Source organism: Antechinus flavipes, chromosome 2 (assembly GCF_016432865.1).
Source record: "Antechinus flavipes isolate AdamAnt ecotype Samford, QLD, Australia chromosome 2, AdamAnt_v2, whole genome shotgun sequence".
NCBI lineage: Eukaryota > Metazoa > Chordata > Mammalia > Dasyuromorphia > Dasyuridae > Antechinus > Antechinus flavipes.
This window is the reverse complement of record NC_067399.1, coordinates 151202873-151468179: the sequence shown is the minus strand read 5'-3', so window position 1 is coordinate 151468179 and position 265307 is coordinate 151202873. Positions and strand designations below refer to the sequence as shown.

The 265307-nt window shown below is 35.7% G+C and overlaps 3 protein-coding genes across 6 annotated transcripts; 2 read left to right on the top strand and 1 right to left on the bottom strand.

Annotated features, from left to right (window-relative positions):
- The first annotated feature begins 38535 nt into the window (after positions 1-38535).
- PYGB (glycogen phosphorylase B) lies at positions 38536-109212 on the top strand. Its single transcript, XM_051975820.1, has 20 exons — positions 38536-38895; positions 58689-58790; positions 64010-64088; positions 67862-67965; positions 73045-73176; positions 74413-74524; positions 76547-76629; positions 79435-79578; positions 81031-81123; positions 81897-82043; positions 83014-83177; positions 84367-84481; positions 84965-85066; positions 87583-87730; positions 90943-91001; positions 96479-96620; positions 99192-99399; positions 101132-101266; positions 104073-104139; positions 106986-109212. The coding sequence occupies exons 1-20, from the start codon at positions 38653-38655 to the stop codon at positions 107136-107138; spliced, it is 2532 nt and encodes an 843-aa protein (XP_051831780.1). The 5' UTR covers positions 38536-38652; the 3' UTR covers positions 107139-109212.
- Positions 109213-111085: 1873 nt separating this feature from the next.
- ABHD12 (abhydrolase domain containing 12, lysophospholipase) lies at positions 111086-241213 on the bottom strand. Of its 4 annotated transcripts, XM_051975823.1 has the most exons (14): positions 241112-241213; positions 235918-236020; positions 184273-184397; positions 165878-165983; positions 154639-154758; positions 136836-136866; positions 132605-132650; positions 125110-125239; positions 122518-122555; positions 120274-120353; positions 118265-118347; positions 117117-117195; positions 114729-114856; positions 111086-112835 (listed from the first exon to the last, which is right to left on the bottom strand). In XM_051975823.1, the coding sequence occupies exons 1-14, from the start codon at positions 241116-241118 to the stop codon at positions 112787-112789; spliced, it is 1125 nt and encodes a 374-aa protein (XP_051831783.1). In that variant the 5' UTR covers positions 241119-241213; the 3' UTR covers positions 111086-112786. The 4 variants fall into 4 exon arrangements, with proteins under 4 accessions (XP_051831783.1, XP_051831781.1, XP_051831782.1 ...); XM_051975821.1 differs by lacking the exon at positions 241112-241213 and having other exon boundaries at positions 235918-236500; XM_051975822.1 differs by lacking the exon at positions 241112-241213 and having other exon boundaries at positions 184273-184394; positions 235918-236500.
- A 488-nt stretch (positions 241214-241701) lies between these two features.
- On the top strand, positions 241702-262346 carry GINS1 (GINS complex subunit 1). Its single transcript, XM_051975825.1, has 7 exons — positions 241702-241876; positions 247676-247740; positions 250738-250836; positions 253352-253442; positions 257509-257625; positions 259445-259519; positions 262093-262346. Exons 1-7 carry the CDS (start codon positions 241802-241804, stop codon positions 262159-262161), a joined length of 591 nt encoding a protein of 196 aa, XP_051831785.1. The 5' UTR covers positions 241702-241801; the 3' UTR covers positions 262162-262346.
- The last annotated feature ends 2961 nt before the right edge of the window (positions 262347-265307 follow it).

The following is a 265307-nucleotide window of genomic DNA, read 5'->3' as shown; positions in this document are numbered from 1 at the left end:
GAAGAAATGTTATGCAGAATTCAAATAGAAGGGATTATCTATAGGTAAGAAAATTTTCCAGATGTTGTTATGCAGCTGGTTTCCCTCCATGAGATTTACCTTCTTTCACAAGAGATTGACCTAGGAATATATATGGAAAGAACCAAATGGATAAGAAATATCTATTATCCAAATTATGATATACAACTGATGAAGAGTCTGAATTAGTCCTTCAGTATTTCTATCTTGGACAGATATTACAAGGCCCAGAATTAAATAGGAAGATTTGAGGCTGGATTGGAAATAGTGGTACTTCTAAACCCTAACTTGTTCTGATCATCAAAGCCCATCTATGTGATAACAATATTCTTCTGATGATGCTATGTGGCTGTGAATCATTAAATGTTTTGACCTCAAAAGAATTAGAATCCTAAGGACCATAAAGAACAATAGAAAGATGTATTATGAGTATCAATGGATTTCAGACTAAGTACTTCACTAGACCAGAAAAGAAGGTGCTCTAGAAATGTAGAAAGAATAAGTAAAAACCAATGGATGGACTGGGCGTTACCCTGTTATCCAGGAAATATTAAAAGAAAAGAGAAACTTTTCATATTTTTGAGTAGCTTCTCTGAAAGATTTATGAAAAGCCATTGACAAGAATTGCATAGGATGAGAAAGTCTGAATGTACCTATGGATATGTCAAAATAAATACTTAAGATGGAAGAATAGTTACTTAAGGACAAATATAATGGAATTAGCATGGAACTTCAAGACTAGCTTTAGGAAGTCTAAAGTCCAGAAACTTGAGATTTCTTTAAAAAAAAAAAAAGTGGGACAATGAAAAGGGTTTAAAAGATGGAGTAAGAAGAATGGGAAGAGGCTCACCCATTATTAGGAGACAGAGAGTATGCTGATTAGAGATAACACCCCCAAAACAGCTTCTTATTCTCTGTTTTGCTTTTGGTTCTTTAAGAAAATAACATGTGAACTCAAAAAGAATAGAACAAATATAGTTAAAAGAAAATTGTGTCCTAAGATAGATTGAGTTTATGTGGTGGAGCATTAATAAGAAAATACCTAGTTTTTAATGAGTAGGTCTCGAACATTTAGGTCTGAATCTACATCTCCAGATACTTTATAATATTATAGTTGATAGAGTACTGGAGGAAGGCTCATCATGAGTTCAAATCTGGCATCTAACACTAGCTAAGTCAACCTGGGCAAGTCACTTAACCCTGTTTGCCTCAGTTTCTTCATCTGCAAAATGAGAAGGAGAAGGAAATAGCAAACCACTCCAGTGTCCTAGCTAAAACAACCCCAAAATGGGTCTCAGAGTCAGATATGACTAAACAAGCAGTGCCTATATTTTTTACTTGTAAATTTCTGTGAAGGAGTTGAAGGTACAAAGGTCTGAAGAAACTTTAATAGATACAGTCATTAAATGTCTAATTAATCTTATATTATTGTCAGTGAAAACAATACACACACACACACACACACACTATAAAACTATAAAGTACAGTTTTCGTGATGCTCAGGGAGCTCCATGCTTAGAAAACGGTTGCAGGGCAATAGAAAAGGGGAGGGGGAAGACAGGGAAAGGGGGAAAAGGAGAGAAGCTGGGTGTGTTGGGTGGAGTGGTAGTTGATTTATTTGTGTTGAGAGAATATTGTGTTTGCAGGTTGGGGTTGGGAAAAGGAAAGGCAGAAATCTAAGCCAGAGAAATGAACTCTTGTGTTTCCTCATATCTCCTGTTAGGACAAGACTTGGGTGAGATCCAATGCATTCTCACCAGATGACGAATTTTCATTGAAGCAAACTGCAAAACAATTGGAGAAATTACAGTATCTCTAATGATTCTTTCCTAAAATCTCACCCTTCCAGCTTCAGAATGCTGTAGTAAGAGATTTCAGTGATTTAAGATGATGTGGCTTGTAAGCATTTTCTTTTTGCAGACATCTTGATGTTTTTTCTCTCAAATGCTATTTGACGTTGAAAATCTTCATTATGCTTTTTATTTATTTAGGTCATAAAGAAATTAACACAGTCTTATCATACAAGCACAACTACCCTCCCTTGACTTCTTTCTGAGTAAGATTTCAGTTTCCTTCCCCCTCATAATGGAAATTTTTAGATGAGGAAAAGAAAGATAATTTAAAGTAAGAATTTGTAACTGCATTTTACCCAAGTTTAATTTCAAAGCATTTGAAAAATGCATTGACATTTCCCAGAAGGTCATCAAATAAGTCATAGAATGGCTCAAGTTTCTGTAAAATCTCTGAGTCATTCTTCTTTCACCGTCCTTTAGAGTAGGAAAGACAAACCTTAGCTTTATTTTATTTTAGAATTTTTCTAGTTTATAATTTTCCACTTTATTACTCTGATGGTATGGAGAAACCTACTAAATAGTAATTTTCTGCCACAAAATTCTCTGTACCAACACTAATGGTTTGCATTGTGATGACTTCCTTTTACTGGTTGTGGTCAAGCTGTGAAGTCAACTCTAAGCAACAGGATAAACTTTGGAGAGGAAAAGGAGAGGAGATGAAGAAAGGGCATAGAAAATGTTCCTCCTAGAGCTAGATGTTATCCCTCTCTTAATGCCGATTATGATTTTATTAGCTTTTCTGAATGTCCAATCACATTGTGACTCATTGAGCTTTCTGTCCACTAAAATCCCCAGACTTTTGGGGGATGGATTGTTTCTATCTATACTTGTATCATCTTGTAATTTTGAAATTGATTTCTTAAATTCCTTGCATAAGACTTTAAAATTTTACCACTAAAATTCATCCTATTATTTTGTGGTCCAACTTTCTAACCTCCAGTTCTTTTTGAATCCTAACTCCATCATCAAACGTATTATGCAGCACAAGATGGATCAGTTCTCTGCTGCTTGTGCTAATTTTGGCCTGACAACAACAAGAAAACAAATTCTCTGTCATCCAACTCTGTCATCCTTACATGGAACTATCAGGTACAGCAAATGGAGAAATTTTGAATGCTGTGGATAAGTTTGCTTACGTGGCAGTGTACTTTACAGGATTTACACATAGGTAATAAGGATGATGCTCATATTTCTAGAGCTAGCTCAGTGTTTGGGAGGTTCCAGAGGGAAAGTGTGAAGGAGAAGAGGTATTGGGCCGTCTATGAAATTGAAGATCTACAGAGTCATCTGTGCTGCTCTTACTGTTAAATGTCTGTGAAACCTGAATAATATACCACACCATGCCAGAAAATGGAATTGTTTTCACTTGAATTGTTCTGGGAATATTCTGAAATTCACCTGGCAAAAAAAAATACCAAATGCTGATATCTTTTCTCAAGCCATGAGTGTCATGTAGTATCTTTGCCTTTATCCAAGTCACTGATAAAAATGATAAATAGCATAGGGCTAAACGTAGCTCTCCATAACTGCATTGGAGACCTTCCAAAATTATATTATACTATTAATAATAATAATAGCTAACAGTAATGTAGCCTTTATGTGCCAGACACAGTGCTAAGTATTTTATAATTATCTCATTTGTAACTCATAACAACCTTGGGAAGTAGGTGCTCTTATTATCCCCATTTTATTGATGAGGAAAGCTTGTAAAACAAGCTAAGTGACTTGCCCAGGGCCACAAAATTAGTATCTGGTGCTGGATTTGAACTTGGGTCTTTCTGACTCCATGCCCAGCACTCACTCTACTTCTTTGAATCTGGCCATTCAACCTATTAGAATTCATTTAATTGTTGTCCAGCCTGTATCTCACTACTTTTACAATGTGGGAAGACATTAATAAATTTGTTTTTAGTGTAGACTGCTTTCAAAAAGATTGGTTGCCCAGATGCCATATAGAATGATCAGGGCTAAGTGATTACACCTCTTTCCAGAAAGCCAGGATTTTTCTATTGGCTTGTGGACTTACTAGAAAGAAATAGAAATATCTACTAATTTCACTGAAATAGCAGATAAGATCATCCTTTTCTATCTCTTACTCCCTCATCTCTAGGCTTTCATGACAATATTCTCCTGGTTCTCCTCTGACACTTCTCTCACCCATTTGCCATGTCTTTTTCCAGGTCATGCCCACTAACCACAAGTGCCTCCTAAAGCTTAGTTCTGAACTGTCCATCTTTTTTCCTCTATGCTGTTCCTCATAATTATCTCAGCAATCCCAGGAACTTACCTATCATTATACAAATGATTCTCAGATCTCTCTATCCAGCCCTAATCTCTCTTTTTACTTCCAGTCTTATACCAATAACTGACTATTGGACATCTTAAATTGTATGTCCTGTAGGCATCTCAAACTCAACATGCTCCAAGTAGAAATTATCTTCTCCCACACCAAACCCTATCTTCCCAGTCATCCGTGCCCACAACTTATTTTGCCATCTTTGACTCTGCACTCTCACTCGTCCTCCAAAGCCAAGTCCTACTTTGTTACCTTTATAACATCTCACATAATGGTCCCTTTCTCCTCTGACTCTAGATGCAAATCTTCATCATCACACGACTGGATTCTTGCCATAGCCTGCTGTTTGATCTACTTGCCTCAGTCTCTTTCCATTCCTGTCTACTCTCCATTTAGCTTACAAATTAGAATTTCAAAACCTTAGATCTGATCATGTTACATATACCCACACACATATACATATTAAATAAATTCTAATAGCTCCCTGTTACCTCAAGAATCAAATGTAAAATTTTAAAGCCTTTCCCAGCTAGCTCCTTCCCATCTTATTATTTACTCCTTTCCACATACTTTACAATCCAGTGACTTAAGTCTACATACTGTCTCTCACATATTTTGTCTCCTTTTCACTGTCTGTTCCCAATGCTTAGAATGCTCTCCCAAATCCACTTTTTAGCTTTCTTCAAAACTCAGCTCAAATCTTACATCACAAGATGTCTTTCTAGGTCCCTCTTCCCAGAGTGTCGTACCTTTGATATTATCTCCCATTTGCCCTTATATATTTTATAGGTACATAGTTATTTGTTTTTGGTCTCCCCCATTAAATTGGGAGCTCTGTTAGAGCAGAGATCATGTTTGTGTTTTCTGGCTCTCTCTCCTTTTGGGGCTCTAAGAAATTGGAATGTTTCCTCTACTGCCTTCATTTTCAACCCCTACCAGCTATATTTTCCCTCACTGATAATGCCCTGTATTATTTAATTAAATCATTCAACATAGACTAGTTTTTCCAAAGACTATTTCAAAGATAGATGAGAATAAGACATCCCACTTAATACTTTCAGGACAATATCCCCTAGGTCACCTTTGTCTCTGGGAGAATAAACACAACATTTAGTTCAGTTTCTGTACAGCATTGGTCCCACCAAGTTCATATTCAAATACAATGTGATGAACAGAAACACATGTGTTTCAGCTACCTCTGGGCTAGGGTCCCAAAGGCCATTTCCAAAAGTTGTTCCTTGATCCTCAGAAATAGCTACAAAACCCAACCAACACTCTTACTCCCAGATTCCTGTGGTTCACTCTCCTCACTTTTCAAAACTCCCAAACTCTTCCATTCTCTTCACAGAATGGTCTTTTACCAGATGCCATGAAAAAGTCATCAAGATCCACCTCCAAAAATCAAATGAGGCAAAGAAAGTAACAACTAAGACTGTCAGACCTTTTTTAATGATTCCACAGCTAAAGATCCTCTTCTTTCACATATGGTTAGCTAAAAGGAACTAGTTACAGATTGCCTATCCACGCACAATAGTCTCTCTGTAAGGGTGGCTTGGAAGCAAGCTTCCCAGATTCTCCAAGGGGAAGTTCTGTTTCTTTGCCAAATCTCCATGCCTTTTTTTGTATTCCCAATGTTATGACACACTAAGCCTGAATAAATGCCTGATAACTGGCTGATCTGAGAGGACGATTACCCCTAGGCTAAGAGCTGTTCTAAAGATAACTTTAAATGACTAAATTATAATACTCAAAGCAACAAAGGACCGATGAGGGAAGATGCTAAACTACCTGCAGAGAAAGAACTGATAAATAGAACTATTTAGTAAGCAATCTCTTGACATCTTACTAGAGAAAAAAGAAAGGTAGAGGGAATGAAGATAAAAAAGGAAAATCAGGCTGGCAGTTTACTGTGGTAGAGGCAAAAAGGTTGGCTGGGAGGATGAGCTCCAGTGCTCTCCAGTTGACAAAGTCCTCTGCAGTCCAACTGCCTTGTGACAGTGGATGCTTGCTGGCCATAATATTGTAATTTGCATTCTGCAAGTGCTATTTCTCCTTCGTCCCTACTTTTTTTTCCTCATTATTCCCCTTAAGATTCTAGATCTTTTGCTCTCTCAAATGAATTTTATCAGTTTCCCTAACTTTTTAGAACAATTAATAATTTGATTGTTATAGCACCAAATCTGCAAATTAAGGTAGTTTGTCCTTTTTTTATTATTAGATGGGCCAGCAATGAGCATTAAATTATCTAGTTATTTAATTTATTCTTTCTTTAAAGAGTGCTTTGTAATTATGAAGGTATTGTATATGCCTCCAAAAAAAAATACTAAGATATTTTATATTTTATTTTTTTGAACATGACTTTTTTTTTCTATTATTTTTTCTAGATCTTGTTACTGCTATATAGAAATGCTATTGATTGGGGGGGGGTGTTATTTTTTATCCCTCTACTGAACTTATCTCAATTAGTTTGGATTTTTTGGTTTGGGTTTTGGTTTTTACTGCTTCTCTGGGATTTTCTAAATAAAGCCTCATGTAATCGTCACAGAGGCATAATCTTATTGCTCAAAAGCTTTTTTGTTGTTGTTGGGGATCAAACACTTTTTTAATTTTTTATTCATTTTGAACTTAAATACAAAAGGACAAAAAATAAACATTTCCATGTACACAGCATAACATAAAAAGAGGATTCAGTCTAAAACCATGAATTAACATTTCACACTGGTTACTTAAAAAAAAAAAAAAACTATGTAGTAATAATATACATTGTTTTCAAAGCTATCCTGCTTTTCTCTACTGACTTGTAAGTTTTCTTTTGTTCTCAAAAGGAGGAGGGAGAGAGGGAAAACAAACCTATTTTCCAGCTTTCCAAAAGTCAAACCCTCTGCACAGGATCAAAGGGAAACGATGATAGTGCTTAGAATATCATCTCAAAACATTCTAATTAAAAGATCTCTCCAGAAAAAAAATGATCAACATTTCACTAGAGCTCCTGATAGCTGTGTAAAACATGACAAATTACTGGATATGGGAGGTAACAAGCAAGCAAGAAGGAATATTGGGGTGATTCCTAGATTTTAATCCTGAGGAAAATGATAGTGACATTAAAAGAAATAAGGAAATCAAGTAAAGGAACAAAACCTAATATAGTGTAATTTAATGAATCTATTGGAATTTTGCTATATAAGAGGGAGGAATTATTTGAACCCATCTTCCCATTTCCAGTTCAGCTGATATAGTCTTAGGAATAAAGTAGTTATGTATTAACTGAAAAATACTACAAAATTATAGATTAGTTGACATTTTTAAGTCCAATTTTCTCACTATGGTAGGACTCTAGTATAATGCTCAGGAAGTCTACAAAACAGAGCACATGCAACACTTGTGTTATCTATGTTCTATTTGCTTAACACTGAATGAAAAAAAAAAAGATGAATTTGAGTAGGAGGGAGGGAAAAAGATGATTCATTCCTTCATTGTTAATTTTAAGTGGGAAGGCAAGGCAAGTTTCCTAGTTTCTTCAACAGTTTTGAAGAAGGGACCCAAAAGAGCTTATTCAAATGAAACTTAAAAGCTTGGGACTTTTTAGGGAAGTTAGCAGTAACTCTAAAAAACAGACAATGTAGACTATTTACCAATATCCTTTTAACCAAGAGATATCTGTAATCAAAAGTACAGTTTACACAATGTGTAGTCTGTTCCTCTAGATGTTTCCTAATGCTGCAGAGTTTCTTTGTGTTTTAGACACTTGTACTTCTATCTCTTTAAATGGCTTCTCTTTTTCCTCTTGCATTCTCTCTTCTACACAAACTTCCTTCTTATGGAATTTCATCCATTTTTAGTCACCTCTACATAGATGCCTTCCAAATCTCTCTCTCCAACTCTTATCCTGTATCCTGAGATCCAGAACATTCCCAGCTACCATTAGATAACTGATCTGTGTGTCCAGCATTTGACTGAACTTAAACTTAACTAATCATCCTTCTCTTATTCCTGGTACCAATTGTTAGGACCATTGCTAGTAATTAAAGGGGTTTCACAGAAGAACCATTGAGGAAAACAGTAAACTATTTTATTTGTGGCATTGATCGCATGGCTTAATTGGAGACAACCAAGAGAGCATTAAAAGAAAGGCAGCAATAACCAGAGAACTATTAGAACAACTAGTAGTAGTAGAGCAGCAGCTAAGACCTCCTAAACCCAAGGAGTACTGCCAAATACCCCCAAAGTGATTTTCCTCAATCTCATGGCTAACCATGTCACCCCTAATTGAAAACTTCCAGTGGCTCTCTTTTGTCTCTAAGATCAAACATGTTTGGCATTTAAAGTTCTTCATAATTTGTCTTCATCCTATCTTTTAAGCTTTATTACATATCAGTTTCTCCATACTTGTCCCTAAGAAATGGACCTCGCCTAACAAGCAAGCTTGACCCCAAAGAAAAGAGGGGAGAAGAGAAGTGAAAATGCATCTCCCTCACTTTTTTTCTCAAGTAGTCAGTGTGTTAGTTTTACTGAACTACTTTTTTCCCCTATCTTTTTTATTTTCTATTAGAAGAAAAGGTTTTATGGGGAGGAAGGAGAGCTATATTTGGAAATAAAAGTGATATAAAAACAAATAATATTTTTTAAGGTTAATGAGCAAAATTTTTAAAATGTGAACTGGACTTCTTCCAGGTCTTAATTTCCTCCTTTGAACATGTGAATGCCTACAGGTCTTTCTTTTTCTGTTTTTATTGATTTAGTAGCTAAAAGGTTTTTGTTTAAGAACTGCAGTACATTATGAAGTTCTTGTTATAGCCTGTAAATCTTAGTTTTCTGACAAATTATTTATATACTTCTAAGTAGGCCCAAACATAAAAGCCTTCTTGCCTATATAAAGGTCAGAATAATATCAGATAAGTAAAAGGAAGATAAAACACAGGGTAAATGAGGTGAGCTATAAATATTGTCTTGTGTTTACATAATATCTTCTCAGAAGCTCAAACTATTTTATAGACAGGATTTCATTATTAATAAGAGTACTTCCAAATTATCCATGAGATCTAGTAGCTGATGCTAACCTGGTTTTGAAGATAAATATACTAGAATTCAGAGAAACATTAAGATTAGATGAAGAGTAAAAGTGATATGAGTCACTGATAAACAATAGAGTTAAAATGAGAAAAACAGTTAACTGCAAAAATATTTGTAACAAATTGCTTTGATAAAGGTTGAATTTCCACACTATATAAGGAATTCATTCACATTTGAAAGAATAAGAACTGTCCCTGACATGAAAATGGTTAAAAGATATGAGGGCAGTTTTCTTTTTTTAGTGAAGTTTTTTATTTTCAAAACATATGCAAAGATAATTTTTCAACATTGATCCTTGAAAAATCTTGTATTCCAATTTTCCCCTCTTTTTCCCCCACCCCTCCCCTAGATGAGGTAGTTTTCAAAGGAAGAAATTCAAGCTATCAACTATATTTTAGGATAGTTTTTATTTTTATTTTTTAGTTTTTCCTCAATGTCCCTCATTTGATTTTTAAATTCTTTTGGGGGGGGTTCTTCTATAAATTATCTTTGGGCAGGAAATCATTTCACGTTTCTCTTTGGGGTAGATCTTTTTTTTAATTCAGTGTCCTCCTCTATAGATGAACCTTGGTCTTCCTTGTTTCCATACTAAGTTCTATGGTGGGGTTCTTTGCCTGTTCATTATTTTTTAGTGTAAGCATCTCTACTGGTGGGATGAGGAGATGGTACCTCTGGTTTCCCCTCAGCTCTTCCCTCTGACCTGAAATTCCAAACCAAGAGCTCCATCCTCCAGCTGGGGTCCACAGCAAGCAGCTTCCCTATCCCACTGCTTCTGCACTGATGCAGCCCAGAGCTACATCCTGCAGCACAGCTGGGCCTGGCATTCCCAGAAGGCCGAGGTTCCCTCAGTCTTCCTGGACTCAGACTCTTGACTCCTCAAAGTGTCGAGGAAGTGAAAGGAGACTCCAGCTATACCCAGCTAGCCTGGGTCTCTGCTTTTGGTGTTTCTCTGGAGCTGGGCCGGAGGTGTTTGTACTTCACACAGGCTAATCCAGGCCAGCTCGCTCTTCAGGGTTGTGAGAAAAACGGGAAACTCAGGGCCTCTGAGAATAATAATTGGGCAATTCAAGATTTAGCAGCAAGGGTCTGTTAATCATTAAGGTTCTGGGAAGAAGAGCAAAGATTTGCTGTTCTAGCAGAAATACCTGAGATAACCCCCCTGACCCTTACTTAACTGCTTAGAGAAGAACCTGACTAATTATTTAATGGCCTGGAGATATACAAGAAGTCTCCAAACTAGCTTTCTCTATTTGTTGAGATAAACTGAGGTAAACTAAGTCTCTTTGGTTATTTTAGAAACCTTTTAACTCCTGTGGCTTAATTGATTTCTTATCTCTAAATAAATCTCCTTATTGTAAGGGATTATGTGGTTTCCCATAAAATCATTGACTAACGCTGATTGAACCTATAATCTAAATTTTAGTTTATGAAGGTTTGGGTTTCGGAAAATGAAATTCTTTGTTCAAACCTTACAATAGAGTGCTCATAAGCCTTTGTAAAGAAACTGACTACCATAAACTTAGGCAAACACACCTGCAATAAGTCAACTAAATGGACCTGACTAGAATTTAGCAAGCCTGTACTACTTCCACTTGAGCAAGCATTGAACAGGTAGTGAAGATAAGAGGAGGGGGAATCATGGATTCCTGTGGTTTATGACTACATAATCTGCCTTAACTTCTGTGAAATCGGCTCTCCTCTCTCTGAGACTCCAGTGAAAGGACTGCCCACTTCTCCCAAGATTCCAATAAAGCTTCTGTTCTTCACTTTGAGAAATCTCTGAGTAGTCATTTTGACTTAGGGGTTGCCATCCCCCACAGTTGTATTAGAAGGACCCCTGTTCTGCCCCAAGTCTTCTGGATTTTTCACCAGTCTATGTTCATTCTGAGGCACAGATTGTTCTATTTGTGAGGGAAATCTAGGGAGCTTGAAATTTACCAACCTACTCTACTGAATTCCCAGAATCCTCCCCAATAGTTATATTTTTTTTAAATGCTCAAAATCACTAATAATTGGAGAAATGCAAATTAAAGCAGCTCTGGAGGTTCAAGTCACAGCCATCATATTGACAAAAATGTAAAATGGCAGATTTGGAAGGGATATAGCCAAGTGGGAATGTAAAGCTGGAGAAATTAAGTTGTTTCAGCCATTTTGTAAAGTAGTTTGAAACTATGATCCCAAAGTCACTAGTGTGCATACCTTTTGATCCAGCAATACTACTACTAGAGACCTCTACTTCAAAGAGCTAAAATGAAGAGGAAAAGAACCCAGGTACACAAAAACATTTATAGTAGCTGTTGTTATGATGGAAAAGAATGGGAAACTAATGGAATACTCATCAATTGGGGAATGATTGAACAATTTGATATAGAAATGTAATGGAATACATGCTGTAAGAAATTGTGAAAGGCTTAATATCAGAGAAACCAAGAAAGATTTGTTTGAATTGAGGCAGAGGAAAGTGAGCAGAACCAAGAGAAAAATTTATACAATAACATTGTAAAGACAAACAACTTTGAAAAACTTAGGAACTCTAATCAATGCAATGACTAGCTATGATTCACACCAGGACAGATGGTGAAGCATGCTACTTACCTATTTTATGACAAAGAAGTAATGGACTCAAGATTAAAAAAATAGAAATGATTCATATATTTTTGGACATGACCATTGTGGGAATTTGTTTTGATTGACCATGCATATTTGTTATAGTTTTTTTTTTTTCTTCTTCTTTTCCTCTTGGTGAAAGGTAGAAAACAGAAAAAATAAATGTTTGTTAATTGAAAAAAAAAAAAAAAGATTTTAAAACCAAAACATTGGAAGAGACTTCTGACTAATAAAGCTCTGATCTGTTTTGCAGAGATTATTATAGAGGATTTATGAAAAAAAAATTCAGATCTCTAGGATTGCAGCAGTTTTAAGAAAAATGGATAGTATTATCTTTTTTGTTCCAACTGCATCCCATTATTTTCTTCTGGTCTGAAAACTTATGGCTCTATTTTTTCTCAAGTCATATACATACATGTTATATGAGTTAAGGTTCGAATTTCAACTTAGAAATCTAAATTAGGATTTAAAGATTAGCTAAACCAATCCTTTAATTTTGTAGATGAGGAAAACTAGAACTAACAAAGTGACTTTCCCCATATCACATAAGTAATAAATAGCAGAGGAAGAAGGAGAAGTCATGACTTCTAACTCCAGATCCAAATTTTGCCCCTTTCAATATACTAAATTATGACTTTTTTTTTCTTCAATACCAATCCATTCAATATTACTGAAAGCCATATATGATAGAGATGTTGGCCCCACTCCAAAAGAACATTAGCAAATATCTTATTGTATTTCCTTTTAAATCAAGGCTAGAACTGTTGTCTGTTTTCTTAATGGATTTTCCATTAAGGGCTCCTACCAATACTAGCAAATAAAAGTGGCTGTATAAACAAAAAGTATAACTAAAACAAATAGATTTGCTAACTTTCCTGTTGTCTAGTTGATTCTTACTTAACACCTTTGCAGCATGCCTTTAGAGACAGATCCAAAAGGAAATTTCATTCAGTATGAGGCAACTAAATTTTGCAAACTTGCTATTTTAGTATGAAATATATATATTTTTTAAAATGCATATGTGAAAATGTTACTTTAAATCCTCTTCTATCTGAACTGGCAATTACATTATGCTATGCCCCTAAAATTAACCCTATTAATTTTCTTCTTAGAAATAGAATATGTGGATTTCACATATATTTTTAACATATTTAACATGTCTTAGACTACCTGCCAAATAAGGGAGGGGGGTGAAGGGAAAGGAGGAGAAAATTGGGAACGAAAGATTTTGCAAGGGTCAATATTGAAAAATTATCCATGAATATGTTTTGTAAATAAAAGCTTTAATTAAAAAAAGATAAAGTATAATAATAAGCAAAAATTCAAAAATCACTTCATTTCCTTACTGTAAGTTCCTAAACTGTAATTCCCAGATTATTTTGAAAAGTATAATTGATTTCATTTGTTTACTAATCTGCATTCTTTTTAATGAAATTAATAAAATAATCAGAGAGAACATAAATATAAATTCTGGAAATTTGTAGCCAACTAGAGATTGCTATGAATTTTAGGTTGAAGAGTCAATGGAGGTCAAAACAATAGGTTTTGTGTATCTAGGGCAGTTCTCAAAAGAAAAACAGGAAGAAGCTGTTTATCAGACCGGGCAGCGTGAGAAAGAGAATTTGAGGGAGAAACTATGCTTTTTAAAAGCAAAAAAAATGGGGAAATATCATGTCTTTATGTCAATCTCCACTTTCTCTTTCTGCCATTGTCCCATTGAAGTTTAATGGAAAATTTCAGGGACTCTTTTTCACTTCCATATTTTTCCATTTACTTAGGTCTATAGGTCTATCATTCCAGTGAGGTACTTAGTACACCCAATTAATGTCTTGCACATAAGATAGTATGATCTGGACAAGCTTCATAAAACAATGAACTATTTGTTTTTCTCTCCTGACATTAAGGCAGTAACATCCCTTTGGATAGCACCAATGGAGGCATTGCCAGTATAAACAATATAAAGCTGTAAAATTCCTTCTTGCAAGTGAATACCATAACAAACAGTAATAGTTTGACCTTCTCCAAAATTTCAAAGTCAGTTGTTTCTGGAAGCACAATGTTTCTGGAGGCCCACACCTTATTTCAAATTGAATGTCTTTTGCACTGGACATTCCTTCCTAATAAACTGGACCTGAGGAGGAAAAAAATGATTGGAGCCTTACTCTCAGGTACCAGATTTAAAGGGAAATGAATTTTGAGGATGCTGCCTGCATCTGCAGTTCTTCAGCTTTACAGAAACAATAGAACATAGCATTTTGATATCAAGAGCAATTAGTTAAAGAATTAAGCTATCAAATGCACCCTTTAACTACTTCTACCAATCCTCTTCTTCCTTTTCCCTTCAAGGCTGCCACACTAGCAATAGTTTTTCACCCATGTCTCCATCTGCCTTCTCAAGTAGGATGTCCCCTTCATCACTTAACTCTCACCTGATCCAAGGAACTTTACCAATAACTTCAGCAGTTTTTCAATTAAAATCTTTGAAAAAGAATCATTGTTTTTGTTCTTGTTTTCATCTTTGTAAATTGCAATGATATTTTAAAAATCAACATTTTAGGGACTATGAGACAGTTACATAAAGATCATACTTTTCAGTAAGGTATTTTTTTTTAAATTTCACCTTATAAGATAGATAGGAGTCACTAGACAAAAGAAGTTTTGAGGAATGAGATGGTATAAAAGAATTCAATGTGTTGAGCATAGGAAGAATCAGAAGAAGCTAGAAGAAAGAAGACAATAAGAAAAGCTACTTATAGGAGACAGTAGGGAAGTTTATAGGAGCTGAGCACAGCTAACAGGTTTGTAGGGGACACAAAGGGGATTGGTTTGAAGAGATAAAACTCTAAGCTTCTGGAAGTGAATTGGAGGACAGCAGAAACTTCCTTCTGTGGAATAGTTAATTATGGGCATTTTCCTTTAGCCATTTTCGCCTTTGAGGGAAACCTTTTGGTTTAAGAGAGAGAAACAAAGGTGGAAAGCTTTTCATTAGCTTTTCTGTGAGCTATACTGAACAGAGAAATGTTGCTTTGTAGAAAGCTGATTGAAGAAAGGAGAATCCCCAGTTATTTGAAGATCTGGCTGGGAAAGGCTACATGGATTTCTATCACTTTGCATGTCACTGTGTTCAACCAAATCTACATGTTAATCTTATTTGGGACCCTCAATTCTCTCTGCCTTGACTATACTATATATATATATATATAATATGTATGTATATATGTATATATATGTATATATGTATATATGTATGTATGTATGCATGTATATATGTATATACATATATTTAGATATTTAGACACATAAGTATACAAACATATATGATACTGAGAACATAAAAAATATTTGTGGATGTAGGAACCTATTTTAACCTATGTGACAACAGATAAATTTATCAAAATCAACAATATTTAAAACTTCTAATCACTCCAAAGGCTATTTCCAATTTTTTCAAAATTATAGGGGAGGGAAACCTCAGGGGTTTTCCTTTACTGCCTTCCCTCTATATCTTGAGAAAGGAAATCTATTGTAATTAATAGCTACCTGATTAGTTTGGCCAGTTTCAGACTTAAGGGAACTATCTTGTTTTTTTTTCCCCTAAAAGGGTATGGTGCTGATACATTTTTGCTAAAATACTGTAATGTTTTCTTAGTACCATGCCAAAGGCCTTGTGTTCTAAGATTACGCAATTGTTTCAGTTACCTGAGAATAACAGAGAAGCAGAATTGTCCAGCAGAAGAGCTTCAAAGACAAAAAGGGGAGTAAACATGAGAAAAATGCTTTTGTTCAGCAAGCATCATAGGGTACAGACTGTTCTCTACAGAGATCAAGGACATCAAAACCTACTGTCCAGGAGTTCCAGAGGCAGAACCAAGATGGCAGAGTAAAGTCAGGAAGCTGCTTGAGCTCTCCCAGTTTCCCTTGAAAACCACATGAAACCAAGCCTCTGAATAGTCTGATAGAATGAAACTGCTCTCAACTCAAGATAGACTGAAAAACTTCAAGAAAGGTGAAAAGGGTGCTCAGCCCAGCTCAGACAGAAACCTGTGAGAGGGTCGTAAACACAGCAGATCAGCAATTGAACCTCTCCATCCTGGCTCAGTAGAGGAACAGACTAGTTGGACAGCTTCCTGTCCCAGCTCAGAAGGCAAATTCTGTTAAACCAGACTGTTTCCTGCAAAGAATGGATAAAGGTACCTCCTGCTATGAGCAAAACACCAAATACAAGGGGTCTGTGTACAAAGCCAAGGCTCAGAACTGCATAAGAAGCTTGGGCCAGAGGCCCTTTTCCCCAGGAGCAGAACTCAATCTTAAAAGTCAGAAAAGAAGAAATACAAAAAAGAAAAGGAAAGAAAATGAGCAAGAAATAAAAAAAGAATCTTGAGTATAAAAAGGTACTATTGTGACAGGGAAGATCAAAAGACCAACTCAGATGAGAACAAATGTCCACAAGGGAAATCTCAAAGAACGATATGAATCAAGTGGTACAACATCCAAATTCTTAAAGAATAAGTTAAGCCAGTTATAGGAAGAAATAGCAACATCATAATAGTGGGGGACTTCAATTTTCCCCTCTCAAAATTAGATAAATCTAACCACCAAATAAGAAAGAAACTAGGAATATTAATTGAATCTTAGACCTCTAGAGAAAATTGAATAGGAATAGAAAGGAATATACCTTTTTCTTAGTGGTCCATGGTACCTACATAAAAATTGACCATGTATCAGGACATGAAAACCTTACAATCAAATGCTTTCTTTTTAGACTATTTTGTAATAAAAATTACCTTCAATAAAGGGCCAGGGAAATATAGACTAAAATGAATTGGAAATTAAATAATCAAATTCTAAAGAATGAGTGGGTTGGGGCAGCTAGATGGTGCAGTGGATAGAGCACCAGCCCTGAAGTCAGGAGGACCTGAGTTCAAATCTGGTCTCAGACACTTAACACTTCCTGGTTGTGTGATCCTGGGCAAGTCACTTAATCTCAATTGCTTAGGGGGAAAAAAATGAGTGGATCAAACAAGAAATCATAGAAACAATAATTACATCCAAAAGAATGACAACAATGAGACAACATACCAAAATCAATGGGATATAGCATCTATTAAAAACCATTAGCAAGTATTATTTGTAATAGGGAAGAGCTAGAATCATTCCCAGTAAGATCAGGAGTGAAACAAAGATGCCCATTATCACCACTATTATTTAATATTGTACTAGATATGTTGCCTTTAACAATAAAAGAAGAAAAATAAGTTAAAGAGATTAGAATAGGCAATGAAGAAATAAAACTATCACTCTTTGCAGATGATGTGATGGTATACTTAGAGAATCTTAGAAAATCATCCAAAAACCTACTTGAAACAATTAACAGCTTTAGCAAAGTTGCAGGATGATGCACAATCATCATTTCTGTATGTTACTAACAAAGCCCAGTAGCAAGAGATAGAAAGAAAAATTTCATTTGGAATAATTATAGATAAAATATCTGGGTGTCTATCTGCCAAGATTAGCCCAAGAACTATATGGGCACAATTACAAAATCCTTCTCACACAAATAAAGTCAGATCTAAACGATTAGAAAAATATCAATTTCTCATGGGTGAGGCCAAGTTAATATAATAAAAATGACAATTCTACCCAAATTAGTCTACTTGCTCAATGTCATACCATTCAAACTTCCAAAAAATTATTTTAAAGAACTAGAAAAAATAATAACAAAATTCATCTGGGAGAACAAAAGATCAAGAATGCCAAAGGAATTAATGGGGAAAAAATTACAAAAGAAGGTGACCCAGCAGTAGCAGACCCAAAACTCTAAAACATGGTATTGACTAAGAAGTAAGAGTACTGGATCAATGGAATAGATTAGATACACATGACACAATAATCAATGACTATATTAATCTGATGTTTGATAAACCCCTTCTATGATAAAAACTCACTATTTCACAAAAATGTCTGGGAAAACTGGAAAATAATATGTTAAAAACTTAGCATAAATCTATATCTCATCAAATACATCATACCAAAATAAGGTCAAAATGGGTACATGATTTGGGCTTAAGAGTGATACTATAAGCAAATTAGGACAGGAAGTGATAACTTACTTATTAGATTTTTGGAGAAGGGCTGAATTTATGGGCAAAGAAAATCTAAAAAATATTATGAAATGCAAAATGTGCAACTTTGATTACATTAAATTAAAATGTTTACAGCCAGTGTTTCTGATAAAGGTCTCATTTATAAATATATAAAGAATTGTGTCAAATTTATGAGTTCAAATCATTCCCCAATTGATAAATGGTCCAAGTATATGAAGAGACAGTTTTCAGATGAAGAAATTAAAGCCATCTATAGTCATATTTTAAAAATGCTCTAAATGACTATTGATTGGAGAAATGCAAATTAAAACAACTCTGAGGTACTACTTCACACCTCCCAGATTGGCTAAGGTGATAGTAAAAGATGATAAATGTTGGAGGAGAGTGGAAAACTGAGACACTAATACATTGCTGGAAGAGTCATGAAACAATCTAACCATTCTGGAGAATAATTTGGAACTATGCCCAAAGGATTCTAAAACTGTGCATACCCTTTAACCAGCAGTGCTGTTCCTGGGTCTGTATCCCAAAGAAATCATAAAGGAGAGGAAAGGAGCTACAGGTACTAAAATGTTTGTAGTAGTTCTTTTAGTGGTGGCAAAGAATTGGAAAATTAAAAGATGCCTATCAATTGGGAAATGACTAAATAAGTTATAGCACATAAAATCATGGAATATTGTTCTATAAAAAATGATGGACAAGCTGACTTTAGAAAGGACTGAAAAGATTTACAAGAACTGATGCTGAGAAACAAGCAAAACCAGAAATACATTGTAAGCAGTAACAGTAAGATTTTGTGATGATAAACTATGAAAGACTTGATTCTTCTCAGCATCTCAGTGATCCAAGGCAATCCCAATAAACTTTGGATGGAAAATACCATTTGCATCTAGAAAGAGAACTGTGAAGACTGAATGTAAATCAGTACATACTATGTTCATTTTTTCCTTTTTCTTCTTTTTTTTTCCTCGTGGTTTTTCCCTTTTGTTTTGATTTTTTTCTCCCATCATGATTCATAAGAAAAGGTATAAAAAAAAGTATGCATGTATAAAAAAATTTTTTACATGTAAATGGGGAATTTTTCAAAACCAAAAATGCTGTCCAGAGTTGTGAATCATCTGTAGGTATATGGATTTCTTTATTCTTATAATTCCCTACTAGGTTTCTATAAATATGTACCAACTCCTTCCCATGAAACTATAACTTCAGCTATATATAGATAGAATATTTTGATTTTTTTCTGTTTTTGCCTTCTATCAAGTAAATGAAATGTTTCGATTATTTTGCTTTTGCCTTCTCAGTAAATATTGTGATTAGACATGTTTTTGCTTCATCCTTTAGTAAATATTTCATGTTTCAGAGTCAATGGGGTCATTGTGACTGATTTTGTGTAAACGGAAGCATGCTGGTAGGAGCCCAAGAGCTGCAGTGACAAATAGTAGTAATGTACTCTCTTTCACCAGGATTACTACCTAAGACCCTGAAAATTGAGCAACAGTTGTTTATCCATGTCTACCTCTCTCTGCAAAAACCCTAGATCTTACAATGTGAGGGCAGGTTGGGGTGGGTTGGGTCAAGCCTAAAAGAGAAAAGCGGGGTGTAGGTGGCAAATCAATTGGGAATTTCGTACTCAGAGACTATACTGCCAGTATGAGTGGATTATGTAGCTACATCTGAGGCAAGGAAAAGTAAATGAAAATGAATAAAAAATACTGATATGGTCTGTAAGAACAGAGTCAAGAATGCTAAAGTTCATGATGAACGTGAGCTAGTCATAAATGTAATGGACAACAAAAAAGGATTTGGGGTGGTTTAGCCATCTTGAGGAAAAGGGAAGTATCTATGAAGGGAAAGGACTGCTCTTCAGATGGATGAGATAGACAGTTTAAAGAAAACAGAACTATTCTGGCTCTTAATTTCTGCTTTCTCTTCTTTGAAATGGAAAAGAGAATAAAAATAACTAATAAGGAATTGAAGCCCATAAGAAAAACAGAAGATGATAAAAGAATGTTTAGCTTTCCTTGATGAGTCTAAATAATGAGATGAAATATATCCCCAAGTACTGAAAAAACTGGAAGATGTAATTGTTAAACCACTATTTTGTTGTCGGTCATTTTTCAGCTATGTGTGCCCAACTCTTTGTGACCTGGCAAGGACACTGAGACGATTTACCATGTCTTTCTGCAGCTCATTTTATGGATGAGGAAACTACCCTATTAGTGACTTAATAAGGTTGTTGAGAATGGGAGAAGAGCCACAAAAAATGGAGAAGAGCAAATCAAATGCTATGTCACTTTACAATGAAAGGGAAAAAATGGCAACTGTCAACTATAGACCAGTAAGTTTAATTGTAGTTCACACACACACACATTTTTTTTAACACATATATATTTAAAACTTAAATACAAAAGAGGGGGGAAACCATCATATACATAGCAGAACATGAGAGTATTCAAAATATAAAGCAATAAATTTCCATTTCAAGAAAGCCAGTGTAATAAATACTACACATTGTGTTCAAATCATACACACGTACATTCACATGCAACTTTGTAAGACTTTTTATGTATCTATATCTATATCTTACACTGCCTATTTTAAGTAGTCTAAAATAATATTAATATAGCTGACATATAGTGTAATTTCACTATTTTCCTCTTTTGATTAAATGTTTTAGCTTTAACTCATGATTACATGATCATGATTACAGTTTTTTTTTTTACACAACTAATTCTATTCCTGATTTTTGTTTTATGTTTGTGTATATATTATTTCCTATACTTGTTTGTCCTCTATTTCTCTGAAGGTAGATAACATCTTCCTTTATAAGTCTATGATATTCCTGTAGATTTTCCTCATAGGATCTCTTTTAGGTGTTGATTGATGGATTTTTTTCAATTAATACTTTCCCTTCCTGTTCTAACACTGCAGGACAATTTGCTTTAACTATTTCTTATATTATTTATCAAGATTCTTTTTTTCTAAATCATAGTTTTCAGGTGGTCTGATTATTCTTAGATTTTCTGTTCTGGATCTGTTCTCCAGATCAGTTGTTTTTTTAATGAAATATTTCACATTCTCTTCTATTTTTTCATTCTTTATATTTTGTTCTATATTTCTTGGTCTCATAACTTTTCTGGCTCCCCCTTGCCCAATTCTCTTTTTCAAGGAATTGTTTTCTTACTTAAGATTCTGTGTCTCCAGCAGGATGATTTCAGAGAGGCCTGAAGAGACTTACATAAACTGATGCTAAGTGAAATGAGCAAAATCAGGAGGTCATTATACATGGCAACAAGATTATATAAAGATTAATTCTGATGGATGTGACTCTTTTCAACAATGAGATGACTGAGGCCAGTTCCAATAGACTTGTGATAGAGAGAGCCATCTACACCTAGAGAGAGGACTGTGGGAGCCGAGTATGGACTACAATATAGTATTTTCACTCTTTTTGTTGTTTGCTTGCATTTTATTTGTTTTCTCTTTTTTTTTCCTTTTTGATCTGATTTTTCATGTGTAACAAGATAACTGTATAAATATATATACATAAAAAAGATTCTATATCTCCTTTTTCAGTTGGTTGATTTTCTTTTCATAATCTTCTTTTTTTTTGGATTATTCTTATTTTTTAAAATTTTCTTCAACCTCTCTCATTTGATTTCTAAAGTTTTTTTTAATTCTATAAATTCTTTTGGGGCAAGTGATTTGATATAGGGTAGGAGAAGCTTTTTTTTTTTTTTTTTTTTTTTTTTTTTCTTCAGTATCCATCTCTGAAGACAGAAACCTGCTCTTCTCTATTGCCATAGTAACTTTCTATGGTTTGGTTCTTTCTTCTTTGTCTGATTATTTGTTTTTTATATATAACAGCTTGTCACCTCTAGTCCTGGGGCGTGAGGGATGGTGTCTTTGGTCCTTCTTCACTTCTATCCCCTAGTGTAGAACTAAAACTAATTATCTCTACCCTGCTTTAAGTGCCCTCAGTTAGTAATATCCCTGCCCCATTGCTCTTGCATTCACTCACCACATGTTGGTTCCTTCTCACCCAGAGCCCTGTGTCTAGGTAGCCTAGTGGGCATGACATCCCTTATCAGCAGAGGTTTCCTTAATCTTTCCCCCATTTGGGAGGTAAAAATTCCTGCAGCTAAAGTTAAGGTCATCTGCCAGTCAGCTAGCTCCAGGGCTCACCACTTGCTGTTTCAGGGGAGCTAGCCTGGAAGTATTTACACTTCACATAGACCAAACCTCCATCCTAGGCTCTTTCTTCTGTTCTTCTCATGTTGTCTGAGAAGGACCTTAGTTCTGCCCTCTTATTTGTTTTTACTGCTCTGTATTTGCCCTGAGGCACTATTTTGTTGCTCAAGACTATTTTGTCTTGTTTATGGGAAAATTTTAGAGAGCTTAGAATTTTCTGACCTATTTTGACATCTTTCCAGAATCCTTTTTTAATTCCTTCAAAAATGTAAAATAAAATATTAGAGGGATGTTTATTAAATATTTAGCAGTGATCACAAAAAGTCAGCACAGTTTTGTCAACAATAAAATCATGCCAGAGTAATTCCATTTGCCTTTATAAGTATTTCTAGACTAGTAAGTCATGAGAATTTTGTAGGCATAGTTTATTTAGATTATAATAGTTTTTGTTAAAGTCTGTCATGACTTTATATAAATGACAATATATATAGGTTACAGAATGACTAGATCCACCCTCTACCTCCATTCCTCACCAGCGCCACTCCAAGCTATATATGAAGCTTCAATATGAAGTGAGGGGACTAGGAAAGTGCCTAAGAAAGAATGACTATCTGAGGCATCTTTATTTGCTGGCCCTGTACTCTTTACTATTTTTTTTGGAACATTTGGATGAAGGCATGGATGATGTACATGTCAAACTGTGGACTACATAGATCACAGTCAGCTTCTCCTATAAAGCAGAATTTGACAAGATTAGAAAAAGCATTAATTAAAGCAAAAAATGAAGGAGAAGATGTATCTGATTTTATAAACGCATATCCTGTGATTGAAAAGATCGACTCTTCAGGTCAAAAAGAGAGAAAATACACTCCTTTTAATTTGGGAAAAATTAAAGATTTGAAAAAGGGTTGCACTCTTTATGGGGCAACATCATCTTATGTGAAGATGTTACTAGATAATTTGTCTTATGAAATCTTAACCCCAAATGACTGGAAATCCATAGCTAAGACGTGTCTAGAACCAGGACAAAATTTATTGTGGCTTTCAGAGTTTCATGAATTATGTAGGATTCAAGCCCAACGCAATAGGCAAACAGGAGCTATTGTACAAATTACTTTTGACCAACTAGCTGGTGAAGGTCAATATGCAGAGAGTTCAGAACAGATTTCATAACAGTGTATGCGCAAATTTCTAAGGCTGCAATAAAAGCTTGGAATTCTCTCCCTGGACAGAAAGATGGAAATAATGCTTTCACAAAAATAGAGCAAGGTCCCAATGAACCTTTTGCAGATTTTGTGGGATGTTTACAAACAGCTGTAATAAGAACCATTGGAGATAATGCTGCCACAGAAATAATGACTAAACATTTGGCTAAGGAAAATGCCAATGAGGTTTGCAAGGGAATTATATGGGGGCTAGACAAAAATGCTTCTTTAGAGGAGATCATTAGACGGTGTGCCACAGTGGGCACAAATGCTTATTATGCCCAGACTATGATGAACATGGAAAGATAAGGTCCTTCTTGGCAGAGGAATGCTAGAGAAACTCGTCGATGTTTTCAATGTGGAAAAGTTGGACATCTAAGAGCCCAATGTAGAAATGGAGATAGAGTGAGAAGACAGGGTGAGAGAAAACCCAAAACCCCATGTCCAAAATGTAACCGAGGCTTTCACTGGGCCTCTGAATGTAGGATGACCCAGAGAAATGAGAGGCAGGACCCAGCTCCAAAGTATCAATCAAAGGACAGGTGGGGCATGATAGCAGCTGAGGTTACACCCGGAGAGACTTTAGAAATTCAGGACTCTGATGTCATCAACCAACAGAAAAGCAATCAAGTGGGAAGAATACAGGCCTTTTAAGACAACAAGGCAGTATCCAGTGCAAACAGCTCCAATGTAATTACCAGATGATGAGGAGAAATCCCAAATTTGGTAAATAGAAGGGAATTAGGTTAACTGCTTGCACTTTTCTTCTCAGATACAGGGCCAGTTCATCTCCCTTCAGGACTAATATGACAGCCTAGTGGTCAAGATTATGCCTTAGCCTTCGGTCATAGAATCAACATGTACTCCTTAACCTTAGACTATAGAAGACTAGATAAAATTGTTCTCTGTCTTTCAATTCACTACTATTTTCCAATCAGGAACCTAGCCTGCTGAGAATTCTCAGTGTCAAAATAAACATTTTTATTGCCAAATTAACTTGGACACTGGGACTATGAATTCTTTTGCAATATCTGCAACACTGACCTGGGGACTCCCAAAAGCTGTTAGAGTATCTCATCCTCAACAAACTATGAAATTTATAGCAAATTATTTTATCTCTGCCCAGTTTTCTAATTTTTCAACAGAAATAATAGATGTTGTTATGAAGTACTTAGCATAAAACATGCTATGAATGTTAACTGTTTTATTGGATATAATTGTTTTAAAACATGCTATATGGATGTTAACTGCTTTACTGGATGTAATTGCTTCATATTTGATAACTTTATGGTTTTTTTTAATGTGACTAATAGATAAATGATTTCTTAGCAATTTTAAAGGAAAGTCCACTAAAGGGCTTTTGCACTGATATTTGCACTGATAGGGTTAACAGAAGAGTTTTGCAACTTTTAGGAAAACAAAAGCAGTTTTCCATTACTTTAAAACTCTAGTTATCTAGAGTCAAACTTCTGAAGGCCAATAAAAACTGGCACCTTAGCCCTTTTCCTGACTCACAAAAGAGAAATGATTTGCATAGATTGGAAAATAACCAAATTGCAATTCAGTTTGTCTAGGCTCGTTAACTAAAGTTGTCAGTTTTAAAACCTGCTCTATCTCAATTTTAAGAATTGTCTTCTTTTCTCTCTAAAACTAAAGGGAAACTTATCTAAGGGAATAGGAACTACAGCTAAAACTTTTTGGCTATTACTTAGGAAAATTCTAAAATTGTTAACTAAGTTAACTAAGTTGCTTGGAGTTATTGTCATCATGTTAATTAAGCCTTATCAGTTTACCTCCATTATGAGGTGTGAACTCCTTTTACCCTTCACAGAGTGGGGTGAAGTATCAAATAGCACTGCCCATGAAATCACTAAAATATTTGGGGTGGACAATTTAGCAAATTTAGTCTCTTCCCTGGGATCTCTGTCAACTCCATTTAATTTCTATGCTTGCCAGTTTTCTTGAAACCATGAGGATAAGCATCATCAGCCCTGAGAAATAAGCCTGTTTAGGATTTATAGCTTGTAAACAAGGAATGCATTTACTAAGAATTTGTAAGCCTGTATAATCATTGATCCTTTACACCAGGAAAAGTTTAAACATATAAAACATGTTAAACAAAATCTCTTATGGGTTTAAGTTCTAGTTTTAAAAATAATGTATCTAGCCCTAAGTTGCAATTGGTAGAATTTGCTATGAGAGATAAAATCGCTTGGGACTGACTGGATAGTCTTTTGAGTTCTGAATTTAATTGCCTGATCATTAAGTCAATAACCCAGGGAAAAGGGAACACCTTCTAACCTACCCTAATTATAAAAGACTTAGGGAAATTACTCAAAGAGCTGAGGAGAATCCTGCCCTCTTTCAGGGGTTTCTTGTAGAGGTTCTTTAAAGATACACTAATCTGGACCCCACTTCTCCAGAGGGGACCACAAATGAGCTGTTAGAAACAGCTTTTGGAGTCTTTAATAGCAGGGACCAAAATAGCTGCAGAGGAGCCAGAGCAAGAAACAAGAAGGCTCAGTTTTTAGCTGCTGCCATAGCAGGGAACCATGGGGTTCCCATGTCACAGGGCCACTGGGCTGGACACTATCCTTGGAGGAAACTCCCAGGCCCTTGCCCCAAGTGCAGTCAGGAAGGGCACTGGAAGAGAGACTGCCCACAAGGGTTGAGCCCCCCCCCCCAAAGCCCTAGCCTCCTGCAGGGGTTTGGAGCTTGGTCAGGCTCCCCCTAACTCCATCACGAACCCAGGGTAACTTTGGATGTGGCAGGCGTACCTGGGCCTCTTTTTCTCCTCTTGCTTGGGCACTCTGGTCTCATCCACGCCTCCCCCAATAGAGTAATGGGGATTGAAGGGAAACTTAACTGTTTTGAGACCTCCCCTCTGCCCTGCCAGTTTGGTGACCTGTTATTTACCCACTCCTTTCCTGTTATTTCCTCCTGTCCTGCTCCCTTGTTGGCGCGTGATTAAATGGTGAAGTTGAGGACCCAACTGTCCCTTCTCAGACCTCCAGGTGAACTTTTTGTGCTTCTCTCAAAGCCCTCCCATACTCCCTCAGAAATCTGGGAGGAAGGAGATTCCTCTGTCTGGGACCAGGGAATCCCTGGGGGACCTACAGGATCCCAGCATGTTCCCTCATAGACACCGATACCCAATAAAGCCAGGGTCTGTCTAGGGACGGGTTACAGCCCCCGACTGAGAAATTTCTTAAGCACAAGCTTTTAGTTCCCTCTGAGTCTCCCTGCAATTATCCTCACTCAGATCCCAGGGGACACAATGGTTTTCCACTCTAGAGCTTAAAAGATGCTTTCCTTTGTATACCATTGCATAAAGACTCATAATTTCTTTTTGTCCTTGAAGAGGCAAAACCAGGGGAACATAACTCCCCCTATCCCCCAGTCAATGCACACGGCCAGTAGGGGTTAGATGGTATCTTGATCTGTAGCCCTACCCCAGAGGCTTCTCTGACCACATCCACAACAGCCGTTTCCCAGGCAGGGTCATGAAGTTCTGTGTTTAAAGGCCCACTCAGTCTTAGCAGTTTGTTAAGAACCTAAAAGGTATAAACTAATCTCTTCCTCAGGCCTTAGCCCTACCTAATGAAAGGTGGGGCCAACCTCAGACCTGCTTAATTCTCAAAGAAACTTAGTGCTTTGGGGGTGACCCTCTTGCCTTAGAGCAGTGGCTGCTATGGCCCTTCTAACTGAACTCATCCAGGGCAGCCATTGGAGGTTTTAACCCCCAATGGGCTCAGAGCATTTTAGAATCCAAAGGGCAGCAGTGGCTTGCTGGGGGGAGGCTTGCTAGGTATCAGGCTCTCCTACTAGACATCCTGGACCTGACTCTCCGGGTGTGTCACACCCTTTCCCTGCAACTCTGCTCCCTGACAACACTCAGGTGACATCATTCAAAATTGTGAGGAAGCTTTACATTCTGTCTAGGCCAGCCGACCTGACTTGAGGGACATTCCTCTTGACAACCCAGATGGTGAATAATTTACAGATGGGTCGAGCTTTCTTGAAAATGGGGAAAGAAAGATGGGTTATTCTGTGATGACCCTCAATGACACCCTGGAGGCTAAGTCACTGTCTCCTGGGACTTCTGCCTAGAAAGCTGAATTCATTGCCCTAACCAGAGCTCTGGAACTGGGGAAGGAAATGAGAGATATACAGACTCCAGGTATGCTTTTCATATTTTGCATGCCCATAGGATTATATGAAAAGAAAAGGGGCTTTTGACAGCAAAACGTTCTTCTATTAAATATGCAAGAGAAACAGGCTTGTAGATTTGACTGCCTGTGCTGCTGCCCATTTGCCCCTGACCATGGCACCTTTCTTTCCCAGCTGGGAAGAACAGGGACACACCTTTTCTCCTTCTGGGTGGTTTCAAACTCCCTCAGGTCAGCTTCTAATACCAGCTCTTTGCACAGCAACAATGGGCCAGCCTTCATGGCTGAGCACTTAAGAATAGCTTTCTTTGCTTGTTATTTATGAGAGCTTTTGGTCCTAGTATTTTCTCTCCAGTTCTCTCAGTGTCACTGTGAGCCCCTGCCAGTGGGGAGATAACTTAGTCTTTACTTAGGCTAGAGAACTCCGTGGGGCATTCAGGATTGTTGGGTGTGCCCTCAGCATCCCTAAGGCACCCGTGTATGGGACCTGATACATTTGTTACAAAGGCCCCATTCCCAAATGTCACCATCTCCACCCTGGCTGCCACCCCATTTGTATTAGCTAACCCCAACAGAACAACTTTAACCTGACTATCCTTTATCTTCTTGCCAAAAAGATAATAATTGTAGGATATTCATTCCAAAATTATTCTGACAAATTCGCTCATAAACCTTCCTTGAAGCTTCTTCATACTCATTTGAAAAAAAAAAAAAGCTCTATAATCCCTTGTGAAATTTATTTTCACTGGTCACTAGCTAGGAGAAACAATTAAACAGATCTGTCAAATATGCCCATTTTGTGCCCAAGTACTTCTGAAAGGGCTGCTAACCCCTCCCATCCTGAAGCTTACCTGCAGGAGGGGTACATACTTAGGAAAGGACTGGCAGATGGATTTTACACACATCCCCTCCCTCAGGGCTCAAACTGCTTTGTGGTTTTTATTTACTAATTGGATAAAACCTTTCCCTTCTAAGACTGAAAGGGCTCAGAGGTTTTTTACTAAAGGAGATCAAATCTATTTAAGATTAATTATTGTTTCTACTCTCTTATGTCATCCTCTCTACCTGGTGTTTAACCCCTCTTTAAACACTATGGTGCTTGCACCTTAGGTCATCTGAGTAATCCTTTCACTGTGTACAGTGCCATTGCTTCAGACACTGCCCCAACCCCTTCAAGGAGACAAAAGCAGGGATCTGGGGGGAAAACATTCTTTGTTTGGACAAAGGCATTTGTGATAGCCTCGGTGGGGTTCCTGGCTTTTGTCCCTACTAACTCCACTTTTAATTATTTTTTTTTGCTCATATTTGGCTCCTGCATTTTTAACCTATTTGTGGGATTTGTTTCCTCCAGGCTCTAAGCTGCAAACATCCAACTATTTGTTCACCCTGAATACCATGGGCTGACTGACTTGGACACTCAACATCCCTTAGATGTTGCTGCTGCCGCCATCTTCAAATCTCACATTTTCCCTCCCAGTCTGAAGCCCCATTGAGCACAGGGACAACTCTACACCCGTTGCCCACCTCAAGCAGCTCCTAAAGATGAGCGCTCCATCCCTTTGTCCCAAATGAATTTAGGGATGACTGCTTGAGGTGGGAAAATGATGTAATAGGATTCTTTGGTCCCCTGATTTTAGGGGGGCTTTCTGTTCTGACAGTGAGTAAGGAAATCCTAAATCTTTTGGTTTTGGAGTCTGCCTCAGGAGGAAACTTCTACACCCAGTCTGATTCTGAATAGATTATTTCTTAGTTCACTGCTGACTGATGATCAGTGATAATCAAATTTCATCTAGAGTTTACTTCCTTAATTTATCTTGAGTTTACTTCCTAGCCCTGAGCCATAGAATTGGCATAACTATGGTAGAAGCTGGATAAAATAATTCTTCTTGGTTCTGTTTCTTTACTGAATTCCCTTACAATTCAGTCCACTTCTAATGGTGTACATTACTTTCTTTTTTTTAAAAAAATTTAATTTAATTTAATTTTATAATAACTTTATATTGACAGAATCCATGCCAGGCTAATTTTTTTTACAACATTATCCCTTGCGCTCACTTCTGTTCCAATTTTTCCCCTCCTTCCCTCCACCCCCTCCCCTAGATGGCAAGCAGTCCTATATATGTTAGATATGTTGTAGTATATCCTAGATACAATATATGTTTGCAGAACTGAACAGTTCTCTTCTTGCACAGGGAGAATTGGATTCAGAAGGTAAAAATAACCCAGGAAGAAAAACAAAAATGCAAGCAGTTTATATTCATCTCCCAGTGTTCTTTCTTTGGGTGTAGCTGCTTCTGTCCATCATTTATCAATTGAAACTCAGTTAGGTCTCTTTGTCAAAGAAATCCACTTCCATCAGAATACATCCTCATACAATATCGTTGTCGAAGGGTATAATGATCTCCTGGTTCTGCTCATTTCACTCAGCATCACTTCATGTAAGTCTCTCATAGCCTCTCTGTATTCATCCTGCTGGTCATTTCTTACAGAACAATAATATTCCATAACATTCATATACCACAATTTACCCAGCCATTCTCCAATTGCTGGGCATCTATTCAATTTCCAGTTTTTAGCCACTACAAACAGGGCTGCCACAAACATTTTGGCACATACAGGTCCCTTTCCCTTCTTTAATATCTATCTTCTTTAATATAAGCCCAGAAGTAACACTGCTGGATCAAAGGGTATACACAGTTTGATAACTTTTTGGGCATAATTCCAGATTGCTCTCCAGAATGGTTGGATTCATTCACAACTCCACCAACAATGCATTAGTGTCCCAGTTTTCCCGCATCCCCTCCAACATTCATCATTATTTTTTCCTGTCATCTTAGCCAATCTGACAGGTGTGTAGTGGTATCTCAGAGTTGTCTTAATTTGCATTTCTCTGATCAATAATGATTTGGAACACTTTCATATGAGTGGTAATAGTTTCAATTTCATCCTCTGAAAATTGTCTGTTCATATCCTTTGACCATTTATCAATTGGAGAATGGCTTGATTTCTTATAAATTTGAGTCAGTTCTCTATATATTTTGGAAATGAGGCCTTTATCAGAACTTTAACTGTGAAGATGTTTTCCCAGTTTGTTGCTTCCCTTCTAATCTTGTTTGCATTAGTTTTGTTTGTACAAAGGCTTTTTAATTTGATATAATCAAAATTTTCTATTTTGTGATCAGTAATGGTCTCTAGTTCATCTTTGGTCACAAATTTCTTTCTCCTCCACAAGTCTGAGAGATAAACTATCCTATGTTCTTCCAATTTATTTATAATCTCGTTCTTTATGCCTAGGTCATGGACCCATTTTGATCTTATCTTGGTATATTGTGTTAAGTGTGGGTCCATGCCTAATTTCTGCCATACTAATTTCCAATTATCCCAGCAGTTTTTATCAAATAATGAATTCTTATCCCAAAAGTTAGGATCTTTGGGTTTGTCAAACACTAGATAGCTATAGTTGACTATTCTGTCTTGTGAACCTAACCTTTTCCACTGATCAACTAATCTATTTCTTAGCCAATACCAAATGGTTTTGGGGACTGCTGCTTTATAATATAATTTTAGATCAGGTACAGCTAGGCCACCTTCATTTGATTTTTTTTTTCATTAATTCCCTTGAGATTCTCGACTTTTTATTGTTCCATATGAATTTTGTTGTTATTTTTTCTAGATCATTAAAATATTTTCTTGGAAGTCTGATTGGTATAGCGCTAAATAAATAGATTAATTTAGGAAGTATTGTCATCTTTATTATATTCGCTCGGCCTATCCAAGAGACCTTAATATTTTTCCAATTATTTAAGTCTGACTTTATTTGTGTGGAAACTTTTTTGTAATTTTGCTCATATAATTCCTGACTTTCCTTTGGTAGATAGATTCCCAAATATTTTATACTATCAACAGTTATTTTGAATGGAATTTCTCTTTGTTTCTCTTGCTGTTGGATTTTGTTGGTGATATATAAAAATGCTGAGGATTTATGGGGATTTATTTTGTATCCTGCTACTTTGCTAAAATTATGAATTATTTCTAATAGCTTTTTAGTAAAATCTCTGGGGTTCTTTAGGTATACCATCATATCATCTGCAAAGAGTGATAGTTTGGTTTCCTCATTGCCTACCCTAATTCCTTTAATCTCTTTCTCAACTCTTATTGCAGAGGCTAGTGTTTCTAATACAATATTGAATAATAATGGTGATAGTGGGCAACCTTGCTTCACTCCAGATCTTACTGGGAAAGGTTCTAGTTTTTCCCCATTGCATATGATGCTTACTGATGATTTTAAATATATGCTCCTGACTATTTTAAGGAAAAGTCCATTTATTCCTATACTCTCAAGTGTTTTTATTAGGAATGGATGTTGGATTTTATCAAATGCTTTTTCTGCATCTATTGAGATGATCATATGGTTTTTGTTTGTTTGGTTATTGATATAATCAATTATGTTAATAGTTTTCCTAATATTGAACCAGCCCTGCATTCCTGGTATAAATCCTACTTGGTCATAGTGGATTATCCTGGGGATGATTTTCTGTAATCTTTTTGCTAATATTTTATTTAAGATTTTAGCATCAATATTCATTAGGGAGATTGGTCTATAATTTTCTTTCTCTGTTTTCAACCTACCTGGTTTAGGTATCAGTACCATGTCTGTGTCATAAAAGGAGTTTGGTAGGACTCCTTCAATCCCTATTTTTTCAAATAGTTTATTTAGCGTTGTAGTTAATTGTTCTTTAAATATTTGATAGAATTCACATGTAAATCCATCTGGTCCTGGGGATTTTTTCTTAGGGAGTTGGTTGATAGTTTGTTCTATTTCTTTTTCTGAGATGGGACTGTTTAGGATATTTACTTCTTCCTCTGTTAGTTTGGGCAAGTTATATTTTTGGAGGTATTTTTCTATTTCATTTAAGTTGTCGAATTTATTGGCATAAAGTTGGGCAAAGTAGCTCCTAATTATTGCTCTAATTTCCTCTTCATTAGTGGCGAGTTGTCCCTTTTCATTTTTAAGACTAACAATTTGATTTTCCTCTTTCCTTTTTTTAATCAGATTTACTAAGAGTTTTTAATTTGTTCCTTTCTAGCATTTTTAGTTGCAAGGCCAATTCATTGACCTTCTCTTTCTCTATTTTATACAAATAGGCCTCTAGAGATATGAAATGTCCCCTTATTACCGCTTTGACTGCATCCCATACATTTTGGTATGATGTCTCATTATTATTGTTTTCTTGGGTGAAGTTATTAATTATGTCTATGATTTGCTGTTTCATCCAATCATTCTTTAGTATGAGATTATTTAGTTTCCAATTATTTTTTGGTCTACTTTCCCCTGGCTTTTTGTTGAATGTAATTTTCATTGCATTGTGGTCTGAAAAGGATGCATTTACTATTTCTGCCTTACTGCATTTGAGTTTGAGGTTTTTATGTCCTAATATATGGTCAATTTTTGTATAGGTTCCATGAACTGCTGAAAAGAAAGTGTACTCCTTTCTGTCTCCATTATGTTTTCTCCAGAGATCTATCATATCTAATTTTTCTAGTATTCTATTTACCTCTTTGACTTCTTTCTTATTTATTTTGTGGTTTGATTTATCTAATTCTGAGAGTGCAAGGTTGAAATCTCCCACTATTATAGTTTTGCTGTCTATTTCTTCTTGCAGCTCTCTTAATTTCTCTTTTAAGAATTTAGATGCTACACCACTTGGTGCATATATGTTTAATATAGATACTTCTTCATTATTCATTCTACCCTTTAGCAAGATATAGTGCCCTTCCTTATCTCTTTTAATTAGATCAATTTTTGCTTTAGCTTAATCTGAGATCAGGATGGCTACCCCTGCTTTTTTGACTTCACCTGAAGCATAGTAGATTTTGCTCCAACCTTTTACCTTTAACCTGCATGTATCTCCCTGCTTCAGGTGTGTTTCCTGTAAACAACTTATTGTAGGATTCTGGCTTTTAATCCATTCTGCTAACCACCTCCTCTTTATGGGGGAGTTTACTCCGTTCACATTTATGGTTAGAATGACCAATTCTGTATTACTTGCCATCTTGTTAACCCCTGTTTATACTTTTCTCCCTTCTTTCCCCCTTCCCCCCACTTCCCAGCATTAAGCTTGTGAGCACCACTTGCTTCTCACAGCCCTCCCTTTTTAGTATCCCCCCCCCAGCCTTAGAGTTCCTCCCCCTATCTTACCCCTTTCCCTCCCAGTTCCCGTATTCCCTTCCGCTTAGCTTATTCCTTTCCTTTTCACTTTTCCCTTCTCACTTTTCAATGAGGTGGGAGAAGTTTCACCATAAATTGAATATGTCTAAAATTTTTCTCTTAAAGCCAATTTTGAAGGCAGTAAGATACCCACTATATTCATTCCCCTCCATTCTTTCTCTCAGATATAATAGGTTTCCTTTGTCTCTTCATGAGATGTAGTACCCCACTTTACCCTTTTTCTGGTACAATGTCCTTTCCATATCTAGTTTCTAGAACAAGGTATACATGTATTCTTAATACATCTTTATAGCAGAAATATAGTTCACAAGATTAATCTTTACCTTTTTAGATTTCTCTTGAGTTCTATATTTGTAGATCAAACTTTTTGTTAAGTTCTGGCTTTTTCATCAAAAATAGGTGAAATTCGCTTACTTCGTTGAATGTCCATCTTCTTCCCTGGAAAAAGATGCTCATTCTAGCTGGGTAAGTTATTTTTGGTTGCATACCAAGTTCCTTAGCCTTTCGGAATATCATATTCCAGGCCCTTCGATCCTTTAATGTGGATGCTGCTAGATCCTGGGTGATCTTTATTGTGGCTCCTCAATACTTGAATTGGATTTTTCTAGCCGCTTGCAATATTTTTTCCTTCGTCTAAGGGTTCTGGCATTTGGCCACTATATTTCTTGGTGTTTTGATTTTAGGATCCCTTTCAGTAGGTGATCGATGAATTCTTTCAATGTCTATTTTATCCTCTGTTTCTATGACTTCTGGGCAGTTCTCTTTGATAATTTCCTGGAAAATAGTGTCCAGGATCTTTTTTTCATCATACTTTTCTAGGAGTCCAGTAATTCTCAGATTGTCTCTCCTGGATCTGTTTTCCAGGTCTGTTGTTTTTCCCCAGAAGGTATTTCACATTCTTTTCCATTGTTTGATTTTTTTGGATTTGCTTGACTGATTCTTCTTCTCTCCTCGAGTCATTCAATTCCAATTGTTCAACCCTGATTTTCTTTTTTTTTTAAATAATTTTTTATTGATAGAACGCATGCCAGGGTAATTTTTTACAGCATTATCCCTTGCATTCATTTCTGTTCCGATTTTTTCCCCTCCCTCCTTCCACCCCTTCCCCCCAGATGGCAAGAGTCCTTTACATGTTGAATGGGTTGCAGTATATCCTAGATACAATATATGTGTGCAGAACCAAACAGTTTTCTTGTTGCACAGGTAGAATTGAATTCAGAAGGTATAAATAACCCGGGAGGAAAAACATAAATGCAAGCAGTTTATATTCATTTCCAGTGTTCTTTCTCTGGGTGTAGCTGCTTCTGTCCATCTTTGATCAATTAAGGCTCTCTTTAACAAAGAGATCCACTTCCATCAGAATACATCCTCAAACAGTATCATTGTTGAGGTATATAATGATCTCCTGGTTCTGCTCATTTCACTCAGCATCAGTACATGTAAGTCTCGCCAGTCCTCTCTGTATTCATCCTGCTGGTCATTCCTTACAGAACAATAATATTCCATAACATTCATATACCACAATTTACTCAACCATTCTCCAATTGATGGGCATCCTTTCATTTTCCAGTTTCTAGCCACTACAAACAGGGCTGCCACAAACATTTTGCCACATACAGGTCCCTTTCCCTTCTTTAGTATCTCTTTGGGGCATAAGCTCAGTAGAAACACTGCTGGATCAAAGGGTATGCACAGTTTGATAACTTTTTGAGCATAGTTCCAAATTGCTCTCCAGAATGGCTGGATGTGTTCACAATTCCACCAACAATGTATCAGTGTCCCTGTTTTCCCACATCCCCTCCAACATTCCCCATTATCTTTCCCTGTCATTCTAGCCAATCTGACAGGTGTGTAGTGGTATCTCAGAGTTGTCTTAATTTGCATTTCTCTGATTAATAATGATTTGGAGCATATTTTCACATGTCTATAAATAGTTTCAATTTCTTCATTTGAAAATTATTCATATCCTTTGACCATTTATCAAGTGGAAAATGGCTTGATTTTTTATAAATTTAAGTCAATTCTATATATTTTGGAAATGAGGCTTTTATCAGAATCTTTGAATGTAAACATGTTTTCCCAGTTTATTGCTTCCCTTCTAATCTTGTCTATGTGCAATTCTTCTAAACACATAACCATATTCATCATGCCAGATAACAAATTTCTGTTTGATTCATGGCTAAGTTGGGAGGAGAGAAGAGGGTAATGGACAGATTTATGATTTAGAAAATCATTTTGTTGACTGAACAGATGATAGACAAGTGGAGAGTGACAAGTCAGAGAGATATGTTAGAAGGCCTTTGCAATAGTCCAAGTGAGGTGGTGAGAACCGGGTGGTAGTTGTGTGACAGAAGAGAAGGGAATGAACAAGAGATATACAAAGTTAGAAATAGCAAGAATTGGCAATGAGATGGATGTGTGGGATGAGTGTTAGTAAAGAGTCATGAATGACACCAAGATTGTGAACTTCTATGATGGGCAAATATGGTGCTCTTCACAGTAATAGGGAAATTGAGAAGCAGGGAAGTTGGGGAACTTTGAAATGCCTGCAGAATATCCAGTTTGAGATATCCAAAAGGCAGGACTGTAGCTCAGGAGAAAGATGAGGGCTAAATATAAAGATCTAGGAATCATGTGCTTAGAGTTGATAATTGATCCCATGGGAACTAATTAAATTACCAAAGGAAATGGTGGCTATTGTTCTGTGTTCTCAGAGAAGACTGAATTAACTTCACTATGGATTTCACCATGTTGGAATCAAGGTATACTGTGTGTCTGACTGTGGCTGATCAGACCAATGGATCTTAGGAGGAAGAAGGCACAAATAGTCCCTATGAACATTTGGAGGGGAGATGTCTCTAAATTTGTATACTCCACATTTCTTTTGAACTATACAAAGGGAGATGGTTATAGAAGGAAAAGAGAAGATCCAAGACAAACCTCGGGGAGACACTGGGCTTAGTGGGTAGGACCAGCAAAGGAGACCGAGGAGCTGTCACACAGTAAAAGAAGAAGAGGTTATTCATGGAAACCTACATAGGATAGAAGGTGCCAAATTTTGTAGAGGTCAAAAGAATGGAGAAAAGGCCATTAGACTGGGCAATCTTTGGAAACTTCCAGTTAAAGGATAAGGTTAGAAGCTAACCTACACAAGGCTTAGAAGAGAGAGGGAGAGAGAGAGAGAGAGAGAGAGAGAGAGAGAGAGAGAGAGAGACAGAGAGAGAGAGACAGAGAGAGAGAGAGAGACAGAGAGAGAGAGAGAGAGAGAGAGAGAGAGAGAGAGAGAGAGAGAGAGAGAGAGAGGATGAGGGGAGAGGTGTCATTCTCAAGTTATCAAGGATTTGTGACTCCTGACTTTCACACATCCTTATTTTCTTCAGCTAGGAAGTAGGATAATATGTGCAAGAACTACCTTAAGGTAACTGAGTAAAGAAAGGTTTCATAAACCTTAAAGCTGATGTCACTGTGAGTGGTTATTATGTTATTATTCTATTATATATTATATGTGATATATATTATGTACTTCATGCTGCTGTTTGTGTTTCATTCCTGAAATTGACAATGCAACAAGGTGATTCCATTCCATACAAGTGCATTGTGTTCCTACAGTGGTTTACTTACTGTCTGAGAGAGGGGAAGATGGGGAGGGAGAGAGAAAAATATGGAACACAAGATTTTGCAAGGATGAATGTTGAAAATTAGCTTTGCATGTATTTTGAAAAATAAAAAGCTTATTTTTTTAAAAGTGAATTGGATTTAAGTGAGGCAGTGCTGTGCAAAGTCACTAGCCTTATTTTCTCCTTTAGAGTCATCTGGGTCCAGTGGCAAGATGTAGATAAGGACATTTGGAGATGACCCTGGATGAAGTGAAAGACCTTTGCCTTTTTGATGTAATATAATTTGGGGTTCCCCTGCCCTTCAGGAGCTTGTGTTCTAATGGGCCAGTGGTCCTGGGTCTTCTGGCTTTGGAGTCTGCCTCAGGAAACTCCCAACCTATCTGATTCTAACCACTCCTTAACCAGATAAGTGAGGTGACTTGCTCAGGCTCATACAGCTAACAATACCTCTGGTCACATTTGAACTCAGATCTTTTTAACAGCCACTTAGCTACCCATTAGAAGACATTAGAAGGCCAGGAGTTCAAAACCTGCTTTTGCATTTTCTGTGACCCCGGGCAAAGGTTTTCCACGGCTGTGGTGAGGCATATTGTAAACCTTAAATAGCGCTATAGAAATACTTAATGGCTGAAGTCCCCGAAAGCCTCAACTTCGTGAGTTCAAATCTGGTCTCAGACACTGACGAGCTGTGTGCCCTGGGCTGGTCACTTCACCCCGTTTGCTTCAATTTCCTCACCTATAAAATGAGCTGGAGAGGGAAAGGCAAAACCACTCCCGGATCTTTGCCAGGAAACCTCAAAAGGGATTCGGCCGTGCCTGAAAAACGACTTAACAAAATGCTGGCTGTTACTAGTCCCTGTGTGTGATAGTTTCCGGGGCACTCACGGTCTCTATCCAAGGCCGAGAGCCTTCTCCCTACTATAAAGTTTTAAAAACAAACAAGAACAAACAAACAAAAAAACTCCTAGGTAGATTGGGGGGCGGGGCAGGGTAAAGTGGGGGTGGGCAGGGAGGGAAAGCTGCTTTTTCCAACCCCTGGGCTCCCTCTCCAGAGTCCCCACCTACTCTGCCTGCCTCCCTCCTCCTTCCCTCCTCCCCCGTTCCTGCACCTCCGTGGCCCCGCCTCTTGCTCCGCCCCCTCTCAACCTCCCTGCCTTAATACGCAGACGCAGTGCCCTGTCCCGGAGGTTGCTTTCAGATCGCTGGCTGCCGCCGCCGCTGGAGCATCCTCTTCCTCGTCACTCCCTGCCGGTTGTCCCTTCTCCTCGCCAGGCGGGGCTCGCAGCCGCCAGAATGGCAGTGCCCCTGACCGACAGCGAAAAGCGGAAGCAGATCAGTGTGCGGGGCATCGCCGGGCTGGGCGACGTGGCCGAGGTGAGGAAGAGCTTCAACCGGCACCTCCACTTTACCCTGGTCAAGGACCGCAATGTGGCCACTCCCCGAGACTACTTCTTCGCGCTGGCTCACACTGTGCGCGACCACCTGGTGGGCCGCTGGATCCGCACGCAGCAGTACTACTATGAGAAGGACCCCAAGGTGAGCCCCCAGGCGGCGGGGCGACAGTCCCCTCCCCGCAGCCTGCACCGCCGCACGCTCCGCTTCTCCTCTCTCCGGTCCTGTACGCCTCAGCCTGCACCTTCTCCTTCCTCACCCTGTCCTGCCCTCCGCCTGCCGTCTGGTACTGTCCCCACCCGTGCTGCATCTCTCCTTCTCCCCGCAGCCTTCTTCAGGCCTCATAATCTCCCCACCCCCTTCTCCTGGCCTCCGCCGGTCCTGCTCGCCTCCCTGCTGCACCCTTCCCCCCGTCTGTGTCGCCTCCTCCCCAGCATAACCTTACAGTCCTGTCATGCACTTAAAATTCCCCCATTCTGCACCCCTCCCCCACTTTGCACCCCCTTCATCCTACTGCTTTCTTACCGAAGCCCTTTCTTGCCCCTCCTCTCTTTTTCCTCTGTGGCCCCGCACCCTCCCCCACTCCGCACCCTCCTCCCCCTCCTGGATCCTCCGCTCCTCTTGTCAATATCAGGGCTTTTCCATTCTTTGAATTCTGGGATGCCGAGCCTAGCTGCGTCTCCTCGGGGTTTTATGCCCACTCCCCACTTCCTCCCTCTCTGTTCCGACGAACCTCCTCATTGATGTTTCCTTCAGAGAACTCTGGAGCTCCTCAGAGGCACAATTAGAATGACTTAGGGAAGTAGATGTGAGACCTTAGAAACAAAGAAGCTCGTATTTGGAGTCCGAAGGCCCAGATTCACGTCAGTGCTCTGCTGCTTACGATCGTGTGAACTTGGGCTAGTCCTTTAACCACCTTCCTGTGGTACCTTTTGGTACATCTGTATAAAATGAAAGGATTGAATTTCCTCCCTTAAATTGTATGACCCATAATTCACTCTCCTTCTACAGAACATAATGCTCCAGGGAAGTTCCTTTGAAAACTTTTACCCTTGACATGAATTTCAGATTATGTAGGGTCTGTCTTTAGGGATGGGCTGTGCAGCTAAGATTCTTAAAGCTTGACCTAATGTTCTTCTTACTTATCTGACAATCTTAGCAAAATCTCCTTGTTGAATTTTCTGCAAAAGACTTATGAATGTGCTTCAGGATAGGTTTGTGTGTGTGTGTAAGTGTGTGTGGGTGAGCGTGTGTGGGTGAGCATGTGAGTGTATGAGTGTGAGTGTATGAGTGTGAGTGTGAGTGTATGAGTGTATGAGTGTGAGTGTATGAGTGTGTGTGAGTGAGTGTGTGTGACTGTGAGTGTGTGCATGTGAACGTGTGTGTTTATGTGTGTGCGTGTGAGTGTGTGTTTATGTGCGTGTGGGTGAGCATGTGAGTGTGAGTGTGTGTGTGTTTGCTATACTTTGCTTTAATATTTTGGGGTTGTACATAGTAGTCTGAAGGATATTGTAGGTATTATTGATCTGGTTTAGTGTATTTTAGGAAATGTGTGTAAAATCATGAAATCGAGGAGGAAGAAGAAGAGATGTGAAAAGAAAAATATGTTTTCTTAACCTGGCATAATTTATTGAGAAAATTTGATTTTTTAGCAAAGTGGTATAGCCATGGCACAGTGGATCTCTCAGGAACACAAGTTCAAATTCAGCCTCAGGCACTTGACATTTACTAGTTGTATAGAGATCCTGGGCAAGTCACTTAACCTCACTTCTCCCCCAAACTAACAAACAAACAAACTAGTCAGGAAAGAAGTTAACTTTAGGATTAAAGATAACTTGAAGGAAATTGATTTGTTGAGTGATAGGATAATGTACAACAGTCAGTCCTTGGACCAATCTACCCTTTTTGATCATACATTTATTTGATGATATTTTTCATGATCCCTCCCCTGCACAGTTCTTCCTTGGAAACATAATGTCATCTGCTCATATCCATCATGCTTGTCTTCAGTTCTCTTTGGATTCAAATATGACTTTTAATAATTTATTCGTTGTAGGCAGTCTTACCTATAACAATACTGGAAGGTTTGTTTCAGAGAAAATATTGGATCCCTTGCTTGAATAAGGTGATGTATATAAAACTCTGTAAACTTCAGAGATTTGCAAATAAAAGCTTTTTCATTGTTTTTATTGTAACAGAGCAAGGCCTCTTGATGACTAGATCTAATTGTGTATTGCAACACACTATGGTAGCCCTTACCCTCTTCAGAATTTGGCTTCCTATAGATGTATCTTTTTTGATACTTAGGAAAGGTTTCAGAGATGGAATCTTTTTCTAATTCAAAAATTCTATGAGTCAGTGTTTGGAAGCATTTTCTCAAGAGGCTAGAAGAAGAGCAAATTTTAAATAATTTATTGTAAAGAATTGAGCTTGTTGCAGAATTTTTCAGCAGCATATAATGACTTCTAAAAAACGATCTTATTGAATATTGATTAAAATTCTGGTCTCCAATGAGTACCTAGGAACATTTTGAAGGAGAGAGAAATACATTTCACTTTTATCGTAATAAAACCACATATCCCATTTCATAAGTAGCGTTACTTTTGCCTGCAGTAATCTTTTTAGAAGGGCATTAGAATGGAATAAAAGGTTATTGTACATTCAGTTTTTTTTTTTTTTTTTACTGTATTATTAAAGATTTAACTTGCCAGGTTCTTTTGATAATTTATTATTTATAATAATTTTTTAATAAATGGAACAAGAACATGACTAAATTATTCCATGATTATATCATGATTTATTTTCTGGCATGAAGAATAACTTGAAACCATTTATTTATTACCTTTTTACATTATAATGTATAATTAAACAATTTTTTTTTTAACGAAAATGAATAGGGGCAGCTAGATGGTCTTGGAATTAGGAGGATCTGAGTTCAAATCTGGCCTCAGAAACTTAATACTTATTGTCTGTGGGACACTGGGCAAGTCACTTAATCCCAATTGCCTTGCCAAAACAAATAAACAAACTAGAATGAAAGAAAATGAATATTGGTACAGATATCTTTTTCTTTTTCATCATAAAAGTAAGAATATTTTAAGAGATAGTAAAAACAAACAGAAATCTGGAAATGTTTCAATTGGGAATCCTTTGTGTTCCATTGGATTCTTGTGAATAATCTTCCATACTAGAAAAGAATACCTGATTTTATTTTAGAGACTTTCCCCAATGTTGAACTATCGCTCTAGGGCCAAGCAAGATAAGTCTAATTACCCTTCCATGTGGCATTCCTTTGGATGTTGGCAGACAGTTATTTCTACTGTGTTCTCTTTTCCAGGCTAAACTGATCATCCTTTGCCATGGGCTCCAGTTCTTGGTTGCTCTTCCCTGGAGTTGATCTCTTGCATCTTCTCTGCAATTGATCCCAGTCCTTCAGATATGCTTTAACCAAAGCAGAGTATAGCTGGGCTGTCACCTCCTTTCTTGGATACTTTACCTCTTAATGTAGCCTAAAATCAAATTAGTTTTTCTTGCTGCCTTGTCACCTTTTTGGTTCATATTGAACTGTCAGTCTACTAAAACCTTGACATTTTTAATGTAAACTATCAGTTAAGATTTCAGACTTTTCTCCCATTATAGATAGACTTAACTAACACAGGACTGGATACATAACCATTTCATAAAAACTTGTCAAAGCTTAAATTTTTTCTAGTACTCTCTTTGGAAAGACCTGTAGGTATAGAGAAGTTGGAAATATCCCAGAACTAAAGAATATAAATGTGTATAAAACAGACTGGATCCTTCTTCCTGCACTTTCAAAGCTGAATAAATGAGTGCTCTCAATGTTAAATTTGATTCAGTTCAATTGTAATTGATGATTGGCAAATTATGGCAGAGTTGGAAAAATTTGAAATGCTGTCTAGTCCAACTTGTACTTGACCAAGAATCTCTTGTATGAGTATCATATGGAATGTCTCATATGTTCATATTCTCTGTCTGAGATATTTACCAAGTAACTGTTGCTTGAAGTCATTTCTTTGAACTGAAATTTTACCCTGTAATATTCTCTTTAAAATGTAATGTTCTCTGTTGAGTTTTCTTGGGGTCTCTGGGAGCAGCCTTTGTTTCAGTTCAGTACTCACCAGATGAGTAGCCGGGGGTTAAAGTCCAAATCCTTTATTGTCTTCTTCAAAAATCTTGTTTCCATTCCTGGGGCCCGGTTAGCTTTCTTTGAGATCTATCTCTCCCTTTGGTTCCCTGGGCTTGAGCTCCTGCCTCCTCTGCCCTCTGGATCTCTCCGAATGTCTCTGAATCCAAAGGTTTGTGTTTCAGCCTGCAGCCACCACAAAGGTGGGAGATGGAATGAATCTGTCTCAGCCTCCGAGAGCTTCTAGTGCACTTAATCTTTTCTGGCCCTGAGAGCTTCTCGCTTATATGCTTTACATTGAGTATATACCAATCATTATATCACTAGGAAACCATTATTTGTTGTAGGATTAAATCAGTGCTAAACTAGATTTAACCATTGTTTCCTCAATTCCACTTAGTACCTTGTTTTCAAGTTCTGGCTCATAAGAAATCCTTGTAGGATTAAATCAATCATACTGAACCATGCTAAATTAGATAACTATTGTCTATCAATTCCACTGACTTAGTACCTGGTAAAAATCCTTTGTTTCAAGTTCAGAGTTCTGGCCCATAACACTACCCTTTAAGTCAGACCCTTCCATCTTTTCTTTAGCTCTTTTAAGTGTTAAGAGGATTTTTTTTTCTTATAGCCATATCCTCTATGTTTTCAGTTGATTGTTAAAAAAATAAAAACAACAAAAAATAATAAAGGGTCCAGCACTGATCTCCAAGATTCTTCTCTAGAAACTTTCTCAAATCCCTAGCCATTAATGACTTTGCCTTAAGTTTGGTTATTCAGTCAGTAAATCTGTTCACCTATGCTGTCCTTCAGCTCTTAACCTTTTTGTTTTTTCCACAAGAACAGCATGAAATATGTAAATATTTTACAAGTAAAATATAGATAATTATATTGGAATTTTTGATCTATCAGTTTAATAACCTTATTCTAAAAGAAAATAAAGTTAACTTTATGCATTTAGTTTGACCTGATTTCTTTTTGAAAAGCTGTTCCTTGTAACAAAAATAAAGAGAAAGGGAAAAGATAACAAAATTGACCAACATATCATCTGTATCTAATAGTATAAGTGCTATCCCAAAAGCCATTATCCTTCAGTGAAAGGAATATTTAACTCCTCTTCAAGGCAAGTTAGGATTCGACCTCTTGATAATGAAGCCATGATTAGTCTTTGTGATATCACAGTGCTTACTTTTCTAGATGTTTTCATCCTAAATATTTAATAATAATGCCTAGCACAGTTCCTTGAATATGTTCATTGTTTAATAAATGTTTGCTGATTTTAATTGAATAATGTGAGCTAGAATTTTGCCAGGAATTGAAGTAAAGCTTTCTAGCCTATTATCTACAGATTACTCTCTTGTTATTTATCCAAAACTGGAACATGGGCTTTTTCTGTTTTGTTGTATTTAATTTGTAGGTAATCATCACATGATGAGATATTTTGCTGTGTAATATTAAAGTCAAATAAATAGTTACCTATAAGAAAGCATCTTTTTAAGATTCATTGTAGAAATATATTTTTACTGTTTTCTTTCACTTAGAAAAATGTATTTTTTTCTATTTTCTTTCATGTTTAGTTGAATTTTAAAATTCTACTCACTATTGAAGAGATTAGCTTTTAGGTCATAAATAAGATTTAAACCCTACTCCTATAATTCCAAAGACAGTGCTTTTTCACTGTACCAGGCTGTTTTTCTCCAAATGATCCTATTTGAGGTTATCATTGTGTAGGTTATATCAAACTCCAGAACACTGCTGAACTTTCTGGTTAATATCAGAACCACATGGAAGTATTTGGTATCACTACCCACAGAGGAAAAACCAAGTTGCCTGTTGTCCAGACAGTGATGTATAGTTGGATGGATAATATAGTAGGACACTTGTGTCTTACATCGACATTTGCAAATGTACAATGAATTGGGTCCAGAATTGAACTAGAATAGAGGAGAGCAAGCTGAATTACTTTGAGGAGATTGAAAAGCTTGTATTAATCTCTAGTTTTCTTCTTTAAACAATAGCCCATCTTTACAATATTTCTAGTCACCTGATGGTACTCTGTATGGCTGAGGGTAATGGAGTATTGCAGCCTCAGTAGAATTGAAATTGAGTATGAAATTACTGGAGGACAGTGGAGAGTGCTATGGTAAATGTAGAGATTCAGAGACAGTCTGCTACAACAGATTACAAATAAGGAATTACATCAGTGGAGTAGGATAAAGAATATCAAAGAAATGTGTGAATGTAAGAAAAGCTGGCTGGTAATTAGGTGAGAGCAAGAGATAATTATTAAATGTATTTCTTTGGTAGCCTCGAATTTCAGTCTAAAATAAGGAAAGATCACAGCACAGAGTGGACTCTTGGTGGTGAACTGATACTCTGTGATTTCTGTTGTCATCTGTGAGATCACAGATCCATTTGAGTACTCCACATTGTGCAGTCTATAATAGAAATTTATGTGATTAGTGTATCTGCTTGATTTCTGAATAAAACTATAATTTCTGATATGCATAATAGTTTTTATGCCTTGCTGCCTTTATTTCTGCTTCAGTTTATTACATGATAATTTTTATGGCACTTTCCTTTTCTAAGTCTGCCATTTTATTTTAATCACTATAAGGCAGTGACTCCAATAGTGTTTACTCATGAATCCTGGCAAGTAAGGTATTAAATACATCAAAGGCTTCTTGGAGATGTGATTTGTCATAAGCTTTGTAGCATAGGAATCTGAGTACTTGTAGTGATCATGACTTTCAGTGAAGTGTTATACTCAATGAATGATGAAATTTGTGGCCATTGATGATATTATCATGTCCCACTATGCTAATTCTGTCTCTTATTGTTGTAGTTGTGCTCATTAGGTTTATGTTGCTTTCAATGGGGAGTGCTGTTAGAGTAAATTGGGTTTTTTCCCCATTCCATTTGAGGTTACGTAGGAGTCATCAGTGACAAGTGCTTCAGACTTGTAACAAGAGCTGAAAAGCAAAGGCCACCCTCCCAAATACAGTGTGGAAAGGGCTACTAAGGATGTTTGGTTATTTTTTGCTACACTTGCAAATTGTCCAAATTAGGGGTAACAACTCTACTAATTCACCTTTAAATGTAAAGGACAATAATCTGTCCATGCTTCTGTTTTTGTCAGAAGAAACCCCTGAAATTAAAGTGATTTGTCCTTTAAATCAGATGACTTTTCTAGTCTTGAATCTTTGCATTTTTCAACCTTACATATAAAAACAGCAATAGCTTTCCTTCATTAGACCCATTCCATCAAGTTTCCAATAGTGAGTTTTTTTGACTTTAGGCTTAGTTGTTGTGTATTGTTAGGCATTGAGAGTTGCTTTATTTAAAGCTGGGAGTACTTTTGAAGTCAATTATCTAGTTGTTTTGAATGAGGAAATTTGCCCAGAAAAGTTGTTACTTGTCCAGTGCCAGAAGTATTGGCAAATATGTGGCAGAGATAGTGAACTTCCTACCTAGTTTACCTAGTTGTTGGACAACTTGAAGGAGAGTGAAAGCAGGAACTTCGTTCCCCATGTTAGAAGAAATGGCTTGTTTGAATTAAAACCAGTTTTTATATCTCAATGTGGTCTATTAGTGTTATAATCTTTCTAGTGGAAACAGTTTTAGATTGGAATTTAATATGCATATATTCCAGTTCTATATGGTTTCTTTTCTTGAGTATGTTACAGCATTAGGAAGAATCATGAGAGGAAAATGGAAGTACTTTCCTCCCTCATTTTTTCTTGAGGAGTCAATCGCCAAGTATTTATTAAACATCTGGCAGAATGGGGCATGGTCAGGTCAAAGGCTTGGAGATGAGAGAGGGAGGACTACAGTGAAGACCACTTTGACTGGATAGCAGAGTGAAGGAGGAGAGTAATATTTGTTGAAGTTGGAAAGATAGGATGTGAAGTTTCTGAATGCTAAACTAATAGGAAGTCAATGGAATTTGTTGAATAGAATGACATGGTCAGATCTGAACTTAAGGAAAATTCCTTTGGCAACAATATTTAGTATAGACTGGAGTGATAAAAGACTTGAGACATTGAGACCAATTAGGATTCTGTTGGAATCATCCAAGAAAGGGGTAATAAATAAGTTCCTGAACTTAGGTGATAGTTATGTTATGGGCCAGAACTCTGATTAGGAGCTTGAGATATTGAAAGGATAGTAGTAACTTAAAAAAAAAAAATTTTATATATATATATAATATACACACACACACATATACATACATAACACATACAATATTTTTTTTTGCCAATTACATAGTAAGACAATTTTTAACATTCATTTTTACAGGATTTTGAATTCCAATTTTTAAAATAATAATAGCTTTTTATTTTTCAGAAACATGTAAAAGATAGTTTTCATTCACTCTTGCAAAATCTTGTGTTCCAAATTTTTCTCCCTCCCTCTCCACCTTGCCCCTCCTCTAGACAGCAAATAATCTAATATAGATTAAACATGTACAGTTTTTCTAAACTTATTACCATGTCATGCTGCACAAGAAAAATTAGATCAAAAGGAAAAAAATGAGAAAAAAAAAGCAAGTGACAACAGCAACAAAACGTGAAAATACTATGTTATGATTCATATTTAGTATCCACAGTTCTCTCTCTGGATGTAGTATGATGTCTTTTTCCATTACAAGTTTAATGGAGTTGGTTTGGATCATCTCATTGATAAAAAGAACGAGCCACCCAAGTTAGGGCAGCTAGGTGTTGAAGTAGATAGAGCACTAGCCCTGAAATCAGGAGGATCTGAGTTCATATTTCATCTCAGACACTTAAAATTCCTGGCTGTGTGACCTTGGGCAGTCACTTAACCTCAGTTGCCTCAGCAAAAAACAAACAAAAAAAGAGCCAACCAAGTCCATCGCCCTTGATCATCACATAATCTTGTTGCTGTATACAATGTTCTCTTGGTTCTATTGAGTTCCAAATTTTTCTCTTTGCCTCCCTCCCCTTCCTACTTCCTAAAATGGTAGGCAGTTTGATATAGGTTATATATGTGCTATCATATAAAACTTATTTCCATATTAGTCCCAGTCATGAAAGAAGAAAGAAATCAAAAGATGTAAAAAAAACACATACACAGCAAAAGAGTCAAGTAAGTGGAAAAAAAGTATGCTTTGATCTTGATTCAGAATTCATCAGTTCTTTATCTGGATGTGAATAGCATTTCCCATCATGAATCATTTACACTTGTCTTGGATCATTGTGTTGCTGTGAAGAGCAGTCATTCATAGTGGATCATCACAATGTTACAGATACTATATGCAAAGTTTTCTTGCTTCTGCTGCTTTCACTTTGCATCAATTCATACAAGTCTTTCCAGTTTTCTTTTACATCTGCATATTCATTTCTTATTTCACAATAGTATTCTATTACATTCATATAACAGTTTGGTCAGCCATTTTCCAATTGATGGGCATCCTCTCAATTTCCAATATTTTGCCACCATAAAAAGAGCTGCTGTAAATATTTTTATACATGTAGGGTCTTCCCCCTTTGTTAAATGATCTTGGGAATACAGACCTAGGAGTGGCATTGTTGGGTCAGACGGTATGCACAGTTTGGTTGCCTTTTGGGAATAGTTCCAAATGACTTCTGAATGTTTGGATCAGTCCACAACTTCACCAACATTGCATTAGTGTCCAAACTTTCCCACATCCTCTGCAACTTGTCATTTTCCTTTTTTGTCATATTAGTCAATCTGATAGATGTGAGGTGGTACCCCGAGTTTTAATTTGCATTTCTCTAATCAAAAGTGATTAGACCATTTCTTTATATGCCTAATGATAGCTTTGATTTCTTAATCTACAAACTGTCTGTTCATATCTTTAACCATTTATCAATTGGGAAATGGTTTGTATTCTTAAAAATTTGAAACGGTTCTCTATATATTTGAGAAAATGAGCCTTTAGATGAATACAGAGAGGACTGGCGAGACTTACATGAACTGATGCTGAGTGAAATGAGCAGAACCAGGAGATCATTATATACCTCAACAACGATACTGGTTGAGGATGTATTCTGATGGAAGTGGATCTCTTTGATAAAGAGAGCCTTAATTGATCAAAGATGGACAGAAGCAGCTACACCCAGAGAAAGAACACTGGGAAATGAATATAAACTGCTTGCATTTTTGTTTTTCTTCCCGGGTTATTGATACCTTCTGAATTCAATTCTCCCTGTGCAACAAGAAAACTGTTCAGTTCTGCACACATATATTGTATCTAGGATATACTACAACCCATTCAACATGTATAGGACTGCTTGCCATCTGGGGCAAGGGGTGGAGGGAGGGAGGGGAAAAATCGGAACAGAAATGAATGCAAGGGATAATACTGTAAAAAATTACCCTGGCATGCGTTCTATCAATAAAAAGTTATTAAAAAAAATAAAATAAAATATTAAAAAAAAAAAAAGAAAATGAGCCTTTATCAGAGATGACCTTTCCTAGCTTTCTGCTTTTCTTCTAATCATGGTTACATTGGGTTTGTTTAAAAAAAAAAGCTTTATAATTTAATAATTCAAAATTATCTATTTTATATTTCATAATGCTCTCTATTTCTAGTCTGTTCATGAACCTGTAATCTGTTTAACTTCTTTAAAAATTAGATGTATAGCACTTGTTAATAAGTTTAGTATTGATATTACTTTAATATCTGTGGTACCTTTTAGTAAGATGTAGTTTCTTAGCTCTTTTAATTAGCTGTTTTTGCTTTTGCTTTATCTAGGGTCAGGATTGCTACCCCTGCTTTTTTTTTTTTTTAACTTCAGTATAAACATAATAGATTCTACTCTAACCCCTTACCTTTACATGTGTGTGTCTGCTTTAGGTGTGTTTCTTGTAAAGAATACATTGTAGGATTCTGGGTTTTGAACCATTTTGCTTTTTATTTCCATTTTATGGGAGAGTTCATCTCATTCATTAACAGTCCTGATTACTGTGTACTTCCCTCCATCCTATTTTTCTTCCTGTTGGTCCTTTCTCCTTTTACCCTTCTCCTCCTCACTAGTGTTTTGCTGGTGTGTTATTGCCTCCTTGAGCCAGTACCAATGAGAATAAAGTTCAACGATGCCCATTGCTCTCACCCTTCCAACTTTCCTTCCACTATACATTTTTTGAACCTCTTTATGTGAAAAAATTGATCACATTTTATCTCTTCCTTTTTCATCCAGGGTACTTCTTTCTTTTTCACTCCTTAATTAATCTTTTATGTCACTCACCTTATGCCCATACCCTCTCTATATATTCCTTCTAGCTATGTACTATTGGTGGTTTTAGAAATTTTAGAAATTATAAACATCATCTTCTTATATAGGGATGTAAACAGATTCCCTTATGTTTTCTTTATCTTATATATCTTTATATTTTTTATCATTTATATATTTTTATATCTTTTATATTTTATTTATCTTTTTTAGGTTTTCCTTCGGTCTTGGTATTAGATATCTTTTCTTTATGAAAGTTTAAAATCCTTCTATTTCATTGAATGACCATCTCTCTCCCCCCTCCCCTGAAGCATTATGCTTACTTCTGCTGGGAAGTGATTCTTGGTTTTAGTCCTTGCAATTTGCCTTCAAGAATGTCATGTCCATGACTTCTCCTTTAATGTTGCAGCTGCTAATTCTGTATAGTCCTGACTATAGCTCCCCCAAATTTGAAATGTTTCTTTCTGACCATATGCAGTATTTTTTCTTTGACCTGCTTTTTTTTAAATTATTAATTTCTTGAAATGTTATCTAGATCCTCCTTCTGATTGTGGCTTTCAGGTAGTCCAATGATTCTGACATGTTCTCTCCTGGATCTGTTTTTCAGATCAGTTGATTTTCTTCTATTTGGTTTTTGATTAATTCTTAATGGCTCATAGAGTCATTAACGTTCTCTGGCCCAATTTTAGCTTTTAAAGAGTTGTTTTTTCCTCAGTTAGCTTTTGTACTTTTCAATTTAGCCATTTGTACTTTTTAAGGAGTAGTTTTCTTCAGTGGGTTTTTGTGTCTCCCCATTTGGCCATTACTACTTTTTAAGCAGTTTTCTTTTTCCAAGCTGATGACTCTTTCATAAATCGCTTATGTTACTTATTTCTTTTCCCAATTTTCTCTTGTGTGTCTTAGCTGAAAAAATGAGCTCTTTTTGAGCTTTTCCATGTGTTTTTTTTCTAGCCTTGAAACCTTTTTTTCTTTTGTGTTTTGTCCATAGCTCTTTTTAACATTGTTGTCTTCTTCTGAATTTGTGTCTTAATTTTCCTTATCACCATGATAACTTTATATGGGCAAATTCTTTTTTTTTTTGGTTTGTTTTTGGTTTTTTTTTGCTCATTTTTTCCTTTTAAATTTGATCTGTGCTTCCAGGGTAGAAGAGGTACAGTCTCGGGCTTCTTGTGCCAAGGACAGGAGACCCTGGCTATTTATCTTAGCACTGCACCAAGCTGGACTTGAGGCCCACCGAGGACCCTGGTGTCTTGTGCTGCACTGAAGGCTGGTTGGGATGTGGCTCCTGTTACTAGAAGCCATAAGAGCCTGGCATCTTGCCAGTTGCTAACCCAGGGTCCTAGTACTAGTGTCTAGTGTATTCTGAGACTGGTGGGGGTTTCTGTGTTTTCCCTGGGCCTCAGTGACGCCTGTGGTTGTCTGGCTACTAACTGCCTTTTTTCTAGGTGCTGCACTGAAGCACAGTGGTGATTTGGAGCTGGAGTCCTTTGTGCCCCTGGCTAGCCTATGACATGTTGGGAGGGTCCCTGGTATTGACATTTGTTCCATTGTTGGGGCTCAGGAACTATTAGTTTGCCGAGATAGGGCTTGCTGATTGCTTTCATTTCCTGGACTGCATTCCCTTCTCCCTCGGTGAGACTGACCTTTCTTGCCAATCTTCTAAGCTTCTTGAGCTAAAGGATCTTTCACCTTAATTTTTTTTTTTTGAGAGACGAGAGATAACGACACAGAGACAGAGAGAGACAAAGACAGAAACAGACAGACAGAGACAGGGAGAAACAAAGAGGAGACAGAGACAGAGATGCAGTCTGTGGAAGAGGGAGTGGTGTAAGAAGACTGGAAAGGTTGAAAGGACCAAGTTACAGAGGTTTTTAAAAACAAAATTGAATTTTATATTTGATCCTAGGAACTCAGAAGCCATTGGAATTTACTGACTGAAGGGTGGGGAGTGACATGTTCAGACTTATGCTTTAGGAAGATTAATCTGACAGCTGAATGGCAGATTTACTGAAGTGGAGACAGACTTTGAGGCAGGGAGACCAAGCTATCACTCTGTTGGCATTAGTCCAGATGTGAGGTGATGAGAACCTGCCAATGGTGGCAGTATCAAAGGGGAGAACCAACATATATGAGAGATATTGCAGGCATAGAAATGACAAGGGAAACTTACTGTAAAGATAATGAGTCCAATTTTAGAGATGTTAAATTTAAAATGTCTCTGGTATATCTATTTCAAGAGACAATTGGTGATACGGGACTGAAGCCTGAGGGAGAGACTGAAGGGGTGTGTGTGTGTGTGTGTGTGTGTGTGTGTGTGTGTGTACATATTAGAATCATTTATATAGAGATCATACTTTAGCTATGGCAGCAGATGAAATCACAAAAAATAGGATTGGAGGCAAAGAAAAGATAGCTCAGCCCAGGATTTTGGGAAACATTTGCCTGTTAGAATGCGATAAGAATGATGAGTCAAGGGAAAAAAAGATACTATATTAATAAATATATAGAGCATTCCTCATATGTAAAAAGAAAAACAATTCATTACTTAGACAACCATGGCCTCTCTGGTATTAATCCATTCCTCTACGAGTACAGGTCAAAACTTTATCCTGTACCGATTTCTGTACCCGTACCTTTCCATGGATCCTCCATGGAAGATCCATCAAATATGATGGGTATTTTCCTCTAGTTCTTACAGTACTTCTTAGTGTAGCACTTTGCTTATCCAAATCAATTCATTCACTCATTTGCTCAGTTTCCTCAAGCTTTTAAGTGCCTGCTGTGTGTCAGACACTGTGCTGTGAACTGGGATTACAAAGAGTTTTTGTCCTCAACTTGCATCCATTCTTTCAAGGCAAACCTCATGTACTCAACTAGTGTCCTTCTGTTATCCCTCGCTCTTGTTACACAACTAGCTTACTGCCTTTTATGTGCAATTTCTTTCATGGAGGAATTAATCTATGTTACCATCAAAATGTAAATCATAGAAATAACATCAGAAAATAGGCCTGGGTCCTGGCTGTAACTGTAACTGGGACCTTAAATAAGCCATTTGTCTTGTCTTCTGTGCTCATTTGTAAAAGGAAGAGCTTGGACTCCAGATCTCTAAGCTTCAGTGTTTTGTATATCACTCAGTAAATATTTAAGTGCTTGCCTTAAGCACTGGGGATACAAAAAGAGGCAAAAGACAGCCACTAACAGTCATAGATCTCAAGAAATTTGCAATCTAATGAAAGAGACAACATGCAAACAAATATAAACAGAGCAGGAAATAGTTAACAGAGAAAAGGCCCTAAAATGAAGAGAAGTTTGGGAAAGACTTCTTGTCGGAAGGTAGGATTTTAGTTGAGTCTCAGAGGAATCCAAGGAGGTCCTTGTTGTCAAAGTGGAGGAGGAAGAACATTTCAGGTAGGGGGGAGAGCCAGCCAAAATGTCCCAAACCAAGAAATCATGTATCTTGTGTGTGGAATACCCAAGAGGATAGTATCATTTGTTTGAAGTAATACTGTTACTTTATATGTTAGGGAGGAAGTTGTGGGAAGACTGGAAAGAGAGGAAGGTACTAGTTTATGAAGACTTCGCTAATTAGAGCATTCTGTATTGAATCCTAGAGACCATCAGGAGCCACTAGAATTTGTTGAGTAAGAGAGTAATATGGTTGGACTTGCACTGTGGGAAAATCTCTTTGGTAACTAAATGGAGCCTGCATTCCAGTGAGAAAAGATTTGTGTCAGGCAAACCTACCAGCAGGCCATTGCAGCAGTCCAGGCACTAGGTGATTGCAGTCGGCACCAGGGTAGTGGCAAGTGCCAGAAGAAAGAAGGGAATGTGTCCAAAAGATGCTGCAAAGGTGAACTTGACAGGCCTTGGCAATATTTGGATAGGGGATGGGAGAGGGTGAGAGCTAGTAAAGAGTCCAGAATGAATCCTGGGTTATGAGCCTTAGGACCTGGGAGAATAGTGATGTTCTGTATCATAATAGAGCAGATAGGAGACAGTTTAAAAGGAAAAACAACAGTTCCTTTAACATATTTATTGGTTATCTATTTCAAGATCTTTGACAAGCATTTGGAGATTTGAGATTAGAGATCAGCACAGAAGTTGGAGCAGGATATGTATATCTAAGAATCATCTGCACAGAGATGGTAATTATATCCATGGGAGCTGATGAGATCATTTCATGAATTAATTTCTGCCAAAGTGCATTGATAATATGTCCCAGGCTTGCTTTATTTTAATTTGAAAATTGGTCTTTTGAAAGTTAGTAAAGAGCCTATCACAGCTGCACATAAAACTGTAGTTGCTTATCCAAAACAGCCCATTACAATATTGCTCTTGTGAAAAGGCCAAGGAGACAAGATGGAAAAGCATTCCATTAAAGGACATTTCCAGTTCAGTCCATTGAGTAGCTAAAAAAAGTTTGGCATGCTATTACAAGACAAGAGGCCGGTGTTCACCCCGGAGCTCTGTTTTACCTAACCTGAATGAGATCTAGAGCCACTCTGGAAATAAGCAGCAACCAGAATAGCAGACAGCACAAATAGGAGAGGACTTCTCTGGGCAGCCAGATCTTTTACATTTGTGACTGGTTGACTGTTCGGTAATACCTTGCTAAAGTATACTCTACTAATAATGCATCCTTATTTTATCTTAAGATTTTGAATGCCATGGATCATTAGAGAACTTCCTACTTCTTGCTCACACTCATTTTTTATGCAATTAAAACTTCATTAGAAGTTTATGCTTTCTTGGAAAACTTTCTTGGAAAGTTGCTTAGCTGAGTCTTTGCAGTTTCTTGGAAGTCCTTATACTCTATACTTTCATTTTCCATAGCTTTTCTTCTCATCTCAAACTTCTGATTCTTTCCTTTCCCTACCTTTCCTAGAAACTAGCTACTTCACTGAGGCAATATGGGGTATTAAACATAAACACACATGCTATATATATACATCCAAACACACATGTAATGTGAAACATGAATTTCATTATACTTCCTATATTCCTCAAAAACCCTATCACTCATTATTTTCTCTTTCTGAATTAGAAAGGGGAAAAAACCTCCTTAATTGTATTCTTCAGGATATTGCTCCAGCAAATACATATATACTATCATAAACAGACAGTTCTTACTTTACATAAATTTACATTATTCTCTCTCTATGGTCTTCCTCTATATCTCCCTCCTCTCCCCCCCCAAAAAAAAAAAGACAGAAGAATGGACATATGCAGATGGGGGAAGGTGATTGGCTTGAGACATCTGGTACAGAGAGAAGAAACTTTTTCCCTGTTGCATCCACCCACCTGCTTGTCCTGCCTTCTGCTGCTGTGTCCTTCTCTATCTGTGTCCATGTCTGGCCCTCGTGTATTTGTCCTTCCTCTTAGGTGTTCTTCCTCTTAGTTCTGGTGAGGCCTTGACATGGCTGGCTCCAAGCCCTGAATATGCTCTCTTCCTGCTACTCTGGTTTCTTTGTCCCTATGTCCTTGAACTGTGTGCTGTCCCAAACCTCATTGAATGGCCCTTTTCTTCCTCCTTTCTTTTCCTTCCCCACTGGCAGAATATCATTTTCTGCTGAACTGTCCTTCTGTAAAGTGAGAACTGTCATGTTCAGTCCTTCTTTATCTTTAGCCCCTATTTATTTGCTAATTTCCCTTGACGTCTTGCTATATATCTTTGTTTTGCATTTTCCCACCAAATTTATTGGGAAAAGTATTCTGTGCCTATTGCCTCTAATTGTTACCGACTATTTTCTTCAACCCCTTGAAATTTGGTTTCTCCCTTCACTGCTTTACAGAACTTTCTTTCTTAAAGGTCACTTGATGACCTTCTGAATGCTAAGTACAATGGTCATTTCTCAATTTTCCTCTTTCTTGACTTATCTGCTTGGAGAGGATAGCCTCTTTAATTTCAAGGGTATCACAAGATCATTGTGGGAACACAGTGGTCCTCCCAGTGAATTAAACTTTCCTTATTGACATTCCTGACTCCAATCTACCTTTCTAACCTTATCTCATACTGTTCTTTTTCATGTGCCCTGTAGATGAAAATAAAAATATTTGTAGTCAATTTTCCATAAAAGATTTTGGGAAAGAGGCTTTCATATCACTTCTAAAACATCTCTAATGCTGTGTTCTTTCTCCACTCCCATGGCTATCTTTCTATTCAGACCCTATCACCTCTCATTTGCCAAGCCTCAGCCTTAGCATTTACCACCTTCTTCGGGCAGTTTAGGGGGTCCACTACTAATTTATGTTGTACATCTTCAACTGGGACCTCACTGTTGCAAGGCAAGCTAGCTATCACTCCTTTATTAACTCAGTGTCCTCTCTATAACAGCTCTTCCAAACCTGTTCATCCTGCCTCCTCGAATGCTGTCCTTCCCCGCCTTCAGCTGACAACTGTACCTCAGATCTTTTTTCCCCTTTAACTTGTTATTAGTTTTTAAAAACTATTTGAAATTTTTTTGAGTTTTAAATTCTCTTCGTCCCTCCCACATTTCCCCCACCCACTGAGAAGGTGAGCAACATGTTATATGCATGAAGTCACCTTGCCTGATATCTTATTGAGTTACATTTGTTGTGAGCTCCCTCATCTTCCCTCTTCCTCATCCTCTCAATTAGGTGCTTTTGGCCCCCATCTCCTCCTTCATCCCAAATCATATGATGCAGTGGCCTTTCTCCTACTCACCCTTTGACCTGCTCAATCCATCACATTCCATCCCTTCTCCAACAGATTTCTTTCTGTTGTTCTTACTCTGATTTATCTTTAATCTCTCCCTTTTTATGATGCATTTTCTGCTGCTTACAAACATGCCCAAGTGTTCCTATCTGAAAAACCTTTGATCGGATAGGATGTGCTGGGTAGCACAGTAAAGTTCCAACCCTGGAGGCAGGAGGACCTGAGTTCAAATTCAGCCTCAAACACTTTAGTTGTGTGATCCTTGGGCATGTTGCATAAGCCCCTTGTGTCAGTTCCTCAACTGTAATATGAGCTGGAGAAGGAAATGGCAAAATGCTCCAATATCTCTGCCAAGAAAATCTCAAATGGGGTCATAGACACTACTGAACAAAAATTAAACCTTCCAACTATATCTCTTCTGCCCAACATAGTTAAAGTCCTTGAAAAGCTCATTTACATTAGTGCCTCCATTTTTTTCTCTTCTCACTCTCTTCTTAAGCTTTTGTCCTTAATCCTTTCCAGTCTTTATCTTCAGAGTTGCCATTGATTTTAGTTGTCAGATCCAGGGACCTTTTGTCAGTTCTTATTCTCCTGGATCTTTCTGCAACCTTTGACACTGTTAATCACCCTCTTCTGCTTGGTATTCTCTTCCGTCCCAGTTTTTGGGATACAACTCTTCTTGCTGACCCCCTACACATCTGACTAATACTTCTTAGTTTTCTTTGCTGGATTCTCATCCAGCTCATGTCCTCTAACTGAAAGTGTCCCTCAGTGTCCTGTCTCTTTTCCTTCCAAATTTGATTATGCTTTACCCTGTGACTTTAATTCCATTCTTCATGCTGGCAGTTCTTAAATCTGCATATCCTGCCCTACTCTGTCAGCTGCCTTCGAACTGCCTTTCAGACATCTCAACCTGGACATTCAACAGATCTCTTAAACATATTTGGAACCCAAACCTCTCCCCACCCCCACACACACCTACTCTATTACTGTTGCCAAGGGCAACATCTTGGAAACATCTCTCAGATATGTCTCCATTTCTCCTGTGATGTTGCTGTGCCTCCACTACCGGCCCTCACTGCCTCATCCCTATTGCAAATGCCCCAAATATGTGCTTGCCTCAGGTTTTTTCCTAAAGCAGTTTGAAAATGTCAGATCTTCCTTTACCTCCCTTCCTCCCAATCCCACCCCCCGGCCTACTCAAATTCCCTGTCAATCTTAGATTTGGCATTCAAAGTCCTTTATAACCCAGCCCTTCCCCCTCCCCCCACCTTACAGTGTGGATAGACACCCCTGACTCTCTGACCCATCATCTTCAGTCTAATGTCACCAGCTTCCTGGCCATCCTATGAACAGGACCCTTTATCTTGTGCCTAGAATCTTCTCCCTCCTTGGCTCTGCTAATGATTTCCCTGACTAAAATCCCATCTTTACAGAATTTTTCCAAATTCCTCTTAATTCTGGTGCTTTATTTCTCTTAATTATTTCCTACTTATCCTGTATATAGCTTGCTCCATGTGGATATATTTGTGTGTGTTTGGATCCCCCAAAAGACTTATCTTTTGCCTTTTTTTTTTGTATCCCCAGTGCTTAGTTCAATACCTGGTACATAGTAGTTTGCTTAATAAATATTAATTGATTAATTTGGATCACTGAAATAGTCTCCAGATTTAAACTCCTGGCTTCTATTCCATTTCCTTTCCAAACTGTTCTTCACACTTATCACAAGTACTATTTTTTCAGTGTAGTTTTCTCTTTTGGATCTTATTCCTTTTTTCCTCTTAAATCTTTCCCTTGCATTTTCACATGGAACTCATACTGTTGCTTTTAGTAATACTTATTGCTTTTAGGTATAAGAATTAAAATAAATACAACTTTCTTTTTGTTTCTCCAGCGCATTTATTATCTTTCCCTGGAATTCTACATGGGTCGGACTCTACAGAATACAATGGTGAATCTGGGTCTCCAGAATGCTTGTGATGAAGCTATTTATCAGGTATGTTATTTTTAGAGCACTCATCCTCACTAACATACATCTAGGTATTTCTAGAAATGTGAAAATACCTAAATCAAATATTGTTTGGATCATAAAAAAGAAGAAAAATGAGGCACAGATAATAGGATTGTTTTTCTTATGTATGGTAAAAGGGGGGATTTGGGTGGCCAAGATAATGAGTTGTATTGGCCTAGGAAAAAGACAGAGTTTTGAACTAAGAAAAGTTCCTGTCATCCTTCTCTTTCCAAAATATGTATATCTTACTACATATCTATTATAAATATTTGCTTTATTTTAGTACACATATTTCCTACTATATAATAAAGAATAAATAAATAAGAAAAAATATAAATAAGAAAAAATTTATCAGAAAAGTCTGGTGTTTAATATGCACTATTCCACACTCCATCCTCTATCAAAGAAGGGTATGAATACAGTGTCTCTTAAAACCACCTTGCCTTTTTTCTCCTGCTCCATACATCAAGGATGGCAGTGATGACAATATAAATTATCCTGACTTCTGACCATTCCTAGGTTCACACCCCACTCAGATTTTTGCTATATCTTCTAAATATTTTCTTCCTCTTACCAACCTATATGAAACCTTTTCTTGAAGGATTTAGAGGTGAGTTAGGAATTAGGAATAACTTTCTTAGGGGACATTTAAATTAAAAATCATATATTGTTAAGCCCCACTTGAGTTTTTTTTTTTTTAAGCTCTCAGTTGATTCCCATTTGGTAAAATCTCCAGAGGAGATAGAAAGAGACAGAGAAGAGTAAGAGACAGAGAAGAGGGAGAGGGAGTCTTCCTATTCTTTTTTATAATAATAAATTCAGTATCGTTCTTAATAAAGCTCTTTCTTCACTGCAATTCATTGAAATTGTTAGTATATCATCCCATTTAACAGATGAGAAAACCAAGAACAAGTGATTTTTCCATGATTATAAAACTTCAGGTTTTCTCTGACCTCAAGTCCTTTGCTTTACCTGCCATAATTCTTTCCAACTGTGAAAAGTCTTTAATTCCACCTCCCACTTCTGCCTAGCTGTGCCAAATCACCTTTCTTCATCTTCCCCTCCTCCTGGCTTAGCATTTATTAGAGTGTTAAAGACAACTCCCAGTCAGTGTCGGCAGACTACCTTAGGATATCTAGGGAAGGGGTTAGAAGCAAGAGATCAGTGCCTTAGGAGGATTTTTTCTGTTCTCCAATTTAGAACTGCAGGGAATGATTACCTTTTCTTGTGTTAGTAGAAGTCTTGAAGTCAGACTGTCTCAGATGGAGAGTAAGAAGGGGTAATCCCTGCCTCTGCCTTTATAGGGGGGGCTGAACAGTGGGAGCCAGAGAGTGAAGCTAGATTCTTTTACCCTCAGTTGGGAGTACTTAACACTGTATTGAGCTTGCCTTTTCCCCTAAACTCTTCTCCATCTTCCTCCCCCATTTCACCCCCATACAACTTTTCCTATTTCTATAGGGAACAGCATTCTCTAGTCCTTAAAGCTCAGAAACTAGGAAATATAATGCATTCTTTGATCTCTTTCCCCCTTTTCCCATATCCAAGGTGTTGTCAAGTCCTACTAATTTCGATTTTGCTATCTCTCAAATATGTTCTCTTCTCCCTTCTTGCACTCTTGCTTTCCTGGTGAAGGCCCTCATTCCTTCATTCCTGGACTATGGCCAAATAGCTTGCTGGTGAGACTGCCTGCCTGAAGGGTCTTCCTAGTGCACTCCATCCTCCAGCCACCAAACGGATTTTCCCAAAATGCACATCTGATTTATGTCAGTTTACTCATTAAATTCCAGGGGCTTCCTTTTTTCTAGGAATACGGAATGATCTATTGGTCATTCAGGGTGCTTCATAACCTAGTTTCCTCCCGCCTTTCAGGTCCTTACACTTTACACATCACTCTGACATTCCTCAACATAGTGACCCCAGCCTCCTGTCTCTTCCACAAACAAGACACTGCATCTCTTGTCTCTGCACATTTTCTCTGGTTGTCTTCCATGCCTGGAATGCTCTCCTTCTTTTACTGATCCCCCTGGCTTCCTTTAAGTCCCAACTAAAATCTCACCTTCTGTGAGAAGCCTTCCCAGTATCTCTTGTTCCAGCGCCTTCCCTCTATTAAGTATTTCCTATTTATCCTATATATAGTTTACTTTGTGTATATTTGTTTGCATGTTATCTCTTACTTGAGAGCAGCACACTTTTTGTGTTCCCAGCACTGAAGCATCTTATCTAACACATAGTAGATATGTTGATAAATTTTTATTGATAATTTGATAAATTTTTGATAAATGTTTATTGAATTAAATTGAATTGATGTAGAAAGAGTACTATGGCCCAGTTTAACAAGGTTAGCAATCTTCAGCATGTTGCTTCACTTCTCTATATTTTGTTCCTTTATTTGTAAAAATGTGTGTAATCATCCTTGCGTTGCCTACTTTACCATGTTGTAAGGATCAAATGAGATAATGCTTGTAATAGTGTGTTTTATAAGAAACCATAAGGCCATATATAAATTTTTTTATTGTCAGTGAACAATAACAGAACAGAATTGTGTTCTACAATTCAATCTTGCTTTAATTCTTTAATTCTTGCTTACACTCTTTTTTTGTTGTTCTGTTTTTAAAATTTAACTCCGATTCTTTCATATTTTAGGCTAATATTAATTGACTGTATCCAGACAATTTATATGAAAAATGTCAAGCCAGATAAATCTTACCTTTATTTTCATTTCTGAAAATACTACAAGTTAATCACAAATGTGTTTTTCTGTTTAAAATCTCATTAACCTCCTGAATAATACTAGATTTTTAACCATATCTTGCCTTAAAACATTGTCATTGTTTCCCATAACATAGCAGCCTCTAAGCAGAAAAAAATTTTTTTTAAATTTACAATGTTCTAATTTTCTTATCTCTCAAAAAATTATCATCTTCCAGATCATGATGATCTGTAATTTCAGGTCCCCCCCTTTTTTGTTTTTTTTAACTTTTTTTAAAATAAATTTTTTGTCTGACTTGTTTTATGACAATCATCTCCAAATATATTCTCCCTCTTCCCTCACCAATTGAACTCTTCCTTGTTAGAAAGATAAACAGGTAGTTAGGGAATTGATAACATATTTAACTTTTTTTTCTCAATCTGCCTTTCTTGTTATCGGTACTCTTTAAAAAAAAGTTTTTCCCCTCATCAGAATTCTTTTTTTTTTTTTTTTAATTTAAGTGATCTTTTCCCAACTTTACAAACATATAAATGTATTCAACCCCTCATGAAGTGTTTGGGGCCAGTTAGGGAGAATATTATTCTCTTCCTGAGCCACTTAACTAATTTTTGCTTCCTTTTTCTTAGTCTGACTTTGGTAGAAGCCCTGATAACTTAACTTGATCACAGAAGGAGATGATATGAAGCATTTCAAGAAATTAAAGTTACTTAAAGTTATATTCAATTTAACAGCATTTACAAAGAGTACTTTATTGCCAGTAACTATGCTTGGGACTGGAAGTACAAGAAAAACTGCCCCTGCCCCTTGAGGAATTTTTGTTGAATTGAGGGATTTAAAAAAAAATGCATATGGATAATTGAGGAGAAAGAGAATATTAAAAGCCAGAATTATCATGGAACGTTTTTAGTTGATATCTGGGCTGAGTTTCTAAGGATTCTAAAAAGTAGAGTGAGGAAGAAATTATTCCAACCATAGCTTGTCCAAATGCCTGAGATGGAATGCCAAATTTGGGGAGCAGTTTGGCAAGAATGGAAAATTTGAGAATAATAATTCTGGAAAGATATCTTGGTTTCTGGAGAGATTGCAGAATAGAGGGACTGGAACTGTGAATACCAATTAGACGATTATAGAAAGAACAGAAGCATTAATACCAAACTGAGGGCTATCACTATAGCCTTATTTAGTAAAAGATGATGAGGGCCTGAACTAGAGTAAGGTTCTGTGAACAAATGCTAGTGATATGCTGACTTTGAGACTTAACAGTTGATTGATTATAAAAGCCTTGTAAAAGGAGAAAATGGCTCATCATAAAGTTTTGTAGATTTAATAGTAATTTACATTTACAAAGTATTTAAACATGTTAAATGCTTTACTTGCACTATCATCCTTCTAATAATTCTTTAAGGCAGGTACTATTATTCTCATAGATGAGAAAACAAGACTCTTGGAGATTATATCTTGTCCTTGGTTACAAAACTACTAAATCTCTAAAGGTAGGATTTGAATCAGGCCTTTCTCTCTGCCTTTTTGTGTTCTACCCATCATGCTGTTCTGCATTTATTGAGAATAGGATTGAGAGGGAGGTCCTGGGAAACTTTGAAGGCAACTTTTGTTTTTGAGGTTTATTGTTAGCATTTTGTGGATTTTAAGAATTAGGATGTACATTCATTTGTTACTTTTGCTTTTGCAAGATAATTTTTATTAGCAGTTTTCATTAGCTTGATTATCTTTTCCCTTCTTCCCCTCTCCAGGATGTTTTGTTTTTTTTAAAAAAATAAGTTGTTACTGCCTTTTGTTTTTTACAAAACTGACCTACTTTTTATTCTTCATACAAAACAGTCCATCTCCTGTCTTTTCAGTCCCCTTGCCTGGAATGTGGGAAGCTGAACTTGAATAATTGTAATAATCAATCTTAGTCCCAGAGAATAGACAGCATGAAAACAAAAGACTTGTTGGACTGAAAAAAGAAATGCTAAGTCTCTAAATCATGACCAATCATAACCTCGAGCAAATGGTAACTTTGTATTTTGGAACTTTGGTGCTTTATCTTTGGTATGGGCAAGATGTAATTAATACCTGCATCTATGTGAGATCATCTGAAATAGTAAAGATAAAAGTGGTTGGAGCTTACTGATTTTTTTTTATAAACAAAAGTATCATATCAATGCAATATGGATTGGCAGTCTGCATTTGAATACAAGAAACTAAAGAATCTGATCAGCTTCATTTTAAAATGTTTTGTTGTATTATAAATGGCTTAACCTGCCAATGATTTTCTTTATTAATGCATATCTGATTTCAATTCTCATGGTATTTGGAAATGTCTGTGGAAATGCTACAATGTTTTTTAAAATTAAGATGGAGTATTTACAACAAAAAGTCAAAATCAAAGAATAGGATATGTTGGCTTTTCCAGTCCAAATTAATTGGGATTAATTATTTTCTTTTCCTTTTTTTGGTTATATATTACATTTAACTTTATCTTTATTTTTAGTTGGGATTAGACTTGGAAGAACTTGAGGAAATAGAAGAAGACGCAGGTCTTGGTAATGGAGGATTGGGGAGACTGGCAGGTAATTACAAGTTTTTATGATTCATCTCATTTTATAACCATTCACATGTTGTTGTTTTTTTATTACAAATATTCTGCATTGAGCATTTTATTTGACATTTTTTTTAAATTTTGGCATATTTTTGACACAATATATACGTATACTAATGAAAAATTTACCAAAATGATTCAAAGATAACCACTTATATGTACAGGAAAAAAATTAACCATTCACATGTTAACTTGGCCTGGAAATCACAGAGGCTTGGGGAGAAGAGTTGGTCAGGGTTTTCTGATTTTATCACTTACACAGAAATGCTTTCTAAAAAACATGATATGTAGCAAATTGGTAGCCATGCCAATGAAATGAAAAATAGCTCACACTTAAATTTTAGAAGCCAAGTTTATGGAAGGATATTTGGAAACACAAATAGAATATAAATGGTAAGTTGAAGCACACTGTAGCTTGTTTTCTCCTCATTTCCATATTTGAGCAGTGTTTTCTGCCTGTGAGTGTATAAAGTGGTTAAGCACAATGTTTGGATCCAATTCCAAGGATGACAATAACTTCCTACCTTTCATTTTACATAGAGAAAAAGTCCTGTTTCTGACAGGCAGATGCTGCTGCATTAACTTCTTTGCTTCTCAAGTATTCTTGGAGAGCAATTTGTGAAGAGACAAGATTTTTATGTTTGGATCTTTCACAATTACAGTTGTGAAAAAAAGGAAGTAGTATCTAAGGTCTTCACTGACTAATCATGCCAATTTATTATTTGCTGTATAAAGGTGAGGGCCTGTTTTTATGGCCCTAGGCTGTTGTCTGAAAGACTTATTTTTATCTATACATTTACAGTCAGGAGTAGGGCAAGAAAAACAGTAAGAAACAAAGATTCCAGGGGCAGCAGATAGTACAGTGGTTAGAGTACCATCCCTGAAGTCAGGAGGACCTGAGTTCAAAACTGACCTCAGACACTTAATACTTCCTGGCTCCGTGGCCCTGGGCAAGTCACTTAACCCCAATTGCCTCAGGGAAAAAAAAATCATTAAATTGATTCATGGCTTAAATTCCTTAATATAACTTTTATCTTAAACTACTGTTCAGATGTTAAAGTATATATGTGGTATAAACAGATTCACTTTTACTTTTATTCAGTGACTTTGTCAGTATTTTACATATAAATTTTCTTATATCTGTGAAATAAATCAGCAAGCAAAAGTTAGTTCTATACAGATATTGTTTATCCATGGGTTCACTTCTAGAACCTGTTACCTTTATCTCTCAGTAATAGTTATAATATTTTTTCCTTTTTTCTGGTCTGACCTATTTCTGAGCTAAAAAGTCATTAATTCTTTTTTTTTTGTTTATTTGTTTTTTAGTTCCTTTTGTATTTGGCCAATTTTTAAATGAGTTGTTTTGTTCAGGGGATTTTTTTTTCCCATTTCACAAATTCTCTGTTTTTCAAGGAGTTTTCATTTCCATTTTGTCAAATCTGTTTTGTAAGGAGGTATGTGCTTTTTCCATTTCACTAAATCTATTTTGTAAGGAATTTTCTTCAGATAATTTCTGTGTTTCAAAAGTCAGTAATCCTTAGAATGTTGCTACATCTCCCTACCACGAAGAAATTGGGAAGAAAATGAAGTAACAGCTTTCACAGTTCCATTTAGCCACTTGGTTCATTATCATCAGATTTTAGTGTCCTTGGCTTCCATGCCATTTGGTTCTTTTCATACCAGTTTTTATCTCGTTTAACTATTGTCATAGGATGAAATAGTAACTTGTACCAGTTCTATATGTTGGGCCAATACTTCTGGGTTCAGATACTAAAAAGCATTTATTGGCACAATAAATTGGCAGAGTTAGGCAATGTATATTGAATGAAAAAATTGAGTAAATTGTCATGGGATACCATGGCTTTCCTTTTGAAGATGCTATTTTCTTTCAATTTGTTATCTTTCAATCAAACTGTTGAGATGAAATGCTTATAAGTTTTTCTCATTTTTTAATATTTAATGTGGCTTTTGTAGTTTAAGAAAATAGAGCTATATTACAGGTATAATGTGATATGATTTCCTTTTTGTACTTTAATATTTTTAAGTGTATCTAAATATGCAAAAATGCATACACATTTCCTTTTGTAGTGAAATGAGGAAGGACACATTGCCACCTTTTACAAGGGCTCCCTCAGCTATTCCCTTTAAAGTCTAAAAATTGCCTTTTAAATTAATCTGTACTTCAGTACATTAATGAATCTCTGATCTTACCAGTATGTTCTTTCAGTTTAGACAACTGCCTATCCTTACCTTTTCATTCTGTATGTCTTTTTCTTTAATTCTTGATCTTGTCCAACTCTGAGATTCTGTTATTTTCCTATATATTCCCCATAGAAAATCCACTCAACAGATTAAAATTCTTCTGATTCTTTTAAAATCTCTTGCTTTGAACATAGCTCTTGGATTTGCTGTTAGCTCCTGTGTTATATAAAAAACCCCACACAATTTTCTGGTAACACATAAGATTGATGATTTAATCACTTATCACTTGCAAAATTATCATTGTTGGTGGCTTCATAGTTTGCATATACCTACTGTGTATAATCTTGTATTTTATTTTGATTCACTTGCAATTGAACTTCTTTTGAGATTGTGGTATTCTATTATTTGAAGCCACGCAGCATCACTAGGAGTCCATTCAAGTTAAAGTGGTGGGCTTTTGTGACATTGATCACTATTCGATCATTATATGTAATCCCACTTATATTTCTCTTTCTAATCAGTTCTGGATCTATGTTTATTGCCTTTAGGTAGTGCCTAAAATGCTATCTATTGTGTACTTGAACACATTGTCTAAGTTGTCCATGTATTAATCAGCAATTTTGGGGCATGATTGTTCAACTGGTTGCGAATTCACCCAATTCTATTATAAATAGTTCAGCTCACATTTTGTCCATCTTAGTCATGTCATGAAAGACCATCACATGCCTTTGTGAAATCAAGGTTTCTTAAGGTAGAAAATTCAGAGATCGTATCATTTAGAATTTAAAGAGTGAAAATTCTATAAATTTTCTAATTTACACCATAAAGTCTAAATGATGCTGATATTCATCCATTCAGCAAAAAAAAAAACCTTCTGTCCCTAAGTTGACTTGGATTTTGCTTTTCGCTGACAGAAAAAAGCTAAGAGCTTTTTAGACTCTGAAGCTAAGCTAAGCCTAATGACATCCTATGACATTTGTTCCAAATATATATATATATATATATGTATATGTATATATATATATATAATATACATAAATATTTTTAAGTCCCCAAATTGTTCATCTTCCTCTCGTGTGGCAGCAGAACAAAGGCTATATCACTGAAATGAAATTTAAAGATAATCTAATTTAATAATTTTATTTTCATATGAAGAAACTGAGGCCTTGCAAAGGTTAAATGCAGCCAAAGTGGGATTTGAAGAAAGTTACTGAGATTATAATTCCTGTGGTCTAAATTTTAAATACTAAAAGAAGATTTCAAGTTTGGGAGGAATCAAAGTGGAAAATGGTAGGAAGAGTTAGACCTAAAGAAAATAAAGTTAACCTATTCTATAGGTGCTAACACCAATATCTATTTATTTACCCTTTGTAATCCTGTTCAATTCCCTGGAATTACAGATATCCCTGACTTGAAAAATACCCTCCTAAAGTAAATAGTTTACTTTTGAATGGCTTAATGTTAACATAGAGTCAGATGTAATAATTTAGTTTCTGTAGGTATTTCTAAATTGATAATGATTTTTTTGTTTTACATTTTTAGCTTGTTTCCTGGATTCAATGGCTACATTGGGACTTGCAGCCTATGGTTATGGAATCCGTTACGAATTTGGCATTTTTAATCAGAAAATTATCGATGGTTGGCAGGTATGTTGATAGATGGGAAATATTTACTTTATCTTTATCTGATTCCTTTTCTATTGAAGATCTTCGAGAAAGAAATCAATATTTTCCAATCTGGCTTCTAACTTATTTCATCTTCTGGAATGTTTACAGACCAATTAACCAATAAAATTAAACACAGGAAACTAGGGTAAAGTAGAATTGGTATCAGATACCTAAATTACATTTTTTCTATTGTTACATGCCATTGTTATCATTAGAAACTGATCATGGTCACTCTCTTAAACTTTTTTCATTGTTTATTCTCAGTTGTAATTAGAATCTGTGTTGAAGACCAGGTAGTTTGGATCATACTATATTGATCATACTATATTGGATCATACTATATTGATGCCTAACTAGAAGTAATGGTGTGGAACTATGAGAATATATTTTGAGTAGAATATTTTTGAGAATAGTATTTAAGAGATTGAGAATTGAGAATTTTGCAATAGTATTTAACAGGAATGCATACCAGCTAGGTTAGTAAGGTGAGAAAGAGCAACTTTGCTGGAAAAATAAACTTGGATGCCTTTTATACCCATGTATAAAATTACAAGACAGCAAGATGATATATCCTTTTCATATTAATAGGATTCTAATTATCACCATTGACTTTGTGTAGTTTTCCACTATCTTCCTGGGATTTTGTTGTTACCAATTCTGTACATGTTGAAACTCACTGGTACTATGAGTTCCTGACCATTTTCTCTTCACAATCATTTCCAAGATTATAAAGAGAAACATGTCCGTTGTCTAGCTTCCATGTGCATGAGTGTCATTGGGTATTCTTTTTCTCTTACTTGTTTTATACAAAGTATAAACCTTTGTGTTATATCTGAGTTTTTCTAATCTTGAATCCACTTAATAACTTAACTGTATAGGAGAAACAGACTTCTCCTTTTTGGTTCTTATTCTGTAAATGATTTTTTTCCCTCCACTCATAACTCCTCTATAACTTTACTATATCTTTAGATAGTGAGCTTCTTAGGAACATGGACTTTCTTTGTATCCCCAGTGCTTAGCACAGTGTTTAGCATATGGTAGGTTATTAATTAATCCTACTTGACTAACTCCAATTTCATAGAGTGAATTTAAGGGTAGGTACTAAAATATGCATCACCCTAGGACCATGTCTTATCAACTTCTTCTGAACTCAGGTCCCTGACAGCAGCAGAATTAACTGTTAAATTCCATCACTAAACTTGTACTCAAAAGCTTTTTAGTTTCTTAGCCCTGGTAAGTATAACCTTGACAACTTAGAGAGACCTTTATATCCAGAGGAGGTATTGAGTAGAAATTTAATTTCAATAAACATATAAATGATTATATAATTTTAACACTCTGTGTGTGTGTGTGTGTGTGTGCGCGCGTGCGCGCGCGCAAAAGAAGATTCACACCGAATAAAGAGTTGTAGCAAAACATTGTTTCAAATAAATTCAGAAAAGGAAGAATAGCAATCGTGTCAGAAAACAGCAAAAATAACTGTTAAGAGAGTTAGCAGGAAAATGACATATTTAAGGGAACTTCAGATAGCAAAATGATGTATATACATTAAAATGTAGATAGTAGTAAATGATGTAGTAGTAAAATGTAGATAGTAAAATGACTGATATTTAATATGTATATACCAAATAATATACCATCTCAGTACTTAAAGGACAAGTTAGTTAAATTATAGAGAGAAGTAAACAGCAAAAATCATTTCAGGCTATTAGTTTGCTTCTTTCAAAATTAAGACAAATCTAACCAAAAAGAAAAAAGTTAAGGGCCTAAGTAAAAATTTAGAAAAGTCAAATATGATAAATTTGTGGAGATAGTTGAATGAAAATAGAACTGAATAGACATAACATATATATATATATATATACATATGTATATATATATGAAAAGGATATATCACCTTGCTGTCTTGTAATTTTATACATGGATATGAAAGGCATCTAAGTCTGTTTTCCTAGCAAAGTTGCTACAATTTACTTATCTCTTTATCACCTTACTGACCTATATATGACACTTTTACAAAAAATACTGATTGTATGCCAAGATACAAGTTCATAAAAATACAGAAAAATAAGAAGTATTAAAGCTTTATTTATAATAATGAGAGAAATGATGGTCATTAAAGGGCCTTTGAAGAAAAGAATCAAACATAAATAACTCCTGTAGAATTAGTGGGCCAAAGAACAAATCATAGTAAGTGTATACAACTTGAGATGAAACCTCTATGAAGCTAATAAGAATGTAAATTTTTTTTTATACTAACTTTTTATTGACAGAACCCATGCCCAGGTAATTTTTTACAACAATGTCCCTTGCACTCACTTCTGTTCCGATTTTTCCCCTCCCTCCCTCCACCTCCTCCCTCAGATGGCAAGTAGTCCTATATATGTTAAATATGTCACAGTATATCCTAGATACAATATATGTTTGCAGAACCGAACAGTTCTCTTGTTGCACAGGGAGAATTGGATTCAGAAGGTATAAATAACCCGGGAAGAAAACAAAAATGCAGACAGTTTACATTCATTCCCAGTGTTCTTTCTTTGGGTGTAGCTGCTTCTATCCATCGTTGATCAATTGAAACTGAGTTAGGTCTCTTTGTCAAAGAAATCCACTTCCATCAGAATACATCCTCATACAGTATCATTGTTGAGGTATATAATGATCTCCTGGTTCTCCTCATTTCTCTCAGCATCAGTTCATGTAAGTCTCTCCAGGCCTCTCTGTATTCATCCTGCTGGTCATTTCTTACAGAACAATAATATTCCATAACATTCATATACTACAATTTACCAACCAATCTCTAATTGATGGGCATCCATTCATTATCCAATTTCTGGCCACTACAATAGGGCTGCCACAAACATTTTGGCACATACAGGTCCCTTTCCCTTCTTTAGTATTTCTTTGGGATATAAGCCCAGAAGTAACACTGCTGGATCAAAGGGTATGTACAGTTTGATAACTTTTTGGGCATAATTCCAGATTGCTCTCCAGAATGTTCACAACTCCAACAATGCATCAGTGTCCCAGTTTTCCCGCATCCCCTCCAACAAGGAATGTAAATTTTAAAAATAAAAACTTGAAATAAAATTAGATTTAAAAAATAATAATGGATGTCATTAGATAATCTAATGTTTTAAAAATAGCCAATATTAAACAGGAAAAATTGCAACAAATGAAGAAGAAATTTGAGCTTGATACTTTTTTATTTTTGCTAATCCACATTAGAAATAGAAATTGAACAGCTTTAAAGATTTAACTCCCAAATTAAAATTAAACAAAAAAACCCCCCATAGAACTGGATACTTTGACTAATAAATTCTTGCAAACATTGAAGGAATAGCTAATTACAATATTACATTTTTTTGCCAAAAAAGGGAAAGAACATACTCTATCAACTCTTACATATATGACGTATAAATAACTATATATATGACATATAAATACACACACACACACACATACACACACACACACACATACACACACACACGTGTAAAATATTTATACGCTAAATTATGGAATAAGAACCATTTCTCAATTTTATCTTTTTTTTGTTTTTTAATTTAAATTTTTAATTTTTTTTTTCCATTTCTCAATTTTAAAAATATGTCAAAAGCAATGAACATGCATTTCTCCAAAGAATGTCAGACTGTCAACATCCATGTTAAAAAATGCTCTAAATCACTAATAAGAGCAATGCAAAATAAAACCACAAAATTTGAGACAAATCAGATGGTCAAAGGTAACTGAATAGAATTATAATTGTGGGAGAAACTGTGAGTCTGTCAGTTGATCTAACCATTTTAGAAAACAATTTAGAACTAGATCCCAAAAGTCATTAAACTGAGCATGGCTTTCTTTGTACCCAATGATACCACTGCTTTTATACCCCAAAGAGATCAGAGAAAGGAAAGGACTCATATACAAAAATATTAGCAACACTTTTTCTTTTCTGTTATGGAATATTATTTTGCTAAGAAAAGATGAAAGGCAGAGAGTTTTCTGGGAAGATAGAGTAGGTCAGAAAATACAAAGTTCCCAGATCTCCCCCACAAATGGAGATAGAATAGCTCCTCAGAGTGAGTGTAGAGAGGTAAAAAAGTAAGCAGGGGTTGGGGCAGAACAGAGGCCCTCCTCAGACAACAGAATACCAGGACGGAGGTGTGGCTCCTGTGAAGTGTTAACACCTTCAGGTTACAAGTGGCTAGCCCTCAGACTAGCTGGTCTGGGAAGTAGCCCCAGTCCCCACTCTGGGAATTTTCACCTCCCAGACATGGGGAAGATTGAGAGCAGTATTGCTTATAAGGGATGCCAGGTCTAATTGTGTGTTGTAAATGTAGGCTTTATGAAAGCAGAAGCAGCGAGGCAGGGAGGTGGCTGTGGACCCTTACATGGGAGGGAGTGAGGGGAGTGCGGGGTTGTAAAACTGAAGGAGGACCTGAGGCCAAAGGCACCATCTCCCACAAATGAAAATTTGAGGTGATAACACTGACAATCTCTTCTCAATAAACAAAGAAGCATGTGAAGGAAAAAGTGAGAAAGTTACCTATGGGAAGAGAGAAGTCCAGGTTTTGTCTTCAAAGGAGAATACAGAATTAGAAAAACATCTGCCCCCCAAATCAAAGAATCAAATGATTCAAGAATCAAATGAAGAGGTTAAAGAAAAATAAAAAAGAATAATTCAAGAAAAACAAGACAATTATGAAAAGAAAGTCAATCAACTGGAAACGGAGAACCAGAATCTTAAGGAAGAAAACAACTCCTTGAAAATTAGAATTGGGCAAGGGGAAGCCAGAAAGTTATGAGACCAACTATATAAAGAATGCAAAAACAGAATGTGAAGTATCTCATTTAAAAAGAAATCTTTACATTCTTTGAGAATCCATAGAAGATCAATTTAAAAAACAGTTGTTATACATTTTAGGCAAATTTCACCAACATATCTTAATTTTGGGAATATATATCAATGCCCCAGGGATGATACAAAACACAATAAAGATTATTCTAGTTTTAGAGGAGGAAAATAATTGCTGAGTATTTTTTGTTTTGTTTTAGGTTGAAGAAGCTGATGATTGGCTACGTTATGGCAACCCTTGGGAAAAGGCTCGTCCCGAATACATGCTTCCCGTGCATTTCTATGGCCGAGTGGAGCATACTGCAGATGGCGTGAAGTGGTTGGATACTCAGGTATTATAACCCTTGGAGAAAAGTAGGGTCAGACAAGACAGAATTAAATAAATCAGATATAAAGATGTAGTTATATAGCTTTATTGTACCATGGTCCTGTGTGCTCGATGAGGTCTGTTGCAGCCATGGAGGGTTTAGTTCAAAGCATCAAAGGATAGATAAGGCATTCTTTTTTTCCTGTAACTCAGACATTTTCACTTAGAAGCAAATGGTTAGGAGAGAGAAAGCCAGTCCTTCAACATGCAAAGGAAGCCCCTCTTTATAGTTCATTAGGGGCTGCTAGCAATGAAGTAGCAGTTACATGTATTATCATGTTTATCATTGAAGTTTGACATTTTCTTTTTTTTTTTTTTGGCATTTTTTGACAGAGATAGAGGGTTCATCTTAAATTGGAGTAGAAAGTGGGAAAAAATAAATTGTTGTAGATGTCAGATTTCCAGTGGAACAGCACCTAAGAAACTGCCCAGTTGGACAAGGGAGTCACTTGTAATGAACCTTAAATTCCTCTCCTGTTCCATAGCTTCCACTTTGTGACAGCAAAAAAGGGAAAATTAGATCCGGTCCACTGGGACCTCAGCACAAAATAACATGGGGGTGCTGTGATTGTTGAATTCTAATACATATCTACTTCATCTTAATTGGGGGGGGGGCATTGCTGTATGTAGTAAGTTCAGTGTTATAAAGCTGGAAGTGTCTTGGATTTGTGTTTTAAAAAAAAAACAGGCTCTGGATTTGACTCTCTTATTTGTTAATGGTACGAAACTGAGCAGAGCTGCCATACCTCCCCAAGTCTCTCTTCTACCCTACAAATCTACATAAATGTTAGTTTTATCATAAATGATTACATGTCAACATACTTGACTTCTCAGTGATGCAATTTCTTCAACTATTAAGTAATATGTATTCATTTACTTCATTGGAAATTTTCAGAAATTTTGGCTAATCTTGCTGGCAGTCTTTTTAAAAATTAGTTTTATTTATATGTAAATATTTATTAAACGTATTTATGGAAAATTTTTAAAATTTAAAATTTTTAAAAATTAGTTTTATTTAAGTTATTTGTTTTCATATCACAGTTCTTTTTTATGGTTATCGTTTTCCATCTTCATTAAATAAAAGAAGCAATTCTCTAGAACATCAAGATTATGAAAAGTCATTAATGAAGTGGATTTTTTAGTTGTCCTTGATTCTTAAACTTGATAAAACGAAAGACAAGGAATGGCTTCTGCTTTACAGGTGGTGCTTGCAATGCCTTACGATACCCCAGTGCCAGGATACAAAAATAACACTGTTAACACAATGAGGTTATGGTCTGCTAAGGCGCCCAATGATTTCAACCTTCAGGAATGTGAGTGTCATATTATTGTAATTATATTTCATCAATAATAAACTGTCTTTTCCTTTCTCCTCTTGATTTGAGACATAAGCAATAATTGGGCACCTTTTTGTAAAGCGTTTTTTATTTTGTTCTTAAAATTCCTTTATTGTTCTTTAAAATATACACAGATTGATAAGAAACAATTTTAACAATAAGGTACAAAATAGGGAGGTATTTATTTTGCATGGGTATTAGTCATTGGGTTATTATAGAAGTGAATGTCAACAAGAGGTAGAGAGTTATGTTCTGGTAAATTGGGATATTTAGCATTAGTATTCAAAAAATTGAGTTTTTTTGTTTTTCCCAACAAATAAGAAATTCACAAATAGGAAATTTAAATAAGTAAAAGAAATGAGTAATTTATGTTTGAAAAATCACTTTCACAAATATAGGCTAGAATAGTTGTTCATCTGAAAAAGATCTACAATTTTTGATGAACCATGAGCTTAAAATTAATGCAATCTAAGGCTACATTAAAACAAGATATAGCTTATCATATTGGGTTCAATTTTAGGCATTGTAGTTTTAACAAGTACATTAGGCTTCTGAAGAACATCCAGAGAAGGGCAGCTATGATGCTAAAGAGCTTTAAGCTCATGGCAAAAGAAGGAACGGTACTGCAGATGAAAGAACTTCATGAGAAAGTAGACATGATAGCCATCTTTCTGTGCTAAAGGGATTGTCACATAGAAGGATTAGTTACTTATATTTGGACTTAGAGGACAGAACTAAACAAATTACTTGCTAGCAGTTAGTTCTTGCCAAAAGTTGGCTGTTTTGGAGAATAATAAGTCTTCAATTAAAATCACTTAACTATATATTTTGTAGTGAGGATTCTTTTTTAGGATTCCTTTTATCTTTTCCAGCTCTGAAATTCTCTGCTTCTGTGATACTTTTTGCAGTTAATTTATTTAGACTATCATACTTTGAGATAGAAAATTTGATTTTAAACCTGGGTCCAACTTTAATGTATAGAGAGCTGGCCTTGGATTTAGGAATATACTGCTTTTGACACATACAGGCCTTGTGATCCTGAGACAAGTCACTTAATCTCTCTAGGAAACTGTAAGTTGCAGAGAAGGTATTACTTGTAATTCACCTGCATTAGGAAAGGAAGTTCACAATACGAATGATATCACAGGTGTAATGCCTGTCCTTAGTTATAATTGGGTCATTCTAGATGTTCACCACTTAATCCTTTACTATCACATTCTTCAGAATTGGGCCAGATTTTCATCATTTTATTCTCTTTATCCTTATCTATAAGTGGAGTTTATTTTGAAGTGCAGAAGGTTCTTTGTACAGCCTATATAACTAGAAAGGTTTCAAATTAACCTTATTTTTAAGGCTAAATAAACTAAATAAACTAATATAAGTAACTAAAACTTTTTAAGTTTTAGAGAGAGAATTTATTTATACTTAAGAAATAATTTTTTTTTCCAAATGAAGCATAAACAGTTTCCACAAGAAGCAGTTGAATGGCACAGTGGATGCAGCACTGGCCCCGAAGTCAGAAAGATCCGAGTTAAAATCTGGCCTCAAACACCTAACACTTACTGGCAGTGTGACCCTGGGCAAGTCACTTAACATCAGTTGCTTTGCAAAAATGATAGTAATAATAATCATAATAATTAAAAATTATTTTAAATTAAAAAATTATCTCCCCAGTTCATTTCATATTTTGGCATGCCAGATTCACAGAACTAGACAAATTTTGGTCTTCACAATTAGCTTGAGCTCATTATTAATTAATTGTCATCTCTTGTCTTCAAGAATTTTACACAAACGGTTTACTCTTTTAAAGATGGGCCTAAAATGAAGGTAAAAAATTAGTTTTGACTTATAATGGCATACTATTGAGAAATGTTTCTTTGACTTGGACTGTTATAAGAACATAGAGGTTAGTAGATAATAATGTCCTCATCTGATAAAGCTATATTAGTAATTTGAAAAAAACTCATATTCATGCTAATGAGATTTCTTTTCCTCTAGTTAATGTGGGAGACTATATTGAAGCTGTCCTGGATAGAAACCTGGCTGAAAACATCTCCCGGGTCTTGTATCCAAATGATAATGTGAGTAGTAATTTATTTTAGTTTTATTAGAATGAAAACATATTAGCGGCATTACAAATATATTGATTATTAGCTTTATATACCAACATTGCACTGCAGGGAATAGAATTGAAATCAGGAAGGACTAGTTCAAATACACTGACTCTATATCAGTGGGTAAATCTCTTTGGCTCTCTGACCCCTTAGGCAACATTCAGCCTAGGAATTGTAGACAGATTGTAATCTATGGCAGTGAAAGTGATGTGATAAAATCACAGGACTTTGATGTATCATGTTGGGAGCACTGCACATCTTTCAAGTGAATAAAAATTGAAATGCAAAGTTTTGAAATCTTCAGAGGTCAGTAGGCCTTGAGTTTGCTGACCTTTGTGCTTTTCATTTGTGTCAGTGTCACATTAATACCAATTTAGAGGAGTTTATAAATCGTTAACAGTATTGCTTTCCTATGCATTTTGAGTCTATTTGTGCTTTTTTCTCACATTCTAGCAGCCTTATTGTCATATATTTTCATCTCTTTTTGAAGTGACTCTTGTTGGATCTTTTTTTGAGGCTTTTAAAGAGCATGAAACTAAACCTCTTTGGCTCTTAACCTATACTCTGGGTCCTAGCATTGATCCATTTATGATTTTTGGTCAAGTTCCTAAAATATTTGGCCTTCACTTTTTTCATTTATTAAGTAAGTTGTCCCTGGCTTCACTGATGTGTGCAAGTTTCCTATTGCCATGTAAGTTCTGCTTTTGCTAGGAAGAGAACAGTGTTTTGAAGATGTATTAGTTTGATTGTTAATATAATTATTTATAGTAGATGGCTCCATTTTTTTTGGAGTATTCATTGTGGCAATTGAGGTTTTTTTTTTTTTTTTTTAAATACTCATTATTCTTAAGATTAACTATTTGATGGCTTTATTTTTCTTCAGGTAGTAGATCTGTAAGGAAAACTTGATTTCTTGTAAAGGTTTTATGGTTAGCCAGGGAATTTGATAAGTTTGCTCTTAACTCCAACCTTAATCTTCTATCCCAGATGGGAAAAAAAGGATAACAGTAACAGAAGAGTCTTGGAAGCTTTTGGAATGGGATATCTTAGAGGGTTTTCAGACCACCATAACGGTTAGAGAAGAGGTATAGAATTTTATGGAATTTTAGCTTCAGGGTAACATGTTATGGAGCAGTAATAATCTCTAAAACTTTTTTGATTGTATGCCTTTATCTGTAAAAAATTTTTGAATACATGCATACATAGGTACATATTTTGCTTACTTTGAAATTAGAATTATGTGCACATACCACTATATTAGTTATTATGTACATTATAAAACACAAATTGAAATTTCGAAAGGAGAGGTTAAAGATGAAATAGCAGTTGATCCCAAGGTCCATCGGGAATTGCTAGAATGTATTGAATAGGAAAATTAGATTGACGATGTAGGCTAGGAATGGGGGAGGGACCTAGAAATCAAGTAGGAAGCCTTTGCAGTATTTCAGGATAATGAGAGTTTGACCTAGGCTGGTGCTTGTGTGAGTAGAGAGAAGACAGATTCAAGAGGTGGCCATAGAAAGGACAAGATTTGGCAACAGAGTGGATGTTTGAGGTGAGTGAGAATGAGTTGTCCAGGATAATATTGAGTTTGTGAATGGTGTAAGGCAAGATACCAAAACAACAGCCAGCATTTATATAATAACTTTGCAAAATCCTTTACATGTGTTATCTCATTTGGTTCTCACAACAACTTTGTGAGATAGGTGCTGTTGTAAGGTATAAAATTGCCATTTTATTGGTGAGAAAACTGAGGCATAGAGGGTTAAATGTCTTGCCTGATCTATCACTACCAGTCCATGCCCATGCATCCTGTAAGAGACTCTGACGCCAGAGGATGAGAAAGGGGGAGGGGCCGAGGCTTTGCTGCCCTAGAGGGCTGACTTGCCTTCCAGAAGGCATTTGCTGCAGCCAAAAGGAGCTTTCCCAGAGGTCCTTGCATAGTTACGACTGTGACTTTCAGGTCAGGGTTAGGTTATAACTCTCAACTCTCTTGAGATATACACACCTGACTTAAAGAAGAGAGAGAGAGAGCGAGAGAGAGAAAGAGAGAGAGAGAGAGAGAGAGAGAGAGAGAGAGAGAGTGTGTGTGTGTGTGTGTGTGTGTGTGTGTGTGTGTGTGTGTGTGTGTGTGTGTGTGTGTGTTTGGGGATTTGTACAGCAGAAGAAGTGGGTAGAGCAAAGGGGAGTTTGGAAATAAGGGTAGAAGGGACAGCTAGATGGTGCAGTGGGTAGAGCCCCTGGAGTCAGGAGGACCTGAGTTCAAATCTTTCCTCAGACACTTACTCTTTCCTGGCTGTGTGACCCTGGGCAAGTCACTTAGCCCTAATAGTCTCAGCAAAAAAAGAAATGAAGGAAATAAGAGTAGATGTGAAATGCAGCAAGATAGGTATTTTGGAGAAAGTGAGGGTCCACTCATCCTCCTCCCCTGCCAGCCGCTGATCACAGAGACATTGGGGTCACACCATAGCCTTCTTGAGATTATTCTTCACTTTGGAATCCATTGGGAGAATGGATAGAGCAAGTATCTCATTCATATCATTGATCACCTTACAGAACTGTTCGGCACAAGTGGGATATGTCGCACACTTTGGCAACTTTGGAAAAGTATTACACAGCCTTGTTGTTACCATGATTGTCCCTATCAATGTGATGGCCAAGCTTTAGCTGGCCCACGGCTCCTCCAGGGTTTAGCCACAATGCTATAAATGGCCACTTTACTTCTGCCTCTTCAGCAGAGCCCAAATTACAGAGAGACTTCTTTCTATACAGTTTTTTGAAGGAAAGGAGCTTCGACTGAAACAAGAGTACTTTGTGGTGGCTGCCACTCTCCAAGATATCATTCGCCGCTTCAAATCTTCCAAATTTGGCTGCCGGGATCCAGTGAGAACCTGTTTTGAAACTTTCCCAGACAAGGTAAACTTGGACCTAAATTCTTTGTAACTGCCAATTTTTTTTAGCTTTGTTCTCTGCACAATGTAATGTGTCTGTAGTCCCACTTCAAATGAACAATTCACACCACAGCATTCATTTCATTGTCTATTATTGAATGCAAGGACAAATGCAGAAAACCTACTTCTTCGTCTAAGCTTTCTGTCCACTTGATTACTTTCCTGGAAATCTCCCTTGCTTATGTCAGTATCTTACCCTAGTAGCTGAGGTTAAGGAGGAAAATTTGTTTCCTTGGCCTTTTTTAACTTATGTTGGAAAATCCCAGTGTATTTGGAAAATGATGTGATTATTGTTTCCTTTTTTTTTAAAAAAGAAATTATGTCTTGTTTAGCATATATTGGATTACTTGCCCTTTACGGGAGAGAATGAGGGGGAAGTAAAGGGAAAAAAATTTGGAACACAAGGTTTTGGAAGTATGAATGTTGAAAATTATGCTTTTGTTTTGAAAATAAAAGACTTTAATAATAAAAAATTTTTTGGAGACAGAAATTAACAAAATTAAATAAAAGAAATTGTGTTTTAGAAAATTACTTAAATATTCAGAATCACAAATGAAATACTTTAAGAAAAAGAAATTACTATAGATGTTTATTCATCCTCTTATTGATAACTATTCACGAACATCAAAATGATGATGAATTAGCCTCACAGGACACTTATCATCCATTGTTCTTGTATATGGGAAAGCCAAATGGTTCAGTGGATAAAGTGCTGGGCCTGGATTTAAGAATACAAATACAGCCTTAGTCACTTGCTAGTTGTGTGACCTTGGGTTTAACCCAGTTTGCCTCAGTTTCCTCATCTGTGAAATGAGTGGAGAAGGAAATGGCAAACCCCCAAAGGGGTAACAGAGAGCCAGACATAACTAAAAAATGACTGTATGACAAAATATGCTATTTTCATATATATTGAAATAGATATAGGGAGTTGTGATACAGTGAGATGAGTTTTGGATTTGGAATTTGGAATCTAGATACAAATTCCAATTCTGCCACTTATCATTTGTATGACTTGAAATGATCTACTTGACTTTACTGAGCTTTTCCTTCCTGAATTTTCTCATTTATAAAATGAAGGAATTGGCCTAGATTACCTCAGAGATGCCTTCCAGCTCCAGCTTAGAATCTTGTGTCCCATCTCCAGATATTTCTCTTCAGACAGTGGTATTACTGCCAGGAGGAAAAAGCTGCTTTTTTCTCTTTAATCCTCAACTCACATTCCTGGCAAAGTAGCAGATTAGTGTCCTAGATGTCATGTTAAATTATTACCTCCGTCCTGGGCTTCCTGACAACCTAGGGTTCATTTGCTATAGTTGAATTTCTTGTCAATAACTCCCATTGTTTCTGTTGTGATCTTTGTGCTAAACTACAAAAGAAAGATAGGAATGTGGCACAAAATTGTTGATTTCAATTCCAGGTTGCCATTCAGCTCAATGATACCCATCCAGCACTCTCTATTCCAGAGCTCATGAGAATCCTAGTAGATGTCGAAAAGGTGGATTGGGATAAGGTAAGAACAAGACATGCTGGTGGGACCAGGGAAAGAAGGTGGGTGCTTTCTCTGTTCTGAAAGCGTAGCTCGACTACTTGGGCTTATCTAAATACTACCATTGCTGTGTGAATTTCTCAATTACTTCCCATCTTGATTCTGTGAGATAGGAGGCAGGACTGTAATTGATGTTAAGAGGGCTTGGGAGAAAGGCAGGCAAGGAGAAAAATTCCTAAGTATTTCTTTTGAATGATAGGAAGGGAAGGCTTGTTGAGTAGTATGAGGGTAGTAGAAAAGCGGCTCCTTGGGGAGTGGAGAAGGATTCTGACACATTGAATCTTTCATTTTGTTATTTAGTAGAGAATTAATTGGAAGAACCCTCAGAGTAAGTAACAGTGTATTTGGGTCTCATGACCCAGATATCGGGGGCCTTGAAGCTCCAGTCGTAGATTCTTTTCCCTTAGGAAAGAAATGATCAAACTGTGTGAAATCCTCCTTGGAATTTTCCTGCCTTTATAGAGTACCAGAACCACCCATCTCGGCCATAAACGCCCTGCGTTTTGTAGGTATTCTCTCTGAAATGCCTGTGGTTGGGCAGCCTTGCTATACCCCTTAGCCTGCAGGAGAGGGCAGTGTAGCCTCAGTCTGAGCCTGTAGACAGGGGCAGCTTTCCCATCCTCTCAGTTGGATCTCTCCAATCTTCCCTTGTGAGTTCTCATTTGTCTTAGCTTGCTGAAGAAAGAGGTGACATTTTTTCCTTGCCATTAATTTAAGTCTTCTAATCTGCATTTTAGGCCTGGGAGATCACCAAAAAAACATGTGCCTACACCAACCACACTGTCCTTCCCGAGGCTCTGGAGCGATGGCCGGTCTCAATGTTTGAGAAGCTACTGCCAAGACACCTGGAGATTATCTACGCCGTTAATCAGAAGCACTTGGATGTAAGGGATGACTTGAGGGGGAAGGGAGGGAGGAAAATAGAATATGACTTGGTCTTGGTAGAGAATTACTTTCCACTTATTCTCCTTTAAATGAATTCTAAGAGTTGATGTAAAAGGCTATAGGTTATTTTAGCCACCAGAATATATTTAGGAGTATTCTTCTAGTACTGTTAGGGGTACTTAATTAATCGTCAAGCTATAGACCTCCTGATGCAGCTCCCTACTACTAATAGAATTCTGAAATGGCTGCCATAATATTAAAGTAGGAACTCTGTTTAGAATGTTTTCATTTCTTTTTTTCCCCCTGCAGTCAGAAGGAATCTCATACCTAATGAAACACTGGACTTGGACTACCTACTGTAGACTGATTTAGTTTTTATCCCTTGTTATGGCAACAGGTTTCTGTCCTGCATATATCACTTCATGCATGAAGAATGTGTGGTTTTTGACAGCATAGGAAATTTGTAGTGTGGGATTTCTCTTTTTCTACACATTTGTAATCTGTCAGCAACTTAATAGATAAGTTTAAGGGAATTACTTCAGCATATAAGACTAAGTGGTTTGCCTTGAGTCATACAGCTAGCAAATATTAAAGGGAAGATTTGAAATCAGTATTTTTGACTCAAAATTCTATATTTTAACTACTATACCTTATGAAAAAAGCAAAATGTAGATACTTTAAAATTTTAGTCTTAAGTCTGTTTTTTAAATTTTTAAAATTTCTGTCTGGGAATGATGAAAATATTTAGTAACATTTAGAATCTATTGAGTTGGTGTGATATGGTCAACTCTCCTAAGGTATTTGGGAATATTTGCCTGTCATTTTTCTCTATCATGCTCTGTGATTTAGGAGGAAGAAGCTGAAAATCCTTTCTGTGGATTTATATGGAGCATGGGATATTTCATTATTCTTGTTAGCTTTAGGTTCAGAGAGGGAAGTCACTAATGTTTCTCTATATCTTGGTAACAGAATGTAGCCGCCATGTTTCCTGGTGATGTGGACCGACTGAGGAGGATGTCTGTGATTGAGGAAGGAGACTGTAAGAGGATTAACATGGCCCATCTTTGTGTGATTGGGTCCCACGCTGTCAACGGAGTAGCAAGAATTCACTCAGAAATTGTGAAACATTCTGTGTGAGTGCCTGGACAGTGCATGTATTAAATTTAAATTTGGGCACATGCCTTTAATTTAATCCACTTCTGTGTCACCAAGAATGCCATATGAATTGAACCATACATACAAAACAATCAATTTACATAATGAAATACATACTTAGTTCAGTAGAGTAGAGGAGGCAGGTTAGGAACATCCAAGATTTAAGTATTGGCATAAAGTTACATATCTTTAAGGGTCAAACCTCAAATGAAAGTTCTTGTATTTCTCCATTAAGACTGATGATGCTATGGTACAAGTGGCCGAAGTGTTAACCAGTAACATGTGTTTGCCTCTCTATCCCTAAACTCAAACCATCTCATCAGGTGGGCAGGAATTCTTCCAACCCTCTTATCCTCCTTTGCTTCTCTTGACATTGTGGCTAAGGGAAGCCTCTGTCAAGATGATGGCTAACATTAGACTTTGGCCCACAAATAATTGAGACCATCAGTTTGTTTTACCCTGTTCTGGAATACTAATAGGTAAGAGACTTGTTGTCTTTCTCATATAGACCATAGAACATTCCTACTGGAAGGGACCTTGGAGATAATCTGGACTAACTCTAATTTTATTAATGATAAAATTGAGACTAATAGAAATCAGTGACTTGTCTAAGAAACTCAGATAGTAAGTAGAGTCCAGATTGGAACCCCCAGGTCTTCTGGCTCCAAATATCTTACACTTCACACTATGCCACAATGATATAACCTATCTATATTTCTTTTCATGCCTGAAAACAATGTTCACCTCAACTCAATATCTATTAAATGACTTTTATGTGCAAGTAACTGTGCTAAGTATACCAAGAAAAAATGTCCTTGCCCCCAAGAAGTTCCACTAGTGAGGGAGATTATATATATAATATACATAGTCAGATCTTTCTTTCACCAAGAAAGTGGTGCCCTACTCAGATTTGTTTAATCTGAGTAAAGAATACATGCCATAGTACCTTGGCATTTTTACCTTTACGAGTCATACTTATGCTTACATAAATGAAGTTTTGCTGATGGAGGGTGATAATTTTAGAAGTTCTGTCTTAGGTGTTTTATGTATGTTTGAGTTTGGAGGCCTTTTTTTAAGCAAAAAAAAAGAGTCTTGCTTGGGAGTTCTTTCTTATCCGTTGCAAACAAAACCATTTTATGACCTTTCCTTATTTCTTTTATCTTTTAGTTTTAAAGATTTTTATGAACTAGAACCAGAGAAGTTCCAGAACAAGACTAATGGTATTACTCCCAGAAGATGGCTACTGTTGTGCAATCCAGGTCTAGCAGAGATCATTGTGGAGGTGAGTTTATAATGGTTACTCTTAAGACTCACAGATAATAGAAATGAGAGCAGTTTTAGAACATGGCAGGATTAGATCTTGGTTATTCTTCTAATTGAGAGGGTATAATAGTGGTTCTTTTTGCTTTAAGTCTATATTTGAAATTGAAAAAAATTTCTCATCTTTGAATTGGGCAGTTTATTTTTACTAATAGTAGGTATAGTGACTTGCTCTAAAGTTTGTAGCACTGAGTGCATGGTAAGATTACAATCTTTGGTTCAAATGTAGGAGAAAACATCAGCCTCCATTAGTTACTGAATTTAATGTGTGTGGAAGCACCTGCTTTATTAGCTAATTAAGTAACTTGGAGTAGGCACTTATAAAAGGATGTGAAAATTAGGGAAATGCATCAAATGGTTGTTTCATTAATAAGAATGCCATGTTGATTATGTTAGTTTATCAAAAAGCACAACTGCTTTAACAATTCTTTTTGCATTTCTCTAGAGAATTGGAGAAGATTTTCTCACTAATTTAAGTCAGCTGAAGAAGCTTTTACCTTTGGTCAATGATGAAGGATTCATCAGGGATGTGGCCAAAGTCAAACAGGTAATAATAGTGTGAATAAAGTTTTCCTGGAATTTTCTCACTTTAAATTACTCTAATTCCCATCTTTTCCCCCTAACTCCCAAATGGTTTTTAGCATATACAAATTATGAAATCATTTGAAACTTTGTGATTCACTTACTCCTTTGGACTATAGTAATAGCTTCAGTTGAAAAAAAAAAAAAACATTGAGCAACCACTTTATTCAGATTGGTGAATAAATATGTTTTTTGCTGAGAACTTTGTTCTCTTATTTCTAATTAATACATGAGGGGAAGAATTCACTCCTTTGCCAAACCTCCCTATTTCTATTGAGTCACAACAATCCTTTTAGTCACTCAGATTTGTAATCTTAATTAACAATAATATTAATCTTGATTATTTCCTTTCCCTTAACTCCCATTGATATCTAGAATCAGTTCATAAATCTGACCTGTTTTGCTTTTGTAATATTTTTTGAAATTGTCTGCTTCTTTTCCCTTTGTTTAAACCCTTAGGCCTCTATCACCTTCCAAATAAACTGTTGCAATTGCTTCTCTGCTTCCAGTCTCTTGTCAGTTCATTCACATAGTTGCCAAATTTGATATTTTAAAGCACAGGTATGACCACGTCATTCTCCCACTCTTCATTGGTTTCCTTTGGACTCTGGGAGAAATATACATTTCACTAAAATGATCTGCAGTTTGGCATCCACCTATCCTTCTCATTATTATTTCACATTATTCTTTTTCATATTTTTTAAGTTCCCATCCAAACTGGACTGTTAGCTATTTCCATCTTCCATTCCTGGCCTTTTCACAATTAATTTTCTCATATTTGGATATCACTCCCTCCTCATTTCTCTCAGAATCCCTTCTTTCTTTCAAAGCATGGCTTAGGTGTCCCCCTATGTTAAACTTTTCTTTATGCCCATAGGTATTTACACTGTCTTCCTCTTGAAATTGTTTTGTATTGCTTAACATATTCTTTTAATTTTTTACTTTTATGCTATATCCCCCTGGAATGTGAAGGAGAGCTGTGCTCCTTGAGGGCAGGGACATTTTGTTTTTGTCTTTTTATCTCTAGATTTGCAAACTACCCTATATAAATTATCTCATGTGATCCTCATAGCAGCCCCCTGAAATAGGTGCTGGTATCTCATTTTACAGATCAGGAAACTGAGGCAAGAAGAGATTAAGTGACTTGCCTGGGGTCACACAGTTCATAATTGTCTCAGGCTGAATTTGAACTCAGATCAGTAAACAACTGAGGCAGGATTCAAACTCAGATCTTCCTGACTCCAAATCTTTTGCTTTGTCCACTTTGCCATCTAGATGCCTCCAATGTTTGTCAAATTAAGAGGCACAAATTTTACTTTGAAGTGAAGTTATACTATAGCTATGGAAAATCACTGAATAATAGTAGTTTAGACTATGTGCTTTGTTGGTTAAAAAGTATATCAATTCTAATGGACATGGCTCTTGACAACAATGAGGTGATTCAGACCAGTTCTAATGGTCTTATGATGACCCAGAGAAATGAGAGTGAGAACTGAATATGGACCACAACATAGTATGTTCACTCTTTTTGTTGTGGTTTGCTTGCATTTTTTTTTTTTGTTGTTGTTGTTGTTTTCATTTTTTTCCTTTTTGATCTGATTTTTTGTGCAGCATGATATTTGTGGAATTATGTATAGAATGTTTAACATATATTGGATCACTTGTTAACTGGGGGAGAGAGTGGAAGAAAGGGAGGGGAAAATTAGAACACAGGGTTTTGTAGGGGTGGATGTCAAAAATTATCGATGTATATATTTTGAAAATAAAAAGCTATAATTAAAAAAATAAAATGAAAAGTATATCTCAGTGGTCTCTTGGTATAGGCAGGTTTAATCTTAAAAATTTACTGACAGTGTGACCTTTGGCAGTTTTAGTAAAAAAGCTGAATTTATGTAATTTGAAGCCTTTCAAACCAAAAACAATCCACATATAGTTACCTTGAAGAAAACACAACAGAATTCTTGCCTCATTGATTTATATCTGATGGTGTTTTTTCCATTAAAAAAAAATTATAGTGCAAAATTGATTTCTCTTTTCTAAATGTTTAACTTAATGTAATGCTAGTAATACTTTCTATTTTAAAATTGTCATTTTCTTTTCCTCTTTCTCTTAACTCTTCAATTTTTGTTATTCACATTTTTTTCCTACCATTCAGTGGTTCCTTTTTATTTTGGCATCCCTTTCTGCACTTGCTTTTTGGTCTAATCTTTTCATCTCACTACTGATCTTCAAGCCTTACATTATTCTGCCTCCCTTCCTCTTCTTTGACTACCTATGAATTTTTCCATCTGTGTTGCATTTCTAGCAAAATGAATGAAGATGTTGTATCAGGGCTGAATCAAAAATTATAGGGAATTATCCTATAGGGAATAGGAATAGCTGAATCCTCAAAGCTATCATTTGGGCAGCATTATAGTATTTACCAGGCAAAAAGGAAATCAGGAAAAAGTCAAAGGCTTCCCTCTGTTTTCTCCTCCTCAGGAAAACAAATTGAAGTTTTCTGCCTTCCTAGAGGAGAAATACAAGGTGAAAATAAATCCATCCTCGATGTTTGATGTTCATGTGAAGAGAATCCACGAGTACAAGAGGCAGTTGCTGAACTGCTTACACATCATCACTCTGTACAATCGTAAGTATCATTAACATTTCAGGTCTCAGTCAGGTGTTACCTATTTCATGATTGGGGTAGTGTAAAAGAATGGAGCCTCCATAATCTCCTCTTCCAAAGGCCCTTTTGCTCCCGACAGTTTCCTAGGTCTCTTCAGTTTTCACTTGGTTTTGTCATCTGTTATTCTGTCTGCTACTAGTGACCTATGAAGTTTTTCCTTCAGACCATGGATCATATCAAAGAGAGGATAGTTTGGGATAATAGACTTGTGTTTCATAGCTAGAAATGAGATATTAGATATCATTTATACCAACTACCTCATTTCATACCACAATTACAGTAACAGGTCTGGGATTCACATTACAAATTCTTTTCTTTTTTTCTTCGTGTGTGTGTGTGTGTGTGTCCTCAAACTCCATATTGAAATGATGCTGTTTTTTCCTAGCGGGGCCAGCTAATAGCTATTTACAGACTTAATTTTAAGTTAGCTTTCTAAGAAAGGCAGGACTCTAAATTCCCCTCCCCCCCATATTTTTGATTTTTTTGTAACAAAGAAGATTGTCTTTTAAGTTAAATTGCCATTTTCTAATAAATAAATATCAGATCTTGTTACCTTAATGTTGAACAGTTGTACTTAGTTTTTCTCCACTGGTAGAATGAAGTCTTTGGGCATAGTGTGAGGGATGACTTTTGTGGGTCTCAGATCTTTTTAGTGATCCCTAGGGGAAGAGAGAACATGTTGTTTTCCTAAAATTAAGTTTATTGTGACCTATTTAAACTGTTTGTGGAACTGAAAGTTTTTATGTCTATCAGTAAATAGATGGATATCAGCTTTCTAAATTAAATATTTAGACAAAAAATATCCAGAAAAAAATTATCAAAATAGTAATTTAGAAAGTTCTTATTGAGTATGTGCTTTGTTCTTACCAATTCTATGCATTTAAGAAAATACAAAGTAAGTAAAACATAGTTTTTATCTTTAGGAACTAAAACATCTAGTCAAAATTACAGAAACTTACATAATGAAATAATTCATTAAGAAAAGATAGTTTTAAATCAAATCCCTAGATATAAGTGATGTGGACAATAAATACCATGAAAATTCAGAGAAAAGAGAATAATATTACCAAGAAGAGAGTTGACAGGAAAGGCTTCGGGGAGAAAAGGTACTTGGAAACCAAAGGGTTGGAATAAATGTTTTAGATAAGTTGGAAAGAGGAAGAATATATTTTAATATGGCGAACTCTAGAAATATGACTTCAAATTAAAGTCCAACATATTTTCATAGTTAAAGAGTGAGGAGCTTTATTTGCATTTGAATTTTATAGATCATTTGGTCTTTTAAAATTATTTAGAGTTGGTTAATATGGGTCTTTCAGCTATTTGGAACTTCTTTGGGACCACTGCTTCCTTATTGGTAAAATAAGAATTGCCACAAGTCAGATATATAAACATCTAAATGACATTGATGCATATTTCTCAAAATAAAGATGTTTTTATTGCCCATTGTGAATGGTAAGAGCAATTTTCAGTTCAGTCAGTTAAGTTCCCCTAGCTTCATTCTTTTGGAGGCAGTTGGAGTTAAGTGACTTGCCCAACATTGCACAGCTAGTAAGTGTCTGAGGCCAGATTTAAACTTGGGCCCTTCTGACTTAGGGCTAGTGTTCTGATCTACTTTCTGAAAGGCACCATACTAAGTGGTGTTATGACAAAGCTCAAAGTAAAACAAATCACATTGAAGACATATACCTAATATGATAAAAGATACATTGGTTAGGGTCAGTGCTTTGTAGCAGATAGGGCCCCGACTAGACTTTCAAGCAAGAAACTAGATTCACATCCCACCTTTTATAAAATATCCATGGGCAAATTACAACCTCTCTTAACCAGTTGCCTCACATATGAAATAGGAATGATAATATCTCTTAGTTCTTAGGGAACTCATAAATAAAATTTTAAAAAATTATAAAGTGCTTTATAAATCCTAGATACTTATTATAGTATGTTGAAGGAAAACTGGTAAAAGCATATGGGACATTGCTTAAAGGGACTAGTTGAAGGTTGAAGTGATTTCACAGCTCTTACTTTCCTTAATCCTCATTGGCTACTGATAAAAATTGTAGTTTTCTCAGTCCAGCTTTGATGGAGGTTTCCTGGTGGTCTTAGGTTGTGATTTCATTTGTGCAATGGATTTGCTCTATGATTAATGCTCTCTACTTTCTATCATTGGCATATGGCCTTCAGCAACTGTAGTTTGATAGTATGATAGAACTACCCCAGGATCTTGCTAGCTTATTCTTCCCTTGGCCTAGGTTGAAGCTGATGTAATACTTTTGGAATAATTTGGAAGTTGATATTAGCTTATTTTTATTTCTTGATTAATGGATTTAAGATACCAAATCAGTGACCTAGTGAAAAGAATCAGAAATCAGAAAACTTATTTGGTTGGTTGGCTCTTCTGCTTGTTAAAGCCAGAACAATTCACTTAACTTCTTAGGCTTTAGTTTCTTCATTTGTGGAATGAGGGAAATATCTCTAAGAGCCTTTGCAGGTATGAAAAAATTATCTGAGAATGAGATTCTAAATAATCTTTAAGCTGTGAATGTGAAGCCAGAGAGCTTGAGTACAAAAATTCTGGCTGTATCAATTATTATCTGGCAGTGAGTAGGTCAGTACTCTGGGCCCTAATTTAAAATGCTCTAAAAATTTTGAAATGCAAATAAGCTCTGGGTAGATTTCCACACTGGTCCTCTCTTTCAAGTCTATTCAAGAGCTTTCAGGTAATATTGAACATCTCCTATATTACTTTTGAGTTTCTCATGAGATTTTTGTGATCAGATCTTCTTTGTAAAGTTGTTGAAATGACTCACTCAGAAAAATTACACATATAATCTATATTTTCAGTGACTGATTTACTTTATGTTTATCTCATATTTTTAATAACCTTGGATAGTACACAGTAAAGATAAGGAAATGAACTTATTTTTCATTATCATATGGAGAAGAAAATAATTTTTCCAATCAAGTTAAGTTGCAGTTACTGTGCCATATTTTGTTTCATCTGCATGGAAAAACCATCTTTTCTTTAGTTGTAGTATCATTTTGATGTTTTCCTCTTTTATTGTATAGTTAAACTATGTTGTAGTGAACAAAGAGCTTTATCAGTAAGCTGTAATATGAAATGACCTTTTAAGTAATTGTCCCCACTTTAACCTCCTTTGTTAACCCTATAGGAATAAGGAAAGACCCAGGCAAATCCTTTGTACCAAGGACTATCATGATTGGAGGAAAGGTAAGATAATCTTTGGATTTCTGTCATTTTTCTTCCTTGATGGAAAGAATATAATCCTTTTGTATGTTGGTTAGATGGCTTGTCCATTCCATATCTACTGCTTTGGTAGGTAGTCACTATGGCTAAAAAAACTTAGCCTCCAATGTGTCTTAATGACTTCTCATTTACCCTCTTACTCCTCATTGTTTTTCAATTGAATTGCTTTCTAGGGAACTTTCCCTATCTTGTTCTTGTGAAATAGAATGTTTTGTATCCAAATGCAACACTTTGCATTGATCCATCTTAAATTTCATCTTCAATTTGGCCCAGTGCTATAGCCCATCAAGCTCTTAAAATTCTTCCTTGTCTGTTCTGTCCTTCCTAACTAACCCTATCCACATGTTAAACTGCATGCCCCTCAGAATGTCATCATCCAGTAATTGAATAGTAAACAGCACAGTGCAAAGCATAGACAATTTGGGCACTTCATTGAAACCCTCTTGGCAAGCTGACTTCTGGCCTTTAATAAGTGTTCTTGTATGTATTCTTTAGCAAGCTCCACCTCGGCGCCAGTATTTCTCTACTTTTTCACGAAGGCCTCTTTCATATACTTTGCTACTGTATAGGTAAGCTGTGTCCAGCTTATTTCCAAATTCTAGTCTTTGGACTTGGTCATTGAGAGAGCCATTTCCCTCTTGGGGCCTCATGTTCCTTTTATTTAAAACATTGGGAGTAGACCAAGTGCTCTCCAAGAACCTTCCAGCTCTGTCGTCCCACCTGCCTACAGTATTCTTCCAAAACTTTAGACCCTGGGAAGAGCACAGAGACCAGATCTTGGACCTCATTGGGTTAGGAAACTCCTCCATTAGAGAGGTCAGCACCTCTTCGCTGACCAGAGCTTTGAGAAGTCAGTCTGCATCTGGTTTCTTAGCCAGAAGGGGAGATCTGAATCCAGGGCTTCCTAGCTTTGAGGCAGACTATTTTATCCCTTGCACCATATGGCTTCTCTGCCAGTTTTGTAACAAGAAAGGAAATGAAGTTAATAGCGTGGCTGATTTCTTGGTAAAACCTTGCTGATTATTAATGAACACTCTTGATCTGGATGTTCCTTCATCTTCCTTTTAATAATACTTTCTAGAATACTAGCAGGTTATAAAAATTAAATTGTGTTTTGTACGTTATGTTCAGTTTCTTTTTTTGAAAATCAATGCTTTTATCTAAGACAATTCTGAAGGACTTCTCATGAAAAAAACTAAAGAAAGAACTGATATAATGTGAATACAAATCAAAGCTTACTTTTACCTTTATTTTTTGTGCATTTTTATTTTGGTCTCTATTTTCTTTTACAACATGATGAATATGGAAATGTTTTGCATGATTACACATGTATAAACTATATCCAGTTGCCTGAATGTTGACAAAAAATGACATGCATATATCTTGTAAATAAGAAGCTATAATAAAAAAATGAATGTTGAAAATCGTTTTACATGTAATTGAGGAGGAAATAAAATATTTATTTTTTTTAAAAGGGAAGAAAATCAACACATTTGCTCTTTTGCAGTTCTGAAAATATAACCTTTCAAGGGTTTTTGACTGATTGTTGGGTTGGATGTGATGGGACGTGGGTGTGTAGGGATAAGGAAAAATGGCTGTGCTCCCTTACAGTTTCTGATGAAGACATTGCTTGACATGTACTCTATTATTTGGGAAGAGAAGATTTCAAAAGTACAGAAGAAAGAAAGGCAGAATCTTATTTCCTAAAAATGTTAAGATCATAGATTTTGCGTTAGGCCAGGCCTAGAGGCCATCTAACCTAGTTCTCCCATTTTACAGATGAGGTAAGTGAAGCCCAGGGACGTTCTGTGTCTTGCCAGGCAAGTAGCAGGCATTATCAGAGAAAGTCAGCTTAGTGAGACATTCTGAAGACACAAAAAGACAGCTCTAATGAGAGGGAAAAAGAGAATGTTGTTTAAAGATCTACATAAGGATGCATAGTTAACCCCTCATGAACCACCGTTGCCATTACTTTGACCACCATCCTCCCTCAGACTTCAGTGGAAACAGCTCAAGGCCCTTGGGCCAAAAGCATTGGGAATAGTAGGAGCCCCTAAATCAACAGACATGCTATCACTGGAAATGGCATCAATGAAGAAGCACTCTGGCTCTACCTTCAGGACCTGAAACCTCTGTGGTTATCGTCCCCTGTTAGAATGTGAACAGGGCCTGTCTTACTTTTCTGTGTGTATCCCTAGCACTTCGCACAGGGCTTTACATAGAGCAAGTCCTTATTAAATGGGTTCTTCTTTCAGGCGGTCATCAACCACACAAGGGCCTACTCAGGTCCCTTGCAGCTGATCTGTGCTAGTGCATTAGTAATCATACTTGGGCGTTTTTCAAGGTCCTCAGCATTTTGTTCACCTGAATCCTGTGTGAACCTAGTGACTTTATTGAAGTAAGACATTAGCATTTCTGCCAGTTTTTGTTTTCTGGATTTATAATTCAGGATAACTTTTTAAAAATTTTAAGTGCATCTTGTCATCCGCTTTTTACTTTTACTTCCACAATCAAAAGGAGGCATATTTGACAGAACTTCTGATGAGAAATCTAGCCTGTAATTTCCTGAGCCATTGTACCACATACATAGTTAATGACAGGATACTGTAGCAGTGCAGTTCACCTTTGGACTGTTTTTTACCCAAAGATAGCTAGCATAGGGTGATCAAGCCTGTGCTATTTATTTGATTACTATACCACAGACATTCAGATAATTTACCCCGGAGCAAATACTATTCTCTTTTCTCTTTGTAACTTACTCCTCTACATTCCTCTGGTTAAATCATTTGCAATGCATACCATAGCATTCTTGTAATTCAGTCATCCCATTCTGTTATGAGTATTTGGAAAATGAACACAAAGTATATAGTGTATAGCTATTTTATCAATTGAAAATTGAGCTGTTTTTGCTCTAATCCATTTTAAAAATATTTTAAAATTGTATTTAGTACTTATATAATTTCAGGAAGGCTCGGTAAACTAAAACAGCGATTATAAATATATCTACTGGTTCTGCAAACTTTATATACAAATACTTAATCTCATAAGATAAATAAAATCCTCTATCAGTTTTGCAATCAAAGAACATAGGGAAAGAATCCTTTAAAAGCACAGCACTTCATGAAATGTCATATAGTTTTGAAGGATGCCATTTTAAGGAGGTCTTGTACTTGATGGCATTTGAACTCTGAAATCTGCAGTTTTTCTTTTCTAAGATTCTTAAGCAGGTTGATAGAATTAAAAGAAACATGGGTAGGAGATGGGATTTGTCATTTGACTCAATATAATGGCTTAGATGAACATCCTATAGGCTTTAAGGGTATTAAGCATTCTACGGGGCTATTTCTTGTAGAATTGTTTCAATTGATTAGATACTTAGGTTTCATAATATTATGTACATATTAGTAAATATTACTAGTATTAGTAAATTATTATTAGTATATTATTAGTAAATATTACAATATTAGTAAAAAATAAAATAATGTAGCCTTTAGCTCTTGGAGCTTATCTTGTGATGAAGAGAAAAGATGACACAGGAAGGAAAGCAAGTAATTCTTTAGAAGCACCTGTTATGTGCCAGACACTCTGCTAAGTGCAGAGTGTGTAAACACACAAACAGCCACCACACAAAGCAGAATATAGATGCTATAAGACAAAGACAGAATACTGTTTAGCTTTGGTTACATCTATTTAGAAAATAAGAAGTAGGCTTTATGGAGAAAGTCATTTGAGCTGGCTCTGGAAGGTTGAGTAGGATTTCAGCAAGTAGAAACAGGCATAGGAAAAGAGGGAGCCAAAATATAAGGGGGAAAACAGAAAATGCATTTGGGAATCAGAATAATAGTTGGGCTGAAATGTGTAGAGTATCTGTGCATAGCAGAAAGCAAGGGTGCATTAAAACCCAATTGTGGAGGCTCACCAATTTTTACTTTATTCTGGAGGCCATATTAATTTAATAGTGGTATGCAGGATGGTTTGTAGTTGAAAGAGATTTGAGGCCGGGAGATCTTAGAAGATCTACATCATCACTTAGATTATTGTAAGAGTCCAGATGAGAAAAAATGAGACCTTGGCATTAGGGTAATGGTTATGGGAGCTTTTTAAAAAAGACAAAGATAAATATTAACATTTGTCTTTTAAAGTTCTCAAAGTGCTTTCCATACATTATCATTTGAGCCTCTCCATGACTCTGTAAAGTGGGTACAGTCGCTATTTTATACTCCTTTTGCAAAGGAAGAAAATAAGGCTGAGAATAATTAAGTGACTTGTCCCTCTTTTCAGCTAGTCAGTGTCAGAGACAAGATTTGAACCCAGTTCTTCCTGGCTCAGTAAAGATGATTGCACAATATGATACATTTACCTTATTCATGTTAAATAAATGGTGGCTTTTTGTTTATTCTGTGGCCTGAGAAGCCTAACTCTCTGCCAATTTATTTGTTTTAGGCTCATTTTCCCCTTTTCTTGTCTTTCCAAAGTCCTAGAAGGATTCTTGAGATGGAGAAAACAAAATTGAATCAACAAATGTAAAGAAATTTACATTCTTAGATAAATGTGAGGTTGGTGTTAGAGATTGGTGAAATGGTTAAGATCAAAAAGTCCTCAATATGCCTATGATGGTTATGACCAGTTTTTGAAGGTTTGTGGTATGTAATATGTTGAAATACAGAATTTTTCACATAACTGTAGGTTTGGTGTAGTTTGATGTTACTAGCTAAGTCATCTAATTTTATCTCAAAAAATTCAAAATCTTTTCTATGTGGATGTCTGTATCCAATAATCAATAAGCATTTATAAGCACCTGTTTTGTACACTTTGGGGATGCAAAGAAAGGCAAAAGACAGTCTGTCCTTGAAGAATTTACAATCTAATGGAAGGAACAACATAACAAGTGTGCACAAACAAGTGGTGTGGAAAAATAAATAGGAAATACTCAATACAAGGAAGGGATTAGAAGAAATAAGACTGATTGGAAAGTACTTGAACCTGGAACCAGCATGTTATGTGATTGGAAGGAATGACAAGCAGCAAGTGTTCAAATTGAACTGGAAGTGATAGATTTAGAAATAGAGTATATTGTCTCCTGGAATAAGGAAAAAGGAGGGTATCATTTTCCTTTAAAAAACCGTTACTCTAATAAATGATGCTTATTAGTTCATGTGCATTTATTGATTATTTTCACATGCAAAAATTTTGGATAGTTCAGACTGCGATTCTGATCATAAAAGTCAAGTGATAACTTGAGATGATTCCTTGAGGGCATCCTCAGTGTTTCATTTAATTTTAATGATAGTTCATAATCACTCTCCTACAAGAGAAATTTATTGGTTTATAAGCATTTATCCTAATAAACTAGTTTTCTTGCTTTTTTATTTTTCTCATTCTTAAATGATCTCCAGCTTGCCATGTATTTTTAAAGCTATCTGATCTTTATCTTTTTGCAGGCTGCTCCTGGTTATCATATGGCTAAAATGATCATCAAGTTGGTTACATCCATTGGTGATGTCGTCAATAAAGATCCAGTTGTCGGAGACAGGCTTAAAGTGATCTTCTTAGAGAATTATCGAGTATCTTTCGCTGAAAAAGGTAGAACTTGGAAATCTTCACTTGAAATATAAATATATGTGGTCTCAGGTTCAGTTGGAAACAACTTTTACTAAGATATTCTATACTGGCAACTGTAATATGGAATCCAAGACTCTGGGACTGTAACTTTTGATTAAACTTGATTAGCCTTACCTAAGGGTGGAGAAGGTTTTTTCCTAGGCCCCTGAGTGCTAACCTTGAAAGGCTAATCATCAGCTGTCCTCTAGTCTACCATGAAAGAATTTCATCCTTGACTAGCAGATTAGGCATGACCAAGCAGGAACATCAGCATTTTAATATCAGAATTGTTTGTGAGGCAATAAACATTTATTAAGCATCCTACGTGCCAGAATTGTGCTGTCCTGTCCCAGGAAAGGTGGAAGACAGCCCCAGCTCCCCAAGGAGCTCTCAGTTTGGTAGAGGAGATCACATGCAAATAACTGGGTAGAAAAAAGCTCTGTATAGGATACATTCAATAGGGAAGACACTAGATTAAGGAGAATTAGGAAAGGCTTCCCGTAGAAGAACTTTAACCTGGGCCCAAATGAAACCAGGAGTCCAAAGGTCAGAAAAGAATAGTTGACAGCCATGGGGACAGTCATTTTCATGCTGCCTTAGCACTGAATTCCTCTTATTTCATGGTGTTCTTTTTCCTGTCTCTTGTCCTTCAAGTTCATCCCTTATTTCTCTTTTCCTTCCTCTGATTTTTTTTCCAGTTTTTCTGGTTTTCCCCCCATTTTTGAATTTTGGGTCTCTTTTTAGACCCATGTCTCTTGTGTCCCTTCACATGGGGAGAAGCCACCATCAAAGGCAATAAAGCAGAAAGGTGCCTAATAGCTTTGTGTTGCTGTGTTTCATACTGGATGGAAATTTCCTCAAATATTCTCCTTTGTGAATTCAGGAAAGGAAAACTCAGTCAGGTCTGACCTGGCTTGCTTTATATATAGCCATACTGCTTCTTACTAAGAAAATTTATTTAACATGGGACATCACTTTGTTTTTCAGAATTATTAGAAATCCTTCTCATTCCTTCTGTACAACTTCCTCAGGGGTTAATATAACTGCTTTTGAATTAGATTTGATGCTTCTATTATTCTTACATCTGCCCTCATCTGCTACTTCTGATTCTGGCAGCCAGTAGTAGTGGTTCTTATGTGTCCACAGCTGGAATTGAAAGAGTTTTGAGAAGGGGCAGCTAGGTGGCGCAGTGGATAGAGCACCAGCTCTGAAGTCAGGAGGACCCGAGTTCAAATCTGGTCTCAGACACTGTCTAGCTGTGTGACCCTGGGCAAGTCCCCAATTTGCCTCAGCAAAAAAAAAAAAAAAAGAAAGAGTTTTGAGAATTTTGAGATTGCTCTTATGAATGTGCATCAGAGGTATACCTGCTGACCTTGAATACTCTTCCAGACTTCTTCCAGGTTGATGAAGGCTCTAGATCTCAAATGTAAATCCTAATTTTCCTAGTATGAGGACACATATTGGCAGGCAAGTGATTTGCACCATCTAATAAGAAGCTGAGCTAGGGTTTGAATTCTGAAAGTTCCTAGTTATCTCTTCAGTCCCAGGTGCTTCACTTGGCTATAAGCTCCCTAGGTATAAGCTTTTATTTGCAATTTTGCAGGCTTCCTAAATAAAGGAACATATTCAAATATGTTTTTGTGCATTCAGATTATGAACTGCTTTCTGTAGTATTACATATACTGCCAATCTTCAGTGGTGGTATTCACAGTTCTGCCTGAGTTTTATCTTTTATTCTTTAGCTAACTAAAAGAAAATTTCTTCGGGAAACTTTATGGTCTTAGTTGTGACATTGGTAATGACCTCTATTTTCTCAAATATCATTTTTCATCTTTAAGGAAGGGCTAGATTTGGCTATTTGTTATATCAGTATTACTAATAATACTTTGGAAAGAAGCAATATAACATAAAGTACTCTCTTTGACATTTTATTGTCAAACTTGAATAGCAATGACAGCAAACTAAGATGTATTGAAAAAGGCAAAAAGCCAAAAGAACAATTCTTGTCAGCATGTTGGGGAAAACTATAAGGAAGAGTGCAAATTTTCTATCATGTACATCATGAAAAATTCTAATTAAGAGCACCCTTGGGATAAACTACTAAATCTGATATAAATTCTTTAGATGCCACGTCATGGAAAATGCCAACAAATAAGAAATATTCTTTGTTGGATTGTCATCTCTCCCTGCATCTCTTGTGTCTTCCCAGTAAAACTCCACTAAAAAATGCCATCTCTATTATTTATATTTCTCTCTCTCTCTCTTTCTCTGTGTGTGTGTGTGTGTAATTTTTTAAAAATGTGCCCTCTGAAGATCTGGGAATCCACCTTTTTTTTTTTTTATATAGTTTTACTGATGGATTAAAAACCTTTAGAAATCAAGTTCCCTCTATATTATAGAGTTCTTCTTGGTCAGCATTGGTTTTGGTAAATAATTTCTCTGGTAGACCTAGGAATGACAGATAAACTAGGTTTAAAAGAACCATGGTTAAAAAACGGCTGAATGAACTCATCTTCTTTTATGTTGCCCTTTTCTTTTCTTCTCATCTCATAGTGATCCCTTCAGCTGACTTGTCAGAGCAAATCTCTACAGCTGGCACAGAGGCCTCAGGCACAGGAAACATGAAATTTATGCTGAATGGAGCCCTCACTATTGGAACTATGGATGGTGCTAATGTAGAGATGGCTGAAGAAGCTGGAGAAGAGAATCTTTTCATCTTTGGTATGAGAGTAGAGGATGTGGAGGCCCTGGACAAGAAAGGGTATGAGCTTCTCCATTGCTCAGTCATTTTTCCTCCATTTCCTTTTGTTTGTTACATAAAGTATGGCATCTTTGCTATTTTTATAGTTCTAAGTAATCAAATGCTGCTTAAGCTTGAGAAAGGCATTTTACAAATATTAACTGCCTACTTGTACTGCACTGCACTGCATTGATCACTGGAGAAGAGACAGAGTTTAGATAAGAGAAAGCTGCTCTCCGGGAGCTAGCATTCTAAGGATAGGACACGCGCACAGGCAAACATAGTGGTAACAGTGTGGGGTGACTCCTGAGGCCCATAGAAAACAATGGGATTTATGAAGTTTGTGTGGGAAAAGGTATCACCAGTGGGGAGGAATCAGAACGGGCTTTGTGAGAGAGGGCATTTAAGTTAGATGGTGCTCGTGTGTACGATAGGAGAGGAAAAGGTGAGAGGATGCAGGGAAGGTTTGTAGTACAGTCGGTTTGGCTCAAACATTGAATACATGGTAGGGAGTAGAATAAGATAATGAAAGAAAAATAAATTTATTAAACAGTACTGGGTGCCAAGTACAGTGCTTTGCTGGACATACATACGCAAAGTGAAGGACAGTCCTTGCCTTCAAAAAGAAGGGAGGGAGAGAGGGGAAAAAACATTTATGTAGAACCTGTTTTGTATGTATCAGACATTATTCTTCACAACAGAGTGGTAGGTGCTTCCTTTTATTGTCCCCATTTTACAGTTGAGGGAACTGAGGCAAAGGTTGAGTGACTTGCCTAAGTGTCTGAGATCAGATGCGAACTCGCAGTCTTCAAACCCAATGCTCTGTCCATTGTACCGCTTAGCTGCCCTGGGGAGCTTCCATGCTAAGAGGGAGGTAATAAATATGGGAGAGGTCTCATGATAGTGAGTGGAACCTTAGGAAGGTGGATACCTTTTCAAGTAGCAGGAGCAGGATTGAGGTTTTGTTTGATTTTGGTTCTATACTAGGAAAAGGGGGGAGGGGGAAGGGAAGACAGCTGATGAGATGGCCTGAGGAGTAATGATGGGAAACTCCTAAAACCGATATATCCTGAAGCAGCAGGCTGCCCGAGGGATTCAGCCGTAAGGAGAGTGAGTCCTAAAGGGAGCCAGGAACTGTGTTCCAGAGATGAAAGAGTTAAGTCCTTTAGAACATGATATTGGATAGAATAATGCCAGATTGTGGAGAGCCTTGGAAGGCTTTTGAGCAGAAACAGCTTCATGGTAAAGCTTTTTTCCCTCAGAGACCAGCAAAGTCTGGTTTTTGAATAATATAAAAAATTTTCACCTATGCACTATGTGGCGTTTTTAATGCTTCCTGTCCTTGGGTTTTGGCTAAAGGAAAGACCACAGAACATAAATATCATAAAGGAAGCATGAATATAGCTATTTCCTCTTTCCCACACATACGCCTAGCCCATCTGGTCTCCTCTGTTCTGTACTTTTTTCTCCATTTCTTTTGCACTGGTGGCTCCAAGGGCCCAGTGCACTTCTCTTCACTTCAACCTCCTAGAAGCCCTTCCTGCTTTCTACATGAAGCCTAACATAGTCCTTGGAAAGGACTATGCAAGAGAGGAGGAAATACTGGGAAACTTTGCATTCTGCCCCTGTATGTCCACATAGTAGAAATTCATAGATCAAGGAAGACATCTCATATTTGATCCTAGGCCTATCATCGTTCATATGATCTTCTCACCTGTCCACATCAGGATATTTGCACTTCTTTCCCCTGCAGGTACAATGCTAAGGAGTACTATGACCGGATCCCAGAGTTGAAGCAAGTGATTGACCAGATCAGCAGCGGATTTTTCTCTCCTAAGGATCCTGACTGCTTCAAGGATGTAGTGAACATGTTAATGTATCATGACAGGTAGAAAATATAACTTGTTTCACACTTGTCTAGAAATTTCCTTTGCTTGAAGTCCCAACTATAACCCAATGAGTGCAAAATGTTTCTTTTTTGTATATCTAGCTCATTCTATCTGTATCTCTTTTGACACTTGACAATATTGAGGAGTAAAGAAAGGAAAGGAATGAGCAATTTATATCCATCTGCTATATATCAGACAGTGTGTTAATAACTTTACAAATATTATTTCATTTGAGCCTCATAGTAAGGATGGGAGATAGGTTCTATCTATTTTACAGGTGAGGAAATTGAGGCAGAAAGATTCTTAAGTGACTCTCCCAGGGTCATACAGCTAGTAAATGTCTAAGGCTGATTTTGAATTCAGGTATTCCTGAGTCCAGGCCTGGTGCTCTATCCACTGCACTGCCTAAATCTGAATTTTCATGAAAAAGCTGTTTTTTTCCTACATCATTTCTCCCTTTATGTAGGTAAACCTCAAGCTGCCAGAAGCAGAGCTTAACATGGCCCCAATAAAAACTAATTCAGTAATAATTGATATGTAATGTTGGAAAATGTCACAGTTATAATTGTGCACTGATATTTACTCAGAGGCCACATTTGTGACAGAACATTTAGTCTTGGGAAAAAATGGCTCAAGTTCTAGTCTAACTTTTGGCTGTCATGGATACAGCTTTTTCCTCTGCCTTCTCTCCTGTCCACATGCGACTTGTGTAGAAATCTTACCCAATTCAGAACACATCTTCATTCCTGTTTCCTTTATTTTATCACTGTTGCAACAACTCCTGTTCTACCCCACCAGATTATTTTAAGGATCAATGATAATAATGATAATAATAATATGTAGGCAATGACAACCGAAAATTATTGTTGAAACTAAGGGCCTAATTATAAGCATCAGCTTGGTGCCTGGTAATTTAGCTTTACATGCAGAGGCTCTTAATTTTTTCATGTGTCCTGGACCCCTTCTCAAAACAATGTTTTTAAATTTTTAATAGAAGGAAATGCTAAATTTCAATTTTAGAGCTTAGCAAAAATAAAGTTGGAATTTTTCTCATTCAGATTCACAGACCCCAAAAATCTCTCCATGGATTTGGGTCTATGAACCTCAGCTAAAGAACCCTTGCTTTTAAGTGTATGAATGACTTTTGATTCCCTTCCTAGAGTGGAAATCTTAGTCATAGTCTCCCCTAATTGTGTAAAAAGTTGGTGGATAATGGGGTAGATAGCTCTGAAGAAAATATTAGTACAGTGGTGCTCCAGCACTTGTCTGTTTTGAAAGTCATCGAATTTTGTATTCCATGCATTTTGATTTTAAAAAAACAAGCTTCAACACTTACTTCTTGCTTAGCGTTTGTCACACTTGGTGGCTGTCTTGATTGAGCATTAGGGAGGTGAGGTTGGCCAGAGTACTGCCAGGCCCTCCTGACTCTGCCCTCAGCCATGGGCAGCTCTTCAAGTGGAACTGTTAGGTTGGAGCCCACTGTGCTGAGGTGGTTCACGTGAGCAGGTAGGTCACAGAGCAGTTCCTGCAGGATGGTGTGGTTGCAACTTAGTCTCCCAGCTCCCCAAACATCCGTAACTGGAAGGGGCACAGAGCAGCAGACATATTCAGCAGGAGTTCAGGTGGAGGGGTGTGGTAGGGGGCCCAGGATTCCTGGCAGCCCGATGGAAGACCATCGCCCCAGGGCCCCTCCCCCCAGGAAGCTTGGACAGTGTGGGATAGGGGCGAGTATGAAGGCTGCAGCTTGTTTCTCCAAGCTGTAAGCCTTGTCCCTTTGGAGAATTGGGTAGGGAGGGATGGTTAGGCTGTGATTTACTCCTTGTGGGAAAATTCATATGGTTACGCATGGCTTTCGCCCTCTTTGTGCCTTCTGGAACCAATTAACGATGAGTACTGAGGCACTCTTAGGTTGGTGTTGTGTTGCACAGCCAAAGTCTCAATGTGAGTTTTAACTATAATTGACATCAATCATTTTCACTGGTTAATGTTTTTAGTCAGTTAAATGTCTTGTTAACTTTAGCTCTTTTGTTGAAGTTGACTTTTTCTGGCTACAGCTTAGAATCTTTATTTTTCCTCTGTTACTGTGCCTCTTAACGAGCAGATCTATTTAATAGCTAGCCTTTGACAAATTAAATAGCTACAAAACTTTAATTTTATACCCGGGAGCCAAGCTCAGCAAATATATTTAGAGCTAAAGGACCAAATAAAAATTTACTTAATAAATATAGGTTCTTTAGCTGTAACATTCTTCACTAAAGTTCTACTTTGATGTCTTATCAGGTTATCAAGATGACCTCAAGCCTTTTTAGCATGGGTCTGGTATGTGTGTCTTTAGTACAAGGGTTAAACTAAATTTACCTGGGAGAGAATAGAATAAGTTCAATAACAGGTTAGGATATTTTATGTATCAGTGGAGAGAATACTCACATCAGTATTACCTCAGATCTTTTCCAATATTGAAAAAATTGGTTATGTATGAGGTATCATTGACATAATCAGAAAGCTCTTCTCTGCAGCATTCAAGATTTTCAAGTGTTTGTAACAGTGCTTTTGTTTAATGAATATTATCACTTAGGTTAACTACTTTTAGCTCTATCAAAAGTGATATACCTAATGAATGTACACTTAAATTCTTTAGAAATGAAGATTGTTTTAAAAAGAATTGGTGTTGAAAATTCAAAGAACTAGATTTTTTTTTGTCCATTCACACATATCCTATTATAATAGAATAAAAATTTTTACCAAGTATTTTTTTTTTTACTTTATTCAACTTAGTTCTAATCACAATCTATTTTTTGTTTTCAGGTTTAAAGTGTTTGCTGACTATGAAGCCTATATAGAGTGCCAAGCAAAAGTGGATCAGTTATATAGGGTAATACTGCATATTTTTTCTGAAAACCTAGGGTCATGAGGTGCTTAGGAAGCCATGTAGTCTGTTGGGAGATGTTTCTTTATGAAGTCTGGCATATGAGGCCCTTTGTTTGTTCTCCTGGCCAGCTACCAATATGAAGGGCAGAGCCAAACCATCTCTCTCTTGCTGTTTGTTTGCTTTCACTTTCAAAGAGGCGTCTCTAAAGTGATATTTTCATCTTGTCACAAATAGATTATAACCCTCAAATGTGGTGGCTAGAGAGTTTGGAGAACATTTCATAGACCTGAGTTATATAATTGGATGTAGAAGATCTGCTTAATATGTTTCCTTTGAGATTGTAAATCCTTTCCACTCATTATATCCATAGCAATATGGAAATCACCTCCTCCCCCCACCCCATCCCCCACTCTTGTATCTCATTGCCACCCAGGTCTCTTCTGTTCATGGCATTGTTACTAGCAGGGATTCTTTCTCTTAGTTTGTCTTTGAGTCCAGCAGGGAGATTTGTCACATCTCAGTTGAAGAGTTAGGATTGGCATAGTAAATATGGTAAGCTGATGGTTCTCAGACAAAAGGGAAGCTGATTAATACCAATATTCTTCCTTAGAACTTTTGTAGATATGATAACAAGAAGTTCTAAATACTGGACTGTTAGTAGTGCTGGAAATGATATCTCAGCTCAGTATGTATATTTTCACTAGATTTTTTAAGCAACCAATACCACAAAGTAGCTGTAAAAATGAGCGGAGGGACATTTTCTTCATTCACTTTTTGATAATTTGTTGTTTATAAAATATTGCCAGCAACGTGCCAGATACTATAAATATAAAAAAGAAAGAAGAAATGGTCTCTTTTCTCTGGAAACCTAATTAAGGAAGCATATTTACATACATGAAACTGCTAGAATACAATTCAAAACAGTGCTTGTGCTGCAAAGGAAATGTCTTCAATTGTAGTTAGTCTAGGAAAGTTAGCAAAGGATTCAACTGGAGTCTTAGCTTTGGAATTTGGCCTGAGAAGCACCGAGGAAAAAAGCATGAGTAAAGACATGAAAGCAAAAATGGATATTGGAAGTCAGTTAAAAAAAAAAAAGCCAGCAAAAAAATAGGCTGGCTAGATTGGACAGTACACTTGGAGGAACAGACAGATGAAGACTAGACAACTTTCCTACTGAGCCTTTTGGCAAGAGGACTTTGGGTTCCAGAGTCAGAACTTGGAATGTAGACCAAGAAGCTGCTGTATGTTTTTCAGCAGGGAAGTGAGTGATGAAACAGGTTCATTGAAGGGGACAGAAATTAGAGGGAGGAGGATCACTTTAGGAAGCAAATGCACTTATATAAGTATGAGGTGATAAACACAAAATTGAGAATAGGCTAAATAGAAATCATTCTGCTATACCTTTCTATAGCTACTTGACTTGTTTTTATGTTAATGTCTAGGGAGAACTATAAGAATGGTTGCTATTTTCAGATTCTTTTTTTTCCTATCTTGGAGATCAGTAGAAGCAAGTGAATTGGCTAAGAGAAAGTGAGCAGGGGATTGATAGGCGTGAATGAGTTCACTGTAGATGAGCAGGCCAAATGACTTTTGGAAGCTATGAAAAAGGCTGCCAGGACGGCATCTCCCAGATGTTATGGTTCTCTTTGAGAACAAAAGACGCAGGTGGTGTTTGAATTCCACCAGTGAGAAGGGTGCCCTCACCTCCCGAGGCAGCCATTCCACATTGATGGGTATCCCTTATGCCTAGCACATAGTAGGCTTGTTGGTTGGAGAGCTCTGGTTGGAAGGAAGTTTTCTTTATGTCAATTTAAAATCTGCTTATTTTTGACTTTCACTTATTGCTCCTATTTATTCCTTTTTGATCCAGGAAGAAAAATCTCATCCTTCCTCATGGCTCTCCTTCCAGTGTTATATGCCCTGTCTTTTCGGCCTTAGCGTTTTCCCCAGGATCTTCTTTGCTGACGTTACCTGACTCACTTCAGCTAATCTCTTAGCAGCAAAGGTTCTGGCTGCTTAGTGTCTTTCCTTTTAGTCTCTCCAAGCTTTAGAAATTGACGTCTAGAGTTTTAAAAGCCCAGCAGGTTGACAATGGGAATGAAAATGATTTAAAAAGAATGTCAGGGTAGTGAACATAAAGTCTGACTGGATTTTGTGCCAGATTTTTATATATTTGTCATATTTTGGGTAACAAAAGTTTCTGTAAAAAAAAAAATTTTTTAAAGTGTTTGTTACTGTCTGCAGGCAGCCTTGTGTGCCATTAGATTTAGGGCCTAATACTGATATAAAAGATCAGCTCACATTTCTTAGTATTTTCTTCAGAATTTCAGTCAGTTTCTCCGAGTACTTTTTAGGCCAGCTCAAGCTCTATCTTGTTAAATGCTTTCTAGCTCTTTCTTTCTATACTGATATATCTCACCTTTCTCTCATTAAAACGTTTAGCTTTTTCTAAGGCAGAGACTTTATACTTTGTTCCCTGGAACACCTAGTACAAAATGGGCATGAAGTAGGCGCTCATTAAGAACTCTATAAGTTTGAATTGAGTTTATGATTTTTAAGAGACTTCTCTTGCCTGAAGTTTCTAGGTTCTGTGCCCACTCCCTCCCCTAGTAGAGATATACAGGCCATGCATACTGTTTCCACAGCAGTACATTTGCCTTTTTGGTCATCCTGGGTCTCGTGTCATTTAGTAATAGTCTAATAAACATAAGCATTAGGGACTCCTCCCCTTCCAGCAGACTGCTTCAAGAGCCAAAACTACAGCTTGTAGGACTATTCCTACATATTGTATCTTTGTAGCCAAAGACTCCGTTCTGATGAGTTTTTCTACCTTCTCTTTTGCTCTGCAGAATCCCAAAGAGTGGACAAAGAAAGTCATCAAGAATATTGCTTGCTCCGGGAAGTTTTCCAGTGACCGGACAATCACTGAATACGCCAGGGAGATATGGGGTGTTGAGCCCTCAGATGTGAAGATCCCACCCCCTAACGTTCCCAGGGAATAGCCTGTCCCGCCAGGGAGGTCCTGTTGGTAACAGTACACTCATGAGTGGAAGTGCTTCTGGTTTCTAGTTAACTTTGCACCTAATGCAGTTTGCAGTCACTTTACCACCAGTGGATGGTCTTAACTTTATAAAATAGTATTTTCCAGAGAAGGAAGTGATGGTGCTGATGTTTAGAGGGAAGATTGAGGGCATGGCTTGTGCCTGTGCTTCTGAGTTAGTGAGGTAGCGTAGGTGCTGAATGCTTTGGGAATTTGTGCCTCTCCTTCCTATTCTTTCCCTTCTCTCCCTCCCCACCCCCAAAGAAAAGCAGCTTTGTGAAGATAGAAGAAAAACCCACAGTAAAAGGAGCATTTGACAGATAACCCAATGGATGGAGTAGTTACTCTGCCAGCTTTATCCTGCTTGCTAGCACGCGTAGTTCTGGGGTTGCTTGTTGTCCTATTCCTCCCCCCGAAGACTTGTGCACTTGGGTTTGAGGCTCTGCATTGCAACACCTGTTGTCTATATCGAAATGGTCTTGATGAGATAGGAGAATATGCGTATCAGTAAAAACTTTGGAAGGGCCTATCAGATGCAGCATTGGATGCCAGACTTTTTGGAAATGATCCAGGACTATTATAGTCCCCTTTGTCTCTCTCACACATTCCGTCTCTGTCTCTCCCTCTCCCTTCTACCTCCCCTCTATCCCCAGAGTCTTTTCTGACCCTGTAGTTAAATGAAATCATTAATATCCTCATAAATACATACTAGTCTATGTAGTCTTCTTTTTGTATAAATGAACAGGAAGGGAAATAATTTTGTCTCTCAAGAACTGATTATCTGAACTTTTAAAAGTCAACTCCATTGAAAAAATGAAGATTGTAACAAGGTAGAAAATGGGCATCTTTCCTTCATTTCTTTGCAAAAAAAAAAAAAAAAGTACTAATAGGTGCACTGCTGGCCAAATCTCATGGTGCCAATGTGTAAAGAGAGATAGTTAGCAGACTGAAGGTTAGCTGGGTTTTATTTTTTTTCCTTGAAAAATTAATAAGAAACAAAGTTTTTTCCCTTCTTTACCAACTAAAAATGGTACTTTTTAGCTTAGTGTAAACAAGTTTTTGCCATGAATATCTTAAACTTGTCTGGATACTGGTGAGCCCACCCAGATACCCATCAACTATGACTTGATCCTATTGGGTGTACTGGAACTTGGCTCATATCTTGATTAAGGACAGTTGCAAGTAATTGAGGTAGCTGGACCCCTAGCTCATTGGTTCACATTTTGGGTTTTAATCTAGACAAAATCTGCTTCTCCTCAATTCATTTCTAGAGCACTTAGCTCCTACTTTGTGTTTTCCGTTAGTGGAAAAGGAGCTGAAATGTTCTACCTTTTTCCAATCTGAATATGAGTTCACGATTTAACTCCTACTCTTATTTTTCCACTATTTTCTACCACATCATAATGGAGTGACAAAGAATTGGAAAATAGAGGGGTTGATTTGAAAGCAAACGTGATGTGTGTTTGTTCTATTGCATTTCCCAAGCTCCACGATGAACCACCAAGACCAAAGCATTCTCTATTGCTAGTGGAAGTATATGACATTTCCGAGTAGATCTCATATTGATTGATTTCCCAAAGTAGCCAAAGTCCACTAAGAAAAAGGTATGGGAAAAACTGCAGTTAACTTTTTTTTGGACCACTGGAAAGAGAACCAGTTTTTTTGGGGGGGTCAAATTCAGATTTTAATTCCTTAAGGGTTAAGCTGTTATTCTTGGAGGCTTCCTTACTTGCATGTTGGGTAAACACATACCTGTTATCTTCCTATCTCTCTATCCTTTTGTTTCTGAATAGCCATTTAACAAGCCAGACCAGACCCTTAGTATTTTGGGGCCATGAGGTTTTCCTTGTCAGGGATGCCTGATGGGGGACTGTTGTTCCAGGACCTCACTGGGGTTAACGCTTGTGTACACAGATTTCTGTATTCCATGAAGCCAGCACTGTATGTGTGAAGTCACTCTGTAGTGAATCACTGTTATTGTCTTTGTGTGTGAGAAACTGATTAAACAATTATGTCAGTGGTTAATTGGACACATATCCTAGACTGCTCGTTTGCTTTTTTAAATACGTAACCAAAACCTTATTTGTTACATCAGTGCCTTGCGTTCTCTTTCACGGTTTTCAGCCTCCACCTATCACCAGGCCTAGCCTGTCTCTGTGACAAGAGAAAAACCTAAAGTAGGACCAGTTAAACCTCGTAACAGGCAAAGCAGCCACAAAGCATTAATGAAGCATCCCCGCCTTGGGCTTCAGAGTGCAGCACTGATGGAGGACAGCAGATGTCGATTCATCATTGCTTTGGCTTAGTGGCTGCAGCTGAAAATTCGCTCCTAGCAGTGGCGGTGGAAATTAGGTTGGGGAGAGAGAAGCTCACCTGAAATTGCGATTCTCTGCATCAAGAAAGCGTGCTGTAGTAATAGAGGTTTGGAGAATTTCACAGACTTCAGTGGGAAAATGTGGAGTTCAGTGATAAGTTAGTTTTAACCTTAGCTCCACTCCTACTCCAGGGGAGGAGAATTAACCCACTTTTCTCAAAACTGACACCCAGACTGATGAGGTACCCACTTTTCAATCAAGCCTCTCTTCTGACATTCAACTAGTTGCTCATAAAATTCTGTGTGCGCGCCTTCAAAAGCAGATAATCAGAGTCTCCTTCATTAAGTCATCATTAAGAATTATATGTTAGAAGAAAATAGGCTGTTTGATTTCAGTGGCAATGTTTTCATTCTATTGTAATTTCTGTGACCCCTTCCATCCTCCATCCCCAACAAGTACCTTTCCAGCCTTTCACTTCAGTTCCTATATGTACTTGCTAATGAAGGAATACTACGGAAACTCTAAATATGTAGCCTATAAACTGCCTTGTTCTTGTTTTAAAATTATACACACAGCTGCAGGTTGAATCAAGAATTATTCACAATATGAACTAACGAATTTTTTTGTATCCAAAGAAACAGACCATTTAACACATAGAACAATTGATCTTTTGATTATTCACGCTTTACTCAGATCTTGCTAGGAGCAGTAATACTACAATGGTATCTTTATCACTAAGAACAAAGCCCACCATGGACCTAGGTTGCTGACATTGCCCTCCCCCCCACCCAAATTACTGACAGAGGTATAAACATTCAAACTTATGAAGCCCTATCATCACCCTATTTTGTGTTCCAAGTTAAAATGTCTCAGTGCTTTTTTGTTAAACATCAAAAACATTATTAAAGTAGGTGGTATTGCTTATGACAGATAAGAGGACAAGCCATTGTAGCCCTAAGAAAAAATGGTAGGAAATGCTAGAATATGTCTGGTTACTACATACATAGATCTCAAGAATTATAAAATGGAAGGAACCTTAGACAACAAGTCCATCCAGCTTAGTCACTTTACACGTGCAGAAGCAAAAACAGACCTGAGTGAGACCTAGGTCCAGGCTGGTATTTTATACTGACATTTGTTGAAGGATCATTAACTTGAATGATTTTCTCATCTCCCACTCCCATATGCAATTAATTGGTCCCACAGATCTTGTCCACTGCCTCTCCCCTTTTTTCTTCTTCAGAGCAATGCCATCTATAGGATATGGCTGTCACATGAGGGGGTACTTTAATTTGAAATCTCCACAAGGTAAACTAGCAGGAAAATGATGCTTTCTGGCCTGGAAATGGCTTATACTGGGACTGAAGTCCCAGAATAAAATAAGCTTGTTTCCATACAAGCCTAATGTACTATAATATAAATCAAGTTTCAAGAATCCCACCAACAGCCCATTTCTATGAGGTATTATGAAACTGTTTGTACTATACTTGTACAGTTACTTTGAAACTACTTAAGGGATGGGAGGAAGGTCTAAGATAGAATGGATCCTAGAAATTAGATGTGTACTTAAGCACAAAACGGGCAAAGTCAACAATGGAGTGATCCAAAGGCAATTTTATTAAAATTATGCAGTTTTTTCTTTGAGAGATTTTAAAGTTCAATACACAATACTGGCCTAAAGATTGCAACTGTAGGTGACAAATTTAAACAGTTATCAGGTTCATGCTTTGGAGAATCTGATCTTTTGTTAATTGGGAAAGACTGACAATATTCTCATTTAAGGTTGAATTTTATTTAATAGGTGTCTAATGAAAGCAACAGCATCTCATGGAATGTTGGTTTGGCTGTACAAAAAAAAGCCGGACGATAGACATCTATCAGTGCAATAAATAACTCCAGTAAGTAGCAAAGTGGCACATAGCTCATAAGTAACATGGGCCAAAACTATACTCCATCTTTTTATGGCATAAAATTCATTAAAAATAGACATTATGCACCTGTAGCTAGAACTCCCGTGCATGCTTATGTGCTCATGCTCCTCAATATACAACTGCAGAAATGGGCATTCTGTGCCTAAGGCTGCAAGACTTCACATTGGGACCAGTACTGCAAAGAAATGGAAACTTGATGTGCAATCTGGAATATTCCTATCCCACTGTGCAGAACAGCCTTCCCCATATGGAGTGCTTCTGGGATGTACTTGGATTAGAGACTTGAGTCTTGCCTAAGACAAAAGAAGGAAGACGATCGGGAAACTCCATTCACATTCATTAGCCAAGTTCTGCCCCAGCTTAAGCAGACAGACTAAAACCCTAAAGCTGGGAAAGTTCACTCTGCCTTTAAACCTTGTAGCTAAGACCATAGGGCAAAGTAGTCTAGTGGACATTGTACGAGGTACAAACTTTTCTACCTCAAGGTGCTTAGTGTGGTTGATTTTTCTAGATTTATAGAGAAAAAGGAAGACAGATCACCACCACTATTTTATTTTTAAGTAAAGGTTCAGTTTAGACCCAAGTGGTAAGGATGAACGAGAGAAACAGAGGGAAAATGAACTGAGAGAAGTACAAATAAAAAAATCACCATAATCAGTCTTGTGAATTAGCAAAAGTACCCCCAAGAGAGGAAAGTGGTAGCCATGGAGTGCAAGTATGCAAAGGGTAAGAAATAATAATAAACCATCCAAAGTTCATTATGGGTATAGTAGGGAGGGGTAGGAAGAACTCCAAATAAATCCTTCATTTTCGAATCTCCTACCACGCCCCTTCAGTAAGAGGTTGAAGTCCTTGTTCTGAGACACCAAGAGTCCCTTTCATTTTCTTGGGCTTCTAGAGAGAATGAATAGAGAACGAAGTCTCCATTGTAAAAAACAAAAACAAAAAACCAACCACTAAAAAGCCAGACAGAAATAGGATCAACCAAGTGGTAGCAGGTCCACCATGGCCAACTTATGCTTAAGAGAAACAAAGCCTTCCATCATCCATCATTCACTCTAAATTTCCAAGAAGGGTTCGTATTTTCAGCCACTTGGTTGGATCCTCAGGTCCATCGGGGTCACAATGAGTTGCTCTGTGTAAGCTTCCTCCCATTCCTACCAGGGCTAAACAAACCAACTAAGATCGTGTTGAGTCCCCTCCATAGGCAAGCTTGATGACAAGCCAGGGTTCCTGAGCAATGCGGATGCCAGAGAGCTAGACTCATCTGCTGCTGACAGTTTCCAGGATTGTGGACTGATCCAAAGGGAAAGAAAAAGATGGGGGGAGGGGAAGAGATCTTCATGCCTTCACATAGCCAGTCCTCAGTGACGTAGCTCATGATGCTCATGTTCTGATTTTCCCAGGAATTCCCTAGACCAAAGGAAAATAGTTCAAGTCAAAAATACAAAGCAAGTGAGTTCAAGGCCCAAACCAGACAAGAAAATGTAGACAACGCCGGGTTGTAGTTAGAAAAGCCAAGTTCAAATGGCGAGCTGTGAGACCTGGACAAGTCACACTTAAAACTCTGCTTTCCTGTTTCCACAACTGTAAAATAATAGCACCTACCTCACAGGGTTATTGTGAGGATCAAATGAGATTTTTTTTTTAATTAAAAAAAAAAGCACAGTGCTTGGCACACAGTAGCACAATTTAATGCTGCTTCCTTTCCCTTTTCATGCAGCACACCATGTGTGCTGCAAGGCAGCTAAAGAAATGCACTCCACTTTTGACTTGAAATCTTAAGAATTCTTTCTGAATTTGTTTAAGCTTTATATTAAATTGGTCCAGGATGTTCCACCTCTCCTGGAAACAACTTCCAGGAAAAGCTAAGCCAAAAAGGTGATCTGTGGGCATTTCAATGTTTTCTGGAAAGGTAGTGAAGGAAATGGAGGAAGAAGAAATTTCATTTTCACTTCTACTTGTTACAGAGCATGAAGCTGAGAAGTACCAGTCTTGCCTGTTAGTGCTTTTCCCCTGGAGGGACCCAGACAAAACAAGCTATTTCACAAGTCAAATCAGAGGCAGCCTGAAATAACTATCAAAGGCCCAGCAGACAGGCATGAAAGGGATGGGGCTCTGGGGCTGAGACAAAGCACCTGAGCCTGCAGCGGCAGGCTACCAAAGGCCGAGTCCCCTTCTCTACCAACCGGGCAGCTGCATTCGGCTCCGGAGTCTGGGTCGCCGTTCTGTTGTGTCACTGACAGATTGCCACTTCTGGATCTTACGTTCAGACCTCAGAACTGAACTTCTGTACCTGGTCCTTAGGCTTACACACTGGAGGACAAGTCTAGGGCACAGGGATGTGGCCAGAGGGGACCGTCACTCTTCAGAAGGGCCTGAGTCCAGGAGGAAAGGCTGGCAAAGGCAGGAGAGGGCAGCCACAGGACAAGTCTGGAAGGCACTAGTGGACATCACACCAGAGCTGCTGGGTGCTTGTACAAAGCGGAAGCAGCTAGGTGACTCGGGGGGGCAGCCCTGGGCCCGGAGTTGGGGAGGCCCGGGTGGAAATCCAACCTCAGTGCATACTAGCTGTGTGACCCTGGGCAAGCCACTTAACCTTGTTTGCTTTAATATACTAGAGAAGGAAATGGCAAACCAAGAAAACCACACAGACAATATGGCTCACGATACGACTAAACAAGACAGATGGGGAGGACAGGAAGGGAGGAAAAAGGGGATGGCAGAAAGAAAGTCACATTCAGGAGCTGTTTAGAGTAAATTTCCCCTTGCATCTAAGAGAGGGAAAAAGGAACCAACTAAAGGGATATCTCACCCCAATCATCAGTCCCCAACACCCCATTAAAACCTTAGCTAATTATCTGTGTCCCACTCATGAAGGTCTTTGGGAGATGGATGTTTGGATGCCTTTTGTCCTCAGACATAAAGAAGACTTGACATGAGTCAGGCAGCCTTGGAGTGCTGGTATAGAGATTTCACAATCCCTACAGTTGTGAATTTTCTAAACTGTAAAATGGGAACAAAAAAGACTTAGCCCATTTATTTCACAGGGCTGCCATAAGGAACAATTAAGAGAAATTATATTATGGTCATGGCTATTTTAATTATTATAATCATATTTCAAACAACATAAAATGTCTTTTGCTAGTGATCCACTACAATAAGTATAGCTCACTACAAGCAGCCTCTTCCTTCCCCCAAGAAGCTAACATATTTCTTAGATGGGCTCACATAGTTATTTTTCTTGGCTGGGTTACAACCTGAAGTCAATGAAGAAGAGACCCTATTACAACTGTTTTCTCTTACCTCAATATTCGAGGTAGTTCAGGACTCTTGTATATATATTTGTGCCTGTAGCCAAGATCCCTGTGAAATGGAATGAACTGGACTTTGAAGTCCCGGAAGCTCTGAGATGGTGCAGCGATGTTATAAAGCTGAGAACAAGAAAATGAGATGAGTAAGTTTACAACAATAGAGCACTTGAACTTGTAATACATCTATGAGCTTCAAGAGACAGCAGGTAGTGGGGAGTATCTTCCTAGGCCCTGCAATGCTGTTAATAATAACTTAATTAAGAACAATAAAACTTCCTAATTATGTAATCTATTTCTGGGGAGTACTAAGCATTCCCCAGGCTAGTTTATTCATTTGAATTTGTCCTCCCTTGAAAACAGAAAGAAGGAAGAAATCTAAGCTATTTTAGAGAAATCATAGTGATTCCTACAAATCATCTTGTGCTAGTAGCAAAGCCAAGAATCAAATTCACCCCTTTCCATCACACCACTTCCCAAACAGATAAGGAAGGGACAATCAAGTTCAGAGAAGGAAATTTAACACGCTGCTAAAAACACTGAAATGGAAGTCAAGAAACTCCCAGGACTGCTAGTGAATCACCCGAAAAGGAAATCCTGACTCAGTTTCTCCAACATACTCAAGGTCCATTGGAACATTGAGGATAAACAAGAAAGGTTATCTGTGGGTGTAATAACAGATGCTCCACACTGTTACCTCACCAGCCAAAGAGCATAAGAGCAGGAGAATAATTCTACATTTCAGCTCCCCTCTGAATATCAAAGATGGCTTAGTGCAAAGTTGTATTTATAGAAGATGTTCATTTGCTCTGTCTTTTTCCATTCCATTTCAGAATTCCTTTTCAGAATCAATTCTTTCCTGTTAGAAACACCTCTCCTCTAGGTAGGGGATTGTGAACTAGTGGTAAGACCAATCTCCTGAGGTGCCATTCTTGAAACACTACCCTGCATATTTGAATTACCCAGAGCCCTTTCCCCAAGATTCCCTTTTAAATTGAAAATATTCATGAGAGGGATGATTTATTAAACTGTTTTAACATTACTACCTATTAGTAATTTTTCCCTCATGAAAAGAGGGACTCTGTAACATTCAATAAAATTTAGTAAAATTTCTTCAGTGTGTGTATGACCTCAAAGAGCCCGATGGGACGGTACTAAAAGGAGCTTGAATAAGGACAAATTTGCTTAAAATCATACATGTTTACTAAAGTGCCAGAATTTGAACCCAGCTCTTCTGACTTCAGATCCAGCAATCTCTATACTACACTTTCTTCCCATCTTGTTCACTCACCAAAAGAAATGGTCATGGGGAGAATTCCTCAAAGAGAGCTGGTATTGAGCAAAACAGTAGAAGGGCAGGTTTGTCATTCCCCCCCCTTCCCCCCCTTTTACTAAGCACCTAGAATAACCTCCTTACTTATATCCATTAGCTTGAGATGTTAAAGGAGATAGTCCATCTCACTCATCAGGGAATGACTGACTTAGAAAGTAAAGATTAAACTAAACCCCCTTTGCCTCTAGCCAACATACAGGTCTGCCATAGAGCACTGTAATTATATTCTTGCCTTCAGAAATAAAAATTGAATTTTCTTATGAACAAGCCAGTTGCATTGATCTGTGAATGAATATCTTTAAATTATTCTTATCACTCAAGAAGTCAACTATTTCCTTGAAGACATACATATACACACATATGCATATGTGTATGTATATACAAGAAAAACTGAACTCTAGCATCTACCAGTCTTTCCATAGTCTATAAACCACCTAGCAAAGATTACAATTCCATAGGAAAAGAATACTAAATGTAACTAAATTCGCTTTGCCACAATAGCCGTTTAAATGAAATTCAATTCATAAAATACTCTCATTACTCTTTAGTTACTCCCACTGTTAACATCAGCAATTTTGTCTATTCCCATTCTCTTTCCTCTTGTATAGTTCTGGGGAGAGGCTAGGGTCCACTTCTAGTTTCACACCAATTCCAAACATGCCATTTTAGTTAGAACAATGTTCCCTAAAGACTCATTTTTCTTTAAGAATCTGCTCATTGGCATAGCAGCTACAGTAGAGTATCCCACCTTCTAGCTTCCCTAGCTTAAAGCCTCAAATTATTTATATAATGATCCCTTAAAACAACCTAGTGCAGGGAAAAAAATCCTGGCTCTGAAGTCAGAGGATGTGGGTTCAAATACTATCTCTGAGACTTTGGATAAGCCACTGAACTCTTCTGAATCAGTTTTTTTTACTTGAAAAATAAGGGGCTTGGACTCAGTGCTGTCTATAACTCTTCTAAACTTTAAAGCCAGAATCCACTGGTCTTTTCTACTCTTTGCTCCTCATTTTACTCTTCCCCCCCAAGCCACCAAGCAGGCTCACATACCTTTCTTCCTAGATGGAATGGCACAATAGGGTCATCTTCAGCATGAAGAATTAGCAAGGAGCATGATATGTATTTCACACTGTAATGAGAAGAACAGAAAAATTATAAATAATAAAACAAAAAAGCATTCTAGTAACTGTGAAAAGACACAGAAAGTTACTATCTGGTTGTTTCTGATGGGGAATTTGAGATTTTGGCTTCAATTATGCTATCTGAGTCTACACAATAATATATGTTAAACCTTTCAGTTTTTAAAAAAGTGAACATGAAATCGATTTGATAGAGAAATTCCAACTTAATATATCTTCAAAATATAATCCAAAACAACAAAAAAAGCTATTCGTTTATAGATTGAAGTGGAGCCATATGTAATTGCCAAAAAAATTCCAAAACTTTAAGCAACATCAATTTCCAACAGAAGGGGCAATGGTTGGATAACATTTGGTACATTAGCATAATATAATATTACAGTGTCATTAAGTTAAATAACTTGTCAGAGCCACACAAGCAGGAAGTATCAAGAGGTGGAATATGAACCCATTATCTTCTCCCACTCCAAGCCTAGCTACTTTGCCTCAGCTACTATGTAAGAAATGGTCTGTTGTTCTTCAGTCGTTTTTCAATCATGTCCATATCTTCACAACCTCATTTGGAGTTTTCCTGGCAAAGATATTAAAGGGATTTGCCATTTCCTTTTCCAGCTCGTTTTTACAGATGCGGAAACTAAGGCAAACAGGGAAAAGAGACTTGTCTAGAGTCTAATAAGTATCTAAGGCCATATTTGAATTCAGGAAAATAAGTGCTCCTGATTTCAGGTCTGGTGCTTTATCCACTACGCCACCTGGCTGCTTGAAGGCATTTGTAATCCTCCTCTCATTCTTTAAAGCTCACATTTTTGAGTTTATTACTCATAACTAAACTGTAAATTCTGGAATAGGGAGAAGAAAAAAAAATAAAGATTTAGTGATACTGTATTGGACCATCTGGAATGCAAATTCACCAATTTTGACACTTTCTTTCATTATAGGCTCAATATGTAACTAACCACTTTATTATATAGTTGGTAGTAAAATACCAGATACTTCAGCTTTCCTCCTTGAAGAGACAAAGAAGAAAAGAAAAGTTAAGAAAAAAGAATGGTCACTTACTTTTCGTCATTCGCAAATTTAATTCCACTGCTGGTGATGGGGTCAAGAAAGAACCAATCAAATCCAGGAAAGTATCGGTAGACCTAGAGACACAGCAAAGACAGCAATCGACAGATATATTTAACAAAATTCCCTCCATATGCACCCTTTGAGGTCTCTCATGTTCCAATACAGCTTCCACAAGCAGCTGGCCCCTGCACAGGCCCCAATGTTCTTCTGTTTCTGCTGGTATCTGTCCAGAACTCCCTTCACTCCCAACTCTTGACTGTGTTCATTGAGGATGTGAAAAATAATGCAAATAGAAAGGAATTCTACATTTGTCACACCTGTACCTCAGTAAAGATAGCTACAGGTCACTTTATGGATATGGCTACATTAAGTACATCAAGCTTTTAATGCCCTTTGAAGGCAGTTCTACTAAGTAAAAAAGTAGGCTGGTGTTATTAAGAGAAAGTCTACTTCCTCCCCAATCTTGTCTCTCTAATCCAAGTAATTCAGAAACAGAAATTATACCATCAGGGAGTTATTTGAATTACCCATAGCCCTTTCCCCAAGATTCCCTTTTAAATTGAAAATATTCATGAGAGGGATGATTTATTAAACTGTTTTAACATTACTACCTATTAGTAATTTTTCCCTCATGAAAAGAGGGACTCTGTAACATTTAATAAAATTTAGTAAAATTTCTTCAGTGTGTGTATGACCTCAAAGAGCCCGATGGGACGGAGCTTAAATAAGGACAAATTTGCTTAAAATCATACATGTTTACTAAAGTGCCAGAATTTGAACCCAGCTCTTCTGACTTCAGATCCAGCAATCTCTATACTACACTTTCTTCCCATCTTGTTCACTCACCAAAAGAAATGGTCATGGGGAGAATTCCTCAAGGAGAGCTGGTATTGAGCAAAACAGTAGAAGGGCAGGTTTGTCATTTCCCCACCTTTTACTAAGCACCTAGAGCCTTCAGAACAAGTAGAGTATAAGTTCTTAGGGCTATGGGGCTGTTTTGACTTTTATCTGCAGCCCTGCACATAGTAGGCACTTAATACTTATTACTCTAAGTCTCACTTATTATGGGATAAAGACAATAAACTGAATCATGCTGAGACAGCAATTATGACTATGCTACCACAATGATTTTTATTAGTCCATAAAAATCTGGCTTCAGGGGCTGATTTTCAAACTCAGTTTCTGCTTTGGTGGTATAAGCAGGGACTTAATTTAGAGATGAAAGGATTAAAACCAAATGATAACCTTCCTACACAGTAAGAAAACTAGAGGCTTGAGATCCTTTGCCTTTTAAGGGATGGCTGAATCACAAAATATTCAAGAAAAGGTTACAATGGCCTCTGCCCCAAGCAATGAACTTGTATGACATCACAATTCAAAGGGGGAATCCCAGAGTTACCTTATTCCAAGAGCTCAAAACAAATCTAGAAATACAACGGACCCCAAGAATTTCAAAGAAAGAGCTAATATGGGACAAACAAGAAAAATTAGCATTGTGAATCTTTTGGTTGCATCTGGGAGACACAAACAAAGAGAGAAAGACAGACAGAAAGAAAGACAATCAAAACATCTCAGTCTCCCCACAATTCTATCTGCTTGGTCAACCCAAAGAACCTTTCCTTTTAAACTCACAATTTTCAGTTTCTAATCCCAGATAATCTAGTCTGTGCACTTGGCAGGCGGGAAAGTGAAGATAAAGGAAAGAGAAGTGGGCTCAGAAAACAAACACAACAATCTTCTAACACTTATGACCTTCCTTTAAATTCTTAAATAAATATTTCTCTAAGGAAACTGCCATTTCTAAAAAGTGCACCAACGGTCAGGTCTGTGTAAGAAATCTTTCTCGGGATTTGACTCCTCTCCCCTCTGAATGGATTGTGAAAGAACATTTTTTATCCTTTCTTGCTGCACACCAATACTATAAAGTTTATATGCAGGCAAACATGTTGGCCTTTGCTTAAAATGAAACCAGCAAAATTCATTTTAAAATCTCTACTTGCCACTGAAAATGGATGACTTTTTGCTTCTTCACGTATATTTGTAAATGGAGATTCCAATATGAGGGCATCTGGAGGAGTTTCTAAACAAGGGAAAGAAAAAGAAAATATGATCGTGCAATATGCCCTGGCAAGATGATGCCATTTTTAAGTAACTTTGAATGCATCTCTGTCCAAAACTGTGCCAAAGGGATCTGAGAAAAGTTCTTTCCAGACAAAGCTCTAGAGAGCAAGTGTCCATCGCTCCAGCCTAGCCTTTGGACATTCTGCTGATGACTCCTTCCCACTGGAAAGATTCTCAGAGTTCATATCCAATCCAATCTCTTCATCAAAAAGGAAAGAGGGGAATGATTAATAAAATCAGTACGGAATTCAAACATGACCAGAGTGAAAAGCATATGACCTCAGACACGCCCTGAAAAAACCCAGAATTGTGCCTGTCCAGAACCCACCCCATTCCACTCTTATCAATCTGTGTCCCTGATCTGGAGGGCCCACATTGAGCAGTTTCCAGGAACAAAGAGGCGATCCTCCTGTACTTTGCCCTAGTTAAGTTATAGCTGGAGAACTGTTCAATTCTGGGCCACACATTTTAGGAAAGACACTGGTAAGAAGGAGATAATCAGTAGGGAAAAGACCCTAAAGGTCATACCATAAGAAGGAACCAGAGATGTTTTGTCGGGATAGGGAAAGACTTAGGGGACAAGATAAGCCCTCTCCCAAGTATCTCAAAGCTGTCATGTACAGGAAGGATTAGATTTGTATTGTTTGGCTCCCAAGGGTAGAAAGCCAGGGGCTGAAGCTGCAAAGGGACAGATTTCCAATGGCTGGGAGAAAAGCTTCCAAACCATAGAGCTATTCAAAAAAAAAAAAAAAAAAAAAGCCCAAGGAGAAGAGTCTCCTTCATGAAAGGTCTTTGGGCAAAGAATGGAATGGATGGCTGTTCACCAGTTAGGAGAAAGAACTACTTTTTGTTGCATAGCTCTAGTAGTTCAGAAATTTTTTTGATCTCAAATTTGCCTGCAACCTTTTCTTTTTCATGCATGGCTGGGATAAAATGAGGCAGTACAGTGGCGCTGTGAATAGAGAGCTGGGCTCGGAGTCAGGAAGAGTTCCTATCAAGATTCAGATCCTTGCTATGTGATCCTGGACAGATCACCACCTCTCTCTGCCTCAGTTTCTTCAATTGTAAAATGGGGATCATTACAGCCCCTATCTTCCAAGGTTGCTGTCAGGATCAAATGAGACATTCGTAAAGTATAAAGTAGGACACTGCCTGGCTCATGGCAGGTGCTAAACAAATGTTTATGGACTTGACTTCCAACTCCTCTGCACAACTTCCCAACCCCAAAGTGAGTAGAGCAAGCAGGATGATCCATTTTATGAATGAAAGCACTGAAATGAAGAGAAGCAAAGTGTGTTATTTGTTCAAGGCACATGGACAAAAATGTCAAAAGACTGATCCAGCTTATAACAATTGGGCCAAACTGATTCCAGAACTCAAAGTCATTTCTTGCGTCTTTAGACCATGCTCTAGCTGTTTTTTCAAAGTCATTATTTACAGATGAGGGGAAAAGAGAGAGGAAGAGTCAAGTACATCTTGTTCCGAACACAATTATCTTAGAAAATAAACACAAAGAGGTACGGTGGTAATACTTAGTATTAGCTGCCTTTGGCTACAGGAGCATGCTGGGGAGTCTTTCCTTTAGAGCCAGAGATGCTAACATTGAGGAGTTTGGGGGCTTTTTGGTTGTTTTTGTCTTAAAAAAAATTCTCTAAGAGCTTTGAATAATTTGCATTTGTGCCATGGTAAGGTTTATGACTTTGTTTAAGAAAGTGAAATTTCTACAAAGATAGATTTAGGCTTGGTGTAAAAGAAAAAATGTCCCAATAATTATAGCTATCAAGAAATGGAATCAGTTATCTTGAGATTTCATATATCATCTAAAAAAAACTTAAAGAGAATACACATAATAGATTGGGCAGAGATAGGACCCAACTGGCACTTCAGATCCAATGAAAAAACACAACCACAATTCTATCTAAATGAAAGGTACCTAACTTCATTTAAGTTGAGGAGCTGGAAGGGAGAGACTCAATAGCATGCAAACCTGAGGTATAAGAGAACATGTGAGACAGAAAGACCTAGTGATATCAAACTTCTCCTGATGGAAAAGACTATTCAGTAGAAGCTATGGCATATAGAAAAATGATGGGTCATTAAATGCCTCATTAATGAACTCTTACCTCGTTCACATAAGCGCCTTACTAAATTGGTTGCAACTCTAGAAAGAAAAAAAGTAAGCAAATTAGTTACAAATAAAAGTTAATTCTTTTCTTTTTCCTAATCAAGACAAGAATGATTTAAGCCCCCAGCAGGATAAGCATAGAACAGCTTCCAATGAAATGATAATCTACCCCTTTTTTGAGGATTTTTTAAAAAGAGAGGTTACTATGATTTGACAGCTGGAGCCCTTTCAAGAAGAATGACCACCTATAAACTGAACATGGAAACTGAACATGATATCTTTATAGAAAGATATCAACTGTAGGAAGCCCTAGGCTTGTGTTTGCCAAGTTCTCTTCTTTACCACCTTACCTTGGGAATGGATGAATACTTTTTTGATGCTAATGGGTGAGCCAACTTCCTAAATGACCACTGTTAGCCTTCTACTACTGAACCATGTCCATAAAACCTGTCAGGATTTCAACTAACCTTTCCACTAGCAGACTTAGGAAAGCACATTGACCACTTCTCAGGAAAGACTACTTAGAACATCATGAGTGATTGCTTGCAAAGTGCCACTAAAATTGGCAAAATGTCTGGAACCAGCCAGCACGTGAAGTAAATATTTATCCTTATTTATCTTTAATGTATATTTTCTAATTCAGACAATACTTGCAGAGAGATCATTTTCCTTGTCTGCAGTTGCACCCAGACCACAATGGTTTCATCTTTGATGAAAAACTGGGAAGCCAAAGAAAATGTCCTTTTTGAATTAGGTTCCCCTTTTTTGAGCAAATAAGCATAGCAGCCCCTTTTTGGATTTTCATTCTCCTCTAGCTAGTATTTAAGCTTTTTTCAAACGTCCCCACTTTATAGCCTTCAGAAAACTATGAAAAAGTGCAGCATATCTCTCACATGCTGGCTAATGAAGGTAATAGGACTAGAGTATCATATCTTGTGGCACTTTCCCCCATCAGCTGGAACATATTCACATATTTCAACCTTCTTGAGAATTGGAGAAATTGTTGGCTCCCATGGGAGTTATAATGAAATAGAAAGGGACAGAATAATATAGACCACCTCCCTTATGGGCCTAACCTTTCTGAAGAGTGCCTATTTGCAGCTCCAAGCACAACTTGTACACACCACAACACAAATTCATCAGCAGGAAGTCTTTTTTTCCTGAGCTGACTTCCCATCTGTTCTCCCTAGATTTTGTCTGTCAATATCTAGTTTTTTTACATATTGTCTCCCCCATTAAAATATGAGTCCTGGGACAGCTCGGTGATACAGTAGATAGGTCCTCCTAACTTTAGGGCTGGTGCTCTGAGTTCAAATCTGACCTCAGACCCTTAACACTTCCTAGCTGTGTGACTCTGGACAAGTCATCTAATCCCAATTGCCTCAAGGGAAAAAAAAGTGTGAGTCCCTTAAAGGGAGGAACTGTTCCTCCCTTTCTTTGTATCTCCCCAGCAGAATGTCTGTTACATAGTAATAAGTGCTCAATAAATATTTTTTGATAGGATGAACAGTAATAAGACCCTTAGTAGATGAGAGCATTAGACATAAAAGTAAGGAAGGCCTGAGTTCAAATGTAGCCCCAAACACTTACTGCCTCTGTTATCCAGAGCACTTCACTTATATTTGCCTCAATTTACTCATTATTGAATGAGGAATAAATAAAAGATGTTATTTGAGATGACAATCTGTGAAGTAGTTTACAAACTTTAAAGTGTTATATAAATCCTAGCTATTAAGAGGGAAAGGAACTAGAATTAGAGTTGGAGGAGTCCACCTTTCATTTATACTGTTTTACCAAACCGATCCTTTTCTACCTTATGCTGCCAATCTATGTGTCTTGCTAAAGCTTAAGAGGTTCTTGTAAGCCTCCCAAGTTCCTATTTACATCATTTTATCTTTATACATTTAGTTATTTTCTTACACCCAGGAACACTGATAGCTCCTTTGTAGGCCCAAATCCCTGACTCTCACTACCCTCACCAAAACATAAAAGACTCAGTATTCTCTCTTCCTAAAAAACGTCTTTCTAATCTCTCCTATTTCCCTACTTCATGAATCGCTTAATTAAGGTCTTTTAAAGTAGATTATTTCTCTAAAGTACTAAAAATTTTAACTGGGTTTTTATATATTAATCAACTTCCTAGATTAAAAGGGGAAAAAAATCTAGAAGAATAAGGCAAGGATCTTTTTTCCTTCAATGTGGCAGGTTGCTGGTGTCAAAATTTCTTTTACCCCAAAAAGAGGAAATCCTTCTGAAACTTAGATGGGTTACCTATGGTACAAAGAAAACTTAAGGGATGCATCCAGGGTCACACAGTGAGAAAGTGTCATAGTTTCATCATGAGTGGAATTTAAACCTTGGTTCTGCTAGATTTTCTAAGCCCAGCACTCTATCAATTGCACCATTTTGTCTCTTAATTCTACATTATTTAATGATACAGTGAAAAATACCTAAGGATAAGCTTCAGAAATGTTCATGAAAAAAAATAGAGCTTGAGCAAAATACTGACTTGGAAAGGCTGATAATTAAAAGGTACTTACACCCACTCACCCTTTTTTCCCTTCAAACACCAGGTAAATGGAACTCTTACCCAGTGCCTAGTGAATGGCCCCAAATATACACAGGATTGTAACCACTTCTTGCTTTTATCCAGTCAAACACATGTAGAGCATCATAGGTCATTCCCCCTTCTGTTGGAGTTCCTATTGAATCACCCCAACCTAAAAAAGAAAAGTCCAGAGAAAGAGCAAATAAAAGATCTTACATTTAAAACTATTCGTCAAATAAAAATTATTTGCATGCCCAGAAAGAGATTATTTATGGGTTGTCACAAAGGAAAAAGAGGTTTATTTTGAGTCACTGTTGAGAAAGCAACATGAGTAGAAGCTCTATCAGCTTTTCAGTGGGTTGCAGTTTTCAATAAAATGAAGAAAAAACTAACAATGAGGACTGCCTAGCAGTAGAATGAATGAGCTTCCCTTTCCAGTTATCCCCCTGTCACTGAACCCAAGAAGAATATAGATGACCAGGATGAAGGGATAAGCTGAATGATCTGAGTCCCTTCCAAATCTTAGTTTTAAGATTCTATGAGTTAGCTCATACCACAGCTACATATTAGTTTACCACATTATACTGATACCACAGAATCAATACAGAGTGAAGGATAAAGTGATGAAAGCTGGCATAACAACTAAAACTTTAAAAATGTTTTAAGGTTTACAAAGAACCTTACAACAAACATTCTCATTGTATCCTCCTATAAACCAGTAAGTTAATGTAGAAAGAGTCCAAGACTGGGAAGACCAGGAAACCTGAGTTCAAAATTCAGGTTCTCCAACTAATCAGATATTTATTTAGGCAAATGTTTTATAGCTTTCTGGACTACAGGTTCCTCATCTACACAATGAGAAATTCAGTTTAGGTGATCTCTGAAGTCCCTTGACAGTGTAGCAAGCTGCAATTCTATAAGCCTCCAAATAGCCTGAAATACTCATTCATTCTTCAATCGAACTTGTTTCCAAGCAAGTATGTGGATTTCTAAAGTCTGAAAGAATGCAGGCACTGGAAAGACTGCCTCATTACCCTCATGGTAATTTGTAATCACTAGCTCTACTGACCTAGTCCTCCCAGGGAAAACTATGACCTCCTACCCACAAACCTCCTCAGAATGTCAACTCAAAATGATGGTTAACAGATTACAAACTGACTGGTAAATACCAGAGGAACTGATTCAACCAAAAAACCTCAATCATTTCCTTCTAATCCATTCTTTATCTGCTCTCCTCTTTTTCTTCTCTCTATGCAATGAAACTTAATGGGGAAGAAAATGTCTATATATGTAACACACACATACCACTGAATCTGAAGCGGTCATCTCAGGATTACCTATAGTAATTGAAGACTGGCATAAGACAGATATGATTTCTGACATAATTTTGGTCTGTATTATCTTGACAGATTATTTTAATAAATGAAATAGAGAAAAGAGAAAACACTTGACAGTGTTTTCAACTTCCTATCCTTGTATGGCTTTCATGAAAACTGAATGAAAAATCTTGTAAGTTTCTTTTAGCATTGAAAGGGACCTTGGAGATGATGTTGTTAAACCCAATACTCAGAATAAGTCCCAACTAAAATCCATCTTTTATAGGGGCTTCTTAATTCTAAATCTTTCCCTCTGTTTATTATGTCCTATCCATCCTGTATAGCTTGCTTTGTATAATTGTTCACTTATTATCACTTCAATTACATCCTTAAAAATAGGGAATGAATTTTGTCTCTTTTTGTATTCCCCAGAGTTTAGCACAGTACCTTGCACATAGTATGTGCTTAATAAATGTTTACGTATTGCCTGATTGATTAGGAAACAACTTGCCCAAGGTCACACTGGTAGTCAACGGCAGAATCAGAAGATGAGGCACATCGTGCTGGCTCCGTGAATTGGACTATAAATTGGAATTTGTTTATTTTTGTTAGGTGAAGTTCTTTCTCAATTTCACCAAGCTTTTATTAGGCATGTGCAAGACCAGGTCCATTATTATGTCCAAGGAAAAATGTTCAGTGCTAGAGAAGACACAAAGACAAATGGGATTTTGGATGCTTCTCTCGAGGATTCTACATTCTAATAGGAGAGATAACTCACATATATAAACAACAGAATATACTTATACATAAGAACCATGAACAAGGCATTCATTCCCAGCTTGGAAAATAGGGGAGGGAATCAAGGATGGCTTCTTGGAGAAGCTATCATCTGAGCTGAGTCTTAAAGGATGAGTAGCAGTTTAACAAGAGATGGAAGTTGGAGTTTGAGGATTCAACTATTAGGAATCAAAAAGACAGAGGCAGGAAAACAAGAGTTATTTCTGAGTTAGGGAGCAGTCTAGGGAGAGAAGGAGGTATTATGTGAGATAATATAAGCTGAAGCTAGTTTGGAATTTGTTCTGTATGCAACTGGAACCACTGAAAGTTTTCTATGCAGAGTTGTGGGAAGGGATGATGTAATCAAAGCAGAGGATCAGAAAGATTATTCTGGCAATGGGGTATGAAAAAGGCTGGAATGGGGAGACAAGCTAGGAAAGTACTATTACAGTACTCTAGATCAATGGTTTTTTATTCTTTTATTCTCAATATCTTTATATAATCAAAAATTATTGCAGATCTGACAGAATTTTTGTTTATGTGGATCATATTTATAAATTAGATATGTTAGATTGATAGAGATATTTATAGATATTAGATACAGATATTTATATATTAAAAATAAAAAACAATTTTGAATTTGTAGACTTTTTAAAAGAATTTCAGAGAACCTCCCCCTATTCTCCACCTCCCCAGCTCTTCCCCTACCTCTCTGGACTGCATTTTGAAAACCACTGCTGTAGGTGACAGGGAATTAAAAGAAAAGAGTGAATGTCAGAGAAATTTAAGAGGTAGAATAAATATGTTAGCCACTTACTGAATGTTAAAGATGAAATAAAGATTATAAGCATGGGTGACCAGGAGAATTATACTATTAGCACAAGCAGAGTAAAGTTTCAAAATGAAGGATGAAGAGTTCAGTTCTAGCCATTTTCAATTTGAGATGTTTACAGGCTATCCAGTTGGGAAGATTTAGTAGGAAATGGAAAATATAAATCTGAATTTTGAGACTCATCTGCTTACTGGCTATAAATGAAGCCAAGAGAGTCCAGGGGAATGCCAAAAAAGAGACTGAAGACAGAAAACAATGAAAGATGCAACAGATCAGAATAGTGAAATGTAACCAATGATAAAGACAATAGTTGGAAAGGTGGGGAGAGACTGGGAGAAGTACTGTGTCACAAAAATCAAGAGAAACCTTTTACAAGACAGTCAATCATTTCAATACCATAGACAAGTCAAGGACAATAAGCAAGGACTAAAGGCGATGAAATCTGGAGATCAAGGAGGTCAGATGATAACATATAATGGAACAATTTCAGTAGAATGAGGGAGGAATCCAGATTGCAAGGAGCTGAGAGAGAACTGGATTGTTGCAAGCAGTGAATGGAGACAATTCCTTTGTTAAATTTGACAGTAACAGGGAAAAGTGAAATGGGTGGCCTAAGGGTAATGAGAAGGTTGCTATTTTAGTTTGTTTGCAATAGGATCCTGGAAGGGGTAGGGATGAAGGGCACAAGTGAATAGCAGCCCTTAATATTTATGGCACATATACTCCAATATCTTTTCTAAGTCTGGCTTCCTTCTTTACTCTGGATCCTGGGCCAGTTGACTCAATGCTTCTCTCTAGGTAGTTGCTGCCAAAGGTAGCAGCAGAAGAAACTAAATGCTAATCATTTCAAGTGAGCCTTTCTGGAATTCTTCCAATAATTAGTACAGGTACTTAATGCAACTCCCTACATAGGCTGGGCGAACCTGTGCTCAAGAGAAACTTAAAAGAAGTCTGTGGCCTTTCTACTATGTCCCAGTGCCTCAGACATCAAGGCCTCCTGGAAAAGGAAGTTGCTGTGACACATTAACAAGAGGAAAATTAAGAAGTTTTGTCTCAGTGAACTGAATTCCCTGATGTTTGTGTTTTTAAAATATCTTTTCTTAGGCCATTCCCCTTATCTTTCTTCCCCCTTGTACCTCAAAAAGAAATCAATGACTGCTGTTTTGAGCAGCTTGGCAATGAGTCATCATCAAATGATTTTTTAAAAAAGGCATCACAAGGTTTAGAAGGAGCCAGTTTTGATGCATAAGCAAAAGCTACGGGACTCAGGACAGTAAAACCTGCTTCCCAGGCCTCAGAGATTACAAAATGTCTACAATAGGGATGAGAGTGATTGGTAGAAACTATAATAAAAAGGTTTTTCCAGCCAATCTTCTGGGGAAGTGCCTAAAGTTTCAAAGTGAAAATCTACATAGCAGCAGTTCCTCATGATTGTTTTGTTTTGGTAGTTTTAAAGTGCTTCCTTGCTATGAGGTGCTGTATCTTGCATTAAGAATCCATGGAAGTATGAGACATGGTCTCCCCCTCCCTAAAAGGGTTTCCAATATTACTGGGGAGCCACACACTATTTGTAAAAAGATAATACAAGGCAGCATTTGATAGGTGCTGATTAAGTGGTATAAATAGTAAAGGCCATAAAAGTTCAGATAAGGGAAAGATCCCCAAATGTTAGGAATGAGCGTCTAATGTTGGGATCATTTCAAGTTAGCCTTTCTGGAATTCACATTCAGTATGGGCATATGGTAGGTGCTCAGTCAATACTGAAATCAGTGATTTAGGCTGGAAAGGGTGAAAGGAAGAAGATTCAAAGGGGAAGGAAGGAAAAGGAGTGGTCAAAAAAAAGATATTTTTAAAGAAAAATAAACATCAAAGAAGTCAGCCCATTGAGGCACAAAATACAATACTTTCCCCTTCATCAGTGTCTCAAGGTTCCTTTCTTATTCAATAAGCTTAGATATCTATGAGGAAACTGCTGAACTGCAGAAAGGCCAGGGACTTCCCTTTATAGCAACCTAGGCAACACAGTGCATGATATATACATAATATGAAATTAATAAATGTCTGATGATAGTTGAATCAAAATTTCAAGTTACCCAGGAAACAGATTTTTAAACATAACAGCACACTTTTATAATGAAACACACAAGGAATTCCCCTCAATACACATCACTGGGGGCAATTCAGATATGCAAAAGTGCTACAACAAAGCCTTCTCCTTCAGAAGTATACTGATGACATGGCAAAGACAATAGATCACACATAATATCAATGAGGGATTTTAAATTGTTAAGAACTAGACAGAGGTTGGCTAGAAAAGTTTGTGCAGCCATAAGTAATTTCACCTACTTTTTAAAATACTGAGAAGTTGAGAAAGAGAGCTCAATAGAGGAAGGGTCTTTCCTCCAGAATGTATGTTTCTCCCATGGGATAAAGAAAAGGAAGAGTTCAGATGAAGTAAATGATAGGACAGGATCACCTAACTTTCCTTCCAGTTTTTCCTGAATAAAGGCTTCAGAGTGGAAAGGTATTTATTCAATGAAATAGTGTGAGTTACCATATCAAAATTCAAATGCAAGTACAAAAATATTTCAAACTATGAAAAAAAATTTATTATCTCCAATTAAGAAGCATTTGTGTCCTTTCCCTCCCATTTATTAAAGAAATTCATAAAGAACTGACTGTAGTTATGTCTTAATGAATTCCACTGAAGGAAGTGATTTCTTTGTACTAGTCTTTCCAATCAATTTTAGAATGAAAATCTTTTGAGAAAATGAAACTGGGTTCACTAGTCCAGAAGAAAGTTTTGCTTGAAGAGAAATGGTCAATCCCACTGAATAGATATTTATGAAGCTACTTGCTATGTACCTGGGAAGCTGAGGATTGAGAAATGAGGGTTTAAAAAAAAAAAAAAAAAAAAAAAGACACTGCCTTGTCCCAAAGGTCTTTGCAGTAATTTTCACAGACCAGTTTAAATTAGCCCATCAAGTTGTTTTCTGGTGGTTTTGCTTTTCTTGATTTCTCACTTAAGTACAGTTGAATGAAATGTATTTCTGAAGTTTTTATAAAGTATTTTCCTTATTTTTGCAATAAATGAGTAAGGGAAAGTTATCTGGGCATATATAAACATTTTAGTAAATGAAATAGAGAAAAGAAAAGCAGGTTTGTAAATTAGCAAGGTTTTCGGGCATCAACTAAACTGCTTTATTTTAAAAAAGGAAGAAAAACACAGGAAGATGAGAGAGATTTCTTCAGAAAGAATACTCTCTTTCCCTAATTTTCCACTAATACAGTGGGATAAACTTCACTGAATATGGAAGTGATTTAACGTCCTAAAAGGGATTCAACTCAGTGTTGTCTGCTGAGAAAGTATCAGAAAACAATGAGAAAAACCTACATGTACAAAAAAAAAGTTAATAGTTAAATTTATTTGTTGTAGTAATGAACTGAAAACTAAGTAATTAGTTTTGAAATGGGTGAACAAATTATGGCATAGTAATATAATGGAATATTGTTGTACCATAAGAAACAATGAAGGGACAGAGAAATCTAGGAATACTAATATAATAAATAGCATACACTGTATATGTATATATGTAATATACTAAATATGTGATATTATGTTAATATAATAATAATGTAATTTATAATATAATAAATATACAGTTGTAGGAAGAATCAGGAAATCAATTTACATAATAACCACACTTTAAAGAAAAAGAGCTTTCAAAGATTTAAGAAATTTGAACAATGAGATGACCAACCATAATTGCAGATGATGAAGCATGAAAATGATCTACCTCCTAACAAAGAGGTCTCAAGGTACACAATGAGACATATAGTTCTGGATGTGGACAAAATACTTTTAATTACACAAATTTGTTACAGCAGGTTCTTCCTCCCTGCCCCTTTGAGGGAATGTTAGAGGAAAAATAGGGGTTAGCAATAAATTGCACTGTCTCAAAACAAACAAAAAAAATTTTTTTAAATGGAGAAAAGGGTTATTGAAGCATTTTAAAAGACATACAGAAACAAATAAAAGGAAGTTCAGAAGGAAAGAGATAAGTTAGGACAGTCAGAATATTAACATTCTGAAAATTATTTTATATACTTAAAAGAAAAACAAGTTGGTTTTGTTTTTTTTAATGACATTCCACATTTCATGTACAATTCTCTTTAGGTGCTCATTTTGTCCATTTTGTTGTTTAATTTTAGGGAAAAAAATAACAAGTTTAGAAGAGGAAAATAAATTTCAGGGTTTCCCCCCATAAAAATAGTGTTTATTAAACATAAATATGAATGGATGTGTGTAGCCATTTAGTTAACTTTATGGTCACTGCCAACAAGACAGTCACCTATTTGTTGTCTATGTGTAACAAAAAGCATTAGTAATGGAGAAGACAACTACATAGAAAACCAGGTCAGAAGAAAGGCAATTCAATTTCTCTCTCTGTCACTCTCACACAATGAAAAGGATCTTAAAGAAGATTATAACAGAAAATAATTGGATTTTTCAGTTCCCATCCAAGAGACTGTTTGACGAAAGCATAAGGTTAAAGGAAGAGAGAAGAGGTCAATAGTAAGTTCTTCAAAGTCACTTCAGAATAAATCTCACCTCTATAATCAAAGGTGACTACATGGTAACCAAGGGAACTCAGAACCTGCAAAGGGAAAAGAAACACATATTTTTGCAACAAAAACAAACATCTGTTTCACAAAGAGCTACCCTTTTTACTAAAAAGCTTAGCTTATGTTTCTGCTTAGGGTTCTAAGCATAACTAGCACATATAATACCTGTAAGTTAATTAAGTTGCTATAACTTTACCTAACAAGCTTCATAAGGGATGACTTTATGAGGAGATGTTCTATTCTCAGTTATTCCTTATTTTAGGGAATCTTTTAAAAGTTCTTATAAATCTCACGATAAACATCTTCCCAAACCAAAAGATCTAGGAGGTTGAGGCTTTTTTTTTTTTTTTTTTGGAGAAAGAGGTTTACAATGGAATTGCTTGGACTCTTACAGGTGGCTAAGGAAGAGTTTCTATTGCACTCTGCTCTTGTAATGTTGTTGCTGAGTTATTTCAATTTTGTTCAGCTCTTTGCGAACCCCATTTGGGATTCTTTTGGCAAAGATACTGTGGTGATCTGCCATTTCCTTCTCCAGATCATTTTGCAGATGAGAAAACTGAGGCACACTAGGTTAAGTGACTTGCCTAGGATCACACAGCTGATAATTAAGTCTGAACCCAAATCTGAACTCAGGAAGGTGACCACTGGGCCACTTGGATGCAACATCCTTTAAGTATTCCCAGCATGAAACACTAGGAAGAGATTATATGGAGAGGGAAAATATAGTGACTGAAGTCAATGCCTTCTTAATGCAATCCAATCATCTTTCAGCTGTTAGTAGAATCAAATCTATTTGTAATAAAAAAAAAACAAAACACACACACACAAAACATTCCCAGTTCCAATAAGCTGAAAAGTTATTTATTAATGTCTCTACCCTCACACCAAAGAGCAGCTAGTAGTGCAGTAGATAAAGAAATGGGCTTCAAATCAGGAAGATTCAGTCATTTTCATGAGTTCAAATCTGGCCTCTGACCCTCACTAGCTTTATGACTCTGGGCAAGTCACTTAACTCTATTCACCTCAGTTTCCCCATCTGTAAACTGAGCTGAAGAAGGAGATGGCAGACCACTCCAGTGTTTCTGTTAAGGGTCACAAAGAGTCAGACACCACTGAAATGACTGAATAACAAAACCCTCACAAATAAGTTAAAATCTCTGGGCAGGAGGACAGAATCACAGTGCTTGCTGTCCATATGGCTGAGCTAACTGCAGAGGAGCCCACATATTACTGACATTGGAGCACAACCTGAAAAAAAGAATATAGAAGTAATCATTTTATTAACATTTCTTGTTCTGTTCAATCTTGTTCTGAGTGTGGAACTGGAAATCACAGGACCTGTGTTCAACTCAAAGCTCTGCCATTTATACCTTGTATGACCTTGGCTGGGCAAGTCATTTAAACTCATTTGGTAAAGGAAAGGGTTGTCCTAAATTAGCCCTGAGGTGTTCCAGCTTTATTTCTGTAATCTCTAGGAGCAATCATTTCTGCCTCTAGGAGCAAAAAGAGCATCTCTTTTTGCAAATGTGTGCTTCATAACACAAGCTCCCCAAAGCAGTCTGTTTCAGACTTCTTGACATGCTGGTGAAGTTACTGCTGAAAATGGGAGCATAATAAGGTAACTTTTTAATAAAAGGGAATTATACGTCTTCAGGAAACTATCCAAGCTTCTAGATTTTACTTTGTTGGCTAGAAAGTAAAGCACTTTTTGAAAAGAAAAAAAAATAAACAAACTCAATTTTATTGATTGCAAAAGAAACTGAGGAAACAGAATCTTCTAGTCCACTTAGAGAAACAGTTTTTAGACTCAACCTTGACAGGGATTTCAAGGATCTACAAACTTGATTGCAGAAAAGAAGAAAACCTATATCTTTATTTCAATATAATTTGTTTCCTTTGTAATTAAATTCATTTTTTCTTATGCATTTTAAAACAATGATTTAGTTTGACTAGATTGCCGAAGGGCTCCACGACATAAAAAAATGAATGCCTTATTTCGTGTACTAGCTGAAACTCATTACTTGAAATTTTGTCTGAGAAGAGAGAGGGAGAGACTGTTCTCTAATCAGTAGGAACCCAATGGTCCTGACTATCTATAGTTACTCCCTAAGTGGTTCATGTTATCAATAAGTTTTTGGAATATGATGTCAGATCTTTTAATTTAATCTCTACGGGGCATCAGCCCTCATCAGCTTTTACTCAAGCTTATCTCTGTTTACTTGATAAGACATTTAATTAACTGGGCCAGAAATGACAGAGAGTAAGTGAGACACACAAAAAATACACATCTTAAACTGGCCAAGTTTAAAATTTTAACAGAAGACTTGCTCCATGCTTCAAGACTTTCAAGAATTATTTTGTCGGGGCAGCTAGGTGGCACAGAGGCGGCACAGCTAGGTTCCTAAGTTCAAATGTGGTCTTAGATACTTAACACTTCCTAGTGACCCTGGGCAAGTCATTTAACCCCAACTGCCTCAGGGGGGAAAAAAAGAATTATTTTGTCTAATATCATTCAATCAAGTGGACCCACCTGAAAATATCATGCAATCTTCTACTACTGAATAGAGTTCTGTTAGCCACTTACTATGTCAAATGATAAACCACAGTAGCTGCTTTAGGCTGTGTAGAAGCCTTGAGCAACTTTCCTTCAAAAACCAAAAGGGTATTACTAAAAAGGCCATTGGGATAAGCCTCCAACTCCTCCTACCTTCCTAGCTAAATATATACAGAAGCCACGGAGAATAATCCTGCTCTCTTGTTTGATCTCACCGGGAGGCTACAGGACTGTAGGTGGATCATATGGAGAGGGAATGGAATGCTTTTCTTTTAATATGGACCACAAAGATCCACTTAAAAGCTTTTTAACTATCCCTTTTCTCCTCTTAAAGTAGTAACAACTCCCAGAATTATAGTCCAAAAGTCAAGAAATGTAGCTCAAAGGGCCCAGAGTGCTGGCTGATCTGTTCATCTAAAGGAGAAAATTACCTTTGGCATATATTTTATAAAACATTGAACTATTTCTTTATTTTTCTATTATTCTTTTCTGCCAGGAAAGGCATTGTGCATAAATATTTCAATGTTTTTTATTTGGGAGAGAAGGGAGGAAAGCACATCCCTAGTTATAACTCACTTTTGACTTGACAGCACTGAGAAATTTGAATTAGAAAAAGATTTAGAGAGCTATGGAAAGACAGGGGCTTTACCCTAGGAAAACATGCACCAGCAGCATGATTCAGATCCAGTAGTACAGAAGCCAGTGATTTCAAAAGGAACACAGTGCTGATTCAACAAAGCAAGCAACCTCTTCAGGAGATCTAAGGCAGGATGAGATTATTCCTTCCATAGAATACAGGATAAACATCCAAACTTCATGAATACAGAAGCACATTCATCACAATTTGAGATGGCTTTGGCAATTCAATTTAATTTTTTCCTTCCTCATTTTTTTCCTTTTCTGTTTTGGAGCAAATGAGTTTTTTAACTTTCTGTCTGCTTTGGCAAACATTACAGTGATAGAGAATGCATTTCAATAAAATAGTTGGAATAAATTTTGTTGTATAGCTCAAGGAACTTAGGCAGTAATAAGCATTTTGTTTTAAAGGTAAGGTCAGCAATAAAGCATATCTGTACTTCTTGCTATTACTGTCATTATTATTATAGTCTGGTACAGTGATTTCACCAGCATGGAGAAATTCAAGCATGGAAACTTCTACCATTGATGCAAATTTTCTTTAATTTACACTTTGTAGACACTGTCCTATCCATGGTCCCATAACTGATAGATGTCAAAAGCAAAATTTGAAACAAAGGTCATCCTGACTCCAAAGCTAGCCCTATATCCATTATGCCAGCTACTTCTCATTACACCACCACAAAAGTTTGGATCAATGGCTTTGCTGGGAGTCTATTCAGCACATTTTGAAAACTCAAAGTCAAATAGCACAAATGTTTGATAAAGGCATGAGAAAAAGCAATTCAGAATTCTGAAAAATGTCACCGGGGAAAGCTCCCACGAAAAGTGTTTTTGTTATATGGCAAAATAGACATCAGTTTACTGGTATAGCTTCCTAACATTCCTTACTGAAAAAAGCAGAGAAACTAAACAACAGCTATACCCAGCGCTGGCTAACTTTCACAAGTATTATCATATCATATAATAAGATGTCCTATTCCCTCCTACCTCCAAAAAATGAACAAATGGAGAGAAAATGGCTTACCTTGTACAATGCTACTCGATGGTCTCCTCCTCTAGAGAAATTATGGAGAGGAAAATAAGAAAAAGGTACAGTACATTAATATCATCTTCACAAAGAACTAGGGTACAAAGACTAATTCAATACAATCTAATAAGCATTTATAAAGGACCTACTTTGTATAATGCAGTCTGCAAGGTGCTTGTCAAAATCTTGTTGATGAAAGCACTTTAACCATTACCCATAATTCAGTTGCACTATGACTAAAGGATTTATGGCAAGAAACTAAATCTATTTTCTTCTCCCTACCCCTTTCCAATTGGGAATAGGTGACTTGTCGAGGGTCACACAACCAGTAAGTTTGAGGCCAAATTTGAACTCAAGTTTCTCCTGATTCCAGAGCCTGACTCTCTCCACAATCCATTTTCAAGATACACTTTAAAAGAATATTCTTTGTAAAAGAAATTCGTTATTTTCTAATACATTCTTCCTTTTCTAGTCTTTATTCATTGAAGTGTTTTTTCAAGTCCATTAAAAAATAGAATTAAATCCACAGACATCTAAAGGAATCCTTAGTAAGCTCTGAGGCCACAAGACCCTAATTTGGGTTCATTTATCCTTCATAAGGATTCTTCCACACTGGGAAAAAGTTCAAAACCACCTCAAATTTAAGGAGGATATATCTTCATTATTTCTAGTAAAAAAACTTACAAAAGAGTAGCAACTCAAGAGTTGGAGCTCTCCCTGGACACTTTCAAAGCTAGATCTAGCAGCCAGAGGACAAAGCTCAAGTCCACCTTCTTGGCCTACAACATGGCCAAGGGTCTGTGGGCCTGAAGCCTCCTTGCTAGGCAAACAGGCCAGTTTACTAGGAAAGTCTACATCTTCAAGATCTCTGACCTATTTAGACAAATCTGAGGCAATTCTGCGATATGAACAGTCACATTGTGGAATTAAAGATTCAAAGTTTTTATCTAATAACTTGGACAACTGCAGACTGAAAATTTATATATGACTAGAAGCCTGCTGAGTCTATAAGAAATCATACTGATAACTTCTCAAAAGAACTTCAAGTTAAGACAAATTTCAACGGACATCAGTGGATTCATCACCTTGCACTTAACCTATTAGACAATGGCAGACTAATTTTTCAGACCATGAGAAAACTTTTATGAAAATTGTGTTTTCAGCTCACTTCAGATGCTTTGGGAACTAGATAGCCCCTGAGCTAACTCCAAGTTGGCTGGCTTGGTTGGAGGCCTCACAGAAGCAGCAATATCCTACTGCTTTTCGCAGTTTTAGCAAATTCCAGTTTCAGGAAAGAAACATATGCAAAAAGACATGAAATGGAGGGACTAAGCAAAGCGTTATGGAAGCCTTAGAAAAGGCTCCAGGAGACTATAGTTTTTTAAAGTAAATTCTCTCAACCAGAAGAAAACCAGCTAAAAATAGGATTTTTCATCCTCAATTTAAAAAAAGAATGCCAGGGAAGGGTAAAGTGGACACTTCTGTTTTCCTTCTTTGTTTTGTTCTTTAAAAAAAAAAAAAACAAAACTTCACAAATATCATAATTAAAAGCACATATTAAACAAGGAAGGGATCAGGTAGATCTAAGGACTAGGAAAATATTTTTATTTTTTTAAAACAAAGTTCCATTTCAATCAACAACCACTTCATTTCCCACTGGTATTGTACTGAATGATCTGAAACACTACTTATATCTATGACTGGTTTTAGAAATCCCATGAGAAAAACTCACATGAAAATTGCACTAAAAAGTTTGTGAACTGCTCTATATACATAATATTTTTATTATACCTTTTTATTTACAAGATATATGCATAGGTAATTTTTCAGCATTGACAGTTGCAAATCCTTTTCTTCCAACTTTTTCCCTCCTTCCCCTGACCCCTTCTCCCAGATGGCAGGTTGACCAATACATGTTAAATATGTTAAGGTATAAGTTAAATACTACACACACACACACACACACACACACACACACACACACACATATATACATACATATATATGTATATATACACACACATACATATCCAAACAGTTATTTTGCTGTATAAAAAGAGTCAGATTTTGAAATAGCGTACAAATAGCCTGTGAAGGAAATCAAAAACGCAGGTGGACAAAAGTAGAGGGATTGTGAATTCTATGTAGTGGTTCATAATCATCTCCCAGAGTTCTTTCCCTAGTTGTAGCTGGTTCAGTTCATTCCTGCTCTATTGGAACTGATTTGGTTCATCTCATTGTTGAAGAGGGTCACGTCCATTAGATTTGATCACCATATAGTATTGTTGTTGAAGTATCTAATGATCTCCTGGTCCTGCTCATTTCACTCAGCAGTAGATAAGAGTGCTGGGCCCAAAGTTAGGAAGATTCACCATCTTCCTGAGTTCAATTCTAACCTCACACTTATTAGTTGTGTAACAACCAATTTGTAACAACAAATCATTTAATATTGTTTGTGTCATTTTCCTCATCTGTAAGATAGAGAAGACAATAGTTAAACCATTCTATTATTTTGCCAAGAAAACCCCAAATGGAATCATAAAGTTAGACATGACTAAAATAACTGAACAACAAAATAAAGAAACTGAGGCTAAAGTGTCTTGTCTGAGGTTATGCAGCTATTAAGTATCTGTGGAAAGCCTAGAACCCAAGTGTTCTGGATCCTAAGCACAATGTTCTATCCATCACACTACACTGCCCTTCTATTGAAAGTAGAATAGCAGTCAGAAAAACTTTTTGTTTATTTGTTTTCCTCAATTCTTTTTAGGGTTTTACAAATTGAATTATGAATACAAGCTGTTTAGTGCCCTGAGTTTTGTACTATGTTCTGGTAAGTTTTACCAAGAAGCACTAATTTGGAAGAACACTGAATAACTCCTAAACTTTCAACACAATGTTTCATCTCTTCTTTCCTACATAGAAGTCCCAAAAGTCTCAGTGTACTTTTATGCTATTCAAGTTTAAAACTTCACTAAGATTTTTAGGACACCCCCTATTTGCCATCATTTTCCTATGACAACTTCTCCTTCACTACATCTTTTTTTTCCCTCAGGGTTTTTTTTAAATTAAATTTTATTTTCAGGTCTAAATTTTCTCCCTCCCCTTCCCACTGCCAATGAGGAAATAAGAACCTGTTATAAACACACCTTGTCGAACAAAACAAATTTCCAAATTGGTCCTGTCTAAAAAATATAGGCTTATTTTAAAAAATTAGTCTGAGTTCTTTACCATTATCATAGAGTCCTCTGGAAGTATATTTGGTTACTGTATTGATCAGAATTCCCAAGTCTTTCAAAGTTGTCTTTACAGTACAGTATTGTTGGTAATTGTTCTGGTTCTGCTCACTTAACTTGTGTGAGTTCATACAACTCCTTCCCAAGTTTCTCTGAAATCATCCCTTCTGTTATTTATTAGAGAAAAACAGTATTCTATCACATCGAAATACCAGGAATTGTTTAGCTATTCCCCAATTGATAGGTATCCCCTCAGTATCCAATTCATTGCCATGCATGAGCGTGCTCACACACACACACACACACACACACACACACACACACACAGTTGCTATAACCATTTTTGCATCACATATGTTTTTTGGTTATGATTTCCTTTCAGTTTTCCATCCTTCACTCTCTATTTGGGGGCCTTCATCAGTGGGTATCACCATTGATGGGTAGCATATACACTTTAGCCTGGTGGAATTGTAAATAAAACAATCGAACATTGCTCACTAACATCTATAAATTACCCTCCTCCTGCCTAGACCTGTATCAACATGAACTTTTTACTATCAATTAAAGATTACAACATCTTTCTTGCTCAATTTCTTTCATAGTTCCCAAGTTTCAGAAACTCTAACAAGGTCTGCTTTCAGTATGTGAAAGCATCATGATAGCTTTTGCTACTCTGACATTCCTCAAGTCTAGGCCTCCCCAGTCTAAAACATGACAAGAATAGCTACAACTTGATGAACAAAAAGAAGATAAAATATACTCTCTCCTGAGAGTCAGAAGTCAGCATCACTGAAGGAATCACGGAATTTCATAGTTAGGCAAAGCTAAGAAGTCATGAAGTCCAACTCATACTTGAGTAAAATTCCTTTGTTTTCTTCCCTTCTCTGAGACCCAAGTCTTCTAACTCGAAAATCCAGTATTCATACTTATTTCTGTAAACAATGGTCACAGAACATTTCTGTTCTCATTCATGAATTCCACCTGCTCTTCCTTTAAAACTCTTCCTTCCTTTGAAATGCAGTTTTCAGTTGACTGATTAACACCTAAGTTAACAGGTGCTATTGCGGTAGACAGACTAGTTCCACACAACACTCCAGGCAATAAAGTAGAAATATAGTAGCAATAGAAAAGTTGTGTATGATGCAGAAAAACTGGCCTGCACCCACAAGAAACCTTTCCATATTCCTTCTTTTTTGCCTTCTGGGTACAGTGGCAAAGCAATCCTATTTGAATAATGTGTTATAAATCATCTGGATTATTAGCAAGAAAACGTCCAGGTCCAAAAACACAAATGAATCTCACCATGGGACAGCAAACCCAGAACTGCCTTTGGAAACAAAGGGCAACCAACACTGTGCAGCAAATATCAAACACTCCAATATTAGTATGGTTGACTAAAGAGGACAGAAGCCAGATAACCTTTCTGTATGTTGTAGAGTCCCCTGTGAAGGAAGGGACTTTATATGATCTGATGTGAAATGAAATAAGCAGAAGTAGAGCGATAACTATAAAAATGAACAATTTCAAGAACTTCTATAAATTAACAAAGAATGAAATGAGTAGGATCAGAAGAATTTATATAACAGCAAAAGTGTAAAAAACAAAATGACTTTGAAAAATATAAGAACAATAATCAATACAATGACCATTCATGATTCCCCAAAACCAATGATAACACATGCTTTTTAAATATACGTTTAAAAAGACATACAAAGCAAGACACACTGTTCCTGCATATAGACAGTGAGGCAATTTGTTTTCTGTAACTGTGGATATTTATTGCAAAAAAATTTTTTAAAGTAGTGAAATAATGAGAAAATACATTTCTGTTCATTTTTAAAAATAGGTGGGATGGTACTAAAGATATCTTGGTCTCAATTTTAGATAATACAAGGATAGAATCTTTCCAAAAAAGGAAACTTCCTAGGAAATTAAGGGAATAACAAAAGAAACAAAAAACTCAAATGCAGAAAGGCAGAAATAGTAAATGCATCCTTTTCAGATCACAATGCAATGAAAATTACATTCAATAAAAAGCTAGGGGGAAACAGACCAAAAATAATTGGAAACTAAATAATCTCATACTAAAGAATGATTCGGTGAAACATCAAATCATAGACATAATTAATAACTTCACCCAAGAAAATGACAATAATGAGATGTCATACCAAAATGTGTGGGATGCAGCCAAAGCAGTAATAAGGGGAAATTTTATATCTCTAGAGGCCCACTTGTATAAAATAGAGAAAAAGAAGGTCAATGAATTGGGCTTGCAACTAAAAATACTAGAAAAGGAACAAATTAAAAACCCCTAGTCAAACACTAAACTTGAAATTCCAAAAATAAAAGGAGAGTAATAAAATTGAAAGTAAAAAAAAACTATTGAATTAATTAATAAAACTTAGAATTGGTTCTATGAAAAAACCAACAAAATAGATTAAATCTGATTAAAAAAAGGAAAGAAGAAAACCAAATTGTTAGTCTTAAAAATAAAAAGGGAGAACCCACCACTAATGAAGAGGAAATTAGAGGAAATTAGAAGTTACTTTGCCCAACTTTATGCCAATGAATTCGGTAACTTAAATGAAATGGAAGAATACCTTCAAAAATATAGCTTGCCAATTAACAGAGGAAGAAGTAAATTGGTTAAACAATCCCATCTTAGAAAAAGAAATAAGACAAGCTATTAATCAACTCCCTAAGAAAAAACCTCAGGACCAGATGGATTTACATGTGAATTCTACCAAACATTTAAAGAACAATCAACTCCAATGCTATATAAACCATATGAAAAAATAAGGTTTGAAGGAGTCCTACCAAATTCCTTTTATGACACAGACATGGTACTGATACTTAAACTAGGTAGATTGAAAACAGAGCTAGACCAATCTCATTAATGAATATTGATGTAAAAATCTTTTTTTTTTAAAATTATTTGTATTTAAAATACTGTTACAGATGGGAGAAAAATATTTATTATAAATTTATTACAAAACATGATTTCTTATAACTTTATTTACAAATTAATTAAATTCACAAATAAATTTTCTTTAAAAATGGGTTTGGTTTTTTTTTTTTTTTGGCAGAAGTAGTTGTAATTTTTTTTTTTAATTTAATGATTACTTTATAATGACAACATTATTCCTTGCACTCGTTTCTTTTCCAATTTTTTTCCCCCCTCCCTTCCTCCACCCCCTCCCCTAGATGGCAAGCAGTCCTTTATATGTTGGATATGTTGCAGTATTTGATGTAAAAATCTTAAATAAAATATTAGCAAAAAGATTACAGAAAATCATTTCCAGGATAATACACTATGACCAAGTAGGATTTATACCAGGAATGCAGGGCTGGTTCAATATTAGGAAAACTATTAGCATAATTGACCATATCAATAGCCAAACTAACAAAAACCATATGATCCTCTCAATAGATGCAGAAAAGGCATTTGATAAAATCCAGCATCCATTCCTAATAAAAACACTTGAGAGTATAGGAATAAATGGACTTTTCCTTAAAATAGTCAGGAGCATCTATTGAAAACCGTCAGGAAGCATCATATGTAATGGGGATAAACTGGAACCATTCTCAGTAAGATCAGGAGTGAAACAAGGTTGCCCACTATCACCATTATTATTCAATATTGTATTAGAAACACTAGCCTCACCAATAAGAGCTGAGAAAGAGATTAAAGGAATTAGAGTAGGTAATGAGGAGACCAAATTATCACTCTTCGTAGATAATATGATGGTATAGTTAGAGAACCCCAGAGATTCTACTAAAAACCTATTAGAAATAATACACAACTTTAGCAAAGTTGCAGGATACAAAATAAATCCACATAAATCCTGAGCATTTCTACACATTACCAACAAAATCCAACAGCAACAGATACAAAGAGAAATTCCATCCAAAATAACTGTCGATAGCATAAAATATTTGGGAATCTATCTACCAAAGGAAAGTCAGGAATTATATGAGCAAAATTACAAAACACTTTCCACACAAATAAAGTCAGATTTAAATAATTGGAAAAATATTAAGTGCTCTTGGATAGATCGAGCAAATATAATAAAGATGACAATACTCCTGAAACTAATCTATTTATTTAGTGCTATACCAATCAGACTCCCAAGAAACTATTTTAATGACTTAGAAAAAATAACAACAAAATTTCATATGGAAGAACAAAAAGTCAAGAATTTCAATGGAATTAATGAAAAAAAAATCAAATGAGGTGGCCTATTTGTACCTGATCTAAAACTATATTATAAAGCAGTGGTCACCAAAACTATTTGATATTGGCTAAGAAATAGATTAGTTGATCAGTGGAATAGGTTAGGTTCACTGGATAAAATAGTCAATAACTATAGCAATTTAGTGTTTGACAGATGCAAAAATCCCAACTTTTGGGAGAAGAATTCACTATTTGACAAAAACTGCTGGGAAAACTGGAAATTAGTATGGCAGAAACTAGGCATGGACCCACACTTAACACCATACACCAAGATAAGATCAAAATGGGTCCATGATTTAGGCATAAAGAACAAGATTATAAATAAATTAAAGGAAAATAGGATAATTTATCTCTCAGCCTTGTGGAGGAGGAAGGAATTTGTGACCAAAGAAAAACTAGAGATCATTGTTGATCACAAAATAGAAAATTTTGATTATATCAAATTAAAAAATCTTTGTACAAACAAAACTAATGCAAACATGATTAGAAGGGAAGCAACAAACTGGGAAAACATTTTTACAGTTAAAGTTCTGATAAAGGCCTTATTTCCAAAATATATAGAGAATTGACTTTAATTTATAAGAAATCAAGCCATTCTCCCATTGATAAATGGTCAAAGGATATGGACAATTTTTAGATGATGAAATTGAAACTATTTCTACTCATATGAAAGGATGCTCCAAATCACTATTGATCAGAGAATGCAAATTGAGACAACTCTGAGATACCACTACATACCTGTCAGATTGGCTAAAATGACAGGAAAAAATAATGATGAATATTGAAGGGGATGCGGGAAAACTGGGACCTTTATTAATTTTTGATGGAGTTGTGAATGAATCCAACCATTCTGGAGAGTAATCTGGAATTACGCCCAAAAAGTTATCAAACTGTGCATACCTTTTGATCCACCAGTGTTACTACTGGGCTTATATCCCAAAAAGATACTAAAGAAGAGAAAGGGACCTGTATGTGCAAGAGTATTTGTGACAGCCCTTTTTGTAATGGCAAGGAACTGGAAAATGAATGGATGCCCATCAATTGGAGAATGATTGGGTAAATTGTGGTATATGAATATTATGGAATATTATAGTTCTGTAAGAAATGACCAGCCGGATGAATACAGAGAGGCTTGGAGAAACTTACATGAACTGTAATGAGCAGAACCAGGAGATCATTATACACTTCAACAATACTATATGAGGACGTATTCTGATGAAAGTGGATATCTTCAATAAAGAGAAGATCTAATTCAGTTCCAATTGATCAATGATGAACAGAATCAGCTACACCCAGAGAAGGAACACTGGGAAATGAATGTGGACTACTTGCATTTTTGTTTTCTTCCCAGATTATTTTTACCTTCTGAATCCAATTCTTCTTGTGCAACAAGAGAATTGTATATATTGTATCTAGGATATACTATAACATATTTAACATGTATAAGACTGCCTGGGAGGGGGTGGAGGAAGGGAAGGGAAAAGTTGCAACAGAAGTGAGTGCAAGGGATAATGTTGTAAAAAATTACCCATGCATATGTTCTGTCAATAAAAAATAATTTAAAAAATGTAAAAAACATTAAAATCAATAATGACTCTAGAGGAATATGAGCATGAGTCTCACCTCTTTTTAGAGAGGCAGAGGAATACAGGTGGCAATATGAGGTACACTGGGGTATATACAGCTAATGTGTTGATTTGTCTTGCTTAGGAAAAATTGTTTGCCACTTCCCTTCTTCCCACCCAACTTGCTTTATCTGTAGAATGTGTATGAGGTAGCCAAGTATTATTGTGGATATAAGCACTGAGTTTGGAATTAGAAAATGCATCTTCATGAGTTTAAATCCATCCTCAGACACCTACTAGATTTGTGACCCTGGGTAAGTCAAGTCACTTTACCGTGTTTCCCTCAATTTCCTCATCTATAAAATGAGCTGGAGAAGGAAATAGCAAATCATTCTAGTATCTTTGCCAAGAAAACCTCAAATGGAGTGATGAAGAATTGGACACAACTGACACAACTGAACCACAACAATGATCCTTGAACTAGATCATCTCTTTAAGATCACTTCCAGTTATAGACCTATGATTTGATCCATGATCAAATACCAATAGCAGCCAACAGTTACTCTTCAAATGTCTATAAAGTTAAAAGGTTTACAAAGTATGCTTGCCACAATTCAATGAGATAAGGCAATGATAAATGTTATCCTCTCTTTTTTCACCCCCTTAATAAATTCCAGTTGTTCTCTGTCACCCCTAGAAGCATGCTGTTTGGCATTCAAAGCCTTTCCAGTCTTCTTATACACTACTCCCCAAAACATAATCTGATACATTGATATGGGCCATGAATAAGATCCGTCAGCTCTCGACTCCAGCTATTTTCTCTGGCTGTCTCTCATGTCTAGAATTCTCTCTCTCTTCACCTTGGCCTCCTGGCTTCCCTGGTTTCCTTTAGAAAATTCCATTTTTTACAAGAAGTTTTTCCCAAAAATTCTTGATTCTAGTGATTTTCCTCTTTTAATTATTTCCTCCTTATCTTATTTATTATGTATTTATATACAAGCTTGCTCAGTTTTACAAAAGGAGACATCAATTCAGAGGTTTGGAACCACAGATTTTACAGCTAGAAGAAATCATCTAGTGTAACTTCATTTTAGAGATGATGAACTCGAGACTCAGAAAAGTTATAAGCCACAAAAATTAAAACAAGAAGAGACTCAAGGAATCATTTAGCCCAACTCACTGCATTGATGAGGAAACACAAGCCCAGAATATTAAATGACTTGTCCTACATAACAAGTAGCAGAAATGAGATTTAAATCTAAGTCTCTTGCTCAACTCTAAATCCAGTAAGAGCTTCAAAGACCCACAGGCATCTTATAACACAACTTGTCAAAGACTAGCTAATATATTCAAGTTACCTACATTTAACTCTGGCTGAGGAATCCTCTGCTATTTTCATTGTTTGCTCCAAACCAGTTCTGGTCACATTTTCACAAGGAGCCATTTGGCTTCTTTGGTAGGTAGGAACATCATCAATCCTGTCCTCATTATAACTGAATTATTAGTAGCTAGCAAGGGATTGTCATGTCTTCTAGGTTTGATTCCTCAGTACCCTGGTGGGCCTCTCACTGAGCTTTTCTGTTTAGTCTAAGGGATGTTCTTTGCTCTCAGCTCATTTTTAAACAAAGATGAGCCCAAGAAAAAGAAATGTGCCTTTTCTGTCTCAACTGACCTAATTCTACCTAGGTCCCCAAGTATGTTCACTCAAGTGTACCTATTGAGAGAATGGTTCCTACCATTTTGTCCCTACAATCTTGCAAGACAAAAACTAAAGTTTTACCTAAGGAATAATATAACATCTACTAAGTAATATTGATAGAGAGTTGGTTAATACATTTAATTGAATGAAAACACAAGACCAATTTACCAAAGGAAGGAAGGACAGTAAAACTCTTTATACACAATGAAAGAAAGAAAAGAAAACATACTACCCATTGTTTACCCTTTCAGAGAAGTCTCAGAAAAGTAGAAATGGAGTTGATTCAAGGTAGAGGGCAATAAGAAGAAAGCTAGACTTCTGAAGAGGAAAATTATATAATTTTCACACACAAACACAGACACACACACACACACACACACATTAAACACTTATTCTTTTTCCTTTCACTGCAATAACACCTCCATTTTGGAGACAGCATGGTATAGTGCAGATTGTTGGATGGATTGGGAGCAGGTACTACCAACCAGATACTTGTTAGTCATTTAACATCTCTGAGACTCAATTTCCTCATCTATAAAAAAGCACCCACCTTAAAAAGGTTGCTGAGAGGATCAAATATACATAAAGCACTTTGGAAACCTTAAAGTGCTACATAAAAGACCAGACATTATTTCATATGGTGGCTTCCTTTTTAAAAAAATCTTATAAGGATTGGAATTATATTATTTACCTTACTAAGAGTATCATAGATTCAGACATGAAAGGAACTTTCAGAGGCCACCAAGACCAATCCCTTCATTTTACAGATGAAGAAACTGAGGGACAGAGAAGCTTAGTGACTTTTGTCCTGTAATGCCGGAGAAACTGAGCAAGATAGAGATTAGAGAGTATTTAATGGTTTATTAAATGGAGAGATATACTGGAACCAAATGGATCCATGATTTGGTCCTAGGGCTTGGAGACTATAGTCTCCAAAAATCTAGCCAGCCAACAATGTGAGTTCTCAAAGACATATATACACGTGACTCAGAAGCAGAGGGGAGACTGAGGCAGGGGCGGAGTCAGGGTGTTGAGAGCAGGAACAGGACTCTTGACAGGGTGGGGTAAGCCACCTGAGAAGGGATGACATAATTGGGGGAGGCACCCCAGACATGGGGAGAGGCATCTTGATAAGACCGTAACTGACATTCCAGTAGCTTGGGATGGAGAGAGGCATTCTGATTATTCTAAGACATAAGATCTTTTATCCTTATAAAATATTCTGATAAAGAGAGAGGGGTGGTTTTGCAGGACTGAGAAGCAGGGAAACCAAGGCAGAACTGAGTCAGGATAATTAGGGAAACTGAGTCAGGACAATAAAAGAGAATGTGACATAAGAGTCCAAGTAAGAGCTAAATTTGAACAAATCACAACTTGTCTGAGTGCAATTTTCCTCATCCACTAAAACAGGGCTGATGATAATAATACTTATACTACCTTATTTTGCTATAGTGAAGCTCAAATGTAGTAGTTGTGTGTGTGTGTCTGTGTGTGTTTAAAGGTAATTGGGGTTAGGTGGCATCTTTAAAATGGGCATAATAATATCAACTACTTTCCTAGAGAAAAGCTCTTTGTAAGCCTAAACAGACGATAGTTGTTATTGTTTTTATTATTAATGACATGTGAAAGAGCTTTGTAAACTCTAAAGCACTGTAGTATAATGTCTTTTATCATAATCAAACTCTGAACACCTACTATAGGCAATGAAGAGCATGTATATTCCCTTTCACAGTACACTGGTAATTCAGCCATACTACATACAATTGAAAACCAAATATTTAATGAATGATGACTATTATAGGATATTTTAGCAGATACAAAAGGGATACAAAAATACCTTAACAGGATTTCTGTCATCAAAGAACATATATTACTATAGTCTCATTCAGCCCTGGGACCAAACCATGGATCCATTTGGTTCCAGTATATCTCTCCATTTAATAAACCATTAAATACACTCTAATCTCTATCTTGCTCAGTTTCTCCGGCATTACAGGACAAAGACACAAGGGAAAAAAAGTTAAAACATGCAAGACTGTACAATAACAATTCATTCAAGATAACACAAGAAGAGATGCCCCAGGGGCAGCTAGGTGACATAGTGGATAGAGCACCAGCCCTGAAGTCAGGAGGACCCAAGTTCAAATCAAATCAAATAATACTTCCTAGTGACCCTGGGCAAGTCACTTACCTCAATTGCCTCAGCCAAAAAAAAAAAAAAAAAAAAAAAAGGAGAAGCCCTAATGCAGTACATAATCAATTTGCAAATGAATAGTAAAGGTGTAGTACAGTTTGAGCCTGGATTTGAAAAAAGATGGGATTGAATTGAAAGGGTGAGGAGGACGTTCTAGACATATGGAACTGCATGTGCACAAGTATATACATAGAGAAGCATAAGAGCTGTCTGAAAGGTGATGTTGTAAGAGTACTATGGAGCATAAGAGGCTGGGGATAATTTTGGAGAGCTTCAAATGCCAAGCAAAAGAATATGGACTTTGTCCTATGAGTAAACAAAAAACATTGAAGAGTTTTGAGAAGTAGTTTTTGAGAACAAACAATGGCTTCGACAATTAGTGTGGCCAATGTGTTGATTTGTTGATTTTCTTTGACATAAAGTAGGATCCAGAGAGGGGAAAAAAGGTATCAATAAATATGTTCTCAAAAACAACAACAACAACAACAAAAAACATGGCACTGCGTAGGACAGCAGCCCAGCAACTGTAACAGCTCTCCTGAAAGGAAAAAAAAATCATTATCTTGCTTGGTTTATAATATGGGAAGTCAATTATATCAAGGTCATAGTTTTGGTAAGTGAAAATAATATAGTACTGATGTGGGTGATGTAAACAACAGATAATGGCAGACACCAAAAGCTGGAGTTTGGTCATGTGAAGAACTCACAATGGCCATTCTCTTTGGCAAAAGGTAGATTTATTTACCTATAAGCCTATAAGAGGTTATAGATGAAATGCAGGATAAAAAGACATCAGAAATGGTAAATATGAAATAGAGTGGGAGAACATATGAAAGACAAATTTCTCAGTGGAACTCACAATTACTCTATAGAAAAGGAGCACCCCCAAGAAGTTGGGGCATGTCCTTAGCTGGCAGACTAAATCCTGAAAGAGTTAACCAGGAGGAGGAGAAAGGGGATTGGGAAGCATAATGGAGTTAGGAGAGATACACCCGGCCTGGGGGATAAAGAGAAAGAAACCTCGAGGCAGAGTGGCACGGCAGACTGACCCAAAGGAAGGTAGCAGTCATGTGATGGCTCATAAGTAGATTTTATAAAGAAAATTTAACCTCAGGGACAGGACTAAGATTTTTGACAGGAAATGGCTAGATGAGACTGCTGGAGACCTCTACAGAGGATGGGTTTCAGAGGTTTCACATAACTTGGATTTCTGAATAGATGACCTCCCTCGTGGGTAGGATGATGGAGATAAACTGATCTCTATCAGTGCCTTGTCCCTGCTTACCTCAGGGATTAATTCTTCAGATTCTCTCTGTCCAACACACTATTCAGGACTTTATCAGTATCACTGAAAGAAATATGATAGGAGGCAAAGCTAATACTGAGAAGGAGGGAGATATTGAGTTTGCTTTTAAACATTTGTTGAATTCCTTCAGATTGGAAGAGACTAGAAGAAAGAGCAATAAACTATTCCCAAAGGCTTCCTTTATAAAGCACTCAGAATTTTCAGAACCTTTTCAGGTAACTCTATTTTCTACCAGTAGTTCTGCTTGGATTTGACTCTTTGGAACTTCATTCCCTTATACTGGCCCTCCTGACTCTTTTCAGCTTTTTGGGGAGAACAGAAGGGGTATATGTCTTTCTCCATTAAATTATAGTTCTTTAGCAGATATCTTCAGCAATGAGAAGATCCAATTCAGTTCCAATTGATCAATGATGAACAGAACCAGCCACACCCAGAGAAATGAATATGGACTATTTGCATTTTTGTTTTTCTTCCCAGGTTATTTTTATTTTTCTGAATCTGATTTTTCTTGTGCAACAAGAGAACTGTGCAAATATGTACACATATATTGTATTTAAGATACACTTTAACATGTTTAACATGTATGAGATTTCCTGCCATCTAGGGGAGGAGGTGGAGGGAAGGAAGGGAAAAGTTGGAACAAAAGTGATTGCAAGGGACAATGTTGAAAAATTACCCATGCATATATTCTGTCAATAAAAAGCTATAATAAAAAATATAAATAAACAAACAAACAAATAAATAAATTATAGCTCTTTGAGGGCAGGGATTCTTTGTCTCCCCATAGCACTGCAGCACAGCATCTGGTACACAGTAGATATTTAATAAATATCTATGGTATTATACCATATGAAATGATGGAAATATATGTCAGTAGAGAGAATTGACAGATAACTAGAAATGCGGGACTGGAGAGATTTGGGAGTCATTTGAAAATAAAAAGTTGAGGGCAGCTTAGGACGTTTTTGGTAGAGCACAGACTCGGGAGTCAGAAGAATCTGAGTTCAGAATAGATTTCAGAAGCTTACTATTTGATCCTGGGACTTGACTCTTATTGCCTCCTTTCAAAAAAAAAAAAAGTGTTCACTTGAATTCCTGGAAGTACATCTGATTATCAAAGAAAAATGAATAAATTAAAGAAAGGTCTTGATAGTGATTAGACTACTTTTAATCTTCAGTATAGTAGTGACTATATAATGGAGAAGTGGAAGCTAGATTTGAAACTCAGAGAGTGGGTAGAGGAAACAGACCAGTTGTATGAGAAATCTAATTGTGAAATGCATGAAATAAGCTGCTATCTGAAAGCAAGAGTGAGAAAGTTTAAGATAGTAGAGAACTGTACATATCTAAAGATAGAAGGGAAAGGAACCAGACAGTAATCACATGTTAAATAAAAAATGAGGAAGGGGGAACAAAAAGGAAAGAGGGAAATAGTTGCATTCTTGTAAAAGAAACCAAGCTCTTCTTTCCTTCCTTACTTTCAGTCTGAGGGAGCAGAAAGAAGAAATAATAATAAAACCACTATTCATCTTCATAAACCTAAGAAGCCTTTTATATCAGAGTTAAATCTCCTTTACAATGCAATTATCAACATGATCTGCTCTGTACCTAATTAGGTCCATGTGATCTCCTCCATTAGAAAGTCATCCCCTTGAGGGAAGGGACTATGTTTGCATTTTCTTTGTATTCCCCAGTGCTTAGAATAATTCCAACAGAAAGTGCTTAATAAACACATGTTGATTATCAAATATAAGTAGACTGTGCATCTCCTTGAATACAGAGAAAGAAGATGCAGCAGAAACTATTTTTAACTATGTATACCCTCAAAAAAGAGGAAGAGCAGCCCACTGCCCTTGTCCTGTCCAAAGAGGAAAGCAAATTGAGAAATACATCCATAATTCAGAAGGGCAGCATTCTATTTTCTTGGCTTAAAATCCTGCTCTTATGTGTTACATGCTTTCTATGATTCTTTCTGAAACGCCAAACTCTGTAGGCGCCTAAGGCTAACACACGTACTGTGCCTCATTTCCTTCCTACAGAAAGACCCCTTACAATTGCTCTTTGATACTTTTCTTCTCCCTCTTAAAGTCTTCCCTCTCCCAGCCCTCAATCCCCATGCCAAACTGCCTTTATATTGTGCAACATCACACAGCGTGTTCTTAAGTGCCAGAGTCATTTATAACTACTCATTTCTTTGCTTATCCCATAGTTTGTTTCTTGGGGGAAAAAACAAAACAAAACTGATCTACAGTAGCAAGGCTAAAGTTAATCTAGATCATATTTAAAGTATATTCACACTATTATGTAAAATAGACTATTGGCTAAAGTTAATCTAGATCATATTTAAAGTATATTCACACTATTATATAAAATAGACTATCTAAAAAACAAAGGAAAAAACAATACAGACTCTTAGGCCACTTATATTACTTAGAGTTACAGAAATTTTGCCTTATTTTGCTTAAAAGAAATAATTCAGCTGACACCCACATGAATTCCAGATCAAATCATCATAATTTCTGAATAGGAAAAGACCTAAGAGGTAATTTTTAGTCTATCCTCTTTATTTACAGATGAGAAAACTGAGGTCCAGGGAAGAAAAATTACTTTTTCCCAAGGTCATATAGTTAATCAGTGATAGCACTGGGTGTAAAACCAGGTCCACTGATTCTAAATCCTGAATTATTATTTGATTATTATTTGAATTAAATGAGGCAACATTTATAAAGGGCTTAGCACAGTACTTGGCACAATATAGGCACTTAATATTTGTTCTTTTCCTCCTTTCTACTACATCTTATTATTTTCCTTCAGAATATGCATATGATATATATTCTATATATATCATAAAATATATAAATTCTATATATATCATAAAAATATATAAATATAGAATAATTGCACATGTTTACCATATTGGATTCTTTGCTTTCTAGGGGAAGGATTTGGGGGAACAGAAAGAGAAAAATTTGGAACATAAGGTTTTCCAAGGATGAATGATGAAAACTACTTTTGTATGTATTTTGAAAATAAAAAGCTATTATTAAAAAAAGAATATGCACATGGAACTAAGTGTTGAAAGCCAATTTTGACATTCCAATTCTAATTAATATACAATATGCACTTTCGATACTGGTCACATGCATTTTAAGTGCTTGTCTTGGAGCCAAGTACAACAATCTGAGTGGACACTGAATCATTCTTTCATAATTCCCCAGGCTTGGCTTTTTCTTTTATGTGGTATCTATTCTTCATTTATTTTCTCTGCATTTGCATTTATCTTTCGCTTCCCTTCCCAGCCACCTCCTCAACTCTAGATTGAAGTACAAAACTACTTCAGGTGTTTCTTTTTATTACAGGTCATGCTTTCTCATCAGCTTTAAGACATCACTGGTTTCACTTTCCTGAAACCTGTGTGGAAGTAGACTTAACTCTCGCCCCCTTTAAAATAACAGGAATTAGAGCATTCTTTCACTGGAATCAACAATTTCCACTACAGCAATTTAAGCCACCAACTAAAAAAGAGGTATAAATCATGTATGTTTATAACTGATTCATTTCATCCTTACCTAGTGCCTGCATTTCCATGTAAATAAAGAATGATAGGATGGTTAGAAGCCAAGGTATCCTCATACCATACTTGGTCCTTTCCTTGAGCATTCTTCCATAACACTGCAGGGACTGTGTGCCTGAAAATATGACAAAAATAATAAGAAATGATTGCATATTCCTTTTCCCCTTTTAAAATTAAAATTTTATTTGGTTTCATAGAATTAATTCAAAACTAAAATGTCAAAGTATGCCATAAACACAGAGTAACTAGGCAAAAATTAGGACTATCTTGGAGATAGGCCAGTCTGAATTAGTAAGAAAAGATCCTCTAACTCATAGTTTTTAAGTGAAGTTACATTACTTTAAGCACTCACTTCCTTATTTACCAACACTTGATTTATGAACATCCTGAATATGTGAATGGCTTGTTTGAGCTACATAAGAGATAGATTCCCTCTAAAGATAGTACCAAGTGATTGCCAATCTACAAGATTCATTTCTTGTTGAGAATCCTGCATCCAGATGGGGTTTCCTACTTGTGTTTTATTCAATTCACTCATATTACAACAAAGAGGAGGACTGTGATGACCTGTGGTATCACAGCCTTTTTAAAAGCTTAAATGATGCTTCAAAACAAACACACCATCATTCCTTTTTCTTTCCTTTTTTAAAATTAATTCTATTTTACCCAAACTAGAAGATTAGAAACCACTAATGGGAGCTCTGACCTTCTCCATTTCCAATTGACCAAGGCGGTACTTCCTTCTGTGGCTCTCCCAAGGGATCAGGGCTATTACTACAGTGAATGTGGACATTCAACCACCTGAACCCTCTGCAGTTCAGAACTCCCAAACTCAATCAATCCAACAGTCTCAGTCAACTTGCTAGCAGAGAGAAGAGGCATCCACTACCATGCTGCCCCCATTGAATCTTCACTAACAACAAAAGCAACAAAATTAATTGGCATAACCATCATGCACACACACGTATTTCACTTGTAATTCCTTCATATCTCCACAGGAGAAATTTTTTTTCATGGACTTCAGGACTAAAGATGGCCAATACTTTTAGTTATGCTTTACTTTATTTTTTTTAATGGTATATTTGTTGTTTACATAATTGGAATCAAGCACATTATCCTTTTGACTCTTGCTTCATACTGCATCAGTTCATAAAAGTCTTTCTTTACTTCTTTGAATTCTACATATTGGATGTTTCTTATGACACAAACATTTCCACCACATCTTCCCAGTCCTTCCGGCTTTCTCAACCAAGTGTCTAGCCTTACCATTTCTCACCTCCCATATCCAATCTGTAGCCAAAGCCTGCTGATTTCACATCTGCAACATTTTTTGAATATCCTTCCCTTCTCCCCTCTGATAATTGCCACCACCCTGGTACAGGGTGCAGGGTAAGTTCATCAACTTATGCTTGGACTACCATAACAGTCTGTTGGTGGTTTTCTTGCCTTAAGTTTCTCCTCATTCCAATCCATCCTCCATTAAGCTACCAAGGTGATTTTCCTAAAGAGCAGGTTCAGCTCAATAAATTCTACTGAGTCCCTATTACCTCCATGAGCAAATACAAAATCCTCTGGCATTCAAAGCTCTTTTTCAATGAAGTCTTCTTCTACTTTTCCAGTCTTCTCACACCTTAATTCTTCTCATATTTAATCCAGTGACTCTGGACTCTTGGCTGCTCTACTTATATTCTCTCTCTTTCTCTCTCTCTCTGCCTTGGCTATTTTTCTGTCTCTCATGCCTAGAACATGTCTCCTTATTCTGCTTACTGGCTTCCTTTAAGTCCCCTTTTCTTAACCCTCTTATATTCTTATGCCTTTCTTCTTTTAATTATTTCCTATTTATCTTTTACATAGCTGCTTTGTACATGTTTGCTTGTTATCTCCTTCATTAGACTGTGAGCTCCTAGAAAGCAAGAACTGTCCTCTGCTTCTTTTTTTTTTTTTTTTTTTATCTCCAGGGTGTAGTACAGTGTTTAGCACATAGTAGGTATTTAAATGCTTATTGGCTGACTGACCAATGTTAGTTTTCCTTCACAGCTTTATGTTATCTATAAATCTGATCTTTCAAACTAGATATGATATCATCATCTAGATCTTTATCCAAATCACTGATATAAAATATTTTTAAAGCAAAGAGACAAGCATAGAACTCCATTATGTTCTACTAGAAATTTCCTTCCAAATTTATGTCAGACCATCCTTTGGGGTTAATTAGAAATACATTTCACCTTGTTATTATGTATTCACATCTGAGGTAGCTAGATTGTTCAGGGGACAATGTTGGGCATAGTGTCAGAAAGACCTGAGTCTAAATTTAGTCTCAGACACTTATTAGCTGTGTGACTCTGACAAAGTTACAATCTCTGTTTGCCTTAATCCAGGGGTCCCCAAACTTTTTAAATAGGGGGCCAGTTCACTGTCCCTCAGACTGTTGGAGGGCCAGACTATAGTAAAAACAAAAACTTTGTTTTGTGGGCCTTTAAATAAAGAAACTTCATAGCCCTGGGTGAGGGGGATAAACGTCCTCAGCTGTTGCATCTGGCCCGCAGGTCGTAGTTTGAGGACCCCAGCCTTAATCCATTGGAGAAAGAAATGGCAAACCATTCCAAACAATATACTTGCCCATGGATAGTATTGTTGGTAGAGTTGAACATGATTGAACAAATAAGACACATCTCCTCATCTTGTCCACAAAAATAGCACTTAACATTTGATCAGTCATTTTGCTAAAATCCTGGTAAACTAAGTATTCCCCAATTCATCAGTCTAATAAACCTTATAAAAGAAAATGAGTTCACTCTAATATGACCCCACCTCTTAACAAATTTTTTCCCCCTCCCTCTTACCTCCCCCTCTTTCCCACTGGGGGGGAAAAAAAAGGAATAATAAAATCCCTGCAACAGATATACACTGAGAAACAAAACAAATTCCTGCAATTGCCACATCCAAAAAACATATACACGTCTTCTGCACCCTGAATCTATTACCTGTCTGTCATGAAGTGAGTAGAATGGCTATCAGTTCTCTGAAATTGTAGTTAATGATGACATTTATCATTGTTTGTAAGTTCTCTTAGAGTTGATTGTCTTTACAACATTGCTGTTATTGTATAAACTATTCTCCTACTTCTACTCTCTTCACTCTGACTCAGTTCATATACTCATTTTCTATTCATGTTTAACAAATTTCTTCAAATCAGATTGAAAATTTTTTTAATCAGTAAAATCTTTTTCTCACTCCCAGGCTTCCCCTATCCCCAAATGAGAAAGAAAAAAGTCTTATTGTAAACACTTATAATTGGGTTAAACAAATTGCCCCCATTAGCCAACCCAAAAAAGAAAAAGTCTCATTTTACACTGAGTCTTTTGCCTTTCTATCAAGAGATTGGTATTCACTGCCTATCAATTTGGCAGCTTAGGTGATACTTAGAATGCTGGAGCTGGAGTCAGGAAGACTTACCTTCCTGAGTTCAAATCAGACATTTACTAGCAGTGGGACCCCTAAGCAAATCATGTAACTGTTTACCTCAGTTTCCTCATTTGTAAAATAAGCTGGAGAAGGAAATGTCAAACCAATGAAAAATCTCTGCCCCTTCCCCCCCCAAAAAAAAAACCCAAACAGGGTCACAAAGAGTCAGACACAAACGAAAATTATTGAACACCAAACTCTCCATTTGATGATATATTCTATAATAGTACAAGACATTAGCCGAAAGTTTATGGAATCCATTCTCTTCTGAAATTTAAAATAATATGCCCTTCTCTAGTTCTGCAACCTCTTTCTTTCTTTCTTTGCAATCATTCAGGAGGATCAAGAATAATTTAGGACTCATTTATTTTAGATTCTTTCAACTCCCTGGGATATGACTAATCTTGGCTAGTGATATGTACTTACCCAAGGCAGTTAGGTGTTCTTTTTCTTCCTATATGGTTTTTAACTGCCCATTACCCATTTTTTTTTTGTTCTTTCCAGTTCAAATATGATTCTTTTTTGGTAAAAAACAAGCATTAAGACCTAAACAGTTCAATCTATCATTTATTGCTCTAAATCTTATCTCCGATTACCCTTTCTATTTCCTTAATTCTTCCTCAGTCTCATTATATACATGCACTGTTGGTTGGTTATTATCCTTTGTTCTCAAAGAGGACCAAAATAATATTACTATGTTGGGTCAAGGTACAGTGTGTCCAACTGTGGCTTATCAGACCAATAGGAGCTCAGAACAGATACAAATAGTCCATATGAATATGCACTGTAATGACATGATGCATACTCTTTAGTACAATGCATAGTTACATGCTCTGGGATTTCACTTTTAGTCAGTGAAATCCACAAGACCTGTTTGATCACTAGCTGATCGTATAGGTAAGAAAGAAGCTACCATTTGATATCAGCCCTGCTTCCCATCATGATTTCTGCCAGTTCAGGTCCCCTAGAGCATATCTTCCAAGCTCAGGAAGTCACACACTCATGTATCACACAGCTGCTGGAAGCCACACATTATGATATGCTATCTCTATTTTTCTGTATTTCTTTCTGAGGTATTTTCTCTGCTTTTTGGGAGGGGGCTCTACTACAGATTTCTTAGCATCTAAACTGATGAGGCAGAAAGGTGGCAGCTCCACCTCATCTTCACCTTTTTCTTAGTCTTTTAATTGGTTGTGGCCACATTCATAGGATGAGCTCTCAGTATCTCAGCATCTTAGGCTTAAATGGAATTGGCTATGGCAGAATGGACCTTTTCAGAAAAAGGTCAGGAATACTATGAAAAGCTTTACAAATGTATCCTACCTGATGAGATACCATATTTTTTGACTTGGGCAGGGAACAAGAAGAAATATCTTCTAAACTGATTCTTGCCTGGGTAATTACATCAGCTAAATTGCTGGAAAAAGTGATATGCTCATATAAGCAAGGAGTTAAAAGAATCTGAAAATGGGGATTATGAAAAGGAGGAGGGATACAAGACAAGGGTGTTGATCTAGGGTTACAAGTTACTAGAATCTTATATAAATTCAATTAAAAATTAATAACATTTTCATGTGCCTACTATGTATCATACATTGTGATAAGAAATAGATATGTCAATAAAAAGTTAAAAAAAATTAAAAATTAAAAAAGATAAGAAATAGATATATAAAGGCAAAAATGAAAAGAACATTTCAACAAATTTATATTAAACCTGACTTTAGGTCAATCTAAGCAATATTCTCTTGGACCTTAGTCATCCCATTACTTTTATTAAATCATCTGTTAACTATCTTTGCTTCCATTTTTTAAACAACTTGTTAAAATCTAAGTTGGTTGACGAGTTCCTTGTGCATCCACATTTCTCTGTGGATGAGAAAATATGTTAACTATTCTTCCTCATAGAAACTTTTTCTGTATCTTCAGAATTTCATTCCTGAGAGCTTCCTGCCTCTGCTTAGTTGACTTCCATTGAAGAATTTTTGTTCACTGACTCCTATACCTCATTCTTTTTCTCAATCATGTGAAATCTGTTGCTAAATAAGTAAATGTAAGTCAGATTCCATGATATTTTTCTTTTTCTCTTCCTCTATCAAAAATTCTATGATACGTTGTCACTTCTGCACTAGGTTTCTATTACTTTTAATCAAACAACAAATAATTTCTTGTCAGTGAGCCTCAGGCCCAGAGTAAAAGTTTGCCTCATTAGTTCCTTCAACCTTCTACAAAGTGAAATTATCATTAGGGCAAATCAAAATAGTTTTAGGTGCTTTTTTGGTAATACCTATACACAACAGATATCTAAAGTAACACATTGGTATTGAATCATTTCCCTAAACCAGGTTAGAATTCTGATTCCCAAACTCAACTTATTACAGAAGCTGGTATTACAGTGGATTGAGCATTGGAACTAGAGTGAGGAATCCTTGAGATCAAATGTGGCTTCAATCACTTAACAGCTTTGTGATCCTGGACATGCCATATTTAAGGTGTTTGCCTCAATTTCCAAAACATGCTTATTTCCTTTATATATGCTTTACAATTTACAGAGCAACTCAGAAATATTATCTCATTTTATTACAACAGTCCTAGAACGTCTATTATGATTCCTATCATTTTCCAACCTTCTTTCACTTAAAAGCTGTTTCTATTAAATGTCATATGCTTCCAGAACTATAATCCAATTGTAGATCCTATTTTAAGTCCCAGTGATATTTTTGATATAAATTTTCCTCTTTACATTGGAATAAACCACTCTACATACATACATACATATATATATATATATATATATGCATTTCTATATTGTTGTCATTCAATAAGCCATGGTGCAGAAATACAAATTCCATTTTCACTATCTTCCTAAAATTTGGCCTCTCTCTTCTGTAGATTTTACTTTCTTTAGTATTAATGGGGGAATCACAACTTGTGCTCCTAAGGTTTTTTCTTGGCTAAAAATTTATAGTGCTGAATATCTAACTACCCTGTGTAGGATGGCTTTTATGAGAATAGTTCTTCAGCATTCTCTGCCAAAGTCAACTTACAAATGAACTTTTAGATTACATGCTGAAAATATGTTAGACCAGAACTGCTGATAAAATATTCATAACTAAAAGTCCTGCCACATTTTCAACCTCTATTTGTATATGGTATGTTGAGATTGTTTATTTTTTTTTTAAATCAATGTATTTCTCCTTTTGCCATTACAAATGGAAACTGAAGCTCAAAATAGTAGCATTATTTTGAACTAGAAGCAATACTTATCATAAGCCTAATTGCAACTTATTTTGGAAACCAACACATCTTTAAAGTTAATAATAAAATTATTCATTTTAATTCTCTATAAGTTTTTTAAAAATCATTTTTATATTTTGTTATTCTGAACCTGAAAGATACGAAGACAAACATTTCTATGTACAAAGAGCAGGGAAAAAAGGGTTATATATGAAATTGTGAATCTTTTTTATATATCTTAATTTTAAAGCTGTCCTGTAGTTAACTTTTTAACAAAAAATTTAAATTTATTAATTTAATTATTCTTTTTAAATTTAAATTTTAAAAATTAAAAATTAAATTCTCCTACCCATATCAATTATATATGTTTAACATCATGCAAAACATAATTCCACATCAGCCACGGTTTTTTTTTTTAAAGCAAGAAAAATCAAGTGAGATTATACTTTAATTTGCACTCAAAGCTCATCAATTGTTTTTCCGGGGACTCCTTTGGAATTATTGTCTTTCTTCTATCATTGCACCGATCAGAGTAATCAAATCTTTCATAGCTGATCATCATTACAGCATTGCTATTACTGTGCACAATGAGCTCCTGGGTTCTCATTTAACTTTAGATCAGTTCTTATGCCTTTTTCTGAAACCACCCACCTTACTTCTCACCATACAATAATATTCCATCATAATCATATACTATAACTTGTTCAGCCATTCCCCAATTAATGGGCATCTCCTTGATTTCCAATTATTTGTCACCACTAAAAGAAATGTTATAAATATTTTTGTGTATAAAAGTCTTTTTTTTTTTCCCCTTTTCCTTTGATTTCTTTGGGATATTGACCTAGTAGTGGTATGGCTGGGTCAAAGGAAATGCAATTTTATAATCCTTTGGGCTTAGTTCCAAATTATTCTTCAAAATGCTTGGGCCCACTTAATTATTCTACCAACATTAGGTGTGAGGGAGTACCTCAGATCTGTTTTAATTTGCCTTTCTCCAATTAATGGTGATTTGGACACTTTTTATATGACTATATCTATATACATATGATTTCTTATTCTGAAAATTGCCCGTTTAATATCCTTTTGACCATTTATCATGTCACTTGGGGAATGGCTCTTATCTTAATAAATGTCACTCAATTCTATACTCAGCATATATTTGACAAATAAGGCTTTTATCAAACAAACTTTCTGATAAAAAAAATTTTCATATTGTCTATGTTAACTTTTGACAAAACTTAAGTTTCCCAATTCTTTTTATTAATCATGTCTACTTTTGCTTAGTCTGAGATCATGAATGCTACCCCAGCCTTGTTTTTGGTTCAATTAAAGCATATTAGATTCTGTTTTAACCCTTTATTTTAAGGGTTTTATTTTAATTTTCAGTGTTTCTGCTTCAAGTGTGTTCTCGTATAAAGAATATAATGTTGATTCTGTTTTTTAATCCCTTCTGTTACCTGATTCTGTTTTATGGTTGAGTTTTCCCATTCATATTTGCATTATGATTACTGTGTATTTCCCTCTATTCCATTTTCTGTTTCTTCTCTTTATTTTTATCCCATCTCTGTTCAAAAAGTCTATTTTGCTTTTCTCTACCATCTCCCACATTCTGTCCTCTCTTTTATCATTCCCCTCTCCTCTTTTCTCTCATTTCCTTCCCTTAAGTATTTCTCTATTGGGGAAATTATAATTCTATACATAACTGAGCAGATGTAGCGTGCACACACATACATGTATGTATTTATATGTATATTCTTCCTTCCTTGAGTTAATTCCAATGAGAGTGAAGTTCAAGCACTAAACTACTAGGATCCACAGAAAGGTCCAAAAATGTTAGTATCAGAAGGCACCCAGAAACAGAAAGGTACCTTTCTGCTGTTGCTGCAGCCTCAGAGTTGGACTCTAGTTAAGTCTATTGTTAAGTTACATTACACTGTAAATAAAGCATATCTAAGAGAAATGTTTTCTAAACTTATCAGAAAAAGAACCTGAGTATATTGTACCAAATTCCAAACTCTTTTGCCTGACATCTGAGACTCTTTACAACCTGGCACTCTTCTAGCCTTGTATTTTATCTTACTTCCTCATCATGTAAAAAAGATGCATTGCACCAAAGGAAACATATAGTCACCACAAACTCCAAAAAGGAGTGTTGCCTGTCCCTTAAATGTGCTCTATATTCTCTATTCTCCATGTTTTTGTTCCTAGAATTATCTTTGCTTAAAGCAATCCTTTCTCCAACTTTTGCCTGCTAAATTTTTATCCAGGCTTTGAATCACAATTCAAATATCTCCTCCTTCAACAAGCCTTCCTTGATTCTCTTTCATGAATAGCATTCTCTCTTGGACCTCACACAGTACTTTATATCATACCAAATACACTTGGTCATGTAACATTATATTCTGATTTCTTATTAGTCTTTTCCTTTTACTGGACTGCAAGTTCTTTAAGGGTAGGGGTTCTTTCTCATCTAAATTCAGTATCTTCCCCAGCACAAGTATTTTGCCCACAATAGGCCCTTAATAAATGCTCAAACATAAACATAAACACAAATTAGTGAATACAACTAATGATCCTAGATGGCGCTAATTACCTAAGACATAACTAAGACAACACAGAAAATCCTACCAACAATATTTTTTACCACAATCTCCACCCTAATCTGAGTGATCACAAGTCATGATACACAACCCATTTTATCCTTTGTTTTTCATCTATAAAATATGAAGATTGGGCTAGGTAATCTCTAAGGACATCACTAGCTCTGACATTTGCAAGCTCAAGATTCTCTTCATTAAGAAAAAATACCGAATTATCTGAAAATAAATGATAGGATTGACTCAGCTATTATTCTCTGCAATTCCAGCATCAATACTTGTTTATGATTCCTTGTCCTTTCTTGAGAATCCTCACTTATTTTAGATATAAACCATCAGCAATTGTCAATAAGATGACAAAATCTTAATTATTTCAGATACTGAAATTCAGTAACAACATTTATTAAGCATATATTGTATGCAAAACATTATGTTAGATAGACTCTGTGGGAAAAACACAAATTTTTTTGTCTGTCTCTCTCTGCTCCCTAACATAGCTAGGGTAACTAGATGACACTAACTGCTCTCGCCTCAGTTTTCTCTCATTGGCAAAATGAGGGATTTAAATTTAATGTGTAATAGATCATGGATACAATATATATACAAATAATTATGATAAATAATGTTCACATTAGAAAATGCAAGCAAAGTACATGTTAAGTTCAAGGACAATCTCCCCTTAACAACTGGAAGGAGCAGGCCTTCCTGCATTGGTGGCACTTAAGCAGGGCTACAGAAATAGGTAAACTTTCAATGGGTTCAAAGAAAGCAGAGGGACTTCCAGGTAGAGAGAATAGTGTGAAAAGATACACAGAAAAAAGCACAGTTTGTCAAACAGTAAGTAATAGAAACGAAGGCAAGAAAGACAAAGGGGACATTAAGATGGTGGAAAGCCATGCAAGCCAAACAAAGAAGTCAAAATTTTACTCAGCAGGCAACAGAAAGTCACTGAAGACATGCGGCATAAGACCAGGTCTATATATCCGAAGTATTTGGCGCAGCAGAAATGGGTAGCTGATGAGCAACATCTGTAGAGAGGAGCTAGCCATTACTACTGAGTGCCAAACATCCCTCACTCATAGGGTAGACAAAGCAGCAAGGGATCCTGAAGGCAGGAGGCAGCAGGAGGCAAATGAATCCCCTCTCTGCCGGGCCCCTCCCCTCAGATCTGCAAGGAGCCCACGATTTTTTTCTGGGGAATTTTTATACTACTGGTACTAGTGAGACTTCAGTTGGAGGGTGTATGTGGGGTGTGTCTTAGGATTCAGAGGAAAAGTTTAAATTTTAATAATAGAATGGCACTTCTAATAATGGTGGCAATATCATACTGAAGTCCCAGGTAACGAGTACATGCTTTCTAGTGCAATCTTCAAGAGTCTATGTACATTATATTGTCATCTGTAGATGAGATTTTTGTGCTTCAAATATAACAGGACATCACAAAAATTTTAATAAGGATAAACAATGATACTGGTACAATTATGTGCAGGATCAAAGTGGAGCTCCATTATTCAGGGCATCCAGATCACGTGGAAGATTAACATAAGGTCACAGATTTAAAGCTGCAAGGGACCTCAGAGGTGACATGCTGCAACAGCCTGAGTTTGTTGATATGATTATTAATACTTAACATTTAAAGAGAACATTGAAATTTGTCAGGAACTTTACATTCATTACTTCTTTTGAAATTCACAACAACTGATCTGATGTTAGTATTATTTATAAATATTGTCTTCATTTTTCAAATAAGGAATTGAAATCTAGAGAGGTTGACTTATTCAAGAGTGAATGAGTGAATGTCATGGTTGAGATATGAACCCAGCATCCCTCACTCCAAATCTTTTTACTGCACCATGCTGCCTCCCAAATTTCATTAAAAGTCTTGCAGAAAAATTCTAGCAACTCAACCACCGAAGAACAAAATCTTCTACTTACCAGACTCCAATAGTTACTCCTTCTTCTGGCTGGAGGTAGTAATTATACGTGTGATTTAAGCCCTGGTCCTGTGGCTTTTTCAAGTCAATGAAATAGGGAACCCTCACTGTTGGTTGAAAGAAAAGATTACATTAGAGTTTAATGGCTGTGCACAAATACAAGGTAAGACTTCCAAATCATCTTGTTCTTTTGTCATTTCAGGCATGTTCGACTATTCATGATCCCATTTGGAGTTTTCTTGGCAAAAATACTGGAATGATTTGCTATTTTCCTTTTCAGCTCATTTTACAGATAAGGAAATTGTGACACAGGGTTAAATGACTTACCCAGGGTCACAAAGATAATAAAAGGAGGCCAAGATTCTTCTCAACTTCAGGAGGCATTCTATCACTGTACCACCTAGCTACCCCTATCAAATTATTCTTATGACTTTAAACATTTACTCCCAGGTAATCCCCTAAATCCCCAAACACAAACTAGGTTTTCAATCAGAGAATGCTACCACAGAATGAATTAATTAGATGGTTGTAGAAAATTCAATGCACAATTTGAAAATTTATATAGATATTCACCTGAGAAGGTAATTAACACCATGTGATTAATTAATTAATTAATCCCACATCTCCCTAGTCCTAAGAAAGCCTTCTAACCTTTTGCCTTTTTTACCTTTTACTTCTGTCTCATCTCCCACCTCTACTTCAAAAGGTTGAAAAACTTGTCTACACTAGAAGTACAGATTGGGAAACGGAGCTGAAGTTAAATGAACTTCATTAAAAACCCCCATTTTTAAGCCCTCATAATTGGGCTTAATTTAACTGAAAATGCCCTTTTTTTGACCTCTTAATAATTGAAACCATTGATCTTTGCCCACATCTAAAATTCAAGGTGAGGGGCTGCAGAACCTTGTACAGCACTATAGGCAGAGCAGGAGCTTAATAATTGCTTGTCAAATTCTCTAAAAAGGCTTACATCCTGCCCTCCTCTTTTGGCTTCAGAAACACCACACTTCCTAATTTTCTTTTTTATCATGTTTCATAATTTTGTATCTAGAAAAGTCTTTCAGCAAGAATTGGTGACATTTAGATTGAAAGTCTAGGAGAGACATAATCATGGCTGCTACTGTACAACCTTTCAATTCAATACATTATCTGAGATCAACCATATTCATGGCTGAAAACAGGAGCAAAATACTGTTGATAGATTTGCAAACCTACAGATCGGAGACATTTATGTGGACCATCACTGGAGTAAGGCAGTTTAGTAAACTATATTAACAATGATAAAAAAGAATAATATCATTAAATACCATATTAATGTCTGTATGCTCAATGCCTTGAGAAACAAGAGAACTGTTATTCAAGGTTGTAATTTGTTTTTCTCTATATAATAATTTGGTGAGTTTTTTCTACATATTTATAAGAATTGTGTGAAAAATCAGTGATATTACCTTTTATTAAGTACTTTTTAGAAGATAATGATTCAGTACTGTGCCTATACTGTCTAAAAACCTACCAATGGCATACTTCTAAATTACTTTTTAGGCACATTTCAAACATCATTGTACTGTGACCATGTTAAAATGTTTTCTTTATTTTTTATTGCCTTTTATTTTTCCAAATACATGCAAAGATGCAAAACCTTGTGCTCCAAATGTTTTTCTCTCTCTTTTCCTCACCCATCCCCTAGACAGCAATCAATCCAATATAGGTTAAACATAAGCAATTCTAAACATATTTCCATATTTGTCATGCTGTGCACACACACACATATACACAAATTTGGATCAAAAGGAGGGGAAAAAAAAGCCCACAAACAAACCATCAAAAAAAAAGGGATGAAAACCACATTCAATCTCCATAATTTTTTCTCTGGATGAGGGTGGCTCTTTTCATCACAAGTCTATTGGAATTACCTTGAATCACCTCATTGTAACATTTTTTAACTTGCATCTCTATCCCTGACCACTCTCCTGAGCTCCAGGCTTACATATTCATTCAATTGCGAGCAAAACCTCTTCACCTGAATATCTTATGGGCACTGCAAATACAACATGTCTAACACTAAGCATGTTATAATTTTCCTATATATGTTCTTGCTATTTTCCTCATTTCTATTCAAGGTACCACTATTCAACTCATCTCCAGTAATTGAAACTTTAGCTTGATCTTTGATATTTCTCTCTCCCTCTAACTTACCATGTCTAATTAATCATCCAAACTATTGAATATTCCATGCCATAGAAGAAAAAAAAATCCCACATATATGGAAATCTTTAAATAAGTCTACAGAATCTAAGAGTATTATTTTTAAGTGCAATCTAATCCATAAGTCTTTTTCTTTGGATTTAGAGCTAGAAAAGAATTTACAAAGTAATTCCTTTATTTTACAGAAAAAGAAACTAAGGCTTAGAGGTAGTGATTTGTCCAAGGCAACCTAAGACTCACAGTTAAGATTCAAATTCAAATTCACTTCCCACCAGACCATTCACATGCAGGATGAATTTTTTATCCTTAGTACATCACAGAATCCTCAATCCAGATCCACCTATAACACTTTCCATGCTGAACCTTGAAAGTGAATATCTAAAGGAAGAAGACAGATCACTTTGAGGATTTTTCTAGAGTTCAAGTTCAATATTAGTCAACAGTGTATACAAGGTAGACCAAAAAAAAAAAAAAAAAGAAAAAAAAAAAAGAAAGAAAGAAAAAGAAATAGAAGCAAATGTGATATTTGAATGTCTTGAGAAAGGTTTAGTATTCAGAATAAGAAAGAAGATATTATCAGTGCCTTTGGTCATGCCCTGTGGAAATCGACTATAGCATGGTGTTCACTTCCAGACATGTTTTTGGAAGAGGATAGACAAGCTGAAGGTGTCTAGAAAATGACAGCTAAGATGGTAAAGGGCCTCGAGATGAAGCTATGTGAAAATCAACTAATGTAAATGGGGATTTTGAATATGGAACAAGAGAAGACTCAACGGGGACACAACCGCTGTCTATAAATATCTGAAGGACTGTGAGGTCTGCTTCAAGGCAGAGAGCAAAAGTCAGAATAAGGGGTAGAATTGATCAATTAGAACTCTCCAAAAGCAGAATGGGCAGCTGCCTCATGAGGTGCTAGACTTCCCCTGTTAAGGAGCTGAATTACTTTCCCAAAGGGCTATAAAATTGTGCACACCTTTGAACCAACAGTATCTCTAATAGATCTGTATTCCAAAGAAATCATTAAAAAGAGAGGAAAAGATCTACATGTACAAAAATGTTTATGGCAGTTCTCTTTGTGGTGGCAAAGAACTAGAAATCAAGGAGATACCCATCAATTGGGGAATGGCAGAATAAATTATGGAATCCAAAAGTAATGTTATATTATTGTTCTATAAGAAATGATGAGCAGGCAGACTTCAGAAAAACCTGGAAAAACTTACATAAACCTATGCTGACTGAAGAAAGAAACAGAAGGACATTGTAAACAGTAACAGCAACATTTGCAGATAATCATTTTGATATACTTTGCTCTTTTCAGCAATACAATAATCTAAGACAATTCTAAATGACTCATGATGATGGAAAATGCTAGCAACATCCAGAGAAAGAACTATGGAATCTGAATATAGATTATTGTGTTATTTTTACCCTTTTTTGTTTTTGTTTTTTTCTCTATCATGATTTTTCCCATTTGTTCTGATTCTCCATTCTAAGTATCTACTCTATACTAAAGTAGTATACTTGCAACCAATTTACATGACAACTTGTAATTCATACTTAAATTCCAGTAGCCTAGAAATACAGGATAGATGTGTCTACATAACAGTCATATTAATGCCTAGACAAAAGCAGCTATCTCTAAGACTGCTGAAAATCTGAAGCAATTAGAGTAAAAGGAACAAAAAGATTGGCTTAATTGACTGTGATGAGAATTTCTAAAAATGAACTATATTCCCTGGGAACTTGTTAGATGTATTTTAAAACGTTTCATGAGAGGATAAACATTTAATTGCCTCTGGAGAGATTTCAATAGGGCCATCTGAATGAGGTATGGTTTGGGGAGAAGATCATCATTTACAGGATTCCTACAAAATATCTTTCTGTAGGAATCCTATAAATGATGATTTCTTCTCAAAATTTCTTTCTGAAAGGAGAATTTAAAAAAAAAAAAAAGACAAGTTGTCATAGCATCCCAAGGATACTGATACTGAATTTGTTTGATTTGCTTGTGGTGCTACTCTACACTGATTTGTTTACATCAGCTCTTAATTAGAGATTTTTAGAGTTATTCCCATATGAAAAAAAGATACAATTTTGAGCAGTTATGACAATAATAACAACAGTTAACATGTATATAGAACCTATCATGTACCAGGTACTATGCTAAGTCCTTTACAAATATTATTTTATTTGATCCTCACAACTGGCCAGAGACATAGGTGTTATTATTGTCCTCACTTTACAAATAAGGAACCAAAGGAGAAGAGAGGTTAAGTATCTTGCTTACATTCACACAGGCATGTATTAGAGTCTGAGGCTGGATTTGAACTCAAATCTCCCTTAAATTGTGATACATGAACATTATACAATAACATAGTACTTAAATGATGACTATGAAAAATTCAAAAAATTATGGGAAAATTTATGTGAACTGATGTGAAGTGGATTGAGAAAGATGAGGAAGGAGCAGCTAGGTGGCAAAGTAAATGGAGTACCAGTCCTGAAGTCAGGAGAACCTGAGTTCAAATCTGACCTTAGATATTTAAAACGTCCTGGATGTGTGACCCTGGGCAAGTCACTTAACCCCAACTGCCTCAGGAAAAAAGAAAAAGAAAAAAACAAGAAAGATGAGGAAAACAATATAAACAATGACAATAACAAAGACAGAAACAATAATAACAAAACTAGACACAAGGAAAATGCACCTCTCTATCTTCTTTATGGAAAATTACATATAACATCAGACTTTTGGTGTGCTGTTTAGTTCTCCTAAAATTCATTTATCTCCACCACTTTTATTTCTCACATAAGGGATAACTCTCTAGAAGGGAAAGAAGGAGGGATACATCAGAAAACTGATTGAATAAGAGGTGCCATTATTTTTTTTTTTAAGTTGAAAATTGCCCTACCAAGCTTGACTTTGGGAAGCTGGGAGTAGCATAGTGCACATATTGTCAGACATATATTGCTTTGTTCTAAGAAATTCTTTCAATTTCTTTTATAATGGTCTACTAAGTAAAGGGAAGGCATACTCACAAATAAATATAAAGTAATAATAAAAGAAATTAAAATAGGTAAAAAAAATTATATCTGAATATAATTGTTGAAAAAGACAATGTTTTGATTTCAGATAAAGAGATATAATGATTAGGAGAGAGTGAAGGAGGTAAGGCAATAGAAATAAGAATAGCTATGTGGAAAGGAAGATGAGCAGACTGTGATGTATTTATTTTGACACAATTCAAAAATCAGAAATACCTTTTAAGGAGGTGAAATTCCATTATTAAAGAACCAAAAGAAATTCAATAATCTAAACTTCTAAGAAAAATCTTTTTTTGATACTTTATTTCAAAACCTATTAGACTATTTCAGAAGTCATATATGCTTACATTACAACCTGAAAACAGATAATCTTCTGAGGCAATTAGGTACACAGTAGATAGAAATATTGGGCTTGAATCAAGACAGGCTAGGTTCAAATCCTCAGAAGGCCTCAGAAACTTATTAGCTGTGTGACTCTGGGCAAGTTATTTAGTTTCCTCAACTGCAAAAAGAAAATAATAATAGTACCTACCTTCTAAGGCTATTGTGAGGATCAAATGAAAAAATAATTTTAAAAGAATCTGATATACAGTGTGTTCTTAATAAATGCTTGTTTACTTCTTTTCTTCATGTATAAATGATCTTTTGATCACAAGGAGTTAAATTAAAAAATGACTTTTCTTCTAGTCAAATTTCTTAAGTATCCTAAGTATCATACAATATATATGCTTCAATAACATGAACATTAAGATTATTAATAAGTACTAGTTGATGGATGCTAAAATTACCCTAAATAACACATTGGAAAAGAATTGACCAAAAAAAAGTGACTAGTAGTAGCACAGAAGAAGCCATCAAAAGAAAAAAAAAATTGAGTTAAAACTTTAAAAATGTATCCAAACTGCTTAATAAGATTTCTTCTCATTTAAAGGATTAATTTTATGAGGTTTAACAAATTAATCCAAACAAGACATTCTAAACAAAAGAATTTTGGGCATGAGAAGTCAAGTCATACTTCTAATAGAATAGTCTCATATAATTTCCAAGTTTTATTTCCTATTTGAAAGATTTTTTATTTTGGAATGGATCCAGTCACTGTATCAAGAAGCTCTACAAAGAAAAATTACTCTAAAGGAAATGGACCAAAGCACAAGGAAAGCAATTCATTAAAGCTATTTAACAGCTTCTAGTTGGAATTGAAGGGAGTGAGATGAGCCAGAATGACTCAAATTTTGGCAGCTGAAAACTCCAAAGGATACAGACAGAGAAACCTATTAAATACAAACAGACAGAGACAGACAGACAAGACACACACACACACACACACACACACACACACACACACACACACACACACACACAGGAAACAGAAACAGAGACAAAGAAATTGATCAACCCCTAAAGTGGGCAGTTATAATTAATTATTCCCATGTTGGTCAATGAGGTAAAAGATCAGAAGATCATAGATGTAGACTTCTAAGACACATTAGAAATCATTTTTTTAAACAGATTTTGATTTTCAGAGCAAGAGTATATATGAAATATGAAAAAGATGCCTACTTTCCCCCACTATGATATGACATAATTCTAGAAATATAAGCAACAGCAATAATACAAGAAAAAGGAATAAGAGACAGGCAAAGAGAAAATATATCTAATTGATGATGATATGATGGGATATTTGGAAAATCCTAGGAAATCAGCAAGGATATTGAGACAATAGTTTTAAATAAGCCCTCAAAAAAAATCAGTAACATTTTTATATAATAACAAAACACACAAAGCAAAAACAGAAAGAGAAATCTCAAAGTATAAAGAAGTAAAAAAAAAAATTCCTACTTAAGCAGAAGGAAGAACAGTCAGTAGCCCTAGCTAATCTGCATCAGTAAGAAAAACAATATTTCCAGAGTTAAGTTATACTTTCGATATTATACCAATCAAATTACCAAGCAGTTACATATAAATAACTTGATAAAAATAATTACAAAATTCATTTTAACCAAAAAGATCAAGAATATAAAGGCAAATAATGAAAAGAACTAAGGATGAAAGGTGAATAGCACTTTCAGATCTCAAACTATATTGTAAAGCAATAGTTGTTGTCATTTTTTTTTTGGGGGGGGAGGCATTTCTAAGGAGAGGCAATCAGTATTAAGTTACTTTCCCAGGGTCACACAGCTGGTATCTGAAGCCAGACTGGAACTCAGCTCCTCCTGATTCCAAGGTCAGTGACCTATCCATTGTACCAAATAAATGTAGTTACCAAAACCATCTGGTATTAGTCAAAAAATAGGAAAAACAATGAATAGAACAGAACAGACAAAAAGGTGATTTTTTAAAAAGATGGAACTCAACAACGCAGTTTTTGATAAAATAGAAAACAAGAATGACCCTGGAGGGATAAAGGTCTCTATTTCATAAAAACTACACAAAAACCTGAAAAGCAGTCTGGCAAACAGGTTTAGACCATCATTTACATAACATTCTAAATGGATTCATGACTGACCTCAATATTAATGAGAAAATTATTAAAACATCTGAAGAAAAGCAAATTATATAACTTTCACATCTACAGGTAGGAGATGTATTATTAACCAAACAAGAGATACAAAAGATCTTTTGCAAAAGATAAAACAAGTGGCTTGAATTATGTGAAAGTGAAAAGCTTTCTGACAGACAAAATAAATGTGTCTAGCATAAGAAGGAAATGGTTTATTGCGGGGGGGGGGGGGGGAGAATCTCCCTATTAAATTTCTCTTATAAGAGTTTTGTATCCAAGATATATAAATAATTAATATATAGAACTTATAGCCATTAAGAGATAAATGGATAAAGGATATGAACAAATAGTTCTCAAAAGAAAACCTACAAAGTATTTGTAACATGAAAGAATGTTTCAAATCACTAATAATAGGAGAAATGCAAATCAAAACAACAACAAGCCTTTATTTCACACTCAGCAGATTGGCAAAGATAACTAAAAAATGGTATAAAGGGTGATATTAGTAAATTAGGGAAACATGGAAAAATATACTTGTCAGATCAATGGATAAGGAAAGAATTTATGACTCAACAAAAGATGGATGGGATCAAGTAGATAGTTTTGATTACCTGAAATTAAAAACTTTTGCACAAAGAAAACTAATTTAGCTAAAATTGGAAGGCAAACAGGAAAAGGAGAGGGGAAGAAAAGGAAGGATTTTTATCAAGTTTATCTGAAAGGCCTCACAAATATAATTTTATTATATAAACAGATAATCCATTGTGTACTTAATTGCCTCTGAAGATTTATCTGTTGAAATCCTTAATTTTTATGCAGACTCTTGTAACAATCTAGGCCAATGGTATGTCTCTCTCAAATTTGTTTGTTTTTCTTTAGAATGAAGGACCTGGATTTGATGGCTTTTCAGGTCCCTTTCCTCTTTATAACTACAAGGTGGTATTCAATTCTAAGAGAGTATTATGATTATAAAAACTGATAGCCACAAACAATAGGGGACTGATTTCATAATGCATAATATGGGAAATAGGGGATTCCTGCATTGAAAAGCCTATGAAATGTAGTGTTTTCTTTCTCTCACCCATTACACTTTAACCATGAATAATGTCCTGCCAATCCCAATAGACCACAGGACAAACACATTCTGTTACTTCTGCAGTCAGTTAGGGCATGTTGGGGAGCTGCCAACCCAACCCAACTGAGACAGGTACAGGAATTGAGGGTGAGGGTCAAAGGCAAGTATTCTAACACAAACTACATGGCCAACTCAAGAATTTTTTGCACCACTGCCAAGTAATTAAAACCTCCATATCAAGGGGGAATGAACACAGAGTTTAACTGATAAAACTCTTACAACTGATTTTTAAAACAGATTTCAACTTCAAACAGAGCTCAAACTTGTTTATTTTACAACCCAAGTACAAAAAAAAATGCTTCTCAGGTTCGAAGGGCCTTGTCTTGCCAATAGATTGCAAATAGGCAGTTCTTTAGACCTGGACAAGACAAACTGGCTGCAACAGGAGCAGTTTCCCCAAAATCTAGGAATTTCATTAAGGCAAAAACATTCAACATATGTAAAAGATAGGGAAGAAGCATGAAATAATAATAGCATTAACTTCATACTGAAATATAGTACTTAAAGGGTTATGAAATTAACTTTGATATGAGTATAATAGAATATTACAATAATAAGATATCAGGAATTCAGAGAAATATGGGAAGACTTGTATAAACTGATTAAGAGTGAAACCTGCAGAACCATGCAGCAGTGTAAGTGTCATTCTTATTTCACCGATGGACAAAGCAAGACTGTAAAGTGACTTGATTAAAGAATTAAAGAGATTTGCTCATAGTCAAACAGCCAGGAGATGACCAAGAGAAGTAGCCCTAACTTGATGTGGTTGATATTGTTGCTAGACCTCAGAAGACAGGATGAGGAAGGAGACCTGAGTTCAAATTTTGCCTCCAAATTCAGTCTTCTAGTGTATATATAGAAAGTGAAAGAATATAAAATTGAAATACAAATTTCTGAATGGGTTCTAAATTGCTAGATTCCAGCTGACTTCAACCGACATCAGTAACTGAAAAGTAACGAATACTTACTACAAAGGACAGAGAAAAAGATGAGATGAGGCAGAAGGTTAGGTTTGTACGAAAAAAATGGCAACAAATACTAGTAGGAAATAAACAGTAACAATAGATCCCTTCCTATCATGCCAAGTTCAGGGGAGCTAGTTAAAATTTTTAAAAAGTGAACTTAATCTAGAGATAGTAACTTGGAGTGGCCATAATGCAGGGTTTGGAGTGAGGAAAATCTGAATTCATCTTTGGCCTCAGTTGAATGTTAGTTGGGTATATTAGATTCTGGGCAAGTCATTTAAGCTATCTGCCTTAGTTTCTTCGTCTATTAAATGGAGATAATAATAGCATCTACTGTCCAAGATTTTTGTGGGATTCAAATGAAATAATGACAGTAAAACATTCAGCACAATGTATGGTATACGGCAAACATTTATGTAAATGTTGTCTGACCCAGGAATTAGAACCAAGTTAAATCTCTGTTCTTACTCACTAGCTCTAAAGCATTAAGCAAGCCAAAGCCTGCCTTTGGACTTTAGTTTCCTCACTTGTAAAATGAAGATGCTAGTTGGGTTAGACCAGAGACACAATTAGGAATTTTCTCACCAGGGGCACAAGGAAGGAAAGGTGCCCTTAAATTTAAGAAGCTGATATGACCTGGGTAGAGGAGCTCACCCTTGAGGATCATTTGGCCACTTCTAATACATTCCAACAAAAATTTATTAAGTTCTTGCTTTATGCAATTCATTGCATCAAAATAAGCTGGTAATACAAAGACAAAATTAAATAACAGTCCCACTTTTCAATGAGTTTACCTTCTACTGATGAGATATAACATGTACTCAGAAAAGAATTTATTTAGCATTCTAAGGAGGGAGAAGACACTAACAATTAAGGGAATCAGCATAGACTTTCTGGAAGAACTGAGTCTTGAAGAAAGAGAATTAGAGAATGTTCCAGGCGTGGAAAAAAGGCTTGCACAGATGAGCTGGAAATAGGTCAAGATTGGAGACTAGCATGTAGATCAGTTTTGCTGCAAAATAGAATGAAAGGTAATGGGAACTAAGCTAATGAAGGTCCTCCATCAAAGAGAGAAACACCGCCACACTGGTGCTTTAAGAAGATTCAATGGCAGCTATGTAGAGGATGATGTAGCGAGGGAAAGGTTAAAATGGAACTAAGAGGCTACTGAAATAACTGAGGCGAAACACATGGAGGAATTGAGTGAGAGTGGTAACCTTCCAGAGGAAGAGAAAGGGGCAGATGGGAGAGATGTGGAGATGGCACTGACAAGACTTGGCAAGTCAGTAGATCTGAGCAGGGAGGGAGGAGAAGGGCAGGTGTTTTTACTAAGATTGTAAATCTGGGTGTTTGGAAAGATAGATGGTATTTTTTTTTTCAATAGTACTGTGGAGAAAGGATGGTTTTAAGAACAAAGATAATAAGTTCTGTCTCAGACATGTTAAGCTTGAGATGCACATGAGTTATTTAATGGTACTGTCCAATAGGCAATTAATTGATGATGTGAGCCTGACATTCATGAGAAAGATCAGGATTCGATACATTGATCTGGAAATCATCAGCTTAAAGACAACAGTTGAATCCAAAGGAATTGATGGGATCATCAAGAGAGAAAGTGTAGAGTTGCTTTGAGGTCTATTTCTGCATTAAAGAGAAGTCAAGGAGACTGAGAAGAATCAGGCAGACAAAAAGAAAAGCAGAAGAAAAGTTATGTATCTCAAAATCTGAGGATGGAGAAAATATCTACTCTCAGGAGAGGAGAGGGGCACTATTAACACAGTCAAGAAGTTATAGGAAAATCAAAAAAAATGAGGGCTAAAAATATACTGAAACTAGCAAGTAAGCATCATTGGCACTTTTGGAGAAGGTAATTTCAGTTTAGTGGAGGGTTTAAAAACCAGATTGCTAGGGACTCAAACATGTGGAAGACAGCAGAGGGATTAAAGAATATAGATAGCTTCGTGAAGTATAGATAAGAGTTTGTGAAGGGGATAAGATTTTTTTTTTTTTTTAAATAACTTTTTATTGACAGAACCCATGCCAGGGTAATTTTTTACAACATTATCCCTTGCACTCATTTCTGTTCCGATTTTTCCTCTCCCTCTCTCCACCCACTAAGGGGAGAAGATCTAAGAGACAGCTTCATATTTTCATTAAATATTAGTGCTAATTAAAGCATATGGTCAGGTCTAGGTCACGGGATGCTACAGTGGAAGGGGGAATGGTCACAAACCTTGTTGAATTGGGGAGAATGGGAAAAGGAAAAGAGAGGCCAGGTCCTAACCTTCCAGGGATGCAATGAAAGTAGATGGAAGATTGTGGCAGAAATCCAATTATCTCTTTCAACTCATTCTTCAAATAATGGCAGGGATAGCATTGACTTAGTTGCTTCAATTCTGGTCCCCATTTCTCAGATCTCTCTTCCAGTACCTGAGTCTGGATACAAATAAACTCTTTCTATATACAGAAATGTATGTGTGCATATATGAATGAGAAGGCAGAAGTGTGGGCAGTCTCATTCCTGTAATAATCATATCACCCTCTCTTTCATCGACTTTGCCCCCATTCCAGCAAGGCCAATTTGGGGCCCTCTTGTTTTCACATCTCCTCCATTACTGCTCTGGACTAAAAGACAGGACTACGGATTTAAAGGTGAAAGGTACTTCAGAGGTCATGTCTTCCAACCTCTTCAGTTCACAGATTCAGTGACATACAAAATCCCTTAGAACTCTATGCTCCTATTCCAGTGCTAGCTAACCAGGAAAGAGAAAAAAAATTGTCACTCATCTGAATAAGTGTCTATGAAGCAATAATAAATAGACATGGAAAGAAAGACCTCTTTCTGACTAGAACTTAAGAAAGTGCTGATTTCAGGAAGTAGTCTGCTGACCCAAGAATACAAACAATAGCCAACAGACATAAATCTGGGCCAAAGAGAAAGTAATTTTTGATAAGAATTCGGATTTCAGAACTGTAAATATCTATTAGGTTTTCACAAAGTGACTCATCCTGTAGATATTGAAGTGGGTGACTTTCTAAAATCATATAGTAATGTTCTTTTTACAGAGTCAAATCTACTTATTAATATTTTCTCATTATCTTAAAGCAGGTTATATTACTTCAATCCCCCAAGTATTTGTGATTTCATCCTTACAGGTATATCCTTCATCCATACAGAAGACAATCCATACAGAAGACAACCCCTCCACACCTTAATAAACTTTTCATGAGTAGTTGTGGCCAAAGAATAAAATTATCAGCTGGCCCCTTTAGGTGGATATACTTCTCTGGGTATAGCTAGGTTGATCCTTAGGACAAACACCAAATCTGTCACTAGACTCACATCTGAACTCTTTTTGACATGGTAGACACTGCCAGAGCTTATGCTCTTTGAACAAATCCAAAATTCCTTCCCTCTATATCACAGAGAGATATTAGAGCACAAATTTATTAAAGGAAATATGTACTCTTTATTTTCCCCCCTTTAAGTATTTAACTCAAAAAGATTTGTGTTTTCTAGTAGCTAGCTCAATACTCCATACTCAGTAGATACTTAATAATACTAAAGCAATACAAGAATTCCTAGATAATTTTAATTAGGTTTTGGTACCAAAAAGTTGGGTTACTTTTATAATGACCTTGAAAGACATGATCTTCAAACCAATTGTTTAGCAACATATCAAATTAATATGGTAAAGTATGTGTGTGTATATATATATATATAGTAAATATACACGCTGCTGTATAGTTAACCAGCAATTAATGCAGCAGATAAAAATGTTATGTGACTGCAAGACAGAATAGATAACTAGAATTCTTATCCAGCAATTTCCTCAGAATAGACAATGGTTGGAAAATAAACTAGCAAGTCAAAAAATTGATGAAACAATATTCTTAGCTAGTTAAGCAAGTCAAACAAAGACTCAGAGCAAAATACTGCAACTACCCATGTCATGTCACATGTCATATGTCAACCTGTAATTTTATCACTTAAAGGTAGGCATATGACAAACCAAATTAGAAAAATCAACATACCTCAAGATAGGGTCTTTTTTTATACTTAAGATTGTGATATGAAAGGCTTTGGGGCAAAGAAAGCAAAGCCCATTTAACACAGAAGTGGCCAGATCACCACAAGAGACATCTGGCACCAAGAAATTAGGGAAATGGGAATTGACCAGACTGAAGCAAGATCAGCCTTTAAGAAAATGAAGAAAAGAAAAGCAATCCCTTGTGGTTGTTGGAAAGGACAAAGTTGAGAATACAATCTGTGGCCCAGACATGATACAGGTGCTTATATATATGTATATGTGCACATGGGTGTTTGGTTGTGTATGTATAAAAAAAACCAATGAGGTAACCCAGTGGATACAGCTGTGCTGGACTTGGCATCAGGAAGACTTGAGTCTAAATAGGTGACTCTGGACAAATTATAATCTGTCTGCCCTCATCCATAAAATGGGGATAATAATGGCCCCTACCTCCCAAGGTTATTATAAGGATAAAATGAGATATTTGCAAAATGCTTCACAAATCTTAAAATCACTGTATAAATTCTGGCTTTAAAAGAAACTGAATTAGTTACTAAGAGTATTGAGTGGGAAAACTGTTAGATTTGCAGTAAAAAGACCTTGGTTTATATCCTAGTTCTAATTCCTGGGTGAACATGGCTAAGTTGTTTAACCCATGGGTCTCAGTTTCCTCATACGTAAAATGGGAAGAAGGTAGATGACTTTTAAGATCCCTTCTAATTCTAAATCCAAAATTCTTTACCTCACATCTATCCCATTTTATACCTTTCTACTGGCATCATCCCAGCAGGTTCTCACTAGGACTACAGTCACAATCCCTTAACTAGTTTCCCTACCTCCAATCATATACTTAATTGACATTCCAAATATATATTTCTTGATGTTACTTCCTTGCTTAAAAAAAAAAAAATCTTCAAGTATTTCCCAAGGCCTATAAAATAAAGTATAGTCTTCTCAAACTCAAATAGAAACAGGGACTATAGTCCATCTATGCCTCTGTGGGCTGTATATGATTTACAAAGACAGACAGAGAGTGTGTGTATGTATGAGGTAGGTGGGGTGGGGTGATGGGGCAGCTGAATGGAAACCAGAGAACCTATGTTCTAATACAAATATTGCTGCTCCTACTCCTGAGTGATCTATGATAAAACACTTTACTTTTACTATTTCCTCATCTGTTCAAAAAATCTCTTCCAATCTTAAATCTATGAATCTATAAGATCTAATGGTCGAGGAGGAAAAAAAAAAATTGGAAAAATTCAGGGAAAAAATGTTTGCAGTCTTCCCTGAAAAATCAGAACTTATAAACCATGTTTAAAAATACACACACACACACACACACACACACACACACACACACACACACACACATATATATATAAAATAACAAAATGATAAGATAAAGTGCTCAGTAAACTATTGCTCCTCAGCCCTTACACCATACAACTTGTTTCTAAAAACTCAGCATTGGGGGAAATCTTTTTTTAATGTAAAATCATTTATAATACTATACCATTGTAATTTCTATAATTTGAAGTTAAATCAGAAGAAAAGTTGCAAATGCAAGAACAATATTAGTTTCTGCCTCTAGGGACACTACTGTTTCTATAAAAAAAAAAAAAAAAAAAAAAAAAAAAGAGACTTCCTCCCTTTCTATGCCGCAATCTATAACTATGTGAAGAAAGATACTCTCTTACCATCTTTTGAACTAGAGTTCTGAAGTGAGCAGGATCCAAAAGCTAGATTATAGAGAAACTTTTTGATGGTAATATCTATTTATTCCAAACGAGATTAGGAAAAAAAGCATACTGCTCTAGCTTGACTAAATGAAGTCCAAAGATTTTGAAGTTAGAGAAAAGCTAAAATTCTAGTTTCTACCTGATCCTGTAATCTAAACAAGAGAGCACAAAGTAGGGAAGATTCTTTATTAAAGAGTTATAGTTAAAATTTGAACTGAATTCAGAATATTAAATTATTTTTAATGAACTGGATTTTAATAACCCACATTAAGTCATGGTTTAATTCTTTTGTGGTAAAATTAGCCATCAAATCTTACAACCCTAAATTTAGAGTTAGAAGAAATTTAAAAAATCATTTAGTTCAGTTTTCTCACTTCATAGATAAAAAAGCAACACTTCAAAAAGTGACATAAATTATACAAAAGTCATATAGGTATTAAGGGAAAGAAAGGTTTGAAGTCACATTCTCTGGCTTCAAATCCAACTACTTCATTACTTATGATCTTAAAGAGATTAATGACTATTAACTTTGAAAGAGAAGATTTGAAATTTATACATCATGTTCCCTAATTAGGTTAACACAAGTTCTTTAAAACAAAAGCTTTGTTTTTACTATCTATCATGTTTTAACGGTTTTTTGTTGTTCAAATGCTTGCGTAAGTCTCAAACTGAAGAATAACATATCAACTTGCTCAAAATCCAGTAGTTTATAATTCTACTTATTTAAAAAATTTAGAGTATGAGAAAGTCAAATTCAGTTGAAATATAAAATTATTTGAGTAAGTTGTATCATTAGTTATTCCGAGTATGAGAATTTTATTATTTATCATAAATTTATGATTTATCCTCTCCACTATTTTCTCCCCACTTCTCTCTTCCTTTCTCTTCCTCTCTCTGTTTCTGTCTCTCCCCCCTTTCCCTCAAATCAATTAACCCCTCTCAATCCAGGTCATTCTCAAAAATCTTTTCATTTATACATTGGAAGATTTCCCATATCTGTGAAATTACAGATCTTTGAACTACTAAATTATCACAAAGTGCTTTTCCTTTGTGGCTTCAAAATGACCAGAAATTTTACATTCTGCAGGCCCCAAGTGTCTTGACTTTGTATATTCTAAAGAATTTCAGAACCTTGAATTTCTAAGATTATCTCAGGTATGGCAAATAAATCAACCCAACTCTCCTTTTTCTGCAATCAGCCTAAGGCCCTTTCTTTCTCCACCCACAGTTTTTAATTCCTAACAACAGAACTTATGTGATGTTTCCACTCCTATAAGACTGCCCATCCACTCTACCTCTTTGATTATCACCATCCTGAATGCTATTTCCACTTGAGACTGACTATTTCATCTCTTACTTCAGCTTCCCAATGTCCTAAAACTCTACACTTCTAAGTGTCAGGAAAAAAAATAAAATATTCAACTTTCATTCTCATTCATGTATGGTACCATGATGAGAAGTTGGAAAGAGAAGACAGTTATATAGGTTAAGCCTTTTCCAGGTTTTAATCAGCATTTTGATTTTTTCCTTGTTTTTAATCCTTGTATTATTGATAGAATCTCACAGTACCTTAAGCCCTAGTCATATCTATTCTTTTATTAGATATTGCTATTTATTTTCTGTCTTTTTTTTTTTTTTTTTGCTGAGGCAATTGGGGTTAAGTGACTTGCCCAGGGTCACACAGCTAGTAAGTGTTAAGTGTCTGAGGTGAGATTTGAACTCAGGTCCTCTTGACTGGTGCTCTATCCACTATGCCACCAAGCTGCCCCAAGATATTGCTAATTATAACCATTCAGCAAAGTGTGCTTAGATGCTACTTTATCCTGTATTTTATACTCTTGAATTATAATTTTCACATAAACATTCATATAAAACTGAATTAATGAGCTTTTCACAATTAAAAAGCAAAAGTTTATCTTAAAAAAAAATTCAAAGATTTTACAGGCTTAAAAAAAAAAAAAGATAAATATCTAAAATTTTTAATGTTTCAGAAATTGCTATTTCACAATTTCCAAAATAAAACTGACTAGTTCCCTGGGCAGTTAGGTAGTGCAGTGGATTGAATGCCAGACTTGAACTCAGAAAATCTAAGTTCAAATCCAGCTTTGGACAACTAGCTGTGTAACCCTGGACAAGTGACATAACCCTATTTGTCTCAGTTTCATCTTCTATGAAATGAGCTGGAGAAGTAAATGGCAAACCACTCCACTATCTTTGCCAAGAAAACTAAAAATGGGGTCATAAAGAGTCAAATATGACTGAATAACAGTTTTTCAAGTTAAAATTTTCATTGGAAAAAATATAACTAATGTTAAACCATATTTTACTTATATACCTAAAAAATTTATATCAATATTTTCAAACTAAATGCTATTTAAATACAAATAGTTAATGCACAAATTGTCAATGGTTATGAATATCCAAAATGGAAAGCAAAAAATCCTAATTCAATGGCTGATTTTTTGTAATGATCACTTTTCCTCCCATCCTCCACCTCAAAAGTTATTCAATAAGACATAAAAGGTCTGGAAGGCCTGGACTCAGACACCAATTGTGGGGCCATGGCCTGATCTATAATCTGAGACTCAATTTCATCAGTAAAAAGAGAACAACTATAGTATTTTCCTCAGGGTTTTGGTAAGAACCAAAAAAAAAAAAAAAAAAAATCAAAGGAAAAAAAAGTCCTTTGCAACCTTTCTATGCTATGTAAATACCAATTAAAATTAATTAATTAAGACTAAAAACATCCTAACAAAGAGGTCTGAAAATTATCACTTACCAAAATTTAAGAAAATCAGCTTAGCCTGTATCCCAGGACAGAGTTTTACAAGGAACGGAATGGCAATGTACAAGGCCAACAACCAAAGAAGTATCTTCCGCAAGCGAAACCACAGTCCTTTTCTTCTGGAAAAGAAAAGTAATTAAAATGATTAAACTGAAGCAAGTTCCATTTAATAACTGCAGTAGCATAAAATGGTGACCATCCTCAAAATCACAACAAATCTAAGAATGCCACCCCCCCCACACACACACCATATGAAATATTTCAATAAAGACTCAGTTTCGATTACTTTCTATAGGCTTATTTTGATCAATTTTTCGACTGAAGTTTTAGAATAGTAACAAAGATATACATTGACTAATAACCCAAGAACTATAGTGACCTCTCACTTATCAGTCCTACGAAGTAAAAAGTTATTAATTTAACTGTTAGTTTCGACTTAAGAGAACAGTAATGCTTTTAAACCCTCTAAATTACTTGTCTGGCTTATTTGGCAAAGTAGAAAGCCAAACAAGCTCCTCATTAACATTTGTGAGCAATTCCTCATTAGCATGTGAAAAAAATACCCTAAGTAATAAGACTTGTTTAAAACAAAACAAAACAAACTTTTGGATTGGGTACAATGTGGGTGAGGGGAAATAAAAAGAAATTCTACCAGAAACAACTCAAAATTTTCCCATTACAGATTGAGATTCAACATAGGTGGACCAGGTCACATCTTGTCTGTATTAATCAATCAATAAACATTTATTAAGCATCTTCTAGGTGCCAGGGGTGATGCTAAGAGCTGGTCATAACAAATCAGAGCCAGTTACCTATACTGTATAACACTGATAAAACCAGCTTCATTAACCAACTTTTCTGAGGTTCCTAGAAATACTTTTTAATGGCCATCTTTCCATCTATAACAAAACCATGATATTAGCAAGTGTCTGAGAATATGTGTGTGTGTGTTGTATATACACACACACACAAACACACACACACATATATACATATTCAAATCCATAAATAATTGAGCATACCTTTTGCAGACTGAAAGTCCCCTACACATATGTATTCGTATTTTTCAAATAAGTATATGCTATTGTGGCTAACATACAAATTCATGTAAAAGTTGTTTTGAATTCATAGTGCCATCTTATCATTATCCTATTGATATCTACTGAGAAATACAAAACTACCATCATGTAGAGGGACCGATTTTTTTTTTAAACGATTCAAAATGGACCCAAATCTTGAAAAGACTGGGAATAAACTAATCTTCTTCAAATAATTTTCACCATTTCACTGCCCTTCTCCAAAATCTGTGGCTTCAAGTTCATTAATAACTGAAATTTGTTGTTATTTCCTTCTCTTTTTGTTCTGTTGGCTCTAGTCTCACTGATAATGCTGTGTATTCTTTGGAGGCTTATTCATTCTCACCTCTCTATCTATTCTCTGCACCTGGAATTTCCTCTCCCTTCTTTTCTTATCATCAGCATTCACTATTGTGATGTCTACCATGAAGACCAAGGAACTCTAGAGCCATGCAGTCACAGAATCCTAGCAGGGATATTTGAGCTATCTAAACACATGATTAGACAAGGAAAAATGACACCCATGTCAAGTCACATGCCAAGGCAGCTAGTAGAAACTAAGAAAACCAACTTCATTGGGGCTCCAGTGTCCAAATCCAGTGGGGAGGTGGCCAATGGGGTGGCTACCTATGGGACCTAGAAAGAAAAGGCTAGAGTGAAGCCAAAGGCACAAGAATTCAAAAGCTACTGAATGACTCTGAAGGGGTACACTGGATCCCAAGCAGCAGAAGAGATGGATCATCTCAGCACAATGAAGCCGATTTAAGTATCGTTTGGAGAAATGAAACTTCACCAATAATAATCTTCATGTAACATTCTCATAATATGCTACCTCTCCTAACATGGACCTTTTGTCTTTTGTGACTCTGGATGGTGAAACAAATGAAAATGATTCTTTCCCAAAGCCATCTTCTGCCTGACATTTAAAGAGGAAGATAAGAACAAGAAGAACAAGAGAGAATAGATGGGGAATCAAAGATCCTCCATGGGGTAACAGGGTGATCTGGGACCTGTGGCATTATTAGTATGTTTTCAAAGCCCAGATTAAAATGTAAAAAAGTAGAAGGTAACTGAATGAAGGGGAAAAGGGAAGATTCCCACCCCATCTTGGGAATTTCTATTAGAGAAGGGGAATAAGATAAACTTTGGGAACAGTACCAGAGTAGATAAAGAGGTCCAATGAGAAGTGGTTTACTAGGGAGTGATATATGGTGATTACCTTTAAAAGAATAAAAAGAATGGGCCTAAAATTCACACTACTGTTTCTTTGGCTTTAGCTTCCCTTTTTGGGCTTTAAATTGGCCAGTATTAGCTGTTCTGTGGTCACTCATCCATTGTAGCCCTATGAATTTCTCTCTAAGCAATCTCTTTTTCTTAATATATAGGGAGAGAGGTAGGGAGACAGAGACAGGGACAGAGAGAGAGAGAGATCACTTTAGATATATGCACATACACATATATACACCAAATATTTTTGTGTATATATACATATATGCATATGTATACATTGTGCGTACACACAATATATATATACATATATTTATTGTTACTTTTATTAGTGTTTTCATATTATTAACTCATACTGTGTGTTAAAAGGAGAATGATGTGTGATGCTTACTGCTCAGGAAACTAGATGAATCATATGAATCAACCCAAAGACAACAAACAGAAAAATTATCCTTAAGGACTGAAGTAGAGGAATGTGAAATGTACTGACCTTAGTGAATATACAGCCAGGGACAAGTGTCTAGAAAATAGATAAGGTGGCACAGTGAACTAATGCCAGTTAGACCATAGACCAAAGAGTAGGAAGAGCTAAAGAACTGTCCCCATTAAATCGGAAAGCCCTGACCTATGTTCTGGACTAAGGAGATGGAAGGCAAGCATTATATTCTCTTTATATGTTTGAAGGCATTAGATACTTTTACTAGAAGGTCTAACATCTGATGTATACATCATATATAAAGTCTGAATTCCCATGTTCTTTGTGAAATAGGAAGATTTTTTTTTTTTAATTCTCATGAAACTTAAAAGATGCTGAAAATCAAAGCACTCTGATGGGTGCTGAAAGGGGCCTATCAAGAGAAATAAACAGCATTATAACCAGAGTTAAGACCTTAATCAAGTACATATTTGACTATTTTTTTTCTTTCATTAATTCCTAAATCCTGTCAATTCTTCTTTTGAAATGTCCCACTTTAGCTGCTTTCTTATTGTCACTACCTCAATTCAAGCGACATCATCATGGTTAGACTTCTGCAATAAGATTAGAGATCTAGAACCCTAGGGCTAGTCCCTTGAAGATCATCTACTTCAATGCCTTTCCTTTGCATATAAAAAAAATGAGCTCCACAAAGACTCAGTTTGCCAAAGATGATATAGTTAAGAGTTATAAACATGTATTTAACCTATATTGGATTACTTGCTATCTAAGAGAAAGGGGAAGTGGGGAAGGAGGGAGAAAAATATGGAAAACATGGTTTTGCAAGGGTGAATGTTGAAAATTATCTTTGCATGTGCTTTGAAAAATAAAAACAGCATTACTTTAAAAAGTTATAATGATAATAGCTATTATAATTATTACCTGCTATGATTACTCAAGATCACATTGTTGAGAGATCCAATTACCTTCCTGATTCCAGTCTCTTAAGATCAGGGAATATCTCAACTTTTGTTTTTGTCCAAGTTACTTTTATCAGTGTTTGGTAAATGTTAATCATCTTTTAAGTTTCATGAGAATTTAAAAAAAAATCTTCCTATTTCACAAAGAACATGGGAATTCAGACTTATATATGATGTATGCATCAGATGTTAGACCTTCTAGTAAAAGTATCTAATGCCTTCAAACATATAAAGAGAATATAATGCTTGCCTTCCATCTCCTTAGTCCAGAACATAGGTCAGGGCTTCCCGATTTAATGGGGACAGTTCTTTAGCTCTTCCTACTCTTTGGTCTATGGTCTAACTGGCATTAGTTCACTGTGCCACCTTATCTATGTTTGGTAAATGTTAATAAGGAAGCTCCAATGAGGAAACTACTTCTACCAATACAAATAGGCTAAAGCTTTTAAATAATCTTATGAGAGTTGCCTGGCTGTGACACATAGCACACACTTAATAAATACCTGTTGATTGATTCCAATCACCAATTGAACACCAGTATCATTTTTTTTTTAAAGTTCTGTTCTGTTCAGAACTTCTATGGATGAAAAAATGTCCAATGGCTCCCTGTGATCAAATCCAAATACCTTTACCGTTTATTCAAGATCCTCCATAATCTGTCCCCAAAAAACCTTTCCTTGCCTGGGTTAATTAAAGTCCTAAGAGTAATTGTTTTGGTAAGTCCTTAATAAATAAATGCTTTTAAAATTAAACTGAATTGGGCTAAAGGACTGGGAATGTTTTGCTAGGAGAAGAGAAGACATGATAGTCATTTTCAAACATTTTAAGGGTTGTTAAGATGAAGGAAAAATTAAATAGAGTAGAGTTGAAAGAAAGTTGAAGAAAATTTTCTTAAATAAAAATGTGCACTTCACAAACGTGGAATGAGCATCCTCAGGAGGCAACAAGGTCCTTTCAAGCTAAAACTGCATGGCCACTTATTGGTTATGTTGTAGGAGAGACTCTTACTTAGGTATGGGTTAGACTAGACTGCCATTGGATCTGTTAGGTGGGAAAGTGGATAGAGTGATGAGTCCAAAGCAAGGAAGACTCATGTTCTTGAGTTCAAATTTGGCCTCAGACACTTACTAGCTGTGTGTGACCCTGGGCAAGTCACTTAACCCTCTTTGCCTCAGTTTCCTCATCTATAAAATTAGCTAAGAAGAAAATAGCAAATCACTCCATATCTTTGCCAAGAAAACCCCAAATAGGGTCAACAAAAAGTCAGACAATATTGAAAATGACTGAATAAACTGCCATTAAGTTGCCTTGCAACTCTCAAATTCTACAAGTCTTTTCTAACTACTCACCTTTGTGAGTCCTCTCACTACAGTCATAATGGTCTGGAAATACAGACTAAAAGAATTTCACAGTTGAAAGGAGGGGCCTCAATAGCAATCTAGTCCTCCTCTATAACCCAGGAAGCAATGAAGCAGCTTTTGCTACAAGACCCCCCTGACAAGAAGCCTAGTCCTTCCTGAGGCAATCCATTCCAATTTTTAAAAAGCTCTAATCCATGAGGATGTTTTTCCTAATCTCAAATTCAAACTCAAATTCAATTCTTTCTAACTTCCATCCAGTGCTTTTAGTTCTGCCTTCTGAATTCAAACAGGTTAAGCTTAATTTAATCCTTATACATTGAAGAGTCCTTTCCCAGTACTTGTTGTTTGCTATTGTGTTTCCTTGAATTTTCTCTAATCTAAAACATAAAACATTCAATCCATTTTATGAAATTCACCATCCTGTTACCCTCTGCTTTTTCTCTTTACTTTTGTTCAAACTATTTTGTCCATTGAAATGTCCTCCTTCCTCTTCTCTGTGACTCCAGAACACTATTCATGCTTTCAGACTCAGGTCAAATGCTCCCTTCATGAAATCTTAATAACCACCTCATAATATTTCTTCTGTGGTCTTATTTTCTGTTCTGTCACCTAACTTTTCACATTTTTGTATCTTATCTCCCAAATTAGACCACAATAAGTTCCCAGTAGAGAAGGCATACATGTCCTGTCTTTGTAATCTTCTACAATGCTTAACATACAATGAATACTCAATAAAAACTTAGTGACTGATTGAAGAATGTGGACCCTGTTCTCAAGGATCTTCACTCTTGTCCAGCAGGTAAGCTAACAATATCAGATTCATTGCAAAGACCTAAGCTGAGCCCCCAAAACAATGAAACAAATTTCTCTTCTCTGAATAGATAGGGAAGAACTACGCAACTGAAATACTGGAATGGCTGTCAGGAACCAGGTGTTTTGTTCGTCTATTTGACTGTTTTTCTTTCTTACAAGGAAAGAAGATACAATATATTAGGAAATGAAACTAAAGGCCATCAGTAAGAGCAGCAAGATGGCACAATGGATAGGTTATTCCATGTGGAGATAGGAAGATCCAAGTGCTCTCAGTGGGGAGAGCACCAGCCCTGAAGTCAGGAAGACCTGATTTCAAATCTGACCTCAGACACTTAACTTCCTAGCTGTGTAATCCTGTGAAAGTCATTGAACTGCAATTGCCTCAGGAAAAAAAAAAAAAAAAGAAAAAGAAAGAAAAGAAAAAGCAAGACCCAAGTTAAAATCTAACCTCTAAGACTCATCTTCCTGAGTTAAAATCTAACCTCAGAAACTTACTATCTGGGTGATCCTGGGCAAGTCATTTAACCTTGCTTGCCTGTTTCCTCATATGTAAAATGAGCTGGAGAGAAGATAAGGCAAACCACTCCAGTATCTTTGCCAAGAAAACCACAAATAGAGTCAAAGAGTTGGACCTGACTGAAACAAATGAACAACAAAGCACATATTATGCATCATGCTAAGCTCTGGAGAAGCAAAAAGAGGCAAAATATAATCCCTACAGTCAAGGAGCTCACAATCTAATAGACAAATATATAGAGAAAATATGCAAACAAATATATAGAGAACAAATTATATACAAGATTCAAAGAGAAGAGGCACTGGAATTAAGAAAAGCTAGGAAAAGATTCCTGCAAATAGCATCTTAGTTGGGACTTCAAGGAAGCCAGGGAAATCAGTAAGTAGAAATGAAGGGGAAAAGCATTCTAGGTATGTGTGATAGGCTGAGATTAAATGGCCAGAGTCAAAAGATGGAGTGCCCTCTTTAAGAAACAGCAAGGAAGCTGTCACTGGATCAAAGAGTATGTGGTGGGAAGAAAGATATAAGCAATCTATTAAGTTATGAAAGGCTTTGAGCACCTAGCAAAGAATTTTGTATTTTATCCTGGAGATAATAAGAAACCACTAGAGTTTATTGAATTACACAGGGGGATGAGGACAGAGGATGACATGGTCATACCTATGCTTTAAACCAATTGCTTTGGTGGCTAAATGAAGGATGGAGTGAAAAGGATTCAGGAGGGAAAAGAATAAATTGAATTTTGGACAAGTTAACTTTTAGATATTTACATATGCAAGTATGAGTTATAATAAATGATCTAATTCATATGACAAAGGAGGAAAATGGAGGCCAACTTTTGGATTATTTTATTTCCATAAAAAGGCCATTTATATGGATGGATAAAATGGCCAAAATCATCTCTGACTTTTTCTAGTATTAGATTAGGTACATAATTCATTTTCAACGGTGTCATGTGTGTTTGTATTTTGCCTGCCAGTTTTTCTCTATCTCCCATGACTTCTCCTAGCCTAAGGCTGATTAAAAAAAAAAAAACAAAAACTCAAGCTTTCATTATTAAACTAATCAAGAAGCTGACAATTTTTGTGGTGAAAACAATAACATAATCCAAATTTAAATTATAAAACTAAGAAGCTGATATGATATAACTACATAGTTCTGCAGAGCTTCCATCAGTCAAAAAAATTGACTAGTCTATTACTATGTAGGAATAAATCTGTGGCTAAATTGACGGACAGCTAAAGCTGAGGATTTCACATAAATCATTTGTTTTAGCAGCTTGCCTAAAACATATCTAGAATTTGTGGATGATAAAACAATCTATTAAAAACTAAAATCCTTCACTAAACTAAAATGATGTTACTAGAGAAGTAAGAAGAGAAATTTTTTTTTCCTTCTTAAAAAAAGGGGGTTTGTTTCCTTTAAAAGGCAGATCATTTTACAAATGTTATTGCTGACAGCCATTTTCTGAGACCCCTTTGGTCTCCTGTGACAACAGAAGTCATGTTAAAAATGCCTTCTAAAACACAAACTCAAAGAGAAAGACATTAAATCTGAATAATTTTAGTCTGAATAAAGGCTAAAAAAAAGAACCTGAAAACAGAGGTCTTGCATACTTGGCAAGATGATGATGAATAATATAAACACATGGTCCAAAGTATTGGGTTTCAAATAAGTTAAGCCTCTTAATACCTTTTTAGGTATTGCAGGTAATATCCTAAAATTTGTTCTAAATGGATGCTCCACCTAGATATTCATTCTCCCCCCCCCAAACACACAATTATTTTAAATCAGAATTGTGCAATTTATCTTGTTTCATTAAAAATATCCTATATCCTTCCACACCTTCCTGCCCAACCTTAATTTAAACACTGGCTTTTTACTTTTGTATTAAAAAGCAGTTTCTGTGATAGAGGCAATGACATCATCTAAATTTAAGCTATAAAATTAAATTTATGCCTATATTTGTGGCATATTGTATTTAATTATCTGAATCTATGTAGTGATTAATTTTGCGGGGTTGAATTTTTTCTCTTTCCCTTTTAATATTTGTTATAAGTGATGACTTTTCTAGGTAGAGTGATACATTCAGAAAAAAAATAAAACACATGAAATATGAAAAAGAAAAAAATTTTCAGGAAAAACCAAAGGCATCAAGAAAAATAAAGTAAAATTAGAAGAAAAGAATTAAAAAACAAAATGTGTGCCAAAAGCAAATTAGACAGCAGGATCAAGAAGCATTATATATTCTCTCACACTTGGGTAAAGTTTATCTGCTCCAAAGAAAGGCTTATGTTCCCTTGCCTTAGTGGAATAGAGTATAGTTAATTAAAAATGCCACCATTATTTTGTGCTTTTTAATATGATTTTTTTTTTAAATTTCAACATTTATTTTTATCAGATTTCAAATTTTTTTTCTCCCTCTTTCTCATCCCCCCTTCCAAGATGGCAAGCAATCTGACATAGGTTATATGTGTGCAATAGTATAAACTTATTTCCACATCAAACACATATTGTTATTTTACCCAAAATCTATTAGTTAGGAATTCTATTGAGGGATTCTATTAGGAGAAAAGGGTCAGAATCAAAAATGATTCTAGACCCTGCTTCCTACAAAACACACAATAACTGAAATAGGTTCCACTCTTAAGGATATTAAATTTAAAAAATATATCACTATTAAATATAGTCTTTGTCATCTCAGTTTCTGAATGAAATCAATTAAATGAAATGGAAGGGTGAAGAGAGAGAGACAGAAAGACGCCCATCTGGAATAACCAAATTAAGTACACTACTCTATCCAAGTTTCAAATCAACCTCAATAAAACTTGTGTGGGCTTGGGCAAGTCAATTCATGCCTCTGAGACTTTCATCATTTGTAAAATGAAAGTGCTGGTCTAGGTGATTTCTAAGATTCCTTCCAATTCTAAATCTTATGAAACTTACAAAAGCCCTTAGGAGTATCAGTTATGTAAACCAAACAAACAAGATTTGGAAAGTGGGAAGTCTCATTTCTTTAAAAACAATGTCCCTCCCCAAGACTATAGAGTTTAACTTGAGTTTACATTCTTACCTCCATGTCCAGCTCCTCTTCAGAGGGACAGGGAAAAAGAATCTGCAGACCTTCATATTGCTGACAAAGAGGCATGTGTCTGCACATGCTCCGAGGCAACCACACCACCAAAACATTCTAAAAAAAAGGGGAGGAGCTTCTCTCCTAGCCAATCAGAGCTAGCTGGCAAGAAGCAACTTCTGGATGAATGCAAGGAGAACCAATCAGTCCACAGATCAGAAGTGACTCTGCTTTAGGAGGCAAGTTATTCAAATTTACTAGAAATTTTCACTTTAAAATTCACATATATTGCTAAAAAATTTTAGGAACTTCCTGGAAGTTCCTGGAAGAACGGAATTAAAGAGATTAAAATACTAGCACTCATTTTTTCTAATTTCCTGATGTAAGTGCTTTCCATTAAATCTTTATATCTAAAATTATTAGTGGTACAAGATACCAAAGTAGTTTGATGGGGGTTGAAGAAAGAGCATAGACTTAGAACTAGAAGGAAACTCAGAGATGACCTACACCAAACTCCTCATTTTACGGGGAAGAAAAAAGTCCTCCAAAGGTAAGCAATTTATCCAAGATAACAGGACTAGTCCATGATGTGAATTTGAAATCCTCTGACTTCAAATTCAGAAGTCATCCCCCACCATACCATTCTGTCTTCCTAAAATTAGTAAACTCAAGTAAAACCAACAAAAATCTGTAAGGCAAATACAATTTTGATGAGTCTGGGGATGTTTGAAAATTATTTTTAAAGTCATGATCATTTATTTGTCTAATTCATTTAATTCCTATTGCTCTGAGCATTAAGTGTCTAATATTTACCAGGCACTGTGATAGGCTATGGGCATACTACTACAAAAACACACCTTGTTCTCAAAGAGTTTATATTCTAGTAAAGAAGCCAAGGTCATTGACTCCATAATAAGGAAATCACTTACAACCTTTTAAGTTTCCTTAGTTGCAAAATGAGGGAGTTGGGCGAGATAACCTCTCTGGCCTTTTTTTCATGAGAACTGGCAAAATCAGGCTTTAGATTCAAAAATTTAAGTTAGAAGAGATCTCTCAGCAATCACCTAGTTTGGCTCATATCTGAAACATACTCAACAAGGAGTTAATCATCTTCAGCTTTGATACCTCCAAGAAGGGAGATGACCTCTCCACACATATGTATACCTCTTAAGACAGCTCCATTTCTGAATAGCTAATTTTTATTTTCCCTAACATCAAGCCCTCTAATCTTCTGTCTATAATGTCTCCCCTCTGCTCCTAATCATGACCTCTGAGGACAAATGGAATAAATTTGCTTCCTCCTCACATAATAAGCCCTTCACATACTTGAACAAAGCTATCATGCTTTCCCTATCCCTGCCCCTTGACCTTCAGTCTTCTCTTCTACAGACTAAATATGTCCACATCTTTCCATTAACACTCACAAGAAGGGACTTAAGGTTCTTCATCATTCAGGTGCTCTTCCTCAGGGTCTTCCCAGTTTATTAGATTTTTCTTAAATTGGACACCTAAAACTGAATATAGAGAAAAGGTCTGAAAAGCAGTATGAGGATTGACAATAGAATCCAAAATAGGGAGGTGCTTGCCATTTCCTTCTCCAGTTCATTTTAGTGATGAGGAACTAAAGCAAACAGAGTTAAGTGACTTGCCCAGGGTCACACAGCTTATGAGTGTCTGAGGCCAGATTTTTAACTCATATCTTGCTGACTCCAGATCTAGAGTTCTATTTACTGTAACACCTAGCATTTAGTAAGTACTTATATACTAGGCAGTGTATTAGTAAGTACTTATATATCAGGCAGTGTGTCAAGTGCTGAGGATACAATGAAAAGGAAAAAAAAGTACCTGTTCTAACTCTCATCAAAATTCCTACAAAAAAGACAGAGCTCCAGAACTGCAGTCAAATGCTCCCTTAGATATTTTATAAATGTGTGACCTGGGAAATCATGTAATCTCTTCTGTTCTTAATTTCCTCCTCTCTAAAAGTTGTTGTCAGTTATTAGTATTATCCTAAAAACACATCTCATATGATCTTTACAACAATCCTGAGAAATAGGTGCTATTATTATCTCCCATTTTATAGTTAAGAAAACAGAGGCAGGCAGGTTGTCATTCAGTCCTTTTTAATTATGTCTGACTCTTTGTGACCTCATTTGGGATAATAATGGCAAAGTTCTTGGAGTGGTTTGCTCATTTTACAAATGAAGAAACTGAGGCAAACAGGTTGGATAACTTGCCCAGGGTCACAAGATTAGATCTTAACTCAGGTCTAATTTTAAGATTTGGTTTAGACGTCACCTTTTGCAAGAGCCCTTTCCTGATTTCCTTTCCTTACCCTCAACCCCCACCACTACATTTATATATCTCATATGTAGAATTTTTTGCATGCTTTCTTAAAGCAACAGAGGCTGTTTTTATTTATCCCCCACACTTAAGCACAGTGTCTGGCACACAGTAATAAGTATTTATTATATTTGTAATAAATATCTATTAAATGGCTAAAGAGCTAGTGTTGAAACTAGAAAGCCCTAGATTCAAGTGCTACCTCTCTCAGCATTCCCTGTCAAGTCTCTTAAGTCTTTAAGTCAGCTTTAGAGGAGAAGTTTTCATACTGGAGACTCCTCCATGTTGTTGAGGGTATCAACTGTCCACACCATAAAAAAAATTCAGTCATTTGCTTTTAAAAGAAACATACAACAGTTGAAATGCAATGCCTTCCATGTACTTGTACGTATATATAGACATTGTGTTTATGAGTAATAGTAATACTATGGAAATGAGGGAATTTTCTTATGGGTTTGGAACAAAGCCAAACTGAATAAAACTATATTAGATCAATACTTCCAGCAATTTATTATTTCCCTACTGAAATAGTCAACATAATGATACTCATCTGTGCAGGCATAGTCTTGCAAAGGACAAGAGAGAGAGTGTTCTTTTAAGTTAAATAATTTAAGGAATAAGCCTTTGGGGAGCAGGGGAGAAAGGGGTTCCCTAAGAAAGGGGTTTGATCTTTAATTGATCAAAATCTTTCTATTTAAACAAGAGGGAGACTGCTGACACACTGGAACTATTATTTTCCTAAAAGGCTGAAGTTCCCAGATCTCTTAAGATGCTCTATTACTGATATATAATTATACTAAGTTATTATAAATTAGTCATTTTCCACTACTCAGTTTTTTTTTTCGTTTTTTTTATTCAAGAGGCCTAGGAAATAGTTGATCTGGGATATGAGCATTGGGAGATATTTCCTTTTAGTCAAATCTCAATAAGAGGCTAATTTTCTTATTAAGGATAAATGTTCATAATTAAATGTGTGAAAATCTACAGTACATGAGCATCTGGTAGAGTTGTATGGTATTATTTTGAAGTTTTACACTAAAGAGGGAAAGAAAATTCCTTGAACAGAAAAATTCTGAAAACATTTTTTAAAAATCTAGTTATTTCTCACCAACAAATAAAATATGAATTGCATTTTTATTCTAAGGAGTCTCTATCTTTCCCACCCCCTGCTTTGGACAATAAGATCAAGGGGATAATATGAAGCACTCTGATTAACAAGGCCTTTATCTATGGTAACATAAGACAATGTCAAAAACAAAGGAAGTTCAAAAGATAATTAAGTGGCTTCAAGTATGCAAATTCAGTAACAAAATTTTAGTCCAAGGCTTACTAGAGTTAAAATATATATACCTTATCTTGCACTTGCTTGTCTTAAAATTCCAAATCGTCTTCACTCCAGTATTTCAAAGCAAAAAAATATTTATCTGACTCATTGCCTAACAGAGAAAGAACACTTCTCTCAGCTGCAGCCAAAATGGTTTCTGGAGACAAGAAGTAGCACAAATTCCAGGTTGGAGAAATGTAGTAGCTTCTCTCCCCTTCTGGAAGTAGATTCATGAACACTTCATACCTGCAAAACTATCTATTCAGTACAGCTAAGGACATAAAATGATGTTTAATTAGTTACACATTTATCTACTTGGTAGCAAAAACCTGGAAAAAAAGCTGATATGCAATCAGCCCATAAATATTTAGGAACTTACTATGTTGCTTTCCATTTCCAAACAAGTATTAATAACTGAATACCTGAATACAGACTGAAGTAGACTATTTTTCACTTCTTTCTTTTTTCATTCACGTCTTCTTGTACAAAATGATTAATATAGAACTGTTTTACAATTGCAAACAAATAACCTATATCAGATTGCTACCTCAGGAAGGGAAGGAAAGATAGAATATAGAACTCAAAACTTAAAGAAGTTTAAAATTGTTTTAACATGTGAGGGAAAATATTACTTTAAAAGTCTCTAGTTCATTTTACAGATGAAGGCTGTAAAGCTGAGCCAAACAGGATTTTACTGTCTTGCCCAGGGTCACACAACTAGTGAATATTGGAAGCCAGATTTGAACTCAGGAAGATGAGTATCCCTGACTCTAGGCCCTAATACACTTTCTGCTGCACAATCTATTCTATTTGCCCTCAGATTGGCTAAGATGACAGAAAAGGAAAATGACAAATGTTGGAGATGATGTGGAAAAACTGGGACACTAATGCACTTCTGATGGAGTTGCAAACAATACAATCACTTTGGAGAGCAATTTGTATGTATGCCAAAGGGCTATAAAACTGCATATTCTTTAACCCAGCAATACCATTATTAAATCTGTATTCCAAAGAGATTAAAAAAAGGAAAAATATCCTATGTGTGAAAAAATATTGATAGCAGCTTTTTTTTTGTGGTAGCAAAGAATCGGAAATTTAAGAAATATTTATCATTCATCAATTAAATGACTGAACAAGTTCTGGTATATGATTGTGATGGAATATTATTGTATTGTAAGAAACAATGAGTAATAGCTTTTTATTTTCAAAATATATGCAAAGATAGTTTCAACATTCACTCTTGCAAAATCTTGTGTTCCAAATTTTTCTCTCTTATTATACTCCCTTCCCTAGAAAAGTAATTCAATACATATTAAATATGTACAATTCTTCCAAACATATTTCCATACTTATCATGCTGCACAAGAAAAATTAGATCAAAAAAGGGAAAAAATGAGAAAGAAAACAAAAAAACAAGCAAACAACAACAAAAAAAGGTGAAAATACTATGTTGTGATCCACATTCCGTCCCTCCTAGTCCTTTTTCAGGCTGTTTCCATCACAAGTCTATTGGAATTGGCCTGAATCACCTCACTATTGAAAAGAGCCATATCCATCAATTGATCATCATTGCATAATCTTCTTGGTGCTGTGTACAATGTTCTCCTGATTCTGCTCACTTTGCTTAGTATCAGTTCATATAAGTCTTTCCAGGCCTCTCTGAAATCATCCTGCTGATCATTTCTTATAGAACTATAATATTCCATAACATTCATATACAATACTTCTTCAGCATTCCCCAATTGATGGGCATCTGCTCAGTTTTCAGTTCCTTGCCACTGTAAAAAGGGCTATTATAAACATTTTTGTACACATAGGTCTTTTCCCCTTTTTTTATGATCTCTTTTGGATACAGGACCACTAGAGACACTGTTGGATCAAAAGGTATATATACATAGTTGGATAGCTCTTTGGACATACCTCCAAATCGCTCTCCAGAATGGTTGGATCAGTTTACAACTCCACCAATAATATATTAGTGTCCCAGTTTTCTCACATTCCCTCCAACATTTAATCATAATTCTTTTTCATCTTAGCCAGTCTGAGAGATGTGTAGTGGTATCTCAGAGTTATCTTACTTTGCATTTCTCTGATCAACAGTGATTTAGAGCATTTTTTCACGACTAGAAATAGTTTTAATTTCTTCGTCTGAAATTAGTTCATATTCTTTGACCACTTATGATTTAGTTATTTATTCTCAATAATACAATGATCTAAGACAATTGTGAAGGACTTTTAATGAAAAAGAGTTTGAAGCATATTATTTTTCACATTATTATTCTCATGGATTGGGGGGGGGTCTGTGTTTTTCACAACATAACAAATATGTAAATATATTTTACATGACTACACTTGTATATAATCTATTTCAAAGTGTTTGTCTTCTCAAAGATAGAGGGAATTTGTACCTCAAAAATTGTATAAATTGAATGTTAAAAATTGTTTTTACATGTAATTGGAAAAAGTAAAAGAAAAAATTTGAGGGGGGAGGGGAAGAAAATACAAAAAATAAAATTAAAAAGAATATCAGTTAGGCAACTGTATAGATCATGGATTAGAAAAGAGACTAAATGGCAGGAAACCAACAAGGAAGCTATTACAATAGTCTAGCATAGGATAAGGAAGGCTTCAACTAGGGTGATAAGTGCATGAATTCAGAGAGAATATAAGTAAGACTTGTTGAGGATACAGATTAAGACATAACAACTGAACAGATATGGGAGATGGGTGATAATAAAATAATTGAGTATGATTCTTTGGTAATGAACAACTGATTGAGGAAATAGCTGACAACAAACCCCCAAAATTACATTATATGTATGTACTGGAACATTATAGTGCAGTAAAAAACAAACAATATGAGGAATTCAGAGAAATGATGAAAGATTTTTAATCCACCAAGGTCAGGAGAAATATACAGAATCAAAAGAACATGATGACAATAAAGTACCTGTCAAGATCACTAAAAAGAAGTCAAACTCTAAATAAATAGAAAAACCAGTGAAGATGCTGGAAGAGAGATAGTAAAACACCTCAAATAAGAATGTATTTGTAAATCAATTACTTAGCACAGTGCCTGGCACACAGTAGGTGTTTAATAAATGCTCATTTCCTTTTCTTTCCTTTTCTCTCTCATGGCAGAGAGGTGGGAGATTACTAGGAAGAATATTGTATATATGATCAGAAAAGGTTTTTTATGTGTTTTGGCTTAATTGCTTTTATTATATAAGTAGGGAGAAAATTATTATAATGCAAAGATAATAGTAAAACTTTTTCCTTTTAAAAAACCAACGCTATAGCATCACTATAAGGATCAGAAAGAATCCAAACTCAGGTTCTAAGAAATTAATTTTCTAATATCACATAGTAAATGTTGGCAGAACCAAGATTCAAACCTAGCTCCCCCATTACAAATCTAGTGCTCTTTCTCCCATATCACTTTTCTTTGATAATATGAATTTTATTTTTTTCCAAGAGTCCTCCCATTTGAAGAAGTCTCATTTAAGGTCATTGCAGATCAGGTTACTCATTCATTTAACCTGAGATGTAGGCAGTTTTAATCTACTTAGAAGTTCAAGGTCTATCAGTTATAATAGAAGAGATGTGATGCTCACTGGGGAATCAATGCCAACACCAACATCATTACATGTCCCTGAAGTACTAAAGATTTACAAAGTGTTCTCACAACATTCCTATGAGATAGGCAATACAAATAAACTAAGTGACCTCACAAGTAATAGAGCTCAAATACAAACCTGCTTCCTACCCCCAAATTCAACATTTACTTCATTACATTACAGATTTCCTATAATTAGAATGAAGATCTTGAAAGGCATAGTATGATTAAAAAAAAAAAAAAGCTGAATAACTGCATAACAAAAGAAAATAGCTAGCATTCATGTAACACTTTAAGATTTGCAAAATTCTTTACAAATGTTTACTCATTTGATAGTCTTAACATCCTTATGAAGTAGGTGTTATTATGCCCATTTTACAGATGGGAAAACTGAATCACAGAATGATTAAGTGACTTGTTCAGTCACTTACAGCTAGTCATTTACTAACAGTGAGTTAGTATGTGAGGCAAGATTTGAACTCATGTCTTCCTGAGACAAACAAACATTCCATTCTGGAATGTAAAGGCATCACTCTCCCTTGGGAACTTCTAATAATTCTAAGTCTTAAGAATAGAAGAATCCGACCTATTAGAATTTAGACAATATAAAATTATGCCAAAGCCTCAAAATTATCCACATTGTGCTTGGTACATGAAATGGCAAGGGACCATAATACAAACTAACAAAAACAAATTCTTGTGCACATCTCAGCAAGGGATGTATTTTCAATCCACCAGCAGTTATTAAGGTCAGGCCCTATACTAGGCTCATGAAATATACAAACAAAGTTACAGTTTTTAATCTATCAGAGATATGAATTGTTAAGAAAACCCATTGTAATTAATGTTTGGGATAATTTTTTGGTGTTTTGTTTTGGTTTTTTAACTTTATAGTACCAAAATTTTTGTTCTACAATCACAAGTTCTTCCTCTTAATAATAATAACTATTGCTTATATGACATTTTAATGTGCTACCAAGATTACTAGACTGATAGCTGTGTATTTACTAGTGGTTATGTTAAAATATGACTAGGCTTCCCAGTGCAATTTGTATTGACTACAAATAGGAGGCTAAAGACCAACAATTATTCCAGGTGTTAACAGGGAATGTAAACACTATACTTTCTTGCTGGTATTTAACTCCAACATATCTACCTAGTTCCTAGAATCAATTTATTTTAGTTGGAGTTTTTTGATGGTGTTCAGTCATTTTTAGTTCTGTTCAACTCTTCATGACTCCATTTGGCAAAGATGGGAGTGGCTTGTCATTTTCTTCCCCAGCTCATTTTATGGATGAGGAACTAAAAAGCAAACTAGATTAAGTGACTTGCCCAGAGTCACACAGCTATAAAGTATCTGAGATCAGATCTGGGCTCAGGAAGATGAGTCTTTCTGACTTCAGTCCTAGCACTCTATCCCACTGTGCTCCCTAACTGCTCCATTTTAGTTGATTATATATACTCATTCTAAGAAAGGATTGATGGTGGGAGATTTGTACATTTCAGTGAAAAACCATAAAGGAAAGTTTTTGAAGAGTCCTCCATTTGCTTTTTAAAAGGCACAGGCTTATGAAGCAACATGCACCTCTATATATTAAAAAAAAAAAAAAAAAAAAGCAATTTCTTAGTCTTTAAGTGACTCAAAAAATCAAACAAAATAGTACATAATCCAACATAGAAGCACCCTTCAAGGAAAAATAATTCAAAAACTGTTGTTACTTATAGTCATAGAGAGTCATCTGAGGCATTAAGAATGACTTGTCCAAGTGTCACACAGCCTCTGATTCCAAGGCTAGCCCCTCTATCCACTAGGTCATGCTACCTTACATATCTAAAAATGAAAATATTTGTTTTGAGAGGTCAATCATTAACTAATCTCAGGAAAGATAAAACAAGACTATTTACAGGACAAAAGCATTAAAGATTACTACAGTTTCAAATAAAAGCATATGTAACTGATATCAGACAATAGCTGCTGGGGGAAGGGATAGTATCTTCTGAAAACTTTCTATCTCTCCCACTGACTAGAACAGAGTTCTCCCAATAGTTGGTAATAACTGATTCTGATATAGGCTTTAAGGTTTGCAAGGCACTTTATTTAAGTCTCACAATAATCTCCTGAGAGTGGTAACATGGTAACATTACCCCCATTTAATGGATAAATAAACTATGAGTTAGAGAGGTCAAGTCTTGTTCATGACAAAAGAAATAAGAAATGTGAAAGGCAGAATTTGAATCCAGATCTTTCTGATTCCAGATCTACTGCTCTACACTATCTTGCGTCTTAAATATTTGGCTAAGTAAATATTTATTGGTGATGCTGCCTGTGAGAATGAGATAAATCTGAGAATTCCCTTCAAAGAAAAAAAAATTCAAAAAATTATTCTAAGGAGCAATAGCAAGGATGCTGTGGTTATTCAAAAGCAATGTTCTAAAGTACAGAGGTAGATCTGGAGATGAATGGTACTTCAGGGTTATATGTGTTTCTTGGATCATCTTGTTCAGTTTAGTCTTTCTTCTATAAGAACTTTCAGATTGAATTGATAATGCTGTGTTAGCCCATAGTTATGTATGCTAAGGACATGTTCTCCTTTTAATAGCTGGATTTTAAAATTTCTTCTCAGTTTTTACTCTTTTGTTATAAAGTGCTTTATTCTTCTATCCACCTACCACTTATGAAATTAATGTGAGATAGTTCACAATAGAATTGGTCCAAAACCTTCTGTTGATTAGATTATAGGTATCCACCATTAAAGGATTTCAATATTACAAAAAAAATCAATAATGCAGGGAATTAATTTATTAGTATTACCTGGAGACTCAGTTATGAAATTCTGAGTTCCCTGCATTACCAGTTCTACCAGCAGAAGAAGTGAAATCATGACTCTTGGTCCCCGCCAAAACCAATAGTAACGAAGAACTACTTAGTCCTGTCAACCTCATTCTCCCTGTCCCTGACATTTCAGTTCAGTACCACCTGACAAGGGGACTTTCTAGTTGTAAATTGTTGCAGTGACCCAAGTACTCCAAGGTTCCCATAACCTCACTATTACTGTTCTAGAATATGTTTCCAGTTTTTACAACTTGAGTCTTTAGATAAATTTAGGGAAATTTATGCATAAAATTATATAGCCAAATAAAAATATCATAAAAGAGAGATGTCTTGTTTTTCTTGCCTAAAGAAAGCAAAGAACAGATAATCTTATCATTAATGTCTTAGAACCATATTTTAATACTATATATTTCAAAGCTAACACATACTTGATCATATTTGGTCATCACCACTATTCAGCTGAAATAGGTAGGGCAGATTAATATCTATTTTAAAACTATAGAAATAAGAAAAAGTTAAATTATTCATATACAATTATACTACAAAGAGAACAAGAACCCAATCAGTCTTCCTGATTGAACGTAGTACCTTTTCTAGCGTCCTACATAAAGTTAATAGGGTAAGTAGAAACCTAACCAAAAGTTGCTGTTTTGAGTTTCTCATCTTGTACGTTTTGAAACACAAAAAAGAAGTGTTTGTGGTATTTGACATATGAGAAGGGGAAGAGAGAGCTGATTGCTGAGTGGAAAATTATTCCAAAGCACATATATTCACTGTCCCCTCTTAGTCTCTTACGTCTTCATTAAAGATATATCAAGTCAAGACCTTCATGTTTACTGTCAGGAAAAAAAAAAGATTAATACAATAACACTTCACTTATCCAGAAGTCACTTTGTGTAGGGAAAGGAGAACAGGGTCAGAGGGTTTGAGTTAAACTCTGATCTCTACAACGAAAGACTTACTCAGGTGACACAGTCAATAAGTAGCAAAGACAAGTCAAGCTCTTTCTAAAAAATAATTAAATAATGACAGTAGTAACATCTAATATTTATATAGTATTTACTAGATGTCAGACATTGTGCTAAGTAAGCACTTTACAATTATTATCTCATTTGTTCTTCAAAATCACCCTAGGAAGTAGATGTTATTATAAGCCCCATTTTACAAATGAGGAAACTGAGACAATGGAAAGATAAGTGACTTGCCCAGGCTAGTATATGTCTGAAGCCAGATTGAACTGAGTCTCGTCAACTTCAGGCCCAGTATTCTACCCAATGAGCCACCAAAATGCTTTAATTGATTAGTTTTCTACACACTGCTTGTTTGTAAACTATTTGAAGTTTCTAATTTGCATCACCTACAAAAATTGAAGCAAATAGTGCTACTCAGAAACTGTGAAACATCCTTATTGATTTTTAGCTGGATTTGATTATGAGTCAAACTCAAGTGCAAATGAGTCACAAAAGACTTTTGGCCTTGAAGAGTAGAGTTAGCAATTTAAAAAAAAATACTTACCTTTAAGAAAAACAATATTTTAGTTGTCCTCCATGAATTGTCCCCTGCATGTTCTACTCTGATCAGCTACTTACTTTGCTTCCCATTTGTCCCAGCTATGGTAATGAGGCAAAGAGTGCTCTATCTCTATAGTATAGATCAGAAATTTCTGGTCTCCATCCTTGGTGCCCTTAGTATCACAGTAACCACACACACCCAGACCAAAATAAATACTCACCAATTCCTAAGAAATAGATTAGTGGATCAGTGGAAAAGGCTAGGTTCACAAGACAGAATAGTCAACTATAGCAATCTAGTGTTTGACAAACCCAAAGCCCCTAACTTCTGGGAAAAGAATTCATTATTTGATAAAAACTGCTGGGATAATTGGAAATTAGTATGGCAGAAATTAGGCATGGACCCACACTTAACACCATATACCAAGATAAGATCAAAATGGGTCTATGACCTAGGCATAAAGAACGAGATTATAAATAAATTAGAGGAACATAGAATAGTTTATCTCTCAGACTTGTGGAGGAGAAAGAAATTTGTGACCAAAGATGAACTAGAGACCATTACTGATCACAAAATAGAAAATTTTGATTACATCAAATTAAAAAGCCTTTGTACAAATAAAACTAATGCAAACAAGATTAGAAGGGAAGCAACAAACTGGGAAAACATTTTCACAGTTAAAGGTTCTGATAAAGGCCTCATTTCCAAAATATATAGAGAACTGACTCAAATTTATAAGAAATCAAGCCATTCTCCAATTGATAAATGCTCAAAGGATATGAACAGACAATTTTCAGAGGATGAAATTGAAACTATTACCACTCATATGAAAGAGTGTTCCAAATCATTATTGATCAGAGAAATGCAAATTAAGACAACTCTGAGATACCACTACACACCTGTCAGATTGGCTAAGATGACAGGAAAAAATAATGATGAATGTTGGAGGGGATGCGGGAAAACTGGGACACTAATGCATTGTTGGTGGAGTTGTGAACGAATCCAACCATTCTGGAGAGCAATCTGGAATTATGCCCAAAAAATTATCAAACTGTGCATACCCTTTGATCCAGCAGTGTTTCTATTGGGCTTATATCCCAAAGAAATACTAAAGAAGGGAAAGGGACCTGTATGTGCCAAAATGTTTGTAGCAGCCCTGTTTGTAGTGGCTAGAAACTGGAAAATGAATGGATGCCCATCAATTGGAGAATGGCTGGGTAAATTGTGGTATATGAATGTTATGGAATATTATTGTTCTGTAAGAAATGACCAGCAGGATGAATACAGAGAGGACTGGCGAGACTTACATGAACTGATGCTAAGTGAAATGAGCAGAACCAGGAAATCATTATACACTTCGACAACGATATTGTATGAGGACATATTTTGATGGAAGTGGATTTCTTTGACAAAGAGACCTGAGTTTCAATTGATAAATGACGGACAAAAGCAGCTACACCCAAAGAAAGAACACTGGGAAACGAATGTGAACTATCTGCATTTTTGTTTTTCTTCCCGGGTTATTTATACCTTCTGAATCCAATTCTCCCTATGCAACAAGAGAACTGTTCGGTTCTGCAAACATATATTGTATCTAGGATATACTGCAACATATCCAACATATAAAGGACTGCTTGCCATCTAGGGGAGGGGGTGGAGAGAGGGAGGGAAAAAAAATCGGAACAGAAACGAGTGTCAATATAAAGTAATTATTAAATAAAAATTAAAAAAAAAAAGAAATACTCACCAATTCTAATAAGTAGATATGTCAAAGCAGCTAAATAAGTATTTTTGTCCTAACAACTTAGTAGCTATTTTAAAATATCAACTGAAAGACATTTTTAGTTTATTCTTAAATAACCACAATTATTTACTAATGGGATGGGTATACCTCTTGGGTACTGTACAATTCTCAAACCATGAATCAAATTAGATCCAAACGTCTTTATTTCCTGTTCCACCACAGATTTTCAAGTAGGACTTGCTTTTTAATCACAGAAACTGGTGAAAGCTCAGTTTAATAAAGATGACATTGCAAACAAGAAAGTTCAAGAAATTAGCCAAAAGTATAAGTAAACAAAATTATATCTCAAACAGCAAAGGATATCATAGAAAGGCATTTAACCTCTAGTTTGCTTAGATTCTAATAGATATCAAGTACTACTGTGCTCCCTTTAAACTTAAAATAACCCAGTTTCCTTTTGAATTCATGGTGGTGACCCAAAGTGTCAATTTGGGAACACTAGGTGTAACTAGTTCCCAAGTTGAGTTCTAGAGTTTCTTTTGTTTGGAACTTTAAAGCTGACTTTTATGACTGTGGCCAGCTGGATATCAAAGGTTCCAATGAGAAAAGCAGCAAATAGACAAAAAAGATGGTGTGTAAGAATGGAACTTACATTTCTAGATCAAGGTTTAACCTATTGGAATGTTCAGATCAAGAGGGATTCAAACTAAAAAGAGGCAAAAAACTTCCAACATACATTTGTCAAAGCAGCTATTTATTAAAGAAGGAAAAAAACAACATAAGAAGACTATCAATGGCAGGGACCAGTAAGTTACCCCTGGCCTCCAAATATCTATACACAAATGAATAAAATGTAGAAAATAGTAGAGATTCTAACAAAAATTGTGCATTACTAAGGTAGAATGTGAATTTTAGAATAAAACCTAGGTTCAAATTTTGCTTCGGACACTTACTAGCTGCGTGACCTTGGTCAACTTATTTAATCTCTCTCAGTTTTCTCACCTATAAAACACAGAAAATAAAAGTCCTACCACAGAAGTTTGTTGTGAGGATCAAATGAGATAACATGTAATGCACTCTGCAAACCTTAAAGTAACATATAAATACTAGCATTATCATAGTTCTTATCATGATTTTTATTATTTTGTGACTATTCCAATAGCATCTTTATTAGTCTCCCTACTCTTCAATCCATCCTTCATGCCAAAATTAATTTTCTTAAAATAGGCCCAATTCAGTCACTCCTCTGGTCATAAACTCCAGGGGTTCCCTGTTACTTCTAGGATCAAATACCTAGCTCTCTAGCATTTAAAGCTGCTCCAATCTGCCTCTAACTTATTTTTTTCAACTTTATTATACAATTCTCTCTTTCACATACTTTTCAGACAAACCAAAGTGTTTCTCTGATTATTCCTTGCATAGGACGTTCCATTTCCCACTTACATACCTTTTACCAGGCTCTCTCCCATGCTTAGAATTATAAGCCTGTCAAGGACAGAACAGTTAATTTTGTCTTTGTACCCCTTGTGCCTAAGCACAATGCCTGGGATATAGCAGGATCTTAAATACTTGTTCATTGAGAGGGGCTTCTAATTCTTGTAGGAATCCCATCTTCAAAGTCTCAGATGAGTGGTTGTCTAACCTGTGTTTAAATACTTCTAATGATAAGGAACTTTGTCATAAGGCAACTTATTACATTGTTAAACAGCCTGAAATTTTAGAAAGCTTTTTCCTTATATAACACTGGTGGGTGGTGCTATTACTCTGTGCTCCTTCCTCCCTTCTGGAAGGGGTGGAGAAATCTCACTCAGGCATTTTGAGATTCCTCTACCTACCTAGTTTCCTGTCTAGCTCACACCGGAGACTGGAAATGTGATCTACCATACCTAATTAAAGCATCTCATATTAAGAGTAGGGGCAATAAAATGGACTTCAGGGCCCACAGAGTCCTTTTCTCTACTCTTCTATGGAGTTTATATCTGATGAAAAGTTAACACAATTATAACAACTCAAAGTCCCCAATAAAGAAAAATCCCTAACATTCAGATAGAAATTTAGCTTCTTGTTCCACTTGAAATTTTGTTTACTTCCAGCTAATGCCTGGCTACTTTATATGATGTAAAAATCAGGATACAGGAAATGCTTAGATAAAAACAAACAAACAAACAAAAAAAAAAACAAATAAAAAAGTCCAAGTAAAATATATTAGAGTGCCTTTTATTCTAGACAAATATAGGGAGGAAAAACTGGAGAAAGAGTAAACCTTTTGGAACTTTCCATAGTTCTGGAAGCGTCAATTACAATCAGCAGCTTCAGGTCAAGTTCTCTATTCCAAGATGCCTAACATGACCTTTTCTTCCATCTCTCTTTTCTGTGCTACAGTTGAGCTCTCCTTTTAGTCTTTCCTTTAGCCACTCATTCTTTCCAGCTCAGCTTATTAAGTCTTGAGTGGGGATGGGACACCATCTGCTACAACTGCCTAGCTCATGCAATCTCTATTCTCTCTCAGATTCTATTTCTTCATTTCATTTCATTTTTTTTTTTTTTTAATGCTGAGGCAATGAGGGTTAAGTGACTTGCCCAGGGTCATACAGCTAGGAAGTGTCAAAGTGTTTGAGACCAGATTTGAATTCAGGTCCTCTTGAATCCAGGGCTGGTGCTCTATCTACTGCACCATCTAGCTGCCACTCAGATTCTATTTCTTTTTAAAAAAAAAAATCCAGGTATGACTCAAGGATGAATTCTAGTTCAGGGATGCTTGTCCCTTGGAACTACAAATCCCAGGATGCCAATAAGTTCTCAAACTCCTTATTAACTCCACCTACTACTTAGCATTACTAGATTCTGAGTAGGAAGGAGCATTAGAAATCCTGCAAGTTTGCTCCCTAATTTTATAATGAAAGGCCCAAAAAGGTTAAATAAGTCCAGTGTCACACAGGTAGTAATATAGCTGGTATTTCAACTAAGGCTAAAACTTAAACCAAGATCCTTTGACTTTTAATCTAGGCAGCCCTGAGGTGCTATATAAAACAAATTTGCTTCCAGAGGCAGTCCTTTCAAGTATGGATACCTCTCTCATAGACTCCTCTATTTTTATTCTCTACACTCACCGTTTCCTCAAGAAATCCATAGGTTGGACATATCCTCCTCTTTCATCATTCTGATTATCCTGCTCTGAAAATACCAATTTATAGGAGTCCATCTTAAAATATGGTGCCCACAACAGAACTTGATACTCTAGATATATGCTTGCCAGGCCAGAGGATATTGGGACAATTATTTCCTTAGTTCCGGGCACTATTATTCTCTTAATATGACTTACTACTATATTAATTCTCTATTAATTCAGAGGGCAGCCAATTTATACTGCTAACAGTGAATTCAAAATCAACTAAAACCTTTTTTCCCCCCTTACTCAGACACCTGAATTTTTTTTTTAACTTGAGAAAAGGAATGAGGACACAAATAACATATTTGCACTTGGTACCAAAAAAGGGTCAGACAGCTATGTTTTTAAATTCTTGAATCAATTAAATGATCATAAGCTTGACACTTTCCCCCCAACACCTACAGGCTAGAAAAGATGGTTGAAAGGCACATACCACTGTTAAAACTTACATTTAGAGCCAGATTCCTCCTCATTCTCAAAACTTCTCACAAAAAAACAGTATACTCACCCCTTGTGCCTCTCCCTCCACCAACTATTTAAATGTACTAATTTCACAATTCAGTATTCAAGGTACTTCATTTGAACTCAAACGATTCAGAATTTGTGATTATTTGGATGGGAACTCAGCTAAAGGCATCTTTATACAACCCATGAAGAATGTAATGGAGGAAACAGTGAAAGATTTTCCTAAGGAAGTATAAACCCCAAAATTAAGACCTTGATTTGCTTAAGGAACTTCTGTAAATGCTGTAAGTTGTTTTGCATATAATTTCCGTACCGAGATTTCCTCATGCTGAGGTAAAAATCAATGAAGTTAAAAATATTTTAAAACTAATGAGATTATACAGCTGACTTCTATGGGAGACAAGAAAGGCAAAACAAACCACAAAAGACTGAGAGGCTTTATTCCAACAATCAAGAAATTTTAAAGAATTCTAGTGAGAAGGTGAGAAATCTAGTGAGAATTAACTCTCAAGCAGCCATTTCATTTTTGTCTAACTTTAAATATTGGTAATTATCTCTTTATAACAATCCTATATCTTTCTCCCTGCAACTTCCAAGAACCACTGAATAGGCTAGTCCATTCATTAAATTCTATATACTACCTCCCATGTTAGAAGATAAAAACACTTTGTAGAGGACTAATGAACAAATTATTCTCCTTTTCACCTCAGAGCTCCAATTGAATTTCATGGTAGCAACAGATTTGGCAAAGTCCACATCACTTGAATGACATCCTCAATTCCTTCAACTTCAAATATACATGGTCCTCCAGATGTACTCTAACTCAGATTGAACCTCTCTATATAACATAAGACTAATTCATTTACAATTCATTAAAAGCACTAGATCTTTTTTAACATGAATGGTTTTTCAAGAATACCTCCCCCATCTAGTTGTACTGGTAAAGCCAATCTTTTGAGCCTGAGTGTAGTACTCTACATTCATCCCTATACAATTTCATCTTATTAGAGTCTGCCCAGAATAAAATGGAAGAAAAGAATCTTATCCTACTTTGACTACTAATGATCTCATGAACAATATGGTAACACCTAAAGGAATTCTCAGTTAACTATTTTTAAAAGTCTAAAATACAGAAGAAACCAATTCTATTTAAACACAATTATCAAAATATTAAATGAAAAAAAAAAGTTCATAGATGCCAAGAGAACCATGGACCTGGAACCATAATTATCCTTTCCAGCTCTTTGTCTTCTGAAAATTTGAGAAGCAGACTACCTTTGCCATCATCTAAAACAGGGAAAGAAATATTGAGAACAAACCCTAGGTAAACTTCCTAGAGCACTTTACCAGAGCCTCTCTACCAACCCCACCTCAAATAGCACCTGGACTACTCCTGAAATCCACTAGTTTAAGATGTGTCAAAACCACTTAAATGCACTATTATCTAACCTGAGATATGATGGTAACCATACAAGGGAGTTGAAGGGGATATCAGGAAGAAAAATATACACAAATCTTTATCTTGGAAGGTTCCTTCATGGAGGTCTTGGAAAAATCCTTAGAATTATGATAGCCCCTTATGTGGGGTGGGAAACTAGCTTATCCAAGTGAGGGTGAGAATAAGGATAAGAAGATAATCCACATATAATAATGATCACATATGATTTCTGTCTCATGCTTAAAAGTCTTATAAAATAGTTCATACAGTATAGATTATCTCATTTGAACCTTACAAAAGCCTTATCAGCTGGGTATGCCTGGCAACATATGAGGAAATTGAGACTGAAAGAGACTAAATAGATGGCCCATGGTAACATAACAATTCTAGGATTCAGGTTTTGGATTCAGATCTTTCCTTACTCCAAATCCAGCAATCTTTCTATTATAGCATACTGTCTCTCTTAACATAAATATAGAATAAGTGAAAGGGAAACAGGATACAGAAGACTGAATGGGTAAATTTGAGCTAGACGGGACTTAGAGAGTTTTGAATGCAAGAATTAAGATTTTAGACTTCAAGAGGGAAAGAATGAAGTCTGGATGGTCAACTGTAAGGCAATTAATAGTAATGATCAGTTGAAATTAAAGTATGAATTAAGATTATTCTAAGATGAATTTAAGTTGGGTACAGAACAGTGAAGGGACCAAATGAGAAATAAAGTAGTGATAATATTATGTGAGATAAAAAGATTCAAATTATCACTAAGGTTATAAGCCTGAATTATTAGGAAGATAGTAAAGCCATTGTTAGAAATAAAGAAATTAGGTATAGAAGAGAAGGTTTAAAAGGCAAGAAGATGATGAGTTCAGATTCAGACATTCAGTTCAGTTTGAGATGCTAGCAAAACATGCAGGTGGAAAAGATCTAACAAAGATTTGTAAATAATGATACTACAGGTTGGGGAAAGGTGGGGTTAGAAATGGAAATTTAAGAATGTAGGAGATAATAATCAAAGTCACAGTAGCAGAGGGTGAAGGTGAAACTGGCAAGAAGTAAAATATAGATATAGAAGAAAAGAGGATGCAAGAGGGAACCATGAGAAAAGAAAGAGAGAAGGAGGAAAAAAAAGAAGGAAGAAAGATAGGAGGCAAGAAGGGAGTGAAGGGAAACAAACAGGCAACAGGTAGAAATATGGAACTGGAGCTCATTATTAGTGAAAATCCATTTGGAAAACACTTTCAAATTGCTCACATGAAACCTATATTTTATTATAGAAGACCCCAAAAAGAGGATAAAGCAGGCTCTATGTGAAAAGGGAACAGAAAAGTTGTAGACTAAGGGTCACAATCTTTAGATAAGGAATCCCACCCTTCCCTAGAGGAGTACCAGTCCAAGAATAATAACTGGAATATATTTATAGTAAATTCTGTTTGTAACTTTATTCTATCCTATTTCCTCAAGAGGGATATACACATATGATCCCTCATATATAGAAATTGCCCCAAATTCATTTCCAGGACTATAGTTGTATTTAACTTCTTGGTTTTCAAGATGCAATCATAATGTGAATTTTAAAATCCTTCTTTAATATACTCAGCAGGAAGAATCATCTTATTCTTACCAAATTGCACATTGTAAGGCTTTAAAAACACCAGAGAAGACAACCCATAAATGTCCTTTTGTTTGAGAAGAAAAACAACAACAAAAATGTCATGAGAATTTTGTTGGCAGAATTTTAACAAAAAGATAGCCTGCATTTAGTGGGCCTTTCTCCTTGGAAAACATTGAATATGCTTCAATATTGTACTGAAATCATACTAGGCACCAAAACATCTGTCCTGTTTTTCCCAGAACACTGCAAGTAAATAATTTTTGGAAAAATATGTAGGAGTCATGCTGGCTACATTTTTCAACCAGTAGCTAAGATAAAACAGCCTCTGTATTATAGTAAAGAATTTTGAATAAAAGCATTTTACCAAAAAAAAAAAAAAAAAAAAAAAGAAAACCTAGAAACTGCAGTTTTACTGCCTGAGTTAGGCCAGGGGTCTATCCACAACCCCCTGAACTCTACTCTCAATAGAATCAAATAGCTAACAGTTTAAAAGGCCATCTTCAAAAACCTAGATTGTTAACTTCCCATTACTATCACCCATCAAGGAGTCATTATTGCTGAGTTTATTTAAACCTCTCTATTTTTTAACTTCTATTACTTCTTATGTGGAAAGGTAGTAATAAAATTAGTACTTCCTTTTATTTGTCCTTAAAAGATTATATCTTTCTAGCTTCAAGAAATGATCTCTTTGATTTTTAAAATGCGATGAGCAAGTTCATTGTTTTCATTATGGTATAAGATTTGAGTCACATCACTTCAAGTTCTGTCTTTCCAGACTAACAGGTCTTTTTTAATTTTTTTCTTTTCTTTTCATGCTAAATACTATAGTAGCTAAAGTTTTCAAAACTTAAGTGTCTCTATTTCCAGAAATGTTCTTTTGGGCTTCACAAACATGTTTTGACATATTACCCACATAAAACTCTGATTTTAATACTAGAATTTTCAGGCTAAAAGAGACCCATAAGGATCACTTAATTTCTTATTTTACAGGCGAGAAAACTATATATCAGAGAGACCAAGTGGACTAAGTCTCTGGTCCAAGGTCACACAGAAAGTCAAAGCAGATTGGAGATTAGGACTTAAGACTCCTGATTCTCAGAATATTATTCTACCAAACTACTATTCATATTTGATCTGTTTATAGAGCTCTTAAAATGGCTAGAATATGATAAATGCCTAATAATGCTGAGTGACTGATTTGCCAATTTTGGAAATGGTCCAAGAAGAACAAAAGAAATGTTAGGACAGACTAAAAATACTGCTTTGTACCAAACCTTTGCAAAATCTGAGGAATCTTTCTGATTAAAACCAAAATGAATTAATTGTATATAAGAGGGGTTCAGCTGTCTTATTAAACTGTCTTGAAAAGTTGTAAATATTGTATTGGAATAACTTCCAAATAGGATTTTTCTTTCCAAGCAATGAAAAGCTACTTCTCCTTAATTTTAGCTTATATTTAACTTTTTAGATGTAAAAGCCTCTTACTCATATTCCCATATTCACACTTAGCTCAAATAGCACTTTTAAACATACAATTTATTGATACTTTGGAAACATCTTTATGAGGGTGTGTGTGTGTGTGTGTGTGTGCACATGCACATACATCTTATACAGTGATAAAGAGAAATTATTTCTTATAGGTCCTCAACTTTTTACTTGTTTGTTGAAAGAGAAAAAGGATACAAATAAGAATTTAAAGGGAGTGACCTTACTATCACAAATTGATAAAGGGTATGTGGGATACAGTTATATGTACTCAACTTTCTTTTCAAAATAACAAATACCACAACTTAAATCCATTTGAAATGATCAGTCTTTTAAATAAGGGGAAAATTATATTATTGTTTTATTTTATAAACTAAATTAAACTATGTTGATAGCCTTCATAGCACCAACTGTGAATATGTATCCACTGTCCTACCATTTACAATGGTCCAACTCAGTAGACAATTTATGACCAAAAAAGAATGCTTTAACCTTATATTTCAATACCTCAAGGATTTGGATCATTATCAGTGAGGCTACTTCTAATGCTACAGACTGTGACTCCTTCTTGACTAAAATATATGTTCTTTAAGAATTATTTTGAGTCCTCCCCTCCCCCCCGCAAAAAAAAAAAAATCCATTCGCCAAAGGCCAACAAAAGTGATGTACTGCATTGAACTTTACTAAGCTGGTCTCTGACAACAAACTTATACTGTATATCATACTGAACCATAAAAGAGGCTTAGGAGGATATATGCAAACTTATATTCAGACCAGCCATAGACAACTGAAGTCACTTTTTCATGACACAGACATTGGAATAGAATTCAGTGAAAGACTTGATTGATCTCTATACTTTGTCACAAAAGAGCACCTTTGAAACAGAATTTTCTCTAAATGTCACTTAAAATGTAGCCTACAGAGAATAATAATGATTTGAGATTATCCTTTTAATAGTACATACATTTACCAAGATACACAGTACTTAAAATGATCCTTTCAAAGATTTGTATCAAAAAGGTCAAACACTCTTGTAGTATAGCAATCACTACATGGGGCTAACAATTTGAAGAAGTATCCTAGTCAAAAATAAAAACAAAACAATGGTGTGGAATCACAGGATCTGGATTCATATCTTACCTCTGACACTTAGTACTTATGTCCACTACTGCTTGACTTATACAGATTATTTAATTGAGATTACTTATAGAATTTAATTTGGTCACGCACAATAAAGTATTTTCCATATTCTTTTGGGATAAGACAAAAACTGTAGAAAGTTCCAGATAAATACAATTAATTCAGTAATAAGAATTTATCCCTCCACTATTTAATTTGTAAAATACTACGTAAACAGAGCTAACACCTGAACCCAGAATCAGGAATTTGTTTAATTACCTAGGAACAAGTAGAGGCAGAGTGAGAATAGTGAAGAAAGGGTTAAGTTTTGACTAAGGTTAATAAGAAGACAGTTAAAGTGCTAAGGAGTTTTTTGGTTTGTTTTTTAAGATCACACAGGTAGCTTTAATTACTGCATAGGACAGAAAAATTCTCTTTTCAGTCTCCTTATACCTACCATGAGATGTAATGACAACTGCCTTCATCTTGTTGTTTAGTCTAACTTTTTGTGTCCCCATTTGGGGTTTCTTGGCAAAAATACTGGAATGCTTTGCCATTTCCTTCTCCAGCTCATTTTATAGGTGAAAAAACTGAGGCAAACAGAGATAAGTGACTTGCCCATGTCACATAGCTAGTAAGCATCTGAGGCCATATTTGAATTCAGAAAGAAGAATCTGACTCCAGGCTTGGCAGTCTCTACACTTCATCACTTAGCTGCCAATTCTCTTCTTGCTGTTCATCTGTCTCCAGGTTTCTCTGTCTTCCTTGGAATCTCAGCTAAACTCTCATCTCCTATAGTACAGATGCTCAATCTCTCTTAATTACAGTGCATTCCCTCTTTTATTTATTTCCAATCTATCTCATATATAGCTTGTTTGTACACAGTTATTCTCCTCTATTAGATTGTGATTTCTAAATGGCAGAAATTGTCTTTTTGCTTTGCTTTGTTGTTATCCCCAAAGCTTGGCTCACAATAAGTGCTTAATAAGTGTTCACAGACTGATACAGGCAAAGTAGTCACCTAATCTCAACAATCCAGAAGAAAACATTTGCCATTTTTCATAAGTGGTATAAGGAAAGGGTAACTGCTGACATAAATACTGCTTCAAAGTCTACAAAGCACTTTACATTTCATTTGAACTGCCCTACAATCCTGGGAAGATATTTGGATCAAACACATGCATTATCAGTGTGAAGAATTATTGGATTTAAACTTCCTTCCACAATTGAAGATCAGGAAAACTGTTTGGCCTATTTGTATATATGTTTGGCATCTCTTCCATTAGAATGTGAGCACCCAGAGAGCAGGTATGATTTTTTTCCCTCTTTTTATAACACCAGAAATTACCATAGTGCCTGAAAACTCAAGTAGGCACTTAATAAATGTTTGTTGATTGTAATTTACATCCTTGGTGAGTTGCCCAGGGACACAAAGAAGTTAAATGACTTGTTAGTATGTCAGGGTCAAATTCAAAATTATTTTTTTCCTACTCCAAATCTAGAACCCTATTTTCTCTCAGAAAAGACTGATCTTTACCTGGGTTATTCACAGCTTCAATTCTAGGAAAACTTATGTGTATATTGTATACATATATACACACATATATATGGATATTATTGTGCCACAGTTTCCTTTTATTGTCCTGCCTCTGTTTCCCTAATTGTTCTGGCTCAGTTTCCCTAATTGTTCCAGCTCAGTTTTCCTAAATTGTTCTTCCTCAGTTTCCCTGGTTGCAAGCTCCCTTTTCTGCCCATTAGAACTGAGATGATTAGAGCGGTGGAGATCTGACATTCCAGAAGATAAGACTCCATATGTCTTATTTCAGATACCTAATTGGCATTGTCTATAATTCTAAGTTTCAGACTTCCTGGGTCTAAGCTGGGCACATGCTTAACTCCCAGTTTTAGAATTTATGGTCCTACCCCCAACCTGTCAGAATGGGATTGATGGTCCCTGCCTGGAGATTCCTGCTCACCAGAGTTTAGACTCCATTCCCCTTTCTTCATTTAGCTACTGTGTATAAATATGTCATTGAGAACTCACATTCTCTGCTGAATGCTTTGGACATCAGCCCTGGGGGCAGCATGCCCTTGCACAATCTTTCTCTCTCAGAAATCCAAATAAAATATTAAAAACTCTCTAATCTCTATCTTGTTTCAGTTTCTGTGGCATTACAATATACATGGGTGTATTGGATGTGTGTATATATGGCATATAAAAAAATTTGTGTCATTTTATATTACTTGGTATCATATAAAATATTTTAAAAACATATTATTCTTCACAAAAGCAGTTAAAATGCTTTGTTTATGCTTTTTAAAAAGTCACTTCCCAAAGACTTCTTCCCTCCATTTCCCATATACATGTCTACCTTGTAATGAAGTATTAGTTAATAAAACTGATCCACTGGCCAAGTTCAGCAATTTTATTCTGTATCTAGTCCACCACCTCTCAGTCAGAGAAGTGGAAGTAAGCCCCACAGAAGTATAACGATTAAAAAAATATATAACTTCATAGATCTACAAGTCACTCTACAATTTGCATAAAATTAATATATCTGTAAACTACAAATGCTGTCACTTTTAAAAGGAATTAATAGTAATCCTAGAGCAGTGAAAATTTGTGCAACAGCACAAATGTGGGAGTCTTTTGAATCTCAGGTCAATGTTCTTTCCAAATTACCCAAACTTGAATCCAGCAAAGGTGGAGAAGCAATTCCTTCTGCTGTAACTTGGCTTCTATTAAAGATTTAGACATTTGTAAATTTCCTAGAATTCAGCCAAAATTCAGCTCATATTCATTGAGGGGAGAAAGGAAAGTAATGTTTTTTCCAAATTAAGAAATTTATAATAGAAAATAGCAAAAGCAGACCAAGACTTGCCCTGTTGGGGAAAAGGAAGAAACATTTATCAAGTCTTACAATGTACCAAGCACAAAGCTAAGTGCTTTACATATAGTATCTCACTTGATTGATTGTACAAAAGTGCAAACAAGTAACTTTTAGTTAGTTCCACCGGTAACTATTTTACCTTGAACAGTATTGAACATACAAAAGATATTCTAATAATAATTGATTGAATGAAATGAGCAAGAGACTCGATTCAATTCAAACATTTATTAAGTACCTATTATTTGCAAGGTATCCAAATGGGTCATATGACAACAAAGATAAAATATCTTCAAGGAGTTTATATACCACTAAGGCATAGAGTTACAAGAATGAGATTATTTGAGGGGGGAAAAAAGTCACTTCTAAGGGTATCAGGAAAGGCTTCTCATAGAAGGTAACAATGGAGCTAGATCTTAAGGGGAAATTATGAGATGGAGATAAGCCCAAAGAACAAGTGATTGCAATGCAGGACATCCTGCCTGTGCCAAAAACATGAAATGCAGAGTTTGGGGGACCGGATAGTGTACCAATTTCTGTGAAATGTAGAATGAATGAAGGGAGAATAAAGTGAAATTACTGGAATTTCAATAATCTGGAATAATGAGTTGGAGCAAGACTATGGAGAGATCTCAGTGTCAAACTGAGAAGTTTGTATTTTACCCCCAGGCACACTGGGGAGCCACTAAATATTTTTCACTAAGCAATGACATATTCAGATCTGTGATTTAGGAATATTATCCTGGCAAATGGGTGCAGGATAGATAAAAGAAGATAGAGATTAGAAGCAGAGAGGCCAAAGAGGATATTATAACCACAAACAAAAGACAATGACTTCATGAATTAAGAAATATTAAAATCAAAAGCCTGAAAAATGGTAAAAGGGTAGGGAATGGAGAATGTAAGGTCATAGAAAAAAAAAAGTAACCTGAAAAAACAGTTTGAGGAAGGATAATATAAAAATTATTTAACAACATGAAAGCTTTGATGATTTATGTTTTATAATTAATTAAATTATAAAAATTATAAAAAATTATAAAATTATGATTTTAAAAGAGTTTAGAATTCCTGTTTTAAGAAACTATAAAACTGTTCAGATTTATTAAAGCCATAGATAAAAGTAGAAATAAAAAAATTCTAAGTCATTTGACAGAAACCCCTATATGAAGACTCCTGGGAATGTTATAGTCAATAGTAAGAGCTTCTTGTTAAAAAAAATTTTTTTTTGTAACTTCACACAATGAAAAAGAATTCAAATATCATGGAGTCACATTCAAGTTCTCACAGTCATCTCTATATAAGAATGGAGAGCTTGGAATGTAACATTCCAGAAAGCAAAGGGAAAAAAGTTTGTAGCCAAAAATAACTTAGTCAGGAAACTGAGTATAATCCTAAAGGAGAAAAGAAATGGTCTTTAGTGAAGCTGAAGATTTGAAGAATTCCTGGAAAAATGCAGAGAAACTCTGAAGTGAAAACATAGGCATCCACAAAGACATAAAAAGATAAACATGAAGGAACAAAGGATTAAATAACAATAAACTTTTATATTCTAATACGGAGATATGATCCATGTCCTCTCCCTCCCCTCTCCTAGAACCCTTTATCATCAGGGGTAATAGAGGAAGTATAATTAGATAAAGGGACTGGGAGTAGTTCTGCTATGATTTTAAAAGAGAAGGATGGGGAAAACAATCTCATGTAATCCAGGTGCACAAGTAGGAATGTATACAAACAGGGAGGAAGTGATGGGAGAAAGGAATAAATGACATTTGAACTTCACTCATCTCAACAGGCCAAAGGAGAGGAAAATATACAAATGGAGAGTAAGATATAGAAATTCATTTCATTCAACAGCAAAACAGAATCGAAATGTGAGAAGGCAAAGGGAGAATGAGAGAGGGTACTGAAGAAGAAGTTAGTCCTAAGCAAAAACAAATTAACATGTAAAAAACTTACAACATATTTATAAGGGGACAAAAAATTGGAAACTGAAGGGATGCCCACCATCTAGGAAATGACTGAACAACTTGTGTTATAAATAAGACAAAACACTACTGTGATGTAAAAACATATGAAGAAGATAGTTTTAAGGAAGCCTGCTACAGACAGAAATGAACTGAACCAGGAGAATAATTTCTATATTAACAACAGTGTAAAGACAAAAGTTTCAAAGATTTAGGAATTCTAATCACTTAATAACATGATAAAACTTGCTACTTATCTCTTAAGACAGGGAAAGGACATTTGGTTTTTTTGGACAAAGTCAATTCAGGAATTTGCTTTTTTTTTCCCCCTTTGGGGTAGAAGAAGAGAGTAAAAGAAAGTGAAGGTGAATTTTTTTTATTTAAAAATTTTAATTAAAAAATTTCTTTTTGAAAAGAGCTCTTGAGGCAACTAGGTGGTGCACTGGATAGAGCACCAGCTCTGATGTCAAGAAGACTTGACTTCAAATCTGGCCTCAGACACTTAACCCTTCCTAGCTATATGATCCTGGGCAAGTCACTTAATCCCAATTGCCTCAGGAAAAAAAAAAAAAAAAGAAAGAAAAGAGTTCTTGACTGCTGAAATCATAGGTTCAATTTAAAAATAAACAAATACAAACCATTGTGACCACATGAAATGTTATGATTTACTATAGGAAAAAACACTAAAATAGGAAAGAGTTCTGGGTTCAAATCCTATCTCTACTACCAATTTGCTATGTGATCAAGATAATTTAGTCAACTTCTCTAGACTTGTATCCTCTTTTCTGTAATGATGAAGATAATGTAAAAACACGAAGGAATAAATAAAATTTTATTTTAAAAAGCTCCTATTCCCACCTCCTTTCCCCACCCCCTCCAAAAGAGGAATTTTCACCTAAACATTTAAGGGACTCAGTCATGGAGTATAGGAAGAGAGGAGGTAGGAATTTTATTAGTCACAGAAAAGAGAAGGAGTTTTAACTTGGAGTCATTCAAAAATCTTGTGAAAAGGAAAGACTTTTTTTTTTTTTTTGGAAATCTGAGTCAATAAACACTTGATGATTGAATTCTCAGGGCCTGACTACAAGATGCCCCATATTGGAAACATACACTTGGATTCCATTCTAATAATAGTTTCTTTTTTTTAAAAAAAATCATTTAAAATTCACTATTTTTAGCATGCTTTTCTTTTTAAATTTCAAATTCTCTCTTGCCCTCCTACAACCTTCAAGCAATGATATTAATTATACATGTGAAATCATGCAAAGTATATTTCTACATTAGCCATATTTCAAACAAAAAAAGCAAAATAAAAGAATGTTGAAAAACTTTACTTCCCTTTCTGCTCAGAATTCCATTCAGTTCTCTTTGTGGAGATGGATAATATTTTTTCCTAATTGTATTCACCAGAGTAGTCAAGTCTTTCACAGCTTATTATTACAACATTGCTGTTACTACAGGCATTGATCTCCCATTTCTTTTCACTTCACTTTGTATCAGTTCATATACATCTTGCCTTGTTTTTTTTAAAACCATTCCCTTTATCATTTCTTATAGCACAAAAATCATATTCTATCACAATTATGTGACAACTTGTTCACTCGCTCCCGATTGATAAGCATTCCTTTATTTTCTGATTCTTTGTCAATACAAAAAGCTGCTATAAATAATTATAAATAATTTTGTACATTTAGGGCCTTTTCCTTTGTTTTGTTTTGTTTTGTTTTTATCTTTTTAGGATTCAGTTCTATTAATAGTATTGCTGGATCAAAGGTTATACACAATTTCATTGCTCTTTGAATATAGTTCTGAATTCTTCACCAGAATGATTGAACCAGTTCACTACTCTATCATATCTCATGAGTGCACCTTTTCTTCCCTTACCCCTTCTAGAATTTCTCATTTTTGATAGGTATGAAGTGGTATCTCAGTTTTAATTTGCCTCTCTCTAATCAATAGTGATTTAGAATCCGTTTTCATATGAAAAATGACTATAGCTTTGATTTCTTCTGAAAATTGTCTATTTAGATCTTTTGACCATCTATCATTTAGGGAACAACTCTTATTTTTACAAATCTGATTCAGTTCTATTTGAGAAATGAGGCCTTTTATGTGAGGGGAAAAAAGCATTTTTTGCTTTATGTGAGATAGCAAAAAATTTACTGTCAAATTTTTTGATATTACTTCAGTGTCTACAGTACCTTTTAACATAATACAGTTTCTTTCTCTGGTTTCACTTTTAATTAGGTCTATTTTTGTTTTTGCTTAGTTTCAGATCATGACTATTAATTCTGACTTTTCTTACTTCAATTCCAATCTTTATTTTCTTGGGGTGGGGAGGGGAAGGGGAAGGAGTTTTGTAGCTAGATGGTGCAGTGGATAGAAACCACTGGGTCCAAAATTTGGCCTTGGGGTCAAGAGGATTTGTCTGTTTTTAGTCTGTCTGTTGTAAACAACATATTGTTGGATTTTGGTTTCTAATCCTTTCTGCTATCTGCTTCTGTTTTATGGTTACATTCACAATTATGACTACTGTGTATTTCCCTACCATTTTGCATTCCATTTCTTCTGTTTCTTCCTAAAGCTCTCTCTTTTTATCCTGTCTCTCCTCAAAAATCTATTTTACTTCTAACCACTACCTCTTTTAAACTCCCTTTACTTTTATCATCCCCGTCTTTCTCTTATCCCTATATCCTCCTATTTTCTGTTGGATGAGGTACAGAAACCTTGAAATAGAACTACTATTTTCTTCTTTTTTGCTGAGGCAATTACGATTAAGTGACTTGTTCAGGGTCACACAGCCTGAAGTGTTAGGTGTTCTCTACACTAATTAGCTATCCCTACCTTGATAATTCTAAGACCTCAAAAGTACAAGAAGTCTTATGGTCAATTCCAAGAGGCTTAGGAAAACTAAGCAATTACCAAAAACAATAACAATACCACCAACACCCAAAACCTCATGATATTTACATTTCATGGAACTCTTTAAGAGATCTTCATGCACCAAGTTAGAACTCATGATTTGTGTGTGTGTGTATTTTACACACACACACACACACACACACACACACACACACACACGGGGGGGGGGGGGGGGGGGGGGGGGGGGGGGGGAGAGGAGGAAGAGAGGAGGGAAGAGAGAGTTAGTTACTCACAGCCACTATAGAGGTGAAGAAATTAAAGCTAGCTTCTTCCAAATCAGAGTTCTTGTGACTCATCGCTCCTTTTTCTTCTCTTCAGCAATTTTTCCTTCTAAATTTCTTTGCTGTATTAGTCTGATATAGGCTCTTTTCCAGTGGTGGTCCTCATTTATTTTGACACTTTTTGCCTCTTGTTAGCTCTATCAAGCTCCTGGCTGATCATCACCCTAGTCTGCTGATCTCTAATTATCATTTTCATGGATCTTGTCACTTCCTTTTATTTGTGCTAATCCTCAAGACACAGTGTGCTAGCTCTTGAACAAATGGATAATGGAGGGAATAACTCTTTTCAGATTCCAAGATCAGAAAAGATTCAGATTATTGACTCTGCCACCTAAATGTGAAATAATAGAAGAAATAATGGGTTTGGCATCAAAAGAGACCTTAGTTGAAATTCTATTTCTGACCTCGCTTATATAACCTTGAACAAGTCTCTCAAACAGAGGCTTGGGCTTGGGCCTCAGTTTTCTCATCCATAAAATGAAGACAATGAACTAGAATGCAGTTTGAGATCCTTTCTAACTCCATATCTATGATTTTATAATCCTAAGCATAATGCCAGTACATAGATACTTCAGTTATTATGCCCATTTTATAGAAAACTGAGGCTACAAGTAGTGAGATAAAGTATAATTTGAAAACTTTAAAGCAAACTTTGAACGCCGGCAATAATTATTAGTTCAGGATCACTAAACAATACATACAAGTAATCTTAGGATCACAAAATTTAAAACTACAAGGGACATTCAAGGTCATCTAACTAAATCACCATTATTTTATAATGTGGAAACCAAAGCCCCCAAAGCACAGATGATTTTATTTCTCTGCTCAAAAATAATCAATGACTTTCAATTTCTATAAAGTCTAATCTGATGTTCAACACCCTTTACAATCTGGTTATAATGTACAAGGATTGGATGAAGGCACTGAGAATGTTTACAGAAGAAAAGCATTTGGGAGACCAAAAAAAAAAAAAAAAAAAACCAAAAAAAAACAACAACTGTGAAAGGCAAAAATGCACAAACAACTATACAAAAAAGATTTTAATAATTTAATAATAAAAGATTTTCAATAATCATATTGACCTAGAACCAGACATCTTAAAGAATGAAGTTAAGTGGGCCTTCCAGCTGAGCTATTTAAAATCCTATAAGATGCTGCTGCACTCAATATGCCAGAAAATTTGAAAAATACAACAATAACCAATGGATTAGGGGGAAAAAAGATCAGTTTATATCCCAATCCTAAAGGGCAATGACAGGGAATATTCAAATTATTAAACAACTGCACTCATTTCAACATCAGCAAAGTTATGCTTAAGATTTTGCAAACTCGTCTCTGGCAATATTTGAACCAAAGACTGACAGAAGAGTAGGTTGTTTATCAAAGAAGCAGAAGGACTACTAGAGACCAAAATGCCAATATTCACTAGATTATGTAAAAAGCAAGGGAGTTCCAGAAAAACATCTACTACTGCTTCAATGACTACATTAAAGTCTTTGATTATGTAGATCACAACAAAATGTGGCAAGTCCTCAAATAGATGGAAGTACCAGATAATCTTCTCTCCTAAAGAACCTGTAAGTGGGATAAGAAGTGGGATAGAACCAAACATGAAATAACTGATTGGTTTAAGTTTGGAAAAGGAGTACAAAGGCTGCATAGTGTCACCTTGTTAACTTATATGCAGGAAATCTCATGCAAAATGTCAGGCTGAATAAATCCAAAGAATTAAGGTTGCTGGGAGAAATATCAACAATCTCAGATATGTAGCCTATACCACTGTGATGGCAGAAAATAAAGAAGAATTAAGAAGCCTTTTGATGAATGTAAAAGAAAAGAGTATAAAAATTAAAAGCTGGCTTGAAAATCATGGCAATTGGTCCTGGGAAAAATAGAAGAAATGGAAGCAGTATTGGATTTTATATTCTTGGGCTCAAAGATCATTCCAGATGGCATCTGCAGTCAAATTAAAAGATGCTTGCTCCTTGGAAGGAAAGTTATGACAAATCTGGATAGCATACTAAAAAGCAGATTGATGACAAAGGTCAATATAGTCAAAGCTATAGTTTTTCCAGTAGTAATATATAATTGGGAGAGTTGGTCTTATAGGCAAAAACTTACACAAAACTGAGTACCACAGAATCAACACTTTTGAATTCTGGTGATAGAGAAGACTTTTGAGAGTACTTTGAACAGCAGGAAGATCAAATCAGTACTCAAAAACATGAATTCAGACTATTCACTAGATATACAGGGGTCCTCAAACTACGGCCTGTGGGCCAGATGTGGCAGCTGAGGACATTTATCCCCCTCAGCCAGGGCTATGAAGTTTCTTTATTTAAAGGCCCACAAAACAAAGTTTTTGTTACTATAGTCCGGCCTTCCAACAGTCTGAGGGATAGTGAACTGGCCCCCTATTTAAAAAGTTTGAGGACCCCTGCAGACTAGAAGATCAGATACTAAAGCTGAAACTTAAATACTCTGGCCACATAAAAGAGCGGATTCATTGGAAAAGACCCTGATTTTGGGAAAGATTTGAAGAGGAAAGGGGGAGGGCAGACGGTGAGATGGATAAATAAATTTATGGAAACAACAAATATGAGCTTGGACAGACTTTGAGAGATAGCAGAGGAAACAATGCCTGGACTACAGTCCATGGTGTCACAGAAGAGTCAGATGTGATTGAGCACCACAACACAGGTATGTGAATTATTTTTTTTTAAAAAAAGTGCTCTGAATTTGGAATTAGAGAGATCCAATTTTGAACTATATAGCTTTAGGCAAAAAAATTAACTTCAGTTTCCTTATCTATAAAATGGAGATACTGCCTCATTGGGCAGTTATGCAAAAAAGAATGAGTATATAGAGCTATATTCACAATATCATCTATTAACATTCCTCCTCTAATAGCACAAGCTTTTACAGGTATTACAAAATTGAAAAAGCCATGTAGGAAAGCTTTAATATGGGTCATGTTTTTATAGTCCAAGGACCAGTCAAAATTCAGAAAAGCTTATTACCAGTCAAATGACTGTCATAGAACCTCACAAAGAATCTCTAGAAAGACAGAGAGGGACTATAATGGAAAGTGGACCCAACACTCTTAATCAAGGATGCCAGATTTATTACCATCATTAGGAGATATGTAATTATAATTAAGCAAGTCATTTAACCACTTTTGAATTTAAGCCATCTTCAATAAAAGCAAGACAACAAACCCAATCACCAAATCTTAAAAGCTCAAGGGTATCTTAAAGATCATTTTAACTACTGCCTCCAGGCCTTTTCTGTAGGTTGATTTGTTTGTTTTTGGAAGATGAAACAGTTTCTCTAGGAAGAGAGTGGCAAAATCTAGGTATCCATTTCAAAGGGAAATTAAACACTAATTAAGGGTCTATTAGGGGTTAGTTATGATACTAAGATGAGAGAAAGAGAGCAGGATAATGTTCACTTTTGCAAGGGATAAGGGAAAGACATATAACAATTACACAAATAAACACAAATAAAACAAGTATACAAATAAACACTTTTGCAAGGGATGAGGGGAAGACATATAAGTACAAAAATAGGAGAATAGAAAGAACATTAATGATGAGGTAGATCAAGAACGGCCTCTATAGAAAAGGGTTGTATACCAACAGTGAACCTTGAAGGTGGATAAGTATTCCTAAAAGACAGAGATGAGAAGGGATGAATCCAAAGTATGGAGAATAGCCCATGGGCAGGGCCTAGAAGCAAGACTGCATGTTCACTTTGAGGAAAGAGGCACTAATATGTTTTTGGCGGGAATGCTAAATGGAAATGACATAAAAAGGTTGGAAAGAAGAATTCAACACTGGAAAAGGGCAAGAAGGTTGTATTTCATCTTAGTGGCAACAGAAAATTGAAGAATAACTGGTAAAAAGCCATGTATTGGGAAATTTTCAAATCTGATGCTTGGAGAACCACAAAGTTTCCAGAATAGTTGGATCAATTCAAAACTCATCAACAATGTATTAGTGTCCCAATTTTCCCATATTCCCTCCAACATTTATCATTATCTTTACTTGTCTCACCTATTATCATATATATATATTTACCATCTCTTATTTTTTCCTCCTTTGCTCTTGTTTCTAAAGAAAGGTAGTCCTTATCAAAGAATGATGAACAGGAAAGAATTCTTGTGACAGGTAGCACTGAAACTGAGCCTTAAGGGAACTAGCCATTCTAAGATAAAGAAATTAATTTAGGAAACATTCCAATTATAAGGAAATCTGATGCTTGGAGAAACACAAAGTATCCAGCTTCCCTAGAGTGGAGTGAATGAGTGAAAATAACACAAAAATCAAGCTAGAAAGATAGGTTGGAGACATTATGTAAGTCTCTAAAGTTTAGAAAAATATGTATTTTAACCAGAGGAAAAAAGAAGCCATTGATGCTGCTTAAGTGGAAGAATGACATAGTTGGACCTGTGCTTAAAGATTATCAATTTGGAAAATGTGTGAAGAATAGATTGGAGTGGGCAGAGAATAAAAGAAGGGAGACCAATCAGAACGATACTATTGTAGTGCAAGAAGCAAGTGATAAGGGCTTGTAATAGGCTAGCAGCTTTGTGAATAGAAAAAAGAGGACAGATGAATATGATGCTGGACAGCTGATGTGGGGAACACTTTTACTGCTTTTATAATTGATACTAAATATGAAAGAGATAAAGATGATTGAAAGGGGCAACTGATAGAGGATGAGATTAAAAAAAGATAGGATTGTCTTTGATAAGGACTACCTTTCTTTAGAAACAAAAGCAAAGGAGGAAAGAATAAGAGATGGTGTGTACATATATATATGACAATAGGTGAGACAAGTAAAGATAATGATAAATGTTGGAGGAAATATGGGAAATTTGGGACACTAATACATTGTTGGTGAGTTTTGAATTGATCCAACTATTCTGGAAAATAATTTGGAACTATGCCCAAAGGGCTACCAAACTGTGCATATCCTTTGATCTAGCAGTGTCTCTACTGGGTCTGTATCCCAAAGAGATCATAAAAAAAGGGAAAAGGACCCACATGTACAAAAATGCTTGTAGCAGTCCTTTTTGTAGTGGCAAGGAACTGGAAACTGAGTGGATACCCATCAGTTGGGGAATGACTGAACAAGTATATGTAATATATATGAAGATGTAATAATATATGAATGCAATGCAATATATTATTCTATAAGAAATGATGAGCAAGATAATTCCAGAAAGACCTGGAGAGACTTACATGAACTGATGCTAAGTGAAATGAATAGAACGAAGAGAACATTGTACATAGCAACAAGATTATGTGATGAACGACTGTGATAGACTTGGCTCTTTTTAACAATGAGGTGATTCAGGCCAATTCCAATAGGCTAGTGATGGAGAGAGCCATCTGCATCCAGAGAGAGGATTATGGGGACTGAATGTGGATCACAATGTAATATTTTCACCTTTTTTTGTTGCTGTTGGCTTGCTTGTTTTTTTCTTCTCATTTTTTCCCCCCTTCTTGATCTGATTTTTCTTGTGCAGCATGATAACTATAGGAATATGTTTAGAAGAACTGCATATGTTTAATCTATATTGAGTTGCCTGCTCTCTAGGGGAGGGAAGAGATGAGAAAGGAGGGAGAAATATTTGGAATACAAGGTTTTACAGGGGTGAATGTTAAAAACTATCTTTGAAAAATAAAAAGCTTTTTTTTTTTTTTTTGCTGAGGCAATTGGGGTTAAATGACTTGCCCAGGGTCACACAGCTAGGAAGTGTTAAGTGTCTGACTCCACATTTGAACTCAGGTCCTCCTGACTTCAGGGCTGATACTCTATCCACTGTACCACCTAGCTGCCCCAAAAGTCACTTTTTTAAAGTGCTTATCCTGGGCCAAAGAAAAGAATAGATGAAAAGATATCTTAAAAGAGGGGAAAAGACCCACATGTTGAAAAATGTTTGTCGCAACTCTTTTTGTGGTGACAAGAAATTGGAAATTGAGTGGATAACCATCAGTTGGGCAATGGCTGAGTAAATTATGGTATATGAATGTAATGGAGTATTACTATAAGAAATAATCAGCAAGTTGGTTTCAGAAAAACCTAAAAAGACTTACATGAACTAAATGTAGTTAGCAGAATCAAAGGAACATGGTACACAGTAACAGCAAGATTATGTGTCTCTTCTCAGCAAAATAGTGATACAAGACAATTTGATAGACTTGGGATAGAAAATGCCATCTGCATCCAGAGAGAACTAGATTGAAACATACTATTTTCATCTTTTTTGTTTGCTTGCTTTTTTTTCCCTTCAAGGTTTTTCCCTTTTGTTCTGATTTTTCTTGCACAAAATGACTAAGATGAAATTTTTTACAAAAAAAAGAATAACAGATGAAAAGACAGAGTTTATGGCTTCTGTGGTCTTATTAAAGTAGATGTTTCTCTGCTGAGAAAACAGTGTAAAAAACTTATAAAGTGAAAAACTTTAGGACAATTATGGTAGGGATTATGATATAAAGTCAATCAACAAATAAAAATATTTTCTTGCAACAGTGAAAGCCTAGCTAAGATTAATTTGCAGGGGGCCCCATTCAGAAGGTTGTGTAATTTCTGAGAGATTTAAGATGGAGGTGGAGAGAGGTTTGAAAGGCTAAGAGCAGACTAAAATAATTTCTGCACTCTGATTGATTAAGGTCTGGATTATGGGAAATACATATATACTGAAATATTCAAATCTGAGGACCAGGATTGGACTAGAAAGGAAGACTGAGGGAAGAGTTAAACCCCTTAAGAAAGGAGGAAGAATGACCCATGATTGATGGATAATAGCAGTAACCAGGATGTTGACAGGGCGACAAAGTTATATGAAGTTCAATTCAAATGGAAGATTATTTTGGCAGCTGTCAAAGAAATGATTGAAGGACAGCAAGATTTCACTTAGGCAGATTAGGTTATTAAAGTAGTTCAGTCAAGAGATAATGAGAGCCTGAGCTCACTGGTGGTGATCATGTGAGTGAAGAAAAGGATTTGGATTTGAGAGATGTGGAGATCAAGTTGACAGTATTTGGCAAAAAATTGAAACTGTAGGGAAAGACAAAAGAATAGTCAAAGAGGAACCTGGGTGCCTAGAAAATATAAAATCTGGAGAGTTGTTGGGGGATTTTATATTTTTTTTTTAAAAAGTATTTATCAGCTGACTAAAAGACAAATTAAATGACATAGGACCATAAACAGAGCTTTTCTCAGTTTCACCAAAATTCTATACCAGCATCATCTCCTTAAATGAATAATCAATTGCTCTCCCAGATACCTGATATTTAAGGAACTTGGAGGGTATTTAATAATTTTACAAATGAACAAACTGAGGTCCAAAAAAGTTTACATTCTAATTCTCAAACAGCAGGAATTAGTGATTTACATGTATATAGTCTTAAAGTTTGAAATTTTAGTTGACAAATACACTTAAAAATGTTGTATTAATTAAAATTGGTTTTAAAAATGTAACCTTGTTTTTTGGGTTTTTTTTTTTTAACTCCTTTTCCCCTTCATCTCTTGGATTCAATCAATTACCGAATCTTACTGATTTTACTTTTGCAACATTGCCTTCTCAGCCCTCTCTTTTCTATTGCTGCTACCAGCATTCTAATAAGGGCCTTTGTTATCAATAGTTTTGTAGTACAATTTCTCATCTTCCCTTCTAATCTATTTTTCATACAATATAAATATACATAGCCACACATATCACTCAGCTTAAAATTGCATTGGCTGCCTATCACACATTTTATTTAATTGCACAGAAAGTTCAAACTTCTTTTTCTGACATTCTAGGATCTAGAGTAATACCAAACATTTTCCAGTATTATTTCATATTATTCATCTCCACATTATATGTCACTTCTATTAAATTTCATTATTCTTTGTACCCCAGGACATGCCCTGAATTTTCCAGTCTCCATTCCTTCCTTTAGACCATTTTTTATGACAGTTCAATTTCTATTCATCTTTTAAAGTACAATTCAAAGATGACCTAATCAGAGCACCATCTCCATTGTGTCCTTAACTTCTTTTCTTTTCAGGCTCACATAGGACTTTGTTTTGTAGCTCTCAAATGTACTTACATGTTATCAGGTACATAGCTAGCCCCGGATTTATTCCCTTTTTTTTTTTTTTTTTTTTTTTTCTTTTTCTTTTTTTTTTTTTTTTAAATCTTCTCCACCCAAAACCTCAAAAGACTATCTTTGGCTTAGCTCAGTGCTCTTCATAAAGTAATATTTAAGGTATAATTACAAAAAGTATGATAGAATCACAGAATTTGTTGGGCTTTAGGGATCATCCAGCCCTGGCCAAATATTTCTGAATTAGAATCTCCTCTATAACATATATAACAAATGGTCATCAAGATTGGGCTTGAAGATGAAAGAATAGAAGCTCCACTCCCTCAGGAACTCATTTCACTTTTGAATATCTTTGTTGACAGGGAAGTTTTCTACCATTTGGCCTAAATTTGCCTCTCTGCAATTTTTAAGTCATCTGCCTTCAGGGGCCAATCCTTCCATCTCTTCAAATATGTGAAAAGAGTAATCAATACTTGCACACAGATTAGTTTAACCCTGACCAGTAATTTTGTTACTATTTCAGTACTTTGATCCAACATCAATATGAGTCATTTCAAAGTCCTATTTTTCCTACTGATCTATGGGTTTTAATATATCACTGGATCTGAATTCCCCAAATTAAAGGGCATTTAGGAATTCTCAGACATCTTCTCTATTATTGCCAACCTGGAGAGAGCTATATCATTTTATTGGATTTAATTAACTAAAAATCCAGACCTTTTCTCAGTTCCACCAAAATATTTAAGGAACTCAGAGGGTATTTATCCTCTCAGATATTGCTAGCTTTTGAAAAAAATGCTTAGTAACTCTATAAAGCCAAATGTTAACATCTAAAAGTCTTTATTTCAAAACCTAGAATCCTTTCATGAAGTACATATTCATACCATTTTTTGTGTTGTGGCCCCTTCTGGCACTACAATGAAGCCTATGGACCTCTTAGAATAATGTTTTTAAATGCATAAAAACACATATTCATTACAAAAGAAACCAATAAACCAATATAAAATTATCAATTATGTGTATATATATATATATATATTTTTTTTTTTAAGTTCATGGAATTCTGGTTAAGAATCCTGCAAAACCTTGTTCAGAGGAGGGACCTAAACACCAATTGGGTGCTATCTTTTGTCCATAGGTCTGAGGGATAAGGCAGAAACAAAACCTCCAACCTTTGTTAGAAGAATTTGACTTAACTGAGCCTGACTTTGTCTTTTACCCAATGTGCCAGACACTCATTCACAGAAAAGATTGGTTAGCTCAATACATAGTGTCCTCACACATCATTTATTATACATAAGTACTATTCTGGACATTTTGTTTTGAAAAAAATGGTTCAAATCTCATATAAGTTTTATGCCTAGACTATTCCTAAAATAAATTAGTGCTAATTGTGATAGGTTTAAAAAAATACAAAAAACCATGAGAATAAATTTGTTTCACAAAACACCTTAATCAACTGCCTGTTGCTTTTTACACAAAAACAAAATTTTTTTTAGTCATTACTCATCTGGGATAACATTGAACCACTGATCTAGGAGGTAAATGGCTCTAACATTTCACTTTAAAACTTCTTGAATTTAAAGAAATGAGATAGACTTCTTTGGGAAATACTTGAGATGCACACTTTTTATCTTTACTTTTTCATTGTAATAATATGTCTAATAATCCCATCTTCTAATTTTTAGAAATATGAGCATGGAATATTACAATTATTCGGTTGTACTTAGCTTTTCTACAAACATCTATATATTCCAATCAGAAGAGAGGTGATTTAGAAGGAAATTATGTGTGTCATATATGATGAAATCTGTTCTAAAGTCAACTAATGCATAAATGCATCCTGAGATTACCTAAGGGAAGAACTGTAGCCACTGAATAATTACTATATTGGACAGTGTTCCTAAAGAGCTTAATTCACCTGGCTAGTTTTCAAATGCTATAAACTACAAGTATATACTAAACTCTGGGTTTCAGTAAGCAAATGAGGACTTAATAACTTTACTTTCTGAGAGCAAATCTCCTCTGGAAATGTGTAAGGTTATTAACTTTATTCCCAAAAAATTTTGTAGTAATGTGCAATGGATTGTTTTATTAATTATAAAATGGGGGGGGGGGGGAGGGGAAGCGGTAAAATTCCTAAAGTTTTTTTTTTAAACTTTTGTGGATTCTCTTGCATAAAACCAAAACACGAGTAACTGAAAAAGGGATGGGGGGGGGGGGGGACCTGTCCCACTCTAAAGTCATTTTTACTCATAATTGTCTCTATCCCTTTCTAAGTTATTCTTCCAATCTACCTTTGATTCAAGAGCTGTTTCCTTTTCCCTCATGTTATCTCACTCCAAAGGTGCTAGCTATTCCTAGATTTCTGGGAAAATTGAGTATGCCTTCCCAACATCTTAATCTATCGGGTAAGTGGATAGTTAAGAGCAGTATAGTACCATTATCTTCTAATCCCCATAGCAAAACACTATAAGACCCTTAATAAATGTTAGTTGAATTGAAGGCATGCTCCTAGCTCTGTTAGAAAAAGAAGCAATCACATCAGCTAGAGAGAGCAAAAGAGAGACTGGGCTTTCACACAGGCTGTCAAGGGTATAAATAAGAAGGAGTCAGGGTCCAGGGGAAAGGAGAAAGAATGAAATGGAGCTCAACTCCTGTAAGTTAAGGGAAATAGTGGGCAAGTTCGATTCCACGCTGGGAATTGGGAGAGGGGCAGAATTTTACGACTAGTAAGTCGACTAAGAGATAAGAGAAGGGAGGGTGGGATAGGACGCAGGACAAATCTTGAAGCCTGGAGATGACGGAGAGTGCGGATAGATGCTCAACCTTAATGAGTAAAAGGAGAAAATGCTTTATTTGGACTAAAGCTCACAGGGTTTTGAAGAGGTAAGGTTATGAGGAAGGAGGCCGAGGCTAGCCTGGTATAAGTAGAGGATGCTGAGCTCTGACTTGGAACCAGCATGAACAATTGCCACCTTGTCCCCAAGAGGATTCAAGGGAGAGAAGCTGTCTTTTTAAGATCAGGCTCTTGGGGCTGCTCTTCACCTTGGGGTGGAGAGAAGAGGTATGAGGCGTGGAGAGAACTCGAAGCCAAGGTCGCAGGAAGAGTGGAGGGGGTAAAAAGTGGTGGTGGGGGGGGGGGGGGGAGGGCTTGCGCACTCGGATGATCAGGCTTTGCTAGGTTGCCTGCATCTCGTCCCACAGAGTCGGCGGCTCCATGCATTTTGAGAGGAGGGGGAAGAGAAGACTTCAAATCAGCACCTCCGAGAGCATGGGGCCGAGGGCCCAGCTCCCGACGGCAACGAGAGAAGAGGAGGATGGATTAGAGTCCGAAGTCGCAGTTCGCTTCCTTACCTGCCGAACGCCCGCTTCATGCCCGCGTTGGAGGAACCCAGTTCCTTTGTCCCCTTGCCCGCCAGGCGCAGGTTCTTCTTCAGGCGACAGTCCTTGTCCAGCGCTGCAGTGGCGGCGGAGGAAGAGGGAGAGGAGGAGGAAGAAGAGGATGAGGAGGAGGCAGAGGCAGCGTAGCGCTCATGCTCCAAGGCAACTGACTCGTTCCGCTTTCTCATCCCGAGCTCCAGAACTGCCTGACACCAGAGACAGAGGACGGCCGAGTCGAGCAACTAAATCCTTTCCTACTCCCTCCCTCGACTTCCCGCGGCGACTGCTCCTCCCAGTGCTACCCCTGTCACTACCACCTCCTCCTAGTTCTGCACAGCGCGCAGCCCCTGGACTCTCTGCAGCCGCTGCCGCAGTAGCTGCAAAGTCAAAATCCCAGCGGCACTCAGTACCCAGATCCTCTGCTCGCTCACATTATACTCGGGGCCGGCGGCGCCCCAGCTACTTACAGAACAGCTGCAGGGGCCCGGCCGGCCGCCGCCCACCAATCACAAGCAACGCCCTTCCTCCGCTCCCTGCTAGGCACGCCTCCCCCTCCTCCCACTCCCACTCTCATTCCTCCCCTTCCTGCCCTGGGCGGAGCACGCTCTGCACAGCTTCCATGTTAAGGAGGGCCAGACCAAGCTGTCCATTTGGATGTTATGGTTTAGGAAAAACAGAATCCACCATAACCACAGTCCTGCCCTTACCTGGTGGGGGAAACTTTATAGAGTCTTGGGCTCTATAAAAAACGGTTTTGAAGGGCGCATAGAGAAACGGGCATAAATGTCTAAGGTATTAACTGCTTCACTGTACGTCTTAAATGATCCCAAGAGGCATTTTTGGTTATTAATCTTTCCAAAGTCTTGTTAAATATAGAACATTAAACACTAATAATTTTGTAGTCTCTTTTATTTTACCTATTAAGAAAGTGAGGGAAAGTTATTTTTCCAAGGTCACACCACACAAATAGTTAAACATTGAACCTATATCATATCCAAAAGTAAAATGATGAATAATATTTATAGAGGGCTTTAAAATTGGAAAAATATTACATATTTATCTATATCGAATGATCTATCTCCTTATTTGATCTTCACCATAACCCTATTAAATAAATTTGAGGGATAGTCTTAATACCATTTTACAAATGAGGAAATTGAGATCCAAATTAGAGAAGTGATTTATTCAAGGTCACACACCTGGATAGTACTTTTACCTGGATAAGATCGTCAGGTAATTAATTGCCAATTTCATCTTCTTTCACAAAGGATGGATGATAATACTATTTCGATGAACATTTCAGAGGGAAATAATTCTAGATTTACAGCCTGGAGAGATCTTAGAGGTCATCTAATTCAACTCATATTATAGATAAAGGAAACAGCCCTAGAGAGACAAAGTGATTTCTCCAAGACTGGAGAATACTCAGGTACTCTGACTCTAAATTCAACATTCTTTCCACTGTTATCAAACCTGAGAAAACCAAGGTGATTTTTTTTTTTAACTTAAAACACATTATGTTTCTAATCACTTGAAAATTATTGTCACTATCATAGTGGTCAGGATGAATAATGCATGAACATACAATGATGAAAATAGTTCTTAAATTTAACCATTTATTATAATATTGTAATTGGAAATAGATTCTAGCTTGTTCAAAGATAATGTTTCAGAGAGATTCAAGCTTTACCTCTCCTTTAGTTAATGACCATCAATAGTTGTTTGCTAGACATCTTCCTACCTCAATTTCTAAAGTCAAATACAAAAACTACCTGAAGTCTATAATGGACAACCTTAAATATGTTAGTCTGTATTCATTAACCTCTAAATAAAATGTTTATTTGTTCATTGAATAAATGAATATCAAGTATCTACTGGATAGAATGCCAGATCAAGGTTTACTCAATAATCTTATACATTATCACACAAAGACTTTACTTATATAAGTATGCTTTGAGATTTTTATTTCACTAATCTACCTAGATATATTAAGCATAGGATTAGAGATTTAAACTAGAAAGCACCTTGGAGATCATGTAGTTTAAATGCAGAGAGATCTTAAGGGACTTGCCCAAAGTCATACAGGTGGTAGTAAATGAAGAAAGAGAATATAAAGCCAAGTTCTCTGAATCCAAATCGAGGACTCTTTTCACTGTACTGTATTGATTTCTTAGTGCTTCAAGCATTTAAGAAAATATATCTAGTTAACTTTTCATCTATTAACAAAGCATAGGCCATAGCCTATGATTTCAGGTGTATCTACTTGTTTTAATCCTCTTGATTTCACAATGCAATTAAAACTGATGACTAGTGGGGAAAAAAAAAAAAAAAACACCCAAACACATGACTTGGAGTCAGAAGACTTGAGTTCTCCAGTTGTACCACTTACTCCCTCTGTAACCATGGAATAGACATTTAATCTCTGTAAATCTCAGGCTCTTCTTTGGTAAGACAGGAATAAAAATACTCTTATTTCACAGGACTTTTGTAAGGAAAACATTTTAGAGTTCATAATAACTATATAACTAAGACCATAAGTTCATTGAAGACATTGTTTTAATAAATCTCTTTATCCCCAGGATATTACAGTGCTTCCTAATACTTATTGATTAGTCAAACTTGAAAGTATTTGCAATTTTTAATTCTTTAAGTGATATGATAATTACGCCCATGCTCAATTTAAACATGTCTGATAATTGTTACCCACCTAACTTTTTGATGTCACAAATTTAATATTGTGACTATGTTTAAGAATAATTAGTGTATTATTTGACAGGTGAAAAGTAAGCAAAGCACACTTCCATTTAACTTTTCTATATTATATCATTTCAAATTTCCTTCCATTTGAAAATATTTTGAACCAGCATGGGAAGTGACTATTTAAAATCTGCTAGAAAAAAATTGCAGAAATTCAGTAGCTGATCTTTAATGATCACTTTAATGAGATTTTCAAATTCAAATATCTGTCACAAATAAATTTAAATATATCTTAATCTGTTTCAAAAGGATATGCTATAAAATTCAAATTGTGAATTCCTTAAAGTAGTACAATGATGGAGATTGAAAATGCTGCAATTAAATGTAACTAAACTGCAAGGAAAAAACTTATACTTTAACTTAATATATACTTAAATATATTTCTGAAAAGAAAGCAACATAGTTAACTCTTACATCTCAGATTGCTACAGTTATTTGTCTTTACTATGGAGCTATACCTGGTTAAAGTGCTGTGAGGCTATTGGAAGCCTTAAGGCTCAGTTTTAAGGACAGGATTTAAAAGTTTTACTTTTCCAAAATAAGTCTCTCAAACTATCATGTTTCAAATGAAATCTATACAATATCTATTGTAACTTTAATATAGCAACAAAGCATCCAATAGTAGCTAGCATGAATGCATTTGTAGTTGAGTATTTAAAAATATCAGATGGATGATCAGCTACTAATAAAGAACAAATAAGGGCAGCTAGACGGCAGAATAGATAGAGTACCAGCTCTGAAGTTAGGAGGACCTGAGTTCAAATGTAACCTCAGACACTTAACACTTCCTAGCTGTGTGACCCTGGGCAAGTCACTTAACCCTGATTACTACAGCAAAAAACAAACAAACCAAAAAACCAAAAAAACAAAGGAGATTATATTCCTTCATTTGGTGAGGAGTTTAATAAGAACTCTGGAAAACTCCAACTTGGGAGAAATGTAAAACACAAAAGATGGCCCAAAGGATAGAGTCCTGGGCCTTAAACTAGAAAGAATTAGGTTTAAGATCAGTCTCTAATACTAGTGATGTGACTCCAGGTATTTTGCCACAGGGAGCTCCCTAGGACTATACACCTTTTCATTTTATAGAAAAGAAGAGTGAGGATTTAAAGAAACAAAGCCAATCACGTTCAAAGAACCAGGCCAGGTCAATTCCTAACCCTAGTATTATTATTTTTTTTTTTTTGGGGGGGGTTATTTTAATAATAGCTTTTTATTTTCAAAATACATGCAAAGATAGTTTTCAACATTCATCCTTGCAAAACCTTGTCTAAATCTAGTTTTGAACGACTTTTTAAGATTTTGTACAAATTCCCTAATTAAGAAAAATTCCAAACTACAGATTACCTAAAACTTGTTTTTTTATGCAAATGAATTAAAGTCCTGGATTTAGTAGTATCTAACTCTTAGTGAGATCATTTGAGATTTTCATGGCAAAGGTATTGGAATGGTTTGCCATTTCTATCTCTATCTCATTTTTCAGATAAGGAAACTGAGGCAAATAGGATTTAGTGACTTGCATAGGATCACACAGATAGTGTCTATGGCCAGATTTAAATACAGGAAGATGAATCTTACTGACTTCAGGCCTAGTACTTTATCCACTGTGCCACTTGGCTGCCCCAAATTTCTATGTAGCTGAGATATATTCTCTTCCATATAACCAATACAAGAAATAGTTCAAAATGGAAGAATGAGTCCATTAGACTATAAACTCATTGGAGGCAGAGAATATTTCTGCTTTTGTATCCTCAGCTAACAGCGCTTACATAACAGACCCCTAAATGTTCGTTAACTCGACTTGGATTTGTATGAAAAAGCCTTGGATCTCAATCCCAATTCTACTAGCAATGTTACATTGGGCATGTCCCTTCACTTAGTTTTCTTTTAATTACATAACCTATAAGGTCCTTTTTCACAGATAAATCTCATGATTCTAGCACAGGAAACAAATTCTAATCTAGATCTGCCACTAGCTAATTGTACATTCTAAGACAGTCAAGTCACTTCTTCTCTCAGACAGTTGCTTCTTTAATAGAAAACATAAAATAAGCAGCCTGGTGAAGTGTCAATATTTGGGATCAAATGCTGAGTATACACTCTTGTGGAGTGGTCAAATCACTGAACTCTGTGTGATGATCCTCAGTTTCTTCATCTGTAAAATGAGGGAGGTTGGACTAGAATATTATAAGATGCCTCCTCAGCTCTAACATTCAATTAAAAAAAAACCAATCTGATGTCTCTGGGATAAAAGTATTTTGCTTAAAAAAAAAAAAACCCCAAAAAAGCAAAAAAAAAAAAAACCAAAAAAACAACTTGACACAACCCACAGGTCCAATATTTAAATATAGAGATCTTGCTATACATCTAAAAAATTTAAGTGAATAAAAATGGACAATTGCCTACTAACCATACATTTATCCAAATCTATGCATTAAGAAGTCCATTATTTCATCACGCAACAAGCTGGTCGGTCATTTGTGGAACTCACACAACGTGGACAAAGCACTCGAAGCACAATGCTCTTCGTGACGTCACAAAGAAGCGGGAGGTGGAATTCCCACGCTTTTTGTCAATGGGCCGGCCGGGGCTTCGTTCGATTGCTTAGGTGCCGTCCGGGCTCAGCAGGAGAACAACAACCAGATGGGATCAACGTGACTTGCTTCTCACTCGGCCGAGAAACCTAGGGGCCTAAATCCTTCCTTCACCAGCTATCTCTTTCTCCGGATAAATTCAGGAGGCAGGGCTCCCCTTAAGAGCCGTAAACGCAGGCTATAATGTTCGGGCTGCGAGGCGGATTCATCGGCCTGAAAAGAGTTGCGAACTGAGACTACCAGGAACGTTGAGAATTTTTAAGTCTGAGGAGGAATCTGTCCCTCTCCAAAACCCGTAGCAAAATCAAGGAAAGCAAGGGAGGGAGCATGAGCTAGGGTTTCACCCACCTCTTCTCCGCTCCTATTGGTCGGCATGGGTTTGGCGCCAAAACCTGCTTTCCGGGCTCCAAAGGAAGGAGGAGCGTTTCGTGCGGCGCCGGAGGTTCTGCTGCAGCTGGACGCGAGTAGAAGCTGTTGTGGGCCTTGCGGTCGGAGGGTGCGGGGCCATGTTCTGTGAGAAAGCCATTGAGCTCATCCGCGAGCTTCACCGTGCACCCGACGGGCAGCTCCCAGCCTTCAATGTAAGGCCGGGCGACTTCGCTACGGAAGGGGGCTGGATTGAAATGGTGGAGAAGCTGGGAGGTGGGGTTAGTGGAGAAAGGAGGCGGGGCAAATCACGAGGCGGAGCCAAAGTAGTAGGAGGGAGGGGTTAGAGCCTAAGGTTGGGACTGAGGAAGAGTTGGTTTATAAAGTGAGATCCCTCCTGGCAATGGATAGAAGGAAGGGAGGGGGCAGGGGGCAGGACCAGGACTAGGACTAAGGATCTAACCTGGGTTGGGGTCAGGGATTTCCGGGAGTGAAAGTGGTAACTGGCCTTGGGGCTTGGTCTGAGGGAAATTGAGAGGGAGAGTAGAGCTGGAGGAGGGAAGGTTGGGGTTACAGAACTGAGAATCTGGATCGGAGACGGATCCGGAGAAAGGAGAGGGTGACTGGCAAAATGAGAGGGGAAGGGAAGGGGAATGCCCCAAAGAAGAGGTGTTTTAAGGGGATGGGCTAAAATAACGAGATAAGTGCAGGAGAGATCAAGTAAATGAAGGATGGTGGAAAATCTAAATCAGTTGTGTCTATATCTCCAAGTGTATCTCTACAGCAGTAATCTTAAGATTTCCTTTTTTCTTGGCTAATTATTCCAGGAAGCAGTAGCATTAGAAAAGTCTTTTAAAAAGCTACAATATTGTGAATATTTTCAGTTTAATGGATAAGTCTGAAGATCGAGGTTCTAAGTCTAAGCTTTGACTTCTTTGTCTCATTGTCTTTATCAGCAGAAGAATGGCTTGTACCTGAAGAGATAGATGAGAGAGGGAGAGGGAGAGGGGGAGAAAAAGGGACAAAGACAGAGAGAGAGAAAGAGAAAGAAAGATGTGGTATCAGGGATCTTTAGGGAGAAATGAAATCTGAATTAGACTTTAAAGGGTGGATGAGTCCTAAAACTCCTGAAAACTGACAATCTGCAATATGATTTTCTGAGGCTTGATTAGTAGTTAATTTTTTTTTTTGATTGGGAAAGTTGGGGAAAAGAAAAGTTCTTATTCTCTAGTCTTAGAGATGACCCATCAAGCAACATATATTTGAAACTGGACCTGTGGAAAAGAGTTTATGGGAAGAAGAGCAATCACTTATTTTTAACTTTGTACTTGATCACTTTGTTTTCTTTTTTCCTCCCTCCATTTCCTGTATATCTAGTCTTTCAAGATACTTCCCATCATCATCATTATTATAGCTCTACATCAGTCAGTAATATAGATTGTGCCTGTTAAGTTTCCATTCTGCTAAAGGGAGATAATACTAAGAAAAAAAGGAAATTATGGTCTGAAGTGCTGAATATTTTCTACCTAAAATAAACTATGTAGTAGATCTTTCATACTGATAAAAAAAGGAAATTATGGTTTGAAGTGCTGAATATTTTCTACCTAAAATAAACTATGTAGTAGATCTTTCATACTGATAAAACTTGGAATGGGATTCTATTTAAGGGGTTGTTGGTGGTGGTGGGGTTTGTTTTTGTTTTTTTTAAATAAATTTGGTGATTTGAGATTTAGTATTAAATTTGTACTGCATTTAGAATTTAGTAATTTAATCTACAGGGATCAGCCATCATAACTACATAATTTGTAGAATTAGAGACTTGCCTGGTCTCAGTGACAGGGTTAATGATTCTGTGGACCCACTAGTGGTATGTCTTATCAACAGTACTTGAATCAGGTCTTATTGATCTACAGTTAATCTATAACTGATATATAACTGTGGGAGGGGGGGAAGTCACCCTCTCATTTAGGTATATTATATGGTACTCCAAGGTTAAATTCAATTCGATAAACATTTAATAGGATAAGTACTCATAATACTATGTGCAGAACACTGTGTTGCATACAGTGTAAGATCAAGTTTAGATAACATAATCCATATTATGAAATTTACAGTGCTATTGGGGGAATAAAATACATGTAGATAAACATCTTACTTAAATACACTAGAGAAATACCGAAGAAATTACTATATGTTGTATAATATGAGAGGATTGGAAAATGCTTCGTAAAGAAAATGGCTTTGAGATGAATTTGAAATTTAACAGATGAAAAGGGGAATACTTTGTAGTTCCTAGAGCAGCATGAATGCAGTAAAATACAATATAGTATGTTTAGGGTACATAGAGTAGCTAATCTCCTCTTGAATTACTGTGTAATCCAGCCATTTTGATCTATTTGCTGCAGGGTGTACATAAGCTCTGTTTCTCATCTCTATGCCTTTGTAATTAGCTGTTATCCTACCAACAACTCATTCCCTTCTCACCTCTGCTTCTCAGAATCCTTGGTTTCCTTCAAGAATCAGGTATAGGAACATGTAAATGAAGCTTTTCCTGATCCTCTGGCTGCTACTGCATTCCTAAAATCACCAATATTCATTTTACATCTATGTATGCTTGTATACATTCTCATCTTCCTCATTGCTTGAGTGCAGGGAATGTTTTATTCTTTTCTTTTTATTTTGGTATTTATTAGGCTAGAATGGATGTTTTGTCAATGCTTATTGCTTCATAATTAATAATTTGAAAATAAGTAATAAAATAAAAATAATTAAAAAAAAAAAAAGGTAGAGTCAGATTAGATGGCTAAGAGGATTTGACTATTCCTGGTAGACAATTAGAAACACCATAGATTTGAGTGACACTACCTACTGGAATTCTCCATTAGCTTTCAATGTAATTAAGATAGTAATTCAAATCATTCTGTATTGCAAATTATTTACTATAAAGTAGTTTTCAACATTCCAATGGCAAAATACTTGCTGTAATGAACAAAGATATTGATGGAGTTATTAATTTAAAACAATTAAGCTGTTGTTATTTTCATTAATTAGTTGAAGAGAGGGCCTCTAAGTCATTGTTTCTGGCCCTTGTCTCTCTTTAAACTCTGTTCTTTTGTTGAGCTCTTCTTGGGTTGGATTATCATTTCAATACGGAGTACTCCAAAAAACCTGCCCCAATTTCTTCCCCAAAGCCAGTCCCAGACCACCAACTTCCTGCTACAATTTCCACCTGAATGTCTCAGCCATCCTTAAGTTTGCAACCAAAATTCATTGTCTCTCTTCTTAAACATTGCCTCCTAATGATTATGTTGCTAGCTGCCTGCTTCCTGATGAAAGGTGAAGTACTCATAACACACACACACACTTCTTTGATACTAATATGTAGATTTGTTTTGTGTGACTATGCATATTTATTACAAGTCTTTTGTTTTTAATTTTTCCAAGAAAAAGGGGAACTTTGTAGGAGAAGGACTAAGGATAATAGTGCCCATAAAAAGGAAAAGCTGTCACTGAAGTTTTTAAAAGATGTGCAACAACAACAAAAAAAAGCAAATTCAGAAGAAAATACAGACTAGCAGATCAGCTCTTTTTCATATAATTTTCATATAATAACAAAAAAAAGATTTAAAAAATAGCTTATCTGTTTTGATCTAATCTATTTCTTCTAAGAGCATCACTTAGCCATACTTTAAAATATTTTTTCTTTAAAAAATTGTTTTTAATTCTCTCCCTTCATTTATCTCCCCCCTATTGAGAAGGGAAAAAATATATACCTATTATACATATTAAGTCATGGAAAATATTTCCACATTATCTTGCAAAAAAAAAAAAGGCAAGAAAAATAAAATGAAAAAATTTTTCCCCTGTTCACTTGAGTTCATCAATTTTCTCTCTGGAGAAGAATAGCATTTTCATCACTAGTCCTTTGGAATTCTTGTGGTTTACTGTATTGATCAGAGTTGTTAGGTTGTTTATATTTGATTATATATCAGTTACTATGTACAGTGCCCTATTTCTGCTTACTTTATATGCCTCAACTCTTCCCAGATTTTTCTGAAACTATCCTTTTTGTTATTTCTTACAATACATTTGTATTCCTTCAGAGTCATATGCTACAATTTTGTCATAATTTCACGACTGAGAACGGTCTCCTCAGTTTCTACTTCTTTGCTACCACAAAAAAGCTATTATAAATATTTTTGTACATATTGGTCCATTTCCTTTATCTTTGATCTCTTTGAGATACAGGCCTAGTAGGGTGGTGTTCTCAGTCAAAGAGATAAGCACAGTTACCCAGTCAAAGGGTAAGCACAGTTTTATTGCTCTTTGGATGTAATTCCAAGATATTCTCCAGAGTGGTTGGACCAGTTCACAACTCTTCCTATAAAGAATTAGTGTATCTAATTTTCCACATCCTCTCCAGTATTTGTCATTTAAAAAAAAATATCTTATTTTAGTCAATCTGATCGGTATGAGATGATTTGTTGAAGTTTATTTTAATTCACTAATAGTTATTTAGAGCATTTTTTCCCATAAGATTGTTGATACTGGTATGCCATAGTTCTCTTTTATTGTCCTGATTCAGTTTCCCTAATTATCCTGACCCAATCCTGCCTCAGTTTCGCTAATTATTCTGACCCAATCCTGCCTCAGTTTCCCTAATTATCCTGACCCAATCCTGCCTCAGTTTCCCTAAGTGTTCTGCCTCAGTTTATAATTGTCCTGCGGAAACCACCCCTCCCTTTTAAATCAGAATATTTGATAAGAATAAAAGATCTTATATTTTAGAGTATCAGAATGCCTCTCCCAGTCCCAAGCTATCAGAATATCAGATACCATCTTATCAAAATGCCTCTCCCCATCTCCTGAGTGCCTCTCCCTATTATGTCATCCCCCTCTCCAGAGTCTCACTCCACCTGGTCTGAGTCCCATCCTGTTCCCAGCACCCTGATTCTGCCCCTGCCTCAATCTATTCCCTGCATCTGAGCCACGTGTATATATGTCATTGAGAACTCACATTTTTGCTGGATTCTGGGAGACAATAGTCTCATTCAGCCCTGGGACCAAACCATGGATCCCTTTGGTCCCAGTAAATCTCTTCCTTTTAAATAAATTGTTAAATACTCTCTAATCCCTATCTTGCCTCAGTTTCTCCTGCATTACAATACCTTTGATTTCTTCTGAAAACTGCCTGCTCTTGTCTGTTGACTATCAATTAGAGAAAGGCTCTTTTTTTTTTTTTTTAACAAATTTGGCTCAGTTCTCTATTTGAGAAATGAGACCTTTGTCAAAGAAACGAGTCATTCTTAACTCTCCCCATCATAACCCACAATTTAGAGATCATCTCTTCCTAATATTTTATAAATGCAGAAACTAAGACCCTTACTGCTTAAGTTACTTTACAAGATCACACAGATAGTTAGAGATACAACTAGTATTTAAATGTGGATTTGTTCCCTAACTTCAATACCAGCCTTCTTCACTATGCTATGTAAATAAGTGAAATGATATATGCAGCTATGTTAATAAGTCAAAAGTGGTGACATTTTGGTTAGCTGAATTGAAGAAATGCTTTCTATATTAGTGTAATTCAAGAGCTATGCTGATGCATTCCAGCGAATTTTAAAAAAACTATACAGTAGATAAATATATAGTCTATTTTGAACCATAAACTTTAATGGTATTGGAATTTCAAAACATAATGTTTAGTCTTGTGAGAAAATATATAAAATATTTAAACTTATTCCAAAGCTGGTAATTAAGTCTACAGATGTATTACATTAGTTTTGAAACTTTGCTACTTTCATTTTGTCATAAAAGCCTTATAACACTATCATTTTGTATAACTAGAGGAGTCATTTCATCTGGGCAAAGCTTTTGTAAGAATACTAATTTTTAATGAAATGTGTATATAAAAATGCACAAATATGCCTGAAATATTTGATACTAATTTGAATTTTATTTCTGATGAATGAATGAATGAATGCATTTCAAAATTAATTTATATATTTTAGGATGATGGAATCAGGCAAGTTCTAGAAGAAATGAAAGCTTTATATGAACAGAACCAGTCTGATGTGTAAGTTGTGCTATATTAGTGAAAATGTTAAATTATTTTAAAAAATTGTTACTTTAAACATAGGTAAAGGAGACAGTACAATAACATCCATTAAATTGTATATTTCTTTATGAAGTTTATCACATTATATCCTCAGCAAATTAACATTCATATACAACTTTGCCATAAGAGAAATTTTTATCACTCCAAAGTAAGTGAAGCCATAACAATTAAAAATTTAGTGCTTATATTACAGTTCTTTAATGAAATACTAATCTTATTTTTATTGAATTTTTTGTGTATGTGTTTTATATAATATTAATTTCCAAATATATTCCTTTCCTCTCTTCCTATCTAGAGAGCTTTCTCCTGCAATATTCAAAAAAAGAAAAGTAGTTTAAAAAAAATCCCACCTAATATATCACATTCTCTCTATTTATAATAGTATATTAAAAGAATGAAACTCAGACAAAAAACAAATATTACATATGATCTTCCATTAAAACAAAAAAAAGAGAGAAGTACATTTTTTTAATTCCTCTGGGGCCAGCCTTGGTCATTATAATATTATAACATTATTGAAGTCATTTTATATGTTATTTTTCTTAGTCTTTACTTCATTTTGAATCAGTTCATATAAATCTTCCCTTCTATGATTTCACTATTTTTTAGGATGCATTAATATTCTATTACACTTGTATATATAGATAGTTTATTTAGCCATCCAATCTACTTTCCCTCCAGTTTTTTTTTTTTTTTTTTTTTTTACTACATAGAGTGTTGCTATGGATATATAAATATATATGAATTGTCTTTCTTTTTTTTTTTTTTTAAATTTCTTAGGGTAATTTGCCTAGTATTGGGCCCTCATAACTGTAGTTCTTAAAAGTATCTTCTCAGATGCATCAATGCTATTGTTAAAATGTGACTAGTGAAAATTTTATAGGTGGGTAAAGGTGTTGAGTTTGGTAGTTTTAAATAATCTATCAACAGTAATCTATTAGCTTTTAGTCACCCAAGCATAAATATATAAATTCTTAGAATTGGTTGTGCTTAATAAAGAACTTTGATGATAAGAGTAATCTATCTGAAATATATTTTAAGAATCATAATATCAGATTTTTGTAAACAATGCAAAAACCATGTAGGACTTCTGGAAGATAGAAAAAATGTGAAAGTTGGTTCCTTTTTTTTTCAGAATAAAAAGTAATCCCTTTCCAAATAAAGGACATTACTATATTCCTAATAAAAATGTGTGTGTGTGTGACAGAACTGAAAAAAGACTTTACAATTTGTCCTTTCTCTGATTTTTTAAATTGTGTTTCAGTCTTTACATAAGAGGAAATTTTGGGATGGTTGCCCAGTTTCTAACCATATATTTTTAGGCTGAAGCTCCAAAAATGTTTCCTCTTTAGCTCTAAAATAAAACCCCTTATAACACAAATTTGGATATGCTATAATTCAAATATATCCTTATGACGTGATATTTTTTAAAAGTTCCAAGAAATATGATTTCTGGGTAATTTAATCATTTTATTAGTATGGTCAGCATATTTCTTAATGAAAGGGTGATCATTTGGTTGTCTCTCTTAGACAAAAGAACTACCAAGGTGGTGGGCTCACAGTTCAAATGCCTCTTAAAGAGTAGGTGTTCCTGAGAGTGGCAATCTGGTTAATAGTTAAAGAAAGAATGAATATTACAATGAGAGGGTAAGCTATGAAGTTCTTGGGATGCATACTTGGATCATTCAAATCTTGATCGAGATTTATCAAGAGAAGTCTATGTCAGCCATGTTAATACTATTTTAGATGTGTCTGTTTATGTATGCATGTATGTAGGTATATATATATATATGTATGTATATAGATGTGGGGATGGGTTATGGGTGTGTGTATAAATAAATCTCTGCTTAACCATAGCCTTCTTGGGAGAAATTGGGAGGGTGGGAAATGAAAGGGAAAAAAGAATAAAAAGCACACTGCAGAGAACAAAAGAATAACTACAATCAAAGAAAAGATGAACAGTCATGAATAGTCTTCTATTATTATATATGCTTTCTTGAAATGGAAATTTATTGTTAGATATATTAGATCCTCCTGGATGTTTTTCTAGTCACATGACAATTTTTTAAAAAATTTCCCTTTTTCTGTCTTTCTATTTTTGTATTTAGTTTTATATAAGTAAATATTTTTTAAAAACACAACAAAGAGACTTTATCAATTTTCATATCACCTATCAAACCAAAAAGAGAATCAACACTTCCCAGACCAGTCTGAGCAAACATAATGTGCAGGAATGCGTTAGTTAAACCCCAAACTTACAATTTCTTTTATTTTCTTTGATTAGATCTTGGCTTGGGTAAATATTTGCCTAAGATTTCCTACACTGGTTGATTTCTAGATCAAAGAACTGGTTCATTTCTAGGAAGTAGAAAAGGGAAAAAACATTGGCCCTACTACAGTAATTAGTTACTAATATAAGAGAGAAATAATAATTTCCTATAGTAATAAATTATTACATACAATAAAATTATCCTCTGTAATGATGCTAATCCTATCTTCATATAGCATGAGAACATAAGGACATACTATACTGCATAAATAATTTTTAAATAGTAAAGATTAATCAGAATATAAAGATGGTATAATGACAAACTGACTTGGTATGGCCTTAAACTTATGATTCATCAGTTAATCCAATCCTGTTATTTTGTAGATGAGGACAAGAAGGCCTCAAAAATTTGAGTTACTTAATGTAACTTGAAGTGATAAAGATCATAAGTAGCAGGGTTTGGATTAGATCTAGGTCTTTCCATTCCATTTTTTATTTTAATGAGAATTTCTTAAAATATCTATAAAGCTTTTCAGATATGAGTTGAGTTGACTATTGATCATGACAGGATGAGTCTAATAGAGACTATCATTGAAAGCACAGTTAGTCATTGGAAAAATTTACACTTTTTATTCTAAAACATATGTATATGATTTGCCTCTTTTCCTTTGAATTTTTATTATCAGAAATGAGACTAAATCAGATGGACGAAGTGATTTGATTCCAACAATCAAATTTCGACATAGTTCTTTGCTGAGAAATCGACGTTGCATAGTTGCGTATTTGTAAGTTTCTTGATGAAAATCTGTTTTTATGACCTTTATAGACATAATACAAATTTCTTTTTTATGAGTTTATATTTTAATTTTTTCCAAATATATGTAATAATTTTTCATTTCATTTAAAAATTTTTAAGTTCTAAATTTTCTTCTCCAGAGCCCCCAGAAGATAAGCAGTTTGATACAAGTTATATGCATGTGCAGTCATGGAAAACATTTCCATATTAGCTATGTTGCAAAAGAAAACATAGAAGCCCTTCCCCCCAAAAAATGCAAGAAAAATAAAGAGAGTTTTAAAAATGCTTTAGTCTACATTTAGGTTCCATCAAGTCTTTCTCTGGAGGTAGATAGAATTGTTCATCAAAAGTTCTTCAGAATTGTCTTAGATCATTGTAAAATATAGATTTTTTTCTTCATACCTTCATAAATTTAGAACTGGAATGTATCTTAAAGATCAACTAATCTAATTCCATCATTTTGTAGATGAAGAAATGAAGACTGCAAGAGGTTAAGTTAATGTAACTTGAAGTGACATAGGTAGAAAGCAGAACTAGGATTGGATCGTAGGTCTTTTAATTCCAAATCTTGTACTCTTGCCATTGCACCACAGTTCTTAGTCCTTGATTTATTTGTTGAGAGCTTTAAAAAAAAAAAAAAAACCTTTTAAAGTTAAAAACTTGATAATATTTTTAAAATTGTAATCAAATACATAAAATAAGGGAGTAAAATCTTACATGAAATTATGAAAGTCTTAAATAAAAGCCACTTTATAAGCTAGAACCAAACAAGTAAAAAATGTTTTTATTCTCTTTCCTTGCAAATCTGCCCAAAGTTTTGCTACTTTGGTCTACTTTCTTATCTTTCTGTAATTTTGTTGATAGTTGTAGTTATTGGGAGTATAGTCTGGTTCTTTTTATTTTACTTTATTTTATGCAGATCTTTTTCATAAACCATTGTACATACTATATTTACTGTTTTTGAGGGGCAACAAAGCACATTATATTGATATGTCATAATTTATCCTCCATTCTTCAATTATTAGACACACTATTGTTTCTGTTTTTTCTTGCTGTTACAAATAGAACAAATATGAATACATTTGCATAGATGGCTTCTCCTATCCTCCCAATTAGTTAATTATTTTTTTATGTTTTTGCAGCATAGTATGCTAGGTTTATGATTCCTATTGAATATTTGACCTCCGTTTGTAATAATGTATTAGCATAGCTATACATGATTCAAATTTGAGACTGCATATGTGATACTATTTCTGTATTCAGAAATGCCTTTTATGTGGAAATGCTAGTCTTATTTGGTATATGTTAATTGCATTTTTTTTAAAGCAACTAATTTATTAGATTACTTCTTTCTCCCTACTCAATCATCAGGTTTTTATTAGTATGAGCCAGGTATTGTGCTCCACACTGAGGGTATATTTAAAAAAAAAAAAAAGACAAAGACCTGGGAGCTGCCTTCTAGGAGTTTTTATGCTATTGGGACTATACATACTAACAGGAGAGACAGAATATAAATGAATATGTAAATAACAATATAGAGTAGATGAAAGGCAGTATCAGAGAGGAAGGTACCAGCAGCTGAGGGGGAACTAGGAAAGATTTTTCTCCAGAAAGTGGCATTTGAGTTGAATCTTCAAGATAGCCAGGGAAACTGAAGTAAAAGTTTAAAAATTAGGCATTTCAGGCATGGAGATAAGCAATGTAAAGGCCAGGAGATGAGGGAAGGACTGTCATATATGAGAAGTGAGTAAATCAGAAAAACTGTATTCTAGAGTGCATGGAAGGAAGTAAAGTAAAAGGACCAGGTTCTAAAGTGCTTGAAATGCCAAACAGAGCATTTTGTATCTTATTCTTTAAGTGTTAGGGATAGTTGGCAGTTACTGAATAGGTAGTTGATGTGGTCAAACTATACTTTAGAAAAGTCAGCACTGAAGATGGCTTTCAGATGGGGAGAATTAGGGCAAGAAGCTATTTGTAATAGTTTGGAGGAATAGGAGGAAAACTACCTTCTCCAGCAAAAACCCAAAATTGGTACTAGAACAAATAATGATCAAGAAATTCAGTTAGAAATTATAGTAAATAATATTTTCTGTACTGCATCCAGAGGAAGCAAGAGCAGAGAACTCCCTCAGAAAGTGTCAGAAAGCCACAAGGTAGTCAGAAAGTCCCAGGGTAAGTACCTTGGACCATAACCAGCATATTGTGGTAGCAATCCCTGCAGTGGTTTAAATAATTTGCTCAAGGCTTAGAGCTTCTGAAGTCTCTAGCATGGTTTCAATATGTCAAAGAGAGGCTTGAAGACCCCAGTACTCTGACTCTAACATGAGAGGTGGAAGTCAATATAGAAATCTAGGTGAACGAGGATGAATCTAAGCATGTAGAGAAACTGCTTTGTAGTGATAATTCCTTTTTGTCAATTTTGTTTTTCATGGGTTTTATTATTCTTATCAGTCTTTTTCTCCATAATTTAAAAAAACATTCTGAATATCTATTTAATGTTCTAGATATGATCGATTGCTTCGGATTAGAGCTCTCAGGTGGGAATATGGCAGTGTCATACCAAATGCACTGAGATTCCACATGTCAGCTGAAGAAGTAAGTCAGCTCTATTGTTACCATTTTATGACTGGATATTATCCTAGTAAGACATTAGTTGCTGATCATTTCGCACATTTATAAGAAAGTAATTCTAACTCTGATTTTTTTTTTTTTAAATAACTTTTTATTGACAGAACCCATGCCAGGGTAATTTTTTTACAGCATTATCCCTTGCACTCACTTCTGTTCCAATTTTTCCCCTCCCTCCCTCCACCCCCTCCCCCAGATGGCAAGCAGTCTTTTATATGTTAAATGGGTTACAGTATATCCTAGATACAATACATGTGTACAGAACCAATCAGTTCTCTTGTTGCACAGGGAGAATTAGATTCAGAAGGTAGAAATAACCCGGGAATAAAAACCAAAATGCAAGCAGTTTATATTCATTTCTCAGTGTTCTTTCTTTGGCTGTAGCTGCTTCTGTCCATCCTTGATCAATTGAAATTGAATTAGCTCTCTTTATCGAAGAGATCCACTTCCATCAGAATACATTCTCAAACAGTATCGTTGTTGAAGTATATAATGATCTCCTGGTTCTGCTCGTTTCACTTAGCATCAATTCATGTAAGTCTCGCCAGTCCTCTCTGTATTCATCCTGCTGGTCATTTCTTACAGAACAATAATATTCCATAACATTCATATACCACAATTTACTCAACCATTCTCCAATTGATGGGCATCCATTCATTTTCCAGCTTCTAGCCACTACAAACAGGGCTGCCACAAACATTTTGGCACATACAGGTCCCTTTCCCTTCTTTAGTATCTCTTTGGGTTATAAGCCCAGTAGAAACACTGCTGGATCAAAGGGTATGCACAATTTGATAATTTTTTGAGCATAGTTCCAAATTGCTCTCCAGAATGGCTGGATGTGTTCACAATTCCACCAACAATGTATCAGTGTCCCTGTTTTCCCACATCCCCTCCAACATTCTGCATTGTCTTTCCCTGTCATTCTAGCCAATCTGACAGGTGTGTAGTGGTATCTCAGAGTTGTCTTAATTTGCATTTCTCTGATTAATAATGATTTGGAGCATATTTTCATATGGCTATAAATGGTTTTAATTTCTTCATCTGAGAATTGTCTGTTCATATCCTTTGACCATTTATCAATTGGAGAATGGCTTGATTTCTTATAAATTAGAGTCAGTTCTCTATATATTTTGGAAATGAGGCTTTTATCAGAACCTTTGACTGTAAAAATGTTTTCCCAGTTTATTGTTTTCCTTCTAATCTTGTCTGCATTTGTTTTGTTTGTACAAAAACTTTTCAATTTGATATAATCAAAATTTTCTATTTTGTGGTCAATAGTGAGCTCTAATTCTTCTTTGGTCATAAATTCCTCCCTCTTCCATAGGTCTGAGAGAGGTAAACTATCCTATGCTCTTCCAATTTATTTATAATCTGAGTCTGATTTTATACAGTGTACTTTATGGAACCAAATGAAAACAAGATTGTGGGAAATTCTTCTGGTTTATAGTTCAGAAAACATGGCTGGTTGTACTGCTTATTAGGAAAAAAACTAAGAAGATTTTAAAGGTGTGAACTGAAATTTGATTATGTTGATTTTGCATGATTATTTTACAAAGCATTTCAATAAGTAATCATCATAATAATAAATAGTACTTACGTGTCACTTTAAGGTTTACAATGTGTTTTTTATCAATATCATTTCATTTTGTCTTTACAACAATTCAGAGATAGATGTTGTCGTCCCCATTTTACAGATGAGGAAACTGAGGAAAACAGGTTAAATGACTTGGCCACTCCACACAGATAGTATCTGAGACTAGTTTTAAACAGATCCACTGTTTAATATAATGCACCACCTTGCTGAGTTATATGTAGTCTGCATGTCTTGAGGAAGCAACAGCATATTTGCCTTAGTAAGTGATTAATTTGTAATAAAGATTAGGATGTATTAACAATATATCATATAGCTTCTATGCTTTTTGATAGTAATTCATTATAAAATACATTTCTTTATCTTAGCCATTTAATAGATAAATGAGTATTTAGGTAACCTTTTCCTCATGCATATTAGGTATAGCTATGAAATTGTTGCATTTTTGTTAGGTTCTATTTTAACTTTTCATCTCTTGTTTCCTTTTATAGCTCATTAATACATTCCAGTAATAGAATAAGATGAACTTAACTTTACTTGAATGTTAAATCTGATAATGCCATTTTGAAATCTCTATATTTTTATTTATTGACATTAGTGTGATCCATATGATAAGCTAATTCTCTTACTAGGCAATAGTAAAAATTATGGAATTTATATCCATTTTTGTAAATTCACATTCTCATTCAAATTGCATATGTCTTAGTAAGTAAGTTTTATATATGGCATAAATTTATTTTAGTCTTAAAAACACCTCTTTGTAATCTGGGGGGAATGAGTAATAGGAGAATTGGTGATGAGTGACTAGAATGGTTTGTTATTTGGACAACTAGAGGGTTGTTTTTTTTGTTTTTTTTTTTTCCAGATAGTGGACTGGAATGTATGTGACTCATTTTGTAATGAACTACAGTACAACTTACTGCCTTTATTTGTATTTGTAAAAGTTTATTAATGCCTGCCCCCATATTTCCTTTTTAAAAAATATATTGATATTTTTTTTTAAAATCTCCTTTGTCCCTTTGTCTTTTTCTAATAAGAAACCTGTCTCTTTAAGAAAGAATAAAAAATTTGTTAACGCAGTCCTAATAAATAGGCATGTTGTTTGTTTCCTGGTCTTTACTAACTATAAAAAATACTGTTATAAGTAAATACTTTTTTTGAGCATATAGATTTTTAAGTTTTTTTTGAAATTTTCAATATTTTATTTTTCTAAATATATGTGAAGATAGTTTTCAACATTTGTTTTTATAAGATTTTGTGTTCCAAATTTTTCTCCTTTCCTTCTATGCTTCCCCTCTTCAAGATAACAAACAATCTGATATAGGTTAAATATGTATGATGTACATGGAACTTTTTTATCTTTGACCCTCTTAAGATATATATTGTGGGAATGTTGGGTCAAACATTGTGTGAATATTTTAGTCACTTTCTATTAATTATTTTCTAGAGTAATTGTGGATCAATTAAACAGTGGTACCACCAGTTTTTATTTTCTTAACAGGATTTTTAAAAATCACAGTAAAAAAATCAAAGAATCATTCAAATATACTCTGATCCCACAAACAAAATAACTAATGTTATTCTGTGAATTGCTTGTTTTAAAATATACAAAAGGACATTTCTCTGTCCCCTATGATCATTTAGACTTAAGGAAACATGTTTTCAGAAGGGCTAAGCATTATATACTTTTTTCCCTTTGTGTATTGAAATTTGTTGATGCTTCTTAAGTCCATAATAAGAAAAGGAACCTTAATGGCTAAGCAGGAAGTTAATATTTAAATTTCTGCATATTTTTGACAGCTCAGTGAAGAATACCAACTGATATTTTTCAGGCTTCAATAAAACTCTTGATAAAGGATGCTTTCTTTAAGCCTATTGAAAATATATTCTTTATGTAGAAGTTACAATCAAAATGCTATGAGACTAATAGTTCTTTACTTAAAAATAAGAGATTTTTTAAAAGCTAGGCTTTTATCTATAAAAATAGATGTCTGTGATTTTTAAAGCTATTAGTGATTTTTCTTTCATGTTTGTTTTTTGGTGAGTAGATTATGTTCAATTTAATATTAATTTTTCACTTCAGAATGAAATTGAGTTATCCTCCATCTGACTATTCTGAATTATCAAAATTACTTTTTATTTTTCTTAGTTTTCTTTTGGAAGTCTGCTTACTATTTTCAGTCAAGTTAGTAATTAGAAAGCAGGAAAAACAAGAGATTTATATTTTAATTACTTTAGAACTTTCATATTTAAATACGTCTAATGGTCATATTTTTTAACAAGATTTTTAAAGGGGGTAATGATTCAGAAAGGATATCTGTTTCCTAAAAGTCTAGGAACTGGTTTGCTTTCTATTTAGGCTATGATAAAACTGTCTTCTTTGGAATAAATTTATTTTTTGCAAAGAATTGCAAGATTCATATTTTTATTTGTTTGTAGGTAGAATGGTTCAATCACTATAAAAAGTCCCTTGCTACATACATGAGATGTTTGGGTGGAGATGAAGGATTAGATATTACACAAGATATGAAACCTCCTAAGAGCCTTTACATTGAGGTAAGTACAACTTTTCAAGTGCTTGTCTATATTAGAGATTTAGTCTAAAGTATTTTACTTCTGAAGTATGATTTATTATAGCATAGGTTGAATGTCATAGAAGAATAATAAAGAAGTTATTAAGTGTGTGGTAAATTTTAGATTGTTCAGACTAGTGATGTCATTAGTTTATGAATATCTGAAGAAGATTTTTTTCTCCTACCAATGAAGAACAACTACTTTTCCCTTAATTGCCAATATTGGAAATATTGGCATTGGCATTGGAAAGCTAGAATGTTAAGTGATTTGAATTCAAATCATCCTGGTTCTGAAGCCAGCTCTCAATCTGGTCTGCCACAAATTAATTACATAGAGAAAATATTAGAAGGCTTCTGACTTCACTTGAAGGTTGGATGAATTAACTGAAAGAGAGAAATCCCATAAAGCTCAAAGTGACTTGAAAACAACAGTAGTTTATTTCTAGTTTTAGAACTCATTAGATTGAGTATTGTCCTGGGGAAGTCAAATACTTTCTGCTTCTTACATGTTGCTATATCAGGAATGTCATCAGGACTTTTGTTTTGGCTTGGGAGGCTCCCCTTGCTACAGTTTCCAGCCAACAAATTAGCCAAGAGCTGACAAGAAAATCCCTCACCTAAGAGATTACTATGGTGTCATTCCAAAGAATGTGAGGGAGAATGCTTAACAATCCATGGGAGACTTCATTTAAAAAAAAAAAAAAAAAAAAAGCTTGTAAAAATCACCATCATGACTTTGGGCAAACCTCCCCCAGTGTGGCTTCAGTTTTCTTATCATTAACTTGAAGGGTTGTACTACTTCATGCTTAAGTTCATATATTATATGTATATTGTATGTATTTTTGTTATTATATGTTCATATATTTTGTGTAGCTTATTTTATAAGGTACAAGCATCCCCAAGTCAGTGAATCAGGACCTTCTAGTAGAACCAGATCCAGCCCCACTTGCTTCCGGTTCCTGCACTCACCACACCTTCCCTTCTGCCTCACTCCACCCACATTCCTTGCCTGCCAGCATCCTCTGTTTGGTATTGGGATAGTACAGCTCCCTGCAGTGACTCCTTTTCTTTTTGCCTCTGCTTAACTTGGCTGTCAGGACCTTCTTGCTCATTGTCTTCACTGTCCATCTCAAAGCCCATCTTCTGTAGAATCCTTTCCTGTCTCCTCAACTGCTAATGCCTACTCCTTTCAGGTTAGGTACCAGAATTTTGATTGGGTAGTAAATATAAAATTGAGTTAACTTCATTGGAAGGGAGATTGTGATGGAGGTGAAAGGAGAGCATTGAAATGGATGGGGAGTAAGGAGGATTCCAATCTCCTCATCTCAATCAGTGAATCAGAGAGGGATCAACCAGTGTTAAAAGGAAGGCCAGGGAGGCTATGCTGTCTAGTCTTAATGGGAGCCAATTGATGAGAGGGGTAGAAAATAAAATATTTAAGATTCTACTTAAGTTCTACTGAGCACATACTTCAGAGAAGTAGATTCAGAGCTGGCTTCAGAACCAGGAAGACTTGAATTGAAATCACTTAACATTCTAATGTTCTTCGATGCCACTCTATTAAGACTGTAAATTACTAAAAAGTTGTTATTCTTCATTGGTAGGGGAAAAAAAAATCTTCAGATGTTGTAGAAGGGGTGGGTAGCTTTAGAGGGGGGCATTGTCTGAGTTGTGTTGAGGAGGGTAGAAGTAAGGGGAGCAGGAGTAGTGAAGGGATAGAAAGCAGTTAGTATAAATTATCTACTTAACTAATAAGAAAAAAATGTAATTCAAATAAAAAATTGGAGGTTCTTCCATTTTAGGTGCGGTGTCTAAAAGACTATGGAGAGTTCGAAGTTGATGATGGGACTTCAGTTTTATTGAAAAAAAACAGCCAGGTATTTCTTATAACATGACAAATTGCATTAAATCTTAGAAAAATATAGACTGAGAAAAGAAGGCACAACAATAAAGAGCTATGCTACTTAAGACCTGTGTTATAATTAATATATGTTCCCCTCTTTTATATTTTCTAGGAAGTCGAAAAAGAATATTAATATTTTATCTACTTTAATATTAGTGATGATAATAATAAAGCCTAGAATAGGCAGATTATTATCATAAGCAATCAACAGAACCTTCTTCATGGTGTAAATTATATTGCTTATTCCCTCAAATTAACTTGAGTCTTAACTTAAAAAGCATCTTTAAGAAGTTTGGTGAGAATTCTTGCCTTGTCTTGGAACTGTTATGGGAAAGATAAATATTTTGAATTAATTATTTTCTCATTCACAGATATTTATTTTCTCTTCTTGCTATCTCATCACACTAAAAAGCAAAGCAAAATTCTTATAATAAATATACTTATTCAAGCAAAACAAGTCTCACATTAGCAGTGTCTAAGTCTCATATTAGTCACTCACGTATTAAGAGTTACCTCACAAAACCTGTAGACCAGAGATTCTTAACACAGAATTCATGAACTTGTTTGCATGTATATATGTACATGCATACATAAAAGAAATATATATATTACAAATCACTATGTAAATATATTGACATTGATGTATTATATTAACATATTTATGATATCATGAATATATTACAATATAATTGGTTTCCTTTATAATTTGATGTTTTTAAAAACATTTTGTCATCTTAGAATCAGCCATATACCACATGTACAAAAAACAGGGAATCGTTGATGTTTTCATAAAGATCTCAGTTTCTTATGTTTTCTCTAAGAATCGTGGGCCCCAGGAATTGAGAGAAAGTCAAGCCATCTCAAAGAAAATGGCAAAAGTTCAATGTCTATTCCTTGAATTACATCTATTAGAACTTGCTTTGATAAGATAAATGGTATATCTACTCATGTCTAGCAGACATTGTGGGACTATTGGTATCTTTCAGATTTCACTAAACCTGCAGTTTTAATAAAAATAGATTTTTAAAAAGTTCATTTGACATTTAGAGACATCTTAGATGTATGTTTTAACTCATTTTCAGAAATCGTCAACTTCCAGGTCAATGTAGTTAAGCACATAAATTAAGATTCTTCTTAGCTATCAAGATCTTTTCTACTTATATGATACTTTGAGGTTTATGATTGAAGGGAACATAATTCTATTGTGGTTCCTATATTTGTTTTTGTTCCCCTAATTATATAAACACAGTGATTATGATTCTCTCCTTTGCTTTGCTCAGGGCCCTGTATTTGGTGAGCAAAGAATTCTTTCCAACTTCCTTGTTGTCTGATTCATAATATCTGAATTTTGGTTAACGTCTAAGGTGCCTTTCTTCCCCGTAGGCAGATCTTTAGGTACCTTCACTTAGGCAGATGTAAGGAGAGAGGAGTGTTCTCCCTAGGATGGATGCTGGGTTAGTTACTACATTACAGTAGTTTCAACACCCTGTCTGCCTACCTACCTGTTCTCCTCCACTCAGTATCTTTTAGTTCCTAAATCATAACATGATAGAGACGAGTTGTGTCCTTTTTTAGTTATATTACAACTTAACCAAATATAATGGGACTCAAGGGCTATGTATGAAGTAAAGAGAGAAGATGAGTTAGAGTCCTTTTTTTGGGCTTTGTCCCCTCTCCCTCACAAAAATACCTCTGCACAATTCTTCCATGTATAAAGTGAATGTACTGTATCTTCAAATTTTTATGTAATCTAGCATATTTTTTAGTTTGCAATGAAAAGCTGTTTCATTGAATTCTTTACTAAAAAACACAAAATTTTGTACATTTCTACTTTGAATTAATTTTGTTCATTGAAAACAAGGAATAAAATTTAAAATACATTTTGCTTTCGAAACTGTTAAGATTTTTCACAGTCCAGTGAATCATATTAAGAATATATAAAATCAGTGGCGGTTTTTCCTTCACAATGTGGTTTTTAAAAGAAAATCTTTTACATAGAAAACTACATAGTCCTGAAGCCAATAAAAGAAATGCAGATTTCAAAAGCAAATTTGTTTTTATTGTATAACTGAATAAAACCCAGTGTTTGCAGGGTTGTGGGAGAAATAGGAATGCTTATACATTGTTGATGGCACTATAAGCTTGTTCAGATTTTATGATAACTTTCTCAAAACGTAATAAAACTGAACTTGTTCCTACCTTTTGATCCAATGATTCCACTATAAGAAATAAATACCCCAAGGAAATAACTAGAAAGAAAAAAAATGGGTTGTTTGAACAGTATATTCATAGTAGTTCCATTTGTAATAGTGAAAACAAATTGAAAATAACACATCCCATGATTGGATGGCTGAAGAAAAAGTGCATCAGCATCATTAGTGTTTAAGATGACACATTTAGTATATACATAGAGAGTTTTTTGAGTTTCACGTTGTATAATGAAAACAACTTAGAGTGTACATATTGTTTACATATATGAAAACTTGTATCTGCATTAAAATTCAGAATTTGTTTTTGTTTCTAATATATTTTTCTTTTCTTCTTCAGCATTTCTTGCCTCGATGGAAGTGTGAACAATTAATCAGACAAGGAGTCTTGGAACATGTTCTGTCATAACAGTATCCTAAAAATATTGGGAAAACTTTTTAAGTATCTCTGCCCTTCTCCCCTTCATTGTGATCCAAAAAATTATGGATGAACCCTTTTTTTAAAAAATATAATTTTCTTGTGTATTTTTGATTCCTGATATTCAGAAAAATATTAGATTTTGTTTTTCTTAACAATAAATAGTGACCTGGGAATGTGTTGTGACAGTGTTTTTTATTGCTTGATACAGACCAAAAGTAAAATTTAGTTGAATTTATGTACAATTAAAAAGGAGCTTAAGTTAACAGCCTGGGCATTGTCAGAAATACAGTTTCATCAGTATTACAGTGGGAGCAAAGTAGTATTTAAATGCTCCAGTAAAGTAGTTTTAGAACTCTTCAGGAACAGGATTAACAAAGCAAGTTAGTGTCTATAAAAGATATGAAATTATTTTTAACTTACAAATAAAATACAAATTTACAAATGGCTATTTTTAAGAGAATATCCATATTGATGATAATCTGACTATGTCAGGGCTAATGTTTCCAACTTTCAGCACAAAGGGAAAAATATTAAGATGTCATTCTAAGAAAAGAAACCAAAGTTGCAACAGCAGAAACTTGTGTTTTTTCTTCAGACTCAGGATATCATGTGACTGATAGTTAGATCATAGGACTTTGTAGATTTCATATAGCATTGAGGGTTTGAGTGCTTTCTGTCCCTATTGTGAACAACAATTCTGTAGTTCATCCTTACTCATTCTACAAATTGCTTTCTTTGTGATCTTCCCATTTCACCTCAACCAAAGCCAGTCCCATATCTATCAGTCTAGATATACCGTCACAGAAATCCCTATAATTATGTGTAAAATTCATATTTATTTTGAGTGAGTAATCTATACACATGCACACAGTGACTATTTAAGGCCAATCCTTCCCTCAAGATCCTGTGGGATAAAGATGGCATGCATATTATGATGCTTACTTTTAATCCAACTGCTTTTTTTTTTTTTTTTTTGGCAAAGCAATTGGGGTTAAGTGACTTGCCTCGGGTTACTCCAGCTGCTTTTTTATGAAACTCAGCTATATGTAATGTCTTCATGCTTATTTCCCATTGACTGGAATTATAAATATAGAAATGCCATTTCTGTGGCATTTGTAACTTCTTAATCTAGTTTCTACAGCATCAATAATGTGTAGGACCTTGAAAAGGATAGATGACTTGAAATTTTATCTATGATTCAGTTCTGCATTTGGCTACATTTATATAGCACCTGTCACATTGCCTTGCAATGTAATTCTAATATTAGCGGTGGGAAATGAGAGGGCAGAGAAGGTTTCAGGAGATTTCCCAGAGAATTTATTGGGCTTAGGTGTGCAGATTTTGCTTCCAAATTCTTTTTTAGAAAAGATTATTCTCACTCAAGTATGGAATAGAGAATAATGAATTGATGCATTTATAGAAAGTTAAACTTAGACCTTGTTAAAAAAAACTCTGGCTCTGGTTCATATTTTATGATTTCATGTGATAACTCCATTTAAGAAGTGCACCTCCATTATATGGTGACAATGTCAGAATTGTCCACATTATGTTTACATGACATAATTTAAAGAATAAACAATAAAGAATACTTGGAACCAGGAGAAATCAGAATTCAAATTTCTGCTTTGATACTAGCTTTTTAAAAATTGAAAAGTCAATTCTTTGAACCTGTTTCTTTGCGCATAAAAGGGAGATAACATTAGTATTTAACTACTTTCACAGTGTGCCCCCCAAAACATACTTTTTGAGAAGGAACATATAAGACTCAGAACAATATATATAGTCGGTTATGCAGTAAGGGTTTTAGAACAAGAGTTCTCAACCTGAGGTTTGTGAATTTGACTTAAGTATTTGGAAAACTTTCAATGTAACTGGTTTTCTTTGTGGTCCTATATATTCTAACGATTTAAAAACATCATTCTGAGGAGTCCATAGGCTTCATTATACTGCCTTAGACATCTGAGACAAAAAATAAAAAAAGATTTAGAAATTTCTGGCCTATAGTTGAAAGAATACTGAGATTGGAGTCAGAAGACTGGATTCAAATCTCAGCTCTGTCAATATGTACTTGAGTTTCCTAATTTTTCTGTTGATAAGGTTTGGACTAGATAAATCTCTGAAGGGCTCTTAGCTCTTAATAATTCTCTTATCCTAAGTCTATAAATGCCTACTTGCTAAGTTAGGTTGCTATAGTTTGACATTTAGATTCTCAAATGTATATTTCCTACCTAGGCTAGATATTAATACATCCCACTCTTAGCAAGGGTTTTGTTGGGGCTGAGGGAAAATAGGAATACAAGCATATTCTTGGTATTGATCTAAAACTATATCTCCAAAATTATTAAAATATGCATATCCTGTGACCCAGTTATATCTGTACGTGTATATATAAGTCTTCATACCAAAAAAATCAAAGAAAGAGGAAAAATACAAATATTGATACTTCTTTTCATGGTAGCCTGTCAGGCAGGCTCAGATCCTCTTCAGGTAAGAAAGGTCTTCAGTGCCCTGGAGAGACTTATATGGTCTGATGCTAAAAGTGAGCAGAACCAAGAGAACATTGTATAGAGTGGCAATAAAATTATGTGATGATCAACTGTGATGAACTTGGCTCTTTTCAACAATGAAGTGATTCAGGCCAGTTTCAAAGGACTTGTGATGGAGAGAACCACCTGCATCCAGAGAGAATTGTGGGAACTGAGTATGGATCACAACATAGCATTTTCACCTTTTTTGTTGTTTGTTTGCTTTTTTACTTTCTCATTTTTCCCTTTTTGATCTGCTTTTTCTTGTGCAGCATGATAAATGTAGAAATATGTATAGAGAAATTGCACATGTTCGGCATATATTGGATTGCTTGCTGTCTAAGGGGGTGTGGAGGGAAAGGAGGAAGAGAAATTTGGAACACAGTTTTTTGCAAAGGTGAATGTTGAAAATTGTCTTTGCATAGTAATTTGAAAATTAAAAGCCATTATTAAAAATAAAAAAAAATTTAAAAAGAAAGATCTTTAGCAATCAGAAAAAAGCTAGCCCAAGAGAAAAGCATGAATTTCACTGATTGACACAGCTTTTTTCATGACAGTCAAGTTGGAAACTAAAGGAGTATTGTCATATCGGGAAATGGCTAAATAAAT

Coding starts and splice junctions, on each gene's coding strand:
- GINS1 (XM_051975825.1), top strand. CDS start 241,802: ATGTTCTGTGAGAAAGCCATTGAGCTCATCCGCGAGCTTCACCGTGCA. Junction 241,877..247,675: donor GGCAGCTCCCAGCCTTCAAT/GTAAGGCCGGGC, acceptor TATATATTTTAG/GATGATGGAATCAGGCAAGT. Junction 259,520..262,092: donor TATTGAAAAAAAACAGCCAG/GTATTTCTTATA, acceptor TTTCTTCTTCAG/CATTTCTTGCCTCGATGGAA.
- PYGB (XM_051975820.1), top strand. CDS start 38,653: ATGGCAGTGCCCCTGACCGACAGCGAAAAGCGGAAGCAGATCAGTGTG. Junction 85,067..87,582: donor ATGTGGCCAAAGTCAAACAG/GTAATAATAGTG, acceptor TCTCCTCCTCAG/GAAAACAAATTGAAGTTTTC. Junction 99,400..101,131: donor GAGGCCCTGGACAAGAAAGG/GTATGAGCTTCT, acceptor TTTCCCCTGCAG/GTACAATGCTAAGGAGTACT.
- ABHD12 (XM_051975821.1), bottom strand. CDS start 236,132: ATGAGAAAGCGGAACGAGTCAGTTGCCTTGGAGCATGAGCGCTACGCT. Junction 184,398..235,917: donor ATGAAGCGGGCGTTCGGCAG/GTAAGGAAGCGA, acceptor TTTCTTTTCCAG/AAGAAAAGGACTGTGGTTTC. Junction 120,354..122,517: donor AAGGCGCTTATGTGAACGAG/GTAAGAGTTCAT, acceptor TCCCTTGTTTAG/AAACTCCTCCAGATGCCCTC.